The 288,358-nt window shown below is 39.4% G+C and overlaps 1 non-coding gene and 1 pseudogene across 1 annotated transcript; both read left to right on the forward strand.

Annotated features, from left to right (window-relative positions):
* Positions 1 to 26,483: 26,483 nt before the first annotated feature.
* LOC112446856 (small nucleolar RNA SNORA62/SNORA6 family) lies at positions 26,484 to 26,630 on the forward strand. The gene has a single exon (XR_003034942.1). It is a non-coding gene; the product is annotated as a small nucleolar RNA SNORA62/SNORA6 family (small nucleolar RNA).
* Positions 26,631 to 48,941: 22,311 nt separating this feature from the next.
* On the forward strand, positions 48,942 to 168,222 carry LOC112446801 (NADH dehydrogenase [ubiquinone] 1 alpha subcomplex subunit 12-like; annotated as a pseudogene).
* Positions 168,223 to 288,358: the final 120,136 nt, after the last annotated feature.

The following is a 288,358-nucleotide window of genomic DNA, read 5'->3' on the forward strand; positions in this document are numbered from 1 at the left end:
AGCATGCAAGTTAGCCCATTGAGCTAATTTATGTTTACCTTCCTTAATCAGAGTGGTAGACTTCCAAACAGTCCACTTTGGAACTGATAACCAAAAGTTGAGCAGCTCTGCGTTGGTCAATCAAGAGCTAATAATAGGGCACTGTCCGAGTGGCAATAGAATCAGGCAGCTCCTTGTGTGTTCCAAAGTCAGATCTAGGGGGAAAGAATGTACCTACTTATGATTATGCTGAGAAGTCCTTTGCATTACCTTCATAGCACACTCTTGACAAAACTATTTCCATTTTATTATGGAACTCATCTGGGCATTGCCTTCCACATTAGAGTGTCACTCTACTATCACCCAAGGTATTATGGGTTTCAATATTATTTTATGTCCTTCAGTCACAGGGACAGGGTGAATTAATGTCTAAAAGCAAGGTAGTAGTTTCTCCTCAAATGGAAATTTTCTAGTCCATGATCCCAGCAGTTGTCACTGGGAGAAAAGCTCATAGGATTTTGCCACAAACCCGAGTCTACACTCTATACAAAGTTATTGCACAGAGAATTGGGTTTGTACCAACATTCCACTTCTATTTTGTATTGTATGGGCTCTGGCATTCCTATGCATTCCCATATATCGTGTCCAATATTGCTGAACGGTGGTGTTATGTGTGCCTTTTGTTTTATAATGAAACGTAGAGGAAGCACTCCTCAGCCAGACACAATATCCATCTCTATAATAAATTTGGTAAAACAGATTCAACTATTTTACACTGGGCATATGTAAAAATTCCAAGTTTCCATCCAAAGTTTTCACCTTAATCCTGTCAACTCTTGAATTTCTATGATTTTTCAATTTAATTGTAGGCTCCATTAAGTTCTCACCAACAGATTCTGGTACTAAACAGTTCGTGAAGTTCCCTTGTCAAGAAGTCTGAGAAATTTCTCTTCTCCACTTCCTAGTCGTTCCACTTAGTCATAAGCATAAGGCTTCAGGTCCCCAAGCAGAGGGTTGAGCCAAGATACACTGGACATTTTGTCAATATTTAGCTTGATAAATCTGCTTGAAATCCACTTGGCTGTGGTCCAAAGTAATTCAGGTTGTGTTTCTCAATGTAGTCTTTGTCTTCTGACTTTTTAATATTCCTGCAAACTGAGTCACATAGGGTGGACAGACATATTTAAGGACCTTTAGTGTTGAGGATCAAAAAGAGATATCACTGGTCTACTCATCCTTTGATAGTGCTCCATGAGGACCTTTGCTTCAACCCTATTAATGTCTACTTTACTCACCCCATTCCTTAAACACGTGTAAAGATTTCCATTCTATCAGGATGAGTCCCTTGCATATCTCTTCTGCTTTTTCTCATTTTTGTGTTAATTAATCTATTTCTATTAGCATCTATAAGACCCATAAGGGGAAACTGAGACAGAAAAATCCAGTAAGTCATTTTGGACAGCTGTTCAATTTTGCAGCAGTGAGGTTATATGGTCTCCCAGACCAAAAGAGTATTTTAATTACAGCACTTACCGTGACTTGGAAAAGGGGCATGTTTCATGGATTAGTATCTTGATCATCATAAAGTCAACTTTCTAGGTGGCTCAGTGGTAAAGAATCTGCCTACCAATGCAAGAGACATGGGTTTGATTCTTGGGTTGGGAAGATTCCCTGGAGAAGGAAATGGCAACCCACTCCAGTATTCTTGCCTGGGAAACCCTTTGAACAGAGGAACCTGGTGGGCTACAGTCCATGGGCTTGCAAAGAGTTGGACTCTACTTAATGACTAAGTACACATGCATGCACCATAAAGCCAGTTTAGCATGACTTGCATGCAAAGCATATTAGCTACTTCTTCTGAGATGTACCACTTGGCATTTATGTACAGGGAGACAGACAGTTCCCCTTCTCAGAGTAAACAAACTCTATAATGCCTTTTACCTAGTCCACTAGGATAGATGTTAACTTGAGGATAACCTGCAATGTGTCTGAATTATTTGTTTTTGTTGTTTAGTCACTCTGCTGTGTCCGATTCTGCATCCCCATGGACTGCAACATGCCAGGCTTCCCTATCCTTCACTATCTCATGGAGTTTGCTCAAACTCATGTCCATTGAGTCAATGATGCCATCCAACCATCTCATCCTCTGTTGACCCCTTCTCCTCTGGCTCTCAATCTTTCCCAGAATCAGAGTCTTTTCCAATGAGTTGGCTCTTCACATAAGGTAGCCAAAATACTGGAGCTTCAGCTTCAGTGTCAGTCCTTCCAATGAATAGTCAGAGTTGATTTCATTTAGGATTGACTGGTTTGATCTCCTTGCTGTCCAAGGGATTCTTAAGAGTCTTCTCTGGCACCACAGTTCAAAATCATCAATCCTTCAGTGCTCAACCTTCTTTATGGCACTCACATCCATACATGACTACTGGAAAAACCATAGCTTTGACTATATGGACCTTTGTTTATTCATAGCCATCTATGTTTGCTCTATAATGCCCAAACATACTCTTTCACTCTGTAATATTTAAAACCAAAGACACGGTCCCCAAATTAGACCTTCACACATTCCATTTCAGTAAAAGTTCTTCAGGAAGTTGATGATACCAATCCAAAAAAAATGAGAAAAGTCCTTCATACTGTAACTCCTGGTTTTGGTAATTTCATGGTCTTACCATGTTCCCAGTTTGGATGACCTTTTTGATGACCAGAGATCTCAGAAGTACTCTCTATTGTCTAAACATAACTCTTCCCTTTGGGGAAAGCTTTGAGGCCAGTGATGATAGCTCAGATTGACCATATTCTGAACTTGGTCAGCACCAAGATCTGACTCAGTACTGTTTTAACTTCACTTTAGCTGTTAAAGATAACAATAACCATGGAATTTAATATTTAATCTTTTTCTTATTATTTTACTTATGCATCCAGTGAGCCAGCTCCTCAGGAGTTGGGTGAATCATCTCTAAATTCTATTAAGTTTTAATTTGAGTAAATGATAGGAGCACAGCTGCTATTTCATAGCACAGGTAATATTTTGGCCACCCAGGAATCAAAAGATTCTTATCCCCTACCCTTTTATCCTCTCTCTTTCCAAATCATATGTCTCAGTGAGTCAGGGTCCTTCTAATGAATCCTATCTTTCTGACACCAAATGCTCTGTCTCCCTCCTAACTAAGAGTACAGCAGAAGCATTCTGCTAACCACTCAAGTTGGCATCATACCCTACAAGTTAGGACAAAGTCACCCACAAAACTGTCAGACAGGAGACACAGTTGGGGTATCTCTAGGCCTCCCACACTTTTCACAGTCTGGCTATATATTTAGGGATCCCCTCAGGCTCAGTAATTCCCTGGAAACAATTAATACAACTAAGGAAACACTATACTTACAGTTACAGTTTTATTATAAAGGATACACCTAGGTGAAGCCTACAAGAGTTCTGGGGGCAAAGCTTCCATATCCTCTCCCTGTGGAGTCCTGGACAGATTTTCTACATCACCTTCCTGGCACATCAATGTGCTCACCAACCTGGAAGTTCTACTGAGCACCAGTGTCCAAAGTTTTTATTGAGGTTTCATTGTGCAGGCATGATTAAATCACTGGCCAAGTGACTGAAGTCAGTCTCCACCCCCTTCCCCTCCCTGGAGTGTGGCTCAAGGTTACAACCATCTGACCAGGCAATTGGTCTTTCATTACCCCCCTGAAGCTACTTAAGACCCCACAACAGCCACATCATGGCATAACAAAGGCAATCTTACCACTCAGGAAATTTTAAAGATTTTTGAAGCTCTATGCCAAGGACCAGAGACAGAGACCAGATATAATTTTTATTATATTGTAATATTCATGCCAAAATTTATCAAATCGTAGGCCTTAAATATGTGCAGAATGCTATATACTAACTATACCTCAACAAGGCAGGAAAAAATCACCATTGACATTCAGGAAAATTTTCAATGGAGTTCTAAGTGGACAAAACTGGGTTTCACAATCCCTATTACTGGGATAATAATCACTTCATTTAATAATAAACCTTCAATTCTGAGTAGGTCTTTATATTCAGCTCATGACATTTTGATTGATTATACACAAGAAAAGAATCTACAACTGTATTTATTTAACTTATGAGAAAAAAGAGGGGGATAAATTATGCAGAATTGCACAACCAGCAAATGGGGAACCAGGCACTGTAGATTAACCCTTCAGTTCCAAACACAATGCCCTTCCTCTCACACCCCGCCTCCTGGAGAGACTCTAAACTTCTACTATGAGTTTGGCATCAATTACGATTTTAATCCTTTTTCCCGATCCTCCTGTGTAGGCCACTTGCCAGGCCTGAGATTTCAGTAATCCCAGCCCTTGTTCCCTCAGAAACATCAGCATTAAAGGGGTACTTTCTCAAATGTAGCTTCCTTCCTGTCCTCCACATATCCGAAGCTCTCTCTTTGTAGGGGCCTTAGATTCAGTCCTTCCCCCATCTTAGCTGGAGTGCTGAGGCAAAGCACCTTGCTTTTGTTGGCACGCCCTGGTGGATCTACATGCTTCAGCCAATACTGAAGGAATCTGAGAAAGAAGGAGCCTCCAGGCAGAGTTGGGACAATTTCACTCCAAGGTTCACCAACTGAGGCCTAATGTTTTGCTTCAGAAAATATTGCCAAGAATAGGATTGTCTTTGTCTCGTGGAAAGTCTGTTTTCCACCAGTTATGACAGTCCCAGTTTCTTTGTGCTGGGCAAGAAACCCTGTACAAAATGAAGAGAGCAGCTAGAGGTCTTCTTTAGGGTGAGTGTTAAACATCAGGGTGGGCACTAAGCTCCCTTTTTATTAGGATGAAGTGGAGGTTGTGTGTTGCAAGGTGGGGAAAAAGAAACTTGGCAGTGTGACAGGAGTGTGCCCACTTGTGTCATGTGGAACCTGCCAGAGGAAATAGGGCCTTAGTTTCTTCTACCAGCTTCCCCAAGCAACAAATCAAAGAAGTTGCTTTAAGTCAGTATAAATATAAAAATGTGGCAAATTATGGCTTGAGGATCCTTTTGGATCTTGAATCCTAAATACATATATCTCAATTGAATTTGACTGCTTTATAGGTGTTGATATTTTTTTCCCACAAGACAAAAATGAGACTGCTTATTTAAAAAGATCTCTTCTCTCCCATAGAAACAAGCTTCACAAAACAGGATTGTTCTAGAAATCCTTTGTCCGTAGGTCACAGTTTCCCAGTGATATTTGAAGGAATCTTAGCTGTGTGCAGCTGAATGCTAAAATGAGTGCACCAGGAGCAAGGGCACTAGAAATCCACAGAGAGCAGTGGCGGATTCCATGGGAAAAAGCAGGACCAAGAGCCTTGGGCAAGGCATTAATAGGGAAAAGGTATAGAGAAGCAGAAGGAAGAAACAAAAGGTAACCAGGCCATGGGAAGGTAGAGGAATGATGGGTTCCTAAGTCTTAAGATGAGGAGAATCAGTACTGCATCACCACCTGCATCCAACCATGGCCATCTGTACAATAAAAATCTGTGCTCCTTCTAAGTGGATGCAAGCATAAAGGCTTGAGAGAGAATGGCATTGATACTGTTCTAAATGTCCACAGAGAGTAGCTTTCTTCGTTTGGTTGCCATCTCCATCTATTGTGACACACCAGGCAGTTTCCTTCATGAAAACTGGTGAGAGGCGGAGAACAGGAATCAAGTCAGACATGGGTCAGTGGGAACTGCCTTGGACCCCATAAATGTCTGATAAATACACCTCTGGGCTGAGATCTAGTTCAGATGTGGAAACTAGCTGATCCAGGCCTTGTTGGGTCCTCCACTAATCTACGTGCCTTTCAGGCTCTAATCTGGATCAGGAGTGAGAATGGTGAGCTCATGAAGATGGTGTTTCTTCCTTCACTCTGTCTCTGCTGCTCTGATGATGTCTAGCACATGTGTACCAGGCCAAGCTCTTCACCTCTTTTTACAAGTGAATCCCACTCTGGGAATTCTCCAGGACCTGGATGTTGATCATACTGTGTAAGTGTCCCCAGGGCCTCATGCAGTCTCTGGCACATGCGTATGAACCCAGGAAGAATCTACAAGTAAATCATCAGAGGAGGCCACCAAGCTACTCTGCAAGGAACAAGCAGGGAGGGGAGCCTACAAATGGATAAGTGCAGAGGAGCTAAGGAGGAAAGGGTATATATCTCACAAAGGGCCTAACAAAATGGAACAGGTTCAGAAACAGGATTTCATGAGAAAGCCCCTCTATTTGAACTGTTTTAGTGATCTGAGGCAGAGGCTATTTTACTGTAGTGGAGTTGGGCACCTTGAGTGTGGCACTGCTGTTAGGACTAGAATTCATCCCCAATTTGGAGGGATTTTTCTCCAATTAAGGAGGATCTGGAAGAGCCTCTGTAGTTCCTTAGAGCCTCATCATTAAGAAATGGGAAGATGCTGGAAAGGTTGGTTAGAGATCTGAAGGCACCTGGCGTGCTTGAATTTGTAATAATCTTTCTTCCAATGTCCTGGCTATTTGCATAATAGCAGGGAGTAGAAGGTTTCATTTATAAACCTCCAACCGCTACAGTTTAAGACTAACAATTTTAGTGGTCTTCCTTTCAGGTGACTCACCTAGAGTACAGGAAAGCTGGATTGCTAGATTGATTAAATCTGGATTAGACATAGTTTCCTATGCCATCCTGGTCATTTTTACTACAAGGTAAAGGTCCCAGTTCAGCTCATTAATAAACACAGAGTTAAAAGTCTACTCAGGTGGAATCAACATCTGAAGGAAGACAAGAATTTTCTCTAAAAACAATCTGAAGTCAACTGTAATAGTCATGAATAGGTTCATTAGAATTTTTTTACAAGTTGGAATTTTGCTGCAATCAACGGGCTTTGGGAAAGCCTTAGGAATTTCTTGATGAGGTAACCTAGAAATTACAGAATCCGGATCATATAAACCTAAAAATAGCAGGATGGTCTCCCAGCTATAATTCTAAAATCCTCTTAGAATTTTCCAAACTAGCCGTTTTCATCCAAAGCTGGGCCTAGTCTTCATTGACAAACCTATGAGCCAGCTGATATAAGTCAGAAAAATGAAGTTGATCATTTGAATGATTATATTAAATTTTTCAGCTAATCTGGGATGATCTTTTATTACTTTGGGAAAATCTTTGACTATGCTTGCAATTCGGCTTTCTCCAAGGAATATAAAAAATAAGGGTTTAACCCTGTAGATCCTCAGAAGGCTTAAGTTTAAATGGACAGTTTCTCAGAAGTTCAAGACAAAGGGGGTGGAGAGAGTTTTAGAGAAGAAGGAAGGTTCAGTGACAGAATTAGTATGGGGGAGTTGAGGGTACAGTGGAGATATAGGAGACATTGAAGGGAAAAAGGAGGACGGCACCAGAGGCAGAGCCTGAGAAAAAATGCCAAGGAAGAAGAGCCTGAAGATTCAGAATCTATTTCTTCTTTGTTTGTTTTTTTGCCTCAGTTCAGCTTAAAACATTATTTCAGAAAAGCAATGTTAGGCTCCTGATAACATTTGGAAGCCTAAAATTACCAATTGAAATAGTCATTTTATTCAGTTCTGGAATTTTTGAGCTATGGTGGTTCAAATCAATTTTAAGAAGACTAAGTCTGGGAGTTTCAAAAGTTCCCCATAATTGCCATTGATATTCTAAATTGCCTTTGGTCAAAAGGACTATGGGTTTTAAATATAAAATCAGCCAGAGTTCCTGTGAGTGGGTGAGTGGTGCCCTCATAATATTTAAATAACTGGGATCCTATTTCTCAGGGGTTTTTCTCTAAAATAAGAGAATAATTTTCAGATAGCCTAAACCAATTACACCTCAAACATCCTACAACACACACAGTTCAAACAACCTGTAAACTTAATACCAACCAGTAGCAGGGGGACAAATTTGTCATGGAGGAGCCAGGCCAAGGGCTTTTAAGGCAATTCCCATAGAACAGCCCCTATTCTTAAGGAATAGACCAATGACTGAAAAGAGCACAGTTTCAATGAAACAGCCCCTATTCCTGAGGGAATGGGCCAAAAATCTAACCAATTTCAGCTGAAACAGTCTAATCTCAAAATCAGCCCCAAATGCCTTAACCAGAAAGGGCAAAACCTTAACGTAGACCCAAACACAGCCAGGAGAGCTTCGGACACAAAGAGGGTGGAAGCTCAGATTCAAGAGAAAGACAAGACTTCAAACTCTAGGATCTGTGAGAACAGCAGTAGGCAACTACGGCTCAATTGTGAGTAGCTCATCTTTTCGCTCACCATCCCTGGAGCCATCAGAAGTCTCCTCTCATCCCTTATGGGCCACAAAATGTTGATCTAAAACAAACAGGCTGCCAGTTAGTTATTTCTCTAGGGAAAAAAAAAAAAAATGGGTATTCAGAATTAGCAGAGAATTGAAATTTGAGGTGAGCAACTATGGTGAACTTATATGCAAGTTCCCACAAGGCCAGGGAAGAACACTTTTTCAGAGGGAAAAAGGAAGTTGAGAAGGCTACAAAAACAGAATCTGTGGCTTTTCATTAGTTGAGTTGTTGGCCAGGGAAGAGGGAGGTCTTTTCCCTGTTGGCTTCTGCCAAGGTCACAGGACATGAGAGCTCCCCCTGCTGGTTTGTAAACTCTATTTAATTTGAGTTTTCTGTTTGTTAATTTTTTACAATACTATTTCTAAATCTTGCAATTATAAAGAACGGAGCAGTTGGAAAGAATTCCACAGCCTAAGTCTTCATTCCCAAGCTTAATATATCTCTTTAAATAAGTTACAGTGTTATGTAGAATCAAGTAATAAAAAGAAATATACTAATGTCTTTGTTATTCAGTTATAATGATTACATTTGCATATACTCTGACTTTTTTAAACTACACTGCTAGTTTTACCAGAATTGTGTAAATCTTATTATCCCAAATGAGTTGTCTGTCATTGAAACAGATCTCTTGGTCATGGTAGGTATTTAAATGAGAAATAGCCAATTTAACAGGGACTCCTTATGATTATACAGTGGAAGTGAGAAATAGATTTAAGGGCCTAGATCTGATAGATACAGTGCCTGATGAACTATGGAATGAGGTTCGTGACATTGTACAGGACACAGGGATTAAGACCATTCCCATAGAAAAGAAATGCAAAAAAGTAAAATGGATGTCTGGGGAGGCCTTACAAATAGCTGTGAAAAGAAGAGAAGCGAAAAGCAAAGGAGAAAAGGAAAGAGATAAACATCTGAATGCAGAGTTCCAAAGAATAGCAAGAAGAGAAAAGAAAGCCTTCTTCAGCGATCAATGCAAAGAAATAGAGGAAAACAACAGAATGGGAAAGACTAGGGATCTCTTCAAGAAAATCAGAGATACCAAAGGAACATTTCATGCAAAGATGAGCTCAATAAAGGACAGAAATGGTATGGACCTAACAGAAGCAGAAGATATTAAGAAGAGGTGGCAAGAATACACAGAAGAACTGTACAAAAAAGATCTTCACGACCCAGATAATCACGATGATGTGATCACTGACCTAGAGCCAGACATCCTGGAATGTGAAGTCAAGTGGGCCTTAGGAAGCATCACTACGAACAAAGCTAGTGGAGGTGATGGAATTCCAGTTGACCTATTCCAAATCCTGAAAGATGATGCTGTGAAAGTGCTGCACTCAATATGCCAGCACATTTGGAAAACTCAGCAGTGGCCACAGGACTGGAAAAGGTCAGTTTTCATTCCAATCCCAAAGAAAGGCAATGCCAAAGAATGCTCAATCTACCACACAATTGCACTCATCTCACACGCTAGTAAAGTAATGCTCAAAATTCTCCAAGCCAGGCTTCAGCAATATGTGAACCGTGAACTTCCTGATGTTCAAGCTGGTTTTAGAAAAGGCAGAGGAACCAGAGATCAAATTGCCAACATCCGCTGGATCATAGAAAAAGCAAGAGAGTTCCAGAAAAACATCTATTTCTGCTTTATTAACTATACCAAAGCCTTTGACTGTGTGGATCACAATAAACTGTGGAAAATTCTGAAAGAGATGGGAATACCAGACCACCTGATCTACCTCTTGAGAAATCTGTATGCAGGTCAGGAAGCAACAGTTAGAACTAGACATGGAACAACAGACTAGTTCCAAATAGGAAAAGGAGTTCATCAAGGCTGTATATTGTCACCCTGCTTAGTTAACTTATATGCAGAGTACATCATGAGAAACGCTGGACTGGAAGAAACACAGACTGGAATCAAAATTGCTGGGAGAAATATCAGTAACCTCAGATATGCAAATGACACCACCCTTATGGCAGAAAGTGAAGAGGAACTCAAAAGCCTCTTGATGAAAGTGAAAGTGGAGAGGGAAAAAGTTGGCTTAAAGCTCAACATTCAGAAAACGAAGATCACGGCATCCGGTCCCACCACTTCATGGGAAATAGATGGGGAAACAGTGGAAACAGCGTCAGACTTTATTTTTCTGGGCTCCAAAATCACTACAGATGGTGACTGCAGCCATGAAATTAAAAGACGCTTACTCCTTGGAAGGAAAGTTATGACCAACCTAGATAGCATATTCAAGAACAGAGACATTACTTTGCCAACAAAGGTTCATCTAGTCAAGGCTATGGTTTTTCCTGTGGTCATGTATGGATGTGAGAGTTGGACTGTGAAGAAGGCTGAGCACCGAAGAATTGATGCTTTTGAACTGTGGTGTTGGAGAAGACTCTTGAGAGTCCCTTGGACTGCAAGGAGATCCAACCAGTCCATTCTGAAGATCAGCCCTGGGATTTCTTGGGAAGGACTGATGCTAAAGCTGAAACTCCAGTACTTTGGCGACCTCATGCGAAGAGTTGACTCATTGGAAAATACTCTGATGGTGGGAGGGATTAGGGGCAGGAGGAGAAGGGGACAACAGAGGATGAGATGGCTGGATGGCATCACTGACTCGATGGACATGAGTCTGAGTGAACTCCGGGAGTTGGTGATGGACAGGGAGGCCTGGCGTGCTGCGATTCATGGGGTCGCAAAGAGTCGGACACGACTGAGCGACTGATCTGATCTGATCTGATCTAAATACTAGAAATAATTTAGTCATGTTTAATGGCAAATTTTTGAAAACTTAATTTTTTCTGTTAATATATAAACAGCTCTGCTGCTGCTGCTGCTAAGTCGCTTCAGTTGTGTCCGACTCTGTGTGACGACATAGACGGCAGTCCACCAGGCTCCACTGTCCCTGGGATTCTCCAGGCAAGAACACTGGAGTAGGTATAAACAGCTCAAGATAGTCAATAAAGAATAACAAGCATAGAAATTTAAAAACTAAACACAATTAGAAAAAATAACACCAAAAACTACAAGTGACTAATAAATATGTTGAAAGACTTTTCAATCTCATGAGCAAGCTTATGTAATCTCACATAAGGGAACATGAGACAGCAGCACAGCCTAACTCTTCTAATTACTGACGAGCGAATAAGCAGAAAAAAATCAACATAAAGATGAATAAATTCTTCATCATAAGTTGGTGGGGGAGGGGCAATATCCTAAAAGTTAGGTGGAAAAGTTTTCCTCTAAATTAGATTTACATGGGAAAAAAGAAATCAAACAGAATCCCTGTTCTGTTTTTGGCCGAAAAAAAAAGCACACTATCAAGGACAAAAGAGGTGCTCTGATCACAACCTGTTAGTGTTGTTATCAACACACATGCCAAGCCTGTTAGCATAATTGGAGCCCCTCCCCTCTCCACCTTCCCTCGCCAGCTTGGCTTCCCACCATCCTTCCCCACCATTTTCTTCCAGCCCAACACAGCTGCACACTCCCTGTCTCAGCAATTTTTATCCATTTGAAGTTCACCACACACTGTCCATATGTGGAAGATGCTTTACTCTTTGCATTACCTCAATTGTTCAGTTTCTTAAATCATTTTGTTCACTTATTCAAAAACACTTATTTTTATTGACTACCAGCTTAGTAACTGGCACTCTGCTAGGCGCTGGATTTGAAAAGATAAATAGAACATAGTTCCTGCTCTCTAGAAGCCTGCATTCTAATCAGGAAGAATTGGACGAAATAGTTGTTAAGTTTGTAACCAAGATAGGGCTTCCCTGGTGATTCAGATGGTAAAGAATCCACCTGCAACGTGGAAGACCTGGGTTCGATCCCTGGGTTGAGAAGATCTCCTGGAGGAGAGTATGGCAACCCACTCCAGTATTTTTTGCCTGGAGAATCCCCATGGACAGAGGAGCCTGTCAGTCCATGGGGTCACAAAGAGTTGGACACGACTCAATGACCAAGCACAGCCGACACAGCACATAACTGAGATAAGCATGAGATTTACTAGAGGAGGGGGCACCCAGAGAAGGTGATGCCTCCATGGAATACAATATCACCTGTGGGAGTGAGCCTGACAAGTAGTGGGTAATGGGACATTCTGAAAAGATCAACAGGTGGAAAAAAAAGTGAATGATAACACATGATCCCAAAACATGAGTACAAAATAAGCTGCAATTATCCACACCCTGCCTCAAAAAAAAAAAAAAACAAAAAAACCCACAAACCACAGACTCTTCTATTTCAATGAAAGGTAATTTCGTTCATCCAGACACTCAACAGCAAACCTTAGACATATCTTCAAGTTTCTCATTCTCTCACATTCCACATGCAATCAATAGTCAGATTTTATCATCCCTGCCTTTGGTAAATATCCAGAATGCAATATAGTCTTGGAGGATTCATGTATGCCTACTTTAGGACTTTATATAGGATTTTCGTCTACCTGGAACATGTTTCCCCTGGAAGCTGAGTGACTCTCTCCCTCTCTCTCCTTTGGAGTTGCTGTTCAAATATCAGCTTCTCAGGGAGTAATGTTCTGACCACACCCAAAATAGAATAGTGACCCAGAATCCCACTCTGACACTCCTTGCTCCCATTACTGTATTTGCCTCCAGAACATTCATCAGTATGTAACATATGTTACATTTGCAACCTCTGTATCCACTTTCTACAACATAAACTGCACCAACAGAAGGGTTTTGTGTGTTTCATACACTGCTTTCTTCCTATGCCTAACTCAGTAACTGGAACATAGCAGTCACTCTGTAAGCACTTATTGAATCAATTAATTAAGTAACAAATCACCAGTTTACTGGCTGAGGAATAGGTTTTGTCTCAAAAAATGAGAATGGGAAATGAAGTCAGCCAGCCTTATTGTGGCAAAGACTGGTTAACCTTTTACCAAAGCTGTTTCCTGACATGTTGGGGGAAAGATGGTAACTCTGATGCTGTTGGCAGGAATCGGTTCCTCATGGAGTGTTGGACTGAGGGCCTCAGTTTCTTGATGACTGCTGGCTCAATTTTTCACCACTGAGCATATCCAAGGGAAGCTTACATGGCAGCTGGCTTCCCCCAGAGCCAGCCAGTCAGAATATAGAACAGAAGTAACATGGCATCAAAAATGGCTCCCAAAGATTTGTATTCATTAGAAGCAAGTCACTAGTCCAGCCCATCCTCAAAGGATTATTCTAGGGCATGAAACCAGGAGGTAAGGAATCATTGGCGCCCATCTCAAAGCTTCCTATCATTAAACAAATTAACACAAGTAAATATAAATGTATAAATTACCATGAGAGGAAATACAGATGGAGAGTGTGAAGCATATAGTACACAATGGCATTAGGAAAGGCTTCTCTGAGGAAGTGACAGGTGACCTGAGAACTGCAGGTAGAAGAAAGCATGATTTTCATGAAGCATATAGGAAGAACATTCCAGGTAGAGGGCACAGTGTGGAAGAATCCTATGAAAGAACTCAGGTTATTGAAGAAACTAAAAGGAGATCATGAAAGCAAAATGAAATATGGTACAAGATAACAAAGTGGGGAAGACTGAAGATCTCGTCAAGAAAATTGGAGCTATCGAGGGAACATTTCATGCAAGGATGGGTATGATGAAGGACAGAAATGGAAAAGACATAAAAGAAGCAGAACAGATTAAGAAAAGATGGAAAGGATACACAGAAAAACTATACAAAAAACAAAAACAAAAAAACTTAATGATCCAGATAACCACAAGGCATGGTCACTCACCTAGAATTGGACATCATGGAGTTTGAAGTCATGTGAGCTTTAGGAAGCCACAACCAAAGCTAGTGGAGGTGATGGAATTCCAGCTGGGCTATTTAAAATCCTAAAAGGTGATGTGAAAGTGTTGCACTCAATATGCCAGCAAATTTGGAAAATGCAGCAGTGGCCACAGGACTGGGAAAGGTCAGTTTTCATTCCAATCCCAAAGAAAGGCAATGCCAAAGAATGTTCAAACTACTGCACAATGGCACTCATCTTACGCACTAGCAAAGTAATGCTCAAAATTCTCTAAACTAGGTTTCAATAGTACATGAACCTAGAACTTCCAGATGTTCAAGCTAGATTTAGAAAAGGCAGAAGAGTTCAAATTGCCAACATCCATTGGATAATAGAAAAAGCAAGAGAATTCCAGAAAAACATCTACTTCTGCTTTATTGACCAAAATAAGCCAAAGCCTTTGACTGTGTGGATCACAACAAATTGTGGAAAATTCTTAAAAAGATGGGAATACCAGACCACTTTACCTTCCTCCTGAGAAATCTGTATGCAAGAGGAAATGAGGTATGAAGAAATCCTCTTGGACTTCCTGAGATGATTTAGAAATGACTACATATAAATGTTATTTGATGGCACAAGATGGGATGAAATCATTGCCGCACAATTTGTGAGACTAACTCCTACCTACATTTCAGAGCTCAACTCATCTGTCACTTTTTACAGAGGAAGGATCTCAGACTGAGCCCTTAAGAACTCCACTTGCTTCAAGGTTCTGGAGAGGGGAAGATGCTGGCAAAGGAAACTCAGAAGAAATGAAACTAGGGTTATAAAATTGCCCAGTGATGAGCACGCAACTAGCTAGGCAAGCAGTTTTATCTTACTTGTAAATGATCATGAATTAAATGTTAAAATGTTTCTGAACTGAATGTTAAAGTTCTTCTATTTTCATGTTCAAGTGCCAAAGTTTTATGAATCACAAATACACTAAAATAGTTAAAAACTAATGCTGTTTTGTAAATTTTTGAAGATAAAAGTCAATAAAACACATTCTGTATATTAAAGGATAGATACAAGGTGAAAGAAATGTGAAGACAGACAGTTGAAAGTTAAAGGATTAGCAAACATAAGAGAATGTGTAAAATACATATAAAAAAAGCAAGAGTGGCTGGAGAAATACTAGATAAGGAAGCACTTATAGGGGAAAAATGTTAAATGAGATAAAATCATTATAGAGAGGTAGAATGTACAAAAAAAGCATATTCAAGGAGAATGGTAAAGTACCAATAATATGTCAAACATGCTTGAGAGACAATAAGGAACTGACAAATCAAAACTGTAGACAGTTCAGCTTGTTATTAGTAGATTTACGGTAGAATAAGAGACAAAATCAATGACTTAAAGATATAGAAAATGTTTAAAATTTATTTAATCTAAAATTTGATGTACCAGATGTATCAAAGATTATCAATTTAATTAAAAAAAACCATCATCTTCAACATTTAAAATCGAGCTTATATTTATGAACAACTAGAATTCCAAAAATGAGAAATATTTGCTCTGTAATTTTTTGGACCACAACACAAGGAAAACTCAAAATTATAAATAAAAATTCAAGCCAATAATAATAAAAGTGCCAATCAAAACTATGGAAAAGATTTAATTAATCATTGATCAAGTAAGAAATAAAAAATGAAATAGCACACAACTTAAAGAACAATCAAAATACAAAAATAATCTTTTATCTCAAAAGAGATAAAGAAAGAATAAATGGAATAAACATTTAACTCAAGCTGTTGGTATTAACAGTCCTAAGGAGAACAGATAAAAATAAGTGACAGTGTATAAAATAGAAATTACTGCATTGAAACAAGCAAATGTGGAATAAATAAAATAAGTAAATAAGCTTTTTTTCAAATAATATGTTAGCAAATTTAATGGATAAAGTTAAAAAGTAAGTAAATAAGATTTAAATATATATATAAAGCAGACCCTAATGCTGGGAAAGATTGAAGGCAGGAGAAGGGGATGATGGAGGATGAGATGGTTGGATGGCATCACCGACTCAATGGACATGAGTTTGAGCAAGCTCCAGGAGATGGTAAAGGACAGGGAAGCTTGGCGTGCTTTCATGCATCCATGGGGTCACAAAGAGTCAGACACGACTGAGTGATTGAACAATAACAACAATAAGGCAGACAACAATTAAAACATTAAGCATGTGAAACTTTTATATAAAGAATTTATTTAATGAATTTTAAGAAAACTAAGGCTCAGCTGGTAAAGAATCTGCCTGCAATGCGAGAGACCTGGGTTCAATCCCTGGGATGGAAAGATCCCCTGGAGAAGGGAAAGGCTACCCACTCCAGTACTCTGGCCTGGAGAATTCCATGGACTGTATAGTCCATGGGGTCGCAAAATTCAGACATTACTGAGCAAATAGAAAGAGAAAGAAGAAAACTAAACTGTAATTTTTGGGAAAAAATAAATCACAAATAAAAACAGAAAATATAAAGTACGCAGAGAGCAATAGGGCTTCCCCTGTGGCTTAGCTGGTAGAGAATCTGCCTGCAATGTGGGAAACCTGGGTTCAATCCCTGGGTTGGGAAGATCCCTTGGAGAAGCAAACAGCTACCCACTTCAGTATTCTGGCCTGGAGAATTCCATGGACTGTATAGTCCATGGGATCGCAAAGAGTCAGACAGGACTGAGCAACTTTCACTTTCACTTTCTTTCAGAGAGCAATAACATATAGAAATTGAAAACAACATTAAAAAAAAAAAAATACTTGCCCCAAATGGCTTCTGGTCGAGATGCTTTTGAGAATAAAATTATTTCAAGTTGTCAGAGAAAAGTTCTATGCCACATAAATATTTCCTGGAAACACAAAGATGAAATGCTTTCCCCTAAATTTTCTAAGCAAATGTTTTTCTGAAATCAAATCTCTGCCAAAAATAAACACCAAATAAAATTATAAACCAAGCCCTTATTAATAAGATGTGAAAAAGTCTCAGCAAAATATTCAGTATATGGTTAAAAATATAGTTTGTCAAAGCCAAGAAATATTTATTTTAGGAATTCATAAGTGAATGAAAACCAGGGTGAATAAGACATACCTTCACATCTGTAGGTCATTCTGAAACATTTACAAAAATTATCTGATAAAACTTCAAATCTAAACTTAACTCAAAAATTCTTTTTAAAAAATCAGGATATTTTATTTTAATGATAAGCAATATTTAATTTAACCAATAGTTAATAAAATACTGGTAACAAAATCTAGTCCATTTTACTAAAATTAGAAACAAAGTAATGTTAAATATGATTGCCATTTTTAATACAATATGCCTAAAAATGCTATTAGATGCAAAGAAAAGAAAGGAAAAGACAAAATTAAATGCTCTGAGGACATTAGGTTAAAAATCTAGAAATATATATATACAGATTTTCACTTTACTTCATATACTAGAATAAAATCCCATATGTTATCTGTAAAAATATTAAACCATAAGATCTTAGAAGATAATATGGAATTGTACAACACTAAATGTTTGGGTGAGTGGAGGAGCAGACCAAGAGTGAGAAGTATATTTAAAATTTAATGAAAGTACAAACTGAAAATATAGACAGACTTAACTACATTAAAATTTTTAAATCATAGGTAAAACATGTATAATATAAATTACCAAAGGAAAAACAAATTTGCAGCAAATATGACAGTTAACTTCTTTATTAAATAACAAGCTATAAGAAATTTAAGCACAAAATCCCAAATACATTAATGATTAAAGGACATGAAGAGAAATTCACAGCAAAAACACACAATATAAACATTTGGAAAAAGGTTAAGCTTCTCTAGGAATAAAAAAAAAAATAGTTTCATAATTAATGTATGAAATTAGGGAGAAAATTCAAATGTATAAGAACTGCCTGGTAAGAATGAATGCAATGGCCACCCTCACATCCCCAATTACACTAAATTGCTACATGTTTGGAAAACAATGGAGCAAATGAACTAGGATCTTTGGTGATATTTACTTATGTTTAACCAGTAATTTCACTTTGGGATGTAAATCTTAAGGGGAGAGATCTAAATAGAGACAAGATGTTAGATGCACAGAGGTTCTTCTCAGGGTTTTCTTTCTTCCACATGCTTAAATCACATTTATTCAGTTATTTTTCGCAGTGACAATGAAATCAACTTAACCGTGTAAGCTGAGGAGAATAATTATTTTCTGGGATATCCACTTAGTGAAATATTATGCAAAATAGACTTTACCAGTGCTAAGTGAAAATCAAAAATATAAAATGATATGCACGAAAAGAATAATTGTGTCAAAATTAACTTTTTACACATGGATAAAAAGACTGAAAGGAAAAATATCAAAATCGTAATGGCAGTGGTGATTGGTTGGTGAAACTACGTGCTGTGAGGTTTTTCTTTTTCTCTAATTTCCTCTATTTTTGTCAATTTTCTCTATTGTCCATTTTCTCTATTTTTGATGAAACGAAATAAAACAACAAAAAAAGCCAAGACAACTAACTTGCTTCTCTGACCAGGATGAGGTCAGCTGTTTCCCAAGGCCCCAGGGAGAGGGGCAGCCCCACCCCCCACCCCGGGCAGCATGGAGCCAGGCCCCCACTTCTCCCAGCACAGCCACTCCTGTGAGAAGCAGGCAAGGCGCCGCTCTGATGCTCTGAGGCAGGAGTGCTTTAGGAATGAAAGAATTAGGAACAGCTGTGGCAGATTCAGACCCATGACAGGCCTGCCCCTTCAAAGGCAGCTCAAAGGCAGGCAAGGTGAGTGAAAGTTCAGAGCAGAGTCAGAGCTTGCAAATGGATGGATTAAGCTAAAAATGCACAGGAGGCTTTTCCAGGGCACTACTAGTGTTGGAGAGAGCAAAGCGCAGTATATGGCATTTGACACCTGTGGACTAACCAGCAGCTGAGTGCAAGCTGAAGGAGAAGAGTTCAAAGCTACAAATGTGACAGACAGTATTGGCCCATGAAAAGGCAGAGAAAGCAAGGCCATGGTTAGAAGAAAAAAAAAACATATAAAACCAGTAGCAAGGGATAGTATTCACAACTAAGCCTTTCTTGGTTTTTGTCATTTGTAATTTTGTGCATAATTTACAAGTGATATTGTCTAACAATTATGATTTAATTTTATGTAATGCAAGTTGTTTCCCTTTTTTTTTAAGGGAATATAAAGGAATGGAAAAGACATTAGAAAAGTAAGTCCCTGGTTTGCATTTGCTTGGCCAAATGGGTTAATTACTGTGAGCCTTGGTTTTCTTTTTATGTGGACTGGGTTATTCATTTAGGTATTATTTGTTGCCCCTCTCTACTCCAGACACTTTAGTTGGCACTGGAGATCCATGGTAAATAAGATGGATGAGCTCCTCAAATTTCAGAGGACCACTAGGGAAAACAGAATTACCAAGCAGTGGGATGAGTATCATGGGGTGCAAAGAAGCCTTCCTGGGATGAGTGTCCAGAGGGTGCATAGCACACATGAAGGGCTAAAGACAGGGTTTTCTGTTTGGCCTGAGCATAGAGGAGCCTGTCAAGCTGAGCCTTGCTGCCCATTCTGGACTTCATCCTGCAATGTTTGGGAAGACATTGCGAGCTTTTAAGCAAGAGAGTCACACAAGCATATTTATGTTTCCAAGTACACTCGAGGGCATCTGAAGGAGGAAATGAGCTCCTGTACTCCAGCAGAAAGTCAGAGTGGAGATGCCAGCACAGGGGTCTAGAGCTTTGTCTATGAGGACTAATAGGCTATATTCAGGCTGTGAGAGGAAGGATGAAGGATGACTCCCAGGCTTCTGACTTTATTAACTGGGAGAAAGATGATGCTGTGATCTGGGGAGAGAGGAGGAGGAGATCCGAGAGAGAAAAAATGGTGATTTCTGTTTTGATCATCCTGATTTCGAAGGACCTGTGATGCAAGTAATTTGAGAAGTCTCACTTAAATTATGGGGCTGATAACAAGTCTGAGACTGAGGAGAGAGATCTGGCCTGAAGACAGACATGGTAAACATGAGCGAATAGATACATGTGAATGAAACTTCTAGAGTACATAGATAGAGAAGCGGATCCAGGGCAGAATCCTGACAAATACTAACATTTAAGGGACAACAAAAAAGAAAGTGAAAAAGTAGCTCAGTCATGGCCAACTCTTTGGGACCCCATGAACTATACAGTCCATGGAATTCTCTAGGCCAGAATAATGGAGTAGCCTTTCCCTTCTCCAGGGGATCTTTCCAACCCAGGGATCAAACCCAAGTCTCCCGCATTGCGGGCAGATTCTTTACCAGCTCAGCCACAAGAGAAGCCCAACAAAAACAAGAGGAACTCAAATAATAACTGAAACAGAGTGGCCACAAAAATAATGAGAAAATTTTGTGGATGCAGTCAACAAATTCAGGGAGGAAATGGTAAAAGGAAATAATGAATAATGAAATAATGCAAAAGCTCAGAAGAATATGGCCACAAGGGACTCTTGATAAATCTGGTGAAAGCAATTTCTGTGAAATGATGAGGAGGGTAGACCCCAGACTGCAGTGGATAAGGTGTGAATGTCACTCGATTTAAAAAAAACACACACACACAGCAATTGTAGGTGATTCCTTCAATAAATTCAACTGTGAAGTGGAGAAGATGGGGAAAAGTTTGGGAGGTTGTGTTTGTTTTCTAGGCTGCCATAACAAATTACTTCAAAATAGATGACTTAAAACAGCAACCAATTATTCTCTCACAGTTCTGGAGGCCAGAAGTCTGAAATCAGGTGTCATTAAGGCCAGTGACCCTCTGAAGTGTCTAGAAGAGAATTCCTCCTTGGTTTGAGCTTCTGAGGGTTCCTGGCAATAATGAGTGTTCCTTAGCTTGTGGCTGAAGCACTTGATCTCCATCTTCACATGGCCTTCTTCCCTCTATATCTGTGTCTCTATGTCTGGATCTTTTTTTTTTCCTTTCTTTTCTAAAAACACCAGTCATTGGATTTAGGACCCACCTTAATCCAGTAAGTATCTTACTCAGCTCAGGCTACATGACAAAATACTGTAAATTGGGTGGCCTAAACAACAGAACTGAATTTCTCACAGTTCTGGAGGCTAGACATCTGGGATCAGGGTGTCAGTATGGTCGGGTCCTGGTAACAGCCCTCTTCCAGATTGCAGAAGGACAACTTCTTAAAGGAGGGCAAAGAAAGTAGGAAAAATGGGCAAGCTAGCTCTTTGGATTCTTCTTCATCCTATTCATGAGGGCTCACAGTTCTGGAGGCTAGACATCTGAGATCAGGGTGCCAGCATGGTTGAGTCCTGGTAAGTGATTTATTTTTATTTTTGTTGATTTTAATACCCATGTTCTCTAAAGATGACAATTATTTCATAAGAGATTCTTATAAAATTTTATGAGATTTTACACCAGATCTGAGACTCACAGAGAAAATTGTCCCTGAAGGGTAAAAATGGTAAGGTCATAATAACTTAGTATAGTTTCTTATGGGTCTCAACAACTGTTTTAAATCTTCTGAAATTATAGTAGTATAGACAAGACATCTGGGATAGAATAGAACAAGATTTGTATTTTATTCCCTACTAGATTTTTTCTAGGATGTGTGATTTTAGAGTAATCCATTTCCATGAGGAATATTTTGGCTACTTGTTTACAAATCACCAAAAAAAAAAAAACCTTGTTTATATTCTGTTTAAGTAAATTGGCCAGTTGAGAAGCATATCATATAATTACAGTCTGTTATCATTTTATTTGGATTAAAATAATTAACTTATATACCTTGTTTCCTCATGGCATGACTAAAGAAAATAAACAGAACAAAACCAGATCCCTTACCTTGAAAAAGAAAACGGACAAAATTTCAAGGCCAGTGACACAAAAGCTGTTTGAAATGCTGGAGTCCATTCTCTCTTTACTGTTTCTGTTAGAAGAATTAGAATTCTGAATTCAATTGGTGACAGCTATTCAGATAACTAGAAAATGCAGAAAAGATAATTCTCAGTCGTATTTTCATTCCTGCATTCATCCTTATTGTTTTAACTGAATTTCAGCAATCTAGAAATACATACGTGTTATTCTGGTGCCAATGGAATAACCATATTTTTATTTACTTTTAGTTTCTTCCTAAGGCGGGGGTGTGGAGAAGACAATGGCACCCCACTCCAGTACTCTTGCCTGGAAAACCCCATGGACGGAGGAGCCTGGTAGGACACAACTAAGAGTCAGACACAACTGAGCGACTTCACTTTCACTTTTCACTTTCATGCACTGGAGAAGGAAATGGCAACCCACTCCAGTATTCTTGCCTAGAGAATCCCAGGGATGGGGGAGCCTGGTGGGCTGCCACCTATGGGGTCGTGCAGAGTCAGACAGGACTGAAGCGACTTAGCAGCAGCAGCAGTAAGGCAGCGGTGGGGAACAAATTCTGAAAGGAAACACCTGCAGACTCCAGCCTTTAGCCTCTGACTTTTTTGGTGATAGGATCCATAAACTGGCACATGGACATTCTATATGCTTCATTTCAGGTTGGAACAAGAAATGATTGTGAAGTGTTTGTCAATAATCATCTGTTCTTTTCCCCTCGTGACAAAAACTCAGCATCCCAGCACATACCAGCACATGCTTTCTCAAAGCCTCCTCTGAAGGCTCTGCATGGGCCTCTCAGGGTCACATGTGGGGCCCACCATCACCTTTTTGTGATGGTCAGTGGAACTGGGAGCTGAATACTGCCCACTTTGCCCAAGCTTGTCATCATCATACTCTAGTCACTGCTCTTGTCCATCATTCACTGATCTTCTGAACTACAAGAAAGAAACAATAATAGTTATAAATAACAGTCAATTTTCCAAAGATCTCAGAAAAAAATCTACTTCTAACTCCAAGGACATTCTAGGCTGAATGTTATATAGGTTTAAAGTCTTCTTTTTTCACAGGGTTAAATTATTTTGGTGCCTTCCCTAACAAGTTCATAAATTTATGAATTTATATGTCTATAGAGACTTGTAGTCTCTAAAATAAAGACCACTTGTGGTCTCTAAACTAATTAACTAAAGTTAATTTTAAGTTAACTAAAATTAACTCATTTTTCTTTTGCATGAGTCAGAAACCAGCACAGAAATAGTCTCTCCATTGGTTCAACAAGTAACATACCAATTATGTGCCAGGCACTATGATTAGCATTAGGTACAGAATGATCAGCAGAAAAGCAATGGGTTCTGGCCCCATGGAGCTTGCAGTTTGGTGAGGAAGACACATAACAAGTAAATGAGTTCATAAATAGAGAGTTGTAAATTCTGGCAAATTCTGCAAAGGTAAATAACAGGGATTTTTGAGAGCATAGAATACTGTAGACAACATGAAGTTTCCATGAGACTATGATGATAGAGATGAAATCTGATGGCAGAGTAGAAATCTTCAGTAAAGTGCAGACGGAAAAGTATTTCAGGTAGGAGGATGGGTACATGCGAAAGTGAGAAGAGAACATAATACATTCAAAGTAATTAACAAGTTTAATATTTGCATCACAGGAAGGGTAAGAAGGTGGTGAGAGAGTGTCAGGAGAAGAGATTTTATTCTAATAATGATGGGAAGTCATTCAAAGGCTTTGAGCAGGATATTGATGTGATAAAATTTACATTTTTAAATGTATTTGGGTGGCAATGAAAATGTCCAAAGACTGAATGTTTGAAATATTCTTTAGGAGGCAACAGCATTAGTCAGAGCAAGTGGTGAAGATAGCTTTGACCACAGTGATAACAGTAAGGAGAACAGAGAATTAGATCTGGTCAAGAATTATGCCTAGATTTCTGGCTTTTGAACTTCTGTGAATGATGACACCACTTATTATGGTAGGGTTTACTGAAGGAGGTTGCAGGTACCATCATGAGCTGGGTTTGGGACATGTCATCTTGGAGTCTTTGTGAGACCTCCTAGTATCAAGCAGGCCAAATACATAGATCTGAGACTCTGGAGAGGCTCATTCAAACTGAAAATATGAATTTGAGAGTCAGTGACACATAGATGATCAGTCTAACAATGAGTCTGAATATCGGATGAGAAGAGAAAGAATTCCAGAAACAAGCCTTAAGGAACTTCAATATTTAAAGACTGGGTAGAGTAAAATGAGCTAGCAAAAGAAGTCTGAAAAGGGCAAGAGGGAAAAAGACCCCAGGAGAATGGCTTTGTTTCAGAAGACAAGGAAAAGGATTGTTTTAAGGACAGAATGATTTACTGTTGTGAAATCAGCTGAGGAATCAAGTAAAATGAAGGCTGAACAGTATCCTTTAAATTCCAGGTCCTAAGAATGATTGGTGGCCTTAGCAAGAGCTATTTCAGGAATGATGGGGGTGGAAGCCAGATCGAAGGGAGTGAGGAGTGTGTAGGAAGTGTGTTGTTCAACAAAAATTTGCTATTTTATGAGCCTTTCATATGTATGCTCATTATCTAACAGGATGTGGCAATTATGTATGAATAATATTCTGTAGGTTTGTTGTTGATGAAAGAAAGAGAAAAAGGAGGAAGGAAGAAGGAAAGAAGGGAGGGAGAGAAAGACAAACATTAAATTAAGTCAGTTTTACTAAGTAATAACTGCAAATGAGATGCTGGCCAGTGATCTAAATGTACCAGCATCACCTTCTGTTTAAGACTCAGGGGTAAGATTTCACCTAAAACACTGGTAACATGAAATATTTCACTGCATTTGAAGAGCAGACGTTTACCTGACACTAATTGTGTCTAGTGAAACATTTTGTGGCTTGTTTAATATTCTGTTCCAAGGCTTCTCTGCTCAGCATGGCCAATTGAAGAAAAGAAGAAAAGGCCTCTTACAATTAAAAGATATACTCGCCTGCAGAATTCTTTTGCTTTTATCACACTGACTGAACAAACATTATACTAGACTTACAGTCACCTAGGAAAAGGCTTTTATGAGTAGAATTTTACTTATTTATATTCATTGCACACAAGTTCAGCATGTGATTTAAAAGAAAATATTCACATTTTTAAAAACCTATATTGTGTCCATTATAATTTCTCCTTCAATTCATGTTCCAAGGTGCATCAGTCCTTCCATCCATGCCTCGTGTCCTCCACTGACTTAACCCTGCTTTCAATCACTAGGTCTTCTGCTACTCTTGAGGTTTGTCCAATATCATTTTTCTCTGGGACACTCTCCAACTCTCAGAAGTCTCCATTTCCTGTCTCCTCCTCTACCAGTTGGAGGAATGATCCACACTTTCCCAACACCCTGAAGCCCTAGAGTGGAGAGTGAAAATTTTAGTCGTATGTTTTATGGGAGAAAGGAGTGGAACCCTGGTGCCAGGAAGATCAGTGACAAGAACGTGTCCTGAATGTCCCACACACAGCCTAATATCTTCAGGTTACTCAATTGGTCTACAAATACGTAACTTTCATTCATCTCCGCCCACTTTCTATTAGAATTTCTCTCTTTTATACCTTTTAAATATTCTTTTAAAGGCCCACTTGAGCAGAGGTCCATCAGATTAAAATCTACAAGTTAGTGCCAAAGGAGGAACTGAGTTTCCATGGTCTAGACCGTTACAAATTTTAGACTTTTTGAACTTCTCACAAGGAAGAGAAAGGACTTTCAGAAGACAGTTCCTCTTTCACCAGTAGTGTTAAGAAGTAGTAGTGCTGGGAGATTACCTGAAGGTGAAGGGAAACAAAACAGAAAGAGTCGGAAGTGACTGCAGTGTCTGCTCCAGTTCGCCTGCCTCCTAGCCCCACTGCTCTTCATTGAAACAGAAGAACCAAAAAAGGCTGAAACAACTAGTTTGTTTCTAAAGGTAAAAATAAGAACATTCTAAATTTTATTTGAGCATTTACTATTTTCTCAATCCCAAACTATTGTGTATTAGATGTGTTGCATTTGCTCACATACAAAAATTTCAATTCATCTATAGACCACTCTTTGGAGCCAATTAAAGGAAAAATTAAATCTGTGACTCACCACCAAGATTCTCTTTAGTCTTCTTTCAGCTACAAGGACCCAGTTCCTATAAATAATCTTTTCCCTGATCCTGAGGACCCCCTGCTGCTTAACATGATAAATATGTGGTACTTTATGTAGTAATTATTCTCAACTTTTCCATGCTCCAACCCTTATTTTTCAGCACCAGATCTTTACCTTAAATGAACTCATCTTGCTGATGTACATATTTCTGTGGCTTCATTTCCCCCTATTATTCAGATCAAAATCTTACCATATACTGTGATTCATCCAACCAGTTATCAAGTCTTCTACTAACAGCAACTATCTTGTGACTTCTGTTTTATATCAATACTGACTCTCTGCTCAGATATTTTCTGTGGCCCCTCCATGGGTGTCTGGGACTTTCTGGTTCCAGTTCACAGCACACAAAAATCAAAAATAGCTCAGAAATTGTCAACTCTGGCTTTCCTTCTACCTAAACAGGCTACAAAGATGGAGGCACTTGGCTGCCCATTGTTAGAGCTTGAAGTTGAAGCCACTGGCTGGTGAACTCACAAGTGTAGGTAGGGTGCTATGTGAGGGGCAGGCTTTTCACTAACACCACAAGGGTCTCTGGCCCAAGTGGAGTTTGATAGTAGCATTTGCTATGAAAGAAAAGAGAAGAAAATACGGAGTTACTTTGACTGAGCACCACCTATCCTCTTAGACTCCACAGAATCAATCATGCATTCAGGGGAGAGAAGTCCACCCAAGTGTCCCCTCCCTCAGCCCTCCTGCTTCCCTGCATTTTCCTCTTCTCAAACCTCTGGAACTGCAGAGACCAAGTCCCCTCCCCACTTTTCTTCCTGGGTGTATAGGGCATCCCTTGTGGAAAACTCCAATTCAGCTATGCCTGCCTCTTGATTTGTTAATGTGGAAATTCAACAAATATTTCACCTCCCCAGCACCAAATCATTCTCTATAAATACAGTCTTACTACAAAATATTATTTTAGATATCAGATTTTGGAGTAATACTTGCTTTTGCTTTCATTCCTGCTATAAGTACCTGTCCCTACCCACATACACTGGCGCATGCATGCACACACACACACACACACACCACACACACCCCCCCACACACACACACACACAGGAAATGCATGATATGAACTGTCCAAAGAGGCTCTCAGATGCTAAAAAATACATAAAGGACAGGCACATTTGTATTTGTATTTTTTGAATTGTAGTTGCTGCTACTTGATCTTCTCCCTCTAGTCTCTAACCCTAAATCTATCACTATGGATGCCATGTCTCTTAAATGACTCCCTGGTTACTTTCCCTGCAGCTCAGTCCCAGATATGGCAGTTATCTGCTCAAAACACTTTTACTGCCTCCCTCCCTGCAAAATAAATTCAGAACTCTTAACAATGTGTGGAAGATGGTTTACAAAAAATGGTCACAACTTTTCCCATCCCTGTATGCATACTCTGTGCCATATGACTTTGCTACTCCCACCAACAAGAGATGGAATCCATTTTTCCACCCTTGGAATCTGGCCTTGGTCATATGACTTGCTTTGGTCAATGGAGCATTAGAAAAATGTGACGTATCTGAGACTTACAGAGTGTTTGTGCACTGGGACTTGCCTTCTCTTGCTACCTTTGGTCTCCTGAGTCAACCCACGTGAAGAAGCCCATGCTTCCATCCTGGAGAATGAGGCCTACTAGAGAGTGGAGCAGAGCCATGGCCTCTAGAACCAAGGTCAGCAAACTCCAGTCACAGACCAAATTCAACCTGCCCTGTGTTTTGGTACAGCCTGAGGTGAGCTAAGAATGTTTTTATAGAAAAACATTAACAATTGATTTGAAGATAAGGAGCCGTACCTTTGAACCTAATTATGGTATTACCCCTTCCCCCCAAAAAAGTTCAAATCTCCTTATTAGAAGACCTGTATCACAAAATAAATTACTCAATTTTTATTTTACTTTAATTCTGTCCATTAAAAAAATCTATGGAGATAGTTTCATCTCTTTTTATATATGTACATATGTAATATCATCATTATTTTAACCTGCAAAGTCTGACCTTTTTACTGCCTGATCCCATATAGAGGAATTTTGCTGACCCTGCTCTGGAACACCCAGCCTACCAACTACCAGTCATTTATGAAAGCCATTCTAGAACCCCACCCAGCCACACTGCTCATGTGCTGCAGGAATCAGCTGACTCTGCCCAAACCAGCCAACCTACAGAGCCATGAGAAGTAACAGATTCTTGCTACTTAAGACACTAAACTTAGGGGTGGATTGTTATACAGCAAAACCTAACTAATTCATAACATACGCAGAGGATGAGGTGGTTAGATAGAATCACCGACTCAATGGACATGAATTTGAGCAAACTCCATGAGATAGTGAAGGACAGGGAAGTCTGGCATGCTGCAGTCCATGGGGTTGCAAAGAGCTGGACATGACTTAGTGACTGAACGACAACATACGCAAACTGCTTTATGATCTGACCTGGGACCCTGTATCCATGTCACCTCACCTCTAAACTAGATTCAGAAACCTCAGTGCTATTCAGTTTCACAAACCTACCCTGTCTGCTTAACCTCCAGCCCTCCTTCAGTCTAGAATGTGCTCTTCCCCCAACCACTTCTTCTGGACTCTTACTCATAAATGGTGACCTTCACAGGTCTCCTGGTCACACTCAATTTCATGCTGCTCTGATATCTAGAGCAATTTTTCCTACATGATAGGTTCCATGTTGTTTTCATCATTGTGTCCCATCTACTTGACCATAAAAAATGTATCGTTGCTCAGTCGTGTCCGACTCTTTGTGACCTCATGGACTGTAGCCTATGAGGCTCCTCCATCCATGGGATTTTCTGGGAAAGAGTACTGGAGTGGGTCGCCATTTCCTTCTCCAAGGAATCTTCCCAACCTAGGGATCAAACCTGGGTCTCCTGCATTGCAGGCAGACACTTTACCCTCTAAGCCATATTTATTAAATCATGTCTCCATTCTACTTACACAACTTTCTTGCCCGTTAGCCCTGACATATACATACTTGAATCACTCTTGAAGATATCTGTGATTTTTGCCAACCCTCCAAAAAATTACACTCTAAACAGTGATACCTTGACATTATTCTTCAGGAGAAGATATTCTTACCAATTTACTTGATAAATTTCTGGTTTGAATCTATCAAAGGAAATAGATTTGACTTATGCACTATATTTTGATGAACACAAAGCATATTGTTTGTGAGTGGGAGAAAGAGGCAGATTTTACTCTTCACTCTTTTGTGCTCATTGTACTACTTCCTTATGTCCCAAAACATGCTTAACTTTAACTTTTATTTTGGCCTGAAGATGTGTCTCTGTGCTATTTATTTTTAAATGTGGTTTTAGTACAGAGTAACCATGAGTCACAAACAGGTTTCCTGCCAAGAATGGATCACCTGACTCTCTACCACCTTCCAACGAATGACTCTTCATACTCCATCCCACTAATACCCCAACTATCTCTTCCTCTCTTCTTCCTTTGTCAGGTACAATAAACTCCTTCATTACATTGAATTTTATATCCCAAAGTAAAAAAATTAGAGTTAATTGGTATATTTTTATATCTGTGAAAATGTTTTTGGATATTTCAGTATAAGATGAAGTTCATCACAATTTTTCCATAAAATTTTAAAAAATCTTATTTATTTAAATGGTTTTTTACTTAGTTACAGTTTTGGGGGGAAATATATTCTATCCTTTCATCTTTTTTCCTCTTTCTTTCTTCTCAACCTTTCCTTTCTTCTTTATTTTTAACAAACATTTAGGATTGACTAATGTATATACTCATTGGAAAAGACTCTGATGCTGGGAGGGGATTGGGGGCAGGAGGAGAAGGGGACGACAGAGGATGAGATGGCTGGATGGCATCACTGACTCTATGGACATGAGTTTGAGTGAACTCTGGGAGTTGGTGATGGACAGGGAGGCCTGGAGTGCTGCAATTCATGGAGTTGCAAAGAGTCGGACATGACTGAGCGACTGAACTAAACTGAACTGAATGTATATACAGTGACAAAGACCCTTCTTTAAGGCTCTCTCTTGCTTTAATGCAGTGGAACTCAGGGGAACAATTTCTACCACCTTCCCCAGGGCACCTGACAAACTCTGGAAATAGTTGGGTTGTCAGAATTCAGGAGTGTTGGGGTGGGAGTACTATTGGCAATAAAATGGGTAGGGCATAGGGATGTTGCTAAATTTTCTATAGTGCACAGGGTAGCCCCCAAACAATAAGGAACTATCTGCCCCCAAATATCAATAGGGTTGAGGTTGAAAAAGCTTGCTCTAAGGTATCCAATGTTTTTTTTTGTCACAAGATCATTGTTCACAGTAGAATAATTTCCCTTTTTCATTCCTCTTGACTTCCATCTCAAACATTGAGAATTCTAAATTCCCATTTTTTTTAAAGCTATGGGAATTATCACTCTCTTTATGATGTCTTTTTTATTCCTACTGAATGTAATATCTCCTTTCTCTTGAATCTCACAGTATTTTGTCTGTACCTTTCTCATTGATGATGTCAAGCAACTAAGCACTGATCATGTTACTTTTTCTATGAACCTAGTGATCTTTATTGGAAACTTGGGAAATCTCTCAATCTCACTGGACCTCAACTTTGTCACCTGCATAATAAAGGTGATGGTGTGATACCTCTAATACTCTTTCCAGCTCCTCTCTTTTGATTCTCTCCTTGTCAATCATATGTGATCCTTGTCCCCACATATGCAAATGAAGTCATACCTCCGAAGGACTCTTGTTCTAACTTGTCACACTAGCACCTAACATCATCCATTAAAATTCTTTTTGTACTAATTATAGAGCTCTGGCTCAGTTTTGGGGGGGAATTGAAAAACACTCAAAGCAATGACTAAGAAGTTATTGATAGACACATAGAGATTACAGTGATTTAAATATGAAATATCCCAAGTGGTTACAAATATCAAGAGAAGAGGGCTACATCTCTATTTCATCCTATGTTTTTAGTCCCTTAATCCAAGTGGAATTTAAAACACTGTCCTACCACTTATCCCTATAATCTGTCTTCTCAGAATGGTTTTCTGAACCTTGGAAACAACCTACATATTATGTAAATAATGAGGTGTCATATCATAAAAAGTGAGATAATTATATACTATTTTAAAGACATAACTAAATTGTTTACATTTTTTTAATCAAAGTAGCAACATATTTCAGCTCTATGTTTAGTCAAAATAGAGATTTGGGAAATAGGGGCTTTTTATAGCTTGTCAGTCTATTTTTATTTTTTTAATAAATCATTCCATGATTAACCATATAGTCTGTTTCAATTAACTTCACCTCACAGTGTTCTTTAGAAACTCTAATTACAACTTAGATTACCATTCAGAACACCTGCTCTTGTGGGTTTCAGTAATTTCAGCCTTGAATATTTTGACACAAAGAGCTATAATCATTGAGAATTTTATGGTTTTTTAAAAGTATTCTGTGCCCCACCTTACTAGCTAACTACAACCTACTTTATATGCCATGACTTTTTGCTTACTGAAGCTACTGTCTTTTATTTTTCATCTTGAGTCACTAATTTAGGGAAATGTGGATACTTAGCATGAAAAGCATGAGCGTCTAGGGTCCCCACTCTCCGCTTATATGACATATAATAGATCACTTCTGCTGCTGCTGCTGCTGCTGCTAAGTCGCTTCAGTCCTGTCTGACTCTGTGCTACCCCATAGACGGCAGCCAACCAGGCTCCCCTGTCCCAGGGATTCTCTAGGCAAGAACACTGGAGTGGGTTGCCATTTCCTTCTCCAATGCATGAAAGTGAAACGTGAAAGCGAAGTCGTTCAGTCATGTCTGACTCTTTGCAACCCCATGGACTGCAGCCCACCAGGCTCTTCCATCCATGGGATTTTCCAGGCAAGAGTACTGGAGTGGGGTGCCATTGCCTTCTCCACATTGGAAAACAAAAAAGAGAGATCTGAGCATTAAATTCCTAGAGAGCCCATTCTCTTATCTAATGACATCATTAGGCAAGATGTGTCAAGCTTTCAATGAGATAAAGAATACCACACACACAATGACGTTTTTATTCCAATGTAAGTAATTTAAATGTCTATAGTTTGCACACACAGCCTAATGGTCAGTGGTAACAATCAGGAGTTAACTGCACATACAATTCTCTATTATGATTAAATTTCCCCTATCAAATCTCTTTCATAACTGACATATGCTAAGCTTCACATTTTTAACTCTCATTATTAGCATGTGGAAGACAAATTAGAAATGTGGGATATGGCAGTATTAATTTCCTTCGGTGGCTCGGAACAAGTTTGGTGGGCATATATCTTGCTGTGCTGTGCTTAGTTGTTCAATCATGTCCAACTCTTTGTGACGCTATGCACTGTAGCCCACCAGGCTCCCCCATCAATGGGGATTCTCCAGGCAAGAATACTGGAATGGGTTGTCATGCCCTCCTCCAGAGGATCTTCCCAACCCAGAGATCAAACCCAGGTCTCCCACACTGCAGCCAGATTCCTTAGCATCTGAGCCACCAGGGAAGCCCAAGAATACTGGAGTGGGGCCTATCCCTTCTTCGGGGTTTATTCCCAGCCCAGGGTTTATTCCAAACCAAGGAATTGAATTGGGGTCTCCTGCATTGAGGGCAGATTCTTTACCAAGGAAGATACCAGGGCATATTCCCTGAGCTACCAGGGAAGCCTGGACATATATCTTAAGCCATCTTATTTCACCTGGAAAGCTATACTCACCATTCTGGGCTCGAAGAAAATAGGCCTAACTTCAAATGGACAAGGTGTTTATCAGAACTGATGATTTATTGCTCTTTTTGTAATTAATCAGATGTGAATATATTTAACATCACTCCTACCTATCCCACCAATACTCCAACTTTCTTGTCCCCAATTATTTTTATTATAAAGTCCAATATATATCTGCTGCTGCTGCTGCTAAGTCGCTTCAGCCATGTCCGACTCTGTGCGATCCCATAGACGGCAGCCCACCAGGGTCCCCCGCCCCTGGGATTCTCCAGGCAAGAACACTGGAGTGGGTTGCCATTCCCTTCTCCAGTGCGTGAAAGTGAAACGTGAAAGTGAAGTCGCTCAGTCATGTCTGACTCTTAGCGACCCCATGGACTGCAGCCTACCAGGCTCCTCCGTCCATGGGATTTTCCAGGCACGAGTACTGGACTGGGGTGCCATTGCCTTCTTCCAATATATATCTAACCACTACAAATTCCAGTTGATAAACTAGGATATTTGCTTATGCTAGTCTTAAAACTGAAATTATGCAAGTAGTATAATGAAAAGAAAAGGTTTTGAATTTTATGTCCAAGTGCAATATGAAAACAGCCAACACTAAGTGATATCAGATGGGAAATTATGCAGGCACTGTAGGGCATGAATCCAAAACTTGAAATTTCCATTACAGCAACTTCTATATCAGTAGATTACGTCTTGTAAAACTACTTGGTATGATCTAATAGCACATTAGAAGTATGTGCTACCACTTGACCTAGATTATACTACTGAGGGCAGCAAATGTTAAATGAAATGCCTTCTCTTCTCTGCATTCTCTCTCCTCCCCTGCCACAGACAGCATCAAAACAGACTGTTTTTATTTTACTTCTCTTTGACTAGGTCTACATCTTTTTGGCCTAACTAGTAAACATTTACTTTATTTTTATATTTTGAGATACAAGCTGTATTTCAACCCAGAAGCCATCCATTTCAGTGCTAAAAGCAGCATTAACAGCATTTACTACAATTAAATCCCAATAGTACTCAAGCTTTGAATTAAGATGCTACCCTTGACCTTTGGGAGAGGTGATTTGCCATTAGGTTTATTAGAGTAGCTCTGAAGCATGTTAGAAAGCTGTTTTTTCTTAAATGCAAGATGGATGGAAGTTCAGATGTAATCAAGGGTAGGTTCATTTAGCCCAGCTGTACCACTGAGATTTTGAACCAAGACTGAAGAGTCAGAGATTCATCATATTTAAGAGCCAGAACAAACATTGAGAGGATCTCCTCCTCGCTGAAAAATAAATAAATAACTTCCATAAAGATGAAGCAGATGAGAAGAATTGGTTGCTATAAGGAAACTCATCCTACACCCAAAAAGCCAACAATGTTTGGTATTAACAAAAGGGGATCAGAGAGAAAACGATACAAACCACTGCTTTCTGTGCTGCCTCCATCTTTGTCAAAGGCAATAATCTCAAGAGAGAAACTGTGCCTAGGAGATACTTTCCGGGAAAAATTAATTTCTCTAGTGTTTCAGTTTCAAGATTTCTTTATTACTCACTCACATCCCCACCACAATAGTCATTTCTCAGGGGAGGACTAAGTAATAAAGTGAAGCCTCCTTTAGGCTGCTGTCAGAAGCAGAATGGTGTTTGTGTCACTTGGCAGAAACAAGTGGAATAATCACCAGGTTTTGAACCATTTGAAGGGAGCCTTCCTAGGAGATGGTGAAAATAACATAGTAACTAACTCTCCATGTCTATTACTGCTGGTGGGCACAGGCTCCAGTCCAATAACAGTGAAAATGATCTGTATCCTTGAAGACATAACCTCAATAACACCCTTTTCTCCCCACCTGTCCTTCTCTTCCATGTACACCTCAAAAATGGAGTCACTTTCGCATCTTCCACTGATAAAACATTTTCACTTTTAGTGCTTAGTCGCTCAGTCATGTCTGACTCTTTGTGACCCTTTGGACTGTAGCCTACCAGACTCTTCTGTCCGTGGGATTTTTCCGGGCAAGAATACTGGAGTGGGTTGCCATTTCCTCCTCCAGGGGATCTTCCTGACCCAGGGATTGACTGATGACTAGACTAGGGTTAATATCTGGATTGGTAGGAAAGGGAAAGAAAACAGATAGCTTGCAGTATCTCCCAGATTAGCTGCAAATGGGCTGGACGTCTGAAAGTAGGGGATGGATTTTTTTTCTTTTTTAACAAACCAGAGAAAGGTGGACCCCTGTGGTCTTAGTTCTATTGTCCTATCACAAGTCAAAAATTACCAGAGTTTTGGGGACCAAGTCCACTTTTTATTCATATGCTTATTTTAAATCTCAAAACAAAAAGATTGCTAAAGACAAAAATGTCTATGTAATCTTTTAATTCTTTCCAAATATGAAGTCAACTTAGTATATTTCATCACACATCTGTCCAGGACAAACAATGGGCAAGGAGATAAGATGTTGTGGTTGAAAGGGCATAAGACTTGTAAACAGCAAGCTGTGAACTTGAGTCCCAGGTTAGCCAATCACCGGCTATTTATACTTGGGTTCTCACATATAGTTTGGAGTTTCTCTTTCATTACCTTTGAAATGAAAACAAGTCTTCCCTGGTGGCTCAGAGGTAAAGAATCTGCCTGCAAAGAGGGAGACCCAGGTTCAATCCCTGGGTCAGGAAGATCCCCTGGAGAAGGAAATGGCAACCCACCACAGTACTGTTGCCTGGAAAATTTCACGGACAGAGGAGCCTGGTGGGCTACAGTCCATGGGGTCACAAAGAGTCAGCTATAACTGAGCAACTTCACTTTCATACTTGGGTTCTCATATATACCTTGGAGCATCTGTTTCATTACCTTTAAAAAGAAAACAGTGACCTGGATTATGGAATTGTTCTAAACATCAAATGAGGTGAATATGTGCAGAGATCCCAAGAATGTCAGTTATGATCATTTTACTCACAATTATATCTTCTCACCCCACCCAAGAGCAATACTGAATTGGGCAGGTACAGCTTGATTGAGAAGCATTTTAAATGAGCACCATTCCCTAATGATTTCAGAGAAAGGTATATGTGAAGATGTTTTCTTAAGTTAGCCCCTACATTCTCCAGTAAGCCTTCACTTTATTTCAAGTGTTTTTTAATCTTTAATCCTCTTATATAGGCAACTGGTGTTCCAACCATGGATAGGGATAGGACCTTATGAATTTTTCCTGACCTGGAATGAAAACGTGCATTAAGGAGAAAAAATTCCAACCAGTATATCATATTTATGATTTAATTTGCCAGGGAAAACAGAATGATTTGTATTTTCTCAGTGGATCCAACTGCTTCTTGTTACTCACTATTAATTTTTTTATGAGTAGGAAGCTGACATTTAGATACATTCTGAACATTGGCTGACATTATTCAAGAGTTTTCAACAGACTAAAACCTTCTACTTTGTTTAATTATATGCTTATCTTATTACTCTCAAACCTATTTCTAGATGATAAATTGTCCTGAAACCATTGTTGTTATGGGGGAGGAGGTGAGTGGGAGTTGGGAGGTGGGGCAGGGGATGTGATTAAGAAAACAGAGCTACCAAACAGTTATTGGTCATGAGCACGTGGACCAGCATGCCTATTCTTGTAAATAACAACTTTTTGAGTTCAGAGACTTGACTGGAAATCTCTTTTATCTTTAAGGACAAAGATTGCAGGTTCTATGTCTATTTTGCTTCCCATTGGATCATTGGCTTAGTTTAATTTGTTTTTGTTTTCACATCTTTTACTGTAGTGAAAACAAGACCAGGAGTGACTGTGGCTCAGATCATGAACTCCTTATTGCCAAATTCAGACTTAAATTGAAGAAAGTAGGGAAAACCACTAGACCATTCAGGTATGACCTAAATCAAATCCCTTATGATTACACAGTGGAAGTGAGAAATAGATTGAAGGGATTAGATTTGGTAGACAGAGTGCCTGAAGAACTATGGACTGAAGTTCGTGACATTGTACAGGAGACAGGGATCAAGACCATTCCCAAAAAAAGAAATGCAAAAACATAAATGGTTGTCTGAGGAGGCCTTACAAATAGCTGAGAAAAGAAAAGATGCAAAAGGCAAAGGAGAAAAGGAAAGATATACCTGTTTGAATGCAGAGTTTCAAAGAATAGCAAGGAGAAATAAGAAAGCCTTCCTCAGCGATCAATGCAAAGAAAGAGGAAAACAATAGAATGGGAAAGATTAAAGATCTTTTCAAAAAAATTAAAGATACCAAGGTAATATTTCATGCAAAGATGGGCTCAATAAAGGAGAGAAATTGTATGGATCTAACAGAAGTAGAAGATATTAAGAAGAGGTGGCAAGAATACATAGAAGAACTGTACAAAAAAGATCTTCATGACCCAGATAACCATGATGGTATGATCATTCACCTAGAGCCAGACATCTTAGAATGATGAGTCAAGTGTGGACCTTAGGAAGCATCACTAAGAACAAAGTCAGTGGAGGTGATGGAATTCCAGTGGAGCTATTCCAGATCCTTAAAAATGATGCTGTGAAAGTGCTTCACTCAATATGCCAGCAAATTTGGAAAACTCAGCAGCAGCCAGGACTGGAAAAGGTCAGTTTTTGTTCTAATTCTGAAGAAAGGCAATACCAAAGAATGCTCAAACAACCACACAATTTCACTCATCTCTCACGCTAACAAAGTAATGCTCAAAATTCTCCTAGCCAGGCTTCAATAGTACATGATCCATGAACTTCCAAATGTTCAAGCTGGATTTATAAAAGGCAAGGGAACCAGAGATAAAATTGCCAACATCCATTGGATCATCAAAAAAGCAGTGAGTTCCAGAAAAAAATATGCTTCTGCTTCATTGACTATGCCAAAGCCTTTGACTGTGTGGATCACAACAAACTGTGGAAATTTCTTCAAGACATGGGAATACCAGACCACCTGACCTGCCTCCTGAGAAATCTGTATGCAGGTCAAGAAGCAATAGTTAGAACTGGACATGGCACAACAGACTGGTTCCAAATTGGGAAAGGAGTACATCAAGCTGTATACCACCACCCTCCTTATTTAACTTACATGCAGAGTTCATCATGAGAAATGCTGGGCTGGATGAAGCACAAACTGGAATCATGATTCCTGGGATAAATTTCAATAACCTCAGATATGCAGATGACACCACCCTTATGGCAGAAAGTGAAGAAGAAATAAAGAGCTTCTTGGTGAAAGTGAAAGAGGAGAGTGAAAAAGTTGGGTTAAAGTGCAACATTCAGAAAACTAAGATCATGGTATCCAGTCCCATCACTTCATGGCAAATAGATGGGGAAACAGTGGAAACAGTGGCTGACTTTATTTATTTGGGCTCCAAAATCACTGCAGATTGTGACTGCAGCCATGAAATTAAAAGATGCTTACTCCTTAGAAGAAAATTATGACCAACCTAGACAGCATGTTAAAAAGCAGAGACATTACTTTGCCAAGAAAGGTCCGTCTAGTCAAAGCTATAGGTTTTCCAGTTGTCATGTTTGGATGTGAGAATTGGACTATAAAGAAAGCTGAGCACTGAAGAATTGATGCTTTTGAACTGTGGTGTTGGAGAAGACTCTTGAGAGTCCCTTGAACTGTAAGGAGATCGAACTAGTCCATCCTAAAGGAAATCAGTCTTGAATATTCATGGGAAGGACTGATGCTGAAGCTGAAACTCCAATACTTTGGCCACCTGATGCGAAGAACTGACTCATTTGAAAAGACCTTAATGCTGGGAAAGACTGAAGGCAGGAAAAGAAGGAGATGACAGAGGATGAGATAATTGAATGGTATCACTGACTCAATGGACTGAGTTTGAGTAAGTTCTGGAAATTGGTGATGGACAGGGAAGCCTGGCATGCTGCCTTCCACGGGGTGGCAAAGAGTCAGACATGACTGAGAAACTGAACTGAACTGTAATGAAATACAATTGTAAATCTTTGGGAACTTAATCATAATTCCTATTTTAAAATATTCTTGAAAGAAAAGTAATTCTAAAAAGGTGTTTGCCTTGATATCTGCTATGCATATCCTAAAGCTATTTCTACAGCTTCATTTCTCCTTGCTGCTATAGGTTTTAAATGGGAACTGGATTGAGTCTATTCCCTACTGACTATATTCTGGTGTATTAATTAAAAAACAGAGGGTGTATTAATCATATTTTTTAAATGTTTATATATTTTATAATGCTTTGACATCTTGGTGGTTTATGGACTTGGGGAGGAACTGACCCTACAAAGGTCAGCTGATTTCTAGAGATAGCAAACAACTCACCTTGAGCAAGACCTTGATGCACTTAACCATCAAAGCGATGGACAGGAAGACCTGGCGGGTTGCAGTTCATGGGGTCGCAAAGAGTCGGACACGACTGAGCAACTCAACTGACTGACTGACACACCCTAATCTTGTCAGCAACTGTTACTGCCTTGATCCTTATCCCATACCTCCCCCCTTCTGCCTATCTATCCCCCAGGGAGGGGGTCAAGTTCTTGAAACTTGGCCTACTGTGTTCCCCTTTTGCCTGGCAAAGAAATAAAGCCACTCTTTCCTTTTCCATAACTCTGTCTCCATATTTCTGTTTAGCATCAGTGCACAGAGAGCCAATATTTTGGCAACAAATTGAAATGTGTGTGTGTGCTTAGTCTCTCAGTCATGTCTGACATTTGTGACCCAGGGACTGCAGCCCGCTAGGCTCCTCTGTCCATGGAATTCTCCAAGCAAGAAGACTGGAAAGAAAGTGAAAGTGAAGTTGCTCAGTCATGTCCAACTCTTTGCAACCCCATGGACTGTAGTCTACCAGGCTTCTCCCTCCATGGGATTTTCCAGGCAAGAGTACTGGAGTGTGTTGCCATTTCCTTCTCCAGGGGATCTTCCCCTCCCAGGGATCGAACCCGGGTCTCCCACATTGTAGGCAGACGCTTTACCCTCTGAGCCACCAGAGGAACCCTTAAGTGAATAAATTACAAACTAAATCAACCATATATTCTGACTTATATATATAAAAGAGGAGGAAGATGGAAGCAACACAAATTACTGTAAGTGAGTGGCCCTTCACTGTGTGGGTACCACACAAGTTCTCCAGTTGACTCCACCATTAGACTTGGCTGCAGACACCATCCAGGAACCAGAGCTGCTCTTTCCATCACACCAGGAGGGAACCTTCTTTGTCACCGGGGCATGGAGAGAACCCAAGTCTGCGCCTTCAGGCACCTCTTCTGCCAGGCTCCAAGCAGAGGGCTTAGCCTGAGTTGTGTTCTTCATCTTCTTCTCCTTCAGGTTAATGGTGGTAAAATGAGACAAAGGAAGAGCCTAGAACTTGGGTACCTCCGCTTTCTGTAGTTGTTTTATTTTCTTCTCCTTTTGTAAGTGACTTTTTTGAATCAAAAGAGAAAGGGCTTATTTCCACAGCTCTCCTCAGTGGGATTTTGGGCTTAAAAGGTTTTCCATCATGGGACAGTTGTTGAGCTCTTATCATTCCTGACTGCTCCTCATCCTCACCCTTTTGGGTGGTTTTGAGTTCTCTTCTTCCAAACAAAGGCAGGAGGATTCAGGAGGGAAAGAGCTCCATGTGGAAAATGTAGGTCATCCAGAGGACCCAAGACGTGGTGGCTACGAATAGATTCTTCCCACAGTGCTTCTTCATAAATGTGGACTCCTACAAGGGCAGTGAACATCACATCTTCCCTTGAACTTGATTTGGGTTCTTCTTCCCATATACAGAAGATCCTAAAAAGTGCTGAGAAGCAAGAGTCAGAAAATGCAGCAAGAGGTGTTGGAAAAGAATGCAAAATCCAAGAATGTAATTCTATAGATGCAGGGCTCTACAAATTTAAAGCATGGAAACTGGATTCTGGAATTCTTTACAATGGATGCATTTTGCCTAAGAAACTGCCAGAAAAGCCACCCACCATGCCTATTGGCTTTGATTTTGAAATGGAGAAAAGAATCAAACAGTGAGAAGCAAAGAGGGTATTGGAAGATAAACACTTTAAATTTATGGAAAGCCTTGCCTTTATCATATCTTGTTAGGTGTTGTGGGTGTCCCCCCCCCCAAAAAAAAAAGAATACTGAAGTGGGTTGCGATTTCCTTCTTCAACTTGAAAAATGAAGGTCCAATTTCCCCATCTTTAAATAAAGAAAATCAGTGCAATCACACCTGCACTGCCCAGTCATTGTGAAGACTAAGATCACTTACGCAAGCAACAAAGACAGTGCCCGAAATGTAAAGTTTAAAACCATGTGATTTTCTCTTCTATTTCTATCAATATCTCTCAGTTGAGTTCAGTCACTCAGTCATGTCTGACTCTTTGCGACTCCACAGACTGCAGCACGACAGGCTTCCCTGTACATGACCAACTTACAGAGCTTACTCAAACTTATGTCCATTGAGCCAGTGATGTCATCCAACCATCTCATCTTCTGTTGTCCCCTTCTCCTCCTGCCCTCAATCTTTCCCAGAATCAGGGTCTTTTCAAATGAGTCAGTTCTTTGCATCAGGTGGCCAAAGTATTGGAGTTTCAGCTTCAGCATCAGTCCTTCCAATGAATATTCAGGACTGATTTCCTTTAGGATGCACTGGTTGAATCTCCTTACAGGCCAAGAGACTCTCAAGAGTCTTCTCCAACACCACAGTTCAAAAGCATCAATTCTTCAGTGCTCAGCTTTCTTTATAGTCCAACTCTCACATCCATACATGACAACTGGAAAATCCATAGCTTTGACTAGACAGACCTTTCTTGGCAAAGTAATGTCTCTGCTTTTTAAGACGCTGTCTAGGTTGGTCATAACTTTTCTTCTAAGGAGTAAACATCTTTTAATTTCATGGCTGCAGTCGCCATCTGCAGTGATTTTGGAGTCCCCCAAAATAGTCTTTCACTGTTTCCATTGTTTTCCCATCTATTTTCCATGAGGTGATGGGACTGGATGCCATAATTTTAGTTTTCTGAATGTTGAGTTTTAAGCCAACTTTTTCACTCTTCTCTTTCACTTTCATCAAGAAGCTCTTTAATTCTTCTTCATTTTTTGCCATAAGGGTGGTGTCATCTGCATATCGGAGATTATTGATATTTGTCCCGGCAATCTGATTCCAGTTTGTGCTTCATCCAGCCCAGCATTTCTCATGATGAACTCTGCATGTAAGTTAAATAAGCAGCATGACAATATAGCCTTGACATACGCTTTTCCCGATTTGGAACCAGCCTGTTGTTCCATGTTCTAACTGTCCAGTTCTAACTGTTGCTTCCTGACCTGCATAGAGGTTTCTCAAGAGACACATCAGGTGGTCTGGTATTCCTATCTCTTGAAGAATTTTCCACAGTTTGTTGTGATCCACACAGTCAAAGCCTTTGGCATAGTCAATAAAGCAGAATTAGATGTTTTTTCTGGAACTCTCTTACTTTTTTGATGATCCAACGGACATTGGCAATTTGATCTCTGGTTCCTCTGCCTTTTCTAAATCCAGCTTGAACATCTGGAAGTTCATGGATCATGTACTATTGATGCCTGGCTTACAGACTTTTGAGCCAGACTTTTACTAGCGTGTGAGATGAGTACAATTTTTCAGTAATTTGAGCACTCTTGGGAATTGCCTTTCTTTGGAACTGGAACAAAAACTGACCTTTTCCAGTCCTGTGGCCACTGCTGAGTTTTCCAAATTTGCTGGCATATTGAGTGAAGCACTTTTACAGCATCATCTTCTAGGATTTGAAATAGCTCAACTGGAATTTAATCATCTCTACTAACTTTGTTCATAGTGATGCTTCCTAAGGCCCACTTGACTTCACATTCCAGGATGTCTGGCTCTAAGCGTGTTATCACACCGTCACGGTTATCTGGGTCATGAAGATCTTTTTTGTACAGTTCTTCTATGTATTCTTGCTATCTCTTCTTAATATCTTTTGCTTCTGTTAGGTCTATACCATTTCTATTCTTTATTGTCCTATCTTTGCATGAAATATTACCTTGGTATCTCTAACTTTCTTGAAGAGATCTTTAATCTTTCCCATTCTATTGTTTTCCTCTATTTCTTTGCATTGGTCGCTGAGGAAGTCTTTCTTATTTCTCCTTGCTATTCTTTGAAACTCTGCATTCAAACGGGTGTATCTTTCCGTTTCTCCTTTGCTTTTTGCTTCTTTTCTTTTCTCCGCTATTTGTAAGTCCTCCTCAGACAACCATTTCGCATTTTTGCATTTCTTTTTCTTGCTGATGGTCTTAATCACTGCACCTTATACAATGTCATGAACCTCGGTCCATAGTTCATCAGGCACTCTATCAGATCTAATCCCTTGAATCTATTTCTCACTTCCACTGTATAATCGTAAGGGATTTGATTTAGGTCATACCTGAATGGTCTAGCGGTTTTCCCTACTTTCTTCAATTTAAGTCTGAATTTGGCAATAAGGAGTTCATGATCTGAGCCACAGTCAGCTCCTGGTCTTATTTTTGCTGACTGTATAGAGCTTCTCCACCTTTGGCTGCAAAGATAAAATCAATCTGGTTTCAGTGTTGACCACCTAGTGATGTCCATGTGTAGAGTCTTCTCTTGTGTTGTTGGAAGAGGGAGTTTGCTATGACCAGTGCTTTCTCTTGGCAAAACTCTATTAGGCTTTGCCCTATTTCATTCTGTACTCCAAGGCCACATTTGCCTGTTACTCCAGGTGTTTCTTGATCCTACTTTTGCATTCCAGTCCCCTATAATTAAAAGGATATCTTTGTAGGTCTTCATAGAACTGTTCAACTTCAGCTTCTTCAGTGTTACTGGTCAGAGCATAGACTTGGATTACCGTGATATTGCCTGGTTTGCCTTGGAAACAAACAGAGATCATTGTTGTTTTTGAGATTGCATCCAAGTACTGCATTGGATTCTTTTTTACTATGATGGTGACTCCATTTTTTCTAAGGGATTCTTGCCCACAGTAGTAGATATAATGGTCTTCTGAGTTGAATTCACCAATTCCAGTCCATTTTATTTCACTGATTCCTAAAATGTCAACGTTCAAGCTTTCCATCTCCTGTTGACCACTTCCAGTTTACCTTGATTAATGGACCTAACATTTCAGGTTCCTAGGCAATACTGCTCTTTACCACATCAGACTTTACTTCCATCACCAGTCACATCCACAAGTGGGTGTTGATTTTGCTTTGGCTCTGTCTGTTCAGTCTTTCTGGAGTTATTTCTCCACTGGTCTCCAGTAGCATATTGGGCACTATTGACCTGGGGATTCCATCTTTTAGGGTTCTATCTTTTTGCCTTTTCATACTGTTCACTAAATTAAGTGTATCATGTAAAAGGGACTTTTATGTCATTCAGTAGTAAGGTGATAAGAGGATACTGAAGGATTTTCAAGGAAACAGATTACATATTCTCTACCAGTAGTGAATATCAGGATTAATTTTAGAGTCTCATCAAAAAGGTCTTAGAGATTATAAATTACAAGGCTGGATTGTCATAGGTACTACATATTTTTTTCAAAAGATTTACAATTGATTCTTATATGAATGTTTGTTAAGAATCCTTGAAGTACTTTTTTTAGCAGGTATATTTGTTGTATGAGATTATGATGCTGCCATATTTCTAATTCTTCTCTTTTTTTTGTACATTCAATGAAACTTTATTTCATTCAAGATGCCATGAACTAAGGGGCTTCCCTGGTGGCTCAGTGGTAAAGAATCTGACTCACAAATGCAGGAGATGTGGATTTGATCCCTGGGTAGGGAATATCCCCTGAAGAAGGAAATGGCAACCAACTCCAGTATTCTTGCCTTGGACATTCCATGGACAGAGGATCCTAGTGGGCTACAATCCAGGAGTCACAAAAGAGTCAGACAGAATTTAGTGACTAAACAACCATGAACTGAGCCAGGCACCAAGGATACAAAAAAAAAAAAAATGAGCTGCAATTCATGATCTCAGAGATGTCTTTAGTGAAAGACATGTATGTCAAAGAAATAACTATTAGAAGATAGAGATGCTATTATATTAGCATATTTACCATTCAGTAGAAGCTCAAAGGAAGGAACTCTGCCATGACCCATCTCTGGCTTCAATTGTAGCTAGGTTTTTTACTGCCAAAAATAAGGAGCATTTTAGTACAAGCTATGAATCCTTTGCTTTCAAGCAGCTGATCTGTACTAGCAGTTCCCAGGTCCTAATAGGTCCCAGTGCATAATACCATTGCCAAGAGGCCTGGTACAAATCTCTGAGCAGAGCCTCTCAGACTGGAGGATGTCTGAGTTCTAATTATGAATTCTCCTTTACCCTTAGTTACACTGTCCCCAGTGGGCAGTTACTTAATACTTAATACCCATGACCTACTTCCCCAGTCTATAAAACTGGCACAATAATACTTATCTGCTTTTTATGATTTGGCATTCAGCAGTTAGATAGCATTTTTATTTTAAAGGAATCTTATAGTCATTAGCTAGTTTTTTCCTAACTAGCAGTGCCTGCCTCACAGGGATGGCATGAAGGTGAATGAGTTAACGTTGGCTAATGCTTTGAAGTTGAGAAGACATTTCCACCATTGTACAAGAGCTAACTTTGGCATCATGAGGTTTCCCAGACTTGCTTGCTGCCAGGGTCAGCGCTTGGGGTGGGGGTGGTGTTGATGTGCAATGCTCTCTTCCCTCACCTCTCTTAAACAGTTCACCAGCAGAATCCAGCATGGATTCAGAGGCAACATTTTAAACATACTTATGTCATGTAAGAACATCCCTTCCAGTGATAAGTACAAACTAGATGGGCAAAGCAGAACTACACTCCCAGGTATCCAAATGTTTCACCTCCAAGTTCTTCCTAACAACAGTGAAATGGCTGGTTGGAGCCAAGGGAGTTCAATACTCACCAAGTCAACAGGTAACACAGAATTAAAGGGTTTGTATTACAACATGGGAAAAGTACATTTTCCTAATTATGTAGCTGGTGAAAATATCTATCTCTATTGATTTATGCCTTCACATACTAAGTAAATTGGTACTTTTTAGAAGATATGTACTATACAGCAGTTTGGGGTTTTGTTTTTCTTTAAACACAATTAAACCTTTGACTAAGATTGTAATTTTGTGGTATCCATCCTAGGGAAATAATAAAAAATTGGACATTATTACTTATGATTTTGAAAAAAGGAGTGGCATAAATATCCAATTAGAGAATAATTGTTAAAATTATATAAAATTCATAAAAGGAAACATTTTAGGCACTTAAAATTATTTATAAAAGATGTTTACTTGAAAAAGAGAAATCTTCCAGATAAGTAAAAAAATACAAGAGAGAATATGCCTTATGATCTCATTTATATGCATCAAAATTGGTTAGCTCTGGATGGTAGGATTATCAGTGAGTTTCAATTTCCTCATTTGATATTTTGACCTTGCTCAATTTTGCAATTTTACATAATAAGCAGTCCTGCTTAACTAATCAGAAAAATTATGGTAGTTTAATGCCAATTCTGAGACAAGCACTCTTTCATTCAACTCCTCTCCTACTTCTAATGGCATTATTATGAAGACTTGCTATTATTTATAATGGTTACCATTTACTTAGCATTGGGTTGTATGATTACAGGTATCATCTCATTTTTGTAAGGCTTTAAAAGTGACCATTCCACCACAGTATATCTATGTGAACCTTGAAAAAGTTACTTGATTATAGCACCTACCAACACTCAGCTTGTATTACATCTGTTTTCAGAAATATTTTCTTTCTTAATTTGATTTCTATATTTTTAGGAGCAAAGACTAAGTTCTGTACATCTAGTATACCATATTTCCTAGTACTAAATAAACATTACTACAAAGAATTGTTCCCATATAGTGTCATCTTATCTAACTGCACCTGAATCCTCCTATTTTATGCCTATATCTACCCAAAAGGCCAAAATGAACTTCTTGTTAACTGGTAGTCTTAAAACCAACTTATCTTCTCTCCCATTAATTCATTCATCCAACAAATTCTCAGTGATCACCTACTACATGCCAGGCACATTTCTAGGCACTGTATAAAGAGCAATGAAAAAAAAAAAAAAAGCATAACCTCTCTTTAATGGAACTTACACTCTTATAAGAAAAACTGATAATATACAAGACAAGGTATGCGCATGGTCAATGGTAGTAAGATCAGGGGAAAAACCTAAAGCAGAGAAGAAGTACAAGAAAAGTCAAGAGAGAGGACTGAATTTCAGTATGGCCAGCAAAGGTCTCACTGAGAAAATGGGACTTTCAGTAAAACCTGAAGGTAGTGCAGGAACAAATTATGTGACTATCTGGGGAAAACATTCCAGGCAGAGAGACTAACCAGTGCAAAGGCCTTGAGGTAGGTCTGTGACTGGTGTGTTTGAGAGCAAGGCCAATCTGGCTAAAAGTAAAGGGTCAAACTGTAAAAGATACAGTCAAACATTGGAAAAGGGCCAAGTTGTTTAGGGCCTTGCTGGCCATGGTAAGGAGTTTGGTTTTTATTCTGAAAGAAAAGAAGAGTAGCTGGTATATTATGAGCAAAGGAGTGACATGAATTGTGTTATCAGTAAAACTTCAACTTCTGTGCTACAAGCAGACAGGCAGGGAAAGGAGAGGAGCACTGTAACTCTTACACTCCAGGTGAGAAATGATGGTTTACACAAGAGTGAGAATCATGTAGGTGCTAAGAATTGGATTTTGCAGAGAACTTGCTGATATATTATATATTATTTACAATAAGAGGAACCTGAACATTTCTAGAGTTTGGACATAAGCAACTCAAATGATACAGTTACCATTGACTGAGATGAGAAAGATTATGAGTGGAGAAGGTTTGGGGAAAACATCATGAGATCAGATTTGCTGTTATTCAGTCACTAGGTCATGTCCAACTCTTTGTGACCTATGGACTGCAGCATGCCAGGCTCCTCTGTCCTCCACTATCCCCTGGAATTTGCTCAAATTCATATCCATTGAGTCAGGGATGCTATCTAACCATCACATCCTCTGCTTTCCTCTTCTTCTTTTACCTTCAATCTTCCCCAGCATCAGGGTCTTTTCTAATGAGTCAACTCTTCACCTAAAGTGGCCAAAGTATTGAAGCTAAAGCTTCAGCATCAAGCCTTCCAGTGAATCTTCAGGGTCGATTTCCTTTAGGATTGACTGGTTTGATCTCCCTGCTGTCCAAGGGACTCTCTCAAGAGTCTTCTATAGCACCACAGTTCAAAAGCATCAATTCTTTGGCTTTCAGCCTTCTTTATTGGTCCAGCTCTCACATCCATATGTGACTACTAGAAAAACCATGGCTTTCACTATGTGGACTTCTGTTGGTAAAGTGATATCTCTTCTTTTTAATACACTGTCTAGGTCTGTCATAGCTTTCCTTCCAAGTAGCAAGCATCCATTGGTTTAATGGCTGCAGTCATTGTCTCCAGTGACTTTGAAGCCAGAGATCAAGTTGGGTTGTGTTAAGTGTAAAATGAGACTTCCAAGTGAAAATGTTGAGTTGATGGTTAGATATGTTAAGTTCATGGGTCAGGGATTAGTTCTCGAATGGACAAAGAAAAGTAAGGATCAACAGTGTATAGATATTGCCTGAAGTCATGAGATCATCCAGCATTGCCAATCATACTTAGAAGCTTATGAAATAATAAGTAAAATGTTGTAAGAAGGCCCTCTTCCCTAAAGGTAGAAAGAAATAATGGTCACACTTCTATTTACAGCAGGAGGTTCACCATCCTAAAATCCTAGGAACACCAGTGTTCTCCAGATTTCCAGCTGGATCTTTCACCACTAATACAGTTAGAGTTCTTATTTATTCCCCACTACTCTGGCCTCATCACTGATGGCAGAAAGTAGTAAAGTTAAAAGTAGATTTGGCCTGTATCAGCTAGTTCACAAGATCACAAACTTTGCCACCAGTAAGAGCTTACTAGAAACATAAAATCCCAGGTCCTATTCTAGACTTACTTCTTAAGTATATTAAAGCTTGAGAAGTGCTGTACTAAAGAACATTAGGACATAGGAAGTTTATAGGAGCCTCTGAGAGGCCTAGAAAATCATCTTGGAGACTCTGCATGCAAAAATTATCTAAGTATCAGGATGCTCGTGGGTGTGAGATATTGTGGGGACAGGCAGCACACCTCTCAGAACAGAACACACCCACAGAAAGTTCTGCTATCGCTGCATCCAGAAAGTTAATACCAATCTGAGGCCATGAAGGTGAGCTTGATTTGCAGAACTTGGATCACTGGAGGCAGGAAAATGAGATGCAGCTTATGTTTTTTGATGGAAGAACTCATAACGTTCAAGAGATGCTGGTGGCCACAAATATAATAAATGTTCTAAAGACTGCTGGGAAAATGTAGATAAAATAAGAAAGCCAAGTATCCTAGAGACTGAAGTTAGATACTCAGAAAATATGCATTAAAATAAGAAAGCCCAATATTTTTGGTGAAATCAAAGATAAGGACATACCAAATTCAGATACTTGGTATGGACAAAGAGTAGATCTAATACTCTTAGTAGCATAATAACAATAGTAGGGGGAAAAAAAGTAGTAGACAAGTCTGAGCAAGAATGAATGAGAAAATCTAAGTCTAAAGATAGATTCCAAGTCAGCAAATGGGGCCAAGAACAAGAAGGTGTGGTGGTTTTGTTTTGCATCAGCTTGGCAAAGCTAGAACTTTGTTTCCCAGAACCTTCTTTCCTATGGGGTTCTAGGTGGGAACTGGCCAAAAGAGAAACTGGCAAGATACAAGGGTCAGAAATGACGCAGGGGTGATTACTCTCTGAGAGTCGGTGGTTGGATGCAGTAAGAGACAATGCACAGGTGCTGTGGGGTCCAGCTTCTGGTCCCTTTCTCCCACTCCAGATCCAGCTCTTCCTGCTGAGAGCTGGTCTGATGATGCTGGAGACTGCAGGTCCATCCCCATATTCTTCCCACCAGCTCTCCTGTGTGTTCACTCCTATCAGTGAATGAACCTGGCTTTAGGAGAGCTGCTTAACAAAAATACTCTCTGATCTTCCAACTCCCCTTTCCAGACTCTATGTCTCCAGCTTCTCCTACAAAACATAGACTAAATTTTAGTCCCTGTTTCATAATACTTATATTGCTTCTGCTTCCCCAGTTGAATCCCAACCAACAGTTACTGCCACCAGAATTAGCTCCAGAGAACAGACATTCACATAACAGTGGGAATCTCAGGAACTACTGCTCTGATAAAGCTGGACTTAAAGGCATCAGTGACCCTGTGCTCGTTAGTCAAGAGGACATTGGTTGGCCTTGGCATGCTACTGCAAGACAGTTATTTAAATATCATATATTATCACATAATCAGATAATTATAGTACATAAGGTTTCAAGTGAACAAGAAATTGCAACCAGATAATATTAGTATTTTAGTGAAAATTAAAAAATACACTGGTTGGTTTGCCACTCAGTGCACTGCAGAGCATGGACAAAGAAAATCATGAACACAAGCCTATTAACTCCCAACTCCAGGTCTGGGGAAGGGACTATATAACTCTTGGATTTATGTCTTCTTGGCTAAGTAATAATTATGTTTCTCAGCAGGGGGGAGTTGATGCATCAGAGGAAACCCACTCATTAGCTCTCCTGAAGCAAGGTGCAGGTGGCCAAGGGAGTCTGCAGGTAAATCTGGGGCTCTAGGCTGCCCAGCTACCAGAGTGGACCCGTAAAGGGCGAAGCTGGTGGAGAAACCCAAGGAAAACTGTTGCCTCGGCACTGCCACTGTTTCTGAAGCCTCAGAACCAAAACTCAAACTCAAAGTTTAATCCCCCAGGTGGCTGAATTACAGTGCAAATTGAAATTCACAGTCTCACAGGGTCTGTCTTATAAGTATATATCAATAGAAAGATGGATGGGAAGAAATCAAGTCATATCCTTAGGAATAGGAATCTTTTTTTTTTTTTTTTTCATTTTTAAAACTTCCAAGGGTAATTGTAATAATAGAGTAATAATAATATACTCAATCAAATAAAACTGCAATGAATAAATGCAATTTACTTAAAGGAATGGCAAGCTTGGATTGGATTTCAAACTTGTCATTTGCTTTTGTGTTAACAAATTGGCTGATTCACTGTGTTTCCCACATTTTATAGAATCATGAAATTTTAAAGTGGAGAGACTGTAAAGTTCTCTATTTTTTAGCCATATACATAGTTTCCATGTATTTTTATTCTACTCTTCCATGTGCGTTGACTTAGGTTGCTAAATTTGTTCTGAAGGTTTAGCATGCTAAAATATAAAGTCACAGTAGAAACGATCAGCATTGAGTTTTGGACAATCATTATCTGTGGGTTAGGTGTAAAAGTGGAGAAGGCACAGAGGATGTTTCCACTCCTTTTATAATGTTTCGTTTCTTAACTAAGTGCTAGAAACAGTTATTTGTTCTCTTACTTTATACCATAATTTTGTATGACTGAAACCTTTTGCCAAAATAAGATGGTAAAAATAGATTTTGTTTGGGCCTCATAAATAGATTTTTCTTTATTTTATCTTTGGTACAAAGATTTTAATGAAAGCCATTTTATGTTGGATGAAAGGCTTCTTCACAGCCAGCCAATGAATTATAGAAAGCAACTGTCAGGAAATCTGGTTTCTGCTGAAATGCCTTTTCAAAATTTGCATTAAGTTTTATAGATAGAAAATGTTGAAAAAGATATTATTTGAACAGATTCAAAATAAAGACTTCTTCTGGATGCAAGCAATGCATGAAATTGTCTGCCTTTTCCTACCCACTCCAGAGAAGAAACAACAGTGAGTTTGAGTGATAAGAACTGGATTCTTGCCAGAACTCTGGCCTCTGCAAACTGGAAGGCCCCAGCTCAGGGAGGGCTCTGAAAGGCTTCTGCTGACTCTAGAAGTGCCAAAGGGGAGGGGAGGAGCCTGGCACTAACACAAAAGAAAAAAAAATCAAAGTCACCATTGTTCCCTCTTATCTTGAAGTATCCTTAAGGAAGAAAGAATAAGAGAGGAAAATGGTTCTCAGGAATAGTGAGAGCATCTTTATATATATATTTATTTATATATATATATATATATATAGTTCTAGTTTTCAGAAATGATGATATTTGGGTCACTTTTTAGCTCTGCCTTTAGAAACTTCCAAAGACAGCATCTCCTAAGCATGTCTCAAATAGCTTGCTCGATACACATGGCTTTTGTTTATTCTTATTCACCTTGGTTTTCACATTTTTCTACATGGCCTCCAGGAATGACTTTGATGCTGAATTTTTCTGGGAAAAAAATAAATAAGTAAATACAGAAGTCATATACACACGAAATGCAAAAATAGAAATCAATGGGATCAAGTGTTTTTTCAGAAACCTATGTTTCCCTGATAATTTTTCAAGCAAGATTCTATTTCTATAGCAGTTTCATGTCTCTTGACTACTGATGTATGCTAATTTCTGGACTCATGAATTAGTCAGGTGTTGGTTACATTGTGAAATGCTATAACTATAGAGACAAAATGACTAAGAGTTGCAAAACCATTTTAATAGCATTCTATCTTTTCCTAGGAGAATATGACAGAGTCTTTATCAATTCTATGGCACATCTTTCTCAAGATGGCTAATTCATTACCTTTTACTCTGGAAAATTCACTTGTCCAAAAGACCTTTGCTCTGTTTTACTCTTGACTAGGCAGCTTTCTTTTTTTTTTTTTTTTTACTTTCCAAATTTTTCTAGTTCTTCAAGGAATTGTTTTATAGATCGAATAAATTCATTAAATGGGGGAACTGAAAATGTCAGAATGCAGACAAAGGGCAATGATATATTACTTTTAGGTGAATAAATTCAGTTCACATCAGAACCTTTTGAGCCACCATTATTTCTACATTTTGCAGATGAAGAAACTGAGGCTCCAATGTGCAAGGTCACACAGCTAGTATGTGAAACAAGAATTCAACCCAGTCTGGGGTCTTCAATGCCATACTCCAGAGTGTGTTCATGGAACTCTTACTTATAAGAAAAATAGATCAGAAATAGTAGCAAAATAGTTACATGGTCTGCTGCTGCTGCTGCTAAGTCACTTCAGTCATGTCCGACTCTGTGCAATCCCATAGACGGCAGCCCAAGAGGCTCCCCCTTCCCTGGGATTCTCCAGGTAAGAACACTGGAGTGGGTTGCCACTCCAATGCAGGAAAGTCAAAAGTGAGAGTGAAGTCATTCAGTTGTGTCCGACTCTTAGCGACCCCATGGACTGCAGCCCACCAGGCTCCTCCATCCATGGGATTTTCTAGGCAAGAGTACTGGAGTGGGGTGCCATTGCCGTCTCCAGTTACATGGTCTACTGTTCATCTGCTCAATGTATGTGGTAATTGAAATGGACAGACAACATTTTATCTTACAGATGGGAAAATAAATAGATACAACCATTCCTGAAAGCTATTTCACAATATGAATAAAGTGTCTTTTCAAAGTTCATACTCTTGGGCCCATACTCCCGGGCCCATTGACTAGGACCTTATCTTAAGGTAATAAGTAAAACTTCTGAAAAATGCTATTTGAAAAAGAACTTATTGAAATAGTACTTAATTTTTTTTAAACTGAAAGACATTTTTCTCTGACTTTTTTCTTCTGCTTGGACCACTTGTACACCATGGTGGGTGGGCACTGGGTTTCAAAATATTCTTTTCAAGAAATACACACACACACACACACACACACACACACACATGTATACATGGTTTAAAGCAGGATTTCACTTAGCTGCCAAGCTTAAAGAAAGTTGTAAGCAATGACTGAATAAATACTCTTCATATAATTTATGGTCATCAGGTGTTACTCTAATGAATATATCATGTATTCTAAACATTTAGAAAATTTTCTAACAGAAAGGACTATAATAAATGCAGGATGAATTCTGTCCTGACACTTCTTCCCTCCTTTCCCTTATGCTTAGCAACTTTTCCCTTAAACTCCCAGTAAGAGTTTCACCAAACAAAATGCTGATTCAGATTTACCAAAATTTACAGTGTTTGTGGGTAAAATATATGTCTCATAAAATAGTGCTGACAAAATAAAAACAATTTTAGGTTTCAAACTCTTTTTAAGCTAGATCTTCATATTAATAAGAATCATTAAGAATACTAAAGATTTCGATGTACAAAGAGAGAAGTGTGAGGGCAGAAATTGTTACCAAGTCAAACAGGTTTAGTCTGAGAAACATCTGCTTCTCCTCCTGCCTTTTCCCCAGAACCCAGTGCACTTTTCTGATATACAGTTTGGCTGTAATTCCTTAGCCACTAACACATATTCAGCAAGAAATCTAGTAAACTTTCTTTTAATCTCTTTGAAGAAAATTTTTCAGCTGAGAAATGAGAAATGGAGCAGTGTATGGAAAGGAAAGTAGTTTAAGTGTTTTGTTCTGTTTTAGCTGACAGACATTACAGCATGTTTGTATCTTTATGAAATTGTGTAACCATAGAAGGCAAAGTTTATAGATTCCAGGAAAGAGGGGGAATTGCTGCAGTGGAGTCCTTGGGAAAAGGGAAAGAGAAGGTATCTAGTGCACAGTCAGAAAAATTAGGCAAGAGGAGTGTGGATATTTCTTCCACAGTAATACGTAGACACAAAAGCTTATGGATACAGGTGCTAGTAGGTTGGTAGATATGGTGGTGAGAATATACAATACAATTTTAGGGATGCAGAAAGTAATCAATTGAGGGTAGGGATGTAGAAAGAGGTTTTAGAGACTTAGGGAGAAAAGGAATGAGATAACCATTTAGAAGAACCACGGAATCAGGGACAGGAGGTGGGATTGCCTGGCATCTCTGAGAACCCACCTTAGGGTGGCAGTCATGAATTGAAAAGGAGACTGGGTAGTATGGTAGGGTTTTTTCTCCAGCCACATTCAGCCATGTGGATGCAGGGTTGAATTTGTGCATGGTTAGGATTTTCCAGATAAGCAAGATGAAGGGAAAGTGGAGTAAGGTGACGGAGGTCGTGACTGTTAGGATAGTGATAACGGCGATGGTGAAGAAAGACTATGGAGTGGAAGTTGGGTAAAGAGCAAAATAAAGACCAGAGGGAATGGGAAACAATGAAACAGTAGGGAAATCAAATAGGGTTAGGGTTAGGATGCGGACTGTTCCTCCCAGTTGGTCCAGAGAACAGTTTGAGCCAAGTTCTAGAAGGATTAAGTTGGAAAGAAAGGAGGAAGGAGTCAGAAAGTGTGACACTTAAAATTACTAGGATAAAGGAGATGCCATTATTGATAAAGAGCCTGTGTATGGTATGCATGACAATAGAAATCAATAATGTAAGTGGGATGCAGGACAAGAAAATTAGAAGAGAGAAAATTTGAGGACAGGTTATTATTAATAGAAGGATTATCTATGTGAAAAGTGAAATACCCATGAGTTGTGAATGGAGAGCCACTAAACAAGAGTCATAAGTCATGAGGGAGCATGGCCAGAGTTCTCAGGCTGACTTCTACAAGAAGAACATGTAAGTGGTAGTACAGGGCTACAAGCCAAAAATGTGAAGGAGTAGGGAATGGAGAAACAGAGACAGTGAGAACACGGACTTCAGCCCCAACCCCCTGGCATAATGGGTTTAGAGAGGGAGAAAAAGAGAAAAAATTGAGAATCTTCCTTGAATTTCTAGAATTTTTACATTCACGTTGCTAATATGGCCTGATATGTGAATTTTTATCATTGTTTTCTTTTTCCAGGTTTAATATTTTCTTCCTTTTTCCTTAATTGTGTATTGTTTACAATTGCATCATCTCCCAATACTCATTAGATTATGAGAGCTGGGGTTGGGGAATCCAAGACCTGAATCAACCAACAAATTCACATGATCAAAATTGAGATTTTTGTGTTTGGTTCTTTTTTTTTTTTTTTTTAATTGCTTTAACTTTCAGTATTCTTGGCACCAAGGGGTGGCTTGGATATGGGGAGGAGGCTTGAGTCCCACACACAAAGGCAATCTATCAATTGCCTTAAGAAAAATGAAATAATATTTTCCAAAATAGTCACTTGACATGTCTCACTGTTAATAAGGTGTGAACAAAGGCGTCTGGAAGTAGAAGGCTGCTATTTTGATTGATTTGTAACATAAAAATCATTTTAGAAACAAAGCAAATTTATTTAGAAAAATGTGCTTGCCATGCAAATGCAGCTCCCCACCACAAGCTCCAGCTTTCCAGCCCAAATCCGCTATACAAAACTCTGTAGTCACTATTCACTGTTACATGCTTTCACTAGTAGGTGGCATGGGTGTAGACACAGCTCACATTTGGGGTATAACAATTCAATTTGTGACTATAAACTTGATCTATCTTGAAATTCATCCAAGTAAATTTAGTTACAAAAAGTACTGAAAGATTTTGTGTTTGCATTTGTGTGAATTGAACCCTAAAATGATGTTATAATGAGATTTCAGAACACTGTGTGTTTTAATAAATATTGCAAAGTGAGTCCTTTTGAAACATTTTTTCTTCACTAAAGCCTTGTGTAATAAGCTTAGATCAAATGCAACATAAATCCTATTCTCAGAATCCAGGGGGTCGACAGGATCAGCAAAGTCTCTCTAAAACTGAAATTCCTGATACTCCTTATAAGACCCAGGATAGTCCAAAGCAAGCGAAAATGCACTGTCCTAAAATGTATTTGACTTGGCTTTGGAAACAGGAATTTAGAAAAACTCTTGGCCATCCTACTCCTAGCTGCTTAATAGGAGGAGGGGGTGATGGCAGGCGTGGGAGAAATGTGGTAGAGGGGATTGAGATAGAAACAAACAGGGGGATAAAGGTGGGAGGGAAAACTAACTCCACGGGACACTCACCCATGGTGCACAGCAATGTCAACCTCCCCAAGCCCCAGGTCTGGGATTCGTTCAAGCGTGTGTTTGGAAAATGGCAGCTCAAAACAACACGTAGACTTCCCTGGTGAGTGAATATGATAGACTGCCCTGGGAGTTTCATTTAGGAATTTAGAGAAGGAAGTCATTTGATTTCTTTGTAGATCATTAGGTGGGTCATTAAGTCATTTATGGCTCAATTTCCATGTCAGACCCTCAATTTTACTCACACACACACACACAAACGCGCGCGCGTGCACGCACAAAGATTACAGAACAGATTTAATTTCTCACAGGTGTTTTGGCCAAAAACCTCCTAAGTGGTTAAAACATCGAGAACATATGTAAACTCTGCTTTAGAATATATTGTGAGGGTAAAGAATTGATTTTTAATTCATTTTGTGGGTCTCAGAAGTCGAGTATGTAACACAAAGGGAATATAAATAACATACCATAACATACCACCAACAAGGTAATGACTAAATGCTGAACTAATTTAACAAAATCTAATATTGAAATATATATATTGCATGTAAATTCCATATTTATGATCACAATAAATTTATAATAAAATCCCAGGGCATGCCTCAAGTCTTATTATTATTTCATTTCCATCTCCAACTGCCTACTTTTAGAAATATGTAATATTACCTTGAGCCATTCGGTTTTTATGTGGCAACTGCATTTACCTTAACTCTTCCCTGGAGAAAGATTCAAGTATTTATTTCACTCTGAAGGAAATGGATTTTTGCATCAGAATGAAATAAAAATGATTAAATGTGAATTGAATCACTTAATCCTTTTTCTTGGGTCAAAGGGCATAATTATCAACCCTACTAAGTGCTTTATGTGCAATCATGCACCAGAACTTAAACTTATAAAGGGCTATAAAGTGATGCATTGTGAGAAAAGAGTGGCAAGACCCCAAATCTATAACCAGAGCAAGGACTTCAGGTGCTAAGTTAGAGGTAACATCACCAAACCTGTGTTGGTTAACAACACATTTGAGGGTGGGCTCAAATCCAACATGATGAGTCTTCATAAAAATGAGACATTTGAACACAAACAGGCAGAGAATGGACCATGGATGTGCAGACCCAAGGAGAAGGCAGCCACCCACAAGCCCAGGAGAGAGGCCTGGGGCAACTCCTTCCTGCCCAGCCTGCAGAAACCCAACCCTGCCAACACCTTGATTGTAGATCTTGAGTCTCCACAACTGTGGGAAAATTAATGTTCCGCTTTTTGAGCTCCCTGGCGCATGGTACCTACCCTGAGACACTAGCCCTGGCAAACGAACTCAGGATCCAAGGCAGGGGAACGTAGCTCACACCCTCTTTTGGTTCCTGAGCTTCCATTCCCAGAAAAATACCACTCCCTCCCAGACTCTGAAACCATGATGCTTTCTACTGACAATCCTCTAGGCCAGTTGCCTGTAGCCACGTCTCATAGGAACTCTGGAGAGGGAACTTTAAAACTCGCACTATGAATAATGACACAAATGCTCAATTAGCAATGACGACAAATATCAGAGTTGAGGTTCCAGTCCCTGAAAACACCTCAGGCTCACCCCTCAAACTGCCTGGGAGTTATAAATTATTAACACATTTATCTAGAAAGCATAACAACTCGCTATTATAAGGAAACTGTGTCCATGGAATTTATCGGTCATTTGGAGGCCTGATAATTTACTCTTTGTTCTCTAAAGTAAATATATGCAAGTTACATAAATCAAACCCAGTTTGAGAGCAATATTTTTCCTCAAAGAAAAAGCAGCACGTTTCTCCCAGCACCCCACTCTGTCTCCCACATATATATCCACACAGACAGAAAGACGCTAGAGCCAACAATTTAGTTTTTGTATACATTTTGTAAAATTTTATCTTCTACGTTTTGGTTAAATTCTAGGTCATGGCAGTGTACATCTATGTACAGAAACAAACAGAGCATTTGTCATTTACACTTTTCCCTTGGAAATAAAATATCTTAATATTGTATTTAATATATCACAAATGCTTCAGCAAGTTGGTTTTAATTTATGTCAGAGAGTCTGTAGACAGATACATTGGAAAGTTTTGAAACAAAGAATGTAGTTGAAAACAAGCTTGATTTTTCCATCTCACAATTTATCTGCCACATATTGTTAACACTTTCAGATAATCTACCGGTAGGTGGCTGTAAAATTGGGAAGTTTGGTTCCTTTCTTCCCAAAGCATTTAACTACGCCATTATTGCCTAAACAGTACATTACCTAAATTTAGAAAGTCTAAATTCATGTTTACATCATATTTTCAACTCGATCCAATGTAGACCAAAAAAAAAAAAATCACTAAGAAGGGAAAAATGACTTCTATTGTGTGGGAGTGGGACTTTCTCATTTCTCAACTGTGAACATATATTTATTCCAGTTAAAATAATCCCTTATAATTTGCTAATTACCATAGCATGTTAAACCTAGTTCTATTAAACACAATTTTCCCCTTTTCCCATATAATCTAATATAAAAATGTCATATAATGGAAGGAGTGTGGGCTTTGGAGTAACACAGAACTGGGTACAATCCTGGCTTTATCACTGTGTGGCCTGAGGCGAGTCTCCAAGCTTCCTTGGGCCTCAGTTTCTTTAGCTCAGAAATTAGGGTAATGTTTACCTTGCAGGGTGGCTGAGACCGCTGGAGACCATGTGTGGAGACAGAACGTGGGCTGAACTAATAAGGAGCAACATTGTAAAGTGCTGTCTGTGGCTGGCGGTGCTTTCCCAGCAGGACACACGGTTAACCCCTTCCTACAGTGTGACCAGGAAGCTCCTCCATCAAGAGTGGGATTCCTTCCTCTCTTGAATTCGCCTGGCCTCGTGGCTCCCTTGTAACACACAGGGTGCAGCAACAGTGAGGCTGCCTGCCCTTCCAGACCAAAGTCCCGCAGTCCCTCTGGTTCTTGTGAAACACTCCCTCCCCTGACCCTTTTGGACACCTCCTCTCTGACCCCAGCTATTGTGTTATGAGGAAGCCCAAGACCCCTGGAGAGGTGACAGGTAGGTATTCAGGTGAACAATCTCAACTGAGCCTGCTCTGAGTAATTCTAGTCCAGGTGCCAGGTATGTGACTGAAGACATATCCAGGAGATTCTAGTCCCAGTCCTGTGGGTCACCCTCAATCACTGGTGTCTTCCCAGCTGAAGCCCCACATGTCATGGAGCTGTGCCCTTTGTGACTCTCACCAATAGAATCATGAGTACACCAAATCCCCTATACACTGCTGCTGCTGCTGCTAAGTCACTTCAGTCATGTCCAACTCTGTGTGACCCCATAGACGGCAGCCCATCAGGCTCCCTCATCCCTGGGATTCTCCAGGCAAGACACTGGAGTGGGTTGCCATTTCCTTCTCCAATGCATGAAAGTGAAAAGTGAAAGTGAAGATGCTCAGTCGTGTCCGACTCTTCGCGACCCCACGGACTGCAGCCTACCAGGCTCCTCCGTCCATGGGATTTTCCAGGCAAGAGTACTGGAGTGGGGTGCCATTGCCTTCTCCCCTGCTATATACAGATGAGTTCCATTCTGAGAGGGTGTTTGCGAGTCCAATTTGGTCATACATCCAACAAAGTTAGCCTGGGTACCCGACTAACACAATTGGCTGTATAGTACTTTATTGTAATAGATCATAATACTTTTCACACAAATGATACATAAAAAAAACACACAAAAACTAAGTAAAAACTTTTTAATCTCCCAGTACAGTACCTTGAAAAGTACAGTAATAAGTACAACAGCTGGTATACAGAAACTGGTATCAAGTGAACAGGCAAGAAGAGTTACTGACTGGAGGAGGGAGAGGAGGTGGTAGATGGTAGAGTTGAAGGATCCTCCACAACAGGAGACAGAGGGCAAGTTGCAATTTCACTTATGCCTGACACTGACCTGAGGGAATGCACATTTGCAACTTAAAGGTTTATTTGTAGGGAACTTACTGTATTGTAAAATGGTTGCTGTTTTACACCTCCTAGTTTGCAGCATTTTATGTAGTAATAGGTGGCTGGAACAGAGCTGGTAATGTTCTTAGAACTGTGCTGCAAGAGAATTCAAAGAGGACCCCACTTGGTGGGAACCTAAATTTCTAATGTTTGTGATACACTGGCAACAGATACTCTCTCACTGAACAGCAGCTCTTTCTTCTGAGCTCCTGGACAAGTTTGGACAAGTGAAAGAAAGTGGCAGCTAAAACACCCATTTCTCCAAAGCTGACTCCACACGTGGTAGTCCTTGGAAAGAAGAGCAGGCAAGCAGCTCCCAACCCAGAACTACGTTCCCTGTGCTGTCACCCAGCACCACACCAGTTTCATGGTCACCAGATCACTGTGTGTTTGTCTTTAAAATGCAATACCTTTCAGAGGTGCCCTGAGACTCATTCACTCCTGGGCAGGAATGGTCAAGATCATTTCCTTAGAGAAAGGTAGTTTTGATTTGTAGTACAAGGGAAGGCATTCTGGAGACCCCTGGTAGCATGATAATAGGGGTTATACCAAAGTAAGAAGTGGGGGAGGAGGCTTCAGGAAAGTAGCTGGGAGAGGAACCCTGAAATTTTCCTGCCTACACATTGCTTAAATCAGGAGAGATGGATGTCTTCCACACACTGGAATTTCACCCATTTCCTGGCCTGCAAAAAAATGTTGCAGGTTTCCCTATGTCCAGATCACCTCTAAGCCACTGAAGCTTCCATCAGAATTTGAACTGTTCCCAAACCACATGACCTGCCTCCTGAGAAATTTGTATGCAGGTCAAGAAGCAACAGTTAGAACTGGACATGAAACAACAGACTGGTTCCAAATTGGGAAAGGAGTACGTCAAACCTGTATATTGTCACCCTGCTTTTTTAACTTATATTTCTCTTATCGTGAGAAATGGGGGACTGGATAAAGCACAAGCTGGAATGAAGTTTGCCGGAGAAATATCAATAACCTCAGATATGCAGATAACACCACCCTTATGGCAGAAAGTGAAGAGGAACTAAGGAGCCTCTTGATGAAAGTGAAAGATGAGAGTGAAAAATTTGGCTTAAAACTCAACATTCAGAAAACGAAGATCACGGTATCTAGTCCCATCTCTTCTTTCCCTCAAATAGATGGGGAAACAATGGAAACAGTGACAGACATTTTTTTTTTTTTTTTTTTTTGCTCCAAAATCACTGCAGATGGTGACTGTAGCTGTGAAATTAAAAGATGCTTGTTCCTTGGAAGAAAAGTTATGACCAACCTAGACAGCATATTAAAAAGCAGAGACATTACTTTGCCAAGAAAGGTCCATCTAATCAAAGCTATGGTTTTTCCAGTAGTCATGTATGGATGTGAGAGCTGGACTATGAAGAAAGCTGAGCACCGAAGAATTGATGCTTTTGAACTGTGATGTTGGAGGAGACTCTTGAGAGTTCCTTGGACTGCAAGGAGATCCAACCAGTCCATCCTAAAGGAAATCGGTCCTGAATATTCATTGGAAGGACTGAGGCTGAAGCTGAAACTCCAATACTTTGGCCACCTGATGCGAAGAACTGACTCATTTGAAAAGACCCTGATGCTGGGAGGGATTGGGGGCAGGAGGAAAAGGGGACAACAGAGGATGAGATGTTTGGATGGCATCACTGACTCAGTGGAGATGAGTTTGAGTAAGCTCCAGAAGTTGATGATGGACAGGGAAGCCTGGCATGCTACAGTCCATGGGGTTGCAAAGAGTCAGACATGACTGAGCAACTGAACTTAACTGAACTAAAACTACCCGTGACTCTTGAGTTTGAATTTCCTTATTCAGTTTGTCAGTGGGAAAAAGGAGGAAAAGAAATATGAGGAAGAGAATAGAAGAGAAGTGAAAATACCTAAGTCTTCTACCTGCTTTCTATCCCTCAGAATGAAAACCTCTTAATTATAGGGCTGGGTCTTAGACCAGCATAATTAATACACATAAATGATGGCTAATAAATTGTTGATTAAGTGGGATTGGACAAAATCAGTGCAATATTTTGCAGAATCTCATATCCACAAGAATTTTTAGAATATTGCACAAGAATGCCAAGGGTGGGATAAGGAAGACTCACTTTCAACCCACGTAAGTTTGCACTACTAACGTACCTTTTAAATGTTCATTTAGAAATATTCATATATGATGTACAAGTAAAATCCTTCAAAAAGAGACAGAAAATCCCTAATGTTGGAGTAAAAATAAAATAAAGCAAAATTCTAACTGGTCACCAATGTCACTTTCAAGGCCATATGAAGCTATTTCCCCTTCCTCAAATCTACCCACCCACCATGTGGCCCCCAGGATTCAAAATCTACATTATTTCAATTGGATCCCATTGTGGAATAATTCTCAAGATGGCAATTATCATAGACTGGTAGATTCTTAGCATTGCACATAACAAGTCCCACAAAGCATGGGCAATGGCCAGTTTCTCATCTAAGAGGGACGCCTCCTCCCCAGGGGAGCTTCAACCCACTTTGGGGGCCTCTTCCACTTTTCAAGGCTACTGCTCCCACCTTTGAAGAGCTCTCTATTTTTAAACATTCTTTGAGCTGAAATCTCTCTTCCTTCTGTCTTGAATACTTTATGAAACTATTATTAATGGAATCATTGAACATTTGATTTATTTCAACAGAAATTTATTGCAGAAGTAGAGATATTGAGTAAAAATCAATCTTGATTTATATTGTTTATGTAAGTTCTATAGGTGCTAGACACTATGACTTTTTAAAGAAAGAGGAAGAGTGTAGGGAGGATTTAACCATTAGTGAATGGTCTTATTAAATTGGCAGTTATAAGCTATGTAAGTTACAGTAATGAAATAGAATAACTATAAAGAAAAGTCCCCAAAAGGTACAATAACATTGATACAATGAAACATGAAACATATCTAATAAATGCAAACATTAATATAAATTTTTTATAAAAACATAATTCTAAGCACAAAACTTTGATATACATACAAGTACAAAACTAAAAATCTTCCAAACAAGTCTATGTAAACTTTTACAATGCAAGTTTTTATAAAAATAAACTTGTAAATAAAAATCTCAGAACAAAGAAATATTGTTTGCATTCTGTTAGTAATACTGAATAAAGAGGCCATTTTTATACTCTGAGCATGTTTAGAGGTTAAGTTTAATTTATAAATAATTTTGAAAGATTAAAAGGGACGTGGGGGGAATTTGTTCTGTAAGTTAAACAGCAATTTGATCTCAACATCATTAAAAATAAACTTTCACCTGTTACTAATTTTCTTCTTAGTTACAAAGCCATTGTTTGTTTGAATGAAAGGCAAAAAGCATCTTGATGCTGTTTATACAGTCCAAATAAGAGAACAAATTGCAAAGGCCCATGAATGCTAAAAAGCAAATAAAGGAACTTTTCCAAGAATATGTTGAAAACACAGCCAGGGCTACAGACAATTGTAAGTACTGCATGGTGAACCTCTAACAGCACCCCAGATACTGCATATTTGAGTTGCAAACAGTACTGCAATCCTACATCTGAGAATACTTCTTTTGTGTGTACTATCTTTAATTGTCGACTTGTAATAAACTCTGAAAATTGAGCCCAGTATCACAAAAAGCCTTCCACAACCTCTGCCAGCAAAGCAAAAGAGTATTTTGTGTGATGTCTTTGGTTTCAGTTTTATTATTATAGGGGGTGTGTCGGTTTGTGTATCTATAACTGTGTGTTTGTTTATAGTTTATGAATATGCATGTAATTTTGGCATTGGCTTCCATTTTCAAAAGCAGCTCAAGTCCATGCCAAGAGACAAGCAGAAATAACCCTTAAAAAGGACAAAATAACTTGATGGGTCCATTCTAATCTGAGCCATTCACATGAATAAATGAATAAGTTATAGCAATACTTCAACAGTAAGTTTTTATACTTTGGAACCAAAAGTCTGTTTCCAAACTGGCAGACCAGGTACAGTCCAGGGACACTCCAAACAATAAATGATAAGAAATCATAGGAAAAATATCTGCAAAAACACAACTGGGGCCTTGGCAAAAGCAGAGTTCAGGTAAACACTCCATAGTCAATAGCTAATCTGACATCTCCTATTTACTAAGCCCTGTTTTCCAAGCTCTATTGGAAAGAATCAGAAAAACTATCCAATGATTCCATAATATTTCCAAATGCTCCATCAATTTTCTCTCTGTTCCTGCCTCCCTCCCTCCCCCTCATCTCCTTCCATTTCCCCCCTCTTTCTCTTTCTCCTCCTCCTTCCATCCTTCCATTCATAACAGGAAACACAAGCCAGTCCCACCCATAAGATTGTTCCCAATTCCTTTAGCTCTCAGACAAGGCACTATACATCTCTTTGCACTTAACCTCCAAAGTTCCAGAATTAGTGAATTGTAGCACTGCTTCACTTTTAACACTGTGCACTCCCTCCAGTGTCTCTCATGAACTTTTCATCAACAGAGTATTATCTCATCTTGTATCCTCACCTTCCTACCTCATTACAGGCTGTGAACACTCACTTCTTGAAATCCTCTCCCATGGTTTCCATAATACATGCTCCTCACCCTCTATGTCTCTGATCATATTTCCTCCACATTTTCTCCACTTAATTATCTTCATAAATTTAGGTGCTCCTAAATTCCCTGTTCATTTGACTCTGACTCACTGGGTACCTGGCTCAATTTTACAGTCTCAACCAACAGCTCTATAAAAATGGCTTCCAAGTGTTTTCCTTATCCTCTTTCTCTCCCAAGTTGTGCTCTCACAACTCCAACTCTACACCAGTTAGACCTGGCTACTCCTTCAGCACCTAAAACCCTCCTTCTGTGATGCCTCCCATGGCACCTGCTTGTTTCACCCTCATTATCACACCTCGGTTCAAATGCTCATGGCTTTTTGCCTGGGCCCTGAGAAGGGCTCCCTAGCTGCCTCTAGCCTCAGTTTCCTGGAATTTATCTCCTCTCCTGCTGCCTACGGCATTTTTTCAGTTCAACCCTAGCCACATCTCTCCTTTTCAAAAACTCGGTGTCTCTTCATCCTGCAGAATAAAGCCCAAATTCATTTCTATGGTATTTACACTCCTTTCTGGGATCAATCCAACCAATTTATCCTGACTCACATTCCCCACCTTACCTCCCATGATCCTCCACCTTATAGCTTTCACTTTAGCTAAAATTAACTACTCAAGTTCCCTACACTTTCTCAAATATCCTCATTCGTGCATTTTTGGGGGCCTGGAATACTTTTTTCTCTATCCCTGCCATTCCCAAACCCCACCCCATCCTACAGAGCCTAAATAGACTAAAACTGATCTTATGGACTCTTCCTTTATCAGCCCCACTTCCCAACCACAAGGAAGGCTCCATCCACCCTGTAAACTCATTGAGTATGATCTCCTCTGATGCCATTTTCTCCCTTGTGTTTGGTTATTTATGAATATGTCCTAAATCTTGCAATAAACCTCTTGAAAGTTGGAGCTTTCATGTCCAGCATAGTGCCTGGTACATAAGAGTTTCCTTTCTATTTCTTTCACTTAATAAATATTTATGAGGTACTATCCTGCCCTGTGCATTAGGAATTCAATGGTGAATGAAACCCAGTCCTTGCCTTTATGGGATTTATATTTTAGATTCAAAAGAAATGTTTATTGCAAAAAAACTCTTACGAAAAATATTTTAAGTAAACATTTAGTTCTCTAAATGTCAATATTTCATAGAAGCAAAGTTCTTATGTATAAAAGTTCTATGCACATCCAAAGCATTATTATTCTGTCACAGAAGGCAAGTTGACTTCTCCTCAAGAAGGAGAGAAGAAAGGCATCAATGTGGCTTCCCTGGCATCCTGCCCTGTGATCCTCTCTGTGACCTTTCTTCGCTTCCAACTTTGACCTTGATATTTCCCATTTTTGACCTTATTCCCATTCTGTCTAGCATGTAACCTAGCATTCTAAGACCTGACCTTGTCCTCCTAGCCCTGACGCTAATTCCCTTATAACTAGGCTGTTCGTCTGGACTAGATGTAAGTCCTAACCATTTTATGAGCTTAATTATGCTTTGTTTCTAAACAATAGATAAATGGATGACCCTGGTGAACCGAATGACACAGAGGACAACTCTGTGAGCACCTGGTCAGGGACCTTGGACTCCCATATCGGCCTAATCAACAATGTCAAAAAATAAATAGATAAGCAAACTCCAGCACTGAGTGCAACATAATGACAGTCTCTGCAATACTGTGCTGAACACTGCCCTGTGCTGGGGTCTGGCTGCTGCCTTAAGAGCCAAGGAAATCATGCCTCCAGTTTAAGGCTCCTTCTTTTTGCTTCTTTCCTCTGAATAAATGTCACTTCCCTGGAAACAAGAACTTTATTCATCAACTGAGAATTGTGGTCATTCCTCAGTCTAACAGAGTCTCTTTTTCTCTGGTTCTCCATTCCTCCTTTCTCAAAATACTTCTTTGCTTCTCAAGTTCATTTAGGGACTACCAAATGGCTAGGCTTATAGGCTATCAGCAATATTCCTAGGTGCTAATTAAGAACATCTGCCTTTTGCCATGAATTTTTACATCACGTCTCAATAAAGAAAAGCAGAAGCATCTTCTAGGAATTCTGAAATGCAGAAGATGGATGGTGTGTCTTGATTTCATTTGTTCTCTAAGATCAACAGAAAGCTCTTATACCTATTTTGAGTAAACTGTCTTTGGAGCTTCAGATATAATTTAGTCAATGATGCTGCAGACAGCAAGAATCTGCTTTGAATAACTAACCCTGTTACCTGTTGTTTCCTGTGCAGATTCCTCCATGAAGGACAAAAGCAGGGCTTCTTGTTCCTTTTAAGGAAATGGAGTTTTTAAAAAGCTTACAAGCTCGAGATGGAATTCAAAGTCAGCTGTCTTAGAAGTATTATATCAGACTATAGATGGTAAGCTAAATGGGTGCTAAATTCAGGGCCTAATTAAATAACTTTATAATGTCTTCAAATCTTTTACCACAGAGATGGTTTTATTGTGTTTGTAAACTAAATTTGGAGATAACTTCTCTTGAGACTATGTCATTTCCTAGGACTATATCAAGAATCTGGGGAAGTTATCTTAACTCTTTCTGACTATATTGGGGCCCCTTTGCATGCATGAGTGCTCAGCCATTCAGTCACGTTTGACTCTTTGCAACCCTACAGACTGAGCCCACCAGGTTTCTCTGTCCATGGAATTCTCCAGGCAAGAATACTGGAGTGGGCTGCTATGCCCTCCTCCAGGGGCGGGGCCCCTTTAAGATTTGGAAAGACTTTTTTACTTAACTATCCTTGAAAAAGACAAAAATAGTTTCCAAGACCACTCATCTTATTATCCTAGGAACCATCTCCCATGATAGAAATCTCAGCAAATATATAAGCGGGTTCTTTTCATTTTCTTGATCCATCCTACCCAGGGTAGATATGAGATGAGAAAGAAACACTGAGGGCCAGGTTAGCGTCTACCTTGAAAATTGCTGTCCCTCAACTCACTTCCCTCCTACCTAACTCAGAATAATCTTGAAAAAGTCTCACAAGCATTCACGAATAATGGGTCTTTTGGTCTCATACAACATGCTGGTTAACATTTTATATAACATGATTTGTATGTTGGCAAATGTACAGCTCCATGCAACTTCTAATAGCCATTCATTCGACAGCTTTTTTATATATATAACTATGGATCAAGCAAATTGCTGAGTACTGAGGATTAAGAGAATGAGCAAGGAAGACTTAGTGTCTGACCCTTGAGACTTTTGTAGTCTTGACTCTGTTGCTATCCTCTCTCCTTGCTTGTGAAAGCCCAGTGGCTCCTTTGCAAAGCCCAGTGACCTCATCAGTTTGAGAGGAAAGTGGGTAGTCTCACCCACTACCCCCTGGGGGCTTTGTTCTTCACTTGGCCCTCAGGGTGCCACGTGGCCCGTTGAGTACTGGGTCTTGTTCTCTCAACCTGGCTCAGGTTCCCCTGAGATGGACCTCAGTTCCAGGGACATTATATTAAACTGCACTCAAAATTATTCCTTCCCTAGAAATAGTGACTTCTTTGCTCTCAGGATGACCTGGAGTTCAATATCTGCTTAATCTGTCAGATAAAACATCCAAGGAAATCAGAACATCATGTCTCCTATTTGCCACTGGTATTTTAAATAAATTAATTAATTGCCCCCAACATTTCTTTAATTCATCCTTGTTTTAAAATGCATTAAAATGACAGGGAGAAATTTAAGGACCTTTAGTCCAATGGTGGAGAAGGAAATGGCAGCCCACTCCAGTGTTCTTGCCTGGAGAATCCCAGGGACGGGGGAGCCTGGTGGGCTGCCATCTATGGGGTCTCGCAGAGTCGGACACGACTGAAGTGACGCAGCAGCAGCAGCAGCAGCACAGTCCAATGGATCAGTTTTTCCTATCATTTTATCCTATCACTAAACTCTATACTGTTAAAATGACATGTCATTAATTAACCACAATGTCAAATACAAAACTCATTCCTTTTTCTTTAATGTCATCTTTAACCACTTCAAACAGAATACAATGTTTACAAAGTCAAATGTCAAATGATTAGTGAAAACTGCTAATTAAATCAATGATTTATGTAATAGTCTCTGGAGAGGATAAAAATGATTTCCTATCTCTGCTCTGAGAGCATCAGTATAAAATATTTGGAAGACTATGGTCTGTGCAGTCATCCACACCTGAATCAAAATCCCCTCCCTCCCCCTTATCACCTCTGGGACTCCACCAGGCCCCTTCAGCTCTCTGGGCCTCATTTTTAAAATGAGTTTCTTCTTTTAAAAAATGAGGACCATAATGCCTAGATTAGAAATCTCTTACCAGGATTAAAAGAGATTACATACAAACAGTGATTAAAACACTACCTGCCACTTATGGATTTTCTCTCCACTAAGTAATTATAAATCCAATAGAAGGACTAAGATAAATACAAAAATAACTGCACTAGAATGGTATAGGGAGTAAATGTTATGTGGTGTTACAATCAATCCACAGGGATTTCAGAAGGAGAAATCAGTCCTTGTCAAGGTGATCAGCAAAAATGTCAGGAAACAACATTGAGCTAAGCTAATTGGAATGGTCAAGGTTTGGCTAAGCAGAGCTGGAGGAATATTGAGACAGAGAAAATGCAAGCACACTGTCTTAGAGGCAGAAAACGTGGAGGCGGAGTCCTGGTGGATTTGTCCAATCAGGTGTGCAGGGAGCAAGAGGAAGTCAGTGCTGTGGACACAGATTATGATCTTTCCATAGCCCATAAGAAGAATTGTAAGAAACAAGTCCAAACTACCATTTTTTTTGGCCACAAAACACTCTTTTCCTAAACTGGTTCCACCCCAGCAATCTGCTTCTGAAAACAGAACTGTTGAATTAAATCTATGTCAGCCCCCTTTTCACATTCCTGTTTCTTGTGACCAACACAGACACCTGTACATGTAAAACCTCTGCTACCACCAAGAAGCTGGGGTCTGTCTCTATGACTCAGACATTGCAGGAATCTTCCTGCAATGCGGGAGATGTGGGTTCCATCCCTGAGTTGAGAAGATCCCCTGGAGAAGGGAATGGCTACCCACCCCAGTATTCTTGCCTGGAGAATTCCAAGGACAGAGGAGCCTGATGGGTTACAGTTCATGGGGTCACAAACAGTCAGACATGACCGACTGGCTAACACACACACACTCCTGCTATAAGCAATTAAGCTTTCACTTTTCTCACCTATTTTTCAGGGGCCTTATTCTAGAATACTCAACACTATTACGGAGAAGGCAATGGCACCCCACTCCAGTACTCTTGCCTGGAAAATCCCATGGACGGAGGAGCCTGGTAGGCTGTAGTCCATGGGGCCGAGAAGAGTCGGACATGACTGAGCGACTTCACTTTCACTTTTCACTTTCATGCATTGGAGAAGGAAATAGCAACCCACTCTAGTGTTCTTGCCTGGAGAATCCCAGGGACAGGGGAGCCTGGTGGGCTGCCGTCTATGGGGTCGCACAGAGTCGGACACGACTGAAGTGACTAAGCAGCAGCAGCAGCAACACTATTAAGAAAAAAGTAATTGTCCCATGACATGGTTCCTTTGCTGAAAGCATTTCCAAGGTCCTGGATGAGGAGGAGACATTTTTTTCCCCAGCTATCTCCTTCAAAAGTTACCATTGCTCCTTCTTCACTTTGACTTCTTAACTGTTTCAGGTAACGGTCACAGAGGAAAGCCCTAAACTGGGTTCACATTGTGAACCCAAGCATCATGGGTGACATTTATTTTCACAGAGGTTCCAGGCACCTCATGGGGAGGACCCAGGAAGTGTTACTCAGAAATGTTTTCAACAACTTGAGAATGGGAAGAGGTGGTCAGGAACCAATGGGTCGCAAAGAACAGAATCAGTCATTTAACTGGTTCCAGAGAAAGAGAGACCCTCACAGCAAAGGTGGGTCGGCAAATGAGGGCAGAATGTGCAAAAGCAGGCCAAAAGATACTGCCCTGAAAAAGGCAGAACCAGGCCACATATGTATGGAAGACCTACTTGCAAACTGTTCTCCGCTCTAAACCTGCCACTCCAGTCATGGTGAATGTAAAACAAATTCAGACAAATCATTAAAACTGTAGTAGTACTAAAGAACACGTGAAATGGTTTACTGCAGGTCCTTATTTAAATTGCTTTGTACAAAATAAGTCTTTTGCTGGCACACTGGAACAGTAAAAAGTTATTGTGATCATCTTTTATTAAGAAGGAGGACCATTTTGTTTATATATATATATATATATATATACACACACACACACACACACATCTATATATTCTTATAGAAGAAATGGACTTAAATTGCAGAAAGATAAGTTTATTAAAATTCATTGCAATTCCCACACTATTATATTTTTTAATAACCATCCTGCTTTCTGCCATGGGCCCCCTGCCAATACACAGATGCATTTGGCTTCACCCAGGTCAAAAGTGATGCTTCAGTGCTTCTTTGGGATTAGGTCTATACTCAAACACAATTCATCTTCAGCATAAAATTTGATTGAACCATGTGAGTAAAACTACATTAGAATTTTTGTATGTAAGATCTAACCTTTGAGCTCATTCCTGAATTATCACTAAAGTGTGAAGGAAAGTGAAAGTGTTAGTCGCTCAGTTTCCGTCCAACTCTTTGCAAGTCCATGGACTGTAGCCCACCAGGCTCCTCTGTCCATGGGATTCTCCAGGCAAGAATACTGGAGTGGGTTGCCATGCCCTCCTCCAGGGAATCTTCCCAACCCAGGGATCAAACCCAGGTCTCCCACATTGCAGGCATATTCTTTACTGTCTGAGCCACCAGGGAAGCCCAAATGACTAAAATAGATAAGGTCAAAAAAGAGAAGCTGCTGCTGCTGCTAAGTCACTTCAGTTATGTCCAACTCTGTGCGACCCCGTAGATGGCAGCCCACTAGGCTCCTCTGTCCCTGGGATTCTGCAGGCAAGAATACTGGAGTGGGTTGCCGTTTCCTTCTCCAATGCATGAAAGTGAAAAGTGAAAGTGAAGTTGCTGAAAAAGAGAAGAGGAACCCCAAAACATGAAAAGATGGGTGAATGATGGTCCAACTGGAGGTGCCCTGAAATGTAATGTCCTCCTCTGTCCCTGGGGCAGGACTTTAACTCTGTAGGTACCAGTTCAGTCTGTGTTTAGAAAGAAAGATTATTTCTGATGGCACGATAACCAAGTTTTTAAAAAAATAATAGAGTAATAAAAATTTAAATAAAGGTAAAATTAATCCCATAGTTTGATAACACTTTTCTTGTGAGAGTTTAAAGTAATAGTGTAAAAATACTCTTATAATATAAAGTAATACTATATATATATATATTTATATTTATTTATATTTCTTTTAGGAATGTTTTAAATCAAATTATGTCTAAGTGAAATAGATCAGATGAGTTATTATTTTATCCTACATAATTTTTTCATCAAATCTGTCATTTCCAACTTTCAAAAAATATTCCTTCTCTCTTGGTTGATTCTACAGATTGAGTGACAATAAGACTGTGAATAGCTAAAACATGCTCTTAGTATTTATTTTAATTTACAAGATTTTGGTGTTTTTCAGCAGTTTTTAAAACCATATATTGGATGATCAAAGTTCCTAAGTCTGCCTGTATTAAGAAATGCCAAGGACATAAGGATTTGAATTGATTGTTCTTGGGATAGCATTTTAGAAATGAAATGCAACATTATTCTCAAGCTTTTGTGATCAATTTTCTAGCCTAGAAAAACAGGTGGTTTAAAAACCTTCTGGAACTTTCTTACTGCCAGGTGTTGACATCCAGGAAAGAACACACCGTATTTTCACTCTGTTTAAATCTGAATTAAATCATTAAATACTAAATTGTGAATACCAAAAATCTTTGAAAAAGGCATTAAAAAGCCAATCAGTTTTACACAAAGAAAGCTATGTACTTTACCTAAAATTAGGAGTTTGGGATTAACATATACACACTACTATATATAAAATATACAATCAACAAGGACCTACTGTATAGCACTGGGAACATACTCAACATTTTGTAAAAACCTGTAAGTGAAAAGAATCTGAAAAAGGATATTATATATACACACACACACACACACACACACACATACAACTGAATCCCTTTGCTGTATACCTAAAAATAACACAACATTGTAAATCAACTAAACTTCAGTAAAATAAATAAATAAATACGTAAATTTTTTAAAGTGTCATACAGAGGAGAAAAAAAACCTGCCTTTTAAAAAAATTATCATGACTTGTAGCAGTGGACAACATAACCCAGATGGAGAAAGCAAACTTCCAGCACTCAGCTGGCTTTTCCTAAACTCCATTTTATACACGCACCTTATTAAATCTCCCTAATGTGGCAGTTGTCTGGAGCCTGGGCTATAACCAAGTCAAACCTAGGGTGATGGAGGTAACAGTAACCGCTGGCCCCAGCCTTCTGAGGAGTTATCGTGTTTGAGAAAGAAAACATTGTCGGGGTGGTAGCATAACCCCAAGAGTAATAAAGTGGCCAGACACCTGGAAGCAATTACGTGCATGGTCGAGATTATCCATCATGCTTTGCTCACTGTCTCTCTTGCAAAGACCTTTGTTTTTACACTCACAGTAGCTAACTTCTGGGCTGAAAAGCCTGTTTCACAAACGATGTTTTCCACCGAGGCCCTTCCACTTACTGCCATTCCCACATGATGTCGATCATTTGTTTGCACAGCCCAGCGACAAACCTCAGAGCTGCTGTAATAATAAGTTGGTTAGCAGGCTTGCAGGAGCAGCTGCATCAATCACACTCCTGCCACAGCCCAAAGAAATGCCCTTTGCCCACCAACACTGCTTAGCAGAATGCAGTCTGGATCTCTCAGATGGAACTGTTCCATTTAGGCCTAATTTAATATTTTTCTAAATCAGATTATTGCTTGTAGGTCATTATCATTAAGTTCCTTCTGACATGTATTTATTGCTCAGATACCATTATTCATTAGGCTATTGTGCTGCTGGCTATGAAGTTAGCCTAAGACCTGGGATCAGATGCTTTTTTCCTTCAGGTCAGGGGGTATCAGGACTATAGAAAATTATTGGATCTTCCATTACTGTTCTGGTGCCTTGAAAACTGTGTCAGCTTTCCAGATATTCCTCAAACACTTGCTTAATTGTGTTTAATAGAGTTCTTGCAATGAATAAAAATCCATGTGATTTGGAGTCACATCCTTTGCCATAGCCCATACATGTATCCTGTGAGAGAATTTAAATGCTAGTTAAACTGGCTTTATTAATGTGATGTTTATAACTGTTCATTTTATATATTAACTCTGTGTAAATACCCAGCAAAAGAAAACCTAAGTTCATTTAGATAAAGTGTTTTCCAGCTTGGTACTAGCGTATCTAAGAAGTTTCTCAGATACCCACCAGATTCTCTTCCAAGAAATCTTATAAATTAGAATGTTTTTAAAGCACAGATTTAGGGAGATAAATAAAATTTGAAGCTTGCTGGGCCATAGGGGGCTGTGGGGGCACCACCTCCCACCAGTGCTCACTGTATTGGGAAATATACATGAAAGCATTTAAATGAAACATTCCTTGTTCCTTTAGGATCTTACATTTGAAAGTTGACAGTATTAAAAAGCAAACAAACAAGCATCCATAATTTGGAGAGGAGGGGAAGGGGATAAGGGTTCAGTTCAGTTCAGTCACTCAGTTGTGTCCAACTCTTTGCGACCCCATGAATCACAGCACGCCAAGCCTCCCTGTCCATCACCAACTCCCAGAGTTCACTCAAACTCATGTCCATCGAGTCGGTGATGCCATCCAGCCATCTCATCCTCTGTCATCCCCTTCTCCTCCTGCCCCCAATCCCTCCCAGCATCAGGGTCTTTTAGCAGGGTTCAAATTAGGGCTAATTTTGTCCCTAATTTGGAATCTGTCCTGGCCCAGCTGCTCTCTATCTCTTCATCACCACTTATCTCTTCAGTCAATGACACAACTTTAACGGGACTTGGAGATCACAGAGCAGGGCTCTGGTCCTTCTGCTACTGCAAACTAAGGCTTCCCAACAGTTTGATCCTCACCATTTAGAAAACCAGTTTCAGTTACTTCCTACCCAGTTTCTGCAGGAGATACAATGGTTCTCCAGCTATGAGATCTGTGGGCCTCTTCTGATGAAGAGAACTTTACATAATACAAGTCAGGCTCCTTTCTGCTGGTCTGAAGTTCCCAAGAGGATTTTTGTAACTAAGGAATCAAGATTTGTACACCTACCCTTTCTAAAACAAAAATTTTACAATTCTAATGTCAACCGGGTTATTATATTCTTAAAGTGGGACATGAGCTAGAGCTTGCACTATTGTTCCAACAGGCTTACACAACCTGGGTGCAACAGAACCATCCTATCCTATAAAAATCTGTTCTGCTCAAGCTTTATCAGACTATGCAGTGATTTTTTTTTTTTTAACTGGAGTATAGCTGCTTTACAATATTGTGTTAGTCTCTGCCTTACAGGAAAGTGAATCAGTCATAAATATATATACATATATATATATATATATATATATCTCATCTCTTTTTGTATTTCCTTCCCACTTAGGTCATCACAGAGCATTAAGTAAACTCCCCTGTGCTATTAATAGATTCTCATTGGGTTATCTATTTTATATATATTTTATAATAGCAGTGTATATATGTCAATCCCAGTCTCCCAATCCATCCCACTTCCCCTCTTCCCACTTGGTGTCCACACGTTTTATCCTCTACATCTGTTTCTTTATTTCTACACAGTGATATTTAACCCTTGTTTCCTCCCAAATTTCTCAGCTTCTTCCTACCCCTCTCCCACCAACCTCATACATACCCCTGGAAGTTCATTCTGCAAGTTCATTCTGCCAATCTCAAGTAACTACTTAAACACTTAAATAGTCAGTACTCTGTTGCAGTCTTTCTCAAGGCAGAGTCACCACAGAGAGCACAACACAATAATCCTGAAAATAACTTAGCAGCTAGATCAATGCTTCCCCTTGTTCGTCCACACAACTGCCCACAGATCAGATAGCCAGTTTTCATCAACTTCACTTCTTTCCTCTGTCAGCCTTGTACCTCAGAGTAACTTCTGAATTAAAGTTCATTTCTGGAACTTTCATACAAAAAAAGAGTCAGAAAAATATATACGCTTCCATTTGCCACTGCTGCTATTAACAAAGTAAGTATTTCTGATTCTCAATAAAAAATTCCAACTTTGATAAAACAATTTGTAAGTACAATTCTGATCCAATGAAAATAGTCTTCATCAAACCTCAACTTTGAATCCTCCATGAGTCTCTCCCTTCATGTCAGGTGGCCTTTTTGTCCTTAAAAATGTTATTCTCATTACATTCATGTCTTCTCTCCTCTAGGATAGTTGTCTCCAAACCTGTCAGGACATCAGAATCAGCTGGTGCCCCAGAATCATGGGGCAGATTTTTCAAAAAACAGACAACCAGGTCCTGCCCCACCACCACTGCTTCAAGATTCTTATTGCTCAGGGCTAGAGTGGGGCCTGGATATTTATATTTTGATAAAGCTCTCCAGGTGATCCTGGAAACCTGAGATTTTAGGAAACATTGACTTACCAAAAGCAGTGATTCTTGATCAGCAGGACAGTGGCTAATCACATGGCCAGACTTCACCAGCCTTACTCTCTCCAACCATAGCACCAAGAATCCGGTTCGGCCACAATGAAGTTGCTTTGCAAAAATGATCCAGATGACTCATTAGTTGCAAACCTAAATATAGAGATTTAATCAGAAATAAATAACCCCTAAATATAGCATTGCATATTTTTAACTCTATAATCTAGCCTGCCTCTCTACACATATCAGTTGTTTGCAAGTGAACCCAAGAGACAAAATCATGAAACAAGCACTAAGAGACCATTTTTTTTCTTCACCTATCATCACACACAAATGTTTAATAAACTAGTCCCCAGACAGTAGTTAGTTTCCAGTTTAAGTTGAAAACCCCTAAGGCACGTAAACTCTCTTTAGGATAAGGAAGGTACATAAACTCTCTTAGGCCTCCAGTGTGGGATATTACAACCGTGTTTCCTAGATGTCCTTTCCTCAGAATCACAAAGCGTATCCTTCCTATTGCCCACTAGGTCTTGCTCACCCACCCTCAGCAGAGATGGAGAAGAACAGATGGTGGCAAAGGCAGGAATCTGGTAATGGATGTATGATCCGTTTGAATCTTGTATGGCTGTGATCAACGCCACCACTAAATCCCCCTTTTGCCCTCTATGGTAAGATCAGAATGACAGCCCAATTTATCATCTGTGGATATTGGTGTAAACAACTTCAAGGCCAGGGTATTTTTCATACCCCCTTGCAAACTGTCATCAGTTCTGTAGAATAGTAAGGAAACCACTGATCCATTTAAGAAACTGTCAGCAGGTGTACGAAGAAGTGAAAGATGGATGCTTTCAAAAGGTCTTAGGAAGGAAGGCTCCAGCTGCCAGAACACATGACTTCTGATGCATAGTCTAGACTGGCCACAGAACAAGGGAAATTGTGGGGCAGAGTGTGACTCTCAACACCACAGTTATCAGCAGAAAGAACAATTCACTTCAGAAGAAATTTCCAGACATGCATTCCTTAGTTGGGAAGTACTTGAGTCATAGCAATGTCTCTGCCACTGTTCTCCCGAGTGCCAACTCTGGAATTATAAACCTGTGTCTCAGAGATTCTAAATGGAATCTCCCCTACCCTATGCAACCACCACCACCACTTACTGAAAATAATTAAAATCCACTTCTTGGAAGCAAATACTGAGTTTAAATCTTGAAAATTTCTTTTTCAAAAAATCATATTTTTATATATTAATATATATATATATATATACACACATATAACTGAATCACTTTGCTGAACACCAGAAATTAATACAACATTATAAATCAACTGCTTCAATAAAAAGTGAACAATCAAAGTTAATTTTAAGAAATCGTAGATCATCATGATGTCCATCTTAAAAATTAACAGATCATCTGGAGTTTCAAACTTCACATATGTCATTTACCATCAGTTCAGTTCAGTTCAGTCACTCAGTTGTGTCCGACTCTTTGCGACCCCATGAATCGCAGCACGCCAGGCCTCCCTGTCCATCACTATCCCCTGGAGTTCACTCAGACTCACGTCCATCGAGTCAGTGATGCCATCCAGCCATCTCATCCTCTGTTGTCCCCTTCTCCTCCTGCCCCTAATCCCTCCCAGCATCAGAGTCTTTTCCAATGAGTCAACTCTTCGCATGAGGTGGCCAAGCTACTGGAGTTTCAGCTTTAGCATCATTCCTTCCAAAGAACACCCAGGACTGATCTCCTTTAGAGTGGATTGGTTGGATCTCCTTGCAGTCCAAGGGACTCTCAAGAGTCTTCTCCAACACCACAGTTCAAAAGCATCAATTCTTCGGCGCTCAGCTTTCTTCACAGTCCAACTCTCGCATCCATACATAACCACTGGAAAAACCATAGCCTTGACTAGACGGACCTTTGTTGGCAAAGTAATGTCTCTGCTTTTGAATATGCTATCTAGATTGGTCATAACTTTCCTTCCAAGGAGTAAGCATCTTTTAACTTTATGGCTGCAATCACCATCTGCAGTGATTTTGGAGCCCCCAAAAATAAAGTCTGACACTGTTTCCACTGTTTCTTTCCCTTGAAGTGATGGGACCAGATGCCATGATCTTCGTTTTCTGAATGTTGAGCTTTAAGCCAACTTTTTCACTCTCCACTTCCACTTTCATCAAGAGGTTTTTTAGTTCCTCTTCACTTTCTGCCATGAGGGTGCTGTCATCTGCATATCTGAGGTTATTGATATTTCTCCTGGCAATCTTAATTCCAGCTTGTCATATACTGAAAAAAAATCATTTTTTCCTTTTAAGTCTAGCTTTTCTTTTGTATACAAAGTGATTTTGGCAATCTAGTGGTTTTACTTTAATATATTCTATTCAGTCTCTAGGTTGTATCCAATTCTTTGTGACCCCCATGGACTGTAGCATGCCAGGCTTCCCTGTCCTTCACTATCTCCCAGAGTTTGCTCAAATTCATGTCCATTGAGTCAGTGATGCTTTCTAACCATCTCATCCCCTGTCATCCCCTTCTCCTCCTGCCCTCAATCTTTCCCAACATCAGGGTCTTTTCCAATGAGCTGAGTCTTCACATCAGGTGTCCAAAGTATTGGAGCTCCAGCATCAGTCTTTCCAATGAATATTCAGGGTTGATTTCCTTTAAGATTGACTGGTTTGATTGCAGTCCAAGGGGATCTCAAGAATCTTCTCCAGCACAATTTGAAAGGATTATTTCTTCAGCACTCAGTCTTCTTTATGGTCCAGTTCTCACATCTGTACATAACTACTTGAAAAACTGTAGCTTTGATTATACAGACCTTTGTCAGCAAAGTGATGTCTCTGCTTTTAAACTTGCTTTCTAGGTTTGCCACAGATTTCCTTCAAAGGAGCAAGCATCTTTTAATTTCATGGCTGCAGTCACCATCCACAGTGATTTTGGAGCTCAAGAAAAGAAAATCTGTCACTGTTTCCACTTTTCCCCATCTATCTGCCCTGAAGTGATGGGACTGGATACCATGACCTTAGTTTTTTGAATGTCAAGTTTCAAGCCAGCTTTTTCACTCTCCTCTTTCATCTTCATCAAGGGGGTCTTTAGTTCCTCTTTGCTTTCTGCCGTTAGAGTACCTATCTGAGGTTGTTGATATTTCTCCCAGCAATCTTGATTCCAGCTTGTGCTTCATCCAGCCCAGCATTTCCCATGATGGACCCTGTATTTAAGTTAAATAAGCAGGGTGACAACATATAGTCTTGTTATACTCCTTTTCCAATTTTGAATCAGTCCATTTTTCCATGTCTGGTTCTAACTGTTGCTTCTTGATCTGCATACAGGTTTCTCAGGAGACAGGTAAAGTGGTCTGCTATTCCCATCTCTTTAAGAATTTTCCCCAATTTCTTGTGATCTACACAGTCAAAAAATTTACTGTAGTCAATGAAGCAGAAGTAAATGTTTTCCTGGAATTCCCTTCCTTTCTATATGACCGAGTGAACATTGGCAATTTGATCCCTGGCTCCTCTGCCTTTTATAAACCCAGCTTGTATATCTGGAAGTTCTCTGTTCATGTATTGCTGAAGCCTATATTGAAGGATTTTGAGCATAACCTTGCTAGTATATGAAATGAGCACATTTGTACAGTAGTTTGAACATCCTTTGGCATAGCCCTTATTTGGGGTCAGAATGAAAACTGTCCTTTTCCAGTCCCATGGCCACTGTGAGTTTTCCAAATTTGCTTTAATAGTACCATCTTTGAGGATTTGCAAACGCTCAGCTGGAATTCTATCACCTCCACTAGCTTTGTTTATAGTAATGCTTCCTAAGGCCCACTTCACTTCCACTGCAGGGGACCTGGGTTCCAACTCTGATTGGGGAACTAAAATCTTGCATGCCTCAGAGTCAAAAATGAACAAATTAATTAAACAGTAAACTTTGGGAAAAAAACAAACAGACAACACACACCATGAGCAATTCAATAGTACTCTCAAAATTTGCATTCAATTACATCAAGTTTATGAAAACTATTCTTTCTTTTACATCACTTTGACTAACATAACACAAACTTACATTAACAACAAATTTAGGATTTCCTCATAAATGGTAGTTTCCATGAGAATAAAACAAAAGGAATAAAGCAAAAAGAGGGGGGGAAAGTATGTGAAATTACTATTAGATCCCAAACCCAAGTTTCTTGAGTGTAGTCCTTATTTATCCAAGTGTGAAGAACACTACTAGGTTCCACAACTGCACTGAAAGAGCCCTGAATCCTTGGGAATTGATTTGATTGTTGGATCTGAAAAGTCTACTCAAAAGTCTTGGCCAACTGGTCCACCATAGACTCAAGCTCATTATGTTGAAATGGAATCCTGGCTTGATTCAGTGCTGTTTCAGATGGGTTCATTTATCTGCACACAAAGAGTAGGCTTCCTAAGACATCTCATGCATGTTCTGATTTTGTTATTTTATGGGTGATTCCATGGTTTGTTTATTTATTTGGAGCTAGTCATTGCCACTGCACAAGCAACAAATAATATGTTAAACAGTGCCCCACTTATCTGTAAAAAAAAAAATTTTTTTAAACCTCTCCTAATTTAAATCACAGCATATTATCAACAAGAATAACTTCTTTTCAACCTTTAGGGTCAGAACATAAAAGAGAGTTAGCCCAGCATGTTCTCTTTGCCTTTCCTTCACTTAACTTAGAGAGAGAGCTTAATACATCAACATTAAGAATGTGCAAAGAACCACTTTGAAAACTTCCTGAATGGAGAAGTGTTGCCATGTGTTATTTGCTGAAACCTAAAATTTCTGGGTTCCCCTGGTGGCTCAGATGGTAAAGAATCCACCTGCAATATAGGTGAGTCAGGTTCCATCCCTGGCTCAGGAAGATCCCGTGGAGAGGGAAATGGCTACCCACTCTGGTATTCTTGCCTGGAGAATTCCATGGACAGAGCAGCTTGGTGGGCTACAGTTCATGAGGTCACAAAGAGTCAGACACAACTAAGAGACTAACACTGAAAAAATTATACTTGTTCTTACAATCTGTGGGATTATTTTTAAAGGATAGATTACAGTTTTTATAATAAAATATCCATTTTGAAAATTACTTATTTAATTACTCATGCTAAAGACCTTATGTCAGGAAAAGAAAATATTGTTGCATGTTACAGACGGTCAAGACTGCAATATTCATTAGCTGTAGACAAGAAAGGAAATAGCCAGTCCACCAAAGCCCCAGTGTGATCATCACAATGATCCAGCATTTCTGCCAAAGCCCTTAGAATTGTCTGTGATTGTTTCTTAAAACAGACCTAAGGAGATGCAGAAAGAAGATTAACTTCCTTTTCTTAATTAGCAATGAATCTTCAGCCTATCCCATAGTATTTTCCTAAAGCAGTTATCAACATCACTTTGTTGATCTTTAAAACAATTTAGATAGGAAATGAGAAAACCAAAGTGAATCAGCTTTAATCTCAAATCTCCACCTATCTGAGGGATCTAATTTAGAAGAACTTTCAAAATGAAGTTATTTCTCAATTGCTAGTTCTAAGCCAAATCAGCATTAAAAAAAAGTGCGCCTTGATTGAAATCTAGGCCAGAGATCTGAGCAGACTTCTAGCCTCCATACTATAGAACATGGTCTCTTTTTAGTGGACACTCCAGTTCTCCAACTAAAACATGTTTTTACGTAATAGAGACAAGTCTGTGTAGAATAAGAATTTGCTTAGCACTAGTGGTAAAGAACCCACCTGCCAATGCAGGCAGATGTTAAGAGGCAAGGGTTAGATCCCTGGGTTAGGAAGATCCCCTGGAAGAGGGCATTGTAAGCAATTCCAGTATTCTTGCCTGGAGAATCCGGTGGACAGAGGAACATGAAGGGCTACAGTCCTTAGGGTCACACAGAATCAGACACAATTGAAGTGACTTAGCAGTTGGCATACACGTAATTTTGTGTAACTGGCTCCCTTCACCAGTGTCTAACAGTTTTTTGAACCCAGTTAAGTGGAGTTCCAGCAGTGGTTTGTCCAGCAGTCGTGTATGGATATGAGAGTTGGACTATAAAAAAGCTGAGCACCGAAGAATTGATACTTTTGAACTGTGGTGTTGGAGAAGACTCTTGAGAGTCCCTTGGACTGCAAGGAGATCCAACCAGTCCATCCTAAAGGAAACCAGTACTGAAGTCATTGGAAGGACTGATGCTGAAGCCGACACTCCAATACTTTGGCCACCTGATGCAAAGAACTGACTCCTTGGAAAAGACCCTGATGCTGGGAAAGATTGAAGGCAGGAGAAGAAGGGAAGCAGAGGATGAGACGGTTGGATGGCATCACCAACTTGATGGACATGAGTTTGAGCAAGCTCTTGTAGTTGGTGATAGACAGGGAGGCCTGGCGTGCTGTGATTCATGGGGTCGCAAAGAGTCAGACATGACTGAGCGACTGAACTGAACTGAACTGAAGTGGAGTTCTATCCATCATGCTTCAGTTTCCCTCTTTAGAAAAATTCAATCTGTAGCAACTAATATCATTAAGTTAAAATATACAAGAGGAAATATAAGAACATATGCTATTTTTAAAAGAGAGAATAAGAAAGGCAGGAACAATAAGTATTAGAAATGTTTCACTTCAAATTCCTTGCCCAAAGTCAACCCCAGTGGGGCGAAATTTTAGTAGACAACCTGCCCTGCACTCTGCAGGTGCCAGGGATGTCCCCTGCAGAACCCGAGTCAGCTTTGACCGAATGTCACTGTTTCAGAGTGGCTCTCTCTCAAAGCCATGCTCTGTGCAACTGCAGGTGGCACCTTCGTGGTTGAAGGGCTGCTCCAGGAAACCCTTGGGCTCTGTTACCTGTGCAGTTCCAAGCGCTGGCTTGCTTAACTCACAGTCCTAGAAGGAAAAGGGCAGTTGGGGCAAAAGCCAAAGTCATCGCTAAGATTAAGCTCAGGGGCCTTCTTCAGGTTCACTCTGAGGATTGAGATGGATGTAGAGATTGGACAGGGGGTCAAAATGAAGTGTCTTTCCAGTTGAATTATGAAATGGCAAATGCCTCTCTTTGTGGTCTCATATTTTTTTCAGGTGTCTCATTGCCTTTTGGTTTTGCCACAGCTGTGACTTAGAAAGAATTATTCATACCTTGGCTTCCAGAGACCCAAGTTACCTGAATATAGACCAGTCTTCACCATCTTATGTGGTTTATGCTGTGTTTTTCGCCATAGCTAACTAACTATTGAAATTGTTACTACATAACCTTAATCTTTTGGGCTTCCCTGGTGACTCAGGTGGGAAAGAATCCAGCTGCAATGGGTTCTATCCCTGGGTTGGGAAGATTCCCCAGAGAAGGGAATGGCACCCCACTCCAGTATTCTTGCCTGGAAAATTCCATGGACAGAGGAGCCTGGCAGGCTACAGTTCATGGGGTCGCAAAGAGTCGGACACGACTGTGTGACTAATACTTCCACTTCACTTTCAACCTTAATCTTTAACACTTGATTCCATCATCTAAGGAAAATCAAAATCAGATGGCAAGGCTACTATAACTATTCCAGCTCCAATAGTATGACCTAGGATATTCTCTTGTGTTTCTTCTGCTATAAACATAGCACGTTGATTTTCAGGCAAAGGTATTTTGTGTTTGCATTCTATGGGGATTGTTTTTTCTCACTTTCTCTTTTTCTTTTTCTCTTTTCCCTAGAGTAAAATACCATATGTAGACATGCATCTACACTGTTTGGTAGATTAACGAATTCCCACTGAGATCACGTATTCTCCTCCTCTGGGGGTTTTTCTGCCTGTATTCCTCATTTCAGATTTTATACAGCTCTTTCTTGATAATACGGCTCACAAAACATATGTTTACATATCTCTGTAGATTGTGTGCAACAGAGACCCTTGAAGTCCATGCTGACAGCATCTACTATGAAAATCATTCAATACCATTATCAGCACCCCCCTCCATACTCTAACCCAACAAACAAGCAAGACCTATGTACAGCCTGTTGTAAAAGTTGGGATAACACTAAATCTGTTTGATTCATGGCTCACATTTTTATTTCTCAACATAAATATTTTTTATATGAATGAACCAACATTTTTTTCCCTAGATACAAAGGGCTATTTTTTAATCCCCATTTAAAGGAGTTGGGGGGCAGTTAACGCATGTAGACAGTGGTAACAGAACCACAGCCCCGCTGCATTTGCAGACTCACTGACCTTTTAGCCTTCTGGAGTTTAACCATTTCCTGATGTCCTTTAACAGTAATTTTCTTGTTGGAAAAGCCCTCTCTAAACTGATAGCATCTAAACAAGCTTCTACCTTAATTGGAAAAATTCTCCCATAAATATTTATGCTGCAGTGATTAGGGCATTTACTGAACTCAACTGCCCATTATGGGTTAAAACAGGGAGCATTGTTTGGGGTTGCCTAAAGCCTGACATGGTTTATTGAAAGGGACTTGAAGCTGTAATTTATTTAATCAAGCCTCTGACCCCAGCCCTCTGGAGTAGCCAGTAATTGTGAAGGAGAACTAACCACATTGACTAGAATCAGTTTTCAGGGTTGTAAATTCTGAAAGTCTAATTCAGAAGGAAAAAAAAAAATAGAGTAAAGTTGGTAGACATGTCTTTGTACATTATACTGTGGAAAAGATAGGTGATAGATAGGTAGATAGAAAGCTAGATCAAATTTTGAAAAGAAAAAAACTTCAAAGCAGAGAAGAACCATTTATCCCCCTGCTGGTTCAGTGTTCCTCTGTGGCTTCTGCCCTCTTATAGCTTTGAGAATCTACCACATAAGAACTCACATGGCATTGAATTTAACTCCTACTCTTGGAAATGTATCAGATTTGGGGTATGAATAGGGGTGAGGAAAGCCTTTTGTATTGAAATCTGTTTAGAAGACTCCAACTTAAGCACAAATTCTAGGTGAACTGAGCCCAAAGTAGAAATAGGAATGCTGGATTTTCTTCCCACTTTTCAACCCACTATTGCTTCTACTTTTTAGGTTATGATTTTCAAGAACTAGCTGGTGAGTATCAGAACGTATTTATACTGTGTGTGTGTTTATACAAATAAATAAATTAAAACATTTTTTTCCTTTTATTTCCTTTTCCAGCTGCAAGTTTTCTTCCAATTCCATTTTTGAGTCATGATTAATTCACATGTTTACAATAAAAAAGAGCCTCTTCTCCACTGGCCTTTTGACCTCCCAGCTGCAGACCCAAACATCCATTCCTTATTTCCAGGCATGATTTAAAAGAGATACTGAAACCAAAAACATATTTTCTTCTTTAAAGTCTACTACCACTACTTGGCTACTGCTCTCCAAATTTCTAGTTCAAAAAGAAATTTTACAGTAAAAAATTATAATCATTTATTAAACTATGCATCATCTTTCCTCTTCATTTCAACTTGCATTTCATAGAGGCCCCAAATTTTCCTTAACACCTCTGGAGCTTGGCAATACCAATATTTAAGACTTTGCCTATCCTATTTTCCATTAAGAAACACTGGCAAACACTGTTGGTATATAAGAAAAACGTATCACAAGACTGGTTTCTGCCCCATCCTAACTTTAAGAGCATGCAGTGCTGGAGTCTCATCAGAGTTAGTTTCTAAACCTCATGTAAGGAATCGAAGCAGCTTGGTTTTCCAATCAATAAGAGTCAGGGTTGATGTGACCACAGAGAGTTCTAGAATCGAGCTCTATGTGTGAAAGACATTTTTTAAAACTAGACTGGTAGACAGGTTGTTGCACTAACCATTCAGAGGACTTTGCATACAACAAGAATATCTTGCATGAATGATCTTTTATATATATATGTTTTTGTTTTTCAGTCGCTCAGTTGTGTCCAACTCTGTGACCCCATGGACAGTAGCCTGCCAGATTCCTCTGTCCATGGGATTCTCCAGGCAAAAATACTGGAGTGGGTTGCCTCTTTCCTGTTCCAGGAGATACTCCTGACTCAGGGATCAAACCCACATCTCCTGTGTCTGTTGCACTGGCAGGGAGATTCTTCACCACTGAGCTACCTGGGAATAGCTAATACCTAATTGTTTTAACGTCACTCTTATAAGATATGAACAATCCTCCAAGAAGTTCTGCACACAAAAGAAAGGGTTCATTTATTCTACACCAAACAGATTATCTCACCTTCCATTCAGAAAAATCTTTTTAAAGAAGCTTATATTGAGATTCTAATTTTTCCTGTTAAATTATTCATTCCTTGGGTGCCATTATCTCTGTCACAGTGATGGTTGTTACAGAAACAGTCATCAGGTTGCAAACTATACAGATCTTTTTTTTTTAAGTTAAAACTATGACCAAAAAACAAACAATAGGTGCAATTGTACAGGTCTCCCTGTATGGGTAATCCAGGAGTTGGGAATAGACTTACTCTATAGGGATGAAAAAACCTCCAGAAAAACAGAGTGGGGAAGAGCTCTGTCTGTCACCATGGTGGTGAAGAAAAGGTGCCTGCAGATGGTAACATTTCGCAGTCGTACTGATCACGGGGTTTCCAAGCTTACAGGCACAGACTAAACCCTTCATCCCACCCAGGGTCATTCCCTTGACAGAGCACAGTGTGTGCTCCACTGCTACAGATGGCCCTTTTAATCCCAACCAGCAAACTCCAAAGTACCCAGCATTGATTAAAAGCAGACTAGACAATGAAACTAGAACCAGCTCCACCCCAAAAGCTCAATGAGCTTTATCTCATTTTCATAATAAAATAACAACTCACTTATTAAGCATTTTCTGAGAGCTCATCAGAGTTTACCATGTGTTGCTCACATATGCCTCTCAGTAGCCACTTTGACTCTCCTTTCACAAATGGGAAAACTGAGGGACAGAGAGGTTAGTCCTCTTGACCAAGGCCACACAGCTGGTCAGCAGAAGAGCCAGCAATTGATTTTAGAAGATATGGTTCAACCCCCGTGCTCTTGGTTCCAGATCAAATGGAACCACATGTGATGCTGCTGTTCTTCAAAATAAAGAGGTTCTCATGATGCTCAGAGAAACGTCCTGAGCACACAGTTCAAATCAGACTTTTGGACCGGAAGCGTTCTCTTGTCTTTGACTACCCCAAGTTTGTGAAAGGCAGTCCTGAGGAAGGAAGGCTCCAGGTCAGAGAGGATGGTCTCCAGACGCTATCTCTGACCTCCCCTGAAGATCACTAAAGCATGCCACCCAAATATGACACTTAATTGTTAATTAAGCATATTAGTTATTTTGAACTGAAGGCAATTGAGAAATAGCAGGTGCAGGGTCCTGTGCCCTCTCCCTTTGTACCTAAAAGCAGGGCTTAAGAGTTCCAGTGAAAAAGTTTCTTTCCTTGTACAAGGAAGAAGAGAACATTCTTATCACCAGAGACAGGGAGTGGATGCCAACATGAGGCTGAAAATAACCTATGTACTAAAATAACACTTATCAACATTTAACTTCCCCCATCTATTTCCTAGTCTCTTTCCCACACTTTACTGGCCCCGGCCCAAACTCCTTTTTCTTTTGTCTTATCACATCTCCACAATTTATTGCTCTTTATTAAATAGGAAAACCCCCAGGTCTAAATGCTTCTTTGGGGTTCTCATTTCTTCCTATGAAACCCCAGTGCCACATAAAATATTAATATCAAATAAAATTTGTAATTTTTCTTTTCTTTTAACCTGTCTTTTGTAACTCAAAATGTGGGCCCCAGGCACAGAACCTAAGATATTAGAGGAAAAGTCTTTCTTCCCCTACACCATCACCTCCCAAACTTTAATTCTTTTCTTTTCTCATCCTGATTGATCTTGCATTTAAAACTCATTGTGACTTTCAGTTCCTGATTCTCTTTTCATTTCTCTCAGTGTATTAGCTTCTCCCACTTCTCTGTAAACATCCAAGGTAGTCTCCTAAGGCAACTATTTTCAATACTTTCTCCTATCAGTGCTTTGATGCCATTCAGTTCAGTTCAGTTCAGTTCAGTCACTCGGTCGTGTCCGACTCTTTGCGACCCCATGAACTGCAGCACGCCAGGCCTCCCTGTCTATCATCAACTGCCGGAGTTTACCCAAACTCATGTCCCTTGAGTCGGTGATGCCATCCAACCATCTCATCCTATGTTGTCCCCTTCTCCTCCTGCCTTCAATCTTTCCCAGCATCAAGGTCTTTTCAAATGAGTCAGCTCTTTGCATCACGTGGCCAAAGTATTGAAGTTTCAGCTTCAACATCAGTCCTTCCAATGAACACCCAGGACTGATCGCCTTTAGAATGGACTGGTTGGATCTCCTTGCAGTCCAAGGGACTCTCAAGAGTCTTCTCCAACACCACAGTTCAAAAGCATCAATTCTTTGGGACTCAGCTTTCTTTATAGTCCAATTCTCACATCCACACATGACTACTGGAAAAACCATAGCCTTGACTATATGGACCTTTGTTGGCAAAGTAATGTCTCTGCTTTTCAATATGCTGTCTAGGTTGGTCATAACTTTCCTTCCAAGGAGTAAGCGTCTTTTAATTTCATGGCTGCAATCACCATCTGCAGTGATTTTGGAGCCCCCAAAAATAAAGTCTGACACTGTTTCCCCATCTATTTCTCATGAAGTGATGGGACCAGATGCCATGATCTTCGTTTTCTGAATGTTGAGCTTTAAACCAACTTTTTCACTCTCTTCTTCCACTTTCATCAAAAAGGCTTTTTAGTTCCTCTTCACTTTTTGTCATAAGGGTGGTGTCACCTGCATATCTGAGGTTATTGATGTTTCTCCCAGCAATCTTGATTCCAGCTTGTACTTCTTCCAGCCCAGCGTTTCTCATGATGTACTCTGCATATAAGTTAAATAAGCAGGGTGACAACATACAGCCTTGATGGACTCCTTTTCCTTTTTGGAACCAATCTGTTGTTCCATGTTCAGTTCTAACTGTCGCTTCCTGATCTGCATACAGGTTTCTCAAGAGGCAGGACAGGTGGTCTGATATTCCCATCTCTTTCAGAATTTTCCACAGTTTATTGTGATCCACACAGTCAAAGGCTTTGGCATAGTTAATAAAGCAGAAATAGATGTTTTTCTGGAACTCTCTTGCTTTTTCCATGACCCAGTAGATGTTGGCAATTTGATCTCTGGTTCCTCTGCCTTTTCTAAAACCAGCTTGAACATCTGGAAGTTCGTGGTTCATGTATTGCTGAAGCCTGGCTTGGAGAATTTTGAGCATTTCTTTACTAGCATGTAAGATGAGTGCAATTGTGCAGTAGTTTGAGCATTCTTTGGCATTGCCTTTCTTTGGGATTGGAATGAAAACTGACCTTTTCCAGTCCTGTGGCCACTGCTGAGTTTTCCAAATTTGCTGGCATATTGAGTGCAGCACTTTCACAGCATCATCTTTCAGGATTTGAAATAGCTCAACTGGAATTCCATCATCTCCTCTAGCTTTGTTCGTAGTGACGCTTCCTAAGGCCCACTTGACTTCACATTCCAGGATGTCTGGCTCTAGGTGAGTGGTCATGCCATTGTGATTATCTGGGTCATGAAGATCTTTTTTGTACAGTTCTTCTGTGTGTTCTTGCCACCTCTTCTTAATATCTTCTGCTTCTGTTAGGTCCCTACCATTTCTGTCCTTTATTGAGCCCATATTTGCATGAAATGTTCCCTTGGTATCTCTAATTTTCTTGATGAGATCTCTAGTCTTTCCCATTCTATTGTTTTCCTCTATTATTTTGCACTGATCACTGAGGAAGGCTTTCTTATCTCTCCTTGATATTCTTTGGAACTCTGCATTCAAATGGGTATATCTTTCCTTGGTGCCATTACTCTTGACCTTACATGGGGCTGTCCAACAAAGCATTAACACTGACCCTCAATTCTGGGTAAACTCAACCATGTGGTTTCTCATCTAGGTTCCATCCTCCTTTACTTGTCCACACCAGTTGATTTTACTGTTTAGCTTTATGTTTTCTCATTCTCTGTTCATGAGCATCTAATCTATGCCAGGTCCCAAGCTAATCAATTTTACAAAATAAAAATCTGAGAATGAAAAAATCTGGTAAAGGATTTTTAAACATCTGCTAACATTGCTCACTATCACACAGCTAACAACTCAGACCAGGATTCACACCCTGGTCTATGTACACAGGCTCTCCTTGTAACCCCTCCATGCACAGTACAGTCTTATCCTGCATGGATTTTTTTTTTTTTTTTTTGTCATCCAAAGAGCCAGTGAAAGCCAACTCATTTTTCTGGGGCTCATGCAAAGAAATAACCATCTGTTTCATCTCTAGGGGCAAAGCCTGCTCTGTCAGACTTCCTGAGACAGGACAGTGTGCACAAAACTGTATATACTGTACTTTACAAGAGACTTCAGGAATCTTTCAAAAGTAACTTTGATTATATGTGATTTTTACTTTATATACTGACATTAGACCTCATGTAATGTGCTTCTCACTGCACTGCCACTGTTTCAGCCTCTCTGGCCCCCAGTTGTTTGAAACCAGAGCTACTGCTCAGTGCCACAAAGCTGCCCTGGTCTCTCTTTACCTCAACAGATGATTTCCAGAACTAAACCATGAGACCAAATCACCCAAAATGGACCCCTATGATTTCCCGGCACCCACATGCCAATACCTCCATCCCCCCTCCTTTCCTCTAGTCCCAAAGGAAAACATTTTTGATACCCCTACCTCTGCTCTTAGTTCATCCCAGGACTTGCCCTTTTCTGCTGGACCTTGACCTCTTTTTCCACAATCCTTCTCCTCATTCCATTCCCTTGATTCTACCAGCATGCTGAAATACCATCTACTGCTGAAAACCCTGCTGTGTTTTCATTATCATGTTTAAAAAGTATATTCTAGTCATTCTGACTTTGCATAAATACTGCTGTGTGGTCCCAGTCTCTCTGTGTCTCAGTTTTCTCATCTGTGAAATGCAGGTACTCATCTCAGAGTTTCAAGGGTTCATTTAGATGGTTTACCATTTTCTCCTTCCCTTTCTCTCACCACCCAGCTTCTTAAAAGATCAGCAGACACTGGATATCTGCATGTCCCCATTACTTCCCTCCTCTAGCCTTTTCCATCTGGGATTAGATATCCCTCCTCTGAGGAAATGTCTCTCAGTAGCTGCCCACGTTGCATCATCACCACAGAGAATGATGCCCAAGCCTGCATCTCTAGCCCTTCCTTTCTTGCTGATTTTGTTTCCTAATCCAGCCCACATTTCCAGCATCAGCAATGGACCTCTATGTATTTCCATCTCATAGATGCCTTAGAATCAGTACATTCAACCTAGGACTTCATCTTCCCCACATACTAGTCCTTCATTCTCATTCCTTATCTTGGTTCATGATGTCATCCTCTTCCCAAATGCAGAAATTTCAAATCACTCTTTACATCTCATCATGTATCAAGTATCAGCTCTGCTCAGAAAAGCACCTTCCTCTTCTATGTCTCTTCTATCCAAACTTCTCTGGCTCAGGTCCTTTCTAATTTCTGCTGAAATACCTTGCTTGCCTCATGCTCTAAATGTTCCTCCTCCATGAAAACAGACAGATTCTCCTAAAATATAGATTATGTCATTTATCTGTCCATAAACTTCAGTATCACCCTAGTACACACAGAATTATTCCAATTTATCATTCAGAGTTTGCTCTATTTCCCTTCCCAGATACTTTTTCATCTTTGTCACAAATATTTCCCAAAGTCTACTGTACATGATCGTATGTCCCCCCCAAACCTACCTTGCATCTCCAGGCTTCTCCATCTTTGCTGTTCCCAGCCAGCTTAGCCAAGTGGTTAAAGACAATCTCTGGAGTCAAACAGCCTGGGTTTGGATACTATCTCCACCACTTTCCAACTGTGTGATTTGGGGCAAGTTAGTTGGTTTCCTTAAGGGGAAAATAAAATATATTAATGGTGTCATTATCTATGTATTCTTTTGTGTATTTCTTTTTTAGTTCAATATGATAACATTTGCTATTTTGCATGGCTGTTTCCTTCATTTTCTTGCTGCATAGTATGCCGTTTTATGCATATACCACATTTATTCATTGTTTTAATCAGGAACATTTGGGTTTTTTCTAGTTTAGGATATTACAAGCAGTACTGTTGCAAACATTCTTGTGCATGTATCCAGCAGCATATAAACATCCTTAGTACTCACATCCTTGCCAAATATGAATTTTTTAGTTTTTTTTATATGGAGGCTTCCATTATTTTTATTCCTTTGATAGCAGGAGTTTGAATATTTCTGTATGTCTATTGCTCTGTTCTTTCACTTCCAACTTTTCCAAATTCTCTTGTTTTAGGTGTGTCTCTTGAATTCATTCTATATCTGAATTTTGTTTCTTCCTCAGCCTGGCAATTTTGTTCTTTCAAGAAAATTTAGCCATTATGCATTTGTTATGACTATTGATATATTTCCATTCATCTTTAGTTTCTTATTTTGTGCTTTCTAAATTTTCTAGTTGTTTTTTTTTTTTTCCTGTATCTTTTAACCTTCTTTTACAATTTTGTGTAATTTTTTTGTCATTCTTGTTTCTGCCCCAGATTCACTTGGAATTACAAATTCTTCCTTTTTCTTTTAATTATTAACCTAGAATTAACATCTGTACAAATCAAAGAAGTTCTAATTACCATATTATCTTGATTTTATCACTGTTCTCCCCACAATATTAGGTAAATTATTACAGTAGTGCTATTGTTTATATAATTTTTCATGTTCTTTTGCCCTTCTTGCATATATAGGGTGTATTATCAATCCCCAAAGTTCTCTGTGTTGTTTATCTGAAAAAATCTTTTACGTTATTCTCAAGTTTGAAAGATAATTTTACTAAGTACACAACTCTTGGTTGACAAGTATTTTCTCTACACTGTGAAGATGGTTGTCGATTTTTTTTTAGTTTACATTGTTGTTTCTAAGAAGTTAGATGTCAACTTTTTTTTACTATAGGTAATCTGATTTTTCTCTTTGGATGTTTTTAAGAGGTTGTTTTTGTTTTGTTTGTTTTTGGTATTCTGAAAGTCCACTACAAAATGTCTTAAAGCGGATTTCTCTTTACTTACCTTGCTTGGAACTTTCTGGACTCCATGCTTCCAAGGATTCATGGTTCTTTTATCATTTCTGGGTAATTCTCAGACTTTATCACTACAAATAGTGCCTCTGCATTATCTTTGTTTTTCTTCTGCAAGTCCAATCAGACATTTGTTAAATTGTCTCACTACATCTATGTTTCTTAAGTCTTGGATTTCTTAAGATATCTTCCTGTTTATTGATTCTCTCTTCAGCTTTGTTTAATGCATTGGTTAACCTATTCCTTATGCTTTTCCTTTGAAGTATATGAAGAATAGTTGTTATTAATAACTATATTTCATATCAATAATAATATAGTTATTATTATTCTTCAATTTCTATTTGAGTCTTTTCAAATCTGCCTATTCATTTTTTAAAAATCTCTTGTTCTGTACTCATACTTTGAGTCCTCTTTTTATTTAGACACATTAAATATAGTAATTCAATAATTACAGTATGTAATAGTTTTGTGCATCTGAGGCTGCTGTCTTTAATTTTTAATTTGTTTGGCTTTTTGTTTCTTTGGGGTTTTTTTTTTCTGATTCATGTTCTTTATTGTTTCTTTCCTTGAATTTTATAGTTTTGTTATCATAAGCATATGTTCCATAAACCTCATCAGTGGGAATTTTTGAGGCCTAGAGTTAAAAGGTGCATTCCTCCAGAAAGAATTTATATTTGCTTCTTCCAGGCATCTTGGGACACTGCCAACATGGGGTCACCTTATAATAAATTCTCAGCTTAAGGTATCTCAAACACAAAAATATCAAGAATGTGGGCCCCAAACTCCTTTGATTACTAAGTCAGGGGAGAATTTTTTCCTCCCACACAGAGTCAAGCATAAAGAAGGAATTTTTCTAGTTGATCATTTCACTGACTGTAATTTTGGATGTCTGGGGTTTTTAAATGTCTAATGTGATATCCGTTATGGTATGGTGCCATCTTTTTTCATGATTCACATTTTAGCAACAGAACCAAAACTTTGAGTCATGGGAAATGGTAGCTGGAACAGCTAAGTTTCATGACTGGCTTTCCTTTATAGATTTCTAGTTTTGCTTTTATTTTTCTTAGAATTCTTTTTTCCTTGTTTCCAGCTCAGCAATGCATTTTAAAATATACATTAAAATATCTTGCTGAGCATTTTTTGTTATGGGAGGATTTTAGCCTTTCTATATCATTTGCCATAATGTGTGAAATGGGCATATTCCCAGACACAGAGTACTTTTTCACAGTTAAAGAACTTATAACAAATTTCATTATATGTAATTTGAGCTACTTATCTGTGTTTGCCTCTCATAGGACCATGTGGAGTTCCTGGAGGAAAAGAGACTTTTTTTCTCAGTGTTTATCCTCCTCAGCTACAGGACAAGGCTTTGCCTTAAGTGGACTCTCCACAAATTAATGATTTAATAGCCTTACTCTCTCTTGCACTTCCATAGAAAGTATGCTCATCATGGAGTACTCATCACGCTGCAACAAATTGTTGACATTTCTCCCTACTCACTAGAGGTTCTCATAGGAAATGATCTTGTTTTATTGTCTTTGCATTCTTAGAGTTTGGCCTATAACAAACACTAAGTAAATATTGACTCAAAGGAGTCATAGCCCAAGACTGGCATGTCAGTCAAGAGAAAGCAACTGTAATCATTTTAAGAATGACACTGAATCTGGTAATTCAGATGAGCTAATACAAGCTTTCCAAAGCTGAGCCAGAAGAAACTGAGGAGTTAGGCTTGATAGCCTCTATTGTCATCTCGTCTGAAAGTTATTACTTTAGGGACCACAGACCAAGGGAGAATTAAAATAGAAAAAAAAAAAAGAAAAACTTTTCTTAAACAGAAATCAGAGTCTTTTTCTTCCTGCTATAAACTTTGATGAGTTTCCCAAAAAGAAGATCTAATCCTTCTGCCTTCCACTCATTTTACAGAAAACAGATGTTAAAGACTTCAGCATTTTTGGTTATTTTAAGTGACTTACATGAGCTTAGGTTGGAAAGATTGAAATATTAAAATATGTGGTAGAATGATGTGCTAAGTCACTACAGTCATGTCCCACTTTTTGCAATCCCATGGATTGTATCCTGCCAAGTTCCCGTGTTCATGGGATTTTCCAGGCAAGAATACTGGAGTGAGTTGCCATTTCCTTCTCAGGTGATCTTCCCCATGCAGGGATTGAAACTGTGTCTCTTCTGCCTCCTGCACTGGCATTGGCAGGCAGGTTCTTTACCTATAGCACCACCTGGGAAGTGTCTCCTACAAAGTTCCAACAATAGGCATTCAAACTGAAATCTTCAGTATTTTCTGAGAAAAGAAAACATTTCTAAGTGAAGACCCTGAGCACCTTGCAACTCTTCAGACTCTGCGTCTCATTTTAACCTACTGGAGGTTATTTCAGTCCACAGAATCAAGGCCAAGGCCCACCAAGGCTGAAACATCCTGATTCCTAATGAGGCCCTAGTGAGTTTCACTTGGGGGGGTCAGACTGCTAGAATGTGGACCGCTCCCCTTTCCTACATGCCATTTGTGGGCAGATCAGTTCCAGCAGATAGTCTATGGCTGCCAAATGTGTAATATACTGGGAATTCAGTAGTAGTCTCGACCTGTAGGCTTTAAAGTTTGTTTTCTTGCTTTCAGACTTTTAGCCCTTCATCACATAGCCTGATTTAACTTAAGATTTTTGTTAAGTAATTCTCTACCTCCCATATAGTCAAAGCTATGGTTTTTCCAATAGTCATGTACAGATGTGAGAGTTGGACTGTAAATAAGGCTGAGAACTGAAGATTTGGTGTTTTTGAATTGTGGTGCTGGAGAAGATTCCTGAGAGTCCTTTGGACAGCAAGGAGATCAAACCAGTTATTAAAGAAAAACAACCCTGAATATTCACTGGAAGGACTGATGCTGAAGCTGAAGCTCCAATACTTTGGCCACCTGATGCAAAGAGCTGACTCACTGGAAAAGCCCCTGATGCTGGTAAAGATTGAGGGCAGGAGGAGAAGTGGGCAACAGAGAATGAGAAGGTTGGAAGGCATCATCAACTCAATGGACATGAGTTTAAACAAATTCCAGGAGATAGTGAAGGACAGGGAAGTCTGGTGTACTGAGGTTCGATGGGGTCACAAAGAGTTGGCTACAACTGAGCAACTGCACAACAACAACATGAATTACAAATTATGACAAGTTTTGTGTAGAAAACAATAGGCAGCTAGGAGAGAAGTGAATGGAACTGATGTATACTTCAATATCAGAAAAGACATTTGGGCTGAAATCTCAGAGATAAGTCATAATCAGCATGGTGAATTGGGATGTTAGACCATCTGAGTCATAAACCCCAGAATGTGCTGAGGTCCTGAGGCAGAGGAAGCCTGGTGCACAACCAGGACCTATAGGAAGTGTGGCTGACATGAATGGTGTGAGGAAGAGGGTGGGAAATATGACTTTGATGAGAGATTCTGCTGGAACTTAACACAATGCTAAAGAGTTTCTATTTTACTCTAAGTGATTTCATCATAGATATGTCTCATCAAGTCTTCACAGTACTTTTGAAATAAATACTACTACCAACTTCACTTTACAGATGAAGAACTTGAGGCTCTGAGAGACAATGTAATTATACATCTAGTGAGGGACATAAGCGGATTAAAAAATTTAAATACAGACTTCAAAATCCAAGTTTAAGCTGTTAAAATGGCACTTATCTGGTTCCCTATATTGTCGGAGGACCTGTGCAAATCATCATGATAGCACTTACATCACAATATTCCAGCAATTGCATCCCCCAATAGCACTATATTTTAACTGATGGTTTATATGTTCATTTTATGGTTGACTGAAAAAGATCTTCATGACCAAGATAATCACCATGGTGTGATCACTCACCTAGAGCCAGACATCCTGGAATGTGAAGTCAAGTGGGCCTTAGAAAGCATCACTACGAACAAAGCTAGTGGAGGTGATGGAATTCCAGTTGAGCTATTTCAAATCCTGAAAGATGATGCTGTGAAAGTGCTGCACTCAATATGCCAGCAAATTTGGAAAACTCAGCAGTGGCCACAGGACTGGAAAAGGTCAGTTTTCATTCCAATCCCAAAGAAAGGCAGTGACAAAGAATGCTCAAACTACCGCACAATTGCACTTATCTCACACGTTAGTAGAGTAATGCTCAAAATTCTCCAAGCCAGGCTTCAGCAATACGTGAACCGTGAACTTCCTGATGTTCAAGCTGGTTTTAGAAAAGGCAGAGGAACCAGAGATCAAATTGCCAACATCCACTGATCATGGCAAAAGCAAAGAGTTCCAGAAAAACATGTATTTCTGCTTTATTGACTATGCCAAAGCCTTTGACTGTGTGGATCACAATAAACTGTGGAAAATTCTGAAAGAGATGGGAATACCAGACCACCTGACCTGCCTCTTGAGAAACCTGTATGCAGATCAGAAAGCGACAGTTAGAACTGAACATGGAACAACAGATTGGTTCCAAATAGGAAAGGGAGTACGTCAAGGCTGTATATTGTCACCCTGCTTATTTAACTTATATGCAGAGTACATCATGAGAAACGCTGGGCTGGAAGAAACATAAGCTTGAATCAAGATTGCCGGGAGAAATGTCAATAACCTCAGATATGCAGATAACACCACCCTTATGGCAGAAAGTGAAGAGGAACTCAAAAGCCTCTTGATGAAAGTGAAAGAGGAGAGTAAAAAAGCTGGCTTAAAGCTCAACATTCAGAAAACTAAGATCATGGCATCTGGTCCCATCACTTCATGGGAAGCAGATAGGGAAACAGTGGAAACAGTGTCAGACTTTATTTTGGGGGGCTCCAAAATCACTGCAAATGGTGACTGCAGCCATGAAATGAAAAGACGCTTACTCCTTGGAAGGAAAGTTATGACCAACCTAAATAGCATATTCAAAAGCAGAGACACTACTTTGCCAACAAAGGTTCGTCTAGTCAAGGCTATGGTTTTTCCAGTGGTCATGTATGGATGTGAGAGTTGGACTGTGAAGAAAGCTGAGTGCCAAAGAATTGATGCTTTTGAACTGTGGTGTTGGAGAAGACTCTTGAGAGTCCCTTGGACTGCAAGGAGATCCAACCAGTCCATTCTGAAGGCGATCAGTCCTGGGTGTTCATTGGAAGGACTGATGCTGAAGCTGAAACTCCAATACTTTAGCCACCTCATGGGAAGAGTTGACTCATTGGAAAAAACTCTGATGCTGGGAGGGATTGGGGGCAGGAGGAAAAGGGGATGACAGAGGATGAGATGGTTGGATGGTATCACCAACTCGATGAACATGAGTTTGAGTGAACTCCGAGAGTTGGTGATGGACAGGGAGGCCTGGTGTGCTGCATGGGGTTGCAAAGAGTCAGCCACAACTGAGCGAATGATCTGAACTGAACTGAACTGAAAGCTCCTTGAGGGTAGGAATCAGATCTTATTTAACTGATTGCTTTGAACATCATTGTTGAATGAATGATCAGTACCATCAGATATACAAAGATGGAAACACTTTGAGCTCATCAAACAAAAGCTATTTGTGGGAACAAAGAAGAAAGTCTAAATTAAAAAAGATCTCCAACCATATCAATTTAATTTGTTTGGGGGAATTCTTTGGTCGGAGAAGGAATGATTTTATCTTCATAAATTGCAGATTTGAGCAAAGTGATATGATTCCAAGCATTTTAACAGGAAATCAATATATTTTAAAGCAACCATTGCTGTTATTTCTCCAAAGTACTTTTTCACTGCATGGTCCATTCATGGCAGTTGCAACTAAATAGTAGAAAATAAAAACTCAAATTGTACATTTACAAGCTAGTTTTTGTAGTACTATCAATAGATAAATAAGTAAACATACTATAAGTATATTGCCATTTACTGGAGCCACCTCAAAACTATCTAGATTCATTCATTTAACTGAATTAAAATTTTTAATTATATTTTCATAGATTGCTTACTATGTGCCAGGTACCCTTAGCCCTAACCTAAACACAGCTAACAAGAACTTATATCCACAAGATGTCATGTTGTCCTCTATTAAGCTGTAGGAACTAGTCCATAGGCCATTCATTTTCAAGTCACAAAGGCCTATAAAATGGGCTCTGAGTATCTTAGAATGGAAACGTTCCAGAAAGTTTGTGCCACAAGCAACTCTATGGTTCTCAGCCAGTATCTCAGGAGATGCTTTTCTAAGACTTCAGCCTTGGCTCTGTGTTCTGTTACTGTTTGTCTTCCCCAGTGACCTGGCTCAGCAAGGGCTATGGAACTAAGCCCAAGCCCAGGGAGGTGGTGAGGGTGGAGAATTTATTTTATTATATGTCATGAAATGTAAGTATACAGATTCATTATTCAGTTCAACTTGGAACAACATATTACTAGCTATAGTATTTCCTTTCTAATCCTGACTTCCTTACTGTCCCAAATATGAATTGGAGATTTCTCTCTCTCTTGATTGTTCTCCCTCTTCTGTCCTGACAGTGAGGAGGTCAAGTCATTTCTTTTCAGTTTCCTCCATCTGTTGACCTCAAGGTTAGGTGACCGCCCCCTTACCCAGTCAGTTTCCTAACTTCTTGAGTGAAAGCACCCTCCAAATCTCCTACTTATAGACATTTCTTTCCTGTACAATCTCTCCACCTAGTGAGTTTCCTTCCGTAGCTATCCCTTTGATCACATGTCTTAGCTGATTTGCCTCTTCTCTGCAGTCATATTCCTTTATGAAGCCTGTTTCATTGACTTCAATATGCAACAAATCATTTTGTTTTTGTGATTTTTTTTTGCTTTTTGCCAGCCCTGAATCCCAGCCACCAATTCACTGGGCTGAGGTAAACATCATATTCACATCCCTGACCTCTACATATATACTAAGATTTACTGCTACTTATGATAAGTAGCTATGTTTTCTTCACAATAAAATGTATATGTTTGAATACATATGAATGTGTTGGAGGGATATACTTATATATATATAAAATCAGATCAGTTGCTCAGTCATGTCCAACTCTTTGCAACCCCATGGATTGCAGCAAGCCAGGCTTCCCTGTCCATCACCAACTCCCGGAGCTTGCTCAAACTCATGTCCATCAAGTCGGTGATGCCATCCAAGCATTGCATCCTCTGTCGTCCCCTTTTCCTTCTGCCTTCAATCTTTCCCAGCATCAGGGTCTTTTCCAAGGAGTCTGCTCTTCACATCAGGTGGCCTTTCCCTTCTCCAGGGGATCTTTGCAATCCAGGGGTCGAACTCAGGTCTCCCACATTGCAGGCCGATTCTTTACCAGCTGAGCCACAGGAAAGCCAGGCAGATTCTTTACCTACTGAGCTATGAGGGAAGCCCACATATATACATATGTGTGTGTCTGTGTCTGTGTGCACATGCGTGTGCATGCTAAGTCACTTTGGTCATGTGAGACTCTATATAACCCCATGGACTATATCCTGCCAGTCTCTTCTGTCCATGGGATTCTCCAGGCAAGAACACTGGGTTCCTTACTATCTTTCTTCCTGCTATTTGACTGCCTGAAGCACAGGTAGTAATATAACCAAACACTCATTCTGTGACCATGAGCATGAAAGCCTTCTACCTAGGGTTTTGGGCAGGACAGAAAGACAGAAAGAGTGGGAGCCCTGGTAGCCTCATGGGACAACCACAAGGGCCCTGGACTTCTTATCACAGCACACTGTTACTTATTCAAGTCAACGTAGTCAAGGTTTAAATGAAATTCTTGACTTCCTGACTGGTGTGTGTGCGTGTGTGTGTGTGTGTGTGAGAGACATTCTTAACTGATACATATATGTGCTCATACACACACACACACACACACACATATGATATACACACATACTATATGGTCTAAGCATTTTGCATACATTATAAGTATTATATCAAAAAAATCAAGGTAGAACATTTAACACAGAATGTGACACAGAGCAAACAAGCAGTCTATAAATGTAAAGTATTATTTCCTTTTATTCTCTTGTGAGGTTGGTTTATTTCTCTCCCTCAGTTCTTGTCTTGTAGATACAAAGATTTGAAACGATGGACTAATTACAGCTCAAGCAGACAGGATTTCTCAACTCTTATCTTGTCATAACAATGGTTTGAAACAAGAGACTAGTTACAGCTCAAGCAAGCAAAACGTTATTAAATAGACAACAGATAGTACTGACTGACCCTGAAGGAGTGACCTTGACCCCTCTTGGCTTCCCTTTTTGTACTTGCTGTCTCCTCCTCTGGTTCACCATTATCCAAAATAGGGCTGGTACCTGCCACCAAGCAGGGAAGGAATGAAAATGGTCATACGCTCAAGGGCAACCAGAGAAGGGGGTGTGTTTTCCTGACAAAGGTTCTCACTCTGGTCCTCTGCTTCTTTCTTCTCTCTGTTTGTCCCCCTCCCCCTGCATGATGTTTCTAGTCACTGCTTTCTTTAGCCACCATCTTGGACTCCGTTTTCTATTCTATCTACCTAATGCTCTCAACAAATACAGAAGGCCTGAAATACAAACCACTTGTTAACAAATGAGGAGACTGGGCCTTAAAGAAGGTAAGCAATGGAACTTGAATCACACAGACAGCAAGTGGCAGGGCTGAGGTTTGGACCCAGGTCTACCTGATTTCAGAACACAAAGCCTCATCCAGCATGGCATGGAATCCCCTGCTTGGAAAGAAGCCAAGCAGTCTCTCTGTGTGCCATTAAAGAGTTTCCCTTCCATCACCTGGATTCAAAGGAGGGGACCTAAGCTGAGCATGAAGTTTCCCATGGCAGAGTCCCAGACCTGCCACTTCTGGCTTTGTGACTTCATATAAGTCAATCCTGCTCCCTGCTCCCACTTCTTTCATCCTTACAGTAAAGGCTTTTTGGCTTGATTACCTCTGTGCTTTTTTTAGCTCTAAAATGCTATGATTTTCAAAAGTCAACGATTCTTTTTGTCTAGTTTATTTGAAGAGAACAGAAAAACCAAACTTGGCTGCAAGGTTTGAATGATATATTTTGGTCTCTCTACTTTCTGTCTTTCATTTAGCTATCTTTTGTGTTCCCTTTGTGTTGCAGATTTTGGTGAGCACTTAGAAAGAATGACCCATTTTAGTACATAGTGGGAATAAGCAGTACAGAAAACAAAGGAAGCAAACGGTATAGAGGTAAGAAGAAAGGGAAAAAGAGAAGGTAGAAAAGGCTTCACCTTCAGGGGGTGGAGTTAAAAGAGAAAAGCAGCATATTGCTAGAGAATTGCCCAGGGTTTCTGGGTCTTGGTTTCCATCCCTACTGTCTTCTCTATGAGTTCTACACTCTCCCAGGGCAGACACCTAAAAGAGGAGTCCTCGACTGAAGTAAGCCAGATGGGATTTTGAATTAGAGAGACTCACATGCTTGTCATTTGCTAGCTCAGTGACCTTAGACTTGGGGCATCTATTTGCTACATGACTTTAAATGAATTATTCAGCTTCCATTCCTCCTTTACCACATGAGGTTAGTAATAATCCTCCCCTCTCGGGACTGTTATCTGGAGTAAGAGGCGATATAGATAGAAGCTTAGCCTAATAGTGTGCAAAGATTTAAATTATATGAGCATATGTCCTATTTGGTGGTTGAGCAATTCCACAGAGTACAGGTTTTAAGAATTTGCTGTTGTATTTTATGTGTCCACAGGAGACTTCGCAAACATTTCATACATGCTCTTTACTGAATTAATTATAACTTCTTCCATGAGTAACAAGAGGTCCAGAGATTTGTAGAGTCTAGTCTTGTAGTAGATTTGTGGTTCTTTTTAATGATTGTTTTAGTAGTATTTTGTTGTTTGCTTAGTTCTGAAAAGTAAGCTCTCTCAAAAACTCAAATTTTTAGACCATTCAAATTTATTTTAATGTGATTTGTAGGCAGACATGAGTTGGGAATTTGTCGAAGAATTCGTATTCTGGGCAGTGGCACTTCACTTGGAAAACAAGAGCCAATAAACCAGCTGGCCTCAAGTTCAAATTGTAACCAACTTTTTTTTTTTTTTTTTGCTTTTGTAGCCTTTAAATATCTAAATATTTAGATTAAATACATTAGGATAATCATAAACACAAAACATTGATATATCATGCTACATGGGGAAAATTGTTGTCATTCCTATATCTTTCTTGTTACATAATTTAAATGTAATTAAAGACAAAGTTTTAGAAATTAGCCTTTTCATAAAGGAATCTGCAGGAAAATTTCACCTAGGCTATTTCTCTTAATGTGCTACTGGGCAGCTGTTAGTTTCAAATAAACTCAACACTAAATTTGCAACAGATGTTCCTAAAACAGAACAAAGAAAAGAACTGCTGAATTCTTTGCAAAGAAAAATAAAACCTGAAAAAATAATTGAAATTTAGCAGGGCAGTCATCAACATGAGGGATGAAATTAAGCATGTTATAAGACTAATTCAAATGTGTCTTAAGTCAGGGGCAAGATGGGAGAGCTCTGTAGCCAAATTTGCTTTTCTTCATTCATCCATTCAATTGAATTTCATTTGGTGCTATTCCAATTTGCTGCCATCCTCTTAGATATATACCTCAGGATGTTAGAACTACAGATTTCCCCCATAAATACTTTTTATTATGTAAAATATCACTATGCCAGAGAAACATCACTGCAAATTTTCATAGACCGACAGCCACAGTTTCTTTAAATTTATCTTCTATTTGCATTAGTGGAGATTTTTTAATGCAAAATTTTAACTTTAATAGCAAAAGCTCAAGATAACTAGGTGTCTGTGCATAGAAAAGACTGAAATATCTCTTTGATTTCATCCAACTGTATTTACATTTCTTATTTACTTGTCTATAACTTTGACAAGGAGTATGTCAAGGCTGTGTACTGTCACCCTGTTTATTTAACTTACATGCAGAGTACATCATGCGCAATGGCCTACTGGATGAAGCGTAAGCTGGAATCAAGATTGCCAGGAGAAATATCAATAAACCTCAGATATGCAGATGACACCACCCTTATGGCAGAAAGTGAAGAGGAACTAAAGAGCCTCTTGATGAAAGTGAAAGAGGAGAGTTTAAAAGCTGGCTTAAAACTCAACATGAAAAAAATGAAGATGATGGCATCTGGTCCCATCACTTCATGACAAATAGATGGGGAAACAATGGAAACAGTGACAGACTTTATTTTCTTGAGCTCCAAAATCACTGCAGATGGTCACTGCAGCCATGAAACTAAAAGATGCTTGCTCCTTGGAAGAAAATCTGTGACCAACCTAGACAGCATATTAAAAAGCAGCAACATCACTTTGTCAACAAGGTCTGTCTAGTCAAAGCTATGGTTATTCCAGTAGTCATGTATGGATATAAGAAATGGACCATAAAGAAAGCTGAGTGCCAAAGAATTGATGCTTTTCAATTGTGGTGTTAGACTCTTGAGAATCCCTTGGACTGCAAGGAGATCAAACCAGTCAATCCTAAAGGAAATCAACCCTGAATATTTCACTGGAAGGACGAACTGACTCATTGGAAAAGACCCTGATGTGGGAAAGATTGAAGGCAAGAAGAGAAGGGGATGACAGAGATGAGATGGTTGGATGGCATCACCAACTCGATAGACATGAGTTTGAGCAAGCTCCAGGAGTTGGTGATGAACAGGGAAGCCTGGTGTGCTGTAGTCCCGGGGTTTGCAAAGAGTCAGACATGACTGAATGATTGAACTGAATTGAACCTTGAACAGATTTTAAAACCACATAGACCTTGTTCATCTTGTCTAATATTGTAATCCTGAATCCTAACATAAAAACTGCACATAAAAAATATTTAAAAGCAAAAGAAACTTTTGTTGAATATTACGGTTGAACAGGGGCTTCCCAGGTTGCCCAGTGGTAAAGAATCTGCCTATAATGCAAGGTGACATAGGAGACTCCAGTTCAATCCCTGGGTCAGGAAGACTCCCTGGAGGAGGAAATGGCAACCCACACCAGTATTCTTGCTTAGAGAATCCCATGGACAGAGGTTCCTGGAGGGTTACAGTCCAGGGGGTCACAAAGAGTTGGACACAACAGAGTCACTGAGCACACACCCAAACACACAGAGTTGAATAAGGTTAGACATAAAGCAAGGAAATAAACTATTTTTCTTCTTCAATCTTCTATCAAATGAGAGATACCCAATGCACAAAAATGATTGGAAAGGATCTGAAGATTGCAGTTTAATTGAATTTAGTTATGTTCATAGCTGATATTATTCCCAACCTTTGTCTTAAACACAAAAAGAACACAACTTGATCTTTCTAGCCACCTCTAAAACAGAAAACCAAAACTATTAATTCACAACATAAATGTACAAAAAGACCTTGGTGTAATGAATCACCTATCTAATGAATATAGATAGGAGTTCATGAAATGTGTGTGTGTGTGTGTGCTCAGTCGTGTGTGTGTGTGCTAAGTTGTTTACCTCCTTTCAAATATCCAAGTGGATGACCCTATGTAGGCCATAGAGTTAGACATCTCAAGTGATTCATGAGATGCAGCAGAGATTTAGAACACGGACTCAAGGCTAGGATCCTCTCTGTTCCATCTGCATGACCTTATGCAAGGTGTGTTTCCCAGGTGGTTCAACTGGTAAAGAATCCTGCCAATGCAAGAGACATGTGTCTGATTCTTGTGTTGGGAAGATTCCCTGGAGAAGGAAATGGCAACCCACTCCGGTTATTCTTGCCTGCGAAAATTCCATGGACAGAGGAGCTTGGCAGGCTACAGTCCATGGGATCACAAAGAGTTGGACATGACTTAGCAACTGAGCACAAACACACATGAACAATGTAAAATGGAGAAAATCATGCTACCTCTCTTGCAGAGTTGTGGTAAGCATAAAATGCTTAAAGCAAATACTTAAAGCTTGACAGATCATAAGCACTGATATAAGTAGTTCGTCATCATCAACCTCATCATCATCATTTCTTTACCTTCACTGATCCCACTGGCTATTCTAATTATACCCCAACTCTACCTCTGGCCCTAGTAACGATATACCAACTCATGCCTCACTATGACACTTACTTTCAAGTTCTTGCATGAGGCCAATCCAGCTGATAAGGCTGCCTAGAGACAGAAGACAAAAGAGGCCTGACCTACTGTTGCTCTTTCAGAGGAAGACCAGGTCACATTTTCACATTTCCTACTCCCCAAGAATGACTCAGCTGTGGGGTGTGTGGTACGGAAATGGGGAAGATGGTGCTGCAGAAAGTATAATAGATAACCTGACAAAATTTAGTGTTCTAATGATATCAATGAATAGACTGCAGTACCTCATTAATTCACTGCAGGGACAGTTTTATGGGTAAAACATGAGCTAAAACTGAAAGGAATGAGGTAAAATCATATACATTTACTCCACTTCCTTTCTCTATAGTTTCTAGACAGAACTTCTACTTTGAAGAGGATGGTAAACTAGGTACGTTGAAAAGCTCTTCATCAATACAAATCTAAATTCTAAATAAAAGACAGTTGTTTTAAATGCATTGTTGAGAGTATATGAAAATAAGAAAAAATCCCTAGCCCTCACCCTCTCCCTCCCATGAAAAAAATAATAATAAATAAACAATGAAGAAGAAAACAAACAAAGTGTATCCCTGAAAAACAATGTCATCCCTAGACACCAGAGACAGGGTCCTCCTTGCTTGGCAATGCATTCCAAACTAGAGCCTATTTAGAGGCACAGATTAGGAAAGACATATCAGACTAACAAATGACACAATTCACTAAAAAGCGTTCACATGTTCTTTTCCTCCACAAGTCTCCCAATACTTATTGCATCATTTAATACTCTGAAAGTTAAGAATATGTGTTGAGTAGATTAACTATTGGTACTCAGTTTAGTGGAATGCTTGAGGAATGACGGTGGTGACTACAGGTGTGGTTGAAGACAAGAAAACTTAGAGGTTAGTAACTCAGAATTCTCGGGAGCCCTTTTTCTGCCAAGGAATGTGGGTGCAGTATGGAGAATTGCCAAGTTTTAGAACAGAAAGGTCTGAGGTTGACTTCTAGTTTGATGAGATAATATCCCTACAATAAAATCCCAAAGGGAAGTGTGAAGTTTTATTTACACTATTTGGAAATGCTTCAGATCAGATCAGTTGCTCAGTCGTGTCCAACTCTTTGTGACCCCATGAATCACAGCACGCCAGGCCTCCCTGTCCATCACCAAGTCCCAGAGTTCACTCAGACTCACGTCCATCGAGTCAGTGATGCCATCCAGCCATTTCATCCTCTGTCATCCCCTTCTCCTCCTGCCCCCAATCCCTCCCAGCATCAGAGTCTTTTCCAATGAGTCAACTCTTCGCATGAGGTGGCCAAAGGACTGGAGTTTCAGCTTTAGCATCATTCCTTCCAAAGAAATCCCAGGGCTGATCTCCTTCAGAATGGACTGGTTGGATCTCTTTGCAGTCCAAGGGACTCTCAAGAGTCTTCTCCCACACCACAGTTCAAAAGCATCAATTCTTCAGTGCTCAGCCTTCTTCACAGTCCAACTCTCACATCCATACATGACCACAGGAAAAACCATAGCCTTGACTAGACGGACCTTTGTTGGCCAAGTAATGTCTCTGCTTTTGAATATGCTATCTAGGTTGGTCATAACTTTCCTTCCAAGGAGTAAGTGTCTTTTAATTTTATGGCTGCAGTCACCATCTACAGTGATTTTGGAGCCCAGAAAAATAAAGTCTGACACTGTTTCCACTGTTTCCCCATCTATTTCCCATGAAGTGGTGGGACCGGATGCCGTGATCTTGGTTTTCTGAATGTTGAGCTTTAAGCCAACTTTTCACTCTCCACTTTCACTTTCATCAAGAGACTTTTGAGTTCCTCTTCACTTTCTGCCATAAGGGTGGTGCCATCTGCATATCTGAGGTTATTGATATTTCTCCCGGCAATCTTGAGTCCAGCTTGTGTTTCTTCCAGTCCAGCGTTTCTCATGATGTACTCTGCATATAAGTTAAATAAACAGGGTGACAATATACAGCCTGACAAACTCCTTTTCCTGTTTGGAACCAGTCTGTTGTTCCATGTCCAGTTTTAACTGTTGCTTCCTGACCTGCACATAGGTTTCTCAAGAGGCAGGTCAGGTGGTCTGGTATTCCCATCTCTTGAAGAATTTTCCACAGTTTATCATGATCCACACAGTCAAAGGCTTTGGCATAGTCAATAAAGCAGAAATAGATGTTTTTCTGGAACTCTCTTGCTTTTTCCATCATCCAGCAGATGTTGGCAATTTGATCTCTGGTTCCTCTGCCTTTTCTAAAACCAGCTTGAACATCAGGAAGTTCACGGTTCACATATTGCTGAAGCCTGGCTTGGAGAATTTTGAGCATTACTTTACTAGCGTGTGAGATGAATGCAATTGCGTGGTAGTTTGAGCATTCTTTGGCATTGCCTTTCTTTGGGATTGGAATGAAAACTGACCTTTTCCAGTCCTGTGGCCACTGCTGAGTTTTCCAAATTTGCTGGCAGATAGAGTGCAGCACTTTCACAGCATCATCGTTCAGGATTTGGAATAGCTCAACTGAATTCCATCACCTCCACTAGCTTTGTTTGTAGTGATGCTTTCTAAGGCCCACTTGACTTCACATTCCAGGATGTCTGGCTCTAGGTCAGTGGTCACACCATTGTGATTATCTGGGTCGTGAAGCTCTTTTTTGTACAGTTCTGTGTATTCTTGCCATCTCTTCTTAATATCTTCTGCTTCTGTTAGGTCCATACTATTTCTGTCCTTTATCGAGCCCATCTTTGCATGAAATGTTCCCTTGGTATCTCTAATTTTCTTGAAGAGATCTTTAGTCTTTCCCATTCTGTTGTTTTCCTCTATTTCTTTGCATTGATCACTGAAGAAGGCTTTCTTATCTCTTCTTGCTATTCTTTGGAACTCTGCATTCAGATGTTTATATCTTTCCTTTTCTCCTTTGCTTTTCACTTCTCTTCTTTTCACAGCTTTTTGTAAGGCCTCCCCAGACAGCCATTTTGCTTTTTTGCATTTCTTTTCTATGAGAATGGGCTTGATCCCTGTCTCCTGTACAATGTCACGAACCTCATTCCATAGTTCATCAGGCACTCTATCTATCAGATCTAGGCCCTTAAATCTATTTCTCACTTCCACTGTATAATCAAATTGAAGAAAGTAGGGAAAACCACTAGACCATTCAGGTATGATCTAAATCAAATCCCTTATGATTATACAGTGGAAATGCTTATGGATGACCAAATCACAAGCCACATCACCCTCGCACATCTTTACTTCTTAACAAAATGAAATGTCCATCCAGTCTACATAGCTCTCTATATTTTAACAAAGTAAACAGCTTCATAAAATTTATTACTGTATTTTTAGTTTTTTTTTTTAATTTAATATTCTGGATTTGATTATTGGTTGAGTACAGATTTGATCTTATTCTCCTTGTTACCCTTTTACATCTAACAAATGATTTGCACATAAAAGGCAGTCAAAAAGAGTTATTGAACTAGAAAAAGACACTTTTGAAGTTATAGTTCAAGTCAACTCTCGTGGTCAAAATAACTTTAATCCAGAAATTTTCTTTACTATCTACCTACACTTGCATCACACTTTCTGAGTCACAAGCATTTCTTGATTGCATTGTGACCGCAAATGCACTAAATTGCATCCCAAGACAGAAAGTAAAGAATAAATAGCCGATAAAGTTTCAACAGTTTCTTGAGGCACAATGAGCCCAATTCAAGATTGAAGCTGTATAACTTAAAGACCTTGTTGGGCGTAAAGTGTTCATTCAGGTGCCAAACCCTGGCCAAGGGAACAACCCCTTCTAGACAAGCACTCTAGCCCCACAAGCTACTTTACTCACCCCAATTTGATGCAACTTTGGATAAGCTCCAATTTAAATGTTCCCACAAAGCATTAAGTCAAGTGATACATCTCAATCTTTTTTAGAATAAAGTGGTCTAACTCAGATTTATGGTTCTTTATTTTTGTGCATCAGCTCATAGCACCCTGCCCCGTGATTACTCTCCAGTGCCTCACTCGGGGTAACCACCAAAGGGAGCCCCACTACTGCTTCCACACTACCTCCTGGATTACCTGCCAAAACTTATTTTTGGAGGTCCCAAAAGTCCTTATTTAATGTGTTGATGACATCACATTTGAGGGTGGTATGGCTGGCAGGACATTACATAAATTATATTTTATAAGGTGCCTAATGTGCTAATACCAGGAAAGCTAAATTGGGCTTTATGCCATCAAAGTTCCTATCTGGATCTCAGAAATGAAACAAGAACCTTAGAGAAAGCCCTTCCTTATAAATGTACCCAGCTTATTTCACCATGGTTCTTCATATAGAGAAAACAAGATTCAGCTACAAAAAATAATATTCATTACATATAAGACCATACACAAAAATATACATATCCCATTTTCTATAATTTTAGTGAAAAGCAAGAAGCCTTCATTTCTGAATTTAGGAACGAGAGACTGATATCTTCTATGTCCAGTCAGAAGATAGGAAGTATTATTGTGGCAAATACTACAGAAGTATTACATAGTAACAATAATTTGGTACAAACAACTTCAGTTTAATGTCACTAGTGATTTCATGCAGCTATCATGTTTCTTCTTAATATCATGTGATGAAAAGATCATTTCACCTCTGTGGTATGATTTCCAAACCCCATGATCCCAGTACAATCATGAGAAAAACATCAGACAAATCTAGATTTGGGGACATTATACAGGAGAGTTTGCCAGTATTCCTCGAGGTCATGTAGAATAAGGAAAAAACTGGGAGACATAATGTACTCTGAATAGAAGTTAAATAAGTAGGTCTTTAGTTGGGACTGCCCCAAAACAATCGGAAATAAACAAGAGAGGCGTACATATAAAATATTTAAGGGAGGAAATGCAATATTCCTTTTATAATCCACTTCAGTGATCAGTTCACTTATCATGAGAAGCTCAGCTGCTTTATCTACTTACTCATCTAGCCATTCATTCATTCATTTAACAAAATAAATACTGAGTATCTTCCATGAGCCAGACTCTTCTGCATCTTCCAATGATATAGTTATCAAACAAAACAAATAAGATCCCTGCCCTCTTTTGTAGCCTGTCTCCTTTTTGGAGCTAATTTCTCTTCTTTTATTATCAGTACAAACAGGAATACTGTATTAGTCTTCTTGGGCTGCCATAGCAAAATAACATAAACTGGTAGTCCAAGATCAAGTTTTTGGCCTATTTAGTGTCTCAGAGATGCCCTCTTCCCAACTTGCAGGCAGCTGCCTGTGGCACTGTGTCGTCATGTGGTCTTTCCTTGGTGCATGGGCAGTTGGGAGGGATGGTGGGAGTTGGGGGAAGCTCTCTGGTGTCTCTTCTTATGAGACACTAATTCTACTGGATCAAGGCTTCACTCCTTATGATCACATTTAAATTTAATCACTTCCTTACTCCAAGCACCACCATACTTGGGTGAGAGGGAAGTTAAGGCTTCAACATGTGACTCTGAGGGTAACACATACATTCAGTCCATAACAAATTTTAAAATATGATGAACTGTTGAACAAGCCAAGCCTCACATTAGGTGAGACCAGGGTAACTCAGAAGGCAGAAAATTTTAGATACCATCTTCCTTCTGGGCTTTTTTTTTACATCCTGGAGGGTTATGAGAAGTATAGCAAAATCTGTGTATCACACAATTTATAGGAACTTCTGTTCCTGCTATAGGCTGGAGCCAGAGAGCAGAATTGCATGAAAATAGAGGACACGAGACACCCAAGCATTTTTTAGTGCACAAAAACAATATTAAGTCAGAATAATCTTCTAACTTGAGGTTTGCTTCAATTGCCTCACTTTAAGCTACACACATATTTCATTTCTCAAAATTCATTTCTATTTCTGATGCTGCTTTAATTCACTGAGAAGAGATCTAAATGAGGATATGGCAAATGCAGCTTATAAAGATTTGGCTTATAAAAGGCTTTTAAAACCCATGTAAAAATTAAAAGGAAAACAGAAGTCAACAGGAGAAAATAGAAATATAAGCCTTAGCTCCAAATCTAAAATGGTCTAAGATCTATAATATTGCTAGAAAATTATAAAGATTTAAAAAAATTTAGGGAGGCCAAGTGTGACAATGAAAAGCATTTATACTGCATTTGCTCTGAGGGGCCCTGGTACTTCCTGATAAATAATAGAATTTTAATATGAATTAGTGCTATAATCATAATAGTTCTAATTAGAACATTTTTTAATATAAAAACACTGTTTATTTGGAAGAGGGTTGCCATTTACCTCATTCTTTTACATTGCTCTCCTGTTAAAAAAGCAGGCACAGATAGCAAATTGTGGCAAATATTTTTTTTTCCAGTAGCATCTGGTGTTTTGGCAGAAAACTCATTGGAATAATCTTAACTATGGTAAGTTTTACTTCCCAATCTTTTTTTTTTTTTTCTCCCTCAAACACTGGGAGAAGCTAAATTTTCATAATTTTCAGAACTGAGTAAAGAAATACTCAAGACGCATTTTTAAAGATGATAACGGACTTAAACTCAGGAAAGAGTCACTCAAGGGGAGAACATGGAAGAGAGTTCCATCTTCATTCTGGTTAAAACAAAAATCAGATTTTCCCAGAAGTACATCATATACACATGAATTTCAGTTTTCTATTTCTTTTCTTTCTCTTTCCCTCTTTCCATCTCTCCATCTCTCTCTGTCTCTTTTTGTCACACTCTCTTTGATTTCTCTGGGAACCAGAAACTAAAACAAATATCAATTAACTTTGCCTTTTAAAAATGGAATTAAGAATTCCTTTTTTTCTGAATTAATTCTAAATCTTATGATCAGACTCTGAACTTCAAAATACTTAACCTCCAGATATCTTGGGGTTTAGCATAAATAAGGCAGAAGATAGTTGAATTTTAAGTACTAACATAGAAGATCTCTAACTCATTTGAAAAAACAAACATTAAAGTCAGAGTTTACAAGGCCTTTTGAGAGTTTAATAATTTAAATGATAAGCACAGAAGGTTTTCATGCAATATAATTCCATGACCAAATGGAGTTTTCAGATTAGTCTGGTTGCAGGGTGGGGAGAGCTGGAAGGGGAAAGTCTTGGGGCAGGAGCCAATTTAAATATCACTGGGGAGCTGCTGAAGGTCAAGGCTGGCAGTGGCAGTGGGGATGGAACATGGACAGCAAGTGAGAGGGAATCTTTAAAAGATGGGGGAAGAGGGTGCTTCCCCAGGAAGTTTCCAGAAGCCAGACTAGCTCCTACTATGCCATCTTCTCCACAGCAGCCTGGGGTAAACAGCTTCTGCCCTCTGCCCTGCTACCCCAGGTCCAAAGACAGCCAATGCAGCCTCCACTCAGCCCCTTCCTCTCCCACAGGGAAGGCCTGGCTGCCCTGAGAATTTTCCTACACACTCCATTTCTTTTAAACAGCGGTTTTTGGTTTGGGGGTTTTGTTTGTTTGTTTGCTTTCTGCTAATTACTTTTTAAAAATAGTTCCCTTAATCCACTTTATTCTTTGAATTTAATTTGATTTTAATTTTTAAATTTTCATTCTTTTGCATTTTTAACTCTGATTTCCTGTTCCAAAACCTTAATCCCAAGGAATGGTCTGTTTTTAGTTTTTCATCTCACAGGCTTTAGCCTTCTAGCCTAAACCATTATAGCTTTTACTCATGTTTTAACCTTTTATCTCATTGGCTTATAGTATTTTATCTTTTATTTTTAAATCTCTTGTGTTTTATATTTTTAAACTCTTAACCTTTTATCTTGGTAGGGATTTTAAATCTTCTATTTTAGCTCCCACTTCATTCCCTTTTAGCTTAATATTCCTTACTTTAGTCTCTCTTTTCAAAATTTAACTTCTACCTAACCAATTGTCCCTTTTAATTTTTTGAAATTCCCATCATTTTTATTCTTCTATGTTGTTTCTTGATTTTAGCATATTTTTATAATGAACATCAGGGGTGGTAGGTAAAGGTAAACCGTCATTAGGGAAGTTTGGGTACTCCCGTCCCACCTTTACCTGTCCCCTGACCTCCCACACCTGCAGCTATCCAAAGGCTGCCTTCCTGGTGACCCACATGCATCCTCTCATCTCTGTAAGGCTTAAAACCATAAAAAATAACCATAATGAAAAGAGAAACTTTTTTCAAATCCATGATCTCTGACATATAGCCTATAAACTTTTAGCAAAAAGCATCAATATTATACAAGTCAAGGAGAAATGATAACTATGGGATCAAACAAAAATTCACCTTTGTATAGTGTACCTTGGCCAGGCTATCACGAGGAGGCAGATAACTCTGAAACTCCTCAAAAGAGTTTCTCTTCCTCAGAAGAGAAAGCAAAGTAGATGGCCATACACAAAATTATTTCTACCACTTATAAACCAATATGCTTCTAATGTATTTAATTCCACATCAATCATTCTCCTTCTCAGTAGATTCAGAGAAGCATGTTCTTGGAGTAGCTTTTTTTCCCTTACTGTAAAAGATGAGATAAGCTGGTCAAAGTGGACGTGATAAAAAAATTGGACTTTTAAAAATCCTATGAACAGGAAGAAGACATTACCTCCATATCATAATGGGCATAAGTTTCTCTCAGAGAGTCTTAGGAATATCAGTGATGTTCATTTCTCTAGTTTTTGTGTATTTTTTTTTCCTGTCTTCTTAAGGAAGAAAAGAAGAAAAGGAAAGAGTTAAGTGTTCAAAGAATGGTTCAGTCATAATGGCCATGCCCCACCACACACACTGTCATCCCATCGCGCTTCTATCAGGGCTTCACTTAAGAGGTTCTCTCTTTAAGAACCAATCTTGCCCTATTATTTTACAACTTGCTAGCCTATAACTCCTTCCCCACCTCAGGAAGTGATATGTCTTCCAATTCTTCCTGCTTATAGAATAAGACAGGAGTCACTCTCCTCACAATTTCACTTGAGAATATTCCTTCTTTTGCTGACTACCAAGTCTCAGACTACTATGCTGACCTGGTACAAAAAGCCAACTTCAACTGCTGCAGGAACTGGCTACTCACACTCTACCTCAAACAAGATACTTTTCAATAAGTACAACCGTGGTGACTCAGATGGTCAAGAATCTGCCAGCAATGCAGGAGGCCCAGGTTTGATCCCTGGTCAGGAAGATCCTCTGGAGAAGGGAATGGCTACCCACTCCAGTGTTCTTGCCTGGAGAATTCCATGGACAGAGGAGCCTGGCAGGCTACAGTCCATGGGGTTGCAAAGAGTTGGACATGGCTGAAAGACTAACATTAAAACCCCTAACACTTACTGATGGCATTTTAGCCATTCATTCCTTCAGAAAAATATATTGACACCATTGTGTGCCGGACACTGTCCTCAACACTTGCAAGATATGAACAAAACAATGTCCCAGCCCTCAGGGAGCTTACAACCTAAAGGAAAAGATTAACAATAAGCAAACCAACAAAGTTATGTCAGCTGGTGAGCAGAAAAATAAAGCAGAGAAAAGAAACGTAAGGAAACAAGAGCAGGAGCTATTTTATATGTCGTCATTGTCTGAGAAGACGACAACTAAAAAGAGGCCGGAGTGAAGTGAGAGAGTGGGACAGGCAGCAACCCGGAAGAAGAATCCTGTGATATGTGCTGCTGGGTTATGGTCAAATGTTATTGAAAATTTTCACAGTGCTCCCAGGAAGATGTCTGCTGAGTTGCCCTTCTAGAATATGCTTGTTCCTCTTAAACAACCAATTTGTTTTTATCTTAAGGACACTGTGATTCAAGTAAACAATTGTGAAAACATTTAATGTAGTGTAGGGAACCTTAGATGCAAATCTGTGGCCCAACTCTAGCAAATGTTCCAAATGAGATGTGACACTTTGTGTATTATCTCACCCACGATCTTCTTGTTATCTGTCTTCCCTTTGTTGGTTTTCCTCATCAGATTTTGTTTTTACATAATTTTGTTTTATTATAGACATGTGTTCCTTTCTAAAGCAGGACAGGACAGACAGAAAGGGAAAAGAGTAAAGGAGAAGAGACTGAGAGACCTACAGTAGAGAAGGAGAGAGAGAAAGAGCAGAGTGTGAAAGCAAGAGAATGAGAGAGAGGAATGTGTTTGAGTGCTGCAGACAATTCAGAGACAAAGAACTGAGCAAAGGCCATCAGATACTAAATCGTTAGTATTTGGCGGGGGTAGGTCATTTCTAATCTCACAGAAAGTAAATTTAGTTAAACACTAGAAGTGAAAGCCAGATTTCTGAATGTACAGTTAAAAACCACAGAAGTGGCTAGTATGAACTTAGCTCTTGCTAAGCTCAACTTAGCTCTCTGACTACATGACTACATGTCCAAAGCAGCTCTCTTGCCCAGGAAGACACAAGTCTGCATGTGGCCCTCTGCTCCTAAGCCAGCAATGCTGCCTCTGAGTAGCTCATGAGTCTTTTCAGTACTAATTTCATGCCTGGGGAGCCAAATAAGACTGAGTCTGATGATAGATTGCCTGTGTCCAAATTCTGCCTCTCATTCTCACTAGCTTTGTGATTTGGGCCAACACTCTTAACCTCTCTATGCCTCTTATTTTCTCAGTTGTAAAATAAATACAATGAGTTAGACCTATCTCAGAAAATGATCAAAACAATTACAAGAGATGAGAGAAAGAAAATAGGACCTGGAACAGTTACTTGTATAAAAAGCACAGGTAGGTGCATACCACATGATAGCTAGTAGATTACTACTAACTCTGCTTAGGAGAATGCATTGGTACAAAGAAAGGAAACTTAAGTATCAGAGTCCCAACCACCCATCAGACTTCATCCCTAGATTTTAGAGGTAGCTTTAAACCTTCATTTATCTTGAATCCTGAACAACAACACAGTCTAAGACTTGGATTATCCAGAAGTTTTGCAAGAGAATTCTCTTCAACTTTATATTACTTACCTGGCTTTCTTATGTGTATGCAAGTTCCACCAGGAGCCAACACCACAAATTCTTACTCAATTAAAAAACCTAAGCTCTTATTTAGAGCAGCTAGTTTTCTTTTTATAAAACCTTATGGGGTTCTGGTTCAAGATGGCAGAGTAAAAGGATATGCACCCATCTCCTCCTGTAAGAGCACCAAAATTGCAACTAGCTGTTGAACACCCATTGATAGGAGAACACCAGAACTCACCAAAAAAAGATACCCCACATTCAAAGACAAAGAAGTCACAGCAAGACAGTAGGAGGGGCACAATCCTGATTAAATCAAACGCATACCCAGTGGGTGGGCGACCCACAGACTGGAGAACAATAATACCAAAGAAGTTCTTGCATCACTGGAAAGGTTCTGAACTGCACATCAGGCTTCCCAGCCTGATGATCTGACAAAGGGACTGGGAATTCCCAGGGAATCTAGCCCTGAGGGCCAGCAGGATTTGATTATAGGACTTCCAGAGGACTGGGAGAAATAAGACTCTAGTCTTAGAGGGCACAAACAAAATTTTGTGTGCACCAAGGCCCAGAGGAGAGGAGCAATGACCCTATAGGAGACTGAACCAAAACTACCAGCTAGTGTTGGAGGACCTCTTATGGAGGCATGGGTTGTCAGGGGCTCACCATAGGGATGGGGGCAATGGAAGGTCCCCCTTGGTGTATACCCTCTTGGGAGTTCACCATTAACCCTTACATAGAGCCCTTAGACCCCAGGGCTGGGTCACCTCAGGCCAAACAGCTGCCAGGGAGGGAGAGCAACCCCACCCATCAGCAGATAATTGGATTAAAGCTTTACAGAGCAAGGCACTGCCCACCAGAGTAAGACCTAGTTTTTCCCATCACCAGTCCCTCCCATCAACAAGGCCTCTTAACCTTATCCATCAGAAGGCAGACAGAAGAAGCAAGATGAAGCACAGTCTCACTGTTGCTAACACAAAAACCATATTACAGAAAGTTAATCTTGATGAAAAGGCAGAAAGTTATATCCCAGATGAAGACACAAGATAAAACCCCAGAAAAACAACTAAATGAAGTGGATATAGGCAATCTTCCAGAAAAAGAATTCAAAATAATGATGGTGAGGATGATCCAGGATCTTGGGGAAAGAATGGAGGCAAAGATTGAGAAGATGCAAGAAATGTTTACCAAAGACCTAGAATAACTGAAGAGCAAACAAACAGAGATGAATAATACACTAGAAGGAATCAACTGCAGAATAACTGAGGCAGAAGAATGGATAAATGATCTGAAGGACAGAATGGTGGAAATCACTGCCACAGAACAGAATGCAGAAAAAGAAAAAGAATGAAAAGAAATGACAGTCTAAGACCTCTGGGACATTAGACACACCAACATTTGCATCACAGGGGTCCTAGAAGGAGAAGAGAGAAAGAAAGGACCTGAAAAAATATTTGAAGAGATAATACTTTAAAACTTCCTGAACATGGAAAAGGAAATAGTCAACCAAGTTCAGGAAGCACAGAGAGTCCCAGGAAGGATAATCCCAAGTAGGAACGCACTGAGACACATCATAATCAAACTGACAAAGATGAAAGACAGAGATAAAATATTAAAAGTAACAAGAGAAAAATGACAAATAATATAAAGGGAATTCCCATCAGGCTATCAGCTGATTTCTCAAGAGAAACTCTACAAGCCAGAATGGAATGGCATGGTACATTTAAAGTGATGAAAGGGAAGAAATTACAATGAAGAATACTCTATCCAGCAACCTTCAGACTTGATGGAAAAATCAAAATATTTTCAGACAGGCAAAAGTTAAGAGAATTCAGCACCACTCAACCAGTTTTACAACAAATACTAAAGGAACTTCTCTAGGTAGGAAACACAGAGAAGGAAAGATATACAGAAAATAAACCCAAAACAATTAAGTAGATGGTAATAGGATCATCAGTTCAGTTGCTCAGTCATGTCCAACTCTTTGCGACCCCGTGGACTGCAGCAAGCCAGGTTTCCCTGTCCATCACCAACTCCCAGAGCTTACTCAAACTCATGTCCATTGAGTCAGTAATGTCATCCAATCATCTCATCTTCTGTTATCCCCTTCTCCTGCCTTCAATCTTTCCCAGCATCAGGGTCTTTTCAAATGAGTCATTTATTCACATCAGGTGGCCAAAGTATTGGAGTTTCAGCTTCAGCATCAGTCCTTCTAATGAATATTCAGGACTGATTTCCTTTAGGATGGACTAGTTAGATCTCCTTGCAGCCCAAGGGACTCTCAAGAGTCTTCTCCAACACCACAGTTCAAAAGCATCAATTCTTCGGTGCTCAGCTTTCTTTATAGTTCAATTCTCACATTCATACATGACTACTGGAAAAACCATAGCTTTGACTAGATGGACCTTTGTTGGCAAAGTAATGTCTCTGCTTTTCAATATGCTGTCTAGGTTGGTCATAACTTTCCTTCCAAGGAGCAAGCTTCTTTTAATTTCATGGTTGCAGTCACCATCTGCCATGATTTTGGTGCCCAAAAAGTAAAGTCAGCCACTGTATCCCCATCTATTTGCCATGAAGTGATGGGACCAGATGCCATAATTTCGATTTCTGAATGTTGAGCTTTAAGCCAACTTTTTCACTCTCCTCTTTCACTTTCATCAAGAGGCTCTTTAGTTCTTTGCTTTCTGCCATAAGGGTGGTGTCATCGCATATCTGAGATTATTATTATTTCTCCCAGAAATCTTGATTCCAGCTTGTGCTTCATCCAGTCCACCATTTCTCATACATATAGATAATAACCTTCAATGTAAATGAACTAAAGGCACCAACAAAGAGACTTACACTGGCTGGGTGGGTGAAAACATGTGCATGTATGCAGTTCCACTTACCACATTACTCTGCTTGATTTCTTCCCCCTACCCCTCGCAAGTTGTATGTAATTATTTTACATTGTTAATTATGTTTCCATTATGGCTTGCAATTGTAATTATCTATTTTTTGTCTGGCTATTGATTGTGAAAACTGATAAATATCTTTCACTATTGTGATTATATAACTATTCAGTTCAGTTCAGTTCAGTTGCTCAGTTGTGTCCGACCCTTTGCGACCCCATGAATCGCAGCACACCAGGCCTCCCTGTCCATCACCAACTCCCAGAGTTCACTCAAACTCACATCCATCGAGTCGGTGATACCATCCAGCCAGCTCATCCTCTGTCGTCCCCTTCTCCTCCTGCCCCCAATCCCTCCCAGCATCAGAGTCTTTTCCAATAAGTCAACTCTTCACATGACGTGGCCAAAGTACTGGAGTTTCAGCTTTAGCATCATTCTTTCCAAAGAAATCCCATGGCTGATCTCCTTCAGAATGGACTGGTTGGATCTCCTTGCAGTCCAAGGGACTCTCAAGAGTCTTCTCCAACACCACAGTTCAAAAGCATCAATTCTTCGGTGCTCAGCCTTCTTCACAGTCCAACTCTCACATCCATACATGACCACAGGAAAAACCATAGCCTTGACTAGACGGACCTTTGTTGGCAAAGTAGTGTCTCTGCTTTTCAATATGCTATCTAGGTTGGTCATAACTTTCCTTCCAAGGAGTAAACATTTTTTAATTTCATGGCTGCCGTCACCATCTGCAGTGATTTTGGAGCCCCCAAAAATAAAGTCTGACACTGTTTCCTCATCTATTTCCCGTGAAGTGATGGGACCAGATACCATGATCTTCGTTTTCTGAACGTTGAGCTTTAGGGTGAGGTAAACTAAAACCGGGTTTATTGCAAAACAACAGGAATCCAAATGATGTTAAAAGAAAAAAGATCAACACTATCAGAATTCCACCTCAGCCAAAATCAATTAAAGTAGAATAAAGATATTTTCAGATATTGAATATCTATGAAAATTTCATGTGGACAGTTTTTTGAAAACTACTAGAGCAAATGTTATTCCAAAACAAGAAAGTAAACCAAGAAAGGGCTACAAAGAATCCATGAAGTAGGAAAGAACCCAGGAAAAAAGTGAAAGGAATCCCCAGAATGTTGGTCCAAAAGGATTTAATGATAGCAACTGGGCAGCAGACCCAGAGAGTCAGAGGCTCAGACTAGGGCAGAATAGCAGAGTATCCCAGGAGGCACATCTTCAAAAGACAAGAAACTGATAGAATTCCTGATGGATTTGGAGACGTTAAGAGAACACTAACACCTCTGACAAAGATTTTTGGAAAGAATTAACAATGAAAACATGAAAAAAGGAAGCAAGGATGAGACAATTGTATCTAGAAAGGACAAAAACTTTTCACAAAGAAATTAAACTTACTATAGAAATACACATGACATCTGTGAGTTGCATTTACATGAGTAAAATAATGTAAGTACTGAATATTGATCTAACCAAAAATGATGATTTAACTACACAATAGCAGGAATTCAATGGATCATTCCAAATGACAATCTAAGCCTGTTATTGTAGAAGCACAACTGAAAACACGAAAAGAAACAACTAAAATAGTTTAAAATGCTGCCCTGTGGAATAAGAATCTAGTACATGATGTAGAGAGGGAAGGAAGTCTATTATTTTGTTTCAAATGAGGTAATAATGATATTTAGTGGAATATCTGGAATATAGGAAGAGCAATCTTAGTGTTTGACGAATGAATGAATGAAATTTTGCAGAAAGTCTAGTAGAACTATTTCTCTTTTTAATTTGAATATGTGTATATATTTACATACAAAATTTTGATTGAATTAAACAGTTAATTGTAAAAAGTGTCTGAGAAATGAATACAATATGGTAATAATGTCTTGAAGCTATTATACAATGTTTTTCAAGATCTGAAAACAATCCACTTTTGTAGCTTCATCTTGTCAGTCCATCTGCAAACATCTTACTCTACTAACCCTACAAAACACCCACCCGTTCCCTAACATCCTACTCACTTTTATATTTCTCTACTCTCCCCATACCATTTTTGATACCTAGAATGTTCTCCTCAAACCTCATCCCACACTCCAGTCTGTAATCTTTACCTTCAAAAGCCTGGAAAACTCCTGTAAGGAGTTTATACAAGTCAAAGGTCACATCAGCCTCCAGAACTTCCCCTCTCTCTTCCAAGTAGAATCAGTCCCTCTTCCCATCCTGTGAAACTGTAGTTAACTTCTTTAAGTGTTTCTACTGAATGAGTGAAGGCATTTTTCATAAGCAGTATCTCCATCTCAGGTGACTTTATACACCAGAGATAACCTGGCACTTCCTATGTGTTCAGTAAGTATTGAATGAATGAACGAGGAGCACTAAACAAGTCATGGTATAAGTAAATTGATAGGAAATATACTGAAGAAATAACGAACCCAGCTGGCTGACAACAATTATCAAACCGATCAGTGATGTTTTCCTGGGATTTCCACCATCAAAGTCTCTTTTATCTGCTATCAAAACCTTGAAAATTTATGGGATTATAAACATTTTCCTACATTTTAAAAATTGACTTCTGTAAGTCGACTGTGGATATGAATTTTTTTCAAATAGATTATTTAACTTTTTTGAACTTAAAAAAGTATCCATACAACAGACTGTTGAAGGTAATTCAACTCAATGTGTATGTGTGTGTGTATGTGTATCTGTATGTGTGTGTGTGTGTGTGTGTGTGTATGAGTGTGGTTTCTTCTTTACTAATCTTCCTGGTTTTTCCAGAGAAGTTTCATGAATTATACCTAGACTTGAAACTAAGCAAAGGTGATGAGAGTAGATAATGATCACTGACTTTCAACACCTTTGAATGAGGTCATCCATACAGGAATTGGAATATGTAAATTTTGTCCTCAGCAGTAACCTAAGGCAAGAAGGTTGGTATTATTTCTCTATCTGTGCAAACTTTTCTCAGACTTTTTATGATTTAAGGTCAAAATACTTCCTAATTAAATAATCTCCTTTGTCTTAAATTCATAATTTGCTCAAGCCATAAGAAGATATACAAAGTCTCTCCTATTTTCACTTCTTTACCATTATTTTAATTGGCAGTGACCAAGACAATACATGCCCTTCATGTGTACCGGAAGGTCAAGCTACACACCCCAGACCCTTTTCACTGCTAATTAGACTAGACTGACTTTTTCACCCTTTGTAAGTAAACAGATAAAGATCTGAATGAAGTAGGTAAGTATTTTTAAATGCTCAAGGTATCTGAGTTCAAACAAATGTCAATACTGTATGAGTTAGGAAGAGTTCTGTCTGAGTAGATCTTCAGAGTAGTTGCAAATTACCCAATGTATTTATGTAGCTATGTATTGACCATTATTTGTTCAGTTAACAAACATTTCTTGAGCAACTTCTGTGTCCAGACACTGTGTCAGAACCTAGGATTATAATCGTGAATAAGATCTAGCCTTGTACCAGTGGAAGTCACAGTCCAGTGAGAGAGATAAACACAAATTAGATCACCCCCAATGCTGGTGGTAAGAATCATAATAGATGTTTTTGTGGGTCACTTAGGAGGAGCAGTTGGCTCGGAGAATAAAGACATTCTTCCAAAAGAGATCATGTTTAAGTTAAGAACTGAAAGATGAGTAGGAAGTTGAAGGTGGGAATGAGGAGGTAGGCGGGAGGTTCTAGAAAAAGAAAACATTATGTTCAAAAACCTGAAGGCAAAAAAATGTAACTTTGGGGGAAAAAAGCAAGTAATTCAGTATGGCTAAAGCACAGGGCTGGGGGGACTGGGCAGTGAGTGGAGCTCAGCTAGAGAAGGAAGCAGGCAAATCAGAATGAAGGGTCGATTCTGAAGGTGATGGAAAGACAGACAGCTTTATGCAGGGCCAATGCATGATCAGATTTGCTTTTCAGGAAAAAAAAAAAATCCCAATTTGCATTGTAGAGAACAGATGATGGGAGGAGACAAAATAAACCAGAGCTGTTTTCAGTTATGGAGAAGAGCAAAATGGGGACCCCTGATGGAGAGCTATGATCCTGGAACAAAGAAGACAAATTTGCAACATTATAAATGAGGGAGAATTGGTGGGAGTTGGTGATTATTGAATGTGGGAGCAAAAGGGAGAGCAGTGTTATGAATAATTCCCAGGTTGTTGCTTAGGCATCTAGGTACCATTCATTCTTTGCAAATGTGGGGAGGGGGAGGATTTGGGGGCCCTGGCACGTATGCAAGCAGCACATTTAATAGGTACTCTGGGTATGGTGTTTCCTCCAGAGAGCTCTCTGGGCAACAGTTAAAGTCTGGAATCATCTGCATATATTTAAGCCCCTGATTTCCTGAGCATCAGAGCTGAAAAATTGTGCCAAATCCAAGACATTTAGTTATGTTCATAAAGTAGATAATTTGTCAGGTTCCTTTCAGTAGCTCCCAGTCGCGTTCAAATTCCTTCCCTAAAGACACACCACAGATAATAATACCTCTCCCCAAACACTGACAATAATTCCAGAAGATTTCAGGAGGCTTTCAGGAACAACATCAAAAAATTCTCATTAAGCACCTTTATGTGCAAAGCACTGTGCTGGTTTGAGAGCTACAGATATGAATATAACTTAGTCACTGCCTTGGAAGGACTCAGTGCAGCCAGGATGATATAAAAAATCACTAGAGCCATGTGATTAGGGTAATCAAGGTACTAAAAGAACAAGGAGAAGGAAGCCCAGAACAATAAGTAAAGGCTTCATGAAAGTGGAGACTTTTAATCTGAGTCTTAGGAGAGAGTTCATAGGGCAGCTCAGATAAGAGACTTGAAGCAGAGAAGAGAAGAGCATTCAGGAATGCAAAACAGTCTTGTACATAACATTCAGCAAACAGCAGGTAGTTCAGCATGCCGGGGAGGAAGCAAGATATAAGAGGTCACATCATAGAGGATCTCCTCTGCCATAGTAAAGAGCAGAAGACAGAAAGCCTATCAGGAAACTACAAAGTTCCATTTGAAAAATTCTAAGAGCCTGCACTAACATAGGGACAGAGAAAATAGATGCAAAATGAAGAATGATGAGACAGTAGAAGTGGAAAAATTGGATATAAGAATTTTAGATGTATACCAAAATTATAACTGCCCAGCAGTCAGGAAAAAAATGGTTTACATTTATGTTAATTGCAGTAAATTTACTCTTATAAGAAGTTAGAAATGCTTAGAATGTGGTCAAACTTTTGAAATTGATGCCAACGAGGTCAACTACCCTCTACTACCCAAACTCCCTTGACCTTTCTTCTGTAATAATGGAGCAAGTCGGAACTAATGTACAAAGATCTTACAATGCAGCATGGTGGAGTAAAATTACCTAGGATCCTTGTGGCTGGAGGACCTGATCTTGAAAGCTGCCCCCACTATTGACTTTTGGACCTTAAACTCCTACAGGTGTGTTGATGATCTTTACTCATTGTGTATCACCAGGAAGAAGGAAAGGATGTGTATGTGTGTGTGTTGTGTGTGTGTGTGCATACATGATCATGTATGTGTACATGTAAGCTGGTTAAATGCACGCAGAAGAGAGTTGATTTTATTTTTACAGGAACTATTACTATAGAGAACCCAATTCAAGAGTCCATAATTGGAAAATGACTTATAACTCCTTTCCCGTCATGCCCAGGTGCTTTGTGTTACTCAAAACCAATATCCTTAAGCACTTCATAGATGGTTTCAAACACTGGATGTTTTAATCACCTTAAAAACTGGGGGGGATATAGAATAATTCCTTAACAAAAGAGAAACCAAAGTTGAGTGTAGTGGATGAAAATTGCCATGAGAAGAATTAAAAGAGCTTTTCTGAGTCTATGATTATGGCTGTACTCCCAAAGGAGGCAGTTGGGAAATCTCACTCAAGCTATCCACAGACCAGGTTTTACAGTTCTTTCTACAAATAGCATCAACTGCCTTTACCAGTACTTGCATATGTAATGTTATCTGATAGTCTTACCTTTCCCAAGAATGTAGTATCACCCTGTCTTTAAGAGTCTGAAAGTCACCAATGTTGAAAATGCACACATTCACTCATGCACACATATATTCTTCCCAATTCAGAAACAGATGTGCCTCTTTCTTTTGCTGCGACCAGGAAGCTTCTCCTCCCAGGCTTTACGCTTTCTTGGCCTTTCATCACGGGAGGTGGTGTTTACCCTCGAGCTGACATTTCAACGTCAACCCACCAGGGGTCCACAGTCCTCTCTCCCGTGACGCTCCTGTAGCAGATGGTGCAAATGGCCTGGCACACACATTCTGATTCATTGCAAAAACCAAACCGCCAGACTCTGACGAGTTTAGCAAGAAAAGGAGAAGGTTGCTGCTTAAAAAACTATTATGAATTATTCTTCATGTGGTGACTTTGGACTCCTCCCTGCTTAAAGATCATTAGTATTTTATTTAGCCATATTAAATAAAAAGCTTTTAGAGAAGTTCCCTCTTTGCAAAGATGGCCATAGATGGCGGGAACTTGCCTATACAGAACAAGAGGCAAAAAATAGGAAGTCAAAACAAAATTTTAACAAGTGCAAAATTTGAAAAGAGTTTTTTAATTGACTGCTTTTGTTGTTGTTGCTTAGTCACTAAGTAGTGTCTGATTCTTTTCGACCCCATGGACTCTAACCCGCCAGGCTCCTCTGTCCATGGGATTTCCCAGGCAAGAATGCTGGTGTGGGTTGCCATTTCCTTCTCCGAGGGCAAGGAAACAGTAAAAGTTGTTTTCTGTTTGGGGGGAGGGGGCAGAATCGGTCTTTTTTACTTCCTGATACTATTGTAAAATGTCTAACACAAAATTAGTTTTTAATAACATTATTAGTCTATAATATTAAAAAATATTTTCTAAAAAATTTTTATAAGATAGTTATTTCATACAAAGTGTTTCTTTACTTTTTGCCCACTTGGAAAGGGCAACTTTGGAAATGTAATGGAATTCTACTAGGCAAACACACACACACACACCCTAAATGATTAGTTTCCTCAGTTAAAGCCTTAGAATATAATTTCCTTTATCACTTACATCATTTTTCTCTCATCTTACTCTGAGTTACTTTGAGGTCTGTCATCTCCCAGTCCTCCTGGTAGGAGGCATAGCTAATAAGATAGCAAATGATATAAAATGGAACCTTAAAAATTTTCAGTTAATTCAAAATGCAGAAAAGAAAGACAAAGGAAACAAAGAACAAATGAAACAAGAAAAAAGATGTAGACCTAATCATATTAATAATTGCATTAAATACAAATGGTCTCACTATCTCAATTAAAGGACAAAAACTATCAAATTAGATAAAAAGCAGGACCCAATTTTATGTCCATATAAGAAATGTACTTTCAATATAAAGACACATACAGGTTAAAAATAAAAGATTGGAAAATGCTATCTCAAATCAATAGAAAGATTTCAGAGCAAAGAATATTACTTGTAAAGAAGTTGCTTCATAATAAATATTTAAACATCTAATAGCAGAGCTTCAGCATGAAACTGGAGAAGGCCATGGCACCCCACTCTAGTACTCTTGCCTGGAAAATCCCATGGACGGAGGAGCCTGGCAGGCTACAGTCCATGGGGTCGCGAAGAGTCGGACACAACTCAGCGACTTCCCTTTCACTTTTCACTTTCACGCACTGGAGAAGGAAATGGCAACCCATTCCAGTGTTATTGCCTGGAGAATCCCAGGGACGGGGGAGCCTGGGGAGCCTGGTGGGCTGCCGTCTATGGGGTCACACAGAGTCGGACACGACTGAAGCGACTTAGCAGCAGCATGAAACAAAAACCGATAGAATTTCAGTGAGAAATAGATTGGTGATTGGAGAGATTTCAATACATATCTCTCAGTAATTGATAAAAACAAGTAGACAGAACAAATTTGATCTAATTGATGTTTACAAAAAATGAAGTCGCTCAGTCGTGTCTGACTCTTTGCGACCCCATGGACTGTAGCCTACCAGGCTCCTCCGTCCATGGGATTCTCCAGGCAAGAGTACTGGAGTGGGGTGCCATTTTCCTTCTCCAGGGGATCTTCCCAACCCAGGGATCGAACCCGGGTGTCCCGCATTCCAGGCAGATGTTTACAAAGCACTCCACAAAACAGCATCAGTATATAAATTCTCTTTAAGTGCCTAGGAAAATTTTCTAAGATAGATTATCTTCTGGACCATAAGATGTCTCAATCAATGAATAAATTTTAATTAATACAAAATGTATTCTCTGACCATAATGGAAAAAAATTTGAAATCAATAACAAAAAATTATATGAAAAACTCTCAACCATTAAGAAACTAATACATTTCCAAATAGCCAGTAGGTTATAGAAGAAATCAAAAGGGAAATCAAAAGTATTGTCAACTGAATGAAAATGAGGACATATCAATATTTGTGGCATGAAGCAGGATTCATAGGGAAATTTATAGCGCTAAACATACAACATTAAAAGCACTTCTGTAAAAGAAAATGTTGACAAATTCAACTTCATCAAAATTAAAGTCTGCTCTTTTAAAGATACTGTTAGGGAAATAAAAAACAAGCCACAGAATGGAAAAAATATTTGCAAATCATGCAAATAATTTATGCCAAGAATACACAAATAACTCTCAAAACCTGATGGTAAAAAAGGAATCCAATTTTTTTAAATAGGCACTATTTGAACAGACACTTCACAGGAGAAGTTTTGTATATAGCAAATAAGCTCCTAAAAAGATGCTCTACTTTAAGAGTTACTAAGAAAATATAAAAATGCCATGATGAAACAGTACTACACATTGGGTAGAATGACTAAAATTAGTAAGTCTGACCATAGCAAGTGCTTAAAGGAGCAACTGCAACTCTCTCAACAGAGGAATGGCAACTCTCTCAATTGCCAGTTGGAAAGCAAAATTGTACACTCACTGTGACAATTTCATAGAACATTAAACACACCCACCATATGACCCAACCATTCCACTCCAGGTATTTATCCAAGAGAAAAGAAAATATATCCCCATACAAAGACCTCCACATGAATGTTTATAGCAGATTTATTTTAATATGCTATAAAATATTCATTTTAATAGCCAAAAACTGGAAATATTCAAGCTGTCCACCAAAATGAATGGATAAGTAAACTGGTATATTCATAAAATGGAATATCACTCAGCAACAAAAAAGGAACTACAAATAGACACTCCATGGATGAATCTTAACTATGCTGAGTGAAAGAAGCCAAGCATAAAAGAATATGTTTTCTATTAATCCAATTATATAAAACTTCAGTAATGCAAACTACCCCATGGTGGCAAAACCAGGTCAGTGGTTGCTTGGCAATGTGGCAAAGTATAGGTAGGCTCTCATGAAAGTCTTAAGGGTGACAGATGTGCTCGTTATCTTGATTGTAGTGATGTTTTCATGTGTGTGATTATAGGTCAAGTGTCATCAAATTGCACACTTTAAATATATGCCGTTTATTATCTGTTGATAATACCTGAAACTTTTAGAAAATGAAATACCACGAAAGCTTTGATCAAGGTCTTTCCAGGCAATACTAAAATCACTATTAGAGATCATCCAATTTAACTGTTTTCAAGCTGGACTCTGAGGAGTTTCCTCAGGGCCTGCAGATGGATAGCTGTGATGTTGCACATCTTCATCCTTTGTATTTTTTTAATCTAGAAATGAATCACTGGGACTCAGTGTATGTTCAACGTTAGGAGTTACTAGCAAGCTGCTTTCCCAAGTGGTTGCACTGATTATACCAACAATATGTACACCCAGTTGTGTTGGTATTACTAGATACTAAATTTGAGTATAAAGTTTGAGTATAATTGAGTTGAGTTGAGTTGAGTTGAATTGAGTAATTTGAGTATAAAGTTTAAATTTGAGTTTTCCATTTGAGCATAAAGTTGTCACTAGGTGAAATACTGATTTGTATTTCCTTGATCACTAATGATGCTGAGTATTTTCCTCAAGTCTTAAGGTCTAAAACATATTCACTTATATTTTCTACTAAGGATTTGAAAACTTTGTTTTTGACATTTAGGGTGATAATCTATCATTTTTCTCCACATTAAGCTCTAAAGCAGATTTACCTAGAATTTCTACTAAATATTTTAAAGTGTTTTTGGTTGGTTTGTTTGTTTTTGGACATTTAAATCTGTAATCTGGAGTTGATTTTTTTTTTCTTTTTGATCATGGTCACTGTCATCCTTTCATCATATCAATGATCATTTGTCTTGGTGCCAAACACTGCACTAAAATGCTTTTAATAGTTTAAAAGAATGACGCTAATAGCAGTTAACATCTATTGAGTCCTTATTATGTGTCAGGCACTGTCCTAATCATCTTACAAAAATACCCTAATCATTCTTCACCATGTTGCTATGAAATAGAGCCTATTCATAACCCTATTTTAAAGAGGAGAAAAGTGAGGTTTCGACAGGCCAATTTACTTCCAAAGTCACAGCTAGTGAGTAGCAGAGCTGGAGTGGGACCTCACTCTGACCCCAGAACCTGTATTGCCTCCCACATCAGGGATTTCTGTCTCTTCTTTTTTTTTTTCCATTTTGGGAGCACTGTCTGCTATTGGTTATTTTTTGATCGTTACTTTATAATCAAAGACGGAAGATATGATTTATGGCAGCCAACCTAAACACATTTTAATTTTTTTCCCTTTCTCAGTCATCAAAACCAGAAGTTTATATGAGGGATGGTTGGGAATCTACACACACCATCCTTCTTTTTAAACCACGCATCTTGTCTTTAACCTATCATATTGGACTTCCTTTTCACCTGTCATCAGAAGGAAGAAAGCTGTTGCTTCAAAAAGTTTGGAAATTACTGATCTAATATAAACCTCTCATTTCATGGAAAAGGATCTGTGGCCCACAAGGGCAAAGTGACTTGCTTAAAGGCACACAGAGCAAGAGCTTGACTAGACTCAGGGCTTCCAAATCCCCTATCTCACGTGCTTACATGTGCAAGCCATTGCCTTTCTTTGGCACTCCAATAGTAAGGTTAGCAAATGAAGATGTTTCCAGCTAAACAACCTCAAAATGAGGCTCTTGACTCATTTGTATAAGTAGAAACATTGTCTTGAACCAGCTCAAATGATGAAAGATTTCCAGTATGTCATAGAAAGTCCCTTTTACTAAATGAGGTATTAAAAAAGGGTTAGGGCTATGTTAAATTGTATTCCTTTGTTCATTTTTTCAACTCTACAGAATGTTAGATGAATGCTCCAGAATACTTCAAAAAATTTCTTTGACTTGTTTAAATAAATCATGAAAAATATGTGTCTAGTGGTTGCGTATAAGCATTGAAATTAATCAGGCCCAAATTCCAGCTCCTGTTTGTCAATGGACATTCATTTGAGTCATCTTCGCCTCGTTTATCTTCAGAGTGGAACTATAAGGCATTTCTTGCAGTGAGTTACTGTAAGAATTGGATAACACAGGATAGGTGTTGCATTTATTGTGGTGACTAGGACAAGATGAGAGAAAAAGAGGCATAAGATGAAGCTGGGTATTAGATAGGGGAGCATATCTCTACTTGATTCAAAGTAGAGAGTTACTAATATTCTCCACCGCAAAAGGGAAAAGTAAAGAATAAGAACAAGGACAGATATGTGTCTTAACTATAAGCACATAAAATAAAAACTGAAATGAAAATTTTGATATCTTAGGAATAAGAACCCTGCCAAGCTGAACACCTGACAAGTAACATCACACCTAAGATTTAGCAGATTTTTTTGTCGATGAACAAAGCATCTAGAGCTGAGAGTCCCTGTGAAATATGCCAATATGATCATATGCTCACATCTCCACTACCTACTACAGTTCTTCACCTGTTGTCCCGCAACACCCCCAGATGCAGAGTGCCTAGCTCCAAACATTTTATTCCTTGTGCGTTCTCAGTCACCGCTCCATTATACAACTCAAAAATCCTGCTTCCCCTCATGTATTCTCTCCATCCTTTGTGGCTTCACTGTGGCGATGACTACTCCCCCATGACAGAAATTTGTGGGTCATCCAGAACCCCCTCTCGCCGCTCCGCCTTCAGCCATATCTCCAAATTCTTCCCGTTTCCCATCTGTCTCTGTCATCTCTGTTTCATCCTGTCTTCAATCTTCTTAGTTATGAAAGGTGTCTGAAATATGAGTGATAGTTTCCTAATTGGTCTCCCTCTGTCCAATCTTGTCCTCTTCTAAATCACCTCTAAAAGTCTCACAAGTATCTCTCTAAATTATAAGGACAACCAAGTCACCCTTCTGATTAAATCCTTTAGTGCTTCCCTATTATCTGCAAGATAAACACAAGCTCCTTAATGGCCTAAAAAGTGCTTCCCGATATGGCTTTTACTTGACTCTCCAGCCACTCAACTGTCCTACATTCACCTTCTCATCTTCATGCTCCAGAAACAATAAACTGTAAACTTCTATTACTGTAACATACTATACCTCTGTGCCTAAGACATGCAATTATTTCTGCCTAAAATGCCCCTTTCCACCTCCTTTCCTCCAGCCAAATGGAGTCTTCCATGACACACACCGTGTACTGGTCCCCACACAAAGTTAATTACCCTAGTGTTGATATGTATACTGCTGCTCATATCAGGCTGTACTATCATCATTTTCTGATAAGGACTTTTCACACACTTACTGACAACTCCTCAAGCTTAGGGGTAATGGTTTATTCATCTATACAGCCTCAGTCCCTAACCCAGTGCCTGGCATGTGGTGAGAGCTTAATCTGTCTTAATTCAATGGGACTGTTTACTGACCCTTGATTCTCTTCACGTTTATAAAGAACATTTTTCAGAATCTATTCTGGGAATTTCTACACATCCTGGTTATAATGCCTAATGGAAGTCAACTTTGAAATAAAATGCTATCTTTCATTTCAAAACAAAAGAATTGAGGGGCTGAGAATTTGGAAGGCAGGGCATTGCATCAAACATCAGCGTAAAAGCCCTCCAGGGCTGAAGGTGATGGGATGGAACAGGCTGATGCCCATTCTGGCATTGTGAACGCGGCAGGCAGTGTGAGAGAATCCAGAATTCGTTGGTGTCCATGCTGTAGGGACTATAAATCAGTCTTTGGCACATCCTCTGCCAGGTGGTGCCCTTCATCATGAAAAGAGGCTCTGTCAGGATGAGTCAAATGTTTACTGCATTGAGTCAGCAGCACCAGCTCGTCCATGTCAGTACTCACTAAATGCTAACAACACATCATTAACAAACTGTACAACCCATGTGTCTTCTCGTGACATCCAGCACCAAACTGGAAAATGTTCAAAGCCCACTCTACTAAATCCAGAAGAATTGGAAAAGTCTCCCTAATCTGCTCCACTACACACCATGCCTATATGATTCTTTTAAGCATCCCCAAACTGAACACCCTCATACAAACATTAAGCATCACTTTTATGTCTGTTTTGCCTTTCATGTGAAGCTACTATTCTTCTCTCACTATTAATTCTAAAGGAGAAATAAAATGCTGTTGTTTACCAACAAAAGAAAAAAAGCTAAAATTAAATAGCATAGAACTGTCCTTTATGGCAAAACAGCACCCAGTATGCCAAAGCCCAATGCCCTGTGAATGGCAGGCAAATTCCTCACGTGATGAGGGCTGACTTCCAGAAATTTTCTTTCAATGGGAAACTTTCTCTCTACCAAAAAATTCAGTCTATGTGTACAGAAAATCCAGTATGCTGTGGCTGAATAGTAAATTCCGTCCTCACTACCAAACATATTCCAAATATTTAGAGAACCCAGTAGAAAGGGATTCCCTCGTGACAATGAGGAAATTCCCAGAATGGAGGACATACTCTGTAATGGAAAACTCAGTCCTGTTTTACCAAGAAAAATGATGTGGCCTAATTCATTCAACTATCACTGGGGCAGGTAGCTGTTTATTTAAGTCCCTTTTTGTCCCACAATGCACAAACCACTACTGTTTCTTCCATTTCAGCAGAATGCTTTACTTGAAATTGAATACCTGCATCCAGACAATAGAATATTATTCAGCATTAAAAAGAAATGAGCTATCCAGCTGTGAAAAGACACAGAGAAACCATAAAACCATATTTCTTAGTGAAAGAAGACACCCTAAAAAGACTATACATTGTATGATTCCAACTATATGACCTTATGGAAAAGCACTGTATGACTTATGGAGACAGTAAAAACATTGGTAGTTGAGGGGGGGGTGGTAAGAGGGGGAGGAATGAAAAGGTAGAACACAGAGTATTTTCAGTTCAGTCACTCAGTCGTGTCTGACTCTTTGCAACCCCGTGGACTGCAGCACGCCAGGCTTCCCTGTCCATCACCAACTCCCGGAGCTTGCTCAAACTCATGTCCATCAAGTCAGTGATGCCATCCAACCATCTCATCCTCGGTCGTCCCCTTCTCCTGCCCTCAATCTTTCCCAGCATCAGGGTCTTTTCCAATGAGTCAGTTCTTAGCATCAGGCCAAAGTATTGGAGTATTTTAGGTCAGTAAAACAATTCTGTAGGATACGACAATAGTGGATTTATGTCATCATAGATTTGCCTAAACCCTCAGAATTTACAGCACCAAGAATGATCCCTAACATAAACTACGGACTTTGATTGATAATGATGGGTCAGTGTGGGTTCAACCATTGTATCAGATGTACCCTCTGGTGAGGGACACTATCGAGTGTGGGAGGCTGCATGTGTGGCAGGCCAGGCATTGTATAGGAAACTCTGTACTTTCTGCTCAGTTTTGCAATAAAACTAAAACTGCTCTAAAAAATTATTAAGTTAAAAATTTGAATATCTGAGGAAGAGGACTGTCCAGCACTTATGCAGAAGGATATCTTTTTTTTTTTTTCCCTTCTGTTTTATTGGGTCATTCCAAAGGTCTGTCTGTATAGAAGTAGAGTCTTAAAATATTTCTTCAGATTTTAATTTTTTAATCACAATAATCTCTCTCATATCTGGGCCCAGGCAACTCAAATAAGAGCTAACACTGAATTAAGAATGGTATAGTCATTGTGTACCTTGTATGCCTTGCTGGATTTGCCCCCCTTAATCAGAGGATGCCGGGTTTCCAAAGAGAATAAACCTAATGGGATCTGATATTATTCAGTGTAATTGTTGCTGCCTTGGTACTGAACTGTTACATTTTATTCACAAATACCAATTTCATGGAAAATAAATTGCAGTGAGTGAACACCACAATAGACACTCTTAGGCCACGGCACACTATGCGTTGGTTGCCATAGACAGCCCTACTTAGAGTATATGTGGTCCTCTCAAATCCAGTCATGCTTCACATCAAGATGAATTTCGTAGACAAGACAGCGTCTTGCTTCCTTTCTGCCTCCAGCTTCCTGCAGTATGGTCAGCCAGATTGTTCCTTTCTCCAACACTCAATCTCAGCCTACGCTTACTTGTATTATAAAACTTTAGACTTTTAATAAACTATAAAATTAACCAGAAAGCTTTTAGATAAATTGCTATTGAAAGCATGAGATGGTTTAAAAATATAATGATCTTCCAAACAGTTCTGGGTAGAAGCAAAGGCAAACCAAATTTTCAAGATTTTGAAAGAGTTTGCAAAATGTTTGCTTTTCCGGCACAGTGAACTCAATGCTGCTTGTCTCTCAGAACTGCAAGGGTGGGGGGCTGTCCATGAAAGATAGCAGGGAGCACCCATGCTGTTTCTGCGTTGTAGGCAAGATTTCCTAATGATTTCTCCACTTGTCCTTTGCTTTTGCAGCTTTCATTTGCACAATGAGGGTGGAGCCTTGGCAGTGAGTTATACAGTTCTCAGGCAATAAAACCTTGGACCTCCCTGACTGAGGAGCCCCCTCTGCATTTGACAGCCCTCTCAGCTTTCCACTCTTAATCAGTCCCACCTCCACTCCCCACCCTTTAGCACACACACGTACATCTTATATTACATGTTCTTTCTTGTAAAAACAGACGTAAAGTGCTGTCCTACAACAGATTAAACCAACCTGTCTCCTCCCTACCTCCATCCACAAAGATTCTCACAGCCTGGTACTCCATAAACAGAAAAACAGAAATGTTCAGAAGCAGACCCTTGTACATTAGCTTCAGGCTGAGTGCTTTGGTTTGAGCAGTTGTTTTATAATTAATTTGTTTCTCTGGCACCAACCCAAGTGCTTATGAAAAGTAAATTATATTAACATTTTATCTTCATGTTGCTATGCTATCTGCTGCATGATTTGGCACCTTGGAGGAAGCCCACGCTGGTTTCATACTGACAGGAAGCTTTCTGAGCTGGTACCGTAGGTGGTCTCACACCTGCTTTTTGAGCCAGAGCACCAGCAGCTGCTATTCCAAGACCTGATTTCAGTAGGTCGAATTTTGTTGACAGATTTCCATGGTGCCATTTATGAGGTAATGTTTGTGGCTTGAGACCATGAGAATGGCTGTGAACCTGATTGAAGAAATCAAAATTTCATAGCACCACCAAATAAATTTTTTTCACATAGAAACAGAAACACACACCCACAAGATCCTCCCACATTTAACTTCAGTCACAAAACTAAAGCCAAAGTATCAGTACATTAAAAATACGATGCACAGCCATGTCCTTGCCTCTACCTCATATATTTTTAGCCTAAATATTCCTGGCAGTCAACAGCCTGTCTGTGCCAGCCCCCTTCCCTGCTCCCACCAAGCTGTTCACATGCCCTGGGTCTTTTACCTTCTAAGATAGCACATTTATCTGATATGCATGTAGCAAGAATAGAATAAATGGCCTCTCCAAAACCAAAATGATCCATAAATCAAAATCAATAAATCAAAACTGCAACCATCCTGACTAATGTCTGAAGTAAATGCCTAATATGAATGAATATGTAATCATACAGAAGACTGACAATGGGTTCCCAAACAAGCAGTCAAAAGTCTCCCAATGCCAGATATTTTTAACCCAAGCCACATAATGGGGACTGCACTGTAAATTCTTTTATTTGTTTGCAAGCCACTTGTGGGCCCACCAAGGGTCCATAGATCTAAGACTTACTAAATCCTATGCATATGATATGAAAAATATATTGGTCAAAATGTGTGTTTCTCCAAAGCTCAGTAATCTTGATTATACTAAAAAATCCTAAGGACAAAACGCCTTGGAACAGATCATAGGACATTTGTTCGTGGATCAAAGACTTTTCAACATAACATGAAATAAGTCATGACAAAGTGTTACTAAGAGCCATGTGTTTATTCGATATCTACACCAATTGGCTCTTACCATGGAAGTTTTTCAGTCCATAACGATTCCTCTTCCAGACTCTGGTAACTCAATTTCCTTGCATTGGTGTGCATTTTTATAAAGAATCAGTCCTCTCTTCTGTCTCCCTTCATCCTCCTCACTAGCATTATAGCACATGCACACATGGCTTATATTTTGTATTGTGTGTAAGAAAAAAGCAAGGTATTGCATGAACATGGAAACAGTTAATGGGACTAACAATGACTACTACATAGATACAATTACCCAAGTATAGATCCGATTGTCTTCATTTCAGGAAGGATTCTACTACTGACTAGCATTTTTGGTAAATCTTCCATTTTCAGCAAAGAAGGATCATTAAGACCTTGATCCACTACTTCTTTTAGGCTTCTCTGTGGGTAAATGTCCCACATTAGAAAACATAGAACCAAGTATTTGAAAAGTTTTTCTTTCTCTCGAGGACAGAGAAACAACCTTTAGAAACAACTTTGTTGTTGTTGTTGTTTAGTCGCCCAGTCATGTCCAGCTCTGTGACCCCATAGACTGCAGCACACCAGGCCCCTCTGTCCCTCACAGTATAGGGGTATAGTCAGATGGTCTGGGTGTGAAACCTAGCTCCACCAATTACTAGCTATATGCTTGTAGATAAACTACTAACCTCTCAATACCTCTTTCTCCTCAACTGCAATAAGGGTTGTTGTGGGGGGTCATATGGGATAGACATGTAAGCACTTGGAACAGTATTTATCTCATAGCAGCTGTTCATTTTTGTTGTTTGTGAACAATAAGAACTATGTGACTGCCCCTGTTTACCTTCTCATTTTGACCACCAAGAAATTCAGGTCAAGTTTTCATCCCAATTACAGCAACTGATTATGCTTCGCAACCCTAGTGATATTTTGGACGTGAGTCTGAGTGAACTCCGGGAGTTGGTGATGGACAGGGAGGCCTGGCGTGCTGTGATTCATGGGGTCGCAAAGAGTCAGACACGACTGAGCGACTGATCTGATCTGATCTGATCTGACTTTTTCAAGTTTACATTTTTTGCCTGCTTGACTTTTTATGATTGTCTGTATTAACATAATTTAAATTCTTTATGTAAGAGTGAAGAGAAAAATAAGTAAAACTAACTCTAGAAATTGTCATTGTTTGTAGCTACAAATGTATATAGATTTGGAAGTTCCCAAGGAATTATGTGTAACTAGGATGATTATGTGCTTTAAAGGAAGAAACTGAGGCACTGCTTTGTGGCCTGACATACAAAAGCATTCAACAATAAAGTTACTTTACTCCTCTAAGCATAAACTCCATCATCTGTGAATGCTGGGCTTAAATGATCTCTACCTCTCAAAGTACTTTTGAAGATTAAAGGACATAATATTTTTAAAGCATCAGATCAGATCAGATCAGATCAGTCACTCAGTCGTGTCTGACTCTTTGCAACCCCATGAATCGCAGCACGCCAGGCCTCCCTCTCCATCACCCGGAGTTCACTCAAACTCATGTCCATCGAGTCAGTAATGCCATCCAGCCATCTCATCCTCTGTCATCCCCTTCTCCTCCTGCCCCCAATCCCTCCCAGCATCAGAGTCTTTTCCAATGAGTCAACTCTTCGCATGAGGTGGTCAAAGTACTGGAGTTTCAGCTTTAGCATCATTCCTTCCAAAGAAATCCCAGGGCTGATCTCCTTCAGAATGGACTGGTTGGATCTCCTTGCAGTCCAAGGGACTCTCAAGAGACTTCTCCAACACCACAGTTCAAAAGCATCAATTCTTTGGCGCTCAGCCTTCTTCACAGTCCAACTCTCACATCCATACACGACCACAGGAAAAACCATAGCCTTGACTAGACGAATCTTTGTTGGCAAAGTAATGTCTCTGCTTTTCAATATGCTATCTAGGTTGGTCATAACTTTCCTTCCAAGGAGTAAGCGTCTTTTAATTTCATGGCTGCAGTCACCATCTGCAGTGATTTGGGAGCCCCCAAAAATAAAGTCTGACACTGTTTCCAGTCTTTCCCCATCTATTTCCCATGAAGTGATGGGACCAGATGCCATCATCTTCGTTTTCTGAATGTTGAGCTTTAAGCCAACTTTTTCACTCTCCACTTTCACCTTCATCGAGAGGCTTTTGAGTTCCTCTTCACTTTCTGCCATAAGGGTGGCGTCATCTGCGTATCTGAGGTGATTGATATTTCTCCCGGCAATCTTGATTCCAGCTTGTGTTTCTTTCAGTCCAGCGTTTCTCATGATGTACTCTGCATAGAAGTTAAATAAACAGGGTGACAATATACAGCCTTGATGTATTCCTTTTCCTATTTGGAACCAGTCTGTTGTTCCATGACCAGTTCTAACTGTTGCTTCCTGACCTGCATACAGATTTCTCAAGGATAGTTAGCTTAAAATGTGGTGCTAGTTTCAGGCATACAGCAAAGTGATGCTGTTTATATAAATATATTCTTTTTAAATGTTTTCCTTTATAGGTTATTATAAAGTATTGAGTATAGTTCCCTGTGCTATACAGTAAGTACTTGTCATTGTTGTTTAGTCACTAAGCTTTGTCCAACTCTTTGCAAACCCATGGACTGTAACCCATCAGGCTCCTCTGTCCATGGGATTTCCCAGGCAAGCATACTGGAGTGGGTTGCCATTTCCTTCTCCTATTTTCTCCTATACACACATATACATTAGTGTGTATATGTTAATTCCAAACTCCTGGTTTATCCCTCCTTTATTCTAGGTCTTTGGTAACTGTAAGTTTGTTTCTATGTTTGTGGGTCCACTTCTGTTATGTATATAAGATCATTTGTATCTCTTGTTTTAGATTTCACCTATAAGTGATAGCATCTGATACTTGTCTTTGGCTCATTTCTCTTAGTAAGATAATCTCTAGTTGCATCCATGTTGCTGCAAATGATATTATATTTTTTTTAAGCTAAGTAATATTCCATTGTACATATGAAGCACATCTTTATCCATTCATCTGCCGATGGATATTTAGGTTCTGTCCGTGTCCTGGCTGTTGTACATAGTGCTGCAATGAACACTGGGGTATGTGTATTTTTTTGAATCATGGTTTCCTCTGGATATACCCCCAGGGGTGGGATTGTAGGGCCATAATATAGCTCTGTTTTCAGTTTTTTAAGGAATCTCCATACCATTCTTAAAGGAGATACTTTTTGTTAAAATCTCAAACACAATATCCAGCACATCATAAATGCTTCTAATGATTATCGACTGTTTGTTTCTTCAGGTTCATTCTCAGCCCTTTCCTGTACTTCTGAGTGTCCAAGAGAATGATCTTAATGGAATATAAGCCTGTGCCCCTCAACTTTCCAGTTAAGTCAGCAGTTTGGAGACTGGGAGGAGGGAGAGGATGAGATATTGATTTCCTAAGTTTTTCCACCTCCTTCTCTCCACCTCCCCTATATCCAGCCCCCTCTCTGCTCATTATTGGTGTTTACTCACTAAGTCGTGTCCAACTCTTTGCAACCTCATAGACTGCAACCCACCAGACTCCTCTGTCCATGAGATTCCCCAGGCAAGAATACTGTAGTGGGTAGCCATTTTCTCCTCCAGAGGATCTTCCTGACCCAGGGATTGAACCCACATCTCCTGCATTGGCAGACGAATGCTTTACCACTGAGCTGCCAGAGAAGCCCCACTCTCTCTCTGCTGCTGCTGCTGCTGCTAAGTCACTTCAGTCATGTCCGACTCTGTGCGACCCCATGGATGGCAGCCCACCAGGGTCCCCTGTCCCTGGGGTTCTCCAGGCAAGAACACTGGAGTGGGTTGCCACCTCCTTCTCCAATGCATGAAAGTGAAAAGTGAAAGTGAAGTCACTCAGTCGTGTCTGACTCTTCTCGACCCCATGGACTGAAGCCTACCAGGCTCCTCCGTCCATGGGATTTTCCAGGCAAGAGTACTGGAGTGGGGTGCCATTGCCTTCTCCGCTAGGCCCTGGCTAATCACTGGCTATTCTGCATCTGTGCTACCACCCTGTCCCTGAATCACAGGTCTTGTTGGTTCCCTATAATAATTCCCTCCTCTAACTACAGTAATCAAGTTGTCTCAGTTTGCTGAAGGATTTTCCCTGCCTTATCACTAAAGTCATGTCCCAGGAACCCTTCCAGGCCTGAGCCAACAGGAAACAGTTGACTACCCTACCTCCCTTTGATCCCAAAGTAGAATAACTAACCTCTCTAGCCCTCCATCAGGTTATTTTCTAAAGTTACAGGCTTATGAATGATTTTTACTTTTATGGGGAGATTTCTATATTTTCCAAAAGTAAATAAATCTGAGCAGAGCTCTGGAAGATGAAAATCTAGGCTGAACTCCAGTGATATGACCTTGGGCAAATGACCTAACCTTTCTGGTCCTCTGCTAGATCATTTGTAAACTAGATGATTTTGCCTGCTGAAGTACTGATGTTGCCTTCTTCTAGAGGGAAAGCTATACCCATCATTACCTGTAGATCTACTAAGTCATGAGCTGAACAAGCAGCTTGAAATTCCTCTCCTGGAATTGCTCTGATTCAAGTCATCAATAACTTTCTTCTTGTCAATCTAATGTCCAATCTTCCTTCCTCTGACATTTGGTATGACTTCTGTAGTGAACTGTGTTTCACAGAAACCTGTATCCTAGTCCCAACCTCCAGTAGCTGGGAATGTAAACTTATTTGGAAATGGAGTCTTTGCAGATGCAATTAAATGAAAGATCTCAACATGAGAGCATCCTAGATTTAGAATGTGTTTTTAATTCAGATTGGTGGTATCCTTATAATGAAAAGAAGAGGGAGATTGAGACACAGAAGCAAAAGGATGAAGGTCATGTGAAGAGAAAAGCTGAGGCTGGAGTTGTGCTGCCCAAGCCAAGAAACACCAGGAGCCACCACATCCTGGAAGAGGAAAGCAAAGATTCCCCTGCTTCAGTAAGAGTATGAGTCTACTGGGCTCTTGATTTCAGATTTCTTGTCTTCAGAACTGTGAGTGAATAAATTTTTGTTTTAAGGCAAGCTTGTGGTAATTTTTATGGCTGCCTTAGAAAGCTAGTATACCAGATCTTCCTTGATTTTCAAGAGAGCCTTCATTTTTGTTCTCCTCTGACCCATATGTATATATGAGCCATTGGCTCATTGGTGAAGCCAATGACCCTTCATTGACTCACCTCACCCTTGTTTCTTATTATGACCTTTCCCTGCAAATTTTGTTCTTGGCTGTCTTCTGCATACTTTAGACAATTGTCCTTCAATGGAGAGTTCCCCATCAAGGTATCAGACTCCACCATGGGTGGTGATACCCAGTAACCTATACTTTGGAAGATTTCAGACACCTCTTTCTGGATTTCAAATCAAATATGAGCAATTTCAACTCATTATCCTCTCTCAAAACCTTACTCCTACCCCCCACACCATATTCTCTAATTCAATCAATGACATCAACATCTACTGCTGCTGCTGCTAAGTCGCTTCAGTCGTGTCCGACTCTGTGTGACCCGTAGTCATAGACTGAAGTGCTAAGTCACTTCAGTCGTGTCCGACTCTGTGCGACCCCATAGACATCAGCCCACCAGGCTCGCCCGTCCCTGGGATTCTCCAGGCAAGAACACTGGAGTGGGTTGCCATTTCCTTCTCCAAGTCATAGACTAGTAATTTCTATCTCAGAAAGATCTCTTAAAAACTGCCCGTCTCATTTTACCATCCCCAAAGCCACTAAGATCATGATTTCTACTGATCCTGGTCATGACTACTACCACCAGCTCTCCAGAACAAACATCTTTCCATTTCTTTCCCCTTCTCAGCATCACCTTCAAAGTTATCCTGAGAAGTCAAAATCATGTTCTCACTGTTCTACTTCAAAGTCTCTGTTGGATTTCTACCATCCAAAGCAGTGAGATTCTTTTCTGCCACACACACAACAGGTGTTCACATTCATCAGTGGTACCAGTTATACACGGTTGTCTAAATACTTGTCACAGCTCTGCCCCTTTCCCTCCCAGTGAAGAAATACATCAAAATACGAGCAAGGATGGCTTATTTACCTGGATAATTTCAAATCCCACTAGTTGAAAACAAAACTAATTATTTTAGAAAACTTCAGCATTTTATTATTCATAGTAAATTACTCACAATGTATCTCACAGGCACATTGTATTATGACAGAGAAATTGAGGACAAATCCCCAGAGAAAGTCTAGTTCTCTAATGTGCCATATAAAACCGTCACAATTTTGCTCATTTTTCTTATTGTTTCTCATTCCCCACATCACTCCCTGTGCTCCAGCTACACTGATGATATAGCATTTTCTGAAGACACATTTGTTAACATTGAACTCGCTGTAAGGCTCCCTCTGCCTATAATGTCTTTTACCCCACTGAGCAACTGGTGAACTGATCTCCTTTCAAGATTCTGCTTAAGTTGGTACATCTCTGAGAAGCCCTCCCTGAGCTTTTAGACACAACTGTTCTCTGATTCTTCTTTTAAACATATCTGTAATCATTTCCTAAGGCGGTCATAACAAATTAGCATACACAGGGTTGAAAACAACAGAAATGTATTCTGTCACAACTCTGGAGCCCAGAAGTTCAAAATCAAGAGTGCGCCAGGGTTGACTCCCCATGGAGGCTCTGAGACGTGATCCTTCCTCACCTTTTCCTGGCTTCTCCTGGTTGTTGGAAACCATGGCACCCTTCAGCTGTGCTGTGCTTATCGCTCAGTCTTTCAACCCCACAGACTGTAGCCCACCAGGCACCTCTGTCCCTGGAATTCTCCAGCAAGAATACTAAAATGGGTTGCTACGCCCTCCTCTAGGAGGTCTGGGAGACCTAGGGGGTCTTCCCAGCCCAGGGATCGAACCCAGGTCTCCCACATTGCAAGTAGATCCTTCACCATCTGAGCCACCAGGGAAGCCCCACCCTTGGGCTGATGTTGTTTAAATCCAATCTCTGCTTCAGTAATCACCTGGCATTCTCCCTGTGTGTCTCTGCATCTCAAGTGCTCCTCTCATTTCTCTTATAAGGACACCAGTCGATAATTCAGGGCCCAGTCTTAGTCCAGGGTGATCTTACCTCAAGACCTTTAACTTAGCTACATGTGCAAAGACTCTATTTCCAAATAAGTTTGCATTCCAGGCAGCAGGAGTGAGGGCTTGAACCTAGCTTTCTATGGAACACAGCTCAGTTCACTACAGTTCCTCTGCCAGAATCATATAGTAATGATTCCTTCACATCTTATGCCTCCTCCATCACACTCTGGGCTCCTTGAAGGCAAGGGCCATCACCTACTCTTTTTTTTTTAATTCCCACAGCTTATCACAGGTCCTAGTACCTAGTAGGTACTTAACAAATATGTTTTTTTTTTTAATTTAATTTTATTTTTAAACTTTACAAAATGTATTAATTTTGCCAAATATCAAAATGAATCTGCCACAGGTATACATGTGTTCCCCATCCCGAACCCTCCTCCCTCCTCCCTCCCCATACCATGCCTCTGGGTCGTCCGAGTGCACTAGCCCCAAGCATCCAGTTTCGTGCATCGAACCTGGACTGGCAACCCGTTTCATACATGAGATTATACATGTTTCAATGCCATTCTCCCGAATCTTCCCACCCTCTCCCTCTGCAACAGAGTCCATAAGACTATTCTATACATCAGTGTCTCTTTTGCTGTCTTGTACACATTAAAGAAGGAAAGGAAAAGCAAGTGAAACTGACTCTCTTTTCCTCACTCACAGCTTCTCTCAAGCCTTAGGTTTCCAAGAATCTTCCATGCCTAAGACATTTACATTTATTTATTTATTTAAAAATTCTACAGTGCTTTACAATGTTCAAAAATTTCACACATGATTTCCTACAACCCCATAAGAACCTTTTCTTTTTTAAAATCCCTTGCCCCTATCTTGCCCACCCCCCTTTCTTCTCCCCACTGGGAGTCAATAGCTTTTTCTCTATGTTCTCTATATCTGTGAATCTGCTTCCTTTTCTTTTTATTCACTAGTTTGTTGTACCTTTTTAGATTCCATATATAAATGATATTGTACAGTATTTGTTTTTCTCTGTCTGATTTACCTCACTTAGCATCAGATCAGATCAGATCAGTCGCTCAGTCGTGTCCGACTTTTTGCAACCCCATGAATCGCAGCACGCCAGGCCTCCCTGTCCATCACCAACTCCCGGAGTTCACTCAGACTCACGTCCATCGAGTCAGTAATGCCATCCAGCCATCTCATCCTCTGTTGTCCCCTTTTCCTCCTGCCCCCAATCCCTCCCAGCATCAGAGTCTTTTCCAATGAGTCAACCCTTCACATGAGGTGGCCAAAGTACTGGAGTTTCAGCTTTAGCATCATTCCTTCCAAAGAAATCCCAGGGCTGATCTCCTTCAGAATGGACTGGTTGGATCTCCTTGCACTTAGCATAGTGCCCTCCAAATCCATCCATGTTGCCGCAAATCATGCCTAAAACCCTTAAAGGCTGTGACCAAGGACCAGCCCCAGAGGGCTAAGCAACACTGAGGGTTTTCCTGTCTCTTTACAGAATTGCAGATCTGAAAGCATTTGGAGTTCATTTGGTCTCTGCCTTGAGGCACATCTGCACAGTTGGATTGTCCTAGCATCTGATAAACTAGACTGAAGAGAATCAATCCTGTTTTTAAAACTCAACAGAGAGGTGTTTTTGAAAACCCTTTGTGACACTGTTCCCACTTGTACTCAGTTAAAAAAAACAAAGCAATGTAGTGTCTCCTTACAGGTCCTGTTGCATTTCCCAGGTTCCCCTCCCTCTGCCACCGCATAGAAGCTCACATTTTGAGACCAGCAGAAACACTTTTCAAAAACTTCCGTACCCTTGAAAACTGAGCACAGCTCAAGAGCCAGAAAATCTAGAGCTCTTGGCCTAAGGAAGACCACTGAGACTTCCAAAGGCTCTTTGGTGTACCTAGAAAATTCAGATAAGCATTACAGTACCCCTTAGAAATAGAGTAGTGGATCATGCAATTAATTATTCCAAAAATCTCCATCTACAACTATACACTAATTATCCATTTCTTTCCCTCTTAACCCTGGGCTTTCAAGCTGCCTATAAAGCCAAGAATATTGTGTCTTGCTATTGCAAGATTAAGTTTCATATTTGCCCCAGAAAGAAGTCAAAGCAAAAAGGAAAGGGGGAGAGGGAAACACCTCTAAGCCATGCATAGTTAAGGATTTGGTTTCAGATCAACGTTAAAAAGCAGAGATAATTAGAAACATCATATGATTTGTGTACAACACAAGATCTGCATTGCTAACTAAAACCATAACTGACCTAATTTCACTGAATGTTCTAACAAAAATGACAGACATGTGAAGAAAGAAATATAATACAAGCAGTGGATGTTCCATGTTTTCCTCTTGAGTTTCAAACATATTCCTTACCCAGCAGACAATACTGATGTGTTACTGACAAGAACACAGACCCTCGCACAGCCAGCAAAAGGGTGTGTGCACATCCCCAAACCCACAAGATTACAGCTGCTTGACCCCAATAAGATTAAGGTGTTTTTCTTTTTTTTAATTAAATTCCAGTGTACTCAGAGAATGGGACAGAAAGCTAATCAAAATCCAATCCATTACAAAATCTGTCTCTTTTTATCAAATCCATTAAGAAAATGTAAAGGAAACTATAATGGGAATTCATTTCTCTCTTTCAATATAGGACAAAATTAACAAAGTCTCTACCCTCTCCTAAATGATTCAAGAGTCTCCAACTGTACCCGGGGGTATCAAGACACAAGAGACACCTCAAGGTCTAATCTCTCTTGCAGACAGTTTCCTCTCTTCTCACTGTAGCTCTTCCCTTACACAAGCATGCTTGGGAAAAGGTCACATTGTGTAAGTTATTTCTGGTCTTCTGGCAGGATTTAAGCTCTAAGCTGGCATTTTATTTGCCTCACTCTACTTGGAAATCCCTTGCATCAATTCTGCTTTCACAAAGAAATCGGGCGGTGCCGCTTTCTCTTAAATGTTCTTTGCTATATATTTCCTGTTGGGTAAATGCTCATGGAATGTACCCAATAAAGTGTCAAAGGGAGAACAATGTCAGCAAGAACAAGATTTAGGAGACTCAGGGAAAATTCTTGTCCATACTAAATATGGGTGAGAGCACCAGGAAATCAGAAAGTCCCATCTCTGTGACTTCTTATCCCAATCTGACATGTGCTGCCTTGTCTAAGGCTGCTTATCTGTCTCCCTGCTTTTAAGTAAGCCTCACTTTTGCATTCTCAACTCCCATAGCTTTAGCTGTGAAAGATAGGAGACTCTCCTGCAGAGGTGACTGTGTTCTCTCCATTATTTAGAGCAAGCTCCTCTATTAGACAAGTTTTCTCACAGCAACTACATACAATAATATTCGTTCGCTGTTAATATGCTGATATAGTACTATGTGTTGAAGATTCAGGTAAAGATAGCCCAGGCTCGTGGCTACACACTGAATGCTACCATTGCCAATATTCTCAAAATGGAATCAGTAGGGACCGCAGAACCTGGGCTTCTAAGTATGGCTAAGAGTTGTTCCCTTTCCCCTGGAAGGCAACTATCTCTTTCACATGAATACAGCCTTGTGCTGATTTTCTAGAAATTATTCTGCAGGCTGTTCACTCATTCAAGGGAGACTGATTGAGCCTGAGATAGTGCTTGATGCTCGAGAGCATCACAGTGAACAGAAAACGCTCCCTTGCAGTGTGGCACATGGAGAACGATTCAAAAGGAGATCATCATAATCTACAAAGACTAAGGCTAGAATGGATACAGGGTTCTGCTGTGGAAAGAGTCAGACAGAACCAGGGTCAGATTCCAATTCTTCAGTGTTTCCCTGTGGGATCTTCAATAATCTTGGGTAATTCCCAGCTCCAACCTCCTGGTCAATGTAATGAGAATATCTTTTTTATAGATTTGTTTTGCAAGATCAGTGAGAAAATGTATGTAAAAGGCCAAGTACTGTGCCTAAATCACAGGAGACAGTCAACCAAAAGTGACTGCTATGACTGCTTTGGACAGAGGAACATGGGAGAAGTTGGGGGAGATTAAATCTGTCCCCCAAATATGACACTTACTGCCCATGATCTTGAAGGATATTGTTTCAGGTGTTTAGTACTATGTAACAAACTACACAAAAACCTACTGCCTTAAAGCACTCATCTTATTTTGCTCATGACTTTGCTGGTCAGGAATTCAAGAAGAGCTCAGGTGAGTGGTTCATCTCTCACCCATGGGTGTTAGTTGACGCAGCTAGGGCAGAGCATCCACTACATGAGGCTCCCTCCCTTGTCTCCCTGGTACCTCAGTGTCCCTTGGCCTCTCCCTTTCTTCACATGACATCTCACCCTCGATGGCCTCTCCACAGGGCATGGGCTTCTCACAGGCATGGCAGTCTCAGGGGAGCCAGACCTATCACGTGACAGCTAGTTTCCTCCAGAGCCCGCATTCCAAGAGATAGGAAGTGGAAGCTGCCAGTCTCCGAGGCTTAGGATCATCACAGTCTATCAGTCAAGTAGTCACAGAGTCAAACCAGATTCAAAGTGAAGGGATACAGACTCCATCTCTCAATGAGAGGATTAGCAGCCATCTTTAACCTATCACAGATGTGTGGGAAATCATCAGACAGAAAAGTGGAGGGAAGCATTTCCAGACCTAGAGAACAGGCTGAGTGGACAGAATTTGGAGGTGAGCCCTGCATTTATCTCCTCCCCCTCTGGAGTATCAGGCACATGGTTGGAACTGGGAGCAAGGTGGGGCTATTGCCTACTGTTGAATGTTTTAAATCCTGACTACAAGTTGCACCTGTGTGGAACTATGAACCATCATCACCTCACTGGAAACAAGGGAACTGATTCTCTAATTCAGCATTTCTTATCTCTAGTTTCAGCAGTATCTAGTGGTAATAGGAAAAGTCAAATATTCAGTGATTATAAGTCAAGTTACTCGGTGACCACACTCTCTCCTCCTTCTGCCTTTACAACCAAATAATTTATGACCTATTGTCCCCTGGGTCACATATAAATTTAGGATTTATTGCCATATATTGACATCATAGACATTTTTCACTCCAGAGACCCCCACTGAACCATAAGCATCTACGTTGGGACTTCCATCTACCCATCACCACCCTAGCACCATGCCTGATCCACTGGCTCAGAAGCCATAGGCAGTTTGAGTTCTGGGAAAACATAAGATGGAATTTGTGTCCTCAAGGGACTTTTCTTGTTGGGCAGTGAAAAGAAGACAGAGCACCACAGTGTACTGTAACAAGCACAGACCTGGAGGAAATGAGATGTGCTTCAGCCCACAGGCAGACTTCTTTGGGGCCATTATAGGCTTCCAGGTGACTTTATAAAAAAATAAACACACACGTGCATGCACACATACATGCACACAGTCAAAGAATACCTAGGAATCAAATTTAGAACAGAAAAAACATTCTCTGAGTAGCATTTTAAGGAGAAGCATATGTTTTAGGTGTGTGACATACATTGACCACACAAATGATATAACTAAACGTTTTGTTAATTCTGGAAATTTTTGCCTCAAATGACATTATGGGGCATTTGGGATTAGCAGTCATTTTTGTCTGTTTTTAACTACTGCCCCTCTGACCTAATGTTCCACTATTTTAACTATCACTTAAGAAACTTTGTGAACAAAGGTCCTTCTAAGCAAGGCTATGGTTTTTCCAATAGTCATGTATGGATGTGAGAGTTGGACTATGAAGAAAGCTGAGCACAGAAGAATTGATGCTTTTGAACTGTTGTGTTGGAGAAGACTCTTGAGAGTCCCTTGGACTGCAAGGAGATCCAACCAGTCCTTCCTAAAGGAAATCAGTCCTGGGTGTTCATTGGAAGGACTGATGTTGAAGCTGAAACTCCAATACTTTGGCCACCTGATGTGAAGAGGTGACTGACTTTTTTCAAAAGACCTTGGTGCTGGGAAAGATTGAGGGCAGGAGGAGAAGGGGATGACAGGGGATGAGATGGTTGGATGGCATCACTGACTCAATGGACATGGGTTTGGGTGGACTCCGGGAGTTGGTGATGGACAGGGAGGCCTGGTGTGCTGCAGTTCATGGGGTCGAAAAGAGTTGGACACGACTGAGCAAGTGAACTGAACTGAACTAAGGAACTAATGAATTTCAGACTAAGCCTGTCATTTTCAACCAGTAAAACTCACTGCCTTCCTTTTCAACACACACCCAGACTTTCCTTGTGGTGTGAGATCATTCAAGGTATCATGGAGAAAGCTATCGGAAACAGAGGGAGGAACGAGAGCCAGGCTGCTAGCCACGAAGAGCCACCCTCACATCATCCCACATGTTCTCCACTTTTTGGGTTTTCTTCCTCTGCTGTTTTGCTGCCTTTCTCTCTATCATCTGTTTCATAGAACCCAGCTTAATCAGCTTTTTACAATTTCTATATAATTTAAAGGGAAGTCAAAGAACATTCCATTTAACGTCTCACTTTGCAGGGAGAGAGCTGAAGCTCAAATATACTGACTTGCCCAGCATCACAGGGTCAGAATTTCTCACTCCACTGAAGCCAGTTGCCTTTCAAGCCATGTCCAAGAAATAGAGAATGAAATTCATCATCTTTCCTACAAAGCATTGTGAACACGGATTACAGGAAAGTTATTATTTCAAAAACATTATCTGTTCTGCCTATTTCATTACATATGGCTTGAGATATCTCAAATATCTGAAATATCTCAAATTTAACCCAATTCAAGATAACAGACTTTCTAAAGCAGGTCAAGACTTCTACTGCAGGTTAAGAAACTGTCAGAAATACATACTCCGTAAAAAAAAAAAAAAAAAAAAACACTATACATTCCAACATCTTTTCTAACCGGAAAGAACCTTGGTTAATTATTTGGTATTGAAATTAGTTCTTAAGAAAAATTCACTCTAAGAATAAGGCAAGACTATGCTTTACTGCAAATGTAAAATTCTTACCTTCCATAGAGAGGTAATGATAATGTTGAGTAAAATTTTGTGAGTATAAGATGATGGATGAATCCTGAATGATACAAATAGTGTTTTATTAACCAGTGACATTGTTGAACTGTATAAAACAGTCTCTTCTTTAACCAGAAGAAAGGAAATCAGTTTACATAATGGCAATTATATAATTAGGAGGAACTACAATAACATTTGGCTATCCTGACTTAATAACTGTGTTATGATAGAAACAAAATATTATTTATGTTATCCTCTCATTGAAGCCAATAAAAATTACAAGGCAGCTGATTTTATTTATGGATGTCTATTTATTACAGATTTCTTTTAGATTTAGCTACCACAAAAATGACTCTTTGGCAATGAATATGGATGATTGGATAATTTAATACCATACTATCTCAGCCAAATTAAATGAAAACATATTGGACTTTTATCTTCCACCCAAGTAATTTTTCTTTAACTGTCCTTTTTTCCAAATACCCTTGACATGTCCTGACTTGCTTATTGTCTAACTTTCAGTTAGTGACCACAGCCATCCACAAAGACAATGTGCAGAACATTTAGGAATCAATCTTGCAGACAGGTGTCAGTCCCATGCTGGGAAGTGGTTCTCTGCAGGATAACGAGCTACAGCGCAGATGGTCCGGAGCAGCAAGACTGGGGGAGGAGGGGAAAAAGTTAAAAGAAGATCCTTGTTGACCAGAGTTCAGAGCTCGACTAGGTTGGCAGAAGTAGACTCTCTGATCCAGGAACACAGGGAATCACATTATTTGTCAAGCGGGCACCTTTCAGCCTCTGCCTCCACAGGGAGGCCTGTGTGTTCATGTACAGAGTCCTGACCCTTCAGTTATGGTCAAGACTGATGGAGACTATTGGTGGGAGTATCCTGAGATGTGATAAGTAGTGAAATGAGCAAAGTTCCACAGTCTATCCCACCCAGGAGTCAATTTTTGAGATGGAGAAATGGATATAAATAAGTGAAATATGAAAAATAAGTGAATGATCTAGAGAACAAGGGAGAAGGCAATGGCACCCCACTCCAGTACTCTTGCCTGGAAAATCCCATGGATGGAGGAGCCTGGTAGGCTGCAGTCCATGGGGTCTCGAAGAGTCAGACATGACTGAGCGACTTCACTTTCACTTTTCACTTTCATGCATTGGAGAAGGAAATGGTAACCCACTGCAGTGTTCTTGCCTGGAGAATCCCAGGGACGGGGGAGCCTGGTGGGCTGCATCTATGGGGTCGCACAGAGTCGGACATGACTGAAGTGACTTAGCAGCAGCAGCAGCTAGAGAACAAAGAGCAATATACCTAAATACAAGGAATGGTAACTTCATGAGCCATTAAAGTGAGACATTGGGACTTCCCTGGTGGTTCAGTGGTTAAGAATATGCCTTCCAATGCAGGAGACATGAGTTCAATCCCTGCTTGGGGAACTAAGATCCCACATGCCACAAGGCAACTAAGTCTGCATGCCACAACTAAAGAAGCCTGTGCACCACAACAAAACCCCGCACAGCCAGCAAATAAATACATGTGTGTGTGAAGTCGCTCAGTCGTGTCCGACTCTTTGTGACCCCGTGGACTGTAGCTGCCAGGCCCCTCTGTCCACGGGATTCTCCAGGCAAGAATACTGGAGTGGGTTGCCATTTCCTTCTCCAGGGGATCTTTCCAACCCAGGGGTCGAATCCGGGTCTCCTGCTTTGCAGGCAAACACTTTATCCTCTGAGCCACCAGGGAAGCCTCAAAACAGAGGGGATTTATATATACCTATGACTGATTCATGTTGAGATTTGACAGAAAACAACAAAATTCTGTAAAGCAATTATCCTTCAATAAAAAAAATTAATTAAAAAAAAGAAAAGAAGAATATCATCAAGCATACAAGAACCCAGAAATTTTGTTCTTCTTCTTACTCCTTATATAAAAGGTAACTTCTTTGTGAGTTACTTGAAGAAATGAGATTTTAAAAAATTAAAATGAAGTGGAATATTGAAGCTCCTGCCTAAAAGACATGGCTGGGTTTTTTTTTCCATTGAAAGATCATTAAAATAACTAGATCAAGCTTTGGATCTCTTTTGGTCATTAGAACACACTTTTTCTAGATTTTACTATTTTCTTATCTTCACAGTGTTAAGATGAATGCCAAGCTCATTTTCTATTCAGTATGGCTTAAAATAAGAATGTAAGTTGTGTGAGGACATGAAAAAAATATACTATTTCATATCTCACAAGATAGTTAACAAGGTACTGAGTGTTTAATTGGCTGTTTCTGATACCCAAATGTTTTAATCCCAAGAGGAAATGAAATGACTTATCTTAAACAAATTATTTTATATCTTATCATTCCAAGATAGCATTTACACATCAGTGCTTTTATTCAAGAGTGAGTAATGGGAATGGTTAGCACAATGGCTGATTGAGGTGGGAGTCAAGGACTGAGATGTTATGAAGCACAGAACTTTTGGAGAAAGCTTAAATCTCAAAAGAGAGGTGTGTGCCTCTTCCATGGCTCCTAAGGCCAGACATGGCTCTGTTTCCGGTATGAAACAGCCAAACCAAATATTTGGTTAAAATGATATGTTCACCATCAAAACGATTGCCTTTCTATTGCATAATGTCATTTCATATCAAAAGATACAATAGTCCAAAAACCTTTATCCTAAATAATGTTTAGTCGATATCAATCAGGATACAAAGATTATAAGAAGTTTCTGTGTAACAAAGGACTCTCACAAAATTAATCCTGTTTTGTCTCTAATTGAAAGCATTTTCAAGCTATTCTGAGTTTTTACATTATCCCATTCCAGTGCGACACTGGAGTTGTCATACGAAGACTCTTCCTCCTCTGGGATAACAATCAACAAAGAGGGGAAAAAACTACCTTTGCTAGTAGGATACTGTTTTATATGATCCTATATTTAACTGCACATTTTATTACCTTTTTAATATTTACATGGATATGCATTTAAAAGACATTGAAATATTAAATACTTGTCAAGTGTATATTGTCTCCTTGATAATAGCTTCTTTGCTTTTTTTTTTTTTTGATGCATTATAGTCACTTGAATTGCTTTGAAACATTGAAAGATCCTGGTTGGAAAGATATATAGAGTTAGACACTTTGTAGTCTAGTCTAAGTAATGAGATTCAGGGACAACAATAAAAAAAATTTTAGAAGTGCAATTGTTCTTAGGATTTTATTCTTATACCATCAATTATGTGCCAGCATTAGGGGAAAAAAACTAGTGTTTTTACTATAACTTTCTTTCTCTATTCCTGCCTAGTCCTTGATGGAAGTGCTAAATGCAAAGAAATGACAAAAATAATAGAAAGAAGAAATCAGAAGTAGAGTAACAGATAATTCACAACCAGCTTCGGACTCAACTCAGTAACTGAGTATCTGTAGCTGTGTCAAAGAACTAAGCTTTGGGGGCCGTAATAGCCTTGGTAGTCTCAGTTTTTTAACTATTGTTTGACACAGAAGAAATTTTGGTCTTGTTTGATTAATTGATGAATTAACTAATGATTCTACAGTCTGTTTATCTATAACTTGTCTCTCTTATTGAAACAGTCTCATTCCTAGCACTGGACTATTTCCAGTTCTCATATTCATTCACCTGGATTTTTTCCAGGTTGTCTGCAATTATTAGCCTACTACTTATTTTTCTCCTTTGCAAATTAATCATTATCTAGTCATTAGGCCCTCTTATCTTTTCATTCATTTTATAGGAGCTTTAAACAATACCCATAGTTTTACTTACCTGTATGTAAATGACACAAAATACGTCTTTCTAGCCCAGAACTCTCCCTGAATTCTAGCCATATATCCATCTCCCTTTGGACATCTAATAAATAGTCATGATTTGCCCCACCCCATGCCAACCAAATATGCTCTTTCTAGTGTCCTTATCTCAGTAGATGACACTACTACCCATGCATAATTCTTGACAACTTCCACATCTTTGAATGCACATTAAGTATCTTAAAAACTACTTATTCTTTTCCTCTGCCTCTTCTAGTACCACCTAGCCTAAGCTGCCATCATCTTTCACCTTCACTACTAACTACTTTGTCATTACTACATCCACTGATACATTAAGAAAAGTCAAGATTAAGTGGAGCTATTTCCTGCAAGTTCAAGACCATGGCAATTTCTCAGTACTCCAGGATAGCAAGAGTAACAGGGAAAACCTTCAACATGCATGGCTCCCAGCATTTGCACCAATGTACATACAAATTACATACAAGGGGCTTCTCTTGTGGCTCAGCTGGTAAAGAATCGGCCTGCAATGCGGGAGACCTGGGTTCTGTCCCTGGGTTTGGAAGATCTCCTGGAGAAGGGAAAGGCTACCCACTCTAGTAGTCTGACCTGGAGAATTCCATGGACTGTATTGTTCATGGTGTTGCCAAGAGTCAGACATGACTGAATGACTTTTACTTTCACATACAAATTAAGATCCACAAAACAGCACGTTTGCCAACTATGAAAGCTTTAGTACTTTTTAAATTAAATTATAGCTGATTAACAATATTGTGTTAATTTCAAGTAAACAAAGTGATTTTGTACAAATAGATATGTATATATCTATATTCTTTTTTGTGATTTTTCCCCATTATAGTTTATTACAAGATATTGAATATAGTTCTTTGTGCTATACAGTAAATCCTTGTTATTTATCTATCTTATATATGGTACTATTAAGTTCATACTCCTAATTTATCCCTCTTCTATTCCCTTTTGGTAACCATAAGTTTGTTTTCTATGTCTGTGAGTTTGCTTTGTAAATAAGTTTCTTTGTATCATTTTTTTTTAGATTCCACATATAAGTTATCACACAATATCTATCTTTCTCTCTTACTTCACTTAGTATGATAGTCTCTAGGTCCATCCATATTCCTGGAAATGGCAATACTTCATTCTTTTTTATTGCTGAGTATATATATACACAACAATACCATATCTTTTTTTATTTATTTATTTTATATATATATTAATATATAATATATAAATATATAAATAAATATAAATATATAATATATATATTATTTTTTTATTTATTCATCTGCTAATGGACACAAGTTGCTTCAATGTCTTCCCTATTGTAAATAGTGAAGTTTCTATGTTTTCATTGTTTATTTTTCTTTCTGTTTGTATATACTAGTCTTGCAAACTTCCTAATGCATATTTTAATCACAAGGTCCAGATCTACAGTTGCTTTATCTGATTGAGTACTCACTCAGATGAATGCCAGAGACTTTTAAAGCCCAGAGCTGAGCTGATTTAGTCTGATGGCTGGGTATTAGATTTTACATCTTTATTTTCACTTTTTCAGAACAGGCCTAAAATAATGAAATGCATCTGGGTAATCTACACACCGCAGTATTTTGGAAGACAAGCTGGTGTGGTGGACTTCAGCCTGCAGAAACCAGGGTCTGAGCCCAGCTCCACCACTTACTAGCTGGCTAATCTAGGGCAAGTACAATTCTATACAGTCCCAGTTAAACTCCTTTTAGACGTTCAAGCACTGGGTTTGGAATCTGAAAAATTTGGCTTCAAGGCCAAGTCTTTCACTTACAAAAATTTAGGAAAGTTTCTTAACCTTCTCTGGATCCCAATTTCATCATCTATAAAACGGAGATATTCTACTTACTTCACAGAGTTGTTTTCTTTTTTTCTTTTTTTGACCATACAGCATAGCTTGCAAGATCTTAGTTCCCCAAGCAAGGACCGGATCCAGCGCTTGGACAGTGGAAGTGCCAAGTCCTATCCACTGGACTACCAGGGAAGTCCCGCCTCAGTGTTGGTTTAATGATCAAATTAGTTCAGGGACAAGTGCTTGTGACAGTGACTGGCACCAGGAGCTGCAATGGGGAAAATAAACTAGAAGCAGGTGAGACACATGCTTAGCAGGTCCCTGACCAGGAAAAGGTGAGAGGTTCATGGGGCAGGTTGCCAGCAGCCAAGTCAAAAAGCAGAGCGAGAAGAGTGAAATCAGAAAACGCAGTTATTGAGCATCAGGAATCTATCATCAGTTAGTAAAAAAAAACAGAGACAGAAAGAGAGAATGAAGAAAACACTCAGAGTAAAGGGAATGGGAGAGCCTATAGTCCCAAAGAGAAAATATCAGTAGCTTCCTGACAATTTTCAATTCCTGAGGACCCAGCTAGAATTCACTTTGTGAGGTTTCTCTGAATTATTTCAACAACAACAAAAATTTGTTATGAGTAATTTTAAAGTGGGGAAACCCGACAACATTACCTCTGCCAGGCAATCAAAGTCAACATCAACAGTGAAAAGTCATATTGATAGCACATAACCTTGGCATGATGTAATAATGACAATGCTTTATGTCTGTGTTCCTCCTCCCCAAACATATAACCCCAGTCAAAGTATGAGAAAACCACTGGCAAGCCTTGGTTGAGGGACCATCTACAAAATACCTGACCAGTATGCCTGAAAACTGTCAAGGCCAGCAAAAACAAGGGAAGTCTGTGAAACTATCACAGCTAAGATGAGCACCAGGAGACAAGATCACTAAATTTCATATAGTATCCTGGCTGGGATCCTGGAATAGAAAAAAGACTCTGAATTAAAACCAAGGAAATCTGAATGAGCAATAGAGCTTAGTTCACAATAATGTATAAATATGAACTTTTTCATTATGACAAAAACTATTCAATATGTTAACAATTATTTTTAATTATGACCAAGAAACTATACAATTATGTTAACAAGTGAAAGTAAGTGTTATGTATAAGGGAACTCTGTACTCGCCTCACAATTTTTTGTCTGACATATTCTAAAATAAATTAAAAAAAAATAATAAAGTAAAACGCTCTTTTGTTCCTTGAGCTAGACTGAGATAAGGGCTGACCCTGCAACCAAACCAAATTCTGGCTTAGGTACTAATCGAGACCTTGAACAAGTTACTTAAAATCACCAGCTTCTTTATTCCTCTGTAAAGCAGACAGAGTACGTTTAAAGTTTGCTGGAAGAATTAAAAGCTAAATGTGCGGACAGAGCAAGAACTTATTAAAAATAAAATTATTTTTGCTATCATCATCCATCATTGCTGTTTTTATGTGTTGTGCACAGTCATGTCTGACTCTTTGCAACCCCATGGACTGTAGCCCATCAGGCTCTTCTCTCCATGGAATTTTCCAGGCAAGAATACTGAAGTGGGTTGCCATTTCATACTCCAGGGAAACTTTCCCACCCAGGGATTGAACCCATGTCTCTGGTGTCTACTGCATTTCCTGCATTGGCAGGCAGATTCTTTACCACACTGCCACTTGGGAAGACCCATCATTGTTATCATTATTTAGGTAAGGTACATTACCTAAAACATGGAAGGTGCTCAGCAAATATCATCTCCTTTATCCATTCCCCCTTGTTGGTTCTTTATAATACACACACACACTACCCTAGAGCATCAATACATCTCAAATGTCTGTATCAACTCTTTATTAACACAAGCCAAATATACACAATTGACCACAGAAAATGTCACTCTAAACTAGGGTGATTCATCCACTGAAGGAATCTTCTGTGGAGAGCTTGTCCTGTATCTGCTTGCTCTTGATCAGGGCCGCCAGGCTGACAGTGGGCCAGGGACTGGCCTTTGTCCCTTTAACCTTTTTCTCACTCTAGGCTGGCTGGCCTCAGCCTTGTCTACTCATAAAATATGCCAGTGTTTCCCACAGGGTCTGGCCCTCTATTCCACCACACAATATGGAGAATTTTTAAAAGACAAACAGGGTAGATGGGCTATCAACCCTGTACAGGGAACTTCAATAATAATATAACATTTTATGAAGATTTTTTAAAAGTCAACTTTCTAACACCAGTCATTAAGGTGGCCTTTGTGTTATTTAGGATCGTATAAGCATAGAAAAGAAAGAAAGTAATATTTCAGTCTTTTTGCTATTTCCCTAAGGAAACATACTTTCTTTTAAGCCTAAAACACAATGTAGTTAACTCATTTTTGATCATATAAAATAATTATATCATAGAAAATACACTATGAACAGAAGAGAAAATCTTCTCCAAGATTGAAAAGCAATTGTTACCCTATCTTAAGTCTGATGTTTAAAATGTTCAGAATTTCTTTTGTTTCCTTTATCAGCAGACTGTTTTTCAGGCTTTCTCCCAACCCTGCCCTATCAGTTAACATGTAATTCAGTTTCCCTTAGAGCAAAAACATTTGGAGGATATGGGATATGTACTTGGCATGGTGTTAGGCCTTGTGAGGACACAGTGGAGAAAAGACACAATCCCTGCCTTCAGGTGGCTTATTATATAGCAGAGGAAATAAAACATGATGATAATTATAATATATGCTTGGCTAGAATCTTATGAAGCCTATAAAGGATGCCTATTCAAATCCCCATCAGAGGCAATAAAGCTGAGGGGAGCTATTTCCAACCATGAGGGATCAAGAAACATATGAATAAGAATTGTCCCTGAAAAACAAGGACTATTTTGACTCCTGGAGAAAAGGCAGGAGGATCCAGAAATGAACCTCACATATATGAGGATGTTCATGGAGCCAGTAAAGTGGAGTTCACGATACAGTTTACTTTTAACTAAGTAGTTAAATTCCATACCAACAGCAGTTTGTTGCTTATTAATGATAATACTCCACTTTCGTTGAGTTCACCAGACATGATTCTTCTTTATCAGTCGTTGTAACTGGGTGAAGCTCAGTATTCAATTTTGCCCTAATTTCTGCAGAAACTTCCTTTCTGGGCCTCTCTCTAGCCTTTTATAGAAGAGACACATGATGTCACTGTGTTTGTCCCTATTATTCCATTTGTCAGGTTTTGTTTGTGTGAATAATTCAACATGACTCAGAAACCTGACTTTTAAAGAATCAGTACTATTGTGAAACAGGCAGCACATGCTCTCCAGAGTTATTTAGTATGACTCTTATAAACTGAAAAATATATAAAAAGAGACATCAACACAAATGTGAAACTCAGAAAAACTGGCCCTGTCTTTCTTGCCATCAAATGTCCTAATGTATTCCAGTTCATATATAGGTCCAACATCTTAGAATTGGAGAATGTTTCAGTTGGACAATATATGACCTTAGGAAAATTTGTTTAAATCTCCCTGAACTTCAGTTTTTCATGGGTAAAATAAGTCTGAGATATCAATGTGGAATCAGAACATCAATGGATCAAAACTCTAGAATCTGTTGAGAAGTATGCTTGCTGCTGCTGCTGCTAAGTCACATCAGTCGTGTCCGACTCTTAGCGACCCCATGGACTGTAGCCTACCAGGCTTGAGGGTATAGTTAAAATCTGATCATTTTAAGACCTGTGTCTTGAGACCTTGTTGTTGTTGTTGTTTAGTTGCTAAGTCTTGTCTGATCTGCAACTCCATGAACTATAGCTCTCCAGGTTCTTCTGTCTGAGGGATTTCCTAGGCAAGAATACTGGAGTGGGCTGCCATGTCCTTCTCCAGGGGATCTTCCTGACCCAGGGATCAAACCTGTATCTACCACATTGGCATGCAGTTTCTTTACCACTGAGCCACATAGAAGCCCATCCTGGGAACTTGGCTAATTCTAAATTTCTCAAAACCACTTAATGAGACATGGATGATGAAACAGCTCACCTAGGAGCTAACTGACTCTCTGTGAAGCAATGTTGTGGTCTTTAGGATGGCCTAGAACAGGACTGTCACTGGTGAGAATGCCTGAGGTCTGCCCAGGGTGGGTCCTAAGGGCTCTCCTTTCCTTTCCTTTCTTGTCTAATTAGCTCCTCAGAATAGAATGCTCTCCCCTAGACTGTGGTATCACCAAGAAAAATCCAACTGAATTTGTATAATTGTATTTTGGGGGTTGGATCACAGGGGTCATGGTGCACTCAAATATTACACAATAAATCAATTAAATATCTTGATAATTATATTCAAGGTGCACATCACAGGAGGGAGAGCAAGGGGGTCAAGTTGAGTCTGGTAGGAATTATCAACGTCCTCTACCTTAGTTGAGAAAGGCTTTCTGAAGAAACAGGATTCACTTTAATAACCACTGGGACTCCATCGGCACCTGGTATGTCTGGTTAAACCCAGTCTGGCCAGGACTCACAATCAGACTCAAGTGGGCTGGGACACAGGAATTCCAAGCTTTGAGGGCTTGACATATGCCACCTCACCTAGAATTAGTTGTGCGTGTCTTGTTCCTCTACTGGAGTGCATGCTTCCTGAAGGCAAGAATCTTGACATTACTGAAACCTTTGTGAGCCCCTAGACAGTGTCTGGTACCTGGTACTTGGTAGCTGATAGGTGTCAAATAATTGAGGTAATTCATTTAACCCCAGAGCTGGCATGGTTTGAAATCAGAGTTACTATTCTTTGAACCTTTTAGAATGGCTAGACTCTCTTCCCAGCCATGACCCAGGGAAGAAGAAGAATCCTTTTCGATGAGGAAGGAAAAGTCTAGAACTGAAGCTTTCCTTGTTCCTCCCTGGTGCAAATGTGCCTTAAAAGAAAGCAGGAAGGTGAGCAGACAGGCTGGGCCTCTCACGGGATGCACACGAAGTGTACTTTTCCCCTACCCCATCCCCATCACATCCCACTTCACCCCTTCTTCATGTCTGCAAAGTCTGGAGTATAGAGTTAAATAATGATGTTAAACTGAATTCCGTTCACATATCCTGGGTGTACGGGAGATTTGGTACTATTGTTCAAAACATGTGCTGCTCTTCCTTGTGAGAGAATTCTATTTCCTTTCCTCACTGAAGCAGACTTGGCTGCCTCACTGGCTTTGCAATGGAAAGCAAGTGAAGGTAACTCTCCCTCTGAGCAGAAGCTTTAAGACCCAGCTTGTGACTCAACATCTCTCTTCTCTCTTCCATGAGACCTGCCACATTCCAGATTTTAAAAATGCTCATTTGTCTAGGTTCCAGATTAAACAGGAGGTGGGACAGCGCCCAAGCTGACCAACTCTGGATATGTGGTGCAAAAAATAAAAACTCTTTTTCTTACAAGCCACCAAAATTTGAGGGTGGGGGTGGTTTATTACTGCACCATCATAACAGCCTATACTGTTGATCCAAGTATACTTTCCAGGTGCCGGGAACTGTGCCATGTGCTGGTATATAAAGGTAAATGGCATGGACCATCATCTTTAAGAGACTCTAATCTGTGATGGAGACAGAAATATACTCAGCAAAGTATTATATAAGTCAGATATGTGAGGAAAACAGACTCGTAGAGTCTCTCTTGATAAACTTTCTTGAGAAAAAGCCTCAAGGAAGAACAGTTCAGGGCATATATGCAGCTAATCAGGTAATTTGGTTACTGTGCCCAAAGAGTGGCATTTGGAGATCACAGTGTACAGGGGACCCCAGGGGATGTTTATTATTCACAGTATATCCCAGTTTGAATTTATGCCATTTGTCTTATGGCACAAGACATAAGTGTCTTGCGGGACTATGAATTTAATCATTCATTCTCCTTACTTCATCAAGTATCTCAATTTAGATAATAAATTATATAATCACCTTGACATTGATGTGCTAGATCTTATTGGTTGTTCATGCTCTAAGGCTGGCATCCTGGACAAGCCATGCTTCTCAGACAGGCTGACTGCACAGGTCAAGTTCCATGATGAGCCATGCCTACTGACAGGATGAAATATCAGATTGCCTACCACACCTACAGATCCCTACTGAGAAAGTAGCCCAGGGGTCTCTTTCAGAAAAATACTCTTGTGCTATTGCACTGAGACCCTAATTTACGGCCCTGATACTTCAGCCACAGCCAATTAAACCTGAGAATATGCAGCCAAAGTTGGCTGTGGACAGGCTGGAAGAAAGGAAATCAACCACTTGGGAGGTGACACATTTTAAAACTGATTTGTTCATTCATTCAAGAAATATTTACTGAGCACCTGTTCTGTAGCAGGTGATCCATACTGAACAGAGACAAACTAGCCCAGCCACATGCTTTCTTGGGAAATATGACAGCAAGATGCACGGGGAGCAGGGATCGGGGGAAGAAAAGCAGCACCCAGTGGGCTCCCCTTCTGAGAAGGTAACAAAAGGGCACTCGGACTGCTGATAAATCAGAACCCAGTGGTTCTAGCACTCCTTCTCCCCACGGAGCACCCCGATGCTGAGGTGGGTTAACCTACCTCCTGATTCTCACCTGCACCCTGAAAAATCAACGACCACCTAGGGTTGCCAAATTTGGCAAATAAAAGCACAGAATGCCAGTTACATTTGAATTTCAAATAAACGATGAATACTTTTTAAATCTAAGTACATCCATACAATATCTGGGACATAATTATACTAAAGATTATTTGTTGTTTATCTAAAATTCAAATGAACCGGGTGTCCTAGATTCTGTCTGGCAACTTTACCCTTATGGCATTGGCACGGATGGGCAGGGAGGGAGGGTGGGCCCAGGGAGTGGGATTGGCAGAATCTTAGTGGCTCAGGGATTTTATACTAAGTCAGCCCTAGTGCTGTTTCCACCTTCACCATCCCCAGAACTTCCGATCTGAAAAATTTCCCACATAGTACCTGCAGAATCTGGGGCCTCTCCTGTCTCATCATCTCTCTGACACTCACAGGAAATGGGAATAATGATACCTCACAGGGTTGTTGAAAAATGTACGCTCACTCACTCAATCAACAAACATTTACCAAAGGTTTATATGCCAGGTACCCTGTTCAGTAATCAAGGCATATACAAACCTTTCTCTCCAGGAACTCGCTATCCTGTGACATGCACGCGAGTGAATAAACAGATGACATGCATTATGACAAGAGCAGTGACGGGTGTACAGAACATTGCAGCCCAGTGCCTGCCTCTGTTGCTCCATAAATGCTGGCTGATATGACGAGTCTGTAGGGATAGAGCTCTGGGCTCTCCTTCTTCCCACTCCATCTTTGGACTCCTTCAAGAGTTGAAGATTTGCTCTGGTTTTCAGCCCTGGAGTGAGGTCCCCTCTGGCAAGGGTCCCTGACATCATGGGCTGCCTTTCCAACTTCCACCTCTAATGCTCTGTCCACGTCTCCTGCCAGGACCTCCTGCTGCCTCCCTCTAGGCCTCCTTGATGCTGACCTCCCACTCTGTCGGCTGGCCCTCACCCAGCAGTTCCATTAATCTGACTTCCAGGCATCAGGCATCTGCAGGAGAGCTTGTCCAAGTGAGAAAGAGTCCTGCTGTACCCTTTCACTTAGGCAAAAAAAAAAAAAAAAAGCCTGTGTCATAAAGCAATTCCCTGTATGACCTTGTAAGTGTGGGCAATCACTGTGATGAGCCTAGTGTCGATGTTAAAGGTTTGTAAGACTTTCGGGATGGAAATGAAATACGATCCAGGTTTTCCAACCCAGAAGAGAATCTCTTCAAGCAACTACATCTTTCACGCCACTTCAACTTTCTAGTTTCTGGGTTGGCTCAAGCCATGTCAAACCTGTGACGCAGAGCCGGCAGCTTGAGTGTGGGAGTGTCAGCGCAGATCTATTTCTGTGGCAAGTTCAGTACAGGCTGAATTTAAAATATGAAAAACAAAAGTGAGGCTCATAACTATGTTACCCAAAGAGGGGGAGGGGATAAAAACACAAGACTTCTACAGAAGCACCACTGCCCCTCTCCCAACTGCAATTTATTACAAATGTGTCTCTATTCCAGCTCCTAACATGATGTGCCAAGCTGAAAAAGAGGCAAATCATTGTGAGGTTTCACTGTGCCTGCTTTTAGTAGCCAGCTCTAGTCCTGCCAACCCTTCTATCCTCTAGCCAAATAGAAAGTTGCAACACAGAGGAAATTGTCTTTTGCTCAGTGGAGGAATGGCAAAGTCCCCACAAACTAGGTCTTACTGTTTGCTTGGGGTCCAAATGGAAAAGAGAGGGGATGCTACTGCTGTGTTTCAAGCTGACACAGATTCTCCAACATCCCGGGCAGGGGAGGGAGGAGGGGGAATGACCTAGGGGCAGTTGTGTGTGTGTGTTTTAGCCTAACTACCTAGAGGTACCTCCATCAATAGCTGGAGTCTAACATCAGTGAATAAGACTGAAATGATCCAGTTATAACATTAGCATTTCTCGTGTTAGGCAGTCTTGTTTTGTGGCAGTTGCTTCCTGATGGGAGGCTAATATAGCCTCTCATACACCCATATAGGACTAAAACTAACAGAAATGCAGCTAACTGAAGTGCTATTGACCTGGCCTGCTCTCTCCTGGCATTTTCATCCATGGACGTTAGCTGGGCCTCCACAGTGACTTGACAGCATGATCATTTTACACCACAACTAGTTTTGAGGGGCTCGAACAAAACTGGTCATTTTTACTCATAATGAACAAGGAGTTTGTGAAAAAAGTCTTATAAAGGGAGAGGGAGAGAGGAAGGGAGAAAGGCAGGGAAATGTTCGAACTAGCCCCCATCTGTTCCCTGAGGTCTACCCTTGGATTTGCATCATCTTTTCTCTGGATCTCATGAGTCTTCATTGTTTTGAGTAGTGATTTGTGGTGCAGGGCTGCTGACTAATTTTCCTTTCTCTTTAAATTCCTGTGTCTGCTTTCTTGGCATTTTTGTCTTTCCATTTCTTCTTCATGGAATGTACTTCAAACAGAAATGGAAAAAAAAGGGATCTTCAACACAAGAACTCTTGCATTCCCAGCTTTTGCAACAGAACTCTTATTTGCAACATAAATTCTTTCATCACTAGACTGGAAGAGATACGTAAATTCCTCTAACCAGTATATCATTGACTCAGATTGTCTCCCATTTTTTTTAGTATAACTTCTCAATTATATAAGGAAATTCCCAAAATTGAAAATATATTTTCAAATTTGCACATAATGATATTAGCTGTAGGCCATGTAATTTTAATTCACTCATTAACCCAGTCAATAAAATGTTTATTGAATACAATGTGCCAGACCCAAAACTAACTATTCTAAGTTTAACAGTGAACAAGACAAGCACGGTCCCTGCCTTCAAGGAATCAGACTTCATTCTTCCATTCATTCTTTATTTCATAAGTATTTGAGTCTAATAATCTACAAGACATTTTGCCAAACCTGCTGACAGAGGAGCCTGGTAGGCTGCAGTCCATGGGGTCGCTAAGAGTCAGACATGACCGAGCGACTTCACTTTCACTTTTCACTTTCATGCACTGGAGAAGGAAATGGCAACCCACTCCAGTGTTCTTGCCTGGAGAATCCCAGGGATGGCGGAGCCTGGTGGGCTGCCATCTATGGGGTCGCACAGAGTCGGACACAACTGAAGCGACTTAGCAGCAGCAGCAGCAGGGGATATAAAACAATTTCCTGGTCCTCATGGTATCTCAGTGTTCTTGATTTTTTCCCTCAGTTCTAATAGCATATTTTTCATATAAACTTTTGGTTCTACAACTGAAAAACAATTGTCATTACAATTACCAGTAGCCCAGGACAGTGTATTTCAAAAATTTCAAACTCTATTAATTTTCAGCAGTTTTTTTCATATAATTAAATCTGCTGAAGGTGAAACTCCAATACTTTGGCTACGTGATGCCAAGAACTGACTCACTGGAAAAGACCCTGATGTTGAGAAAGACTGAAGGCAGGAGGAGAAGGGGACAACAGAGGATGAAATGGTTGGATGGCATCACTGACTCGATGGACGTGAGTCTCAGTGAACTCTGGGAGTTGGTGATGGACAGAGAAGCCTGGCATGCTGTTGTCCATGGGGTCGCAAAGAGTCAGACATGACTGAGCGACTGAACTGAACTAAACTGAAACCCAAGTCAGAGTTGTCCCGTTTGAGACTTCATTAAAACTGAAGTATTTGCTGTTTGAATGCTATTTTGTAAAGTAAACATAGCCAGAAAGAATAAGAATTGTCAGAATGTGCTTTGTCAAAATGTGCTTCATTTTCCAGAAGGTTCTGCTTCCCTGCTCTGCTCATTCTAAGTTTTAGAATTTTGCTATAAAATATACATTTGTATATTCATCCTAATGTGTTTCCTAAATTAAATTTTTATTATGACAATGAAAAGAATTAGTTTTAAATGCATAAAACCCAACTTCTAATTCTTACAAAAGAAGACATAACCTGGTGGCTTCCCCAAATGGGTTTTTGTGTGGTGCACCCTGGAAGCTGGCCCCATAGGACATGACAGAGCTCCTGTGAGCCCTAAATGCAGGCTGCAGCAGGTCAGAGGCCATGGCGACCTCAGCAGCAACATATGAATTTTCCTCAGGGCAAATGATGTGAGGACTGGTACATAGTGGGGAAGACAAATACGGAAATAAATACTCTGAAGACAATAAACAGTTTTTTGACCATCACTGAGGGGTCATACACTCTATCGAAATAAATGGCAAAACCATATCATGGGATGTGAAAAGAAGCATGGCGCTACCAGCATGGCTTCCTTGGCTTCTCTGTACAACCAATGACCCTCCAACAATAAGACCACAACTGCTGGTAAGTTTATTTGGACAAACCATAAAAGCATCAAACTGGCACTCTCAGAACAGTGTGTAGTTTATTCTACCAGAAAGAAGAGTCAGGAGTGGGCTCCTGCTTCAACACCTTACAAGTAAAGACAATGAAAAACAATTTAAACACATAAAATATAGGACTTTTCATGTAATTGCACTTTAACTGCTTACTATTAACTTGATTAAAATTTTTTGACTATGGGAAAATAGTGTCAAATTAGAGTCAAATAAAAAAGTGGAACTAAAGTATACTGATGTTATTCAAATGCAAACTACGTAGATTCCTCATAAATTACAAGGATCAAGGTAGGAAGGAAAGAGATGCAACATTGATGGAAATATTCCTAAAGTAACAGGCCAAATAAGTTTAAAAAATTAAAAGTTTGACTCTTAAGGCATTGGGCATCAGGCAACACATGGGAGTGATTTGTGAGAAGAGACCCTATGATTGTCCCAAACTGCGGCCTTGGGAGCCTTTCCGGGTTGCAGTACAGGGACAAGGGAGGAAACCAGGCTGAGTCCCAGAGCTGCCCTGAGTTGAGGAGACAGAGTTGATTGTCCACAGAGGTCCAAGCAGCTAGAATTCACAAGGCAAATGATGGTAGAATGAATGAATATCCACTGCTTCAGTCGTGTCTGAATCTCTGCAACCCTATGGACTGTAGTCCACCAGATTACTCTGTCCTTGCTATTCTCCAGGCAAGAATACTGGAGTGGATTGCCATGTCTTCCTCCAGAGAATCTTCCCAATCCAGGGATCGAACCCATATCTCTTATGTTTGCTACATTGGTAGGCAGATTCTTTACCACTAGCACCATCTGGGAAGCCCTAAGGACAGTAGAGGAGAGAGATATTGTTTAGGTAAAGAAGAAAGCACCTTTTAGTTTGCATAAGAACTACAAATATTTCTTCAGCCATTCAGAGGTAGTTGGCTCTAGGGTCTTATCCTGTATAAAAGAAACAGCTCTGTCATCCCTTTGCCTGAAACAAAACAGTATTACAGCTTGATAGGTAGGGCCTAGATTCTCAAATTAATTGCATTTGAAGGAAACCTCCTTCCTCTTGCCACTTTTATTCAACATAGGTTTGGAAGTCCTAGCCACTGTAATCAGAGGGAAAGAAATAACAGGAATACAAATAGAAAAGGAAAAGTAAAACTGTTTGCAGAAGACAAGATATTTTACATTAGAAATCCTAAAGATACCACCAGAAAACTACTAGAGCTTATCAATGAATTCAGTAAATTGTAGGATATAAAATTAATATATAAAGTCTGTTGCATTTCTATACACTAACAACAAAGTATCAGAAAGAGAAATTAAGGAAACAATTCCATTTAACATCAAATCAAAAAGAAATAACTACGAATAAATCTACCTCAGGAGGTAAAAACCTGCACTCTGAAAACTATAAGATGAAAAAAATTAAAGACAACATAAATAGATGGAAAGATATACTATGTTCTTGGATTGGAAGAATCAATATTGTTAAAATGACCATATCACTCAAGGCAATTTACAGATTCAATACAATCCTTATCAAAATACCAAAGGCATTTTTCATAAGACTAGGACAAATAATTTTAAATTTTGTATGGAAACACAAAGGCTTACAAATAGTCAAAGCAATCTTGAGAAAGAAGAACAGACTTGGGAATGCACATGGTCTGACTTCAGACTATACTACAAAGCTACAGCAATCAAAATAGTATGGTATTGGCACAAAAAACAGACACATAGATCAATGGAACAGGATAGAGTCCAAAAATAAATCCACACACTCAATTAATCTATGACAAAGAAGGCAAGAATATACAACAGAGAAAAGACAATCTCTTTAATTAGTGATGCTAGGAAAACTGAATCACTACATGTAAACAAAGAATGAAATTAGAATATATGTATATGTAACACCATATACAAAAACAAACTCAAAATGGATTGCAGACATAAATGCAAGGTTGGAAACCATAAAACTCCTTGAGGAAAACATAGGCAAAATGCTCTTTTACATAAACTGCAGCAATATATTTTTTGAGTGTCTCCTAAAGTAAAGAAAAGAAGAGAAAAAATAAACAAATGAGACCTAATTAAAGCTTTTGCACAGCAAAGTAAACTATCAACAAAATGAAAAGACAACCTAGTAAATGGGGAAAAAAGATATTTTCAAGTGAAACAATCAATAAGGGATTAATATACAACATCCATAAATAGTTCATGTAACTCAACATCAATAAAACAAAGAATCTGATTTTAAAATGGGCAGAAGAACGGAACAAACATTTTTTCAAAGAAAAATACAGATGGCCAACAGGCACATGAAACTATATTCAATACTACTAATCATCAGAGAAATACAAATCAAAACCACAGTGGATATCACCTCACACCTATCAGAATGGGTATCATCAAAAAGAACACAAATAACAAATGTTGGCAAGGATGTGGAAGGAAAGGGAACCTTCGTTCACTGCTGGAGGGAATGTAAATTGGTGCAGCCACTGTAGAAAACAGTATGGAGGTCTTTCAAAAACTAAAAATAGAACTACCATGAGATGATTATGATTTTTATTTTTCGTTTTGTTAAAGTGGTAGATCAGCATTACATTGATTTGAGTTTGTTGAAACATTCTTATGACCCTGGAGTAAATCCAACTTAATAGTGGTGTATGATGCTTTTTATATATTGTTGGATTCAGTTTGCTAATATTTTATTGAGGACTTTTGCATCTATTGCTTATTTATAAAATATTGGCCTGTTATTTCATTTCTGGTAGTGTCTTTGTCTATTTCTGGTATCAGAGTAATGACAGTCTTGTTAAATAAACTTGGGAGTATTCCCTCTTCAATGTTTTGGAATAGTTTGAGAAGAATGGGTTCATATAGGTTGATCCATAGTTTTATCTACTTTATTTAAACTGATAGTCATTTAGTTCAAAAACATTCTAAAATATTCCATATTTTACTCCCCTCCTCCACATTTTGTTTTTTTGATGTCATATTTTACACCTCATGCTTATCCTTTTACTAGTTATTGTAGTTATAGCTGCTTTTACACTTTTTATCTTTTAATCTATGTGGATTATTTAAGTGATCTTCAACCCTTACTATGGATTTCCCTGGTGGCTCAGATGGTAAGAATCCACCTGTAATGCAGGGGCCCCAGACTCAATTCCTGGGTGGGGAAGATCCCCTGGAGAAGGGAATGGCTACCCACTCAGTATTCTTGCCTAAAGAATTCCATGGACAGAGGAGCCTGATGGGCTACAGTCCATGGGACCACAAAAAGTGAACACAACTGACTAATACACACACACACACACACACACACACCCCTTATTATACATTATCTGTTCCTATTGGGAGTTTCTCTTTCCTATAGATTCTTACTTCCTTTCCACTTACATAAGACCCTTTAACATTTCTTTTAGGGTAAGTTTACTACTGCTGACTTCTTTTAGTTTTGCTTCTCTCAGAAATTCTGTTCTAAATGATTATCTTGCTGGGTAGAGTATCCTAGGTTGCTTTTTTTTCCCTTTTAAGACTTTGAATATATTATGCCACTCCCTTCTTGCTTGCAAGGATTCTGCAGAGAAATCAGTTGGCAGCCTTATGAGGATTCCCATGTATATATGATTCTTTGTTTTTTTCTTTTCTACCTTTAGAATTCTCTCTTTAGATTTAACTTTGGTCATTTTAATTATGATATATATTGGTGTGAGGCCTTTTCTATTTATCTTGTTTGGGACCCTATCTGCTTCCTTTATCTGGATATCTGTTTCCTTATTTAGGCGTGGGAAGTTTTCAGCCATAACTTCTTCAAATATATTTTTATCTCATTCTTTCACTCTTCTCCTTTGGCTTCTACAACGTGAATGTTGTCCTGTCTTATGTTATCCCATAGATCCCTTATATTGCTTATTTTTGTTATTCATGTTTCTGTCTGCTATTCTGATTGGATGATTTCCATTATTCTATTTTCCAGATCTCTAACACCTTCTTCTGTGTCATTTAGTCTATCACTTAGTCTGGATATTTGGTTTTGACTGAGTCTTCTCTATATTCTCTAGCTCCTCATCAAAATGACTTGTGCTTCAGTTCAGTTCAGTCGCTCAGTCATGTCCGACTCTTTGCGACCCCATGGACTGCAGCACACCAGGCCTCCCTGTCCATCACCATCTCCCGGAGTTCACTCAAACTCACATCCATCGAGTCAGTGATGCCATCCAGCCATCTCATCCTCTGTCGTCCCCTTCTCCTCCTGCTCCTAATCCCTCCCAGCATCAGAGTCTTCTCCAATGAGTCAACTCTTCGCATGAGGTGGCCAAAGTACTGGAGTTTCAGCTTTAGCATCATTCCTTCCAAATAATACCCAGGGATGATCTCCTTTAGAATGGACTGGTTAGATCTACTTGCAGTCCAAGGGATTCTCAAACATCTTCTCCAACACCACAGTTCAAAAGCATCAATTCTTTGGCCCTCAGCTTTCTTCACAGTGTAACTCTCACATCCATACATGATGCAAGAAAAACCATAGCCTTGACTAGATGAACTTTTGTTGGCAAAGTAATGTCTCTGCTTTTCAATATGCTATCTAGGTTGGTCATAATTTTCCTTCCAAGAAGTAAGCGTCTTTTAATTTCATGGCTGCAGTCACCATCTGCAGTGATTTTGGAGCCCAAAAAATAAAGTCTGACATGGTTTCCACTGTTTCCTCATCTATTTCCCATGAAGTGATGGGACCAGATGCCATGATCTTCGTTTTCTGAATGTTGAGCTTTAAACCAACTTTTTCACTCTCCTCTTTCACTTTCATCAAGAGGCTTTTTAGTTCCTCTTCACTTTCTGCCATAAGGGTGGTGTCATCTGCATAAACATGGTTATTGATATTTCTCCCGGCAATCTTGATTCCAGCTTGTGTTTCTTCCAGTTCAGCGTTTCTCATGATGTACTCTGCATAAAAGTTAAATAAGCAGGGTGCCAATATACAGCCTTGATGTACTCCTTTTCCTATTTGGAACCAGTCTGTTGTTCCATGTCCAGTTCTAACTGTTGCTTCCTGACCTGCATATAGGTTTCTCAAGAGGCAGCTCAGGTGCTCTGGTATTCCCATCTCTTTCAGAATTTTCCACAGTTTATTATGATCCATACAGTCAAAGGCTTTGGCATAGTCAATAAAGCAGAAATAGATGTTTTTCTGGAACTCTCTTGCTTTTTTGATGATCCAGTGGATGTTGGCAGTTTGATCACTGGTTCCTCCGCCTTTTCTAAAACCGGCTTGAACATCAGGAAGTTCACGGTTCACATATTGCTGAAGCCTGGCTTGGAGAATTTTGAGCATTACTTTACTAGTGTGTGAGATGAGTGCAATTGTGCAGTAGTTTGAGCATTCTTTGGGATTGGAATGAAAACTGACCTTTTCCAGTCCTGTGGCCACTGCTGAGTTTTCCAAATTTGCTGGCATATTGAGTGCAGCACTTTCACAGCATCATCTTTCAGGATTTGAAATAGCTCAATTGGAATTCCATCACCTCCACTAGCTTTGTTCTGTGCTTAGATCAGTTCTTTTCCTAATTCAATTAGCAATTTTACTCCCAATATTTTGAATTCATTGTCTGGTAGGCATTTTTTCCCAGGAGTTTTCTCCTGCTCTTACAATTGAAAGTAGTTCCTTTGCCTTTTCATTTTACTTAACTGTCTTTGTCTGTCTGAATTTAGATGAAGAACTTAGGTGTCTTCCTAAGCTCCCCAGCATGGGCTGAGTAAATGCCACAGCCTTGCTCACCCCATGCCACAACTTGGCACTGGATCTAGGATGGCCAGGACTTAGGGAAAGAATCAACCTAGTAATTCAGAAGTGATCTGTGGGGCTGGGGTGTGGTCTAGATGGAGTGGCAGTGGTGTGTGGTCTAGGTGTTGGTGTTCACTCAAACAATGCCTCAGAAGCAGCCCAGACTCTGATGGTAGTGCAGCTGCTTGAATTCCACAACCACCATGCCATGTTCCCATGAACAGTGAATTTGTGGTCTTAAAGGGGTGTTCTTAAGTGGCAATGTCCCTATGTAGACTGCATGTATCCCATTTCTTTGGTGGGAGGGCTGGGTTTGATGTAGATGCCAGTCACATTCTTTCTCAGGGTGTGCTGGCTGCTATCACCTTGGTAGGAGGTATGGCTTATGATGGAGAAACTAGAGCCTGCACAGAGTATGAGGTGCCACCCTATCAGGGGCACAATCTGCTCACAAGTTGCTGGAGTGGAAGCCCTGAAGGTTGTGTTCAGTTGACTCTATTCCCTTTAAGTGTGTGCTTTTCCTTCTCCCCACACTGAGGCATTTGCCCTAAAGGAGGGGAATGCTGAAGCAAGTGGGACTCATACACTTACAGAGGTCCAATGCACTGTCTTTGTAGGCATGTGTAGCTCTGCTCAGATGCAGCCCACTTTGCATCTTTTCCTCTGTCGTGGTCACTTCAGATCTAAAGTTAGACTGTGGTGTGGATTAGGCAGGGCTGAAGCGTCTGCTTTGCTGGGACTAGAGAACATGGCATGGTGGTTGTGGAATTCAAGCAGCTGCACTACCATCAGAGTCTGGGCTGCTTCTGAGGCATTGTTTGAGTGAACACCAACAGTGGCCACTGCCACTCCATCTAGACCACACCCCAGCCCCACAGATCACTTCTGAATTACTAGGTTGATTCTTTTCCTAAGTCCTGGCCATCCTAGATCCAGTGCCAAGTTGTGGCATGGGGTGAGCAAGGCCATGACATTTACTCATCCCATACTGGGGAGCTTAGGAAGACAGCAGTTGCTAGGTAAGATTTCTCTCTGCCCTGTTTGGGGGCAAGATAGAGCCCAGGCTTTCCTCTTGAGTGGAGTCTAGGCTTCTCTAGCCTTTTCATCTGTCCCAGTGGTTCTGCCATCAGACAAGGGGGCTTGTCTCCTACACATGGGACCTTAGGACCTGGATGCCCAGTTTGTGGCTCTACTCTCTCTCTCCATGGCAAGTATCTACTTGTGCAATCTCATTTTTTTTTCTTGGTTTCCTCCCAGGGGCACATGTCCTGACCTAATACTCTTCTTCCCATCCTACCCACTTACATGTGTTTCTTTCTTACAGTTTTGGCTGTATAGGAGTCCTTCTGCCAATTTCCAGTTAGTTTTCTGTGAGAATTTCTCCACATATAGATGTATTTTTAAAGTTTTTTTGGGGGGAGATGAACTCCATACCCTCTTACTCTGCCATCTTGATCTCCCCAATACAACAAAAATCTTAATAGTGACCAGAGAAGAAAGACCAATAACCAAAAAAGGAACCATAGTTAGCGCAGTAGCAGAATTCTCACCGACCATAATAGAACCTAGAAGATAATGAAAAATAAACTTTAATGTTAATGGAAAAATAACAATTATAACCAGGAAAAGTGACATAATTCAACTCAATAATTGAAGAAATTTCAGTGAAGGAACTAGCTACAAAAGTAAGGGTAGGATTTAGAAAAAAACATCAAGGAATGTTATAGCATCACAGGCTTAGGCTTAATAACATCTGGAAATTATACACCTCTTAAACCTGAAGAAATAGGGAGAAAAGCAATTATTGGAACCTGTAGAAAGTTGGTGGGGAAGTTCACCTAATGGTAGCTTTGGCCTTTGGTCAAGGGAAGCAGTCAACCTATAGTAACTCCATCAGAGAAGAGTGGAGGAAATAAATATCCAATCATCCTCCTCCTCCCTCCAATGAGAGACTCCAATGCCAGACCCATCCATTGCTTTAACCAATTTGAAGTCAGAGATATTGATTCAGTTTCTATAGCTCAGCTTCTTGATCAGTGAGAATGATGTCGAATAGTGGAGAGTGAGTCTGCTTAGACGAAAGGGTGATATCCAGTCCAACTGTCATCCCGAATGTTGTACAAACTAAACTTTCAAATATGAGGTCAAAATAAAGATTTTTCCAGATGAAGACTAGTGATCTTTATGTACCAGATACCTGAAATAGCTGGCAAAGAATATATGTATTTTAAAATAAATAAAATAATCCCAAAAGAAAATTATAGGTTAAAGATAATTTACCAAGCAACAAAAATCTAAAGCCTTTAGTAAACTTACACAAGCATAGGTTGTTATTATAATAATAGTAATATTATTAATAAAATAACGGGAAAGGGGTAAAAACAATGCCAAACAATTATTTGGAATCCAAAAGGCAATAATAACTAATGATAAAGTACCTATATTGGAGAGAAGGGTAGAGATACAGACTAGTTTTTTACTTAACACTTGATGTTAAAAAATTTAATGCTAGCTACAAAAAGAACAGAAATAGAATGTTTAACTTCCAGATAAGTAAAGAGAAAGCAGATAATGATGAAAATGTAATCCGTCCAGTAAAAAATAGCAAAATAGGAGGGTGGTGGGGCACGGAAACCACTGCAAAAAAAAAAAAAACACAGTAAAATACTAGAAACAAATTCAAATAAAAAAAATAGGGAAAAAGATTGTATATGTACAAGAAGGTAATTTAAATGTAAATGAAGTCATCTTTCTGGTTAAAAGACAAAATATGTATCCTGCCATGCCTCCTTGGTATCTGTCCAAACACTTTTGCAACGATACACTCACCAGACTCTGTCTGACTCAAAATTTTACAGGATTCTTTTGACTGTAAATTACAGAAATCCAACTGAAACTTGCTGTAGCAGAAAAGGAAGTGGAATTATTTGCAAAACTGGAAAGAGAGAGCCAAACCACCCTGAGAAGATTCTCTTTATTTCCAGGGTGCCAGGACTGACTCTTCTTTGCAGAGTTTAGCACTTCTTTATATAAATATATAATAGCAATTATGCATTGTTCCAATCGTTCATCTACATATCTGGGCCCTGTCCCAGTTACCCAATCTTTTGGGAACAAATACTGTGTTCTCATCTTCATATTCTTATCCCCTAGCATATTTCCTGACACAGAGTAGTCGGCTAATAAAAGCTTAATGAAAAATAAATGAATGAATGTCTCAGATGGTTATTTCTATACATGATCTCTCTTCCCTATTAGAATGTCAGCTTCTGGAGGTGCTCTCATTCCATCTGTTTATACATTCAATTCTACTGCTTTTCATGCAGTAGGTAGCCAAGTTATATTGGGTGATTGTGTGAAGAAAAAAATTAAACACTTTCTTCTTTTTAAAGATAAGTGGCCTGTACATATTAAATGCTATAATGTGTATGTTCAGCTTTAAATTTTCAGATGTACTTCTCAAGTAATTACAAGGGTGCTTGTACCAAACACTGTGGTCAGGAAGTGGTGACTCAGCCAAAACAACTGGATGGAGCCATGTCCTCCTTCTGCACTCCAGATCCAAGGCTGTCTGTACAAATAGAAGCTCATCCTCCACGGGGCCTTTTGTACCACAGTTCAGCACTTCGTAGGCATTCTTTACAAAGACACTTTCAAGCTTCATCAGTAATGTTGAATATCCTCACATCAATCAACAAGAGTATTACCCATTTACTCTAATACGCAGTCAAAAGAGGATATTGATTTGGATTTAAGAACCTTAATTTAGGTAGAACCTTAATTTGTAGAATTAGCAAAAGAAATGAATTTTAAAAGCCATCAATTAGTAGAAATGTAGGTAATCATATGAAAGATTAACAGAGGTGCAGATTGGATGGGGCAAGAAATGAGTGCGGGCAGGGCGAAACTTGTCTGGTTGAGCAAATTCTCACCCTCCTGGTTCCTCCACCTTCCTAACAGACATTAAAAGCACTTAATTAAAACCAGTAAAGAAATTATAGCAAGGAAAAAATGGAAGGCACCAGATATAATTAGCATTTTAAGTACCTTAGAAAGCTTGCCTAGAATAGTCTTTTCCAAGCTTGTCACGTTTCAGAGCTCACAAATCTTGTCCCCAGGCTCAGCTCAGTTCCTGGTCGCCCATCCCCTCTACTGTTCTTCTTAGCCTCCTGAGAAGGCATGTACATCCATATGCTTATTGTGTGTCTCATAAAATGCATTGCTTCTATATGAAAAATGTATGAGACATATAATACTGTGCAAAACAATGTCTCCAAATTGGCCAATTATATTTTGTGCAAGTTCAGAATTGTTCATGATGTCTCTAAACCTCAGTCAACTCCTAGCTGTGAGAACTGTGCTCTGCATAGTTAAAACAGAGGACTTAATAGCTTAATTGTGTCTAATGAATGAAAAGGTGTTTAAAAATAACATGGAAAGTGATGCCAGTGTTTTTTTAAAGGTGTGCTTTAGTATTTACAAATTACACAATCCTTTTGAGAAAGTGGGAAGTATGTAATTTTTAAATTAATGTAGTAGTTCTTTTTCCCTGCCCCCCTCCCGTCTTTCCAAAAGAGGAAGCAAATCCCCCATCCAATATTTCCATTCCTTCTTATCTACTGCTATATATATCCCAGGTGGCTGTTCCTCTCTTCTGATCCATCCTGCTGTCTGGTGTCCATATGTTAATCTCAGCCATCCACTTATCCCATGGACCTGCTTCCTATGTGTCTTTTTTTCTATCTTCTTTTATTACTTAAATACATATGTCCTGTTAGCTCTTTTCTTTCTGATTCTTTCACCAAATTGCCTTTGTTAGATTCCACCTTGGCTTTTACTTATTTCTTATCATAATTCTTCGCGTTTTCCCAGCTGTTCTCTGAAGTCATCTCACATTTCAAATGCTATCACTGAATTGCAAATCTGTATATTGTCTGTGTACAGATCTATAGGTTTTGTAAAGCCCTCTGATAACAAGAGAGAATTACAATGATCTTTTCCTGAAGATGTTCTAATAGCAATGCTGTTCTTTTATTCAGAGATGCCCTTTCTCTATTCCCACTGAAGCCTCACCAAGAGAAATTTATATGAACTACAGCAATAAATGGGCTTCCCTTGTGGCTCAGCTGGTAAAGAATCTGCCTGCAATGCGGGAGACCTGGGTTCTATCCCTGAGTTGGGAAGATGTCCTGGAGAAGGGAAAGGCTACCCACTCCAGTATTCTAGCCTAGAGAATTCCACGGACTGTATAGTCCATGGGGTCACAAAGAGTCAGACACGACTGAGCAACTTTCACTTTCACAACAATAAATACCTCTTTCTTTAAGCAGAAAAAAATTCCATGGTTATTCTCTTGCAAAAATGGTTACCAAAACAAATTAAAACTCCTTTCTGAGGAGTTCTTAAAAATTGAAAACCTTCTCTAACTCCATTCACAGGGATAACCTCCTTCTTTCCACTCCAGGGTATTTATAACTTAAGCTACTCAGCTCAACAACTAGTTACATAATTCCTTATATCATTATCTGATTATTTCGTGGATATACATGTTTTCTCTGTGGTTAAATTATAAGCTCTTTGGTGTAACAGTTTTGTCTCCAATTATATCACTTGTAGATATGTGTGTGTGCTCAGTTATGTCCAACCCCATGGACTGTAGCCCACCAGGCTCCTCTGTCCATGGAATTTTGCAGGCAAGAATACTGGAGTGGGTTGTCATTTCCTTCTCCAGGGGATCTTCCTAATCCAGGGATGGAACTCTAGTCTCTTGCTTCTCCTGCACTGGCAGGTAGATTCTTTACCACTGAGCTTCCTATCCTTTAAATAATTTATGTAAATGCTCTAACTTTATCAAATACATTCATGATGACTGATTGGTTTTGGGTGGGTTTTTGTTTTTGTTTTGTTTTTTTGGCTTTGTGTTTTTTTTAATTGAAATACAGTTGATTAGTTTCAGGTATACAGTAAAGTGATTCAGTTATACATACATATATATTTTTTTCCACATTCTTTTCCCTTATCGGTTATGATATAATATTGAGCATAGTTTCCTGTGCTATACAATAGGTCCTTGGTGGTTATCTATTTTATATTATCAGTTCAGTTCAGTTGCTCAGTCGTGTCCGACTCTTTGCAACCCCATTAATCACAACACGTCAGGTCTCCCTGTCCATCACCAACTCCCAGAGTTCACTGAGACTCACGTCCATCGAGTCAGTGATGCCATCCAGCCATCTCATCCTCTGTTGTCCCCTTCTCCTCCTGCCCCCAATCCCTCCCAGCATCAGAGTCTTTTCCAATGAGTCAACTCTTCCCAAGAGGTGGCCAAAGTACTGGAGTTTCAGCTTTAGCATCAGTCCTTCCAAAGAACACCCAGGGCTGATCTCCTTTAGAGTGGACTGGTTGGATCTACTTGCAGTCCAAGGGACTCTCAAGAGTCTTTTCCAACACCACAGTTTAAAAGCATCAATTCTTCGATGCTCAGCTTTCTTCACAGTCCAACTCTCACATCGATACATGACCACTGGAAGTGAAAGTGTTAGTTGCTCAGTCATGAGAAGGCAATAGCACCCCACTCCAGTACTCTTGCCTGGAAAATCCCATGGACAGAGGAGCCTGGAAGGCTGCAGCCCATGGGGTCACTGAGGGTCGGACACGACTGAGCAGCTTCACTTTCACTTTTCACTTTCATGCATTGGAGAAGGAAATGGCAACCCACTCCAGTGTTCTTGCCTGGAGAATCCCAGGGATGGGGGACCCTGGTGAGCTGCCATCTCTGGGGTCACACAGAGTTGGACACGACTGAAGTGACTTAGTAGCAGCAGCAGCAGTCCAACTCTGCAACCCCATGGACTGTAGTCCACCAGTCTCTTCTGTACATGGGATTTCCCAGACAAGAATACTGAAGTGGGTAGCCATTTCCTTCTCCAATGTATATGTTAATCCAATCTCCTAATTTTGCCCTGGGGCTTCCCTCATGGCTCAAATGGTAAAGAACTTGCCTGCAGTTCAGGAGACCTGGGTTTGACCCCTCGGTCAGGAAGATCCCCTGGAGAAGGAAATGGCAACCCACTCCAGTGTTCTTGCCTGGAGAATTCCATGGACAGAGGAGCCTAGTGGGCTACAGTCCATGGAGTCACAAAGAGTCAGACACAACTGAGTGACTAACACACACAATTTTCCCCTCCCATTCTTTTCCCTTTGGTAACCATAAATTTGTTTTCTATGTCTGTGGATCTACTTCTGTTTTGTGAATAAGCCCATTTGTGTCTTTTTTTTTAACTCCACATATAAGTTATGCAATATATTTGTCTCTGTCTGGCTTACTTCACTTAGTATGATTATCTCTAAGTCTACCCATGTTGCTGCAAATTATATTATTTCATTCTTTTTATGGCTGAGTAATATCCTATTGTATATTTACAGTAAATTCCCTCTGTAGGAACAAATTCCATTCCAAGAGCATGTTCTTAAGTCCAATTTGTTTATAAGTCAAACAAAGTTAGCCTAGGTACCCAACTAACACAATTAGCTGTATAGTACTGTACTATAATAGGTTTATAATACTTTTCACACAAGCAATACATTAAAAAAAAATACAAAAAATAAAGACAACATTTTTAATCTCACAGTACAGTACCCTGAAAAGTACAGTACAACAGCTGGCACACAGGGACTGGTATCGAGTGAACAGGAAAGAGGAGTTAATGAGCGGAGAAGGGAGAGGAGGTGGGAGATGGTAGAGCTGAAGGATCGTCAGCAATAGGAGACAGAGGGCAAGCTGCATGATTGGACTGACATGATTGGACATGTGAACACACATTCGCATCTTTGAAAGTTCACAACTTAAAGGTTCATATGTAGGGGACTTACAGTATACCACATCTTATGTGATGGATGATTGTTTAAGAAATACTGTCCTAATTAAAGAAAATACACAGAATACAACCAAAAATCACCCAGGATTCTTGCCAGTTTTATGATATTCCTGTCTGCTAGCTCTTTCATGAATTTCCCCCCAAATCACATGCTGCCACACTTTACTGGTTTCCTCTCTTACATAGACCTCTCAGTTCCCTTCTCATGGGGTTTTGTGATAAATCTTCTGCGGAAATAGGACTCAAGTTCAGATGCCAATCTTTCAATAAGAACCATTTTTCATTTAAAATGGCTATAGTCACATTGAAATTTTTGGAATACAAAGTCCAGTCAACTCTGTGGTTCAGTGTTTTAAGTCAGTGTTTTACCAAATATGTGCAGCAAAAAAAGGCAATGAATTTACACACAAAATTTTCCATAGCAAAACAAAGTTTGGAAAAGCTGATTGAAACAATGTTAAAGGAGTTTCCTGTAGGATTGACCAGAATCTTTTAGGTGAAAATTATTACAGAGAATCTCAAGGGGCAACATAGTGTGTAGAGTTTACCTAACAACAGAAAGCTTTTCTCAGCAGAATGGGCCCCAGAACACATTTTGAGAAATATTTCAAGACTAAATGGATGAATAAAATAATTTTTGAATGAGTTAGTTCACTGACATCTGTCCTTTATTACTGGGACATTTATGTCTGGGCAGCACATGTTGCCAAATTTTCACTGCCACTTAGAATTCATCAGGCCCCTTAAACTGATTTTACTTTTTAGAATTCCTCTTTTGTAGCTCTTAACTTGTCACACCTCTTGGGCATAACAATACACAATAAGCATTGGGGGGAAAAATCAATATTTCATAAGTACTTTAATGATATGAAACACATTTAATGTTTCTTCCTTCTCTCTATTTTCAAGATAGACGATGGCAATCAGTTCTATATCTAGAAAGATAATCAGGATTTTGAGGGGAGAGGGAGCATGTCATATAATGAAAACTTAAAGGGTAATGAGGGTTACACAGCTATCTTCGAAACCTGAAATGGATGAGGATTATTCTGTTTCATTCCAAAAAATACTGAACTACAATGGATGAATATAGCAGAGAGATAACTAAGTTCAGTATAAAGAAGAATCTATAGCCCCACAACTGTCCAAAAATTGCAGAAAGGTGATAACTTTTCAATGATTCCCTTTTGACAATGCTATTGATTGTAGAAAACACAATTTTGGGGAAACACTGATATGCTGTATCTGAAAAGAAATAGAACATTATTCGTGTCAAATAATGACTATATTACCTATTATATAGGATCAACTTTACCAAAAAAAAGAAGAATTAATTTGAAAAAATAATCCAGTTTGCTCTACAGTAGTCCTTTGTTGGTTATCTATTTTATATATAGTAATGTGTATATGTTAAATCCAACCTGCTAATTTAGCCATCCCCCATCTCCCTTTGGTAACCATAAGCTTGTTTTCTATGTCTGTGGATCTATTTATGTTTTGTAAATAAGTTCATTTGTATCTCTTTTTAAAGTTCCACATATAAGTGATAACATGTGATAATTGTCTTTCTCTGTCTGGCTTACTCCACTTTGCATGATAATCTTTAGTTCCATCCATGTTGCTGTAAATGGTGTTACTAATATTTCATTCCTTTTTATTGTTGAATAATATTCAATTGTGTATATTTATACACCACATCTTCTTTATCCATCATCTGTCAATGGACACTTAGGCTGCATCCATGTCTTGTAAAATAGCATTGCTATGAAAACTGAGGTGCATGTATCTTTTCAAATTAGAGCCTTCTCTGGAATATGCCCAGGAGTGGGATTGTAATATCAAATGGTAACTCTATTTTTAGCTTTTGAAGTAAACTCCATATTGTTCTTCATAGTAGCTTCACCAGTTTCTATTCCCACAACAGTGTAAGGAAGTTCCTTTTTCTCCACACCCTCTCCAGCATTTATTATTTTGCAGATTTTTTAAAATGATGGCCATTCTGAGCAGAATGAGGTAATACTTCATTGTAGTTTTGATTTTCATTTCAATAATTAGTGATGTTGAGCATTTTTTCATAGGTGGGTTCAACCCCTGGATTGGGAAGATCCCCTGGAAGAGGAAATGGCAACCCACTCCAGTATTCTTGCCTGGAAAATTACATGGACAGAGGAACCTGGTGGGCTACAGTCCATGGGATGGCAAAGAGTTAGACAGGACTGAGCACCACAATGATGAGATAGAATTGAATCACTGTGCTGTACACCTGAAACTAACACAACATTGTAAATCAACTATACTTCAACTTTTAAAAATTGAAAAAAATACTGTAATTATAACATAAACATAGCAAATAAACTTTCATATAGTATGGGCTCAACAAATGGGGCTGTTCTTGGATTGCTAGCTTCTTACACTAATTGTTCCACTACAATTCTTGTAATCACTACTCTCACGGGTTTAAATTACTTTTATCTGGCAGACTTCAAGGTTTATTCCAGCTTTAAAATTCCATGGGTTCTCTGTCTCCTAACTGTATTTCCAGGTAAAGTATTTCCCCTGAGAAATCTCTGGCAAAGTGAATATTACAAGAAATGAGTCTTGATTCTATACGGCTCCCCTGTCTCCTCTGTAGAAATGTCCTTCCTTCCTTACATATCTATTCTCTACTTCCCTCTTTGCTAACAGCAACTTATCTTAATATTCTTCCTCACTCAGCGTCAGTTGGGAGTGAAAGCTCTACCACAGGAACAGGAATTAAAATGAAAAACTATCAACAAGGAGTGAACGAGACAAAAAGCCTCCACACTGACATGTGGCTCACCCTGGTCTCATCTGAAGTCAAACACTGATTAGTGGTAAATGAATGCAAGGATCCAGTAACTTACAGAAGCAGTATCATTACTTCATTACTGTAGTTACACTTCAACATACACATCTCAAAAAATAATCAAGCAGGAGGAAATCATTTTCTACCCTCTATTGAACTCTTACATTCCAGAACCTGTTCTAAACACTTTATAGGTACTAAATCAGAAATGTTTCAAGCCAAGCTGATTTCAAACTGAAATTACTTTATAATTCTTGATGTATAATGTATCACTTTAATTGATATCTTATTGTATCTTATCCATACATTTTGCACAAAATATATGAAACAAACAAAAAAAAAAAAACATGTAAATTTTACAACTAAATTCAAATAAAAGGGAAAGTCACTCAGTCGTGTCCAACTCTTTATGACCCCATGGACTATACAGTCCATGGGGATTCTCCAGGCCAGAATATTGAAATGGGTAGCCTTTCCCTTCTCCAAGGGATCTTTCCAACCCAGCGATTGAACCCAGGTTCCCACAGTGCAGGCAGATTCTTTACCAACTGAGCCACCAGGGAAGCCCCAAATTCACATAGCCCATTATTAAAGATCAAAACTCAGTTCACGGTATATACACTTAACAAGCTATAGGGCATGCCTCATACTATTTTCCATTTCATATATATTAAAAATGTCCTGAAATACCCTAAAGTGATGTCAAATTAATAAATGTGTTTCATTTCTAGTGTTATCAGCAAATTTTATAAATCAAAGACAATGTGTTAAAGGAAATTATAAAAGAAATATATCTAAAAGAGATTGATGCTTTAAATAAGATGCCTGAAACTAATCAGGCTTGATTTTTCAATCTAGATATTTTGATTCTTATGTAAGTTGTTTTTACATTTAGTATACTCAAATAATACACAGGTGTATTATTCATACTTCAACAGTTATTACAGTTGTTACAGATCATTTTGGGGAAAGCTTGAAAATTATATGAAGTCTCTATCTTCATAAAAGTAAATATCTGACAGTAGACCCAGTCTAGAATAATTTAGTGTCCAGTTGCAAGATCACATACTTCTTTTGCTACCTTATTATTTCAGGACATTTTTCTTGAAATATTTCCTAAAATTAACACTTTAAAATGAATTTATTATCTTCCACTTCTGACCAAAATGAATTAAAAAGAACTGGATGCACCCTCTTGCCTAAAATTAAAAAAAAAAAAAAACTGAAACAGCAGTTGTCAAGACACTGGACATTGGGGCAGAGATGGAAAACAAAAGAGGGGAGCACTGTGATTGCACTAACTTACTTCCCTGAGAAAGATTTCAAGAAGTGGAACAGAAAAATGCATAACACTAGGCAGAGGCTGGTGGACTATCTGACTTGAGAAAACAAAATAAATAGTCCATGGAGACCAAGGTGTTCAGAGTCCTGGAGAGAAGAGAGTTGTACAGGAAGGAACTCCAGAGATCTCCAGAGGTCACCTTGAGTCAGTACCATACTAATCAGGGCAAATTCATGGGAAAGAAAAAAAAACTTGAGGCCAGGAAAAGTACTACCCAAAGGATTAGAGGAAACACTACCCAGCATCACCCAGGGCAAGAAAAAGTTTCTGTTCCCATTAGTTAGACTGAAATACATTATTTTTGCCAGTGATTGAGTACTCAGAAGGGACTCGCATCAGCTGTGAGAAATATCTAGCCCTAGATTAAACAGTGCTCTGGTCATACCTAATGATGCTCAAAAACAAAACCCATGAATACTAACTGATTACAAGTAACCTAATAACACCCCAGATCAAAGCCCAAAATGATAGGTCTACAAAAGTATCTAGTACACAAAGGTAAAAAATATAATGTTTGGAATCCAATAAATAATTCCCTGGCATGCAACACAGCAGAAAAATGTGACTCATAATAAGGGAAAGTATGACTCCTAAGGAGGGGAAAAAAAACATCAGAAAACTCACTGGGAACTGATACAGATGTTAGAATGGGTACATGAAAATATTTTAAAAGTTATGTTCAAAAAATTAAGTCAAAACATAGAAGAGATATTTAAAAGAGCAGATGGTGATTGCAGCCATGAAATTAAAAGACACTTACTCCTTGGAAGGAAAGTTATGACCAACCTAGTTAGCATATTCAAAAGCAGAGACATTACTTTGCCAACAAAGGTTCGTCTAGTCAAGGCTATGGTTTTTCCAGTGGTCATGTATGGATGTGAGAGTTGGACTGTGAAGAAAGTTGAGCACCAAAGAATTGATGCTTTTGAACTGTGGTGTTGGAGAAGACTCTTGAGAGTCCCTTGAACTGCAAGGAGATCCAACCAGTCCATTCTGAAGGAGATCAGCCCTGGGATTTCTTTGGAAGGAATGATGCTAAAGCTGAAACTCCAATACTTTGGCAACCTCATGTGAAGAGTTGACTCATTGGAAAAGACTCTGATGCTGGGAGGGATTGGGGGCAGGAGAAGGGGACGACAGAGGATGAGATGGCTGGATGGCATCACCAACTCGACGGATGTGAGTTTGAGTGAACTCTGGGAGTTGTGATGGACAGGGAGGCCTGGTGTGCTGCAATTCATGGAATCTCAAAGAGTTGGACATGACTGAGCCACTGAACTTAACTGAACTGAAAGGTTTACAAGAATATCCAGCCTTCAAGGATCTAAATTCCACAATATCTGGCAACCAATCAAAAATGATCAGGCATGGGAAGAAGCAGGAAAATGTAACCCATGACGAAGAGAAGAGTTGATATCAACAATACCTGACCTACATATAGAGTTAGCAGACAAGAACAATAACAATTTAGTTCAGTGCTCAGTCATGTCTGACTCTTTGTGACCCCATGGACTGCAGCACACAAGGCTTTCCTGTCCATCACCAACTGCCAAAGCTTGCTCAAACTCATGTCCATTAAGTGGTGATGCCATCTAACCATCTCATCCTCTGTCGTCCCCTTCTCTTCCTGACTTCAATCTTTCCCAGCATCAGGGTCTTTTCCAATAAGTCAGTTCTTTACATCAGGTGGCCAAAGTATTGGAGCTTCAGCTTCAGCATCAGTCCTTCCAGTGAATATTCAGGGTTGATTTCCTTCAGGATTGAATGGTTTTATCTCCTTGCAGTCCAAGGGACTCTCAAGAGTCTTCTCCAACACCACAGTTCAAGAGCATCAATTCTTCAGCTCTCAGCTTTCTTTATGGTCTCTCAATATCCATACGTGACTACTGGAAAAACCATAGGTTTGACTATAAGCACTGTGCCCGAACAGACCTTTGTCAGCAAAGCACTGTCTCTGCTTTTTAATATTCTGTCTAGGTTTGTCGTAGTCTTTCTTCCAAGGAGCATCTTTTAATTTCAGGCTGTAGTTACCATTTGCAGTGATTCTGGAGCCCAAGAAAGTAAAGTCTGTCACTGTTTCCATTGTTTCCCCATCTATTTGCCATAACGTGATGGGACCGGATGCCATGATCTTAGTTTTTTGAATATTAAGTTTAAGCCAGCTTTTTCACTCTCTTCTTTCACTTTCATCAAAAGGCTCTTTAGTTCTTCTTTGCTTTCTGCCATAAGGGTGGTGTCATCAACATATCTGAGATTATTGATCTCTCATATCAATCTTGATTTCAGCTTGTGCTTCATCCAGTCTGGCATTTCACATGACATACTCTGCATAGAAATTAAATAAGTAGGGTGACAATATACAGTGTTGACATACTCCTTTCCCAATTTGGAACCAGTCTGTTGTTCCATGTCCTGTTCTAACTGTTGCTTCTTGACCTGCATACAGATTTCTCAGGAGGCAAGTAAGGTGGTCTGATACTCCCATTTATTTAAGAACTTTCCACAGTTTGTTGTGATCCACATAATAAAAGGCTTTAGCATGGACAATAACAACAAATATAACTCTATTCCATACATTCAAAAGTTAAGTCAAGACATAGAAGATATACAAAAGACACAATTCAAACTTCTAAAGATTTAAACAACTATGTTTGATGTGAATAATACACTGAATGTAATGAATAACAAGCTAGACACTGAAGAAGAAAACATTAGTGAACATGAACATACAGTAATAGAAATTATCTGATTTCCTGAACAAAGTTCAAGAATATTTGTAGGAATACAAAAGTTGTAGGAATACAAAAATACAAAAGGAATACAAAACTACACCAATGTATATCATAATTAGTTAATCCAGAACTGTGATAAATAGAACACCTTAAAAGTGGTCAGAGAAAAAACAGGACATATTATACACAGAGGGACCTAGATAAGGAGTTCAGAAGATTTCTCACTGGCAACAATGCAAAGAAGAAAACAGTTGATAAATATCTTGAAAGAACTAAGAGCAAGCAACTGCCAACCTAGCATTGTGTATCTTGTGAAAATGTCTTTCAAACATGAAGGTTAAATAATGTCTCTGTCAGACATCCAAAAGCTTGAAAAATGGGTTTGATGACTAATAAACCCCTATTAGGAGAAGGCAATGGCACCCCACTACAGTACTCTTGCCAGGAAAGTCCCATGGATGGAGGAGCCTGGTAGGCTGCAGTCCATGGGGTCACTAAGAGTCAGATATGAATGAGTGACTTCACTTTCACTTTTTACTTTCATGCATTGGAGAAGGAAATGGCAACCCACTCCAGTGTTCTTGCCTGGGAAATCCCATGGACAGAGGAGCCTGGTGGGCTGCCATCAATGGGGTCGCACAGAGTCGGACATGACTGAAGCGACTTAGCAGCAGCAGCAGCAGCAAACCCCTATCATGGGGCTTCCCAGTTGGCACTAGTGGTAAAGAACCCACCTGTCAATGTAGGAGAGACATAAGAGAACCAGGTTCAGTCCCTGGGTCAGGAAGATTCCTTGGGGATTGCATGGCAATCCTCTCCAGCATTCTTCCCTAGAGAATCCTGTGGACAGAGGAAACTGGTGGGCTCTGGTTCATAGGGTTGCAAAGAGTTGGACACAACTGAAGCAACTTAGCACACGTGCAAACCCCCATCATAAGAAATGTTGAAGTCCTTGAGGTAGAATGAAAATCATATATTATGTAGGTTAGGACATTTACATAAGTAAATAAATAAGATGTTTGTATTAGCCTCAAACTAAAAACAATTCAGATGCCCATTAACTAGTGAATAGAGCTATTTACTCTAGTACTCTTGCCTGGAAAATCCCATGGATGGAGGAGCCTGGAAGGCTGCAGTCCATGGGGTCACTGAGGGTCGGACACAACTGAGCGACTTCACTTTCACTTTTCATTTTCATGCATTGGAGAAGGAAATGGCAACCCACTCCAGTGTTCTTGCCTGGAGAATCCCAGGGACAGGGGAACCTGGTGGGCTGCCGTCTGTGGGATCACACAGAGTCAGACATGACTGAAGTGACTTAGCAATAGCAATAGCAATGCGGTAATATAACCAGTAACGGCACAGTACAGCTGCTCTATGCAAAGATGTGTTTGTCACTTCTGAAGAGTACAATACATTTAGTTTTGATTTCCTCTTTAGCTGAAGAAATTATGAATGTATTCACTTTCCATCTTTAGTACTTTTAATTTCTTAAATATTCATTCCTGTCATTATAATTGATATCTTTATGCTATGTGCATTTGTCTATCCACTTATTTTAAACTGTTTTTATAATAAAAGAAAGACTTTACACAATAAGTTAAAAAAATCAGAGTACAGAATTGTACCAGTTAAAAGAAAAAATCTCTCTCCCCTTGGCACTCCCACTCCCACTTTTCTAAGAAAACCACTCAGTGGTTTCTAGCCTTGGTTCTTCTAAGGAGCTTCCATTACTACATTAGATAAAATGCTTTAATCTCTACTCCTTGGTTTACAAAACTCCATCTATTTTTTTCTCTTTTATGAAAAACAACACACACTGGGACCTACCTCCTATACTTACTCTAAATCACTATTTGCTTTTTATATTATTGTTGACAGTTCTCTTATTCATCATTTGAGGTGGCCTTTATAACTCTGAATAACTAATTGAAACTTTCGTATAACTCTTTACTTAAGAAAATATATTAACTCAATCTAGACTAATACACCATGTTCTTTATAGCTATTTATATGATCTGCTTTTAAAAATAGGTAAGATTTATTTGGAAATGTCTTTTTACTTCAGAATGAGATACAGTGCTTGGTGTGAAAGGAATGCTAATTCCCAACCTTTTGTCTTTGAAAATTTCTAATGAAAAGCTTGAGCTCAGAGAGGAGTTAGGACTATTAGGGAATAGGGAAGAAGGGAAGAAGGGAAGAAGAGTAAGTGGAGGGTTTCCAACAGTGAAATCCCTGAGCAAGCCTGGAGAGCAAGGAATGACAGAGTGAGTGAGTGAGAGGTCAGTGCCATTCCTCACTGAAATCCTTGCCCAGCAGGTCTGGGAGGAAGAGATATATTGGTAGCGCCTATCTTGGATTTCTATTTATAATAGCATTCCACTACCATCAACATCAGTAGGATCATAGAAAAAGCAAGAGAATTCCAAAAAAAATCTACTTCTGATTCAATGACTACGCTAAAGCCTTTGACTGTGTTGATCACAACAAACTGTGGAATATTCTTAAAGAGATAGGAATACCAGACCACCTTACCTGCCTCCTGAGAAATCTGTATGCAGGACCAGAAGCAATAGTTAGAACTGGACATGGAACAACAGACTGGCTGGAAATTGGGAAAACACTATGTCAAGGCTGTATGTTGTCACCCTGCTTATTTAACTTATATGCAGAGCACATCATATGAAATGCTGGGCTGGATGACTCACAAGCTGGAGTCAAGATTGCTGGGAGAAATATCAACCACCTCAGATATGTAGATGATACCACCTTAGTTGCAGAAAGTGCAGAGCAATGAAGGAGCCTCTTGATGAAGATGAAAGAGGAAAATTAAAACTCAACATTCAAAAAACTAAGATCATGGTATCCGGTCCCATCACTTGATGACAAATAGATGGGGGGAAAAGTGAAAACAGTGTCAAATTTCATTTTCTTGGGCTCCAAAATCACTGTGGATGGTAACTGCAGCCACGAAATTAAAAGACGCTTGCTCCTTGGAAGAAAAGCTGTGACAAACCTAGACAGCATATTAAAAAGCAGAGACATCACTTTGCTGATAAAGTTCCATCTAGTCAAAGCTATGGTTTTGCCAGTAGTCATGTATGGATGTAAGAGTTTGACCATAAAGAAAGCTGAACAAGGAAGAATTGATGCCTTTGAATTGTGGTACTGGAAAAGACTCTTGAGAGCTCCTTGGACAACAAGATCAAACTAGTCAATCCTAAAGGAAATAAACCCTGAATACTCATTGGAAGGACTGATGCTGAAGCTGAATACTTTGGCCACCTGATACACAGAGCCAACTGATCGGAAAAGACTCTGATGCTGGGAAAGACTGAGCGCAAGAGAAGGGGGCAACATAAAATGAAATGGCTGGATGGTATCACTTATTCAATGGACATGAGTTTGAGCAAAATCCGGGAGAGAGTGAAGGACAGGGAATCCTGACGTGCTGCAGTTCATGGGGTCGCAAAGATTTGGACACAACTCAATGACTGAACAATAATAAGCAACAACCACCACCATTAACAGATTCTATGGATTCAAAAACAACAAACCAATAACAATGGTAACTATCATAATGAAAACAACATATTTTCAATATTAAGCAGAAAGTATATCATGTTGATTTTTTTAAATTAAACTGATAGACCATTTCAAACTGGCATACTGACCTTCTGTTCATTTTCACACATCTTCCTTTACATATCTTTACTACAGCACACCACCAATATTCAGAGCCATGCATAATAATATTCAATGCATTTCAATAGGGTATAATATTGCTGTCACACACCCCAATCTCTAACTTGGGTATAAGAAAATAGCATAAAAGAAATATTTCTAGTGGACACCTTGAGGAGATGTAAAATTAAAAGCCCATAAAATTACAACAGGTTGTAAATTACAGATCCCATAGAGTTTCGTTTAGTCTCATAACCACATCTGATGAAATGTACCAGATTCACTCTAGTACCTCTCATTGCTCATTATCTATGTCACCTGCCCACTTCCTTCCTTTCTATCCTGGATCGCCCCAGCTTCTGACTGTATTACCCATGCTAGTGACCTGCTGCTCATTCTCACTGATGGGATTTGATATGTGGGACTAAGGGCCTCTTGAGGCATGACCTCTACCTTTGGGTTTCCATGGGGGAATACATAGCTCAGTTTTACCAGGCATAGGGACCCCTACGTCTATACCATCCAACTTCTACATTGAGTAGAACCTTTACTAGATTGACCCAAGTCAATCTTCTTAATATGGATTAAGAAAATCCATATTTTTAAAAATAACAACCCTGTATACGAGACAGCAAAAGAGACACTGATGTATAGAACAGTCTTATGGACTCTGTGGGAGACGGAGAGGGTGGGAAGATTTGGGAGAATGGCATTGAAACATGTGAAACGTCATGTATGAAACGAGATGCCAGTCCAGGTTCAATGCACGATGCTGGATGCTTGGGGCTGGTGCACTGGGATGACCCAGAGGGATGGTGTGGGGAGGGAGGAGGGAGGAGGGTTCAGGATGGGGAACACATGTATACTAATTAAATAATTTTCTATTAAAGAAAAAAGAAAAAAAAAAGAAATTATTAATCCTTCTCTGCCATACTGCTAAAGGTTTCAAAGAGATCATGTTCTATACTAGGATAATAATGATACTTGATATTTGCATAGAGCTTTTCAGTTTGCTCAGTGCTTTCCCATGATGATCTAATTTGAGTCTCACAATAATCTTTAGCATTATTATACCATCTTACAGATACACATGATGTATAAGAATCATATAGATAATAATTTCTTTCCATATTAATGGACAAGTGTGTTGCAGACCACTTATGATGAAAAGCAAGAAAAGCCAAACTATGTATATATACATATATACAGATATTGTTTCTTTGAAGACATGAGAGGTTTCAAAAGCCATGAGGATCAAGGGGTCAAGATTCCAAAAGAAGGGAAACTTAGGGGGGCAACAACAACATTTGGTTTTTGCCAAATGTTGCCCTTTTGCCCTTAAACCATTTTTGGGGGGTTCCCTAGGTGATGACTTTGATATCAGGAAGCTGAGCAAAAAGTGGCAAATTGGGGCTTCCCTGGTGGTTTCAGTGGCTAAGAATCCACTTTGCAATGCAAGGGACACCAGTTCTATCCCAGTCCCACATGCCACAGAGCAACTAACCCCATGTGCCACAACCACTGAGCCTGCACCCTAGAGCCAGGCAGCTGCAGCTAGTGAGCGCCCATGAGCCACAACTGCTGAAACCACATGCCTGGAGCCTGTGCTCTGCAACAGAAGAAGCTGATGAATAGCAACAAAGACCCCAGCACAGCCAAAAATAAAATAAATAAATCTTCTTCTTTTAAGTGGCAACAAATGAGGCTAAAAATCTGAGCAAATTCCTCAGTTTTATGACTGAGGGACAAAAGTTGGAGTTCAAAAGGAAAAGTCCATATTAAGCTATGCAGACACAGAAGCCTTTTACCTTAAACCAAAATTAAACCAGTGCTTGCAAACAGTGAATACCAGACTTGAATTAACTCAGTCTTTGATTGGATTAAGGTGATTGACCCTCAGTGCCTGACAGATGCAAAACTAAATTCTCCAGTGATGCAGAAAGCACCATTCAAAGGCTCAATTTATCTCCACAATTGTTCATATCTGATGTCCTACAGTCAATTAAACATTACAAGGCACATCAAAAAATAAGACTACATAACCAAAACCAAAGATAAATAAAAGAGAAACAGACTCATAAAAGAGAAGATATGAAGTTATCAAATAAGTATTTTAATATATATTTATTATTGACAATATGCTGAATAAATTCATATAAAAATTCTAAAACTGAGGGATACATTAGCTAAACTTAAAACTGTAATATATAAGTTAACAACAGAAATAGACACAAAGAAATTAATAGTGAAATTAAATGTTAAAAGAAAATATTCAGACAGGTGCATACTAAATAAAAGGACATATGATATCCCAAGATAATGTTTGGGATCCCAAAGGGAGAATAAGGAGAATTTAGTTCAAAAGTAATTTTGAAAAAGTAACAGACTTAAGGTTTGCTACACTGAAAGAAGTTATCAAGCCACAAAATTGCAAAGTGCTTACAAGTCCTAATCAGAACAAGTTTGAGGAAAACTATACCTAAGAATGTAGAGGAGGAAATGGCACCCCACTCCAGTTTTCTTGCCTGGGAAATCCCATGGACAGAGGGGCCTGGTGGGCTATATAGCCCATGGGGTCACACTGAGTTGGACATGACTTGGGGACAGAGCATGAAAATGCACATACCTAAGAATAATAGTAAACTACTGAAAACCAAAAACAAAAGAATTCTGAAGTAACAAGTTGGTGGAAAAGGGAAATATTTCCTTTAAAAAATAACACTGAGGACTGACTAAACTATTATATATATAGAATAGATAAATAACAACGTTGGCTTCCCTGGTGGCTCAGACGGTAAAGCATCTGTCTACAATGCGGGACACCCGGGTTTGATCCCCGGGTTGGGAAGATCCCCTGGAGAAGGAAATGGCAATCCACTCCAGGACTACTGCCTGGAAAATCCCATGGACAGAGGAGCCTAGTAGGCTATAGGCCATGGGGTTACAAAGAGTCGGACACGACTAAGCAACTTCACTTTCACTCACTTTCACTGTATAGCACAGGGAAGTATACTCAATATCCTGTGATAAACCAGAGTGGATAGGAATATGAAAAAGAATATATATGGATAACTGAATCACTTTGTTGTACTACAGATATTAACACATTATAAATCAGCTATGCTTCAATTAAACATTTTAAAAAGACAGGGCTGACTAGTCAGCAGAAACAATAGAATCCAGATGACAATATGAATATTACAACTGCTGAAAGAAAATAACTAATTACTAAATGCCAATCTAGAATCTGTTTCCAACAATGCTGCTGCTGCTGCTAAGTCGCTTCAGTCGTGTCCGACTCTGTGCGACCCTATAGACAGAAGCCCACCAGGCTCCCCCGTCCCTGGGATTCTCCAGGCAAGAACACTGGAGTGGGTTGCCATTTCCTTCTCCAATGCATGAAAATGAAAAGTGAAAGGGAAGTCACTCAGTCGTGTCCGACTCTTAGCGACCCCATGGACTGCAGCCTACCAGGCTCCGCCGTCCATGGGATTTTCCAGGCAAGAGTACTGGAGTGGGGTGCCATTGCCTTCTCCATTTCCAACAAAGGTATTTATCAAAGCAAAAGCAAAAAGGACATTCTCAGGAAAATAAAATTAGATCCATATTAAAAGAATCATTAAAGCAAGTACTTCAAGAAGAAGGAACAAGATAATAGTATGGTGCAGGAAGGAATAAAAAACAATATAAAGGGTAGAAATATACATACATCTAAATTAATATTGACTGTACAAAATGACAATAATGTCTGTGTGCTTAAAAATCTATGGAATAAAAATACATGACAACAATACTATAAGATGTGAGAGGAAAAGTGGAATTAAAGTACTCTAAGACCATTTCATTATCTGGGAAATTGTAAAAGTACTAATTTACATTAGGCATTAATGACTCAAGACTATGGTCATAGCAAACACCCTCTTCCAACAACACAAGAGAAGACTCTACACATGGACATCACCAGATGGTCAACACTGAAATCAGATTGATTATATTTTTGCAGCCAAAGATGGAGAAGCTCTATACAGTCAACAAAAAAAAAAAGACCGGGAGCTGACTGTGGCTCAGATAATAAGCTCCTTATTGCCAAATTCAGACTTAAATTGAAGAAAGTAGGGAAAACCACTAGACAATTCAGGTATGACCTAAATCAAATCGCTTATGATTATACAGTGGAAGTGAGAAATAGATTTAAGGGACTAGATCTGATAGATAGAGTGCCTGATGAACTATGGACTGAGATTCCTGACATTGTACAGGAGACAGGGATCAAGACCATCCTCATGGAAAAGAAATGCAAAAAAGGAAAATGGCTGTCTGGGGAGGCCTTACGAACAGCTGTGAAAAGAAGAGAAGTGAAAAGCAAAGAAGAAAAGGAAAGATATAAGCATCTGAATGCAGAGTTCCAAAGAATAGCAAGAAGAGATGAGAAAGCCTTCTTCAGCAATCAGTGTAAAGAAATAGAGGAAAACAACAGAATGGGGAAGACTAGAGATCTCTTCAAGAAAATTAGAGATACCAAGGGAACATTTCATGCAAAGGACAGAAATGGTATGGACCTAAAGAAGCAGAAGATATTAAGAAGAGGTGGCAAGAATACACAGAAGAACTGTACAAAAAAGATCTTCATGACCAAGATAATCACAATGGTATGATCACTCACCTAGAGCCAGACATCCTGGAATGTGAAGTCAAGTGGGCATTGGAAAGCACCACTACAAACAAAGCTAATGGGGGTCATGGAATTCCAGTTGAGCTATTCCAAATCCTGAAAAATGATGCTGTGAAAGTGCTGCACTCAATATGCCAGCAAATTTGGAAAACTCAGCAGTGGCCACAGGACTGGAAAAGGTCAGTTTTCATTCCGATCCCAAAGAAAGGCAATGCCAAAGAATGCTGAAACTACCGCACAATTGCACTCATCTCACACACTGGTAAAGTAATGCTCAAAATTCTCCAAGCCAGGCTTCAGCAATACATGAACCATGAACTTCCAGATGTTCAAGCTGGTTTCAGAAAAGGCAGAGGAACCAAAGATCAAATTGCCAACATCTGCTGGATCATCGAAAAAGCAAGAGAGTTCCAGAAAAACATGTATTTCTGCTTTATTGACTATGCCAAAGCCTTTGACTGTGTGAATCACAATAAACTGTGGAAAATTCTGAAAGAGATGGGAATACCAGACCACCTGACTTTCCTCTTGAGAAACCTATATGCAAGTCAGGAAGCAACAGTTAGAACTGGATATGGAAAAACAGACTGGTTCCAAATAGGAAAAGGAGTACTTCAAGGCTATATATTGTCACCCTGCTTGTTTAACTTCTATGCAGAGTACATCATGAGAAACGCTGTGCTGGAAGAAGCACAGTGGGAATCAAGATTGCCGGGAGAAATATCAATAACCTCAGACATGCAGATGACACCACCCTTATGGCAGAAAGTGAAAAGGAACTAAAAAGCCTCTTGATGAAAGTGAAAGTGGAGAGTGAAAAAGTTGGCTTAAAGCTCAACATTCAGAAAACAAAGATCATGGCATCCGGTCCCATCATGGAATAATTTTCCATTATTCATGGAAAATAGATGGGGAAACAGTGGAAACAGTGTCAGACTTTATTTTGGGGGGTTCCAAAATCACTGAAGATGGTGACTGCAGCCATGAAATTAAAGATGCTTACTCCTTGGAAGGAAAGTTAAGATCAACCTAGACAGCATATTCAAAAGCAGAGACATTACTTTGCCAACAAAGGTCCATATAGTCAAGGCTATGGTTTTTCCAGTGGTCATGTATGGATGTGAGAGTCTGACTGTGAAGAAAGCTGAGTGCCAAAGAATTGATGCTTTTGAACTGTGGTATTGGAGAAGACTCTTGAGAGTCCCTTGGACTGCAATGAGATCCAACCAGTCCATTCTGAAGGAGATCAGCTGTGGGTGTTCTTTGGAAGGAATGATGCTAAAGCTGAAACTCCAGTACTTTGGCAACCTCATGTGAAGAGTTGACTCATTGGAAAAGACTCTGATGCTGGGAGGGATTGGGAGCAGGAGGAGAAGGGGACGACAGAGGATGAGATGGCTGGATGGCATCACTGACTCGGATGTGAGTCTGAGTGACCTCCAGGAGTTGGTGATGGATAGGGAGGCCTGGCACGCTTCAATTCATGGGGTCGCAAAGAGTCAGACACGACTGAGTGACTGAACTAAACTGATATATAAAACTAACCAGTCAACAAAGAGAAGAAATAAAATAATACAAAAGTTTTAATTCAAGAGAAGTTAAGAAAGGATTAAAAACAAAGAAGCATAGAAAAGTTGGAATAAATAGAAAACAAATCATAATTTTAAATATAAATATGAGCTTCCCAGGTGTCATTAGTGGTAAAGAATCTACCAACTAATGGAGGAGACATAAGAGATGCAGTTTCAATCTCTGGGTGGGCAGGGCATGGCAACCCACTCCAGTATTCTTGCCTGGGGAATCCCATGGACAAAAGATCCTGGCAGGCTACAGTCCATAGGGTCGCATAGAGTTGGACACAACTGAAGCAGTTTAGCATGCACAAACACAAATTTGTATGTAACTCATCATTGGATAGAGGCTAAATACTCCAGTTAAATATAAGTGAAGCATTGCATTAAAAAGTAAACATTGTGCTGCTTTAGGAGACATACCATAAATACTAGAATACAGAAATTTTGAAAAATATATATGTATACACACAAATGCACAGTTGACCCTTGTACAACATGGGTTTGAACTATGCAGGTCCACTTCTATGCAGATTTTTTTTTTCAATAGTAAGTAAGTACTACACAATTCATGGTTGGTTGAAACTGCAGATGCAGAACTGGGGGAAAGGATGGAGGGAAGAGATAGTTAGGGAGTTTGGGATCAACATGTATACACTGCTGAATTTAAAATAGATAACCTGGATTTCTCTGGTGGCGCAAAGGATAAGAATCTGTCTGCCAGTGGAGGGGACACAGGTCTGATCCCTGGTCTGAGGAGATTCTACATGCTGCGGAACAGCTAAGCCCGTGTGCCACAACCACTGAGCTGGTGTTCTGCAACTATTGAAGCCCGCCAGGCTGATGGCACCCCACTCCAGTACTCTTGCCTGGAAAATCCCATGGATGGAGGAGCCTGGTAGGCTGCAGTCCATGGGGTCGCTAAGAGTTGGACATGACTGAGCGACTTCACTTTCACTTTTCACTTTCATGCCTTGGAGAAGGAAATGGCAACCCACTCCAGTGTTCTTGCCTGGAAAATCCCAGGGACAGGGGAGCCTGGTGGGCTGCCGTCTATGGGGTCGCACAGAGTCGGACACGACTGAAGCGACTTAGCAGCAGCAGCAGGCCCTACAGCCTGCACTCTGCAACAAGAAAAACCACCACAGTGAGAAGTCCATGCACCCCACTCACTGCAACTAGAGAGAGCATGCACAAAACAATGATCAAGTGTAGCCAAAAAAATAAATGAATTTTTTAAAGGTGTAAAAAATATTTTTTTAATAAATAAAATGTATAACCAACAAGGTCTTATTGCACAGCACAGGGAGCTCTGCTCAATGTTATGCTGCATCCTGGACAGGAGAGGAGTCTGGGGAAGAATGGATACATGTATATGTATTGCTGAGTCCTTTTGCTGTCCACCTGAAACTATCACAACAATGTGTTAGTCTGCTATACTCCAATACAAAAGTTTTTAAACTACACTCCAAAATAAAACGTTAAAAATAAATAAATAAATAAATTAACAGTATAATATAAACAAAATATACAATAGGTTCAATAAAGCCAACAGTATAATATAAACCAAATATACAATAGAATCAATAAAGGTGTATTCAAAAGTCTAATAAAATTAATCTCTAGTAAGACTATCCAAGAAAAAGATAGGAATCACAACTTACCAATATATTAAAAACTAAAATTTAGACATCACTATTTACCCTACAGACATTAATAAAAGATTACAAAAAGCTTCATACTAATAAATGTGACTATAAGAACAAGTACATAGAGTTAACATACGTTTATACTCATTTTCTGACTCTAATCCAGTACTATCAGGTTCATTTTAGTCTTCCTTGCTGCTGTTGATGCTAAGTCTCTTCAGTCGCGTCTGACTCTGTGCAACCCCATAGATGGCAGCCCACCAGGCTCCCCCGTCCCTGGGATTCTCCAGGCAAGAACACTGGAGTGGGTTGCCATTGCCTTCTCCAATGCATGAAAGTGAAAAGTGAAAGTGAAGTCGCTCAGTCATGTCCAACTCTTAGCGACCCCATGGACTGCAGCCTACCAGGCTCCTCCATCCATGGGATTTTCCAGGCAAGAGAACTGGAATGGGGTGCCATTGCCTTCTCTGAGTCTTCCTTGCTAGTTTGTCTATAATTCTTCACTGATGAGAAACCTGGCACTTACCATCTATTATTTATTTACTTATTTGTTTAATAAGTATACACCTAAAAGCAGTTTTAGAATTGTTTGCTTTATCTAATAAACTACTCTACCTCCATAAGAAAGAAATTCACCAACTAGAATACAGTGTTTATGTACAGTTCCTTTTGTGTACAGCCTTATAATTTTTAATCAAAACATCAATTTTCAAATGCATGAATTGGTTTGCACACATTAGACAACAATTGCTTAGAGGCATGTCCATCACTCCCCAATAGTTCTTTCACCATAAAGTTCCCTGTAATTCTCTGTGGAGTCAACAATTCCCCTACTCCTAAGCTCTGCTGCTGCTGCTGCTGCTGCTAAGTCACTTCAGTCGTGTCCGACTCTGTGCGACCCCATAGAGGGCAGCCCACCAGGCTCTGCCGTCCCTGGGATTCTCCAGGCAAGAACACTGGAGTGGATTACCATTTCCTTCTCCAATGCATGAAAGTGAAAAGTGAAAGTGAAGTCTCTCAGTCGTGTCCGACTCTTAGAGACCTCATGGACTGCAGCCTACCAGGCTCCTCCGTCCATGGGATTTTCCAGGCAAGAGAACTGGAGTGGGGTGCCATTGCCTTCTCCGACTCCTAAGCTCTGGTAACCACTAATCTATTTTCATTTCCTGTAGTTTTATCTCTTCCAGAATGTCACATGAATAAAATCATACACTATGTGGTCTTTTGAGTACAATGTCTTTCTCTTAATACAAAGCATTAAAGATTCATTTCTGTCAATGTGTGAATCAATAGCTCATTCATTTCTGTAGCCGAATAGTATTTCAGAGTATGGTTGTATCACAGTTCATCTGTTCCCTTGTTAAAGGACATGTTGGATGTTTTCGTTTTTTTGCAATTAGGAATAAAGTTGTTAGAAACATTCAGCAGCCTTTGTTGGGACATAAATTTTCAAGTCATTTTGGTAAATTCCTAAGAGTGTGATTGTTGAGTGGTATGATGGGTCTGGGTTTAACTTTTTAAGAACTGCCAAATGTTTTCCAAAGTAGTTGTACTATTTTTATTATCATCACCATTTAATGAGAGTTCCTGTTGATCTGCAACCTTGCCAACATCTATTTTCAGTTTTTTAGAATTTAATAAGTCAGAAATATCAATATAAACTCATACTTAGCCTATATATGTGTGTATATACATGGATAGATGCAGAACAATTATAAATGTGTATATGCATGGATTAGTATTCATAGACAAATGCATACACATACACATATACGTACACACATTTGTGTTTATATGTGTGTGTATGCATGTGTGTCTACATATATAAATATATTATATACAATACTATTCACTGAGAGGGCCTAGAAGCAATGGTAACAATGAGCACACCAAATGCCCAGATCTTGGTTTCTAAATATCGTTCTCCAATAAAAGAAACAAGGGCTCATTGGAGAAATCACTGATTCTAGGTCTACAGTGGGGCATATAAAAGATAGGCCTGGAGTATCTTATAGCACCAAGAAGTAAGGAAATGCTTCAAAACAAAATTATAGAGATATTAAGTGGACACAGGAACCAATCTGAAAAATTTCCCTATTTACTAAGAATAGCCTTGCCCACCAGAGCAAGACCCAGTTTTTCCCACACCCATTTCCTCCCATCAGGATGCTTCCACAGGCCTCTTATCTTCATCCATCAGAGGGCACAATCACAGAAAACTAACCAAACTGATCACATCAATCACAGCCTTGTCTAACTCAATGAAACTATAAGCCATGCCATGTAGGGCCACCCAAGACAGACGGGTCATAGTGGAGAGTTCTGATAAAATATGGTCCACTGGCGAAAGGAATGTTAAGCCACTTCAGCATTCTTGCCTTGAGAACCCCATGAACAGTACGAAAAGGCAAAAAGATATGACACTTAGAGATGAAATCCCCAGGTCATTAGGTGCCCAATATGCTATTGGAGAAGAGTGGAGAAATAGCTCTAGAAGGAGCGAAGAGGCCGAGCCAAAGCAGAAACAATGCCAAGTTGTGGATGTGTCTGATGGTGAAAGTAAAGTCCGATACTTTAAAGAACAATATTGCATAGAAACCTGGAATGTTAGGTCCATGAATCAGGGTAAATTGCAAGTGGTCAAACAGGAGATGGCAAGAGTGAGCACAGACATTTTAGGAATCCGTGAACTAAAATGGACTGGAATGGGTGAATTTAATTCAGATGAACTGTGGTGTTAGAGAAGACTTTTGAGAGTCCTTGGACTACAAGGAGATCAAACCAGTCAATCCTAAAGAAAATCAACCCTGAATATTCATTGGAAGGACTGATGATGAAGCTGAAGCTCCAATACTTTGGCCACCTGATGGGAAGGGCTGACTCATTGGAAAAAGACCCTGGTGCTGTGGAAGATTGAGGGCAGGAGAAGAAGGGGTGACAGAGGATGAAATGGTTTGATGGCATCACTGATTCAATGGACATGAGTTTACAGAGACAGTGAAGGATAGGGAAGCCTGGCATGCTGCAGTCCATGGTGTCGCAAAGAGTCAGACAAGACTGAGCAACTGAACAAAGCCAACAAAAGCTGGGACAATTTGAGCAACAAAATAAAGTGGTATTGGGTTATAACCGAAAATATAACATAAACATAATGAATGATTGGATGAAAGAATGAATGAATGATTGAATAAACAGAAAAGAAACATTCTTATGGAAGAATTCCAAATAATATATGAAGATAGTGCATCCTACCCAAGATGGAGGTTAATACCACCCCTTCATCACCACCTCTAGGGTGGGCCAGTCTTAATGACTCACTTCCAAAGAATGAAGAAAGAAAAGAAAAATATAGCTTTAAATTGAGCAACTCTGGCAAACAGTACTTTAACTACATGATGAAGGTTGACATCACCAGTAATTTCACTTGGGTATCATGTATTCCCTGATATAATGTGATAAGACGTGTACTCAGCTGTGTTGTATTCTTTTTTAAATTATTTTTTATTTATTTGTGGCTGTACTAGGTTTTTCATTGCTGCAAGAGGGCTTTCTCTGGTTGTGGTGCATGAGCTTCTCATTGCAGTGGCTTCTTGATGCAGAGCACCAGCTCTAGGTGAGCGGGCTTCAGTAGTTGCAGTATACCAGCTCAGTAGTTGCAGTGCATGGGCTTAGTTGCTCCAAGGCACATGAAATCTTCCTGAACCAGAGACTGAACCCATGTTCCCTGCACTGGCAGGCAGATTCCCATCTACTATAACACCAGGGAAGTCCATCTGCTATATTCTTTACTAAAACCCCAGAAGTATCATAAGAAAAATGATAGAATACCCGAGATGAGAAACATTCTACAGATGAATTAATCAGTACTCCTTACGACTACCAAAATCATGATGAAAAATAAAGGCTGAGAAACTGTCCCGTATCTGAGGAGACTAGACACACATGACAACTAAATGCAACTAAATGTGGGGACTAAATGTGGGGACTTCCCTGGCAGTCCAGTGCTTAAGACTTCACCTTCCACTGCAGGAGGTGTGGGTTCAATCCCTGGCTGGGGAGCTAAGATCCCACATGCCTTGCAACCAAAAAAATCAAAACATAAAAAAAAGAAGCAATATTGTGACAAATTCAATAAAGACTTTAAACATGGTCCACATCAAAAATATATTTTTTTAAAAAGTGCAATGTGGTATATGGAATTGAATCCTAGAAAGGAAGAGGACATTAATAGAAAAACCTAGTTAAATCCAAGTAAAGTCTGAAGTTCAGCTAAGAGTAATACATCACTGTCAGTTTCTTAGTTTTGATAAATGTACCACAGTAATATAAGATGTTATTTTGAGAAAATGGATGAGGGGCATATGAGAATTCTATTATCTATGCAACTTTTCTGTAAGTATAAAATTATCCCAAAATTTTTAAAATATGCCAACAGCTTTTTTGTTGTTGTTGCAGAAATTGTCAAGATAACTCTAAAATTTACATGGAAACTCCATGGACTAAGAACAGCCAAGATCTTGAAGAAAAACTGGAAGACTTATGCCACAAGACATCAAAACATTGCAAATCTACAGCTTTAAAACATTGTGGTAATTAAGAATAGATCAACAGAACAATGGAATATAATAGTAAGTCCGGAAACAAATCTCTTTATATAGACTATTGATTTATGACAAAGGGTGACCAATGAACAAGGGGGAAATTTTAAGGATGTTCCTTTCAATAGAGAGTCCTGTTCAACTTGTTATCAAAAAAAAAAAAAGAACCTAGACCCTATCTCATACCATACACAGAATATCAATACTAGCAGTAGTGTAGATAGATGTACATGTAAAAGAGGGAGGGGAGACTTCCAGGAGGTAACAGATACATATATTTTAATGACAAAACAGCCAACAATTTATTAATTGAACACCCAAAAGCACTAATTGTAAAGAAAATAGGTTCTAATTAGATCAAAAATTAATAATAAAATTTTAATTAAATAAAACAGATGAAAATCATGAATGAGAATTTCATCATGATAGAATGACATGGCATAAAAAGTTATGATAAATATTTCCTTAATGTTATTAGTCATCAGGTAAATGTAAACCCAAACCACAATGAGCTATCACTACATGCTCAACAGAGTAGCTAATACTCAGAAGCCTGAGATAACCCAGTGTTGATAACGATATGAAGCAATAGAATTGTCTAACAATCCCAGTGGGAATGTAAATAGGTACAATCAGCTTGAAAAATTACTCTTGCATTATCTACTAAAGCTAAATACATACTTACAGTGTGTCCCAGCAATCTCCCTCTTATGTACTCAAGATAAATATCCAAAAAGTGTTCAAGAACCTTCATTGCAATTTTATCCATAATAGCAGAATATTGGAAACAATCCAAATGTCAATTAACAATGGATCAATAGATAAATGATAATACACTTATACAATAGAAAATGACATAGCGAATAAAAGTGAACATGCTACATTTATACAAAAGGTAGTAAATACATCTCATATACATAACCTGAACAGATAAGACCACAAACATATATACTTCAAAAACAGACAAAATTAATATAAGTATTAGCAATGAAGCTAATGCTACCTCTGGAAGGGGATTCAGAGGGGAATTTTAGCATGCAGGTTGTGTTCCATTGCTTTATCAAGGTAATGGCTACACAAGTAAATTATTTATCATAATCTTCAAGCATAATTCCTCAATATATATGATTTTTGTACATTTCTGTATGTATATTTATACTTAAAATTAGAAGTTATTTTTAAGTAAAAGAGGAAAATAAATTGTATAGACCTACAATGTCTAAAGATCATATGGTAAAAGAAGTATACAAATTCTGGAGATAAATTCAATACCTAATGTTAATGAAACAAATGAGATTTGTTTGTAACTCAATTCAACAAACATCAAATGATAACCTACATATTAAAGTACTATACTTAGTGCTATAAAGAGCACTAAAGAAAGCAAGAAGCTCTATTTCTAGCATGAAGGTAAATTTAAAACTAGGTATTTTTACAAGTGAATATTTATTCCCAACTTCTACTCTACTCCAAAGAAAAGAAAAGTATATAACTTGCACTAGCAGCTTCTTCATCAGTCTCTTGCAGAAGCAGGAGAAGCTTGACGGATTAATGAATGAGAAAAGTACAACTAGCATTTTAAGTCCATCTGTCCATATGTATCTTCCAAGGTTTGGAATTTGGAAATGAGGAAATGATTACTTAACAGGCCTCCCTCCCACCCCAACATGCATCATTATAGATAATTTACAGATAAGGAGAGTGAGATTCAGAGAAGTTTAGCAACTATCAACACCAAGGTAAGACCTAAAAGAAAAAAAAGTGGAGTCGTTCAGTCGTGTCCAACTCTTTGTGACCCCGTGGACTATAGCCTACCAGGCTCCTCAGTCCATGGAATTTTCCAGGCAAGAATACTGGAGTGGGTTGCCATTTTCTTTTCCAGGGGATCTTCCCGACCCAGAGATTGAACCCTGGTCTCCCGCACTGCAGGCTTTACCATCAGACCACTTTACCGTCTGAGCCACCAGGGAAGCCTTAGGACCCATGACTACCTAACTCTAAAATCCAGGCTCTTTCTAACGTATCACACAGCTTTCAAAATAAATAATATAAGAATAAATGGTGAGTAGAGATTAGTTCCCAGAGAAGGCAATGGCACCCAACTCCCGTACTCTTGCCTGGAAAATCCCATGGACGGAGAAGCCTGGTGGGCTGCAGTCCATGGGGTCGCTAAGAGTCGGACACGACTGAACTTCACTTTCACTTTTCACTTTCATGCATTGGAGAAGGCAATGGCAACCCACTCCAGTGTTCTTGCCTGGAGAATCCCAGGGACGGGGGAGCCTGTGGGCTGCCGTCTATGGGGTCGCACAGAGTTGAACACGACTGAAGCGACTTAGCAGCAGCAGCAGAGATTAGTTCCAACTGGCAAGATCTGAGAAGGCTTCTTGGAAGAGCTGGGATTGGTTTCACCTGGGTTTTGAAAAATAAACTTGTCTTTAAGAGTGATGATAAACAGCCACCTTTTTCCTAACTGGAAAAATAGCCTCCTTTTCTTTAAAACCACACAGTTTTCTAAATTTATATGTGGGTAAGGACATCTGTTTATGTGGGAAAATGCAAGATGAAACACTCATTTACCCAGTTCAGGCCAAATCAAGGTAGAACTAAATGGTAGACATAGTGGTGGGTTGGCAATCTGTGCAACCCAAGCTCCAGGTGGCCTTCTCCCTTTCCCTCAACAACCCAGAAACAGAAAATAACTATAATGTTATTATTTGTTCATTGCACAAAGCTCTATCTGCCATAGATAGAGAATATTATCCAGCTGCCTTTATATAGGTCATGCAATTCCATGCCTTGGTTATAGGTCTAAATCCCCTGAATTCCAGTGTGCAGACATAAGACAAAATTTAATTTGGAAATTCATCTTCCTAATAAATATTTTGGAGCATCTTCTGCATTTCAAGCTCTGTATTGTGAGCCATGAAAAACACAGACATGAGTCGGATTTTTGTCCCTACTCCCGAAGAATTTTAACTCTTTCATTTCCATGTATTTCACTATATGTTAATTATTCCTAACTTCTGCTTTAATTTCACATGTGAAGTCATGTTCATAAAAACAAATGCCTACTAAAAACCTCCTCTTGAAAGCACTGTAGGCACCTCAAATCCATTATGTCCAAAACTAAAATTACTTCCCTTCTTCAAAACTACACAAATATTCATCCCAACATCCTTTCTGGAATTATGGGAATCACCCTCTCTGTCTCTCTATGCCTTTTCATCTACAACCACTCAATAACCAAGTTTTTTTCCTTTCTTATTTCTTTCCGATTCTTATTTCTCTACCTTTTAGATTCCTGGTCTGATTCAGGTCCTCATTATTATTGGCAAAGACCACCTAAAATTGTTTTTCATACTCCACTTGCCACACTAAATATAGCTTAAAATGCAAATCAGACCAACTCTTCCATCTTAAAATATATCATAGAATCCCTCACATGACATAATAAAGAACAAGTTCCTTCCATGACATTTAAAGTCTCCCAAGTTCCAGCTACTACTTATTTTCTTAGCCTCCTTTGCCACCAAGACTTTAAACTTAATATTCTAGTTAAGTTCTTAGCATTTCATCAGAGAAGGCAATGGCACCCAACTCCAGTACTCTTGCCTGGAAAATCCATGGACAGAGGAGGCTGGTAGGCTGCAGTCCATGGGGTCGCTAAGAGTCGGACACGACTGAGCGACTTCACTTTCACTTTTCTCTTTCATGTATTGGAGAAGGAAATGGCAACCCACTCCAGTATTCTTGCCTGGAGAATCCCAGGGATGGCAGAGCCTGGTGGGCTGCCATCTATGGGGTCACACAGAGTCGGACATGACTGAAGTGACTTAGCATTAGCATAGCATTTCATATGTTATTATCTGTCTTCATGTTAATTCCTCTTTGTTCTGCATTCTTTCATTTTTTTTTCTATGCTGATTTTTATTCTCTTGAAAGGCTCAGTTTATCCTAAATGTCCCTTCTCTATACTCATGAATATACCTCTCCCTGTCCTAGCCTTATTATATTAACTTCATCTGTTTATATAAATATCTCATCAGAACTATGTCTTAATTAGCACTTTTACCCTCAGCACCCATGACAGCAAAGCATAAGGTAAATGGCCACCATATGTCTATAGGTGACAAGGTTTTTAGTGAAGATAAATAACACTATAATTATGGTAGAGTCATAGAATACTGCTGCTGCTGCTGCTGCTAAGTCACCTCAGTCGTGTTCGACTCTGTGCGACCCCATGGACTGCAGCCCACCATGCCCCTCTGTCCATGGGATTTTCCAGGCAAGAGTACTGGAATGGGGTGCCATTGGCTTCTCCCAAAATAGAATACTACACAACAATAAAAATTGAATTTTGGACCCATGAAATAACGTGGATGAAAAGAAACCAGACAAAAAAGACTAAAAATACTATAAACTGCATGACTCTATTTCTAAGACATTCAAGACAAAATTATATAGAGACAGATCCATTCTGTTAATATACAGGATCATACAGGATCTATGCAATGCTTCCTTCCTAAGACACTTAAACAACAACAACAAAAAATTTTTTTAATCTGTGAAGACTGAAAAAAGATCACTTATTGCTGGAATCTTGAGGTAGACAGAGGTGATTGGCTATAAAGGGACTTGAGGGAATGATGGAAATATTCTGTATGCTGACTGTAATAATACCTACATAACTGTATACATTTGCAGCAAACTATACACTTAAAAGTCTCCCATGGCTCAGTGGTAAAGAACCTATTTGCAATGCAGAAGATGTTAGTTCCATCCCTGAGTCAAGAGGATCCCCTGGAGAAGGCAGTGGCAACCCACTCCAGTATTCTTGCCTGGGAAATCCCACAGACAAAGAAGCCTGGCAGGCTACAGTTCATAAGGTCTCAAAGAGTCAGACATGACTGAAGGACCAAACAACAATACACTTAAAAAGGGTGACATTGTACGTGAATTACAATTTACATACAATGCTTCATTATTCCTTCATAAAATGTTACAATGGGTATATTAAGCAACATCCTGTGGGAAGTTAAATGAAAAAACAAAAAACTCTGATTTGAGGACTCCAAGGAAAATGAATAGTATTCTAGATAGTTATGGGAGATAGGACACTCCATGCTAATATTCCAAATATTATATTTAGTTGAATAACAGTTAGATGATAATAGACCTGGTTTAGAAATATTTTTTGCATACAGTCTCAGAGGTTTTCTACCACTAATTGTTACAGACACTAAACGTGGCAAATTTTTCAGAAACCAACTCAGTGGCCTGATATCTTTCTTCACTTGTGTTCCTTAAGATCAATTAAGAACTTCTCCCTTGGGATTCCCTGATGGTCCAGTGGTTAAAAAAAAAAAAATCCACCTTCTAATTCAGGGTTTAATCCCTGGTCAGGGAACTAAGATGCCACATGCTGTGGGGCAACGAAGTCTGTGTGCCGTAAACTATAGCGTTCATGCACTCTGGAAGCCAAGCACCGCAGCTACTGAGCCCCCACACCACAACTAGAGAGAAGCCCTCGTGCCACAACTAGTACAAAACACAGTAAATAAATATTTTTTAAAACTCCTAAAAACCATGGAGTTAAAAAAAAAAAAAAAAACTCTCCCAGGCCTGCACTTCCTTACACACACAAACACCCACTCACTACATTAACTGATACTTCCGGATTCTTCTTTTTGCTTTCACTCCAGATGAGGCAAGCTCTGGTTCCTTTCCAAAACAATGTTCTTAGATCATTTTTTAACCTTCTCAGTAAACAGAGAACTGGTAGGGCAACTATCTATGGTCATAGTTTCACCACAGATCTTATTAGCTGATTAAAGAGACGCCTATAAAATCAGGGGGAAAAGGAGTAGAATTTTTCTGTAGTTTTACAAGAAATAGTTCAGGCATACCTAAATAAAGCACAGATGGTTCCAAATCATGACTCTTTCATGAGTAGGTAGAATTTGGCATAAGAATTACATCTATGTGAAGTTAAAATCCTAATAATTGGAATTTAAACAAAACGTTCTGTGGAAGTAATATTGCCTCTGCATACCATAAATCCTATATTCGAGAACATTTCCTAAAGTGCACACAAGAGTGAGAAAGGTGTACTTCTTCTTAGAATTTTCCAAAGAACTAATGGAAACAGAGAACTACAATAGATGCTGTTTAGTCCAGAATTTACTTCATTCTTGGGAACCAGAACTGCATTCCTGGCCATAAAATGAAATCTAAACTCTGAATTGTAGGATTTGTGGAGCAAGTTTACCTGGTCTCTACACTATATCCAACTTCATTGTGCTCCAGTGGGTTATTCTGAGTTGCTAATTATGCAGTGGCAAGAAAACACAGAAGAATTGTACAAAAAAAGATGTTAATGACTCAGACAACCACAATGGTGTGGTCACTCACATTGAGTCAGACATTCTGGAGTGTGAAGTCAAGTGGGCCTTAGAAAGCATTACTATGAACAAAGCTAGTGGAGGTGATGGAATTCCAGCTGAGCTATTTCAGATCCTAAAAGACGATGCTGTTAAAGTGTTGCACTCAATATGTCAGCAAATTTGGAAAACTCAGCAGTGGTCACAGAACTAGAAAAGGTCAGTTTTCATTCCAATCCCAAAGAAAGGCAATGTTCAAGAATGCTCAAGCTACCGCACAATTGGGCTCATTTCACATCCTAGCAAAGTAATGTTCAAAATCCTTCAAGCTAGGCTTCAACAGTTCATTAACTGAGAACTTCCAGTTGTACAAATTGGATTTAGATAAGGCAGAGGAGCCAGAGATTAAATTGCCAATATCCATTGGATCACAGAAAAAGCAAGAAAATTCCAGCAAAACATCTGCTTCTGCTTCATTGACTATACTAAAGCTTTTGATTGTGTGGATCACAACAAACTGTGGAAAATTCTGAAAGAGATGGGAATACCAGACCACCTTACCTGTCTCCTGTATGCAGGTCAAAAAGTAACAGTTAGAACTGGACACTGAAAGGTGAATTGACTCCAGATTGGGAAAGGCTGTATATTGTCTCCCTGATTATTCAACTTCTATGCAGAGCACATCATGTGAATTGCAGGGCTGGAAGACTCACAAGTTGGAATCAGGACTGCTGGGAGAAATATCAACCTCCGATATGCAGATGACAACACCCTAAGGGCAGAAAGCAAAGAGGAACTAAAGAGCCTCTTGATGAGAGTGAAAGAGGAGAGTAAAAAAGCTGGTTTAAAACTCAACATTCAAAAAACTAAGATCATGGCAACTAGTCCCATCACTTCATGGCAAATAGATAGGGAAAAAAGAGAAACAGTGGCAGATTTACTTTCTCAGGCTCCAAAATCACTGCAGATGGTGACTACAGACATTAAATTAAAATATACTTGTTCCTTGGAATAAAAGCTCTGACAAACCTAGGCAGCATATTAAAAAGCAGAGACATCACTTTGTCAGCAAAGGTCCATCTAGTCAAAGCTATGGTTTTTCCAGTAGTCATGTATGGATGTGAGAGTTGGACCATAAACAAAGCTGAGTGCTGAAGAATTGATGCTTCCAAGCCATGGTGCTGGAGAAGATTCTTAAGAGTCCCTTGGACAGCAAGGAGATCAAACCAGTCAATCCTAAAGGAAATCAGTCTTGAATATTCACTGGAAGGACTGATGTTGAAGCTGAAGCTCCAGTACTTTGACCACCTGATGTGAAGAGCCAACTCATTGGAAAAGATGCTGAGGCTGGGAAAGATTGAAGGCAGGAGGAGAAGGGGTGACAAAGGATGAGATGGTTGGATGTCATCATCGTCAGTGGATATGCATTTGGGCAAACTTCAGGAAATAGTAAAGGACAGCGAAGACTGGTATGCTGCAATCCATGGGGTCACAAAGAGTTGTACATGACTGAGCGACTGAACAACAAAACAACAAAGTGGTTTATTCTGAGTTGCTAATTATTCATCATGGAATAGACCCCATTTCTGCTCACCTTGGATCAGGTTTCACTGAGACCTGCTTGCATAAAGCATCTTAGTTGAAAACCTACACAGGTTTGGAGGGTGAACTCCCTGAGGCACCTCTCTCTGGCGGCCCTACTGATATAGTTAACTTTAGGCAGGTTGATAATGAGTCCAAGACCCCTTAAGAAGGACGTATACATTCTTTGCCTAGAAGGAAATAGCAACCCACTCCAATACTCTTGGCTGGAAAATTCCGTGGACTGAGGAGCCTGGTAGGCTACAGTCCATGGGGTCACAAAGAGTCGGACACAACTGAGCGAATTCACTTCACTTCAAACAACAATACATCTCACTCAAGGATTTGTTTTTCCTTAGGCTCTGTGTTAATGATTATATAGCAGTAATATATCTTGCCTGAAGACATGTTTTTCCTTAGGTCCTGTGCTAATGATTATATAACAACAATGTATCTTGCTTGAGGACGTTATTGCTTCTTAACAGGAACCCATTCCTTCTGGCTAATCTTGTGTCCATGTTATCTCAAGGTATATGTTGTAGGAGAGGGTCTGGTAGAACTTTTACAACCTTGATACACTCTTTTAATCCATTCTTAGTAACTAATCAACAGGTATATAATGCTCAAGCTAATGATGCAGGTATTCTCTTTTATCCCTTTCTGATGTCTATGTCAGAAATCTTCTCTGTTTCATTTCAATAAACTCTGTCCTCGCCACAAGCCTTGTGTGGTCTCTATTATCTGCCTGACTTGGTGAGGGAATTCCTATCTCCACAAGAGCCCTCACCTTGGGTACAGCCCACACTCCATGGCTTCATCATATCAGGACAAGTTTCACTACCACATGGCCTCTATTTTAAATCAGACCATGCCAAATGAACCAAGATACCTGAAAATATGATCAGCCATTTCAACCTAAAACAGTAATTAAATGTTTAATTTTATTCCTAATAGCTGCTACTGCTACTGCTGCTAAGTTGCTTCAGTCATGTCTGACTCTGTGTGACCCCATAGACGGCAGCCCACCAGGCTCCCCTGTCCCTGGGATTCTCCAGGCAAGAACATTGGAATGGGTTGCCATTTCCTTCTCCAATGCATGAAAGTGAAAAGTGAAAGTGAAGTCGCTCAGTTGTGTCCAACTCCTAGCGACCCCATGGACTGCAGGCCACCAGACCCCTCCGTCCATAGGATTTTCCAGGCAAGAGTACTGGAGTGGGTTGCCAAATTAGCCCCTCTGTTCTAGATACTTAATATAGTTTTTTTTTTTTTTTCACTTCTAACTCTAATATTGTTTACAAACAACTTCAATCTTTATATTATATCCTCTTGTGCTTTTCTCCATTTTGCTCTGATATGGATTGCTTTAAGATCTAATAACTCAAAAATTTTTAAGAAAAATTGATGTGATAGTATTTTCAAACAACCATGAAATTTTCATATGCTGCTATTAAAGAATATTGATTATCTCAGATGCAGAGAAAACCTTTGACAAAATTCAACATCCATTTATGATAAAAAAAAAAACCCTCCAGAAATCAGGCATAGAAGGAACATATCTCAACATAATAAAAGCCATATGTGATAAACCCACAGCAAACTTTATCCTCAATGGTGAAAAATTGAAAGCATTTCCCCTAAAGTCAGGAACAAGACAAGGATGCCCAGTCTCACCACTGTTATTCAACATAGTTTTGGAAGTTTTGGCCACAGCAATCAGAGCAGAAAAAGAAATAAAAGGAATCCAGATTGGAAAAAAAGAAGTAAAACTCTCACTGTTTGCAGATGACATGATCCTCTACATAGAAAACCCTAAAGACTGCACTAGAAAATTACTAGAGCTAATTAATGAATACAGTAAAGTTGCAGGATATAAAATTAACACAGAGAAATCTTACATTCCCATACACTAACAATGAGAAAACAGAAAGAGAAATTAAGGAAACAATTCCATTCACCATTGCAACAAAAAGAATAAAATACTTAGAAATAAATCTATCTAAAGAAACAAAAGACCTATATATAGAAAACTATAAAACACTGGTGAAGGAAATCAAAGATGACACAAACAGATGGAGAAATATACCATGTTAATGGATCGGAAGAATCAATATAGTGAAAATGAGTATACTACCCAAAGCAATCTATAGATTCAGTGCAATCCCTATCAAGCTACCAAGACTATTTTTCAGAGAATTAGAACAAATAATTTCACAATTTGTATGGAAATACAAAAAACCTCGAATAGCCAAACCAATCTTGAGAAAGAAGAATGGAACTGGAGGAATCAACCTGCCTGACTTCATATACTACATAGCAATAGTCATCAAGACAGTATGGTACTGGCACAAAGACAGAAACATAGATCAATGGAACAAAATAGAAAGCCCAGAGGTAAATCCATGCATCTATGGACACCTTATCTTTGACAAAGGAGGCAAGAATATTCAATGGAAAAAGACAATCTCTTTAACAAATGGTGCTGGGAAAACTGGTCAACCATTTGTAAAAGAATGAAACTAGAACACTTTCTAACACCATATATAAAAATAAACTCAAAATGGATTAAAGATCTAAATGTAAGACCAGAAACCATAAAACTCCTCAAGGAAAACATAGGCAAAACACTCTCTGACATAAATCACAGCAGGATCCTCTATGACCCACCTCCCAGAGTAATGGAAATAAAAGCAAAAATAAACAAATGGGACCTAATTAAACTTAAAAGCTTTTGCACAAGGAAGGAAACTATAAGCAAGGTGAAAAGACAGCCTTCAGAATGGGAGAAAATAATAGCAAATGAAGCAACGGACAAAGAATTAATCCCCAAAATATACAAACAGCTCCTACAACTCAATTTCAGAAAAATAAGCAACCCAATCAAAAAATGGGCCAAAAAACTAAACAGACTTTTCTCCAAAGAAGACATACAAATGGCTAACAAACACATGAAAAGATGCTCAACATCACTTGTTATCAGAGAAATGCAAATCAAAACCACAATGCGGTATCATCTCACGATGGTCAGAATGGCTGTTATCAAAAAGTCTACAAACAATAAATGCTGGAGAGGGTGCAGAGAAAAAGGAATCTTCTTACACTGTTAGTGGGAATGCAAACTAGTACAGCCATTATTGAGAACAGTGTGGAGATTCCTTAAAAAGCTGGAAATAGAACTGCCATATGACCCAGCAATCCCACTGCTGGGCATACACACAGAGGAAACCAGAATTGAAAGAGACACATGTACTCCAATGTTCATCGCAGCACTGTTTACAATAGCCAGGACATGGAAGCAACCTAGATGTCCATCAGCAGACAAATGGATGAGAAAGCTGTGGTACATATACACAATGGAATATTATGTAGCTATTAAAAAGATGCATTTGAATCAGTTCTAATGAGGTGGATGAAACTGGAGCTTATTATATAGAGCAAAGTAAGTCAGAAAGAAAAACACCAATACAGTATATTAACGCATATATATAGAATTTAGAAAGATGGTAACAATGACCCTATATGCGAGACAGCAAACAAGACACAGACATAAAGAACAGACTGTTGGACTCTGTGGGAGAAGGCAAGGGTGGGATGATTTGAGAGAATAACATTGAAACATGTATATTAACATATGTGAAATGGATGGCCAGTCCAGGTTCGATGCATGAGGCAGGGTGCTCAGGGCTGGTACACTGGGATGACCTGAGAGATAGGATGGGGAGGGAGGAGGGTGGGAAGGTCAGGATAGGGAACACATGTACACTCATGGCTGATTCATGTGACTGTATGGCAAAACCACCACAATATTGTAAAGTAATTAGCCTCCAATTAAAATTTTAAAAAAAATAAAGATAGGAGGAATAAAAAAAAAGAAAAGAAAAAGTGATGTGATAGCATTTTCAAACAACCATGAAATTTTCATACGCTGCTATCAAAGAATAAGCATATACTGTTCATTCTTTATGTTGATAGATAAATATAGGTTGAAATGTGTTATTTTTAAGATAACCAACTGTTAAATAAATATGAAGCTAACTTCCAAAGTAGTAAAGAAAAAAAGAAACTAAGAAAAATGTAATCAATACAGCAAAGATAGGAAAAGAACAAAAGAATAAAAACATGCAGGCATAAAACAAGATGCAAAAGTAAAGTTAAACATATGTCATCCTGAGAAAAGTAAATTAATCAAATGCCTCTCTTTAGTCAAGCAAAATAAATAACAAACAACCTCTAATAAACAAAACCACAATTGTGCATGCTATTTGGAAGATACAACAAATTAAAATGGCATTAAAAATATTCAAAAAAGAAAGAAGTAGCTCTCTCTATTAACATCAGACAGAGTAGAATTCAAGTCAGAAGTATTAAATGAAGAAAAGAGAACTATTTTATGTCAATGAAAGTTACGTTCTACCATGATGATATTATAGAACTAAATATAGACATACCAAACATTAAATATTAAAATAATATAAAACAAAAGCTATTAGGAGCACAATAAATAATTTTTAAGATTGTAGTTGTCAGTGGGCTTATCTCTGACTGATAAATAGACAAAAAAGGATATAAAAGTTTTGGATAACATAAGAAGCCTTAGTTATAGATACCTGCCAAAATCTGCAAACTGTAAACATCCTTGGAATATTTACCAAAACATAAAATGAAATGCTATAAGAAAAAACCTTAAAAAATTTGCCATAATATGGACTTAATTATGCAACTTTTTAGAAATGTTTTTTACTTTAATTTCAACTAAGAACAACTACATAGAAATTTTAAAATACTCATAAAAACTTGAACTAAAAATTATAATTATCAATATAAACTATTTACAGAATAATAACAGTTGGAACTATCAAAAGAAATGATAAAACTAAGCGACTTAGCAGCAGCAGCAGCAGCATGCTCACAGGAAAACTTGTAGCTGAAATGCTTTATTGTAAAAAAAATAAAAATAAATAAGTAAATGAAAATAAGTGAAGTATTTGCTTTAAAAAGCTTAGAAAATTAAATTAGGTGTCTAAACTTTCACCTCTGCTATTAACAAATATTGGAAAGAATTTGAATACTTATCATTGACAAGTATTTGAGGGAAAAAAACAATACTGGTAACCATGTAAATTGGTACAATCCTGCTGGATTGCAGATTGTCAACAAGCATCAGAATCCTCAGCAGTTTCACTTCTACAAATTTACTCTAATAATGGATTTGCACAAAGATCTGGCTTGGTATTTAAACCATAAAGCCTATGCCTATGAAGAGTTAAATGGCTTTAACTTGAGTTAAATGAGTTAATATGGCCTAATAGACACTTGTCTGGAGAAATGTCATGCCGGTTACATTAGTTTCAGGAAAACTTTGACGCCATCAAGTTTTGTGAATTCAAAGCAGAAATTAAGTCAATAGACAGATAGATAGATAGGCTTCAGCATTCAACAGGGAATGAAAAATCTAAGACCAAGAACAAAAATAAGGCAATACTCTTAAATGATTCAGGAAACTGTTATTACAGTTATTATGTACCATGGTTACACTGACATTTCTCTAGAACCAGGATTGCAGAAGGGAAGTTTTTGCTCTTTATACCCATAAGATTTTTAAGGTTAGTTTCTGCTTCCTGCATACCATACATACCAACCTCAGTCTCTCTCATGGTGACAAAAACAAAAGACAAAACATTGCTACTTAATACAAACACCTACCAATCTTAAAACCATGGCTCCTCTTAGCAAGTTCAGTTCAGTTCAGTCACTCAGTCGTGTCCGACTCTTTGCGACCCCGTGAATCGCAGTGCACCAGGCCTCCCTGTCCATCACCAACTCCCGGAGTTCACTCAGACTCACGTCCATCGAGTCAGTCATGCTATCCAGCCATCTCATCCTCTGTCGTCCCCTTCTCCTCCTGCCCCCAATCCCTCCCAGCATCAGAGTCTTTTCCAGTGAGTCAACTCTTCGCATGAGGTGGCCAAAGTACTGGAGTTTCAGCTTTAGCATCAGTCCTTCCAAAGAACACCCAGGGCTGATCTCCTTTAGAATGGACTGGTTGGATCTCCTTGCAGTCCAAGGGACTCTCAAGCGTCTTCTCCAACACCACAGTTCAAAAGCATCAATTCTTTGGCACTCAGCTTTCTTCACAGTCCAACTCTCACATCCATACATGACTACTGGAAAAACCATAGCCTTGACTAGACGGACCTTTGTTGGCAAAGTAATGTCTCTGCTTTTGAATATGCCATCTAGGTTGGTCATAACTTTTCTTTCAAGAAGTGAGCGTCTTTTACTTTCATGGCTGCAGTCACCATCTGCAGTGATTTTGGAGCCCCCCAAAATAAAGTCTGACACTGTTTCCACTGTTTCCCCATCTATTTCCCATGAAGTGATGGGACCAGATGCCATGATCTTCGTTTTCTGAATGTTGAGCTTTAAGCCAACTTTTTCACTCTCCTCTTTCACTTTCATCAAGAGGCTTTTGAGTTCCTCTTCACTTTCTGCCATAAGGGTGGTGTCATCTGCATATCTCTTAGCAAAGAGATCTCCAAAAACCACATGAATCAGTGGTTATCCATGTTCCACTGAATGTACTCCCTCACACATCAGTAGTATGAGGAGGCACATAAAAACACCCATCATTTAATTTCTTTCTTTACTCTCCTCTAGGATAACTATAGCAATAGCTATAGACAAAACTATGAAGTTAGATATTCTAAGGCCTCAGTTTTCATCTTATTTACTCTTTCATCCCTTGCAGCAATTTTCTGTTCTTCTCATTTTCAATCCTGTTCTCTGGAAGGTCCTTGATAAGTTTATTTCTAATAAGCAAAAATAATGAAGCTTATTTATTAGAACAGTGATCAGAGTGACTATTAGCATTTTAAGAGAGGAGGGGAAAACTGTCTAGCATGCCTGAAAACCCAAAACATAAAATATGGCCTAATAGACACTTGTTTGGAGAAATGTTATGCCAGTTACATTAGTTTCAGGATAACTTTGACACCATCAAGTATTTTGTGAATTAAAAGCAGAAATTAAATCAATAGATAGAAGATAGAGAAATCTTCTATAAGACAACAAATTTGAACACTATTTATTTTTTCTCCTCAGATGCTCTGGCAGATTCTGTTATCGTTCTAAAATGAAAGTGTGATTGAATAGGCTTGACAATTCTAGATGAGCTTTCAAAATGGCCTAATGGTTCTGGTTTATTTATAGAGTTTCTGCCTGAGGATATAGGCAGATGCCTGAAAAGCTCCACTGCATTCAGACATATTCACTTGCATTGTGTAAAATCATCTTTTTACTTTGATGTCACCTAATTCTATGTTGTTGGTTTTTCTTTCTTTTTTTTTGGCTTCAGCAGTGGGCTTCCTAGCTATCCAAAACCATCTTTTTATCTGCTGTGTCATGCACTACTGAAAGGAAAACCCTAAGCAAAGTTTTTAGCTATTCTTCCTGCACATGTTTTATTTTGAGTGGAATGAAGTTTCCCAGTCAATGGCTGTTCATGATTCCACTCTCAATACACTGATTTTACTATCATTTTGCTTCCCCAGGAAGTGGTGGTAGGGGGAGAAGCTAGTTGCTTCCACATTGCTCCCTGTCTTACTAATATCCTTCATAGGGAAACCCATGATAACCCTCGATTATTTGGAAGGTGTTAAGAAAACCCAGCAGAGCTGACCACATGAAGGAAGGTGTCTACTCATTTGTTGGTGGCAGGGGAAAAAGAAATAAGAATAATTGCCCTGAATTCTTCCTTCCCTCCCTAAATTACCTAATTTTATCCAAAGATTCCAGGGCAATGAATTAATGAAAGAATCACTACCATAAACTCATAAACTCTTTCTGAAGGAGGTAGAAAAGGAAAAAAGAAGAGGGGGAGGAAGGAAAGGGAAAGAAGGGAGGAATGAAAAGATAGATCCCCTCTGGCTCCCCCTTGGCCAGCGCCAGGTGGCCCTCTGCAAGTAATGAAGGGAGTAACTCCAGGGCAGGAATTTTACCTTCATGAAAAAGTAATTACTGGAGTGAAGAAAAGGAGAGGTTGCTGAGTGAAAGGAATGGTAAAGTGTGGGCAGGCATTTTGGAACCAGACAGCCCTGGAAGAAAAGCTATGACAAACCTAGACAACACATTAAAAAGCAGACACCACTTTGCTGACAAAGGTCTGTATACTCAAAGCTATGGCTTTTTCAGTAATCATGCATACAGATGAGAGTTAGACCATAAAGAAGGCTGAGTGCCGAAGAATTGATGCTTTCAAACTGTGGTGCTGGAGAAGGCTTTCAAGAGTCCCTTGGATGACAAGGAGATCAAACCAGTCAGTCCTAAAGGAAATCAACCTTGAATATTCATCAGAAGGACTGATGTTGAAACTGAAGCTCCAATACTTTGGCCAGATGAAAAGACCTGACTCTTTGGGAAAGACTGTGATGCTGGGAAATACTGAGAGCAAGAAGAGAAGGGGGTGACAGAGGATGAGATGGTTGGATGGCATCACTGACTCAATGGACATGAGTTTGAGAAAACTCCAGGAGATAGTGAAAGAGAGGGAAGCCTGGCGTGCTGCAATCCATGGGGTAACAAAGAGTCAGACACCACTTAGTGGCTGGAAAACAATAAGGCTTTGTGATCCTTCCCAAGCCATTGTCTCTGAACACTACCAACTTGACCACTGACTGGATACTCATGGCATCACATGGCTTTCTGAGCTCTTCCAAGATCTCTATCTACCTCCTCAAAGAAAACTAAACAATAATGTGAAGTATACAAGAAAACATAAGATTTATGTTATCGTAAATCATTTTGTATTATCATATTCTCAAAGAGCTTAGAGTCTAATTTGTCTAATTTTCCATGGTAGAAATCTCACCCTTTGAAATCTATCTGATATACCAAAATTTTTATTAAAAAGTCCTTTTTCAGTAAAACAGCAGAAAATCAATTTGTTGGCTCTAGTATTTTGTTTTCTCCCACCTTTTAAAAAATTAAACACCTGCCCAACCCAAAGGTAAGGGTAAAATAAGCCCTCAATCTTCAGTCCAATGTTTGGGAATCTGACTCGTCCAAGCTTTTATAAAAAGTAATGGAAGCAGAACCTCAAATCATACACAAGGCACTTGAGGTCTCCGCCTCTGTCTTTAAATCAACTGTAACTAGTACTTAGGTAAGTATCTGAACAGCAGAAGTTTCAAAACAATGGGTCATTTAATTTCCAGTGTATATGTTCTGTGATACGAAACCCTAACATTTAAAAAGTTACCATGTATTATAATATACAACTCAGCTTTTTTTATGTTTAAAACATTCTCCACATTCCAGAGTGCTAATTTGAGGCCAAATGCCTGGAAAATGTCTATTTAACTCCTTCATTGACATAAGCCCATTTGATATTTCTGTTGTACTTCACTGCAAAGTTTTGATCAGTACATGAGTAGTCCTAGGATGTAAATAAAATCTTGAAAAAGTAAAGGAATGGAACAAAGGAAAGATAGAAAGCAGTCAGTCAGAAATGTACACATAAGCCTTTTTCCAAGTGGATACGACCCAGTCAGCTCTCGCTGGGTGAGGCTGGAGAAGGGGAAAGAAGAGGTTTGAGAGGCAAGTCCAAGCCAGTGGAATTAATGTAAAACTAGCAGAAAGCCTTTGAGAGCTGAAGATTATAGCATCAGCTAAAAGGATAAAGACCAAGCCATCAGGTTCAGGGGATGCGGGATCATCCCAGTTGAGGAGAACATTTTAAGTAATTCATTTGAGGTTATACGGTTAGATTTTCTGGTTATTCTTTTCAAAACTTAACGATGTTACCTTTCATTTTTAACAAGCATTTTAAAATTACAACATAGTGGTCTTTGGAAGAAAGTGTTTAGTCTTTTTCACTTTATGAAGTTAGAGAGAAATAGTAGCCTACTCAGGGAAATTTACTTTTAAAGTCAATGCACTCTTCTATAAGACTACTCCCTAAGTTAATTTAAGCAACTTGTTATATGAAAACTGCATTATATTTTTGGAGGGGTAGTATTGCTTTTTTTAGTCCTCTATTGAGAGAAATTTAAGTGTGCAAACATAATTGCCCTTCTTCTTCCCTCATCCCAAAGTAGATGTTCCTTTGTACTATAAAGGAAATCACTAAATACTCAAAACAGTTTGAATAGCTTCTTGCAATCCCCCATATAAACGCCACAGTGCTGGCTTGCACGTTGTCAGCCTAGGGTAAATAATACTTAAACGAATATTCACTTTCTCAGCCAAGAGGACTATTGCTATACTAGAATCTCCTTCCGACTTGACTTAATTATGCTCTAAGAAGCTATCAGCAACGTTAAGTGTGCTGTAAAATTGGAATTGTATTATAGTTTGTGTTCATTAGTATTCCTCTTTTGCTTTCGGTAAAGCTTTGGAGAGATTTCACACTCTTGCAGTTTAAAGAAATACTTCACTACAGCTTCTGGAATAATCCTGAAGCCAGGAGTGTGTTGGGAGTCTCCCCTCCCCAACAATGTCAGTGTTCTAACTTGTTTCAAGAGAGCTCGTTAAATCATACTTTCTCTTTACATTAACATTTCCTTCTGTTAAGTCATTCTCACATATTTTACTCAATAGACTGCTTTAACTGCCCAATCATGTGTGATGTCCCTGGAGATAGGCTTTCAAAAAAATAGAAATTAGAAAATCCTGAGTGTTTAAATCTTATCACTGGGGAAAAAATACACCATAGATTGATGGAGCTGAGATGAGTTTTCTAAGGCAAAGACAGGTTAGAAAGCCCAACGGAGAACGAATGTTTATTCATAAATCCAAATGAAATTAATTGAACCAATTTAGTGGCTGTTTAAAAACAATGGCATCCATCAGCAGAGCTACAACTGTCTTTCACAGTGGATTCATTAGCCAGGACTGAATTTTGATTACTCTTCTTTAGGGACCAGCTTTAGTCAATTAAAAATGATTTATGATTCTGGGTCTAAAATGCAGTTGTTTGGGGGAAGGTTCATCCATCCACATAGCAACATATCTACCTAACTTTGGACTGAAGTTTTTTTCAAAAATTCCATAATCTGATTGGTTGACATCAAGAGGTGAAAGAGATTTAAGAGCTTGACACAATCGACATAAATGTTCTATTGATTCTTAAAACCAGGAGTACGTTCCTTGAAGTCAGGTCTGCGGAACCAAACCCTGCCACTCAATCTCTGTGGGTCTGGTACTGCCCTATCAATCTCTTGTTTGTTTGCTATCAGGGAGTAGTGACAGACCATTCTGAGATTTAAATTAATCGTGAGCTTTTTAGTTAATGCCTGAGTGCTTACAGATTACAACATGTTCTATATATCCTGCTCTTAAATCTGTCTTTTAAAATGAAATATGGAAGGAAAACATTCAAAAAAAATTAACTAAAAAAGTGTTTTGAACTAAGGAAAAAAAAATGCTCTAAAAGAAAATGAATTAAATGAAAGAACTAAAAAAAATAAAAATCAGCAAAAAAAATTTTTTTTACCATGACTATGTTAAAGACTATGACTCTTGACAGTTTTTTTTTTATTTAAAAAATATTCTTTTCTTAAGTCAGTCTCCCAAGGCAATAGAATAAAAGCAAAAATAAACAAAAGTGGTCTAATTAAATTTATAAGCTCTTGCACAGCAAATGAAACCATTAAAAAAGGAAAAAGTATTCCTGGATGAAATATTTGCCTTCTCAACTTTTGTAATTCTCCTCTATCAGCAACGTATTCTCTACTTAATTCTTCCTTCACATCCACCTCTTGCTTTGTTTTTACCACTTAGAATAGGCCTTCATCAAATCAGCTCTGGACCCCCACAGTGGCCCCCTGAATGGTTGTCATCTGCCCCTCTCCATCTTCTTATCATTTCACATATCAGTTCTAAAAAGACCCTATTGTATTCTTTATTCTAGAGAATAGAATATGCTGCTCTATTCAAAAACCCCAGCATTCCCCTTGCACACGGCCATTCTAGTCAACCTGATCCCTGAGAGAGTCACAGATGAGTATTCCGGACAGGACAGAGTGCAGTGGGTAGATGGAGTCCATGTATTGCCCACTTCAACCAGAGCATGTACCCTTGATCTGACAATGCTGATACACCATGTCCCTGCTTAGTATACAAGCATGTCATTTTTATCTGTTTCATACATGGGTAAAATGTCATTTGAAAGAGCATTCCACGATCTTTAAAATGTTTACAAATCATTGGTCTGCAAACAGAATAAAGAGTAAATAAATAATAAGTATAATGTTCAAGGCTGTCCGTGGTCTGATCTCATACTACTGTAGAGGCAATGGGAGTATGGCAGTTGAGTTCAGCCCAGGTGGGATCACTTGTGCTAAGTTACAGGGTCCGCCCTTGCCATGGCCTTTGTGTGACCTTTTACCTATCCTGTCTGGGCCTTTAAAATGCTGACAGGTACTATAACCCATTCCAGTATTCTTTTCTGGAGAATTCCATGGCAGAGGAAACTGCCGGGCTACAGTCTATGGGTAGCAGAGTCGGACACAACTGAGCCACTAATACGGCACACAAGGTATCTGACTAATAAGCTTATTATAAGAATTAAATAAAATTACATAAGCCGAGCACTTAGAACAGCAGCAGACACAAAGTCAAGGACTCTTTCTAAGCCTTCAATCTCACTAATCCCTCATGGGAGCTCACTGTTAGAAATGAGCAGCCCTGTCACCACTCCATAGACATCCCTTGGCTCTACACCTCACCTCTCCCAAGCCTAGTTCTCCAAACTGGAAATGCCACCACTCCAGGAACCTCTGCTTTACAGGCAAGAGTGGGAAGGAAGGGCAGAGGTTATTGAGGAAATGTCCACTAATGCGTCTTATAAGTACAGTCTGTTCTCCCTCTAGTCACTGTTCACTGAAGTGTAATATTGAGAAATCAGTGCTTTGCTGCAATGGTGGGCTGGGGAGAAAACAAAACTGTAAGATATTCCTGTTTACTGATAAAATCCTAGTTCAGAAACCCTGAGCATGTATTACCAGACACCATCCTGAAGTTAAGTGCTCACAAAGATATGCTGATCTGGAATATAATTTACAATTTAGAATGAAAGCTCCTTTTGGCCTGTTTAAACACTAACTATCCCCTGGCCCCATTCACAGAACTGGAGTCATGTTTCATCTTCTGAGCCAACTTTCTTCCCCCTGCTTTGTTCTACCGTGTTGGTTTCCTTCATAAGGTAATGTGTTTTAATATTTTTATATGCTTCCCAGAGCACTTTGAGAAGGAAGGTGTCTTATGAGCAAACTAATAATAATAATATTCCAACAAAGACATTCTGCTTGTAATTATACCCATGCAGCTTTCTTTACCTTGTGCAGAGCATTCTGAATCTTGGTCACTAGAAGTATGGTGAAGCACATGACATTATGGAAATTTCCTTATCTAGGAGATTGTATTAGGAATGATTTGGGGTGGGGGGAATCTTGTCAAGTTACAAGTGCCACACTTAATGCATTTCTGTTTCAATATGTTGATTAGTTTTATGAAAGTCTCGATCCTACTTGTCATGCCAGCTTTTTTATTAGATTTTCAATTTTTGCACCATTTGTGGTTAATCAGATAATTATAACCCTAGATTTAATATTTTTCTAGTTTTCCATTCTTTACTAACCATAGACATGCCCTATTAAGTGTCTGCCAATTCCCAATTTCAGTGCTTAGAGGGAAGGGAGGGATCTTTTGCTTTGGCTCCTAGAGTTGTAATAAGAGCACCATGGATTTCCTTCAAATACACATCTGGCTTTTTGCCTTTGTTGTTCAGGACAAATCAGTTCCAGGAGACTATCCATCTCCTTGAAATCTTTGGCTGCATACAGCACACCAACTGGGTTGGAGTCTACTTAGCCCATTCTATTCTCTGGCAACAGATCACTGTAGGACACACTGCTATATTTGTCTTTAGGTCTTTCCTGTGACCTCATGCAACTGAAGGGAGAAAAAGGGTTATGGGGTTGACTGATCACCTGCAACTGTGTACCAGACACTGTGCTACATGCTGGGAAGGCAAAAGCACAAAGGTCTTTTTTCTAAGGGAATTCACCGTCTACTGAGGGAGACACCCTCAAAAACAAACAAACTCCCCATTCTCTCATTCTCAGCCACCAACTGAGGCAGCAAAAAAACTAGAGGAGACAGCCCAGAAGTTCATTCAGGTTTTTCTGTAACATATTGTGGAAAACCTGAACAAACTTTTAGGCCAATCCAATACATGGCTAGCCATCTTATCAGAAGGAGTTAGGCACCCCTAAGACACACAGCAAGGATGTCCAGGCACAATGTATGTTTGATTTCATGGATCCAGGGGGAAAATAAAACTCAGCATTCATAATTTACCAGGTTATCTGAACCAGTCCTAGAGGTAATGTCAAGCCTATGAATGAGTATAGAGTCTGAGATGTCCCACCCCAAGAAAACCAAGTGAAGAAATGTTCCTTGACACCCAGGGGTTACATTCCAAAAGAAGGCACTGTGAGCTCCATTTTGTGAAATGTGATATGAGTACTACGGACATAAAAGTCATGTCACAGCTGGCGATAACAGGCCACAGCCAAAGAAGACTTACAGTGTGTCTTTAACTTTGCTAAAAGGCATACCAAGTGCTTCCTAGATAGAGAAATAGATAGGCAAAACATAGACAGATAGAAAATTAAACCTCCCCTTCACTTTCATGAACACTTTCCATTTAGTTGCGGTCTCTTCACATGTGGGTTTAGAGATAAAGTCAAGAATACTTTAAACTTCAACTGCAAAACCTGCCTACTCTATCTGATTCTTTAAATGTCTCCTGATGATAATGAGTCTGTCTGTGGCTGAGCATCATCGGTCACTGCTAGATACTCCCAAAAGAGCAGAGAACTGCTCAGGGAGGGTCCCAAACCCACTCACAGCTCTTATTTCCCATTTTTCACTGGACTCTGTGGATTTGCTTAAAGATGTGTAAAATTTCATGTAGTTTGACAGTCCCCTGAGGGTTCTCATGTGTATTGTTTATTTCATTCTGTATGCGATAGAACATTCACTCAATTTTCTTCCTGGACAGCTTTAGAGCCTTGGAGAAACTGTAAATATTTAGTTCTTAAAGTCAAAACTATTCACTTTTGTTCAAAATACCTCTGTTTGGGAAATTCTCAAACATCTGTTTAGAAAATCTTATAGCCAGTTTCTAACCTAACAAAAACTAAGGGAAAACACAAAGTGATATCACATATGAGGGGATAAAATGTGGAAGATATGGAAGGGGGATGTCTGGAACCCAGATGTATCAATTAGAATGTTCTGAGTTACAAAAAAAGAAACTCAGCTTAGCATGGCTTAATCAGTTGGGCATACTTATTTTCTCAAAACTAAAAAGTTAGAGGCAAAGAGATTCTAGGATTAATTAAAGCAGCAACTTAACAACATCTGCAAGCACTCAAGTTCTTTCCGCCATCTTCAATGGGCTTTTTTCTTCAGTCTTATGTCTTCATGGTCGCAAGCTGGCTGCAGCTGCTCCAAGCTTCACATCCCACTCATCAATCTTAGGAAGCAGGGACAAAGTACATCTCTTTCTTAACCATTTTTAGAGCAAAATTCACTTTTCCAGATGCCATCATGTAGAGTTATCTTTAGGTCTTATTGATAAAAATTCTGTCACAAGACCATTCCTAAACCAATTAAAAGAAAAATAATGGATTTACCAGTCTTGACTTAGTCACTATTTAATTCCTGAGATTGGAACAGTGCTTGAGGTTCTTGGCCGCCCAACACCTGAATAAAATTGGAGGGAAGTGAAAAAATTGTTGTATAAACAACCAAGTTTATACCAGAGTATACAAGTGTTTTGACTTTGCTTTGAGTCAAGTCTCTCTAACTATTGCTTGATTGGGCAGGAAAGAAGGCACTATAAAGCTATAGTTAAGACCATGGCTCTGCTTAGGTTCCTTATGAGTGCATATGTGCTAAGTCGCTTCACTAGTGTCCGACTCTGTGCGACACCATGGGCTATAGTCCTCTGGGCTCCTCTGTCCATGGGATTCTCCAAGCAAGAATATTGGAGTGGGTTGCCATGCCCTCCTCCAGGGGATCTTCCCAACCCAAGAATCGAAACTGTATCTCCTATGTCTCCTGCTTTGGCAATTGGGTTCTTTACCACTAGCACCACCTGGGAAGTCCCAGGCTCATTATGACCGAGTTCAAATTCCAGTTCTGCCCTTTACTAGCTGCATGACTTTAAGCAAGTTACTTAACGTTTCGTTCCTAAATTTTCTCATGTGTACAAGATTCAGTTCAGTTCAGTTCAGTTCAGTCGCTCGGTCATGTCCAACTCTTTGCGACCCCATGATTCGAGGCATGCCAGGCCTCCCTGTCCATCACCAACTCCCAGAGTTCACTGAGACTCACGTCCATCGAGTCAGTGATGCCACCCAGCCATCTCATCCTCTGTTGTCCCCTTCTCCTCCTGCCCCCAATCCCTCCCAGCATCAGAGTCTTTTCCAATGAGTCAGCTCTTCACATGAGGTGGCCAAAGTACTGGAATTTCAGCATCATTCCTTCCAAAGAAATCCCAGGGTTGATTGCCTTCAGAATGGACTGGTTGGATCTCCTTGCGGTCCAAGGGACTCTCAAGAATCTTCTCCAACACCACAGTTCAAAAGCATCAATTCTTCGGCACTAGCTTTCTCCACAGTCCAACTCTCACATCCATACATGACCACTGGAAAAACCACAGCCTTGACTAGATGGCTTTTGTTGGCAAAGTAATGTCTCTGCTTTTGAATATGCTATCTAGGTTGGTCATAACTTTCCTTCCAAGGAGTAAGCGTCTTTTCATTTCATGGCTGCAGTCACCATCTGCAGCGATTTTGGAGCCCCAGAAAATAAAGTCTGACACTGTTTCCACTGTTTCCCCATCTATTTCCCATGAAGTGATGGGACCAGATGCCATGATCTTCGTTTTCTGAATGTTGAGCTTTAAGCCAACTTTTTCACTCTCCTCTTTCACTTTCATCAAGAGGCTTTAGAGTTCCTCTTCACTTTCTGCCATAAGGGTGGTGTCCTCTGCATATCTGAGGTTATTGATATTTCTCCCAGCAATCTTGATTCCAGCTTGTGTTTCTTCCAGGCCAGCGTTTCTCATGATGTACTCTGCATATAAGTTAAATAAGCAGGGTGACAATATACAGCCTTGACGTACTCCTTTTCCTATTTGGAACCAGTCTGTTGTGCCATGTCCAGTTCTAACTGTTGCTTCCTGACCTGCATATAGGTTTCTCAAGAGGCAGGTCAGGTGGTCTGGTATTCCCATCTCTTTCAGAATTTTCCACAGTTTATTGTGATCCACACAGTCAAAGGCTTTGGCATAGTTAATAAAGCATAAGTAGATGTTTTTCTGGAACTCTCTTGCTTTTTCAATGATCCAGCGGATGTTGGCAATTTAATCTCTGGTTCCTCTGCCTTTTCTAAAACAAGCTTGAACATCTGGTTCAAGTTGGTAACGTGAACTGTAAGTTCACAGTTCATGTATTGCTGAAGCCTGGCTTGGAGAACTTTGAGCACTACTTGACCAGCGTGTGAGATGAGTGCAATTGTGCGGTAGTTTGAGCATTCTTTGGCATTGCCTTTCTTTGGGATTGGAATGAAAACTGCCCTTTTCCAGTGGCCACTGCTGAGTTTTCCAAATTTGCTGGCAGATTGAGTGCAGCACTTTCACAGCATCATCTTTCAGAAGTTGAAAGAGCTCAACTGGAATGCCATCACCTCCACTAGCTTTGTTCGTAGTGATGCTTTCTAAGGCCCACTTGACTTCACATTCCAGGATGTCTGGCTCTAGGTGAGTGATCACACCGTGATTATCTTGGTCATGAAGATCTTTTTTGTACAGTTCTTTGTATATTCTTGCCACCTCTTCTTAATATCTTCTGCTTCTGTTAGGTCCATACCATTTCTGTCCTTTATCGAGCCCATCTTTGCCTGAAATGTCCCCTGGTATCTCTAATTTTCTTGAAGAGATCTCTAGTCTTTCCCATTCTGTTGTTTTCCTCTATTTCTTTGCATTGATCGCTGAGGAAGGCTTTCTTATCTCTTCTTGCTATTGTTTAGAACTCTGTATTCAGATGCTTATATCTTTCCTTTTCTCCTTTGCTTTTCGCTTCTCTTCTTTTCACAGCTATTTGTAAGGCCTCCTCGGAGAAACATTTTGCTTTTTTGCATTTCTTTTCCATGGGGATGGTCTTGATCCCTGTCTCCTGTACAATGCCACGAACCTCATTCCATAGTTCATCAGGCATTCTATCTATCAGATCTAGTCCCTTAAATCTATTTCTCACTTCCACTATATAATCATAAGGGATTTGATTTAGGTCATACCTGAATGGTCTAGTGGTTTTCCCTACTTTCTTCAATTTAAGTCTGAATTTGGCAATAAGGAGTTTATGATCTGAGCCACAGTCAGCTCCCAGTCTTGTTTTTGCTGACTGTATAGAGCTTCTCCATCTTTGGCTGCAAAGAATATAATCAATCTGATTTCGGTGTTGACCATCTGGTGATGTCCATGTATAGAGTCTTCTCTTGTGTTATTGGAAGAAGGTGTTTGCTATGACCAGTGCATTTTCTTGGCAAAACTCTATTAGTCTTTGCCCTGCTTCATTCCGTATTCCAAGGCCAAATTTGCCTGTTCCTCCAGGTGTTTCTTGACTTCCTACTTTTGCATTCCAGTCCCCTATAATGAAAAGGACATCTTTTTTGGGTGTTAGTTCTAAAAGGTCTTGTAGGTCTTCATAGAACCATTCAACTTCAGCTTCTTCAGCATTACTGGTTGGGGCATAGACTTGGATTACTGTAATATTGAATGTTTTGCCTTGGAAATGAACAGAGATCATCCTGTCATTTTTGAGATTGCATCCAAGTACTGCATTTTGGACTCTTTTGTTGACCATGATGGCTACTCCATTTCTTCTAAGGGATTCCTGCCTGCAGTAGTAGATATAATGGTCATCTGAGTTAAATTCACCCATTCCAGTCCATTTTAGTTCACTGATTCCTAGAATGTCAATGTTCACTCTTGCCATCTCCTGTGTTGCCACTTCCAATTTGCCTTGATTCATGGACCTGACATTCCAGGTTCCTATGCAATATTGCTCTTTACAGTATCAGACCTTGCTTCTATCACCAGTCACATCCACAGCTGGGTATTGTTTTTGCTTTGGCTCCATCCCTTCATTCTTTCTGGAGTTATTTCTCCACTAATCTCCAGTAGCATATTGGGCACCTACTGACCTGGGGAGTTCCTCTTTCAATATCCTATCATTTTGCCTTTTCATACTGTTCATGGGGTTCTCAAGGCAAGAATACTGAAGTGGTTTGCTGTTCCCTTCTCCAGTGGACCACATTCTGTCAGACCTCTCCACCATGCCCGCCCGCCTTGGGTGGCCCCACAGGGCATGGCTTAGTTTCATTGAGTTAGACAAGGCTGTGGTCCTAGTGTGATTAGATTGACTCGTTTTCTATGATTATGGTTTCAGTGTGTCTGCCCTCTTATGCCCTCTTGCAACACCTATCGTTTTACTTGGGTTTCTCTTACCTTCGACGTGGGGTATCTCTTCACGGCTGCTCCAGCAAAGCACAGCCACTGCTCCTTACCTTGGACGAGGGGTATCTCCTCACTGCCACCCCTTCTGACCTTGAACGTGGAATAGCTCCTCTAGTACAAGATTAGAACAAATAATATCTACCCCATAAAGTAGCTCTATTGATTTAATTAAATGATGTTTAAACAACGGTTAGCAGACTATCTAGCAACCTAGTATCAATAAAGATTAGTAATTATTATTAACATAACCTCACTCCAGAAATTAGATCTCAGTGCCTCAAAGGATTTAAGAATCCTCCTTTTCTCCTTTTTTATACTGCATTTTTTAAATTTGCATTTAAATTTTTTAAAACTGCATTAAAAAAAAAAAACTCAAAAATGCAAGGCTACCAAAAATCTCCAGCAGTAGGGAAGAGGGCATAGTTTAATTGTCACTAAAAGCACACCAGTGCCTAAACAAACACTTAACTTTTAAGTTGACCCTTGGGCACATAAGCATTTCATTTATTTCAAGGGACAAAATAAAAGCGTATTTAGAAATTCTAAAATATTATGCATAAATTTAAGAACAAGATAGCTATATCTTCAGAAAATATAAGGGCAAGATCACTTGTTTAAAATCACATGCATGCACTGAGTTCACAGTCCATCTCTCCACCATACTGTTTATCTGGCTATAATTTCTCTTTATTCACTGGGTGACTACACCCTATAAAAATGCTTAAAACCAAAATCCTTGTGTCTCCCCCTCTTTCCTTCTCACAAACACATTTGCCAAGAGACTTAAACAAGTGAGCAGGAATTTATGAACTCAGCTCTAAAATCAGTTACACCTAAGTAAGACACCCAGGCACCCAGACATTGTCTTCAAACCTCACCTTTATTAATTCTCAAAGGAAGGTTTCCCTGAGATACAATCAGGTGGCTTTAGACCATCATCTTCCCTATCTTTGCCAGATACTAGATGTCATTATTTATTATGAAGCATGTCCAGCTTACTTGCCTGGATGTTTTTGTTTTGATTGTAAATGGATTTGGCACACTGGGAAAGAGAGCTAAAGTGGTCAGCCAATCAAAACTAAAAGGTGAACAGCTGCAATAAGTACTATTCACCAGTTACTCTCTACTCTACAACCAGTACTCTGTCACCTCTGCACTGTGTGACTAATACAAATTAGAATTTGGAATGACACTTATACATTTTGTTTCCCTATTTGAAATCTGCTTTGAGAAACTTTCAGTCCAACATTAAGCTAGTAGAACTTCAGTGTGTTTCTGGTTTGAATATGACAAATGAAATAGCAAATCTCCTCTCACATTTTTATAAATCCCTGATGCAATTTTTGAAGCTTGAAAAATGATTTTGGAGTTTTTCATAAGCTCCTTATGAGACTCATTCTACAACTTTCCATAGTACCAAAAGAGGCTCTTAAGCCAGATGGATAGAAAGAAAATCTAGAAAGAAAGCATACAAAATCTAAAACAAAAGTACAAATCTCTGAATCATATAATACAACATCCAGTTTTCTTTTGAGTTGTGAGTTCACCATATGGAGATAATAAGGGGAAAATTCCAAATACAATCTCCATGAATTCTTTGTCTCTGGGGGCCTAAGATGTTAGTACATCCTTTCAAAAAGAAAAACTCAAAGGATAACTAATATCATACATAAAGTTAGTTGTTAAACGCAGAAGAACACAATACAATATTTTGTATATAAGCAGTTAAGAAACCTTAGTTGTTCCATGTAGAGGTAGTATTTACCAAACACACAAACAAAATTGGGCAAAAATTCAGGGCAATCTGAAAATACAAATCAAACAATACCAGTTAGGGCAAGAATTAAACATGATACCAACTAGGCCTGTTCTTGTTTAGGAATGTCAAAAGAAAGGATCTATAATAATTTTTTGGCTTTTCTTTAAAAGAAATTTTTTCTTCTTTGTTCTGTAAGGGGGAAAAAAACAATAATTAGCAAACCACAGATGAGAGTGACTTCTTTAATTTAACACAGGATATGCCACCCAAGACCACAATAGCATGCCCAATTTTTCCCCTTGGTTTTTTAAAACTCCAAACCACAAGGAAGGTGCAGTGAGTGGTCACTTAAAGTGCCTTAGGAAGCTCACTAAATAGGATGAAATATGACTTTGAGGGATATTATCAAGTTACCGCACCCAAAGAGACAACAAATACTTACAGAGCATCAATTCTGTGCAATACTCCTGGCTATGCTCAAGAGAATGAAAAGTATATGAGCTAAGTGCTTGCTTCTGTGGGAATTTGCAAACAAGTAGAAGAATAATGACCACAAATAAAAATAAATTGTGTACATAAATACTATCCAAAGTTGTAAAGAAGTGCAAAGCTTCAGCAAGGTTGTTTTTTGTTTTTAATGAAAACAGTTCATTTCCATTTGGATTTAACTCTCCACTCTCCCAAACACTGACCTCAGAGGTGAGGGCAAATGCTGCCTGGGGGATAGATGGGGACCTGAAGATTTGGAGACTCCCAGCACCAACAGGAACCCCTGGAAATGTGGAGGAATTCCCCTTCCATGCTGGACTCCCTGCAGAATATAAGCTTGTTGAGGGTAGATAGCATGTCAGCAATATTCACCACTCTTTCCCTAGAGCATAGTCAAATGCCTAGAACCTAGCAAGTGCTCAAGTAAAATTGTTACCACTCGTTAAACCATTTTGTGGAGGTGTTTGTGAAAACCACATAAGGTGACATAGGGCTAGTCAGGGTCACCATTGCACTTTCAATCGTCTAACCCACTTGGAGGGGAGAACAGGGCTCTGAAGAACTGAGGCTGGCAGAGGGATCATGTCATACTTGGATCCAAGATGCACTGAAGGTGCGATTAGGATACTTGTTTCTAATGGGTTACGTAAACAAACTAGTTCACAGGAACCAGGATGCGGATAAAGCAGAGAAGCATGAAAAAGAAAGAGTGCAGGGAAACAGAAAGAGGACTGGAAAAATGTCTGCGATGGGGTTGCAGCTGTGTGTGTGATGTGTGGGTGTACCACTATTATGAGAGAGCCAGAGATCATGAGGAAATTGACAGTTATTTTGTAACTCATCTCACATCAGACCGAGATGCATTCTGTAAGAATCAAAAGGCTTGAAAAGCATAATCTGAAAAATGTTAAGAAAAATGGAGGTGTAGTAAGGTGACTGATTACAATAAAAATATAGAAAAATCAACAGCATTCATTGGAATAAACAGTTAGAAAGTGTATTTGAAAAGATCCAAAAACAATAGCAACAAAAATTATAAAGCTAATAAAAATAGCTGATACATATTTCAAGGAAACTCCATTAAGTTAAAAGACAAGAATAAATGAAGAGAGATAGCATATTCCTGGTTAAGAAAACTTAACATTTTTAAATTATCAATTACTTCAAGGTAACCAATAATTTTGAAATAGTTTTAATCTATAATCAACCAAATATTTTTCATACTTGACAAACTCTAACATTCATCTGGAAAACAAAAGATAGAAAAGAGCTGAGAAATAATTTTAAAAAGAACAGTGAGTGGGAAATGTAATAAAATTTAAATCAATTAAAATACTTTATTTGTATAAATTTAAATAAATGAACAAATACAGAGTACAGAAGTTCACCAATTATATATAGAAATTTACAAATGACAATGTTGGATATGAGCTCAATAAGGAAATAGTTATTTTAAAAATGGTCTTAAAAAAATAAACTGTATATTTAGGAAAAATATTCAGATTCTAACCATATGCAGAAGTAATATCTTTTAAAAGTTTAATATAAAATGCTATTTTAAAAGAATACTTTTAAAATATTATAAAGTGCTTCACTCAATATGTCAGCAAATTTGGAAAACTCAGCAGGGCCCACAGACTAGAAAATTTCAGTTTTCATTCCAATCCCAAAGAAGGGCAATGCCAAAGAATGTTCAAACTACTGCATAACTGTGCTCATTTCACAAGCTACTAAAGCTAGCTCAAAATCCTAAGGCTAGCTCAAAATTCAAGCTAGGCTTCAGCAGTACATGAACTGAGAACTTCTGTATGTACAATCTGGGTTTCAAAGAGGCAGATGAACAAGAAATCAAATTGCCAGCATTCACTGGATCACAGAGAAAGGAAGGCAATTCCAGAAAAACATATACTTCTGCTTCATTGACTACACTAAAACCTTTGATTGTGTGTATCACAACAAACTTCATTCTTAAAGAGATGGGAAATTCTTAAAGAGACAGGAATTCTAGACCACCTTACCTACCTCCTGAGAAACCTGTATGGGGGTCAAGAAGGAACAGTCAGAACTGGACATAGAACAACTGACTGGTTCCAAATAGGAAAAGAAGTATTGTCACCTTGTTTATTTAACTCCTCTGCAGAGTACATAATGGGAAATGCCAGGCTGGATGAATCACAAGCTGGAATCAAGATTGCAGAGAATATCAACAAGCTCAGATATGCAGATGAAAATGAAAGTGAGTGTCACTCAGTTGTGTCCAACTTTTTGCAACTCCATGGACAGTAGCCTGCCAGATTCCTCTGTCCTTGGAATTCTCCAGGCAAGAATACTGGAGTGGATAACCATTCCCTTCTCCAAGGGATCATCCCTTCTCAGGGATTGAACCTAGGTCTCCTGCACTGCAGGCAGATTCTTTACCATCTGAGCCACCAGGAAAGCCCAAGATATGCAAATGATACCACTCTAATGGCAGAAAGTGAAGAACTATGGAGCCTCTTGATAAGAGGAGAGTGAAAAAGCTGGCTTAAAACTCAGCATTCAAAAAACCAAGATCATGGCATCTGGTCTCATCACTTCATGGCGAATAGAAGGGGGAAAAGTGGAAGCAGTGACAGATTTTATTTTCTTGAACTCCAAAATGTGGACAGTGACTGCAACTATGAAATTAAAGACACTTGCTCCTCAAAAGGAAAGTTATGACAAACCTAGACAGCGTATTAAAAAGCAGAGACATCACTCTGCCGACAAAGGTCTGTATACTCAAAGCTATGGTTTTTCCCATAGCCATGTACACATGTGAGAATTGGACCATAAAGAAGCCTGAGGGCCAAAGAATTGATGCTTTCAAACTGTGGTGCTGGAGAAGACTCTTGAAAGTCCCTTGGACTGCAAGGAGATTAAACCAGTCAACCCTAAAGGAAATCAGTCCTGAATATTCATTGGAAGGACAGATGCTGAAGCTGAAGCTCCAATATTTCAGCTACCTGATCCAAAGAGACAACTCACTGAAAAGACCCTGATGCTGGGAAAGAGGATCGCAAAAGGAGGGAGGGGGTGCAGAGGATGACATCATCAGATAGCATCACTGACTCAATGGACATGAATTTGAGCAAACTCCTGAAGATAGTGAAGGACAGGGAAGCCTAGCATGCTGCAGTACATGGGGTCACAAAGAGTGGGACATGAATTAGTGACTAAACAACAACAGCAACTATAGTGAAGAACGCCTTCCCAAGCAAAACACAATACCCTTAAGTCAGATAAGAAAAGAATAAGAGATTTGAGTATCTAAATATTTACTTCCATACAATTGAAGAAACCATAAATTTAAAAGGTGAACTACAGACTGTAATGCAATATATATAACACAAGCAACTAGAATAAAAGTGTTCAGGAAGTAATTTCTAAAAAATCAATATGAAAAGTTAAGCAGCCAGGAAGAATGAAATGAACCAAGTATGTGAAAAAGCAATTCACAGCAGAAATATAAATGCCTAGTAAATTTTGAAAAGACAATAAATGTCACCTCTGATCAGGAAAATGCTTTTGAACTGTGGTGTTGGAGAAGACTCTTGAGAGTCCCTAGGACTGCAAGGAGATCCAACTAGTCCATTCTAAAGGAGATCAGTCCTGGGTGTTCATCGGAAGGACTGATGCTAAAGCTGAAACTCCAATACTTTGGCCACCTTATGCGAAGAGTTGACTCATTGGAAAAGACTGTGATGCTGGGAGGGATTGGGGGCAGGAGGAGAAGGGGACAACAGAGGATGAGATGGCTGGATGGCATTACTGACTCTATGGACATGAGTTTGAATGAACTCCGGGAGTTGGTGATGGACAGGGAGGCCTGGCGTGCTGCAATTCATGGGGTCACAAAGAGTCGAACATGACTGAGCAACTAAACTGAACTGAACTGATCAGGAAAATTAAATGAAAGAAACAAAATATCATCTTTCACCTACTTGATTAGCATAAATTAGATTGATTATGAATAACCAGTTTTATCAGGATGTTGGTATAGGAAAGACTCATCTCATTGGTAGAATTTTTAATTAAATCCCTCTTTAAGAATGGTAACTTAGTAGTTTTTATCTCTTAAAACATATACACCTTAGATCCTTAAGTTCTACTTCTCAGAATCTAGTCTAAAGGAGGACTGAGTCTCTATAGGGAAAGTTTTTGTTAAATTATTTGAATAATAAATTTTGTGAGTCTACATTATCAGATAAGACTTCAAATTATGAATAGGTTGGATTTATGGCAGGATGAAAATAGTCTTCAGCTGTTTCATAAGATTTTTGCCTTTCCCACTGATTTGGGAAGTTACCTAATTCCCACAGAATGTGTAGTTCCAGCTGTATCAAAGGCAAAAGTTTAAATACAAGCAAGGATCAAAGTAGAGAGTTAATCTGTGCTGATTCAAGAGTGGTAGCCCTCAGGGAGACAAAGGCTACATCAGAACAGAGTCCCTTCCACTCATGTAATATGGATAGAACAAACTTAAAGAGATGAGACAGGACAGATGGAGGTGGTGATGACAGTCAGAGGACGTCCATTCAGAGTTAAACACAGAATCAAAGAACACAGTGCATATGCTTAGTCGCTCAGTCATGTCTGACTCTTTGTGACCCCATGGACTGTAACCTGCCAGGCTCCTTTGTCTATGGGGATTCTCCAGGCAAGAAGACTGAAGTGGATTGCCATGCCCTCCTCCAAGGGATCTTCCCAACCCAGGGATCGAACCCAGGTCTCCCATACTGCAGGTAGATTCTTTACCACCTGAGCCAACAGGGAAACCCAAAGAACACAGTAACTAGTGAAAATTTGTCATCAAGTTAGGTGGTTGATGATAGATGGACCACTTGTGTCCCAAGGACAGGTAAATGGTGATGGGGCATTCAGACCCAGAAAATATGCAGGGATTCCAGCAAGCAGCTGACCTCGGGGGGCTGTGATATTCAGAGGGCCCATGCACAGGACCAACACTCTGGGATAGGATCCCAACAAGACAGTCAATCATAGTCTGAGAAGGACAAAAAAGGTCATCAGTAGACCACCCAGTCAGGGGCATGGCTGTAAGGCAGAGATTTCCCACTGAGAGCAATTTCCCGCACTGGGAACGTTAAGCAGTGGTTGGAGACACTTTAGTTGTCATACTTGAAGAGGGTACCAGTGCATCTAATGGGTAGAGTCCAGGCAAGCTGCCACACACCCTACAATCTACAAGCAGCAGAGAATTTTCTTCCCAGAATAATGCCATCATTGAGAAACCCTAGTATAGGGAACAGGAAAAACACCTATAGGAACTAAGACACAAAATCAAAGACTGGGAGTTAATCATAGAACAAAGCAGAAATGTGGACCTGAAACAGGACTAATTCAACAAAAATGAGTTGATCATCAAACTAGGTTCTTTAGTTTCCTCCTGATTAGGGAGCATGTAGGTCTTAGGATTTTAAGTGGAAAACAATCTGGGGGCTTATTCTTGTTTTACCACTTACTAGCTTGAGAGACTTGGGCAATTGATTTAATCTTTCACACCTCAACGTCCTTTTCTATAAAATAGGGATAATAGTACCATCAGAGGCATTACTTTGCCAACAAAGTAGTCATAGTCAAGGCTATGGTTTTTCCTGTGGTCATGTATGGATGTGAGAGTTGGACTGTGAAGAAGGCTGAGACCCGAAGAATTGATGCTTTTGAACTGTGGTGTTGGAGAAGACTCTTGAGAGTCCCTTGGACTGCAACGAGATCCAACCAGTCCATTCTGCAGGAGATCAGCCCTGAGATTTCTTTGGAAGGAATGATGCTAAAGCTGAAACTCCAGTACTTTGGCCACCTCATGCGAAGAGTTGACTCATTGGAAAAGACTCTGATGCTGGGAGGGATTGGGGGCAGGAGGAGAAGGGGACGACAGAGGATGAGATGGCTGGATGGCATGACTGACTCGATGGACGTGAGTCTGAGCGAACTCCGGGAGTTGGTGATGGACAGGGAGGCCTGGTGTGCTGCAATTCACGGGGTCGCAAAGAGTGGGATACAACTGAGCGACTGAACTGAACTGAACACTCAGAATTACTACAAAAGGAAAATAGGATTATGCATAAGTGTTCCTAACACTTTGGCCAATTTATATTACATGGGTGATAATTAATAGTTGTAGATGGGGGCCAAACAGCTAAACTTGGTGGGAATTTTTTTTTTAAGTGAAAAAAACAGAAAAGAAGTGAAGGAGGGCATTATTAGCCCAATCCACCCCCAAATTATCTGGCAGAGGGTTTTCAAAAAAAAATTTTTTTTCAGGAATTAGATTTACTTAACACCAAAGTTTTTTCATGGGTTCACCAAGAAATGTGAACACCAGAAACAATGTTCTTTGATAAATTTGTTTAAAGTGTTCAATCTTTAGATACCTATAAGAAGGCTAAACCACCTCTTTCCTAAAGTGACTAGTCGCAGTATTCTGTTCTCAGCCCTGTATTCTGAAACATTCTGAGCCTGATAGTTTTCCTTACTAAATCAAACCTATTCTGGTGTATACTCAATCTCCCTTCTCAAGACATTACCATACAATACTGGACTATATGCTTGAGTATCAACCACAGAAGAATTAAGGACTGTGAACCAAAAAGACCCTGCTTGTCTTATTCTAATGCATGATTAATTTTCTGGAATTTACATAATAAGAAACAAAAAGGAAAACAAAATGAGAGGAAGTGGAAAGTCATTGTATTATATATTTGTCCCTAAAAGTAGTTTGGCTGGGACTTCCAACCCTCTGCTAATTCCTCAGATTAAAAAAAAAAAAAAAAAAAAAAAACCCATCACCATGTGCTGAAACCTCATCATTGTACAGATGCCAAAGAGAAAAAGTTACAACAAGATCCAGCACCTAGGATACCATCTGGGCAAGAAGACTCAGTAGGATTCCTTTCTACAAAATGTTTTACTTCCCTTCAGCCTGGACCCTAAAGACAGAACTTAGAAAAGCTCCCAAGTGGTGTCTCCTGAGTTAGAGAAAAGAAATATTGACATCACCAAAGATGGAAGTTTTTATATATGTGAGTAGATGTGGGTATTTGGGAAAATGTGCCAGTTCACCCAATCGCATTTATGTGTATTCTTAAGCATGACAATTTAAGATTCAGGGAAACAGGGCCATATCTGAGCATCATGATCACCTCATGAGCTCAATTGCTTCAGGTGTCCTGTTTACCATCCTTGGAATGTTAAGGGAATGAAAGGTAACAAGCTTCTTGGCCTGCTGATTATTTTCCAGGAAAAGAGAAAATGAGTCTAATATTGGATGACATCTTTGATAATGATAATTGGGATCTGTAGCTTTACCACCTGGTTTCATAAATATTAATCTCATCTGAGCTCAATGAGCACTTAACAACTTTCATAAAACTAAGGCTCAGAGAATTTAAGCAACTCATTCAAGGTCACACAGGTAGAAAATAATGAAGAAAAGACTCATACCCAGATCCAAATGATTTTCACATCCCATTCTTGTGATTCCATACATCATACTACTTCCTGGCATGTTCTCCTCCAGTCAAGAAATTAAGAAGAAGAGGGAAAAGAGGCCTGTCTACCTAAAACCTTGTCCTCCACCCTTTCTACTGAAGCTTCAGGAGGGGGCATTTCCCAGCTTGCCACATTTTACCACCACCACAGAAGGACTTCATGATGTAATCCCGGCTCTTGTTCACACAGGGAATGCTGCTTTCTGAGGGTTAGCTTAACTGTGAAATAATTTATATCACTATACCATACCCAGTTCATAATTTGTACCCCAAAATGAAATGACTTAGATTTCCTTATTACTGTTTCTTGTTGTTTCAGTCACTAAGTCATGTCTGACTCATTTGCAACTCTATAGGCTGTAACCCACCAGGCTCCTCTGTCCATGGGATTTCCCAGGTAAGAATATTAGAGTAGGTTGCCATTTCCTTCTCCAGAGTATCTTCCTCACCCAAGGATTGAACCCACATCTCCTGCATTGGCAGGCGGATTCTTTTACCACTGAGCCACCAGGGAAGCCCCATCTTATTATTTTTAGTCTTCATCTCTACACTTAGAAAAAATTTGAAGAAGGAAAACTTTGAATTGTGTCCAGATAGTTATTTTATTTTGAAAAATAACTCTTTAATAGTGTATGTATATTGTATACATATATAAAGAATTCAACATTTGGGAGAAACATCTGTGTGGGCATCTTCAAATTTGTGTGTATGTGTGTGTCTATGTCTGTGTGTGTATGCAGAGAATCAATTCAACCTACTTTCACAGTGCAAAAAGATTTCAGAATATAAATACAAATCCCAAAGTTCAAAGTGAAAAATCACTTGTTTTTAATCAGAGTAGTAATGGCAAACCTTTGACATATGAAATATCACAGATAATTGTTTAAGAAGTTGCCATTAAACTATATACTTATTTAGAACAATTTCTCTTTATGGAAATTATATTTAACTCTTCAAGGAATCTTCTCAGTTTCCTTTGGTGCCAAATTATGAAATAAATGAGTGATTATAGGCAATAGCAGAGTTGCAAATTATAATTGTTATGGTAATGACAGATTCATAATCTTTGACATAATAATAACTTCTGTAACTTATAGGGTAATATTCATCTTCAAAGCATTAGCTAATTAATGCTTAAAAGTATCCTTCCAATCGTATGAATAAGCAGAATCTTCAGGCCCTATTGACTCTCTATATACTTTCTATTCACTGATTAATTTCTACTTAAATAACTTGAAAAATAACTGAAATCATCTAACATGATAATAAAATCTGAAAATCATTTTTTCTGGCTTTAGGAAGACAAAATGTTTCTAAGTTATCTTTGTTTCAGTTACCTCTATTATTTGGAGAGTATACTATCCAGACCCATCCTTAATTCTTCTCATTGTCTGGGCTTATATTCTGTAAAGGGAGAGACATTAGCCTTCAACAGCCAAAGTGAGAGCTGAATTGCCTTAGCTACACAGGACACAAGCTACTGGTCTAACTACTCTCAAACCCACATCCACACAAAATGTGCCATGTAGGTTTAAAGGAATAAGAAATCATTGTTATCATATCGGGATCAATTCAAAATGCCCCATCCACTTCTCCCTTTTTTATTTTTATGAATATGACAGTAATTATTTATTAAACATTTATCAGTCACTAGAAAAATGTCTTAAGGACTCCATGTACATTAGCTTACTTCATAATTATAAAAACCCTAAGATGTTGATACTATCACTATATTTATTATTTTTATAATATCATCATCATCAATACATACATACATGTAAGCAAATAAAGTATTGAGTCTCAGGGAAGTTTAATAATTTCCAAAAGAAGAGACAGAGCTGAGAGAGAAAGCCAGACCCACCTGATCCCAAAGCCCAGTATCCTAACCAGTGCACCAGTGGTTCTCAAACATATGCAGGCATCAGAATCACTGATTAAAAGAACAGAGATTCCTGCATGGCCCCTTTCCACCATTTCTGATTGAGTAGCTCTGGGGGAGGAGGTCCCAAGAATTTGCATTTCTAATGAGTTCCCAGGTAACAATGATCACACTATAATCCACTAATTAATGCTAAAATAGTGGTACTTCTTCCCATGGATGGCCCTGTCAAATAATTTGAAAAAGGAGTGTTCAGTGGTGTTGGCCATTGCTTACAGAAAAGTAAAAATCAGGTGCTAGTACTCAAATAGACATGTTTATCATAAAAAAATACCAGTCCTGTGTAAGTGTTTTTAAGAGAGCCTCCTTCCCTCATTTATCAAATCCATAGGGCAGAGACTTCCCCAAATTATGCCATTCTTTTCTCTGAAATGTCTTTAGCCACTTGTTCACTCCCCTGAAGGCAAGAGCATCACAGTTCTTCCATTTTCTGAATCCCACTTTGGACATCCCCAGTCAGGACTACTGCTGATTTTGCACAGCTTGTGCATAAAACTGGAACAGCAAGGATTCTGCCACCCTTTCCAAACCTGGGGGCCCTTTTCCCTGTCACTTAACATGAGTTTGCTCTTCATCCCATAGGTTCAAGAACTGAGCTCATGATTTATTGCCATGGTAAATTTGCTTATGCTAAAATCTATGCCAAGACTAAGCTTGGAATAAGACTTTATGGGCCAAGTAGTAAATCCCATAAAATCAGAGTTTAAAATGGAAAATGTTATTCAGACTAATTATGGGTCATGCAATTGGGCATTACTATAGCACATTTCTCTTAAACATTATCCCAAATGAGGCCATCAGAAGAACATATGTGCTGCATACCTAGTCCAAATTCTTGGTCAGTAAGTGGAACAAGCTTTCAGTGGCAAAGGGGAGTAGCTGTCACCACCATCCCCGGGAGGTTCCTCATTAGACAGCCATGCGGTGAGCCTTCTCATGCTGCAAACAAAGGACAGAGGATAACAAGCTTTCCTTTTAAAGTATGGGGGCAAAGAAAAAGAGAATGGGACAAAACAGAAGAAATGACTCGTAAGTTAGGGAAAAACTTCTTGTAGGAAATCTTTTAAAAACCATTTTGAATAAAAATAAACTTTCTATGAATTCAAGAGTTGAAAAGATTTAATTTCTGGGATCCAAACATATTAAATGTATGAGAACTGTTTACTATAATGGTTACAATTGGTATAATTGTATTGACAGGCTATTATTTGTGTTCAATTTTACCTCAGGTGAAACAATAGCTTCATGAACAAATCCTAAAGTCCAAGATGACTGATTATACTCTGAGTGATGAAATGAGTTCTAAGTTTGAAATGTTCTTTCCTGCACCCAAAATGTATGGATGGGATCTTCACTTATAATTCTTGTTACTCATAACAAATCAGTCTACATTTCCCAAGTAAACTTATTTTCATTCTATGGTTTTATTAAAAAGATGCATTGAACAGGGGGAGAGAAAAAAAAAAACCTTTGTTTAAAAATCTTTAAGGAGAGGATCAAAATGGCAGAGTAGGAGAACACACCTCCCCACACAAATACATCAAAAATACATACATATGTGGAACTGGAAACTGTCAGAAAGGTCCTATACAACCAAAGCTATGAGATCCACACATAATTAAGTAGGAAGGGAAGAAGTAATCAGGTCAAGACCTAGGCCCCTGGAAGGGGACCTACTCTCAGGAGTAAGCAGTCAAGAGACAGCTTAGGCACCTCAGTCCTGGGCTTCTACACAGGAGAGATGAGCTCCCTTGGCTGGTTGGAGGAACCCTCGAACTAACAGGAGGGCTGTGGGAAGACTGAATCTCACTTACAAGGAGCACACGTGCTGGCTCATGCCTGAGGAGGGGTGGAGAGGAATATTTAAGGACTTTTGCAGTAGCTGCCAGGTTTCTAATGAATGCCCCAGCTGGTGCCCCAGTCCAAGCCAAGCGAACACTCCAGACCAACTTACTGCACATCACACAACAGCATTGGATCTAGGACTACCATGACCAAGGAGAAAGATCAACTGCAGAAGGCAAGGGCAGCTCAATCCTAGGGCAGCGTCTAGGAGGGGTGACAGCTACCATTGTTGATGCTCACTCAAGAGGAACATCAAAAGCAACCCAGATCTATGGCACTGGCCACTCCATCACAGCTCACACTCCGATATATGCTGAGAGTCCATAGGGGACCCACCTGCCCTGTGGTATGGTTCCAAACAAGGCAGAGGTGGCAGAAGTTGGGGGCAACAATAGGCTGTGAGGGACAAAAGCAACTGAGACCCACTGTATCTGAGCCTGTACAGCCAGTGCGTAGTAGACAGCTTGGTACTCTGTTGAGGCCAATGTGAGCTGAGAGCCCAAAGAGGCGCCCCTTGCCTCTGCACTATTCCCCTCTGGGGCAAGGGTCCTGGTTCTGGGAGGGAAGAAAGCACACAGTTAAAGGGAACAGAGCCCGCATGGGCTCAGTGCTCAGAGCTTCTGCTCCAGCAACTTGGGATGAGAACCCACACCCAACTGGGTGGTGACAGCCACTGGGCAAGGGAAAACCCTGCCTCACACTGACCTCCAACTCTACCTACTTGACCTCCAGTTCCAGCTCCTACCAAGATGATAGCTGCCAGCACACTCTGAGGAAAGACATAACTTGCATCCATGTCATATCCAGTTCTCTCACCAAAGGCACTGGAAAACAGTATAGGAACACTGCCACATAAGAACACCCCTTCAAGACCACAATAGGTATCCTGTTTCACCTAAACTCAAAGAGGTAAAGAGAGTTAAGCAAGATGAAAAGGCACAGGAACCGGTCTCAATTGAAAGAGCAAGAGAAAACCTTTGAAAAACAAATAATGAAACAGAAATAAACAATTTGACAGATAAAGAATTCAAAGCTTTAGACATAAGAACACTAACTGAATTTCAGAAAGGAATAGATAAACTCAGTGAACGTTTCAACATGTTAAGCATTTCAGCAACATGTCATAATTAAAATGACAAAAGTTAAAGATACGACAGTTCTAAAGCAGCAAGAGAAAAATCAAGTCATATACAAGAGAATCCTCATAAGACTATCAGCTGATTTCTCTGCAGAAACTTTGCATGCCAGAAGGGAGTAGCATGATATATTCAAAGTTCTGGAAAAAAAAAAAAGCGCAACAAGGATACTCTGCCCAACAAGATTATCATTTAGAATAGAAAGAGAGATGGAGAACTTCTCAGACAAGGAAAAATTAAATGAGTTCAGCAATATCAAACCTGCCTTAAAATAAAGGTTAAAGGATCTTCTCTAAATTGAAAAAGAAAGGGAAAATCCCACTAAGAAAGGATATATAATAATATAATAAAGACTGAGGATCAACCACTTAAATAAGCTAGTATGAAGAGTAAAAGACAAAAAAATTATAATAGCAACTCTGAAGAGTCAAGAAAAAACACAATGATGTAAAATATGACATCAAATTGAAATATGAAATAAGATGCAGGGAAGGGGAGTCAAAATTGTAGACTTTTTAGAATGCATTTAAACTTTTTAAAACACTACCAATTTAAGACAAATAGATACAGTTTTATGTCAACATATATGAACCCCATGGTCCACAATTCACAAACCTACAACATATACACAAAAAAAGAAAAACAAAGGAACCTAAACATACTACTAAGAAAATCATCAAATTTCAAGGGAAGAAACAAAAAGAACAGAAAATTATGAAAAAAACAGAAAAAAATAATAAAATATACATGCTATGCTATGCTAAGTCACTTCAGTCATGTCCGACTCTGTGTGACCCCATAAACGACAGCCCACCAGTCTCCCTGTCCCTGGGATTCTCCAGGCAAGAACACTGGAGTGGGTTGCCATTTCCTTCTCCAATGCATGAGAGTGAAAAGTGAAAGTGAAGTCGCTCAGTCATGTCCGACTCCTAGCAACCCCATGTACTGCAGCCTACCAGGCTCCTCCGTCCATGGGATAAAATATACATATGTATTGATAAATAAAAATAATAAAATATGTACATACATATCAATCATCACTTTAAATGGCAATTAACTCATTGGTCCAGTCAAAAGATATAGAGTGACTGACTGGATACAAAAAAAAAAAAAATGACCCATTGAGATGTTGCCTACAAGAGGCTCACTTTAGGACTAAAAACACACACAATCTGAAACTGAGGGTATGGCAAAAGGTATTTCATGCAAATGAAAACAATAAGAAAATGGAGTAGCAAAATTCATGTCAGACAAAATAGGCTTTCAAACAAAGGCTATAACAAAACACAAAGAAAAGCATTATATAACGATAAAGGGATCAATACTAGAAGAGGATAATACATTTGTTAACATATGTGTACCTCAAATAGGAGCACCTAAATATAGAAAGCAAATATCAATAAACAGAGAAAAATTGACAATAATACAATTATACTAGGAGGCCTGAACATCCTACTGACATGAATGGACAGAGCATACAGATAGAAAATTAACAAGGAAAAAGTGGTTTTAAGTGACACATAAACCCATTAGACAATAACTACAGGATATTCCATCCAAAAATAGCAGAATACACATTCTTTTCAAGTGTACATGGAATATTCTCCAGGATAGATCATATGCTATGCACAAAACAAATCCCAACAAATCTACGAGGATAGAAATTACATCAAGCCTTTCTTCCAACCACCACAGTATGAAACTAGAAATCAATCACAGAAAGACAAAAGGGAAAAGTACAACCACATGAAGAGTAAACAGCACACTATTTTAAAAAATCAATAAGTCAATGCAAAAAATCAAAGAGCAAGTCAGAAAAAAAAACCTCAAGACAAATAAAAATGAAAACACAACTTTTCAAAATCTATGGAATATAGTAAAAGCAGTTCTAAAAGGGAAGTTTATAGCAATATAGGCCTTCCTCAAGAAACAAAAATCATCTCAAATAAACAATCTAACCTACCATTTAAGTGAATTGGAAAAATACAAACAAGCAAAGCCCAAAGTCAGCAGGAGGAAATATCAAAGAGGAAATAAATAAAATAGAGACCAAAAAAACAATAGTGAAGCTCAGTGAAACTAAGAGCTGGTGTTTATTTTTTTTTTTTTGAAAAGGTAAATAAAACTGATAAACCTTTAACCAGGCTCACCAATAAAAAAGAGAGAGAGGACCCAAATAAACAAGAAATAAAAGAGAAGAAATAACAACTGATACCACAGAGACACAAAAAAATCATAAGAGAACAGTATGAATGATTATATATCAACAAAGTAGACAACCTAGAAGAAACAGACAAATTTTTATAAACTTACAACAAGACTAAATCAAGAAAAAGTAATTTGAACAGACTGATCACTAGTAATGAAATTAAATTTGTGATTTAAAAAGCTCCCAGCAAACAAAAGCCCAGGACCAAATGACCTCAAAGGAAAATTCTACCAAACTTATAAAGAACAGCTAATACCTCCTCTTCTCAAACTATTCCAAAAAACTGACGGAGGGAACACTCCCAAAATCATTCTACAAGACCATAATTACTTTAATGCCAAAACTAGACTCTACAAAAATAAATAAATAAGAAGCCAATATCTTTGATGAATATAGCTGCAAAAATCCTCAACAAAATATTTGCAAACTAAATTCAACAATATATAAAAATGTTCCTAAACCATTAGATCAAGTTTGAGTTATTCTAGGAATGCAAAGACAGTTCACTACTCACAAATTAATCAACATGACACACTGCATTAACAACAGGAAGGATTAAAATCACAAGATCATCCCAATAGACATATATAAAGCATTTGATAAAATTCAACATCCATTCAAAATAAAAACTCTAATCAAAGTGGGTATAGAGGGAACGTATCTCAATATCAGTTCAGTTCAGTTCAGTCACTCAGTCATGTCCAACTCCTTGCAACCCCATGAACCACAGCACGCTAGGCGTCCCTGTCCATCACCAACTCCCAGAGTCCACCCAAACCCATGTCCACTGAGTCAGTGATGCCATCCAACCATCTCATCCTATGTCATCCCCTTCTCCTCCTGCCCTCAATCTTTCCCAGCATTAGGGTCTTTTCAAATGAGTCAGCTCTTTGCATCCGGTAGACAAAGTATTGGAATTTCAGCCTCAACATCAGTCCTTCCAATGAATACCCAGGACTGATATCCTTTAGGATGGACTGGTTGGATCTCCTTGCAGTGCAAGGGACTCTCAGGGGTCTTCTCCAACACCACAGTTCAAAAGCATCAATTCTTCGGCACTCAGCTTTCTTCACAAGTCCAACTCTCACATCCATACATGACCACTGGAAAAACCATAACCTTGACTAGATGAACCTCTGTTGGCAAAGTAATGTCTCTGCTTTTGAATATGCTATCTAGGTTGGTCATAACTTTCCTTCCAAGGAGTAGGTGTTTTTTAATTTCATGGCTGCAGTCACCATCTGCAGTGATTTTGGAGCCCAGAAAAATAAAGGCTGACACTGTTTCCACTGTTTCCCCATCTATCTGCCGTGAAGTGATGGGACCAGATGCCATGATCTTCATTTTCTGAATGTTGAGCTTTAAGCCAAATTTTCACTCTCCTCTTTCACTTTCATGAAGAAGCTCTTTAGTTCTTCTTCACTTTCTGCCATAAGGGTGGTGTCATCTGCATATCTGAGGTAATTGATATTTCTCCCGGCAATCTTTATTCCAGCTTGTGCTTCCTCCAGCCCAGCGTTTCTCATGATGTTCTCTGCTTATAAGTTAAATAAGCAGGGTGACAATATACAGCCTTGACGAACTCCTTTTCCTATTTGGAACCAGTCTGTTGTCCCATGTCCAGTTCTAACTGTTGCTTCCTGAAACCTGCATGCAGATTTCTCAAGAGGTAGGTCAGGTGGTCTGGTATTCCCATCTCTTTCAGAATTTTCCACGGTTTATTGTGATCCACACAGTCAAAGTCTTTGGCATAGTCAATAAAGCAGAAATGTTTTTCTGGAACTCTATTGCTTTTTCGATGATCCAGCAGATGTTGGCAATTTGATCTCTGATTCCTCTGCCTTTTATAAAACCAGCTTGAACATCTGGAAGTTCAAGGTTCACATATTGCTGAAGCCTGGCTTGGAGAATTTTGAGCATTACTTTACTAGCATGTGAGATGAGTGCAATTGTGCGGTAGTTTGAGCATTCTTTGGCATTGCCTTTCTTTGGGATTGGAATGAAACCTGACCTTTTCCAGTGCTGTGGCCACTGCTGAGTTTTCCAAATTTGCTGGCATATTGAGTGCAGCACTTTCACAGCATCATTTCAGGCTTTGAAATAGCTCAGTTGGAATTCCATCAACTCCACTAGCTTTGTTCGTAGTGATGCTACCTCAGGCCCACTTGACTTCACATTCCATGATGTCTGGCTCTATGTGAGTGATCACATCATCGTGATTATCTGGGTTGTGAAGATCTTTTTTGTACAGTTCTTCTGTGTATTCTTGCCACCTCTTCTTAATATCTTCTGCTTCTGTTAGGTCCATACCATTTCTGTCCTTTATTAAGCTCATCTTTGCATGAAATGTTCCCTTGGTATCTGTAATTTTCTTGAAGAGATCTCTAATCTTTCCCATTCTATTTTTTCCCTCTATTTCTTTGCATTGATCACTGAGGAAGGCTTTCTTATCTCTCCTTGCTATTCTTTGGAACTCTGCATTCAAATGGGAATATCTTTCCTTTTCTCCTTTGTTTTTCACTTCTCTTCTTTTCATAGCTATTTGTAAGGCCTCCTCAGAGAGACATTTTGATTTTTTTTTTTGCATTTCTTTTTCTTGGGGATGGTATTGATCCCTGTCTCCTGTACAATGTCATGAACCTCCATCCATAGTTCATCAGGTACTCTATCAGATCTAGTCCCTTAAATGTATTTCTCACTTCCAGTGTATAGTCATAAGGGATTTGATTTAGGTCATACCTGAATGGTCTAGTAGTTTTCTCCAATATAATAATATCTCAATATAATAAAGGCCATTTGTGACAACACAGCTAACACCATACTCAACAGTATAAAGCTGAAAGCCTCTCCTCCAAATTAAGAACCAAAACAAGGATGCTCACTCTCACCCACCACTTCTATTTAACATTGTGTTGAAAAGCCTAGCCACAACAATCAGATAAGAAAGGAAATAAAAGTCATCAAAATTGAAAGAAAGGGCTCACCAAGTGGTGCTAATGGTAAAGAACCTGCCGGCTAATGCAAGAAATGTAAGAGATACAGATCCGTCCCTGGGTTGGGAGGATCCCCTGGAGGAGAATATGGCAACCCACTTCAGAATTCTTACTGGGAGAATCCCGAGGACAGAGAAGCCTGGTGGGCTACAGTCCATGGGGCTGCACAGAGTCAGACACGACTGAAGAGACTTAACACGCACAAACTGAAAGGGAAAATAAAGCTACCACTATTTGCACATGACATTATTCCATGTATAGAAAACCCTAAAGTCTCCACTGAAAAATAATTAGAACCAATAAATGAACTCAGCAAAATTGCAGAATACAAAATTAATATGCATAAATCTTTTAATTTTACGTACACTACTAATGAACTATCATAAAGAGAAAGCAAAAAGTAATCTCATTTAAAATAGCATCAAAGAAAAATAAATAAAATACCAAGGAATTAACCAACGAGGTGAAAAACCTATCCTCTGAAAACTATAAAACATTGATGAAGGAAATTAATGATACAACAAATGGAAAGATATTCCACACTCTTGGGTTGGAAAAATGAATATTGCTAAAATGCCCTTACTATACAAGGCAATCTACAGATTTAATGCAATCAAAATATTATGACATTTTTCATAGAACTAGAACAAATAATCCTAAAATTTATGTAAAACCACAAAAGACCCCAAATTGCCAAAGAAATCTTTAAAAGAAAAGAACAAAATGACATATCATGGGCCCTGTTCAGACTATATTACAAAGCTTTAGTAATCAAAACAGTATGGTAGGTACTGACATAAAAACAGACACACAGATAGTGGAACAGACTAAAGATCTCAGAAACAAACCACACACCTGTCATCAATTAATCTATGACAAAGGAGGTGAGAATATACAATGGAGAAAAGACAGTCTCTTCAATAAATGGTGCTGGGAAACTGGAGAGCCACATGTAAAACAATATTAGAACATTTTCTCACACTACATACAAAAAATAAACTCCTAAATGTAAGACCTGAAACCATATGGTTTCTAGAAGAGAATATATGCAGGACATTTTTTGACATCAGATCAGTCACTCGGTCATGTCCGACTCTTTGCGACCCCATGAATCACAGCACGCCAGGCCTCCCTGTCCATCACTAACTCCCGGAGTTCACCCAGACTCACATCCATCGAGTCAGTGATGCCATCCAGCCAACTCATCCTCTGTCATCCCCTTCTCCTCCTGCCCTCAATCCCTCCCAGCATCAGAGTCTTTTCCAATGAGTCAACTCTTTGCATGAGGTGGCCAAAGTACTGGAGTTTCAGCTTTAGCATCATTCCTGCCAAAGAACTCCCAGGGCTGATCTCCTTCAGAATGGACTGGTTGGATCTCCTTGCAGTCCAAGGGACTCTCAAGAGTCTTCTCCAACGCCACAGTTCAAGAGCATCGATTCTTCGGTGCTCAGCCTTCTTCACAGTCCAACTCACACATCCATACATGACCACAGGAAAAACCATAGCTTTGACTAGATGGACCTTTGTTGGCAAAGTAATGTCTCTGCTTTCCAATATGCTATCTAGGTTGGTCATAACTTTCCTTCCAAGGAGTAAGCATCTTTTAATTTCATGGCTGCAGTCACCATCTGCAGTGATTTTGGAGCCCAGAAAAATAAAGTCTGACACTGTTTCCACTGTTTCCCCATCTATTTCCCATGAAGTGATGGGATCGTATGCCATGATCTTCATTTTCTGAATGTTGAGCTTTAAGCCAACTTTTTCACTCTCCACTTTCACTTTCATCAAGAGGCTTTTTAGTTCCTCTTCACTTTCTGCCATAAGGGTGGTGTCATCTGCATATCTGAGGTTATTGATATAACATACAATTTTTTGACATAAATTGTAGCAATATTTTTTTTAATCTGTCTACTAAGGCAAAAGAAATAAAGCAAAACTAAACAAATGGGACAAAGTAACAGCTTTTTCACAGCAAGGGAAACCATCAACAAAATGAAAAGATAATTCACTGAATGAGAGAAAACATTTGCAAATGATGTGACCAACAGGGCTTAATATCCAAAAAATGTAAACAACCCATAATTCAACATCAAAATAAAAAACAACCTTATTTTTAAAAGGTCAGATGACCTGAAAGGACATTTTCCATAGAAGACATACAGGTAACAAAACTTGAAAAGTGCTCAACATCACTATTGTTAGAGAAATGCAAGTCAAGACAACACTGAGATATCCTCATACCTGTCAGAATGGCTAGCACTGAAAAGTCTACAAATGACAAATGCTGGAGAGGATGTGGAGAAAAGGAAACCCTTGTACACTGTTGCTGGGAATGTAAATTGGTGCAATCCCCATGGAAAACAATATGGCAGTTTCTCAAAAAACAGAAACAGAACTACTATATAATCTAGCAATTCCACTCCTAGGTATATATCTAGAAAAAAAATAACACTAATTTAAAAAGATACATGCTCCCCAGTGTTCACAGCAGCAATATATACAATAGCTAAGATATGAAAATAATCCAAGTATTCATTGAGAAGAAATGATAAAGATGTGGTATACACACACACGTAGTGGAATATTACTGAGCCTTTAAAAATGAAATTCTGCCATTTGCAGCAAAGTGCACGGAACTAGAGAATATTATGATTAGTGAAGTAAGTCATATGGAGAATGACAAATACTGAATGATGTCAGTTATTTGTAGAATCTAAAAATAAAACAAACCAATGTATACAGCAAAACAGAAACAGACTCACAGATACAGAAAACAAGCTAAGGATTACCAGTGTGCAGAGAGAAGTGAGGAGAAGCAAAACAGGATTGTAGGACTAGGAAATACAAACTTCTATGTATAAAATAGATGAGAAACAGGATATATTGTTGAGCACATGTGACTATAGCCATTATTTTGTAATAATTAATTTAAAGGAGTATAATCTAAAAATACAGCATCTGAAACTAATAAAGTATTGTAAATCAACTATACTTTAATTTTAAAAATAAAAATGAAGAAAAAATTTTGAGAAAACCTTTAAGGGCCAAGGCAATATCGTGATGTAAAAAGTAAACTAAAGGAACAAAGCTTATATTATCAACATACATATATTATCCAACTTTGCTTATTTCTTTCTATATCCCTTAATTAGAAAAAAAAAATTGTATGGATCTCAATCTTCATCTTCTCATTTCACATCTTAAAAACATAAATGAATATATACCAAAAAAGAAAGTTAAAGTGGACTTGGAAAAAATGAAGTTAAAGTTATCACAATATTCTACCTCAGTATATAATAATATATGCTTAATAGAAAATCAGAACAGCATCCAGAAAGCACAGTCTAGCACCAATACATACAAGGCTCAACTAAGAACTCAAAATAGTGAGCATTTGGCTAAATTGTTGGCTCAAAACCTCCTCAGGGTCTTCTTTTGTGAAATGTGAAACTGGCTGCTATACATGGATGGCAAGAAGAGACCAAAGAAAGAGACAGATTGGGTTTAGTAAGCAAGCGAACTTACAGGTCTTGTCTTGGGCAGTCACATGATAGTGGACCTCCTCACCTGTATATCAGAATCAAATCTTTACACAGAGGTCTTAAATGGGTTCAGTCACATATGCAGCCCAAAGGTCTCAACACCACATTACTGTCTCAAAGCTACATCCTGGAAATAACTGCTAACATGGTAATAGTAGGGGAAACATTCCACATACAGGGTAGGAGTAAAAAGGCTATGGTTGCCCAAGACCAGCTCCAGGATCAATCAGTGGTCAAGTCTTCTCAATAACCTCCTCCAATACTCCATCCCTTGTGACCAGCTCTTATAATCTTATATATCCCCCTCTCCCATAATGTGTCTGAGCAGTCAGCAAAGGGTTTTATTAGTGTGGAGCTGTCTCATTTGGTGGCTATCTGACTGCACTGAAGGCAGATGCCACAACAACAGTATAACCACATGCAAGAGAAAACACAGATTAAGGTAGTGATTCCCAATATAAAGTGACAGTTTTTTCCACCAAGGACCCCACAATCCAAACCATCACTTTACCAATTCCAGCTCTCTAAGCTGGAGACCCCTAAACTACCACACAATTGCACTCATCTCACACGCTATTAAAGTAATGCTCCAAATTCTCCAAGCCAGGCTTCAACAGTACGTGAACTGTGAACTTCCAGATGTTCAAGCTGGTTTTAGAAAAGGCAGAGGAACCAGAGATCAAATTGCCAAAATCTGTTGGATCGTCAAAAAAGCAAGAGAGTTCCAGAAAAACATCTACTTCTGATTTATTGACTATGCCAAAGCCTTTGACTGTGTGGATCACAATAAACTGTGAAAAATTCTGAAAGAGGTGGGAATACCAGACCACCTGACCTACCTCTTGAGAAATCTGCATGCAGGTCAAGGAGCAACAGTTAGAACCGGACATGGAACAACAGACTGATTCTAAACAGGGAAAGGACTACGTCAAGGCTGTATATTGTCACCCTGCTTATTTAACTTATATGCAGAGTACATCATGAGAAACGCTGGACTGGAAGAAGCACAAGCTGGAATCAGGATTGCCAGGAGAAATATCAATAACCTCAGATATGTAGATGACACCAACCTTATGGCAGAAAGTGAAGAAGAACTAAAGAGCCTCTTGATAAAAGTGAAAGAAGAGAGTGAAAATGTTGGCTTAAAGCTCAACATTCAGAAAACGAAGATGATGGCATCTCGTCCCATCACTTCATGGGAAATAGATGGGGAAACAGTGGAAACAGTGAAAGACTATTTTTCTGGGCTCCAAAATCACTGCAGATGGTGATTGCAGCCATGAAATTAAAAGACGCTTACTCCTTGGAAAGAAAGATATGACCAACCTATACAGCATATTGAAAAGCAGAGACATTACTTTGCCGACAAAGGTCTGTCTAGTCAAGGCTGCAGTTTTTCCAGTAGTCATGTATGAATATGAGACTTGGACTATAAAGAAAGCTGAGCGCTGAAGAATTGATGCTTTTGGACTGTGGTGTTGGAGAAGACTCTTGAGAGTCCCTTGGACTGCAAGGAGATCCAACCAGTCCATTCTAAAGGAAATCAGTCCTGAATATTCACTGGAAAGACTGGTGCTGAAGCTGAAACTCCAATACTTTGGTCACCTATTGCAAAGAACTGATTCATTGGAAAAGACCCTGATGCTGGGAAAGATTGAGGGCAGGAGGAGAAGGGGATGACAGAGGATGAGATGGTTGGATGGCATCACCGACTCAATGGACATGAGTTTGAGTAAACTCTGGGAGTTGGTGATGGACAGAGAAGCCTGGTGTGCTGCAGTCCATGGGGTCGCCAAGAGTCAAACATGACTGAGGAACTGAACAGAAGCTGGGGGTTGAATTATCCAGGGTTTTCACTTATGTCCACATGTGATTTAATACAAATGACACATTAACAGACTCATCAGTTATATACACACTACATTCTGTTTGGATAATGACAGAGGTGCCTTCTAGCCAGGAAGTCATAACATCCAAGTCCATTCTGTTTTAAAGGATAGTTTTTCTCACTAGAGACATATCAGTGTTCAGTGAGAACACGCTTTGCTGCCTGTCGTTTGTTCACTGGGTGAGTTTGTGTATCCTACAATACCTACAGGCAATGGAGGGAATGAAGATGGCAGCCAAATGATTGTACCATGGAAAACAGATGTTCCCAGCTACTCTTGAGGAGAGGGAAGTTGGCAGCTGTAGGAACTTGACCTTATGGTGCATACCACACATGTTGACCAAGGGAGGAAGCACTGTCAGGCATGAGAAAACAAACTAGGGAAAAACATGCCAGGCCAGACCCCGCTTCCTCTCCTCTTTTCGATGGTGCATGTTCCCATTCCAGGCATAGAATGTTTTAACAGTCCCATCTTGGTGCAGGACAATAGAATCCTGGTGGAAACTGCACCCTTACACAGGGGTGCATTGTAAGTCACTCATCCCAGTAGGAAGTCCAATGCAAATTCCAATAGATAACACCTTGCCCAGGTATAACAGAGCTTGGTATTCTCAAAAGCATAACATGTTGATTTACCATCCAAGTGTAGGCAATGGCAGCCCCTCATAACTTCCACACCTTTGTGTTAGGAATCAGATGGCTTTTAGCAACTCGTCTGCTTCGCTATTACCACAACACCCTCCCCTTTATTCCCCTCACTTTCCTAAGGAATTCACCTCTTAGCGTCCTAATCAAGCTTCTTCATAAGCACCCAGATCTTAATCCAAGCAAAATGGCAGACTAAATTCTCTGTTGACTTATCCTGCTTTCCCACCTTGTCACCATCCCTAAAGCTAGCAGAGTAGCGCACAACCACATGTCCTCTAATCTCAGCTCTTCTTCCAACTTTCTAATTGGAGATTCAACCTCTAGCTGGGCATCAGCGGCCACTATTCTGCCCCAGAATAGACGCCAGCCCACCATAGCAAGCATTCATTTCCCTTCTTTGCCACAGTGCTTTGTGTGCAGTTTCTCAGATAAATGCATCAAACCAGCCAGTGTTTGCAGGGTGTCCCTGAATTCACATGGTGATCCACAAGCATCTAATATAAGATGGTCCACCCCTCCCTACACAAACATCGGCACCCAACTTTGGATTTCCTAGTGGATGCCTCTTTCCCAAGACCCACTTCTTCCATCTCCTGGCTGGCTCAGGAGTCATTGGTTCAAAACCTCAAGAATTTACAAGGTGAAATCTGCAACAAGTCCTCACATGGACGGCAAGGAGAAACCAAAGAAAGAGGCAAACCACTCTAAGTTGGTAGGGGGCAGGTTTAATAAGCAAGAGAACTTAAACTTGGGCAGTCATAAGACGAGTAGATCTCTGCCTCCACCCAAGAGAATCTAGAAAGTTGACGTGGGTTCAGTCACCTATTCAGTCCAGATGTAATGAGAATTCTCATCATTCTTACACTAGGTATGCGACAAATTTACTCTATTTTTTAGAGAAATATGTGTGATCACTACTAGACACTGAACACCATGCAAGACAAATAAGGCATGATGCCTGCTCTTCAGAAACTTATGTCTGATAAAGGGATACAGTGACACACACAAATAGAAGAAACAAAGTGATATAGCCACTATTATAGATGTTTGTGCAGTGAAAATGTAAAAGAGTGAGTAGTTCTTCCAGTTGAAGAATGAGGAAGGTAAGGAAATGTTTCAGGAATGTTCAGCTTCACAAAGAAGGTAATCATTGAGCTTAGCAAGGAAATATGTCTCTGGGTAAGCAGGGGTGTTCTCCAGGTAAAGAGGGAGACGAGGGTTGATGTGGAGCCCAAACAAAGGCAGAAAGGATTGAAATGGTAAGATTTATTCAAGTTATTATGAATAGTTCAATTCAACTACTTCATGTGTCTACAAGAAAGAAAGAACACAGCAGGAGACTGAAGAGGTAAATTGGGGCCAGATTATAAAGTGTTCTGTGATAAGGATTTGGGTATTTATCTTAAGAAATTGTCATCAAAGGCTTTAAGCAAGGGAGACACATGATCAGATTTGGGTTTTAGAAAGATTCTCCCAGTAACTTGTCAAGAATGGGTTGGAGGGATCAAACCTAGAGGCAAGGAGGTAAGAGGATTGAATAATCCATGTTGATGATAAGAGCCAACCCAGGATAGTAGCTCATGAACAGGAACTGGAAGAAGCCAGTAGCAATCAACTTTAGGGCTCGAGTGACTGAAAGAATGAAGGAAAAGGAAAGGCACAAATCATCCATGGCTCCCAGATTCCTGGGATAATAGTAGTTTTGTTCTCTAAGATGGATAATTCATCCATAAACTTTGGAGTAAAACACAGTGGATTTAGCTTGACCATTCTGAGCTTGAGGAACCCGTGGAGGACCCCAGTGAACATGGTAGATGGGTTGGGGGCAGGGACACCAACATGGTATGGAGCAGAGGCTGAGCATCAGCACCCATCAAATTTCAGGTGCAATCATTTCATGACTGAGATGTCAGAGCACAGATTCACACCCCTGTTAACACCAAAGCTGCCTCTATGTTAAGATTTAAAGAAGAGGGATAGCAAAGTTCTTTGAAACTAAACAGGTAGGTGGTCTTGCTTACTCTTGCAGGTGAGGCAGAATGGAAAATGTGGCAGAAACATTCTGAGAATAGACCCCCACTCCCATATTCCTCCCTTCTTGATGTAGCCACTTGTTTTAAGTCAGTTGAAGGCCAAGTTCATCTTATACCACGAGTCTAGACCACACTGGATCCCAGTAAAGTCAGACTTTGCTTCAATATTTGGTTCACACTATAATATTCAGATTAAAGGAAACTTGACTTATCCTTTCACATCTATCTCTAGTTTGGATCCAGTACCCATCTTCTCATATGGGGGTGTCTCTAACCCACTGAATAAACCATCTTACTTCCCTACCCCAAGCTCTAGCCAGGTAACCTGACTTTCCTAAACCAGTCATCTGCTCTGTAAGCACCACCTACAAGCTTAACATAACCAGCACATTTTATACTTAAAAACACATCTTAAATAGCCATAGACAGTTCTCAGTCTATAAAAAAGCAAGCTAATTCTGATACTGTCCCTTAGAAGTTTGTCAGCTGACACAGAACACACAAACAAGTGCACTAACTGACCAAATATATACATTAAATGTGTAAAAGAAAAATTACTAGAGACCACCTATATTCAAAGACCACCTTCTGAAATAGCTAAGGGCTCTGAACATGTAGTTTATTTCCCATCAGAGTAATGTGTTTTGAACCTACCTTAAAAGACCACCTGCCTAATATGAATGCAGGCCCTTTCCCCAGTACATTAGGCTATTAAAAAACATTTCTTTTTTTGAGAAAAGAAGTTAAACAAAATGCATTGCCTAGCCAGCTCTAGCTCAGCATATACCTCTCTCCATAAGCAATGCTTTTCTTAAAACCAGCCCACATGGGGCTTTAAGCTTCCCTGCTGAGTTCTCAGACTCTGATGCCAAGCAATGGCCCTATGTAATGGTTAATGGTTCACAGCAATGATCAAACTTGCTGTAGATTTCCTGAGGTCCATTATGGGAGCCTATCTCCACACAAAATCACCCAGAAAATCCTTGGGATAATTTGGATGATGTTCAGGGCCATCTACATTGACTCTAACATAATTATTGGTTACAAAGCCCTGAAGGATCATTCTATGTGTGTTAGAAGCATAAGCTGTAGGGAGCATTGTTAAACAGACAACCACTTGCCAGAAAGACCACTTAATTTTAGAACCCAGGGTGGTCTCCATATGTAGATTTCATAGTTTTATATTATGAGCAATAGTAGGTTACTCATTGTACCAGGTGGTAAGTGGAGAGTCAGCTTGTTGAGTACAGGCAGCGCTGGGAAGAAAATTACCACCTTTCACCAAATCATTTAGGAAAGACTTCCAACAATGTATAGCAGCAAATGAAAGCAGTGAATTTTTGTCTACCATCGAAAATCACAGTTGCTATGTGCATGTGTTAGTCATTTCAGTTGTGTCCAACTCCTTGCAACCCTCTGGACTGTATAGCCCACCAGGCTCGTCTGTCCATGAGATTCTCCAGGCAAGAATGTTGCAGTGGGTTGCATTCCCTTCTCCAGGGGATCTTCCCTACCCAGAGATTGAACCCCGATCTCCTGTAGCTCCTGCATTGCAGGCAGGTTCTTTACCCGCTGAGTCATAAGGGTAGCTCCACAGTTGCTATAGAGGGGCTGCTGCTGCTGCTAAGTCGCTTCAGTCGTGTCCAACTCTATGGGACCCCATAGACTGCAGCCCACCAGGCTCCCATGTCCCTGGGATTCTCCAGGCAAGAACACTGGAGTGGGTTGCCATTTCCTTCTCCAATGCCTGAAAGTGAAAAGGGAAAGTGAAGTCACTCAGTCGTGTCCGACTCTTAGCGGCCCCATGGACTGCAGCCCACCAGGCTCCTCCATCTGTGGGATTTTCCAGGCAAGAGTACTGGAGTGGGGTGCCATTGCCTTCTACGATAGAGGGGCTGAATTATGGGAAAAAGGGGGTGCAAATACTTCGCCAATAAACATGGCAGGCCTTCAGTATTCAAGGGCTACTGTTTGAAAAGCCAAACTTTACATGAGAAGGAGATCAGTCCAGTAACCCTTTCAACAATTTTCTCTCAGGGACTAGTGGCCAGTGGATTGCCATGGAAATGCATAGGTAAATGCTTAACAGGCTATAACCTTCAAAGACAAAGATAAATATGACCACAAATACATATATACAACCATAAACCATAAAAGCAAAACTAAATTAATAACAGGCAAGTGGGAAGCGGGGTAACTGCTGGTGGCCCTCTTGAATTTGGAATGTGTACACCTATAAAAAAAAACTGAATAATCTCACTATGTCTTCAACAAAGCTTGTTTTCCTAGTTTCTTTCTCCAGTTATTCAAGCTTAAATAAAGTCTCTACCAAAGGAATTAAGAAAGCCATTTCTGCCAGGCTGCCGGCAAAAAAGGAGCAGAATTTTCCACTACAGGTTGCTGGAAGGTTGGTTTATCCTTATTCCTTTATGCACACTGCAGGCAGGCTCTGTAATGAGCATATGGTAAAAAATGTTTCATCAGGGCTGGGATGTCATACCGACTTGGTCCAACACATTAGGTTTTATAGCTGATCTTTGCACATTGTTAACAACTATGAGATCCAGGAACCCTGCTTTTAAACAGCTGTGGGAATTCACCGACTTCTAAGATCTCATCCTGAAAGAGAATAGTTAATGGGATCCAATCTGAGCACTTTCTGAAAATTTAATTTTGAAGTTATGGGCCCTAATAAAGACATATTAGCACCTAGTTGATACAGTCTCTAAATTTTACTTTCAACAGTTGAAATCATGCATCTTACTTTCAGCCTGCAACCAGGTGGCTTCTGTTGGTAAATTGATGTTTTCAAAGAGTTTTAAAACATACCATAGCTTTTTTGTTTGGTTTGGGATGTTCTTTGTTCAGTGTTAATTGGCTCAACCTTTTGAATTCACTTTTTAAAAACAGCTTTATAGCACAGTGTTCCATAGCCATGAGGCATTCTAACTTTTGTTCTTTCCAAAAACAATAAAACAAAATTTAAAAACCAAGCACACACACACACACACACAAAACCTGAATCGCCTGCAAAGTGTATCCTAGCGATCATGGTCCCAAACATTGGAAGGCAAAAGGCATATGTAGGGTCTATGAAACCAATGATGCTGAAATTAACAGTTTCTAAAGCATCACAATTATTTCATACAACTTCCTGACAGTGGTTTGACTTTTTAGAAATCCCTCAACATATTTAATCAAATTTCGGAGTCTGTAAAATTTGGCTCAGTTTAATGCTCTCATATCAGGGATAAGAAAAACCAAGATCTAGCTAATCACTTGCCTAAAATCAAACTAATACTGTTAAGTTACTAATATCTGCTTCATTTACTGTGTGCCAGGTGCTATGCTAACTATTTCACACACATTATGTCATTGTTATTGTTCAGTCATTAATTGTGTCTGACTCTTTGCAACCCCAAGGACTGCAGCACGCCAGGCTTCCCTGTCCTTCACTATCTCAAACTCATGTCCATGGAGTCGGTGATGCCATCCAACCATCTCATCCTCTGTTGCCCTCTCTTGCTCCTGCCCTAAATCTTTTCCACCATCAGGGTCTTTTCCAGAGTCAGCTATTTGTATCAGGTGGCCAAAGTGTTGGAGTTTCAGCTTCAGCATCAGTCCTTCCAATGAGTATTCAGGGTTGATTTCCTTTAGGATAGACTGGTTTGATCTTCTTGGTGTTCAAGGGACTCTCAAGAGTCTTCTCCAGCACCACAGTTCAAAAGCATCAATTCTTCGGCACTCTGCCTTCTTTATGGTCCAACTCTCACATCTGTACATGACTACTGGAAAGACCACAACCTTGACTATATGAACGTTTGTTGCCAAAGTGATATCTTTGCTTTTTTAACACACTAAGTTTGTTATAGTTTGCCTGACAAGAAGCAATCATCTTCTAATTTCATGGCTGTAGTCACCAGTGATTTTAGAGCCCAATAAGAGGAAATCTGTCACTGCTTCCACCTTTTCCCCTTCTATTTGCCATGAAGTGATAGGACCAGATGCCACCATCTTAGTTTTTTTAATATTGAGTTCTAAGCCAGCTTCTTCACTCTCCAGTGCTTCCTAAGGCCCATTTGACTTCACACTTCAGGATGTCTGGCTCTAGGTGAGTGACCACACCATTGTGGTTATCCAGGGCCATTAAGACCTATTTGGTACAGTTCTTCTGTGTATTTTTGCCACCTCTTCTTCATCTCTTCTGCTTCTGTTAGGTCTTTTCCATTTCATTATCTCATGTGTACTTCAAAATACCCCTGAGGAATCATTTGGTATGAACTTTCCACCACTGCATAACAAATCATCACAAACTTATCACAAATTTATTATCTCAAAGTTTACATGGGTCAGGGATCTGGCACATTTTGGCTGAATTCTCTGTTCAAGATTCCAGAAGGCTGAAATCAAAGTGTCAGCTGGCTGCCTTCTCATCTGGACTACAGAAACAATCTGCTTCCAAGCATGTGTGATTAAGGTCCTGTTTTCTTGCTAGCTGTTTTCACCTTGGGTAGGAACTGGGAATTTTTGCAAGTCTGAATTTTGTTTTCATTCTTTAGAAATTCAAGGAATTATAGCTCACGCAAACTCAAAGTAAAAGCATTTATCTGTGAATTTGTAAGTCTGTTGCTTTGTTAAACATCCACTTTTCATGTGTAAGTTATTTCTGCTTCCTATTTGTGCTCCTATTGTTTAGGTGCACATATTTTTATGTTGTAATAGAAAGTTTTCTGCCTCATCATTTAGTGCGTGCCTGTCACTTCAGTCATGTCCAGCTCTTTGCCATCCTGTGGACCGTAGCCAGCCAGGCTCCCCTGTCCATGAGATTTCCCAAGCAAGAATACTGGAGTGGGTTGCCATTTTCTTCTTCAGCAGATCTTCCCAACCCAGGGATCGAACCTGAGTCTCTTACATCTCTGGAAGGCAGTCTCTTACGTCTCTGCACTGGAAGGCAGGTTCTCTGCCACTAGGGCCACCTGGGAAGTTAGCACCCAAGTTTACATTTTCTGAAGAAAGAGAAAGGCTAGATCCCCAAGAGTTTCTGAATGTATAGAATATACATTTAATAAACAGAAGAATAAAGTTGTTAAGTCATCATATGAATTAATACAATGCATATGTTTAATTATGTAGGGACAAGTCTAAAAGCATTTTAAGGATAAGAAGCAAAGAAAGTAAACCAAAGGGTTAGGATATACTTTATTTTCCTTATTCTGGAATATGCTTGCCTACTCCTTACCCCTGACCCCAAACCCTGCAACCACTCTATTCATCTTTCAGATTCCAGCTTAGATATTAATCTCTTCCATGAAGACTTTCCTTAGCCTAATTCTGGGTTAAATGCCCCTCCTAAGTAACTATAGTTTAGTATCATAGTACTTACTATATTGTGTCATAATTACCTATTGCCAAATATACTTTCAAATTTTCCAAATATATAGACTACAAAAAGTCCTTCTTGGAGCAGCAAGGAGATGGCGCCTGTATCTCATTCTCCATTTTATCCTTGGTACCTAGTACCACATCTGACATCTAGTAGACACAAATTAAATGTGGTTAAATAACTGAATTAAGTTGAGCCTGATACCCAAGAGGATAACCAGACAGAGCTAAAAGGAAATACTCAGTTCTTTGATCAACCCAGAAACTTCTAAGGGTAAAGATGGAGTTCCAGAAATAGGAATGTTGTTTATCCAATCTGTGTATGACAGTTTGCATCTGCTACTCCCAAACTCCCAATCCATTGCACCCCCTTCCTTCCCACTTGGCAACCATAAGTCTGTTCTCTATGTCTGTGACGACTACAAATTTTAAATGAGTCCTCAGTACTACCTGCAATCCCCTCATATGCTGTGCTTAGTCACTCAGTCATGTCTGACTCTTTGCAACGCCATGGACGGTACCCCTCCAGGCTCCTCTGTCCATGGGGGTTCTCCAGGCAAGAATATTGGAGTAGGTTGCCACGCCATCCTCCAGGAGGTCTTCCCAAGCCAGGGACTGAACCCAGTTCTCTCACATTGAAGGGGGATTCTTTACCATTTGAGCCACCAGAGAAGCCCAAGAGTACTGGAGTGGGTAACCTATCCCTTTTCCAGAGGATTTTCCAACCCCAGGAACCTAACCAGGGTCTCCTGCATTGAAAGCAGATTCTTTACCAGCTCCGCTACCAGGGAAGCCCACAATTCTCTCATATTCACTTAGTAATTTCCATTCTCTGAGATTAGTATTTCACATTCCTATCCCACAGTCCCCTGCCTCCTCACCCCATTGCACCATCTCACCCCACTCCAGTCATATTAACCTTGTTTTTGTTTCTTGAACTCACGGAAAATATTTCACCTCTGTCTTTTACTTGCTGTTCCTTACCCATAATGCTCCTTCTCAAAACAATTACATGACCACTGGCACCAATATTTTGTCTCAAATGTTACCTCTTCCAGTAGAAGACCTACCTTAACCACACCAGCTATAGGAGTCCCCTACACACCAGTTTACTCCATCACAGTATCCTGTTTTCCTGTTTTTAGACCACTATCTGAAATTATTTGTTTAATTTCTATAGTGTATCTGCAGCCCATCAAAATAAATCTTAAGACATTTTTCAACATTTCATTGCAAGAGGCCAAAACAATTCCAAGTAAATAATAGGTACACAATAAATATTTGGTGAGTTAATGACTAGGAATTAATTTTGACATTGAAAAAAGAGACACTGGGAATTCTAAGTATTTGCCAATCACATCAAGGTAATACCAGCTCTTCGATTTTTATTTTTTGAAGACTTTAACTTCAAAGGTTTTGATCATTTACACACTAAGAGAACTTTGTTTAAGCCAACTATTAATTCAGTTCAGTTCAGTTCAGTCGCTCAATCGTGTCCGACTCTTTGTGACCCCATGAATTGCAGCACGCCAGGCCTCCCTGTCCATCACCAACTTCCGGAGTTCACTCAAACTCATGTTCATAGAGTCGGTGATGCCATCCAGCCATCTCATCTTCTGTCAGCCCCTTCTCCTCCTGCCCCCAATCCCTCCCAGCATCAGGGACTTTTCCAATGAGTCAACTCTTCGCATGAGGTGGCCAAAGTACTGGAGCTTCAGCTTTAGCATCAGTCCTTCCAGTGAACACCCAGGACTGATCTCCTTTAGGATGGACTGGTTGGACCTCCTTGCAGTCCAACGGACTCTCAAGAGTCTTCTCCAACACCACAGTTCAAAAGCATCAATTCGGTGGGAGGAGCCAAGATGGCGGAGGAGTAGGACGGGGAGAACACTTTCTCCCCCACAAATTCATCAAAAGAGCATTTAAACATCAAGTAAATTCCACAAAACAACTTCTGAATGCCGGCAGAGGACATCAGGCACCCAGAAAAGCAATCCAACTCTTCAAAAGGAGGTAGGAAAAAATATAAAAGACAAAAAAAGAGACAAAAGAGGGAGGGACGGAGTTCCGTCCCGGGAAGGGAGTCTTAAAAAGAGAGAAGTTTCCAAACACCAGGAAACCTTCTCACTGCCGAATCTGTGCTGAGCTTTGGAAGCACAGAGGGCAGCATAACAGGAAGAAAAAATAAATAAACAATTAAAACTCGAAGATTGCGAGTCCTACGGTAACTCCCCCAGCGGAGAAGCAGCGCAGACGCCTGCACACGCCATTAGCAAGCGGGGGCTGGGCAGGGAGGCGCAGCGCGGGCTGCATCGCTTAGAGTAAGAATCTGGCCTGAATACCCTGAGCACTATCTGAGCGAAATAATTTGGGCTAGCATACCAGACTGTGGGATATCTACCACGCGAAAAGCCAGCCCTAACTTAAAACCGCCAGGCCCGCGCACGGAACAAAGAATTGAACAGAGATAGCCGGCTGCAGACCTTCCCCCTCTGGTGACAGGCAGCCAGAGCCGGAAGGGGGCAATCGCAGCCCCAGAGAGACATTATCTATAAAACTGTAAGCAGGCTTCTTTGCTAACTAAAACTTTTTGGGGGTCTGGACGGTTAACATCTGCCTGAGAAGGTGCGCCGGTTTTACACCCAGATAACCGAGTGGCGGGGAGGCGATAAGTCGCAGCACTGGCGCTCGCCAAACACCTCATCACTTGAGCTGCTTGGACCTGGGAAGAGCACAAAACTCAGGCCCAGCTGAGTCCGCGCCTCTGAGGACTACCCGAGTGCCTGAACCTGAGCGGCTTGGACCTGGGAGGTACATGCAACCCAGGGCCAGCCTCGGATTGTTCCCAGCGGAACAACCTAGAGCCCGAGCAGTGTGGGCAGGGAGGCTACACGCGCCGTGAGCGGGGGCAGACCCAGTGTGGCTGAGGCACTGCGAGCGCACGCCAGTGTTATTTGTTTGCAGCATCCCTCCCTCCCTCCCCACAGCGCGACTGAACAAAGAGAAGAAATACAGCTCCACCCATCAGAACACCGACACAAGCTTCCCTAAACAGGAAACCTTGACAAGCCACCTGTACAAACCCACACACAGCGAGGAAAAGCCACAATAAAGAGAACTCCACAAACTGCCAGAATACAGAAAGGACACCCCAAACTCAGCAATTTAAACAAGACGAAGAGACAGAGGAATAGCCAGCAGATAAAGGAACAGGATAAATGCCCACCAAACCAAACAAAAGAGGAAAAGATAGGGAATCTACCTGATAAAGAATTCCGAATAATGATAGTGAAATTGATCCAAAATCTTGAAATTAAAATGGAATCACAGATAAATAGCTTGGAGACAAGGATTGAGAAGATGCAAGGAAGGTTTAACAAGGACCTAGAAGAAATAAAAAAGAGTCAATATATAATGAATAATGCAATAAATGAAATTAAAAACACTCTGGAGGCAACAAATAGTAGAATAACAGAGGCAGAAGATAGGATTAGTGAATTAGAAGATAGAATGGTAGAAATAAATGAATCAGAAAGAATAAAAGAAAAACGAATTAAAAGAAATGAGGACAATCTCAGAGACCTCCAGGACAATATTAAACGCTACAACATTCGAATCATAGGGGTTCCAGAAGAAGAAGACAAAAAGAAAGACCATGAGAAAATACTTGAGGAGATAATAGTTGAAAACTTCCCTAAACTGGGGAAGGAAATAATCACCCAAGTCCAAGAAACCCAGAGAATCCCAAACAGGATAAACCCAAGGCGAAACACCCCAAGACACATATTAATCAAATTCACAAAGATCAAACACAAAGAACAAATATTAAAAGCAGCAAGGGAAAAACAACAAATAACACACAAGGGAATTCCCATAAGGATAACAGCTGATCTTTCAATAGAAACTCTTCAAGCCAGGAGGGAATGGCAAGACATACTTAAAATGATGAAAGAAAATAACCTACAGCCCAGATTATTGTACCCAGCAAGGATTTCATTCAAGTATGAAGGAGAAATCAAAAGCTTCTCAGACAAGCAAAAGCTGAGAGAATTCTGCACCACCAAACCAGCTCTCCAACAAATACTAAAGGATATTCTCTAGACAGGAAACACAAAAACGGTGTATAAACTCGAACCCCAAACAATAAAGTAAATGGCAACGGGATCATACTTATCAGTAATTACCTTAAACGTAAATGGGTTGAATGCCCCAACCAAAAGACAAAGACTGGCTGAATGGATACAAAAACAAGACCCCTACATATGTTGTCTACAGGAGACCCACCTCAAAACAGGGGACACATACAGACTGAAAGTGAAGGGCTGGAAAAAGATTTTCCATGCAAATAGGGACCAAAAGAAAGCAGGAGTAGCAATACTCATATCAGATAAAATAGACTTTAAAACAAAGGCTGTGAAAAGAGACAAAGAAGGTCACTACGTAATGATCAAAGGATCAATCCAAGAAGAAGATATAACAATTATAAATATATATGCACCCAACACGGGAGCACCGCAGTATGTAAGACAAATGCTAACAAGTATGAAAGGAGAAATTAACAATAACACAATAATAGTGGGAGACTTTAATACCCCACTCACACCTATGGATAGATCAACTAAACAGAAAATTAACAAGGAAACACAAACTTTAAATGATACAATAGACCAGTTAGACCTAATTGATATCTATAGGACATTTCATCCCAAAACAATGAATTTCACCTTTTTCTCAAGCGCACATGGAACCTTCTCCAGGATAGATCACATCCTGGGCCATAAAGCTAGTCTTGGTAAATTCAAAAAAATAGAAATCATTCCAAGCATCTTTTCTGACCACAATGCAGTAATATTAGATCTCAATTACAGGAGAAAAACTATTAAAAATTCCAACATATGGAGGATAAACAACACCCTGCTGAATAACCAACAAATCACAGAAGAAATCAAAAAAGAAATCAAAATTTGCATAAAAACGAATGAAAATGAAAACACAACAACCCAAAACTTGTGGGACACAGTAAAAGCAGTCCTAAGGGGAAAGTTCATAGCAATACAGGCACACCTCAAGAAACAAGAAAAAAGTCAAATAAATAACCTAACTCTACACCTAAAGCAACTAGAAAAGGAAGAAATGAAGAACCCCAGGGTTAGTAGAAGGAAAGAAATCTTAAAAATTAGAGCAGAAATAAATGCAAAAGAAACAAAAGAGACCATAGCAAAAATCAACAAAACCAAAAGCTGGTTCTTTGAAAGGATAAATAAAATTGATAAACCATTAGCCAGACTCATCAAGAAACAAAGGGAGAAAAATCAAATCAATAAAATTAGAAACGAAAATGGAGAGATCACAACAAACAACACAGAAATACAAAGGATCATAAGAGACTATTATCAACAATTATATGCCAATAAAATGGACAACGAGGAAGAAATGGACAAATTCTTAGAAAAGTACAACTTTCCAAAACTCGACCAGGAAGAAATAGAAAACCTTAACAGACCCATCACAAGCACGGAAATTGAAACTGTAATTAAAAATCTTCCAGCAAACAAAAGCCCAGGTCCAGACAGCTTCACAGCTGAATTCTACCAAAAATTTAGAGAAGAGCTAACACCTATCCTGCTCAAACTCTTCCAGAAAATTGCAGAGGAAGGTAAACTTCCAAACTCATTCTATGAGGCCACCATCACCCTAATACCAAAACCTGACAAAGATCCCACAAAAAAAGAAAACTACAGGCCAATATCACTGATGAATATAGATGCAAAAATCCTAAACAAAATTCTAGCAATCAGAATCCAACAACACATTAAAAAGATCATACACCATGACCAAGTGGGCTTTATCCCAGGGATGCAAGGATTCTTCAATATCCGCAAATCAATCAATGTAATACACTACATTAACAAATTGAAAAACAAAAACCATATGATTATCTCAATAGATGCAGAGAAAGCCTTTGACAAAATTCAACACCCATTTATGATAAAAACTCTCCAGAAAGCAGGAATAGAAGGAACATACCTCAACATAATAAAAGCTATATATGACAAACCCACAGCAAACATTATCCTCAATGGTGAAAAATTGAAAGCATTTCCTCTAAAGTCAGGAACAAGACAAGGGTGCCCACTTTCACCATTACTATTCAACATAGTTTTGGAAGTTTTGGCCACAGCAATCAGAGCAGAAAAAGAAATAAAAGGAATCCAAATTGGAAAAGAAGAAGTAAAACTCTCACTATTTGCAGATGACATGATCCTCTACATAGAAAACCCTAAAGACTCCACCAGAAAATTACTAGAACTAATCAATGATTATAGTAAAGTTGCAGGATATAAAATCAACACACAGAAATCCCTTGCATCCCTATACACTAATAATGAGAAAACAGAAAGAGAAATTAAGGAAACAATTCCATTCACCATTGCAACGAAAAGACTAAAATACTTAGGAATATATCTACCTAAAGAAACTAAAGACCTATATATAGAAAACTATAAAACACTGGTGAAAGAAATCAAAGAGGACACTAATAGATGGAGAAATATACCATGTTCATGGATTGGAAGAATCAATATAGTGAAAATGAGTATACTACCCAAAGCAATTTATAGATTCAATGCAATCCCTATCAAGCTACCAACAGTATTCTTCACAGAGCTAGAACAAATAATTTCACAATTTGTATGGAAATACAAAAAACCTCGAATAGCCAAAGCGATCTTGAGAAAGAAAAATGGAACTGGAGGAATCAACCTACCTGACTTCAGGCTCTACTACAAAGCCACAGTTATCAAGACAGTATGGTACTGGCACAAAGACAGAAATATAGATCAATGGAACAAAATAGAAAGCCCAGAGATAAATCCACGCACATATGGACACCTTATCTTTGACAAAGGAGGCAAGAATATACAATGGATTAAAGACAATCTCTTTAACAAGTGGTGCTGGGAAATCTGGTCACACTTGTAAAAGAATGAAACTAGAACACTTTCTAACACCATATACAAAAATAAACTCAAAATGGATTAAAGATCTCAACGTAAGACCAGAAACTATAAAACTCCTAGAGGAGAACATAGGCAAAACACTCTCTGACATACATCACAGCAGGATCCTCTATGACCCACCTCCAAGAATATTGGAAATAAAAGCAAAAATAAACAAATGGGACCTAATTAAACTTAAAAGCTTCTGCACATCAAAGGAAACTATTAGCAAGGTGAAAAGACAGCCTTCAGAATGGGAGAAAATAATAGCAAATGAAGCAACCGACAAACAACTAATCTCAAAAATATACAAGCAACTCCTACAGCTCAACTCCAGAAAAATAAATGACCCAATCAAAAAATGGGCCAAAGATCTAAATAGACATTTCTCCAAAGAAGACATACAGATGGCTAACAAACACATGAAAAGATGCTCAACATCACTCATTATCAGAGAAATGCAAATCAAAACCACTATGAGATACCATTTCACACCAGTCAGAATGGCTGCGATCCAAAAGTCTACAAATAATAAATGCTGGAGAGGGTGTGGAGAAAAGGGAACCCTCTTACACTGTTGGTGGGAATGCAAACTAGTACAGCCACTATGGAGAACAGTGTGGAGATTCCTTAAAAAACTGGAAATAGAACTGCCTTATGATCCAGCAATCCCACTGCTGGGCATACACACTGAGGAAACCAGAAGGGAAAGAGACACATGTACCCCAATGTTCATCGCAGCACTGTTTATAATAGCCAGGACATGGAAGCAACCTAGATGTCCATCAGCAGATGAATGGATAAGAAAGCTGTGGTACATATACACAATGGAGTATTACTCAGCCATTAAAAAGAATACATTTGAATCAGTTCTAATGAGGTGGATGAAACTGGAGCCTATTATACAGAGTGAAGTAAGCCAGAAGGAAAAACACCAATACAGTATACTAACGCATATATATGGAATTTAGAAAGATGGTAACGATAACCCTGTATACGAGACAGCAAAAGAGACACTGATGTATAGAACAGGCTTATGGACTCTGTGGGAGAGGGAGAGGGTGGGAAGATTTGGGAGAATGGCATTGAAACGTGTGAAATGTCATGTATGAAACGAGATGCCAGTCCAGGTTCAATGCACGATGCTGGATGCTTGGGGCTGGTGCACTGGGACGACCCAGAGGGATGGTATGGGGAGGGAGGAGGGAGGAGGGTTCAGGATGGGGAACACATGAGAAATAAAGGTTTTTTTAAAAAAAAAAAAAAAGCATCAATTCTTTGGTGCTCAGCTTTCTTCACAGTCCAACTCTCACATCCATACATGACCACTGGAAAAACCATGACCTTGACTAGATGGACTTTTGTTGGCAAAGTAATGTCTCTGCTTTTGAATATGTTATCTAGGTTGGTCATAACTTTCCTTCCGATAAACCACTAATCATTTATGTCTCTCTAATAGACACAAGTCTTCCAGAACCATTATACACATTATTGAAGGTGAAAACCTAATCAAGAATTTGAATCTAGACCTTAATCAATGTCAATAAATCCATGTATGTCTTATCTGTTCAGTCATGTTTATTATGCTGATTTGTCTTAGAGATGATTGGCATATGTGCAGTAAGAGAAAGTAATTAAAGTTTTCTAATATAAATTAGTTTCCTTTAAGATTCTGATCTCATGTATTACCTGGAAACAGTATTCTCAGGTGCCTAGATTCCTTACACATATATAGTCCCTTATATTCCACTCAAATTCATGATATGTGATGAAATGTAAGGAGGATTTTGTGGCAGGAAACAGTATTTAAAACGCATTTAATTCCTTGACTATTTCATGGTGCCAGGCACTGGGCCAGGTGTTACAGGAGATTCAAAGAAGAGTGAAGTGCAGCATTTGCTCTCAAAATACAGCCCTCAGAAGACCCGGTTTGAGAGAGAAAGGACAACATTGAACGAAATGTTTCATTGGGGTTATTGGATCAACTAAAAACATCAACAGTTTGATTTAAAAGCTATGTATCTGATGACAGAAACTTGTAACAGCCAAAGGTTAAGTGTAGCTTGACACTCATAATTTACAAACTGAAATTATCTTGTCTTTTCATATTTTCTTTTAAAGAACTTCAAGGGAGTAATAGTTGGCTTCAGATTAAACCCTGGCTAACTCTGAAAATTGTTCTACAGTATTTATAACTTGTTCTAATGTTATTTTTCTACCTTATGTTCTCCTAGACAGATGACAATATAAACAAAACCAAATAAAATCAATTTTTTCAATAAAATTTGGTCCAAATTTTAGTGAATCTAATAATTCAAGTTACCTCTGGAAGCTGGTTATCAGCAGAGCATAGTATACAGATTTGTATCATGTCAGATTCTTCCAAAAGCTCAACAGCTATTAGTAGCTAAAAGTGTTTTGTAAACATTCTTTAAATATTTTGTTAATATTGAATAATTTGAGAAGAGAGAACAGTTTTCTAGAGGGCTAGTTCAGGAAATCCACAAGGAAAAAAATCCAAGGCTTTAATTTTGTGATGGAATATCCTGCATAAATTTAGATAGTTGGGTCAGGAATCCTACACATCAGCTAGATCTTGGTCTAGCTGTTGGTCTAGATCTTGGTCTAGATGTTGCAAGCCAGTTTGTTTTGGACATATGGTCCTGCTTATGAAAAATGTGTAGAAGAGTGGAACCCATTGGCCCACCAACAATGCAGATTTTAACTTTAGGATGCTTCAGAGAATTAAGATAGAGATTATGTATTACTTAGCACAACCTATGGAGAAGGAAATGGCAACCCACTCCAGTATTCTTGCCTAGAGAATCCCATGGACAGAGGGGCCTGGTGGGCTGCTGTCCATAGGGTGGCACAGAGTGGGACAAGACTGAAGTGACTTAGCATGCATGCATGCATGCATTGGAGAAGGAAATGGCAACCCACTCCAGTATTCTTGCCTGGAGAATCCCATGGACAAAAGGGCCTGGTGGGCTGCCGTCTATGGGGTCGCACAGAGTCAGGCACGACTGAAGCAATTTAGCAGCAGCAACAGCAGCACAACCTAGGTGTTTATTTAAAGCTATATTTATTTCTCATTATTTTCCTTAATAGGAGTAGAGAAAGAAAAGAACTAAAAGAGCAAGGGGATGGATCTTTTACAAAGAGAGAGGAGTTGGCTTATGTTGCCCACACACATAAATCTCTACAGTTGTGGTCTTAGAGGAAGTATCCAAAGAAGTCAACAAATAAATTTCAACTCTTATTTTAAAACATTGGCAGTGGGTATACCAAACAACATGCTGAGAAATATGTGTGGCATCTATTTGCCATTGAAGAACCAAGCCTCAGGCTTCCCTAAACTCATACTATCTTTCAAACAAGTCAACATTTGAAAACGGAAATCACCTTGGCCCCACCAGACAGGAGGAAACTTCTGGATCCCATAGTCTCACTCTTGGTGTTCTTTCCTCTTCTTTCTGCCTATCTGTGTTAAATCGTGTGCTCAGTCACTCTGTCATGTCTGACTCTTTGCAACTCCATGGACTGTAGCCAGGTTCCTCTGCCCATGGAATTTTCCAGGCAAGAATACTGAAGGGCATTGCCATGTCCTACTCCAGGGGATCTTCCCAATCCAGGGATTGAACCCATGTCTCTCGAATCTCCTGCACTGGCAGGCAGATTCTTTACCACTGGTGCCACCTGAGAAGCCCTTCTGCCTTCATAGTGAAAGTCCCTCAGTCGAGTCCAACTCTGTGAAGCCGTGGACTATACAGTCCATGAAATTCTCCAGGGCAGAATACTGGAGTAGGTAGCCATTCCTTCCTCCAGGGGATCTTCCTAACCTGGGGATCAAACCCAGGTCTCCCACGTTGCAGGCAGATTCTTCATCATCTGAGCTACCAGGGAAGCCCATTCTGCCTGTATAGTCTCTGTTTATCCTTTAAGACCCAACCCAGACTCTAACTTCCTCAAAAGCTTCCTCACTTCAGCCCATACACATTCTCTCTGCACAAGCTTTATTACCTATACAATGCATGTCACACAAGTTTGCATTTTATTAGGTCTTGTATTATTTTCTAGCAAAACCTAACTTCAGTAAAACGACAAGAGTTTCTTTCATTATACATTATAAAGCTCAGTTCAGTTCAGTCACTCAGTCATGTCCGACTCTTTGAGACCCCATGAACCTCAGCATGTCAGGCCTCCCTATCCATCACCAACTCCCGGAGTTTACCCAAACTTATATCCATTGAGTTGGTAATGCCATCTAACCATCTCATCCTCTGTCATCCCCTTCTTCTCCTGCCATCAATCTTTCCCAACATCAGGGTCTTTTCAAATGAGTCAACTCTTCGCATTAGGTGGCCAAAGTATAGGAGTTTCAGCTTCAACATCAGTCCTTCCAATGAACAGCCAGGACTGATCTCATTTAGGATAGACTGGTTGGATCTCCTTGCTGTCCAAGGGACTCTCAAGAGTCTTCTCTAACACCACAGTTCAAAAGCATCGATTCTTCTGCACTCAGCTTTTTCACTCACATCCACACATGACTACTGGAAAAACCATACCCTTGACCAGACGGACCTTTGTTGACAAAGTAAAGTCTCTGCTTTTTAATAGGCTATCTAGGTTGGTCATAACTTTCCTTCCAAGGAGTAAGCGTCTTTTAATTTCATGGCTGCAGTCACCATCTGCAGTGATCTTGGAGCCCAAAAAAATAAAGTCTGACACTGTTTCCACTGTTTCCCCATCTATCTGCCATGAAGTGATGGGACCAGATGCCATGATCTTAGTTTTCTGAATGTTGAGCTTTAAGCCAACTCTCCTCTTTCACTTTCATCAAGAGGCTCTTTAGTTCTTCTTTACTTTCTGCCATAAGGGTGGTGTCATCTGCATATCTGAGGTTATTGATATTTCTCCTGGCAATCTTGATTCCAGCTTGTGCTTCATCCAGCCCAGCGTTTCTCATGATGTACTCTGCATATAAGTTAAATAAGCAGGATGACAATATTCATCCTTAACATACTCCTTTTCCTATTTGGAACCAGTCTGTTGTTCCAGTACCCTGTTAATCCCATAATATGTGCCTTGAAGTTTGTGAATGCGAAGCTGTTGTCAAGCTGCTCTCAGAATTATCAAGATCTAGTTTATCTTATGGCAACCCACTCCAGTACTCTTGCCTGGAAACTCCCATGGATGGAGGAGCCTAGTAGGCTGCAGTCCATGGGGTAGTGAAGAGTCAGACATGACTGAGAGACTTCACTTTCACTTTCATGCATTGGAGAAGGAAATGGAAACGCACTCCAGCGTTCTTGCCTGGAGAATCCCAGGGATGGAGGAGCCTGGTGGGCTGCCATCTGTGGGGTCACACAGAGTCGGACACGACTGAAGTGACTTAGCAGTAGCAGTTTATCTTAATATGGTCATTCATAACCTACAGACAAGTTACAAGTACAAAAGGCCTGGAAAGTGTCTATTGTTACCAATTATCTATATAATCATTCCTCAGATCTGTGGGGTATTAGGATAGTAAGTCCTTTATATAAAATGGCATGGCATTTGCATATAACCTACACACATCCTTCTATATACTTTAAAACATCTTTGGATTACTTACAATGCCTAATACAATGTAAAAGAATACAATAAAAAGTAACATGTAATACTCTCTTCTCAAAGGAGCTGACTTGGCAAAGCAATGATAAAAGTAAAGCAACCTCACTTTTAAGTTGCTGCTAAGTCGCTTCAGTCATGTCCGACTCTGTGGGACCCCATAGACGGCAGCCCACCAGGCTCCCCCGACCCTGAGATTCTCCAGGCAAGAACACTGGAGTGGGTTGCCATTTCCTTCTCCAATGCGTGAAAGTGAAAAGTGAAAGTGAAGTCGCTCAGTCGTGTCTGACTCTTAGCGACCCCATGGACTGCAGCCCACCAGGCTCCTCCGTCCATGGGATTTTCCAGGCAAGAGTACTGGAGTGGGGTGCCATTGCCTTCTCCGTTTAAGTTAGGACCATATTTTCCAAATGATATCAAAGACTTTGGTTACAGAATCTTCCTTTTTCTCCTAATACCTCTGGTCTCACAGAGATCCCCACAGCCTGCCGATCACATTCTTTGAGACAAGGTTCAGTCCTGAATATGCCCAGTTGTTATTGATGGATATAAACAATACTTGCCTTAAGGCTTATAGAATCCAGGTGTTAGTGCAGAAGTTTATCCCAACTGGAAGGGGGCAAGTCTTTCCCAGGACTGGAATTCTATGCACAGCGTGTAGAGTTAGATCTATCCCATAGGGCTAATTTTAGAGGCTTAACCATGGTGAAGGGTATGTGTCCCTAGTTTGGCCTCTAATACCATTTGGTAACACACAATAAACAGAGAAAGTGTGACTGCTGTTATCATCTTGATTTATTTGCCAGCCTTAGCATTGACATCTTAGGAATCCAATTTGTTCAGTTGGTTTTTATCACTATTCATTACAGAGTTTTTCCTTGTCAGTGCCATTCCTCAACCCTTCTCCAGCTGGTTTGGTGTCCATCCAATCAGTCATCCAGGGCTGAGCTCAAGGAATACAGTTACCATGACTGACCTATCCCCAGTAAACCAGTTCACATCTAACAGAGGCCACTATTAGATAATGTGAAATTTTCACATCCTTATTTGGCCTTCTTTCTGGCAAGCTGCTTTTGTGTCTTTTGTAGCTTTTAAAAAAAATACATCAGCTTGAAAAAAAGAACTAAAAATCAAAGCAATATTTATGAGCTGTTTGCCGTAATTCTGTGTAAAATCAGATGGAATGGAGGCAGATATTAAAATTAGTGGATGAAACAAAGTAATAAGGTTTGGAAAGTGTCTGTTGTTACCGATTATCTATATAATCATTCCTCAGATCTGTGGGGTATTAGGATAGTAAGTCCTTTATGTAAAATGGCATGGGATTTGCATAAAACCTACACACATCCTTCTATATACTTTAAAACATCTTTGGATTACTTACAATGCCTAATACAATGTAAGTGCTATGTAAATAGTTTTAAATACAATGTAAGTTCTATGTAAATAGTTGCAAACAATGTAAATGCTTATATAAATCGCTGCCTGTGCACAGCAAATTCAGGCTTCGCTTTTTGGAACTTCCCAAAAATCTTTGTCCAGAGTATTTCCAATCCAGGTTGGTTAAATTTGAGGATGCCATACCCAAGGATACAGAGGGCCAACTATATTCTCTCATATTCTCCTCCTCACTCATTTTTCTTTTCCTATCACCATGAACTCTTAAGAAATGAAATATGCAAATTCAGCATTTCTACTTTGAAAAAGAAGAGTTGTACTACAGAGTTACTTTACGACAAGCAGGGAAAATGTCCTAAAGGCATTATTTTCTCATTCTAGAATATCATCATTTCTTATCCAAATACTCCATCAAGAAAGACATTTTTTTTTTTCTTGTGTCTGACTTCTGTCTCAATCCATGTGCCACTTACAGATGAAGGGACATTTATTCAAGGCCCAGTTTATGTCTAATTTTAATATTAACTTTTTCTGATACCAAATAAAAAGCAGAACTTCAACTTAAAAAAAAAGTAAAACTGTTCTATCTTGGAATTAAGTCAAGTAGGATTTTAATTCTCACAGTTTGTTCCACTTTCTAAGATTTGTATAGTTTTCATATTCCTCACATAATTCTCTAGACTGTCCTACTTTATCTCTCCTCTCTCCTTTTATTTACCTAATAATCTGAGGAAAATTATATTCTGAACTGCCATTAAACACACTGCTGCTGCTGCTAAGTTGCTTCAGTCGTGTCCAACTCTGTGCAACCCCATAGACGGCAGCCCACGAGGCTCCCCCGTTCCTGGGATTCTTCAGGCAAGAACACTGGAGTGGGTTAAATACACTATCTTCTCCTAAAAATGTCTTTTATTATGTTGGCTTTGGCCTTCTCCAGAGAATCAAACAAACACTGTTGGTAATCGGGACTTCACTAAGCTTTGTTTATGCTTGCTTTGTGATTTCTTCTTAGTCCCTCTCTCCATTCAGTTGCCTTCAGCAAGAATCTGTGAGCTCCTACTCTGCCTCAGCATATGTAAACATAATACTTCACCATAAGGAGCAGAGAGTCTAGTTGGGATTTATTTAGTTTCTTTCCTGTGCAGAGCACTATATTAAGGTGCGTTCACATAGTAACAGTTACATAACAGTCCACAACAGAATCCTAGGGCTTAAGAGAAATGACTTTGGATTCAGTCCTGTTTATGTTCAATTCCAGCCATCAGTCACTTTGTCTGCCAGGTCTATCCTCTTCTAATTTTCTAATTTAACTGACTCCATCCATGTCCTATGAAAGGCACAGCCCTACTTTATAGCATGACCCTAACTGCCCCCAACAGGAGTTGCTTGGGTCCACTACCTAATTCCCTGTGTACTTGTCTCTTCTTTCTCAACCTCTCCCTGTTTCTGTCTGTCTCTCTCTCTCTCACACACACACACATATGCGTGCATGTGTACACACATATTTTTGAACTAAGAGATAAGGAAACCATAGTCGAGTTGCAGTGGGCATTGGATATATGAAATCAATTACAGACTAGCAAAGCTACATGTGAGGAGAAGGTGAAGAGAAAGGCGCACTGTGGTAGATTGCACAGATGCCCCAAATTCTTGCCACCCCTCTGGGCATGCACCTCTGAAACGTGATTTTGCAGCTCCTCACATCAAGGTGAAGTTTACCTCTCCAGACTTTGAATCTAGACGTGGTCATGCAGCTTGCTTTGGCCACATGGCACAAGCAGAGGCTTAGCAAGTACTTCTGCATTAGTGAGTGCCATCTCTCTCACTGGCCTCTGGAACCCTGAGACCACTAGGTGAAGAAGCCTAGAATAGGATACTGGAGGATGTGAGAGCAAGGAGAGCAGAGGTGTGCAGCCAGTAGAATCACACCGCACTATATAACCAGCCTGCCAATTGCCAGGTATGTGAATGAGACCAGGCCAGGCCATTGAGCCCAGCTGAGCCACCAGCTGTATCCAAAATCAGCAGAGTCGGTCCAAACCTAAAGAATCTCCCAGCTGACCCACAAAATCAGGAGAGATAATGAGAGTTTGTTGTTTTAAGCCAGTTGGCTTAGGGGTTTTGCTTGTTTTGCTCAGATTATGTGGCATGGACACTTGTCCTTTCCGTATTTTTTCCATCCAGAAATGGCACTACTACAGTGACTCCTACTCTCTCACCTCAGAGGTGAACATGTGACACAGGCTGGACTAACAAGCACCCTAAACCATGAAATCAGCAATGGCCTGTGACCCAGGTAAGGACAATGAGAATCCTTTTTCTGACTTTGCTCTGGTAACTAACAAAAAAAAAAAGACTACATCTTTCTGTGGTTCTTTCCTTCTGAGAACCTGAAGCTGTATTTGTTACCAACTGATAAGAGACTGCTAAGAATGAAAACAACACAGAGAAAGCAAAACCAAGAGATAGAGGGGAAAAAATAGATTAATTTTTCATAACATCATGTGAATCCCTGGATCTAACCACACTGTAAGTTCTTGAACTTCACAATTCCTTTTTCGTCCAAACTGTTTTAAGTTGGGTTTCCAACTTTCTCAACTCAGCGTCCTAGCACACTACTTCTTCTCAATCTGTTTAAAGTGCCCAGTACGTGTGGTCTCTACTCCCTCTATCTGATGATGGGTAAAGATGTGGCTTTTTGCATTTCTCTCTTAAAAGAAAAAGGCACCAAAGACAATATCATGATGACACCCAGATAACCATGGAAAGAGGCGTTTCATGGGTGGAGTGCCCCTGCTCGATGATAACGATACATGTTATCTATGAAGAACAGCAATAAGAAAGGGAATATATGGTGCCAATTATAAAAGCAGTTATTATATTGTCTGATTCTGCAGAGGTCTGTCATGCTTTCAAAGACTTTACAGTTTCCAATCTGCTCTCCTTTATACTTCATAAACAATAATCTTCATGAGGTAGAAATTAGTTTTATTTTCTTTCTTAACTCAAAGTTGGCATCAGCTGTGAAAGATGGTGAGTGAATGTTTGTTGTTGCGGCTGTTCATTCATTCCATTTCTTTTTGTTACTGAATATCCTTTCCCTCTGAGTAGTTACCTCTGGACACAGTCTGAGGAGCCAGAAAAAGACCCAAGCTAAGCCAGTCACATATTCCTCCTGAGAATTTGAACACTGAACAGGAAGATTTTAAAAAGAGGTTTGTTTATTTTGGCAGCCTCATCTTGACAAAACCTTCAGATAGTTTCTACAATTTTACCCCAAAAGTGTTCCTATTGGTTTTTGAGCTGCCTAATATCCTCCTAACAAATTTATCTTCTTACAAAACATCATCAGTTAGTTTCTGTTGCTTGCACTAAAGAGTGCTGTATCAGTACATGGAAACTCCCCATCTGTGTTCTCCTTCCAAAGTACAAAGTTGTCTCTGGGAGATGTTACCAGCCTGGACTCCAAGCGTCCTGCCACTTCTGTGTGTTCACATAACAAGCTCTCATTTACAGAATGTGAATGACAGTGATTTGTGTCATTTTCACATCTAAGCAGTTCAGAAATAGGTGTGCTCTTTCTTCTTTATTTCCTCTTCTTTCTTTCTTCTGCTATTTTTCTTTCTTCCTGTGTGGGTAGACTAAGTGTTGACACTGAAGGCCGCCTTGCATATCACGTGTTAAAATGGCAGAGTCTCCATCACCGTGGATCCCTGAATGACTGTGTGGACCAGAACACGACATTCTCCCTCTCCTTCCCATGACCCTTCCCTCTGAGAAGGTACCTCCTCACTGTCTTGGACTTCCTGAGACACTGCCATTGTGTTAAGCCATGGAAATTTCAAATTTTATCTATTATAGCAGCTGCCAGTACTTTAACTAATACAAGCCCCAGCCAATACAAATGAAAATATTTAAGTATTTTTATTAGCATTTTGAAGACTCCAAAACAACTGGGGAACTCCTATTTGGCAGGGACGAGAGTCATCTAACATTCTCGCAAGGATCCAGCTGTCAGGAAGCCAGATACTGACTCTCTCCCTCTCTCTGCCCCCATTCCATTCTCTCCTTACCAACAGAAAATGACATTTTCTCTCCTCAGTGACAAGCTGTTCAAGATGAATTAAGTTCTGAGGTCAGTGCTGCCTTATTAATGACATCATGAAGAAAACACTCCTGCCTTCTGACCACTCTTAGACTCTGATGCAGATTAAATAGACCTGATGAAGGGGCCAAATATCCTCCAAGAGAAAGAGCCTAGAAAGAGGCTGAGGCACTCTGATTTCTATTAGTTTGTATGCCTGCATAAGACTAAGAACTCTGGGATATATTCTTCAAAAACATTAACTATGTTAAGTGAAATGTTTATCTTCATGTTGAGGGGGCCTGTTGCTCTTTCAAGAAAATTAATTACTCTACAGTAATTTGTAGCCTTGCGCGTGCACGTGTGTGTGTGTGTGTGTGTGTGTGTGTGTGTACACAGAATCCAAATGAGTAAGAAATGCTTATCTAAAGACCTCTGCGTGTTGTCTGGACACCTGGTCAGTAACCCTCCCTCAGTCTGATCCTCAGATCCTGGCCTCCCTACTTGGCATTCTTTGGGGGTTTTCTGTGTTTTCCTTTTTTTGAGGCCCAGAAAATGTCTGTATTTATATGACTACATGTGATAGGTATTGCTATACAAAGGCTTACTCATACAACATATAGAACACATTTCTTTTCTTAGTTATAGAAAAGTAAAACAAAAATACTAAAGCATTTTTAATCTGATCAAATCGAGAATACTTCAGACAGTCCCTAGAGAACACATTCCTAAAACAGCCTGAACTAATTTAAGACTACTCTTCTCATATTTAGAAATGTAGAGATCAACCATATAAAAAGAAAAACCAACTAGTAACTGTTAGTTCCATTCACTAATGAAATGGCCATTTTCCTTAACCTCTATGATTCATGTTCTTCTGAAAATGTATAATCAATGTATACAAAGTAAATATTGAAAGGAAGGTATGATACTGGGGAAGATTAGTTCTTTTTGTTCAATAATTTTTTGTTTAAATATAGTTTGTTTACAATGTTGGATTAGTTTCGGGTGAACAGCAAAGTGACTCAGATATATAGATATAGATAGATAGATAGATAGATAGATACTTTTTCAAATTCTTTTCCATGATAGATTCATTTCAAGACATTGAATATAGTTCCCTGTGCTATATAGTAGATCTTCGTTGTTTATTTATTGTATATATAGTAGTATGTGTATGTTAATTCCAAACTCCTAATTTATTTCCCCCCACCCCCACTAGCTATTCCCTCTGGGAATCATAAGTTTATTTTCTATGTCCACAAGTCTATTTCTCTTTTGTAAATAAGTTCCTGTATATCACTTTTTAGATTTCACATAGTGATATCGTATTTTTCTTTGACTTACTTCACTGAAGGTAATCTTTAGGTCCATAATCTTTAGGTCCATAATCTTTAGGTCCATCCATGTTGTGACAAATGGCACTGTTTCATCCTTTTTTATGGTTGAGTAATAATCTATTGCATATATGTACCACATCTTCTGTATCCACTCATCTGTAGCTGGACATTTATGTTGCTTCCATGTCTTGGCTATTGTAAATACTGCTGCTATGAAAACTGGGATGCATGTATGTTTTCAAATTAGAGTTTTGTCTAGATATATGCCCAGGAGTGGAATTGCAGGATCATATGGTTCCCCTATTTTTAGTTTTTTAAGACAACTCCATACTGTGCTCCATAGCAGCCTAAGAATTTACATTCTCACCAACAGTGTATGGAGGTTCTGTCTCCTTCACACCCTCTCTAGCGTTTATTATTTGTATAGACTTTTTAATGATGATCATTCTAACTAGTGTAAAGTGGTACCTCACTGTAGTTTTTATTTGCATTTCTCTAGTAATTTGAGATATTGAGCATCTTCCCATGTGGCCATTGGCCATCTGTATGTCTTCTTTGAAGAAAGAAGTCTGTTTAAGTCTCCTGTCTATTTTTTGATTGAGTGGTTGATTGTTTTACATATAAAGAGCTGTTTTTATAATTTTCAAATGAACCCCTTGCCAGTAGCATTATTTTCAAATATTTTCTCCCAGTACATAGTCTTTTTATCTGGTTTATGATTTCCCTTGCTATGCAGAAGCTTTTAAGTTTAATTAGATCCCATTTGTTTATTTTTGTTTTTACTTCCACTACTCTAGGAGATGGAGTTTGTTTGAAGGAAGGCAGTGAGATCTGTGTTAGCACAACCCCATTTGAAACACAGCTCTGCTACTGTATGAATCCATAACCTCCCTATGACCACGTCCCTGGCTGAAAAAATGGAGCTGAGATACCTTTCCAGCTTCCCTCAAGAGAATGAAGAAAGAGATGAAGATGAATATTCAGAGATGAAGAAAGAGATGAAGAAAGAATATTCTGAAATGCAGACGTGAAAGCTCATACTGCCCCTGATGTCAGAGTTGTGCAGAGCTCAGGGTCAGGGTGCTCTAATTCCTCTCACTTTGTATGGCCCTGTAGTCATTACCCTAAAGCTTCTGTTTTCTTACTGACATTTAGCTGAGGAGTAAGTCAAAAAAGTGAGTCTACATCTCCCAGTTTCCTAAACTATAAAACAAGGAAAATAGTACACCCTGGCTGGTTTGTTGTGTTCACTCTATTCAAGGTATTTAGTGCCAAGAAATATATATATATATATATATATATACACACACACACACACACACACATGAATATATAGCCTCAGTACTGGAACAATTGCAAATATTATGCTTCAGCTGAGAACAAGCAACTTCTTCATGAAGTCTCAATGCAAAGGATGGCCATACTTTTGACAAGGATTTTTACTCTGCTTTCATCTATCAACCCTCACACCTCAAAGTTTTGTGGGGTTCTCTAAGAACTCATTGAGGGGATTACAAACTCAGCCCCATTATCTTCCTTCCAGAGAGTGCCCTGAAAAACACTCTCTGATAAGTCCAAATAAACCAATTCAACCCCCATTGGATTGCTGGTATGACCACTTCATGATCATAATTATTCTCTCTCAAGTATGATTTACCTTTATAATTTTTCTGCAAATATCTTTCTCTTTAGAGTATAGTAATCTACAATAGTTTTCGGGCGGGGGGGGTTGCACTGATTTTTCCTAATTTTTCCATAATGTGGACCTGAACTATTCACAGCAAATTTTATATTCCAATACTAGGGATTTTCAAGTTTCTACTTTGTCGTATATGTGTGTGTGTGTGTGTGTGTGTGTATATATATATATATATATATATATATATAAGTTTCCATTTATATCAGTATGGAAAATGGTATTTGCAGAATTCTTTCTTGAGAGATTGGTATTTAGAGATTTACAGTTAAGGCTTTTGGGGAAATGATCGTTAACAACATAGAAAAGTAAAGTAACTTACATGAACTATGTATGATTATGTGTTTGATTTTATATTTGATGTTAAGATACCAGATTCTTAAAAGAGCTTAAGAAATATTATCTGATGATAACTTTGATGATTTTGAGGGAAATTATACATTCTAGGAACAAAATATAAATTCTTGTCCCCTGGATGCCATAATGTCTCCTTTTAAGCTACCTTGTCAAGATCCATTCATAACCTTCTTAGTGGGTTCATAACTCTTTGTTCTTACTTAGAGATTTCCTACCCATTAGAGACCATAAATTAAAGCACACCAAGATAACTGTTTGAGGAGCATAGTTTCATTATGAAAGCTTCTTGGATAATACCCAGTATCCTTGTTTCCAATTTTTATAAAGAGTTCTTTTCTTTTTCCAAAACCTCAAAGCCCCAGTTCACCTAATTGGTCAATGCCCCATACATTTTCCATTTTCTAACACAAATCTCCTTTGAAGTGATAAGATTAAAAGCCACATATACATTTTCCCCTTCCAACTAAAGAGTTACAGTTCTATATGAAGTTTAATACTGTATACGGTTTTAACACAAATCATCACTAAACTGTAAAATCAATACCTTGAAAGGGCCAAGGTTTAACCTTAAAGAATTTACTTTGAATTTCAGTTACAAATCTCAGAAGAAAAATACTTTGAAAGAATGCTGCAACATATATACCCTGTTTAGTCTAATCTTTATGTCTTATCTCTATTAGTAGTGTGTGGAAAAGTGCTTAGAAGGAGGAAAGAGGAAGGGAGGCAGGGAGGGAAGGAAAGCAATGAGGTGGAGGGAAGAAGGAGGAAGGAGGAAAGGGAAAGAGAAAAGAGAAAGAAGGAAGAGAAGGAAGGGGAAAAGAAAAGGAAGGTAAAGAAGGAAGAGTGAGAAGGAGGGAGAGGAAGGGAGAGAGGAAGATAAGACTGATGTCTAAGTTGTCAGAAAGTTGACTTATTTCTCTTTCCTTAGGTGAGGAGGCAAGCTCCCTGCCCTTCCCATGATTTCCCAGTGCTACTCAGCTCCTTGAAGCCCATGGAGTAATATTTCTACAGGAGAAATGTCCCAGCCACAAACAGTCACTTCTGAAATGTATGTCACATTTCTGC

The sequence above is a fragment of the Bos taurus genome, chromosome 5 (genome assembly GCF_002263795.3).
Source record: "Bos taurus isolate L1 Dominette 01449 registration number 42190680 breed Hereford chromosome 5, ARS-UCD2.0, whole genome shotgun sequence".
NCBI lineage: Eukaryota > Metazoa > Chordata > Mammalia > Artiodactyla > Bovidae > Bos > Bos taurus.